This window comes from Mustelus asterias, chromosome 18 (assembly GCF_964213995.1).
Source record: "Mustelus asterias chromosome 18, sMusAst1.hap1.1, whole genome shotgun sequence".
NCBI lineage: Eukaryota > Metazoa > Chordata > Chondrichthyes > Carcharhiniformes > Triakidae > Mustelus > Mustelus asterias.
Genome location: NC_135818.1, coordinates 87101811 through 87369776, shown reverse-complemented (window position 1 = coordinate 87369776; position 267966 = coordinate 87101811). Strand labels below are relative to the sequence as shown.

Here is a 267966-nt window from a genome sequence, read left to right as displayed (position 1 = left end):
GAAGGGGCAGCCAGGAATGGGCAATAAATGCTGCCCTTGCCAGAGACGCCCACATCCCAAAGAACAAACAACAAAAAAATGTAGGCGCACAAAGACAGACAGTTACGAGAACGGTTGCTTTTGTTGGAGTAAGTTCATCATCTGAAGGTTGCTGCCCAGACAAGACACCGGGGAGGGGGAGTAGGGGAACAGGAGGGAATCTCCTGAACTGTTGCAGCAAGTTTACCAGATTCCTTCAGCTACAAAAAAATAACTTGGAATGCAGAAAAAGCAACATCCTCTGAATCATCTGAAGCTTGTGTGGAGGTTGGAGACGATGCAAACATTCCACCAGCTTTGTGTATCACCATGCCACCAGCATCGCCTTTGCTGATTGGTGCCTTTCAATGGGTTTCATTACCAGGCAGCAGTTTTGCTGTCATCTCCATTTGGACACACAGGGGGTCAGATGGAGCCCGGAGGAAGGCACTGATCTCCACATCAACACTGCCCTATAGTGCCAGCTATACTGGGGCTGTACACCTGCCTAGATAGACTGGAGGGAGAGGATTGGACTGGGGGAGAATGGAGATAGCAAACTGAGGCGCCAGTACTGAGGGAGTGCCGCACTGTCAGAGGGTCAGTACTGAGGGAGTGCCGCACTGTCAGAGGGTCAGTACTGAGGGAGTGCCGCACTGTCAGAGGGTCAGTACTGAGGGAATGCAGCACTGTCAGAGGGCCAGTACTGAGGGAGTGCCGCACTGTCAGAGGGTCAGTACTGAGGGAGTGCTGCACTGTCAGAGGATCTGCACTGAGGGACTGCTGCACTGTCAGAGGGTCAGTACTGAGGGAGTGCCGCACTGTCAGAGGATCTGCACTGAGGGACTGCTGCACTGTCAGAGGGCCAGTACTGAGGGAGTGCCGCACTGTCAGAGGATCTGCACTGAGGGACTGCTGCACTGTCAGAGGGTCAGTACTGAGGGAGTGCAGCACTGTCAGAGGGCCAGTACTGAGGGAGTGCCGCACTGTCAGAGGACCTGTACTGAGGGAGTGCCGCACTGTCAGAGGGTCAGTACTGAGGGAGTGCCGCACTGTCAGAGGGTCAGTACTGAGGGAGTGCCGCACTGTCAGAGGGTCAGTACTGAGGGAGTGCCGCACTGTCAGAGGGTCAGTACTGAGGGAGTGCTGCACTGTCAGACGGTCAGTACTGAGGGAGTGCTGCACTGTCAGAGGGTCAGTGCTGAGGGAGTGCCGCACTGTCAGAGGGTCAGTACTGAGGGAGTGCCGCACTGTCAGAGGGTCAGTGCTCAGGGAGTGCTGCACTTTCAGAGGATCTGTACTGAGGGACTGCTGCACTGTCAGAGGGTCAGTACTGAGGGAGTGCCGCACTGCCAGAGGGTCAGTGCTGTGGGAGTGCCGCACTGTCAGAGGGCCAGTACTGAGGGAGTGCCGCACTGTCAGAGGGACAGTACTGAGGGAGTGCCGCACTGTCAGAGGGTCAGTACTGAGGGAGTGCCGCACTGTCAGAGGGTCAGTACTGAGGGACTGCTGCACTGTCAGAGGGTCAGTACTGAGGGAGTGCCGCACTGTCAGAGGGTCAGTACTGAGGGAGTGCCGCACTGTCAGAGGGCCAGTACTGAGGGAGTGCCGCACTGTCAGAGGATCTGCACTGAGGGACTGGTGCACTGTCAGAGGGTCAGTACTGAGGGAGTGCCGCACTGTCAGAGGATCTGCACTGAGGGACTGCTGCACTGTCAGAGGGCCAGTACTGAGGGAGTGCCGCACTGTCAGAGGATCTGCACTGAGGGACTGCTGCACTGTCAGAGGGTCAGTACTGAGGGAGTGCCGCACTGTCAGAGGGTCAGTACTGAGGGAGTGCAGCACTGTAAGAGGGCCAGTACTGAGGGAGTGCCGCACTGTCAGAGGATCTGTACTGAGGGAGTGCCGCACTGTCAGAGGGTCAGTACTGAGGGAGTGCCACACTGTCAGAGGGTCAGTACTGAGGGAGTGCCGCACTGTCAGAGGTTCAGTACTGAGGGACTGCTGCACTGTCAGAGGATCTGTACTGAGGGAGTGCCGCACTGTCAGAGGGTCAGTACTGAGGGAGTGCCACACTGTCAGAGGGTCAGTACTGAGGGAGTGCCGCACTGTCAGAGGGCCAGTACTGAGGGAGTGCCTCACTTTCAGAGGATCTGTACTGAGGGAGTGCCGCACTGTCCGAGGATCAGTACTGAGGAAGTGCCGCACTGTCAGAGTGTCAGTACTGAGGGAGTGCTGCACTGTCAGAGGGTCAGTACTGAGGGAGTGCCGCACTGTCAGAGGGTCAGTACTGAGGGAGTGCCGCACTGTCAGAGGGTCAGTACTGAGGGAGTGCTGCACTGTCAGACGGTCAGTACTGAGGGAGTGCTGCACTGTCAGAGGGTCAGTGCTGAGGGAGTGCCGCACTGTCAGAGGGTCAGTACTGAGGGAGTGCCGCACTGTCAGAGGGTCAGTGCTCAGGGAGTGCTGCACTTTCAGAGGATCTGTACTGAGGGACTGCTGCACTGTCAGAGGGTCAGTACTGAGGGAGTGCCGCACTGCCAGAGGGTCAGTGCTGTGGGAGTGCCGCACTGTCAGAGGGCCAGTACTGAGGGAGTGCCGCACTGTCAGAGGGACAGTACTGAGGGAGTGCCGCACTGTCAGAGGGTCAGTACTGAGGGAGTGCCGCACTGTCAGAGGGTCAGTACTGAGGGACTGCTGCACTGTCAGAGGGTCAGTACTGAGGGAGTGCCGCACTGTCAGAGGGTCAGTACTGAGGGAGTGCAGCACTGTCAGAGGGCCAGTACTGAGGGAGTGCCGCACTGTCAGAGGATCTGTACTGAGGGAGTGCCGCACTGTCAGAGGATCTGCACTGAGGGAGTGCCGCACTGTCAGAGGGTCAGTACTGAGGGAGTGCCACACTGTCAGAGGGTCAGTACTGAGGGAGTGCCGCACTGTCAGAGGGCCAGTACTGAGGGAGTGCCTCACTTTCAGAGGATCTGTACTGAGGGAGTGCCACACTGTCCGAGGATCAGTACTGAGGAAGTGCCGCACTGTCAGAGGGTCAGTACTGAGGGAGTGCCGCACTGTCAGAGGGTCAGTACTGAGGGAGTGCCGCACTGTCAGAGGGTCAGTACTGAGGGAGTGCTGCACTGTCAGACGGTCAGTACTGAGGGAGTGCTGCACTGTCAGAGGGTCAGTGCTGAGGGAGTGCCGCACTGTCAGAGGGTCAGTACTGAGGGAGTGCCGCACTGTCAGAGGGTCAGTGCTCAGGGAGTGCTGCACTTTCAGAGGATCTGTACTGAGGGACTGCTGCACTGTCAGAGGGTCAGTACTGAGGGAGTGCCGCACTGCCAGAGGGTCAGTGCTGTGGGAGTGCCGCACTGTCAGAGGGCCAGTACTGAGGGAGTGCCGCACTGTCAGAGGGACAGTACTGAGGGAGTGCCGCACTGTCAGAGGGTCAGTACTGAGGGAGTGCCGCACTGTCAGAGGGTCAGTACTGAGGGACTGCTGCACTGTCAGAGGGTCAGTACTGAGGGAGTGCCGCACTGTCAGAGGGTCAGTACTGAGGGAGTGCCGCACTGTCAGAGGGCCAGTACTGAGGGAGTGCCGCACTGTCAGAGGATCTGCACTGAGGGACTGGTGCACTGTCAGAGGGTCAGTACTGAGGGAGTGCCGCACTGTCAGAGGATCTGCACTGAGGGACTGCTGCACTGTCAGAGGGCCAGTACTGAGGGAGTGCCGCACTGTCAGAGGATCTGCACTGAGGGACTGCTGCACTGTCAGAGGGTCAGTACTGAGGGAGTGCCGCACTGTCAGAGGGTCAGTACTGAGGGAGTGCAGCACTGTAAGAGGGCCAGTACTGAGGGAGTGCCGCACTGTCAGAGGATCTGTACTGAGGGAGTGCCGCACTGTCAGAGGGTCAGTACTGAGGGAGTGCCACACTGTCAGAGGGTCAGTACTGAGGGAGTGCCGCACTGTCAGAGGTTCAGTACTGAGGGACTGCTGCACTGTCAGAGGATCTGTACTGAGGGAGTGCCGCACTGTCAGAGGGTCAGTACTGAGGGAGTGCCACACTGTCAGAGGGTCAGTACTGAGGGAGTGCCGCACTGTCAGAGGGCCAGTACTGAGGGAGTGCCTCACTTTCAGAGGATCTGTACTGAGGGAGTGCCGCACTGTCCGAGGATCAGTACTGAGGAAGTGCCGCACTGTCAGAGTGTCAGTACTGAGGGAGTGCCGCACTGTCAGAGTGTCAGTACTGAGGGAGTGCTGCACTGTCAGAGGGTCAGTACTGAGGGAGTGCCGCACTGTCAGAGGGTCAGTACTGAGGGGGGGCCGCACTGTCAGAGGGTCAGTACTGAGGGAGTGCTGCACTGTCAGAGGGTCAGTGCTGAGGGAGTGCCGCACTGTCAGAGGGTCAGTACTGAGGGAGTGCCGCACTGTCAGAGGGTCAGTGCTCAGGGAGTGCTGCACTTTCAGAGGATTTGTACTGAGGGACTGCTGCACTGTCAGAGGGTCAGTACTGAGGGAGTGCCGCACTGTCAGAGGGTCAGTCCTGAGGGAGTGCCGCACTGTCAGAGGGCCAGTACTGAGGGAGTGCTGCACTTTCAGAGGATCTGTACTGAGGGCCTGCTGCACTGTCAGAGGGTCAGTACTGAGGGAGGGCCGCACTGTCAGAGGGTCAGTCCTGAGGGAGTGCCGCACTGTCCGAGGGCCAGTACTGAGGGAGTGCCGCACTGTCAGAGGGCCAGTACTGAGGGAGTGCCGCACTTTCAGAGGATCTGTACTGAGGGAGTGCCGCACTGTCCGAGGATCAGTACTGAGGAAGTGCCGCACTGTCAGAGGGTCAGTACTGCGGAAGTGCTGCACTGTCAGAGGGTCAGTACTGAGGGAGTGCCGCACTGTCAGAGGGTCAGTACTGAGGGAGTGCCACACTGTCAGAGGGTCAGTACTGAGGGAGTGCTGCACTGTCAAAGGGTCAGTACTGAGGGAGTGCTGCATTGTCAGAGTGTCAGTACTGAGGGAGTGCCGCACTGTCCGAGGATCAGTACTGAGGAAGTGCCGCACTGTCAGAGGGTCAGTACTGCGGAAGTGCTGCACTGTCAGAGGGTCAGTACTGAGGGAGTGCCGCACTGTCAGAGGGTCAGTACTGAGGGAGTGCCACACTGTCAGAGGGTCAGTACTGAGGGAGTGCTGCACTGTCAAAGGGTCAGTACTGAGGGAGTGCTGCATTGTCAGAGTGTCAGTACTGAGGGAGTGCCGCACTGTCAGAGGGTCAGTACTGAGGGAGTGCCGCACTGTCAGAGGGTCAGTTCATAAGATACAGGAGCAGAATTAGGCCATTCGGCCCATCGAGTCCGCTCCGCCATTCGATCATGGCTGATATGCTCCTCATCCCCATTTTCCTGCCTTCTCCCCATAACCCTTCAACCCATTACCAATTAAAAATCTGTCTCACTCCTCCTTAAATTTACTCACTGTCCCAGCACCCACCGCACTTTGGGTAGTGAATTCCACAGATTCACAACCCTTTGGGAGAAGTAGGTTCTCCTCAACTCTTTTTTAAATTGTCTACCCCTTATCCTAAGACCTCTCGTCCTAGAATGCCCCACAAGAGGAAGCATCCACTCCACGTCAACTTTATCCATACCTTTTATCATCTTGAATACCTCAATTTGATCTCCCCTCATTCTTCTAAATTCCAGAGAGTATCGGCCTAAACTGTTCAATCTCTCTTCATACGACAAACCCCTCATCTCTGGAATCAATCTAGTCAACCTCCTCTGAACTGCCTCCAATGTCACTACATCTTTCCTCAAATACGGGGACCAAAACTGTGCACAATACTCCAGGGCGGGCTCACCAATGCCTTGAATAGTTGCAGCAATACTTCCTTACCTTTATATTCTATTCCTTTCGCTATAAATGCCAGCATTCCATTTGCTTTCTTTATTATCTGTTGTACCTGCATGCTAGTTTTCTGTGACTCATGAACAAAGACACCCAGATCCCTCTGCATCGGGGCACCCTGAAGTCTCTCCCCATTTAGATAATAAGTCGCCTTTCCATTTTTCCGACCAAGATGCATGGCGTCACACTTATCCACGTTAAACTCCATCTTCTCCACATCCTCACGTCTTCTCCTGTTGTCCTGACCAATATTTATCCCAAAATCAACCTCACTAAAAGGCGGATCTTGTCAGTATATCTTTGCTGTTAGTGGGACCAGGCCGTGTGAAAATTGCCTGCCATATTTCCCACATTCCAGTATTGACAACACTTCAAAAGTAGTTCAATAAAAGCAAAATCCTGCAGATGCTGGGGGGCGCCAGATAAATGCACATTCTTCCTTAATTGTTTGAGCTGACGTGAGATCAGCATTGTTTTAATGTTTTTCGATAAGGCATCATTCGAATCGGTCTCCCTGTTGAACATGGGGTGGGGGGATACAGGAAATTGCAGCTCTCGAGGGTTTAATAAAGAGGTGCTGTAATTATTGCTGAGAAATGGAATACCTGACAAAGGTGTGAGCTCCGCAAGTAAAGCAGGAACCACATCAATCAACAGCGACCATTGTTTCCCTTATACACTCGCTAAGTAATTCTGTAAATAATCCGAAACAGCTAAAGCATTTCCGATCCCCGCCCATCGCTATTGAAGCTTCAATAAACAGACTTTCAAAACAGATCTGTTTACATTTTACAACAAATATTTCCTCACTTCAAAGTCATAAATAGGGCCGCATCTTGTTTGAGATCACCTTTTCCCATATTCTATATACCCATTAGATTCCGGTCTGCAACTCGCTCCCGGGTATGTTATTCAGCATAGGAACCATAGGGAACCCCTCAATCAGATTCCAGTCTGTAACTCACGCCTGGGTATCTGTTATTCTATATATAAACCACCTCAAGCCCCTCGATTAGATTCCAGTCTGTAACTCACTCCCGGGGATCTGTTATTCCATATATAAACCACTCCGAGCCCCTCGATTAGATTCCAGTCTGTAACTCACTCCCGGGTATCTGTTATTCGATATATAAACCACCCCGAACCCCTCGATTAGATTCCAGTCTGTAACTCACTCCCGGGTATCTGTTACTCTATATATAAACCACCCCGAACCCCTCGATTAGATTCCAGTCTGTAACTCACTCCCGGGTAACTGTTATTCTATATATAAACCACCTCAAGCCCCTCGATTAGATTCCAGTCTGTAACTCACTCCCGGGTATCTGTTATTCTATATATAAACCATCCCGAACCCCTCGATTAGATTCCAGTCTGTAACTCACTCCCGGGTATCTGTTATTCTATATATAAACCACCCCGAACCCCTCGATCAGATTCCAGTCTGTAACTCACTACCGGGTATCTGTTATTCTATATATAAACCACTCTGAGCCCCTCGATTAGATTCCAGTCTGTAACTCATTCCCGTGTGTCTGTTATTCTATATATAAACCACCCCAAGCCCCTCGATTAGATTCCAGTCTGTAACTCACTCCCGGGCATCTGTTATTCTATATATAAACCACCCCGAGCCCCTTGATTAGATTCCGGTCTGTAACTCACTCCCGGGTATCTGTTATTCTATATATAAACCATCCTGAATCCCTCGATTAGATTCCAGTCTGTAACTCACTCCCGGGTATCTGTTATTCTGTGTATAAACCACCCTGAACCCTTCAATTAGATTCCGGTGTGTAACTCACTCCTGGATAACTGTTATTCTATATATAAATCACCCCGAACCCCTTGATTAGATTCCAATCTGTAACTTACTCCCAGGTATCTGTTATTCTATATATAAGCTACCTGGAACCCCTTGATTAGATTCCAGTCTGTAACTCATACCCGGGTAACTGTTATTCTATTTATAAACCACCCTGAACCCCTCGATTATATTCCAGTTTGTAACTCACTTCCGGGTATCTGTTATTCTATATATAAACAACCCCAAACCTCTTGATTAGATTCCAGTCTGTAACTCACTCCTGGGTATCTGTTATTCTACATATAAACCACCTCAAGCCCCTCGATTAGATTCCAGTCTGTAACTCACTCCTGGGTATCTGTTATTCTATATATAAACTACCCTGAATCCCTCGATTAGATTCCAGTCTGTAACTCACTCCCGGGTATCTGTTATTCTATATATAAACCACCCCGAACCACTCGATTAGATTCCAGTCTGTAACTCACTCCCGGGTATCTGTTATTCTATATATAAACCATCCTGAATCCCTCGATTAGATTCCAGTCTGTAACTCACTCCCGGGTATCTGTTATTCTATATATAAACCACCCCGAACCCCTCGATTAGATTCCAGTCTGTAACTCACTCCCGGGTATCTGTTATTCTATATTTTGATTGATTGATTTGATTTATTATTGTCACATATATTAACATACAGTGAAAAGTATTGTTTCTTGTGCGCTATAAAGACAAAGCATACCGTTCATAGAGAAGGAAAAGAGAGAGCACAGAATGTAGTGTTACAGTCATAGCTAGGGTGTAGAGAAAGATCAACTTAATGCAAGGTAAGTCCATTCAAAAGTCTGACAGCAGCAGGGAAGAAGGTGTTCCTGAATCGGTCGGTACGTGACCTCAGACTTTTGTATCTTTTTCCTATTGGAAAAGAGGATGTCCGGGATGCGTGGGGTCCTTGATTATGCTGACTGCTTTTCTGAGGCAGCGGAAAGTGTAGACAGAGTCAATGGATGGGAGGCTTGTTTGATTGATGGACTGGGCTTCGATCATGACCCTTTGTAGTTTCTTGCGGTCTTGGGCAGAGCAGGAGCCATACCAAGCTGTGATACAACCAGAAAGAATGCTTTCTATGGTGCATCTTTAAAGTTGGTGAGAGTCATAATGGACATACCAAATTTTCTTAGTCTTCTGAGAAAGTAGAGGCGTTGGTGAGTTTTCTTAACTATAGTGTCGGCATGGAGGAACCAGGACAGGTTGTTGGTGATCTGGACACCTGGAAACCTGAAGCTCTCGACCATTTCAACTTCATCCACATTGATGTAGACAGGGGCATGTTCTCCACGACACTTCCTGAAGTTGATGACTATCTCCTTTGTTTTGTTGACATTGAGGGAGAGATTATTGCCATCGCACCAGTTCACCAGATTCTCTCTCTCATTCCTGTACTCCGACTCGTCATTGTTTGAGATCCGATCCACTACGGTGGTATCATCAGCAAACTTGAAAATCGAATTGGAGGGGAATTTGGTGTATAAGGAGTATAGTAGAGGCTGAGAACACAGCCTTGTGGGGCACCGGTGTTGAGGATGATCATTGGGGAGGTGTTGTTGCCTATCCTTACTGATTGTGGACTGTGAGTTAGGAAGTTCAGGATCCAGTCACAGAGGGAGGAGCCGAGGTCCAGGCCACGGAGTTTGGAGATGGGTTTTGTGGGAATAATGGTGTTGAAGGCTGAGCTGTAGTCAATAAATAGGAGTCTGACACAGGTGTCCTTGTTTTATATAAGCCATCCTGAACCCCTCGATTAGATTCCAGTCTGTAACTCACTCCCGGGTATCTGTTATTCTATATATAAACCACCCCGAACCCCTCGATTAGATTCCCAGTCTGTAACTCACTCCCGGGTATCTGTTATTCTGTATATTAACCATCCCGAACCCCTCGATTAGATTCCAGTCTGTAACTCACTCCCGGGTATCTGTTATTCTATATATAAACCATCCCGAACCCCTCGATTAGATTCCAGTCTGTAACTCACTCCCGGGTATCTGTTATTCTATATATAAACCACCCCGAACCCCTCGATTAGATTCCAGTCTGTAACTCACTCCCGGGTATCTGTTATTCTGTATATAAACCATCCCAAACCCCTCGATTAGATTCCAGTCTGTAACTCACTCCCGGGTATCTGGTATTCTATATATAAACCGCCCCGAACCCCTCGATTAGATTCCAGTCTGTAACTCACTCCCGGGTATCTGTTATTCTATATATAAACCGCCCCGAACCCCTCGATTAGATTCCAGTCTGTAACTCACTCCCGGGTATCTGTTATTCTGTAAATAAACCATCCCAAACCCCTCGATTAGATTCCAGTCTGTCACTCACTCCCGGGTATCTATTATTCGATATATAAACCACCCCGAACCCCTCAATTAGATTCCAGTCTATAGCTCACTCCCAGGTATTGGCTATTCTCTGTATAAACCCCAACCCTGCCAAAGCTGATCTGGAGTGCGTTTTACAATACATGGTTTTCTGATTGGTAGAAATCTGTTGCAGCCACTGTGAGTGTGGCAGTTGCCTGCACTATAATGCTGTGAATGTTTCCCATTGTGAATTCAGTTACTAGCTGGTCCCTGAAGCCACTAATGCAGCCTCAGGATGATAGTGAGACAGTGGGGTCAGCAACCACTCTAAGGGGCAACGTAACATCTTCCTCACGACTGAATCAATTGGTGTTAATACTGCCATTATAAAACTCATTCTGAGGTCGGGTACAACAAGGATGTGCATTTATATAGCACCTTCTTTGTAGGAAAACTTCCCAAGGTGTTTCACAGAGGTGTAATCAGACAACAGTCGACACCAAGATAAACTGAGACGCTTGGAAGTGTGATTGTCAAAGAGTTGGGTTTTGAGGAGAGTTTGGATGGAGAAGGGAGAGAGGGAAGGTTTTTTGAGAGGGAATTACAGAGCGTGGAGTAACTCATGCTAATTGTGATGCCAAGAGAGGGATGTAATGCCACAGGGAGAGAAGGGAATTTGAGAGGTGAGGGTAGGAGTTCAGGGATAGAGGAGGTTCCAGAGGGGTGAGGCTATTTAAACATCACAATGTCAGCTTTTAAATGGAAGGACTTTGCAGGACAGGGAAGCAGTAATCAGTGAGGACAGGGCTGGTGGGTGAGTCCGGCTTGAGGGAGATTGTACGATAGTGTAGAACGGGTGATGGAGAATCGGCAACCCTTATCACCCAGGCAACAGCCCCTCAGGTTTGCTACAAATCCCCTGGAGTTTCCTTGACAACCACTGATGTACAAAGCAGGGGAGTGGAAGGTGGAAAGAAAAGCAGTCGCAGTGCCGAATGGGAGTTCCCCCCTGAGAAGGTGCTGAAACCTCAGGAGATGTGACTTGGATCCCCATTGTCAGCTGGTGGGAGTCTCTGCTTTCATCCTCTTGCTTAGTTAGAGCTGGCTGTTATCTATGAATGAATAAACATGAGACACATGCTGCACGATCCCAACTTCCCTCTGCTCTCACTTTTATCCATCCCTTCTTCACAGAATCAGAGAAACCCACAGTAAAGAAGAAGGCCATTCAGCCCATCGTATCGATGCCAGGCGTATCTACTGAAAGCATGCACACTGGTTGGTGTTATATGATCTCATTGGACCATGTATGTTCCTGCTTTCCGGGAGGCAGCCAGAACCTTGTCTTACTGAGTGTGAGTGAGGCTCTATCAGAGGACAAGGCAGCTTCGTAACGAATCAGTGAGTGACTCACAACCCAGCAGAAAGCAGAATCCTCTGTATTTTCTTCTGTATTTTTCATTTTCAGGATGTGGGCATCGCTGGCATCAATGGTAGTTATTACCCGTAAGAAGTCTCACAACACCAGGTTAAAGTCCAGCAGGTTTATGTGGAATCACGAGCTTTCGGCGCACTGCTCCTTCATCAGGTGAGTGGGTATCTAGTGTATAGCAGCAGTGCTCCGAAAGCTTGTGATTCCAACTAAACCTGTCGGACTTTAACCTGGTGTTGTGAGACTTCTTACTGTGCCCACCCCAGTCCAACACCGGTATCTCCACATCATAGTTATTATCCAGGCAGATACCCAGACAATCTGGCGGTGGGCACTTTATTTGAGGCAGTGCCATGAATTTCTATTGGCTTTGGTGCAAGGTCAGAAGTGGTGTGGAACTGGAGTCACACAAAGGCTGGACAAGAATGGCAGGATTTTCCTCCCTGAACAATATTGTTCCTTATTTGTAAAGGTTTCAACCCAGATCCTTGTTGGTTTGAGCTCATATCACATCACTCTCCCAGTTTAACACTAAATTAGCAATTGTCATTAAATGGCACAGGATAACGAGTGCCGCATTGACAAGTGCATACATTAATTAACCGCATTTATAAAGTAATGTAATAAGGAGTAGTGTAATCACTGCTGTAATGTCGGAGACACAGTAGATCATTTCCAGAGTTATCTCCACAAACCCGGTTCTTCTGTTCTCTGGAGGGTCACATTCCAGAGGTAAGCCTCATAAATCCTCAATAAGGACTGCATGGGAATTACCGAGAAATTCTCCCCGGCAAATACCCCGATCTTGGAACTCTCCAGAACTGATCTAAATTGGAGACTTTGAATGTTTCTGACTCTCTCGGCAGAATAGTTACGCAGGAAAAGTTAACGGGATAAAAAGCACTTCAAACTCCTGGGTCACTATAGTACCCCCCACCCCCCCGCCACGTTCCCCCCCTCCCCCCCCACCCCCCGCCACCTTCCCCCCCTCCCCCCCCCTCCACCACCTCCCCAGCAGCCTGACTACTCTGTGACCTCCCCACAAACTCGCCCAACTACACCCCTGACCGCCCCCCCCCACTACAGCCTATCCGCCAACTACTCCCCCCCCCAACTACATTCCATATTCCACTAGCTCCACATGCAATTTCTCCCACTTCCTGTCTACCTCCCCATACCCTGACATGTTCTCACCCTCTGAGCCCCTCGACCACGTCCACCCCCCAATAACAACCGGAGACCATCCCCCACTCCCCTGTCTATCCCCTACATCCCGTCTACCCCACCAACCCCAACCAGCGTGACTACCTCCCCACCTCCCAAATACTCCCCTACACCTCCCCTCCAGCTTGCTCCTCAATCCCGCACCCCCCCCCCCCCGCTTGCTGACTAGACCCCGACTATCTCTCCTGCTAAACTGGCGCTTCTCGGCCTTTTGGCTAAGATCGAGTGTAGTATGGTCGGCAGCCCATGGTCGGTCGCACTTGGTTGAGGTCATTGGGTTACGCTGGAGCTTCATATGTTTCATATGAAGCAATTTTTTAAAGCGGCGTCTCGGCCTTTTGGCTAAGATGCAAATGAGCTCAAGTCTTGGAGGAGGAACCTCCCCCTTCTCCAATCAGCTTGGCTCATGTAGATCAGGCCCAGGACAGAGTGGTTTGGTCGCTCGCCCTGTCTTGTCAGCCTGGATCGGAAATGTCTCAACTTGTTGAGACTCTGAATTGGATTTGATTTGATTGAACTGGAAAAGTATTAAAAAAAACCTGGCTGAGACCGTTAAACTTACTGTTTTTCCACAGCTAGAACCACAAGAGAGGGGTGTGGCTTTCTTTCCCCTCACCATCTTCAGTCTGGGAAAGGACCCCAATCCCACTCCACATTCCCCACCAAGCCCAGATTGGAATCTGGGGGAAACGTGTGCAGCTCCAGCCTAACATCCGTAAGAAGGAGTAGAGTGGTGAGGGGCGATTCTCCCAAAAACATTCTGTGGAGAATTCACGTAAAAACTGGAGTAAATCCCGCTGTTGTTTTCAGCGGGAGTTTCTGGAAGAATCTCCCACTCTGAGCACTGCAGAGTGCCTGAATCGCAATGAAAAGCTGGCAGCAGGTCCTATTCCCGCTGGAGAGGTGGCAGGATAGGGCCGAGGGGGCCACGGCGCATGTGTCGATCTGTCAGCGCCGAGATCGGCGCAAGCGCAATGGTCTCTGCCTGGCAGTCTCCCGATTGCGACCTCCGCATTGCCAGCTGTGTGACTCCCACACAGCCTGATCACTGGCCCCCTGAACATGCCCAGGCCAGCCTCGACCCGTCTCCCCCCTGCTGCAGCCCCGATCTCCCCACCCCCCCCCCCCCAACCCCCACCCCACCCACTCCGACCAGCAGCCCAGACCCCCTCCCCCGCAGTCCTGACCCCCCCCAGCAGGCTGCCCCCTCCAAACCCCGATGGCCAGCCCTGATCACTGACTTCTGTCAATCAGCCCAATGCAGAGTGGCAGCGGGACCCCTCGACCCCAACAGATTCCACAGAGGCCCCGCCCCCATTTGGCCCCGCCCCCAATCGGCTCTGCCCTCTTGGCCCTGCCCAATGACCAATGGGCAGTGCCATGATGCCCTTGGATATTGACACATTGCCCCTTGGCCACTGCCAGGGGGACCAGGCTGGCACTGCCATGGTGGCAATATCCAGGGGGAGCCCCTGGTGCCCGACTCTCGAGGGCGCTTCAATTGCCCCCCCTTCACTCCAGCGGGGTCGGGCCGACAACTCCCCGCAAGTGGAGAGCTATTGTAAACCCCACTGTAGTGAAACACTCCTGGCGGGTTGGGAGAGAGACTAGCGGGCCCAGAGATTTCAGTCCCACGCCCGCTAATGGGATTTAAATTATGTTTAAATTAGGTTTGGAATTTATTAGGCAGAAATCGACGCAGAGCTGACGGTATAGGAAATCCAGCACTGGGAGATGGTTGGAGGTTGTGGCGCGCAGTGGGGAGCCTCCACAATGGCCTCCGCTGGAGTCTCCCGGCCCGCTGTGCTATAAAAGCAACACAGCGGGATGTGAGAATCATAGAAACCCTACAGTGCAGAAAGAGGCCATTTGGCCCATCGAGTCTGCACCGACCACAATCCCACCCAGGCCCTACCCCCATATCCCTACATATTTACCCGCTAATCCCTCTAACCTACACATCTCAGGACACTAAGGGGCAATTTTAGCATGGCCAATCAACCTAACCCGCACATCTTTGGACTATGGGAGGAAACCGGAGCACCTGGAGGAAACCCACGCAGACACGAGGAGAATGTGTAAACTCCACACAGCCAGTGACCCAAGCCGGGAATCAAACCCAAGTCCCTGGAGCTGTGAAGCAGCGGTGCTAACCACTGTGCTACCGTGCCGCCCACGTATCTCCCCTGTAATCTAACCGTGATTGATGTTGTAAGCTATTGGGTGTAGTTTGAATGGTCTCATTAAGATTTTGGTAGCCTTAGATAGTTCAACGGGAAATATTCATTAACTACTAGAAACTATATACACAGGTAAAGTTTAAAGTTTACTTAGTAGTGTCACAAGTAGGCTAACATTAACACTGCAATGAAGTTACTGTGAAGGTACAATAAAGGTCCAAGCTGGGAACTGTCTTCATGCTTGCTTCTACACACAGCTCTGTCCAACACGACACTGACCCCTTGGTATTGGTCATGCGTTCTCTCATATCACCGTGTGGGTGTTACTGTACTCAGCACTGTATTAACCCTTTATGTGCTGGACCCTTATTCTACACCTCCCCCCAAGTCCTCATTCAATGTATTTACAGGTTCTCCCAGTTCACCCCATGTAATTACATCATTACTACCTCTCTTTCTCCCCCTCTCAAGTTCATAGCTTCAGGTGGTCCGGAGGCCTTATAACCCCTCGAGACAAGTTGTGAAGAGAGGGTCATAAAATGAGTATACTTTGCATCTACACTCTAAACCCTGGCCTCAAAAAGTGAAGGTAATTAATTTTGACTTCTGAAGCAGTTAGCTCAGGTAAGGAAAGATCATAAGGGGAAACTGCATATCAGGAGAAATTAAGCCACAGCAGGGATAGTAAGCCATATCTGTGAAGAAAGCCTGTCTTGAAAAACAAGCTGTTTTGGTCTACCTCAGAATCAACACCAAAGATATATAACTGCCTGGTGTGGTAATTGTTGCTGGATTTTTTAAAGGGAAAATTCACTCTGAAGGTAGTGAAGTGAAGTTTGTTTGGAACTGGGTAAAGTCAGTGATACTGTGCATAACCATTGTTTAGTTCAATGTATTTCTTGTTGACTTTATTGTTGCTTATTTTATTGCCTAATAAACATTTATTTTATTTAAAATAACCACAAAGCATCTGGGACATCATTCTCTTGATTTCCAACTTTACCCCACATTATTCCAAATGGCAAAGTACGGTTGAGGGCTGTTGTTTCAAATTTCCCTTCAGGGATTTGGAATAACTCAGTGTTTACTGTCAGCCGTGTCCTTAACAAAACTGACGGCTGATCTGGGATACTTCAACATGAGGAGTTACTGCATGCTGATTAATAATCATTCACTGGGATAAATTGAAACATGGAGAGTGGGTTACTGCGGCGGCACGGTGGCAGGGACCAGGGTTCGATTCCCGGCTTGGGTCACTATCTGTGCGGAGTCTGCACGTTCTCCCCGTGTCGGAGTGGGTTTCCTCCGGGTGCTCCGGTTTCCTCCCATATTCTGAAAGACGTGCGGGTTCGGTGCATTGAACCGAACAGGCGCCGGAGTGTGGTGACTAGGGGAATTTCACAGTAACTTCATTGTAGTGTTAATGTAAGCCTTACTTGTGACTAATAAATAAACTTTAACTTTAACTTTTGGATGCCGTATAGTAAAACTTGTTCTGTGGCTATAAATCCTTGAACACTGGTGGGATCTGTGAACCTTTTTTTTAAAAAAATGAGTGTGTGGAGGTCCTGAGGTTCTGGACATTGGATTGGATTTGGTGTCAAGGTGAGATATTATACAGGTGGGAATCGAACGTGGCATTGGAACTTGCTAAGACTTTCCTGAAGGTGGAAGATGTAACCCTGACTAGCTTACACAAAGTAATCAAGGCTTAGCTAATTTAGATATAGCACTTCGGCGAATCGGATCAAAGGTTATGGGGAGAAAGCAGGATTAGGCTATTGAGTTGGACGATCAGCCATGATCGTGATGAATGGCGGAGCAGGCTCGAAGGGCCGAATGGCCTCTTCCTGCTCCTATCTTCTCTGTCTATGTTTAACTGCATTAGTAGATAGGTTGCAGTTAAAACTACCCACAGGGGCACAAAAAGCAGACATCGCCGAGAAAATAGCACAGCATTTGGGATTGGAAAGAATACTTAGCCAGACCAAGTTCTCTGAGGAGTTGGTCATTGGAATGGGATCGAATTCAATTTAAAATGAAAAACAACTTGAATTGGAGACAAAAATAAATAAAATGAAAGAGAAAAGAGTGTTTCGGAGAGAATGAGGAGAAAGGTCAGAGAGAGAGCAAAGACAGGAATGGGAATTGGAAATGGCAAAGTTGGAAAGAGGGAAAGAGTAAGAGAGAGAGACTGGAAATTTCAGCTCAGAAAACTAACAATGAAAGTCAGTGGAGAAGAAGGAGTTATTTCACAGTGAGGGCAAACTTATAATGAATGTGAAAGAGTTAAACAAAGTCGCTTTAAGGTGGATAAGAGCATTATAAATAGATGGAACCTATGAAATCCTTAGAGAAGTGAATTTTCTGGAAGAATTTAAGGATTCGCTACCTTCAGTGGCCAGAACTCAAGTGGAGGAACAACAAGCGAAAACTGTTAGGCAGGCAGCAGGACTGACAAATTATTAAGAGCTGGTCCATCAAACCAAACCTTTGCTCTGCCATCCCTATCAACCAGAGAAAGATAGAAAATGGGAAGCTGAAAGGAAGGCAAGTGGTCAGGCAAGGGAAAAGACAGTTGGGAATGGTCAGGAAATTTCTCCTCAGATCAGCTGAGGGCGGAAGTGACATTCAAAGGCCTCAGTGTTTCCATGGTAACAAGGTGTGACATATTCAGACAGATTACAGGAAACTAAATGGGAGACTAATTGCAGTAGTAAGAAAAGTAGCACCAGAGAAGGAAACGATTGTTAAAACTGTAGCAATGGGACACATAAAACGTACTCCTTCCAAATCCATTAGAAAGGGGTTTAAAGTTTAAAGTTTATTTATTAGTATTACAAGTAGGCTTACACTGCAATGAAGTTATTTTGAAAATCCCCTCAAGATAGTTCAGAGAATGATTTGATTACTGGCGAAGGAAGTCTGGCTATTTGAGATTCTGGATGTGTTGTTTCAAAGGGAGGACATTCCCTTCCTCGTCTATCAAAATAAGGAAAACAAGTCAAAATTTTGAGATATGGGGAGATCAATCATTGATGGCGGCTGATGATATAATTTGTGCTCCAGATATTTTAACAAAGGAGAAAGTATTGATAAGGGATATGAATGGAAAGGATGAACCTGTTTATTTGTGTAATATTAGAAGTGACTTTGTAAATGGAATTGTTACTTTGGGAATTATTCCAAAGTCACTGATTGGAGGGATAGATATTATTCTGGATAATGATTTGGCTTGTGGGAGACAGTAATGTGACGGCCATCGTATTACAGCAGCCAGTTGATCATGTTTATTTCAACCAACTCTTGAAAAGAAATGGAGGTAAATGAGGCATTTCTTGCAGACACTGGGCGGCATGGTGGCACAGACACTGGGCGGCATGGTGGCACAGACACTGGGCAGCATGGTGGCACAGACACTGGGCGGCATGGTGGCACAGACACTGGGCGGCATGGTGGCACAGTGATTAGCACGGCTGCTTCACGGTGCCAAGCTCCTGGGTTTGATTCCCGGCTCGGGTCACTGTCTGTGTGGAGTTTGCACGTTCTCTCCGTGTCTGCGTGGGTTTCCTCCGGGTGCTCCGGTTTCCTCCCACAGTCTGAAAGACGTGCTGGTTAGGGTGCATTGACATGAACAGGCGCCGGAGTGTGGCGACTGGGGGAATTTCATAATGACTTCATTACAATGTTAATGTAAGCCTTACTTGTGACTAATAAATAAACTTTAACTTTAACTTTTAACAGACATTAAGCAATTAAAGGAAAACCTTGTTAATGTGGAAACCCAAATTTCAGGTAGGAAAGAGGATTTTGCGAATGAAAAAAGAGAATTGGTGAGAACAACTGAGAATCCATCATGGAACGTGCAACATTTGACTGGGGACTTAAAATGTCTAAATGCTAAACCTGTCAAAGGAAACTCAGCAAAGGTCGATCTTTCTTTGATTTGATTTGATTTATTATTGTCACATGTATTGGGATACAGTGAAAAGTATTGTTTCTTGCGCGCTATATAGACAAAGCATACTGTTCATAGAGAAGAAAAGAAGAGAGTGCAGAATATAGTGTTACAGTCATAGCTAGGGTGTAGAGAAAGATCAACTTAGTGCCAGGTAGGTCCATTCAAAAGTCTGACAGCAGCAGGGAAGAAGTTATTCTTGAGTCGGTTGGTACGTGACCTCAGACTTTTGTATCTTTTTCCTGATGGAAGAAGGTGGAAGTGAGAATGTCCGGGCTGCGTGGGGTCCTTAATTATGCTGGCTGCTTTTCTGAGGCAGCAGGAAGTGTAGACAGAGTCAATGGATGGGAGGCTGGTTTGCGTGATGGATTGGGCTTCATTCGCGATCTTTTGTAGTTCCTTGCAGCCTTTCGTTAAAACCTGATGAACTTTAAGCATCAGAAGTCTTTATGAAGTATCATGGGAAATGTCTTGAACAGGAAAGGGATCTGCTGGCAAATTAGAATAATTGATTGAAGGCAAAATTAAAAACCAAAACTCAAGAACTGTTAGAACTTTGTCATTAAATGGACGATGAGATTCTTGAACCTCAATGCAAACTGGAAAAAGTGAAGGCGGGGACAGATGGCATGGAGTGTCACAATGTTGATGTTATTGCTGTGGGTGAGAACTCATTGCTAAATTAATCCAGGTAACCTTACTGAGGTTAATACATCAGAAATGGACAATAGGAAAGTAATTGGAATATCTGCAAAATTGGAAACTACGGATTGTCAACAAAAAGGGGCTGAAATTACAAAACAATCTTTCCTGGGCAGCGAGCTCAGACACTGATTTAAAAATACTTGTCAGTGATATTATGTAAGATGTAGCAATTGGAATACAGACAAATGGACAGTTTGAAAAAGACTAACAAAATCTGTTGGGTACTGGATTGAGATAGTTCATAAATTATGCAAATGAGTGGAAGGATTTAGAACAAACTGTAAAACTCCAGAAGGAAGTGATTGACATTGTGTAATAAGTCTTTGGAGGAAGACGTCCCTTTGCCAAAATCCCTTTATTTACAAACTCTGACAGCAGGACACAGAGTGCTAGCAGTAAGCAATCTACCTCCCGGGGCGTCAGAGGAACTGACACTTCCGATTAAGTCCCTGATTGGCCCATCAATTGGATCCTTAATCAGGGAGTTCATATTCCAATAGGCGACCTCAATGGCCTGATTGAAGTCATTACACATTTCTCAAGGAGAATTAAAAAAGCCTCATTTGAAATGGGATTGGGAGAAACAACAAGATCATAAAACATTCAAAGAACAAACTAAGCAAGAATATGAAACCCTTTTGAGAAAACATACGAAACATCTCAACAACATCCTTGAAGCGACTAAAGAGACTTTAATCAGAGGAGAAATGAGATATTAATGCGCAAAAATACCATTTTCACATCACTATATCAAACTGAGAATTTACCACATTCGAGTTCAGAAAAGGAGCATGAGAATGGAATTATCCCTACGGCTAATGAAAAGGACAATTGGACTGTAGATTGAAATGAAACATTCTTTGTTAAGTTAAAGACTGGGAGGAAGAAGAAAAAAGAAACACAGGGCTTGAGTTTTGTTAATGCAATGATGTACAGATTCTGGCAGTGCTGATACAATTCTTCCCTTTGTTTTGGTCAAAACATTGTAAGGATACAATATGACATGGGTAGTTGTGAAATAAGATGCAAGATTTACTTGTATGATGCAATAAGTTTTTTTGTTCGATATTTAGGATGTTAAGTGAAGTTAATGTAACACCATTGTTAAGAAAGCTTCATGGTAATGAGGCTTTCTTTCTTTCAAAGGTAGAGGTATCAGGAAACAGTGGTACTTTTAAATAATTTATATTTGCATTTGTGGGTGTCAGAAATAAGACATAGCTTTAGGTAAGTTTAGTTTTGTGTTTCTGTATTTGAAAGGATTCATGACTTCAGGTTGGTTCAGATGTCTGCATGGGATTGAGGCTTTACGACGTGAAAGCAAACAGCGTTTAAAGGCAATCTAGGCGGTTGCTTAGCAACCAGAGGCCACCCTGGGACAGAAACAACTTTTGAGTTGGAGCCAGGGAAAGCTGGACAGAAGAAGGCAGAGAGTAGATTTTGTTCCAAAAGAACACAAAAGCGCAAGTCCCAAAAACTAGGGAGGGGGGACAAAAGGTACATCTCTGGAAGACAATTAAGCTAAAGGAACAAATAACAGGAAGTTGAACAAGTTGCTGTTCAGAAAAATTCAAGTAAACAGCAGAGAAAGTGTTCTGAATTAAAGGGACAACTGCAAGAACCAGATTTAAACCCAAAGGGTTGTGAATCTGTGGAATTCCCTGCCCAGTGAAGCAGTTGAGGCTACCTCATTGAATGTTTTTAAGGCAAGGACAGATAAATTTTTGAACAGTAAAGGAATTAAGGGTTATGGTGAGTGGGTGGGTAAGTGGAGCTGAGTCCACAAAAAGATCAGCCATGATCTTATTGAATGGCGGAGCAGGCTCGAGGGGCCAGATGACCTACTCCTGCTCCTAGTTCTTATGTTCATGTGTTCTAAACTTGGCCAGACATCCAAGATAAATCCAAAGTTTGCTGACACCTTAATGCAGCCTGTGAAGCAATGGTGTTCTGTTGGCAGGGCTGGGTACCTGAGAGATTGTGTGGAAGTTTGAATGCGCGTGGTGATCCAAGGCAGAGGAATACTGAAAGGAGAGATTGAAATCCTGCAGGTAGATCCTTGGTGAAGGCATCAAGGGAAAGCGTTGTTTGGGGGAAGATTCCAAGTGATTTCTTCAAGAGTGGAGTTTGGAACCCCTTGTGTGGCAGTCAGAGACCAGTTGGCTCACAGTGTGACAGGCATCTGGGAGGATTTGATGAGAAATCCACAGGTGTTGTATTGGGTGGCACCTGTCACTTGGTTTCAGAATGTGGGGGGTCTGACCACATTTCACCTATCGGTTTACAGAAATTGTGTACTTACTGAGAACATTAGTGTGACCCTGGCCCAAATGTTAGCAGAGAATTGGCTAAGTAAAAGAGACACTAAAGGCTGATGGGAAATGTGACTACGTTACAGAGACATTTGGGAATCTGCCACAAACCAGCAAGAGGTCCCTGAACTTCCAAAGGTGATTGTTACCAGTCTGGAGTCCCAGAGGAGTGAAATGAACAAATGGTTGTAAATAATCACCCATCACATGGGAAGGAGGAGATGACGATTGTGGAGGATGGAAGGCCATTAACAGCTCTGGTAATCTGAAGGGAAAAAGAAATTCAAGCAGACGCACAATCCCAAGGAAGATAGATTTAGCCAAATCAGTGAAAACCTATAGGAAGAACCATTGTGGAATGGAGCCTCAAGTGTTCAGCTTGGAAATAGAGTTCGATCCCTGTTTTTTGTGAAGTGTAGTCTCTGATGTAACTAGGAAAGATGTTATATTATCATAGAATGATGGAATGGTTAGAGTCTGACCCATCACGCCCAGGTGGCTGTCCATAGAAACAACTCAGCTAGTCCCACCCCCTGCCTTTCCCCCTGTAGTTCTTCAGAAAATGATCCAATTCCCTTTGGAAAGCCATGGTTGAATCTGCCTCCCCCACACTCTCAGGCAATACATTCCAGATCCTAACCACCTGCTGTGTAGAAAGGTTTTCCCTCATGTCGTTGTTGCTTCTTTTGCAAATCATCTTAAATCAGTGTCTTCCGTTTCTCAAACCTTGACCGTGGGAACCCATTTCCATCTATTCTGCTCAGATCCTCATCATTTTGAACACCTCGATCACACTCCAATGGCTTGACATCTTTCCTAAATTGCGGTGCCCAGAATTAGACACAGTTCTCCAGTTAAGGATGAACCAGTGTTTTATACAGTTTTACCATAGCTTTCTTACTTTTGTACTGTATGTTTCTATGTATAAAGCCCAAGATCTGGGGCTGCTCTCTGGTTCCTGTCACTCGGCCAACTTTGCATTCATGTTGCCCCTGTCTCTTTCATTCAGTGGGCATCAACTTTGTTGACAAGTGTGTGACGTGACACTGTATCAAATGCCTTTTGGAAGTCCATGTACATCACATCAACAACATTACCCTCATCAACCTTCCCTGTTACTCCATCAAAAGACTCAATCAAATTAGCTAAACACAGTTTGCTTTTAACAAATCCATGATAGCTTCTGCTAATTAACTCACATTTCTCCAAAGAACATGATTCTGTCTCAGATTATTGTTTCTAACTATGTAAACTGATGGGCTTGTCGCTGATGGATTTATCATTACACTCTTTTACCAACAAAGGGAATTTGTAATTCGCCAGTCCTCTGGCACTACCCCAGTATCAAAGGACGATTGGAGGATTATGGTCAGTGACTGTGAAATTTCCACCCCAACCCCCCTCAGTTTATTCACACCTGATTCAGTCCTGGTGACTTATCAACTTTAAGCATAGCAGACATGATGGGCTGAAGGGCCTCTTTCTGTGTGGTAAATCTCTATGACTTTATTCCATTCCTCCTCTTTATCAATTTTTAACTCATCCAGTGTCTCAACTATCTCCACTTTCACTATGGCTCTGACAGCATCATCTTCCTTGGTAAAGACAGATACAAAAAACTCAGCCACATCCTCTGCCTCTATCTGTAAAAATCGCCTTTTTGGTTCTTCATCTTTATTTTTGTTTCTTTCATGGGGATGTAACACTGGCAAGGTCAGCGTTGCCTTGTACTGAGTGTAGAGGGTTGTAAAAAGTCATCCACACTGTTGTGGGTCTGGATTAACAAATAGGTGAGGCCCCAGGTAAGGAAGGAAGATCTCCTTCCCTGAGGGGATCAGAGAATCACTTGGTTTTTACACAATGATAGTTGTCATGGTCATCATTATTTATTCCATATTTATTAATTGATATTTAAATTCCATCAGCTGCTATTGCGGGGTTTGAACTCATGTTCCAGACCAATATCCTGGGTCTCTCGATTACTGGTCCACTGCACTAAAATCTCTGCTGACACTACTCCTCCTTTTGCCACCCTTTTATTATTTATATGCCCAGAGAAGACTTTAGATTCCATTTTATGTTAGTTTCCTGTCTCTTCTCATACTCTCTGTTTGCTGCTCTTATTCCTTTTATCATGTTCCCTCTGAACTTGGTTTTCACTTGTATTATCAACCCGACACTTCGCATACACATCATTTTCTGCTTCATTTTACTCTCAATCTCTTCCAGGGAGCTGTGGATTTGTTTACCTTCCCTGTGGGAATGTACCTTACCTGTACCTGAACCATCCCTGCTTTAAAAGCAGCCCATTGCATAGTTACAATTTTGGAGGCTCGCTAATCTTTGATTCTAGTTTAGTCGGGCCAGATCTCTTCTCACCGCATTGAAACTTTCCCTCCCCCAACTAATTATCTTTACTCAGGATTGCTTCTTGTTCTTTTCCCACAACCAACCTAAAGCTTATGACGCTGTGATCACTGCTCCTAAATGTTCCCCTACTGACACGTGATCCACCTCACTGCCCAGAATCTTCTTCCTCATTGGACTGGTAACAACTGCTGTCGAAACACGTTAGTAACTCTTTCTCCTCTCTGTTTTTTTACACCATTAGCAGTCTATATCAGGATATTTAAAGCCCCCAATTAAAGGATGTGTGATTGTTCATGTAACTTGCAATGTATTGACTATCAAAGAGCAACCATGTCATTTTCAGATGCAGAATCAGAGAATAACATAGTCACCAACCCAAAGAACAGTGAGTAAAAGCTTGATAAAAGTCATTGATTTTATGAACATTGAGAGAGCGTGAGGCCTAGAAGACATGGTCCGACAAACAGCTCTGGGACAAATGATCAGAGAGTCAGTTGTCCCAGTGGTGTTGGTTTTGGAAGGAACGTTGACTGGGACACCAGAGAGCGATCCCCTGCTCACCTTCCAGTTGTAGCCATGGGATCCTTCACATCCAGCTGAGGGGGCAGATGGGGCCTCAGTTTAGCACCTCACCTGAAAGATGGCACCTCCAACAGTGCAGCACTCTCCAAAAGCTGCATTGAGAGTGTCAGCCTTGACTTCCTGCCTCAACCCATGACCTCCTGACTCAGCAGGTCAGAGGGCTACCAGATGAACCATGTATGACAGCAACCAGTCTTGGGAAAGGCAATGTCACAACAACAGCCTGCCCAACACCGACAGGACACCTGGTGAGATGTGGGAGGGAGGTCTTATACTCCATCCCTCCAACAATATAGACACTTTGAGAAATTAAACTTTACTCTGCTAAAGCCTGTTCTTTCCGCTTGATAATCACTTAAAGAAGATGAGTCCTTTTGAAAGGTCAGTGAAGTTCAGTTTGGTAACAGCTGTGATCTATCAGGTTAATGAAGATGATGTCCTTTGCAATAGACACTCATGTAAAAGGATGAATAATTCAGGGTTGCTTTCTCCACGCTAACATTGGCAGTCTGCTGGATACAGTTTGCATCTGCCATCAGGACACGGACAAGATATGTGGAAAATCTTAGACATATAGATGGGATCATAGAATCTTACAGCATAGGATGATCTGTCATATCAATGTCAGCTGTTTGAAGAAGCTTTGGCAGATTTAGTCCTGCACCCCAACTTAAAGATCAGCCGTTTGCCCTCTGATTAGTGTCATTCCTGTGTTTGGAGCTTCCTTATACGCTGTTCAATCTCACAACTTAAAGAAAGTTTTATATTTTGCCAGAACTCTGGCAATCTCACACCGACCCAATGGATTTTTTGTAGCATATTATCTATGTACCGTCTTTATTGCCATTTACCATAAGGATTGCTTGGCTAGTCAACAAATGAACTATACTCAGTAAAATGTGAATAGAAATAACAACACAATAACTTGTATTTATATAACAACTTCAACATAACAAATGGTTCCAAGGTGCTTCACTGGAGAATTATCAAGCAAAGTTTGACACAGAGCCACATAAGAGATATTAGAACAGATCTCTGTATGTTTGGACAAAGAGGTACATTTTAAGGAGCGTCTTAAAGGAGGAGAGATAGTTCCAGGGAGGTTTAAGGGGGAAATTCAAACTTTGGGCCCAGACAGCTGAAGGCACGGCCTCGAATGGTGGAGAGATTAAAATCGGGGACACAGAAGAGGCCAGTCTGAAAGGAGCACAAAGGTCACAGAGGATTGTAGGGCTGGAGGAGATAGGGAGGGGCAAGGTCATGGTGGAATTTGAAAACACAGACATTGCTTAACCGAAAAGCAATGAGCAGAGATCCATGAGCAATGGGACTTGGCGTAAGGACATGAGGTATCGAGTTTCAGATGTCTTTGAGTCTAAGGAGGTAGGCATAGGAGGTCAGCCAGGAATTGTGTTAGAATACTCCAGTCGAGAGGTAACAAAGGCATGAATGAGGGTTTTAGAGGCAGATGAACTGAGACAGGGAAGTCAAGAAACCGGAGCAGGATTAGACCACACAATTTATTGAGCCATTTAGTACGATCATGGCTGTTCTTGGGCTTAAACTCCATTTGTCCACTCCACTCCGTATCCCTCGCTTTCCTGAGACATCGCAAATCTGTCTATCCAAACCTTAAATGTATTCAACGATGGGGCATCTACAGCGAATGGAGTTAATGACTTTGCTCCTGCCCAATATTTAATTGGAGGAATTTCCTCTCATTTTGTCCCGGATATCGGGCAAGCAGTCTTATAGTTTAGAGATGGGCAGCAGTTGAAGTGATGATGAGGTAGATCAGTGTTGTCAGCGTACGTCTGAAAACTTGACATAATCAAATTGAAATGATTCCTGAGTTGGTGAAACTTGCTGCATATGCTGCAATCTCCCACTCCACAAGGCTCAGATCTTGACTGAATCTTTAAAATGTGCATCTATAGGCATCTTGGCAACAATCAACACAGGACCAGGGAGAGCCCACTGGTGGCAAGACTGCACAGCAGCTTGCAGAGGGCCAGGTCACCCTTTAATTAAACATCGCCTGGAGTTATTTCGAGAAAAGCCATTGAGATATTAACTGAAAATTATATGTATACTTAATATATAAAATTAATCATAAAACCTGGCACCATTCCGTTTGTATCTGAGGGAGTTATAATTAACAATCTGTGAAGGATCGTTTAATTTCTTCTACAATGAGAAACGCACATGTTGTATAATAATAAGTTTAAGTTTCACAGAATTGGAGGAAATTTGCTATGTAGTGATCAATACCAGGAATATACCAATCAGAACCATTCAAAGTCATTCCAAAACTGATAGCCCCTAATGGATTGCAAAATTGCAGCCAGTCATTGTCCTTTTGGTGCAATAATCCTTCCCCCAGGCAGTATCCTCCAGAACCACTCCAACTCTTGCCCTCTTTTTAGGTCAAACCAAATAAACAAACTCAGATTAAGTCAGGACGAAGTAAAAGGGGCAGCTCCCCAAAAGGAGGGGGAACAGCCCGAACAGAAATCCAAGTACGCAAGTTTGGGTTGGCAAAGACTACAAGACCTCGCCTGGGCAACACCAGAGCGAATGCTCTGCCCAGCTTTAAAGTTCCAGTTAGGTGCGCGCGTGCGCAGAGACTCTACTGTGATTGGTCAGTGGGCGGATCCCTGATGGGGATTGGTTGACTGGATCGGAGCCGGATCTTTATGATTGGTTGTCTTACCGCAGCAGCGGCTGTCTGATTGGATAGCTGGGTTGGAGTGCGCGGCTTGTGATTGGTTAATTGGATGGAATGCTCTTTGCGATTGGTTGGCTGGATCAGAATAGGCCGTTCTGATTGGTTGACTGGATTGGAGTGCTCTCTTTGTGATTGGCTGGCGGTGATGGGGCGGGCTCACGTGGCGTCACAATGCCGCCCCGGACAGGAGGGCGGGGTTTGTCCGAGCGGGAGAAGCGAGAGGAACGAGGCCGCGGGGCAGCACCTCCAGCCCGCGATCAAACCCTGAGACAACCCGGGATAAACCCTAACCCGCCCCCAGAGCGGCTTAAACCCAAACCAAACCCGGGATAAACCCTGAGCCAGAACCCAGCGGGTTAAACCCAAACGCGGGATACATTCTGACCCAGCCCTCCGAGCGGGTTAAACCCTGATCCAAACCCTCACACTGGGCTGACCCAATCTAAACCCCCCAAAACCCAGTCTCAGAGCCGGGCTAAACCCAACCCCCACCAACTCCAAACCCGTGCTAAACCTAATACAAGCCCTCTTGACGCTTGTTAAGTTTAGCGCGATTTTCCCCTCAAACCTCGTGCTCGATCTAGTCCATTTTTTGCATGAACCCGGTGCTAAATCTAGTCCAACTCTGCCCTCAAATCTGTACTGAATCCGGTCTAATTTTTTCCCTCAAACTATTTTAAACCAAGCCCAAAACCCCATCAAATTTTTGCTAAATGTGATTTAAACTCTCACTTTAAATCTGTTAAATCCAGTCCAAATCCTGCCCCCAAACATTTGTTAAACCTACCCCAAATCTTGCTCCCCAAACTCGTGCTAAATCTAATCCAAATCCTGCCTCCAAATCTCTGCTAAACCTAGTCCAAATCCTACCCTCAACCCGTGCTAAATTTAATCCAAATCTTGCCCACCAAATCCCTGCTAAACCTAATCTAAACCCTGCCCCCAAATCCCTGCTAAACTCAGTCCAAATCCTGCCCACAAACCCGTGTTAAATTTAATCCAAATCTTGCCCACCAAATCCCTGCTAAACCTAATCTAAACCCTACCCCCAAATCCCTGCTAAACTCAGTCCAAATCCTGCCCATAAACCCGTGCTAAATCTAATCCAAATCCTGCCCATAAATCTTTGATAAACCTATTCTGCCACTCTCCCACCCACCCCGTGCTAAAAACCGAGTCCCTCCAGCTTTCCTGCCTGAACCAGCGCAGACACGGGTCAGTCCAGCCCCCCCCTCTATTTAGAAGCACAGAGCTGAGCCAGTCCCAATTTATCCCTATTCGTGCCTGGGCTGAGCCAGGCTGGCATTTCGCACCCACCCAGCCTCCCTCCCTCCCAAGCCCAGATCCCACCCCTTTCTGATCCAGAGCCAGCACTTGCACCAAGCCAGCCCAGACACTTTGCCTGTTTTTTTTAAATAGGTAGGGAGGTAGTGGGGAGGGGGGGGTGGGGGGGAAAGGCGAGAGAGAGAAAATAATCCCAGTCATTGGGATTCGGTGCATTGCAAAGAGAAATCCAGTGTGGATCCTGCTGCCGGGACCGTCAGCAGTGCTGGCTCTTCGGGAAGATTTATTATAAAAGCTAAGAAGCAGAAGAGCGAAGGCATGCTGGATTTTAAAGGGATCTATCACTTTATCGTTGTAGGCGCGGTGCTGTCAACTTTCTGGATTCAGGTATGCAATGAAATAATCCACATTAGGCTGCAGTGCATTGAGATGTATTTATTTTCAGCCCCTCTCTGCCACTTCTTGCTGCATCAGTCCCACCGTGCTTTCAATGCTGCCTCTCTTTTTCCAATTCCTCAGGCGTCGTTTGCAAAGGGCTATTTCCAGATCAAGTTTAACTCGGTGCAAAACGTTAACGGCGAGTTGGAGAACGGGGACTGCTGCGATGGCTCCAGGAACCCCCTGGATCGGAGGTGCACCAAGGACGAGTGCGATACCTATTTTAAAATCTGTTTGAAAGAGTATCAGGCACGCATTACCAGCTCCGGGAGCTGCACCTTTGGGACCGTGTCCACCCCGGTGCTGGGCAAAAACACCTTCTCCGTCCCGGATAAAAGCACCGCGGGGAAAGTTGTTATCCCCTTTATGTTTGTGTGGCCGGTAAGTGACTTTGAGGGGTGGGCAATTGTTGCATGGGGCGCGATTAGGACCGGTTTTTAATCAACTGCTGCCTGCTTTTCGGTGTAACGGAATAAAAATAATACACACACAAACACACGCTTTCTCCTGTTAATGTTCTCTCTTTTAAAAAAAAAGCAACCCACCCCCTCAGCAGGCAAAAACAAAAAGAATAACATCATAAAAACCACCCCCTCCAGACACAATTGCAGCACCCTCAAGCCCCAGCTGTCATTTTCTCTGGATTGCATGACTTTATTGATCCAAAATCCTTCCAGTGTAACCTTACATGTGGAGGTTGCAGAATTTCACTGCTTTTTAAAATAACCACACAACACCCCATTAAACAGAATCACCTTTCTAAATGATTTCAAACTAAGGGCGGTTGTCTGCGTGTTACAAATTTGTTTCTAAATATCTTTTTCAGTTTTGGGCTGGGGAGAAAAAAAATTACCCCTCTGGCGCTTTTGCTACTTTTTCTAAACATCAGGCTGAGAGAGATGTGGAAACTTTTTTCTCTATTTTGCTGAGGGTGTTTTGAGTTGCACTCTCAACCGGGGGAAGCGAAATGCAGAGAGAGAGACGCCAAGTGAAGTTGCCTGGCGTCTTTATCAGGTGTTCCTAACAAAACCCGCCCCAAACTGTCCTACATTGAATCGGAAAGCCTTTAAACCCGGAGTTAGTGATCTGGCTGCTCGGCCATGTGTGTGTGTGCATGGCAGCCCGAGTGCCTGACACCTGTTCTTGACCGGGAGTGGGACCCATTCCCTTTGCTCCTGGATTGGAAGGGGAGTGGGATCTTTATTTGCTTTCGGATTGGGAAGGGCAGTGGGATCTATCCTATTGTTCCAGGGTTGGGAAGGGGAGTGGGATCCCGGATTGGAAGGGGAATGGTATTGGGGAAAGGAGTCGGATCTCTCTCTGCTCCAGGATTGGGAGGGAGTGGGATCTCCTTGCTCTCAGATCGCAAGGGGAGTGGGAATTTCTCTCTGCTATTAGATTAGGAAGGGGAGTGGGATCTCTCTTTGCTCTAGAATTGCAAAGGGAGTGGGATCTCTGCTCCAGGATTGGAAGGGGAGTGGGATCTCTGCTCCAGGATTGGAAGGGGAGTGGGATCTCTCTCTGCTCCAGGATTGGAAGGGGAGTGGGATCTCTCTCTGCACCAGGATTGGAAGGGGAGTGGGATCTCTCTCTGCACCAGGATCGGGAGGGGAGTGGGATCCCGGATTAGGAAGGAGACTGGGATGTGTGCATGTGCTTTTCCAAGGGGCTGTCTGGCAGTTTGGGAGTCGGGGGTGGCGGCAGGTTGGGGTCAGCAGCTGCTGACTGGCCAGGCCGCAGCTCCCAGCCCAGCCCGGCTGCCTGGCGCTTTATTCCCAGTGTTTGCAAAGAGACATTGCTGCATCTGAGCGGCTGCATCAGCTCGGCAGCGTTAACAGCTCCACATTGCTGCAATTCCCCCAGCCCGGGGAGCGGGGCCGGGGCCGGGCAGGCTCGCGCCGAATCCGTTAGAATCGCGCGGCGGAGCGGCCCGGGGGAGGGGGCGGCACCAGCGCCGAGTGTAACCAGTCTGTAACACTGAGATAGTTGATGGTGGGGGAGATGGGTGGGCTGTTTACTGTGGTGGATCCCAGGTGGGGGAGGTGGGCTTCACCTTGTTCCTATCCTGTCCTTGGTTACTGTGATGGGGGAGTTGGGTCAGTGAGGGTGGATGGGGGAGTTGGGTCAGTGAGGGTGGATGGGGGAGTTGGGTCAGTGAGGGTGGATGGGGGAGTTGGGTCAGTGAGGGTGGATGGGGGAGTTGGGTCAGTGAGGGTGGATGGGGGAGTTGGGTCAGTGAGGGTGGATGGGGGAGTTGGGTCAGTGAGGGTGGATGGGGGAGTTGGGTCAGTGAGGGTGGATGGGGGAGTTGGGTCAGTGAGGGTGGATGGGGGAGTTGGGTCAGTGAGGGTGGATGGGGGAGTTGGGTCAGTGAGGGTGGGTGGGGGAGTTGGGTCAGTGAGGGTGGGTGGGTGAGTAGGTGAGGATGGTGGATTTGGGAGGTAAAGACAGTGACCCTGGAAAGAAGAAAATGTAACGGAGGCCTTGGAAAATACAAGGGTGAGATGAAGTGGTTATGGCTCCTTGAATGCTGTTATCTCTTCAAATCAGTTCGTTTTCAAACTAACACATCCTTCTTTCTGTCATTTGTAGTCCTTGTACTGCAGAAGAGAGTTCTGATCAGGGAATTACGAACAATTCCAAGCAGGCATTAGGGTAGCATCACATTGGATTTGGGACAAAATCTCATTTAGGGTGATCTTATGACTAGAAAGTCCATTTTAAATTTGATGTGTTAACATAAGAATTAGGAGCAGAGGTATATTCGTAGGCATTCTGAACTGAACCAGGTGGGAAATAAGATGCACTTGGCACTCTCCGGTTACCTGCCTGGTCTCCCTTGTCTGTCTGGCAGTCACTGTTACATTGAACTCAGGAGAACGTGCGAACATAGAAATAGAAGCAGGAATAAGCCCCTCGAGCCTCCTCTACCATTCAGTAAGATCATGGTTGATCTGATAGTAACCTCAACACCACGTTCCTGCCTGCCCCTGATAATCTTTCACTCCCCCTGCCCCCCTTGTTAATAAAGAATCTACCTAGCACTCTGCCTTAAAAATATTCAAAGATTCTGCTTCCATTTGCCTTCTGAGGAAGAGTTCCAGAGATATTCAACCCTCTGAGAAGAAAAAGTTCTCCTCACCTCTGTCTTAGGTGAGTGCCCCCTTATTTTTAAACAGTGAGTCCTGATACTGGAATCTCTGGCAAGAGGAAACATCCACTTCACATCCACCATGTCGACACCCTCAGGATCTTAAAGGCGAGAGGATGAATTTTTGTACCCTACAGAAAATGAAAGGCACAAGGATGATAAATAGGGAGAAATAAATCTTGTGAACTTTGTCTTGGTCTATGTCCCAGTGACCTCATTGCTACTGTTTCTGGCATGAAAGTATTTGAAGGAGTGATGATAAGAGTACTTTGCTAGGCGTGTTATTTGAGAGTTTATTGTTCTGTTACCAGTAACTGAACACCTTTTTTTGAGTTCCTGGGCTCATTTAAAGCCTCGCAAGCTTGATGGTGTTGGAAGTGAGAAGGTGGGGGTGGTGATGTGATTTTTACTGTGGGTAGACAAAAACAAATCATGGTCCATGATATGGAATATCTCCTCGAACCAGCAGTGCACTGACACGCTTGTCTTGTCCATTCTGGAAGGAAGAAGAAAATTGTTCAGAAAACACACAAAGGCTAGCGCAGTACCATATCTCAAAATAACACTGGCAAGAGGAGAGGAACAGCACTTTTTTAAATGATCATGATCCGGAATGCACTTCTTGAGAGAGGGTGGTGCAAGCAGATTCAGTCGTAATTTAAAGTGGGACATTGGATAAAGACTTGAAGAGGAAGTTTTGCACTGCTCTGGGCAGGAACAGAGGAAGTGGGACTAATTGGATAATTACCACAATGGGTTGCATGGCCTCCATGATATAGCACTCCCACAGAATTCTGTTGTGTAAGTATTGGAATGTATATAAAGTGCAGGATGCTGTTTGCCGCTTAACTCGCGTGCCACAGTGAGGCTAACCACTAAATGGAAGCGAAGTATTAGCTCCACCCAACGTGCAAGGCCATTCTTTTCTTCTGACTCACGGGTGTTTCCTCATAAGTGGCAGTGATTGGAGAGGGTGGGTGGGATCACTGCGTCAACATTAACCGCAAGGGCTGGTGATAGCTGCTGAGAGGAGCTGTCATCAAAACTCTTTTGAAATGTCGATGGCATGTCCATTTTTTTCATTAAAAAGGGAAAGGATACCCTGGAGTGGTCTGATTTGTCCCTTCAGGTTCAAGTAACATTTTAAACAGTGCTCAAGCTTTTCAGCTTCAACTGAACCCTTGGCCAGATTGCATTCTGCACACTTTCCCTTGAATATGTTTCCTGAAAGTTGCACATGGTATCTCTAATTTTGATATGTTGTAATAAAGTTGGAAGGGAGAATATTCTAACTTACCGGCCCTGTTTCATTCTGTTTTTCCTCATTGACATATTTATTGCCTGTTAAATTTGCATCATCCCCTGGCTTTCAGTCTCTTCCGACTAAGGTCCAGTAGTTGAGACCATGTCCAATTGCTGTGCCAAAATGCTGATTATCTGATCTGGTGCCTGCTTCACTGCTGCTGCTTACCAGCCTGGTGCAAAGCAGATGTGGGCCTGCGTCTGGTTGCATTTCATGTCGTGTTATGATTCAGGGATGGGGGGGGTTTGCTGCTGTTTTTGCTAGTGTACATGTTGAATGTAGTAACCTGGTACTCTGCTACCTTGGCGCAGCTGAGATTCAGCTAGTGTATGCTATCCAAACCATCAGTGCTCTAATGAAACTATTTCACAGGATTGCTATGTTATGCTTGTGCAGTGGAGACTTGGGCCATCTGATGTCGACATTGGGCCATCTGATGTCGACATTGGCAGACACAAGCATGTTTCAGGGCCATATCATTGTGTCCTGTGGTTGAAATGATTACCAGGTCAGAAAAGGGTAGAATGAGGGGAAATCTGGGGACACTCAGGCAAATTAGTAATTCTCACAGGCTGAGTAAATTTTAAATGGGAGCTAAGTGACTGTCACTGAAATGACACAAAGTTCTGCCTCATTACTGTGTGGATAAAAGCGGTGTGCTGCTGAGCAAAGTAGAGAATTCTCCAAGTTTAATCACCAATCTGTGTTGATTGGGTTGTTCTTAGCCAGAGTTTTGGTACACCTGAAATCATTGAAGAAATGCAAGTTCTTATTGACATTAGACTATGCTTGACCTTGGTAAACTTAGACTGGAAAAGCAAAAGTTATAAAGGGACCTGCTACCCAATATCAAGCTTAGAAAATATGACTGTCCAGTATGGGTGGGATTAGTGTCATTGGTGATACCCCAGTTAATTAAATAACCAATTCTTCACTTGGAGCCTGAATTCTCACTTGGTCACTGCATTGAGTTCCCAGAGGCCAACTGTTTTCCCTCAAAAACCATCCCCCATCATGATTTCCCGTAGAGAGGAAGGAGAGAATTGCAGTTGGGAGGGACTGAGGCAGCTGGGGTGTTCACATTGGGTACTGCAATTGTGTAGTGTGGAGTTTCTAAGCATTTAGTGAAAGCATTGGGCTGGAGTCACATGTTGTGGTGCTGCAAGTATGCAGTGCCTGGGAGACGATAAAACAATAACTTAATAGGATAAAAGTAATTGAGCAAGTCTCCAGCAACCTGTTGAGACCATTTTTTTCCCTGATTTCAGCAGCCAAATGTTTAACTTAAGCACTGAAGAGTTGGAATGTTTACGTTCAGAAAAACTCCAGATCATTAATTTCCTAAGCTCAAGTCCCATTTGAGGTGACATCCAGACCTTAAAAGGGAAATTTAGGGGAGCCTTGCTTTGCATCTGCCATTGCATCTGGTGTCACCCAGTCTCTGTTCCTTTGCCCTACTCCGTACCATGTAATGTGCTTCAATTCTTATTCGGGGACACTCGGGTTACTTTTCCATTACGGTAGTTTGTTGCTGGCTACACAAAATTCTCAGACTTGCATTTGTACCCTACTTGGTGATGTCTCCCTGAAATAATTTATACTTTCACAGAGACAGCTGAGAACATGTGGTGCGGGAATGTGCAGTGATGTCAGTCCCTAATCTGCACCTTGTGGTTAATTTTAAAACAAATATTTCTGTCAACCTCTCAGCAGTTTTACGCTAAGAACGTGTAGCTTGAATGGAATACTTGAGACAATCTTCATCCTGTTGTGGTGCTGACATCATGTTTTGGAAGTCTGAGGTCTGCTCACTTAAAATGGGATGTGAACTGTTTCCATGGAAGTCTGTGTATCCGCTGCACAGACCAAGTCGGGAAGGGAAGCCTGTAATTTCAAAGCAAGCAGCAAGTTACTTCTTTGCTTGTTTAAAAGGGAGTGTGTGACCTTTGACCCCTTCAGTTGCACGGTATTGAATAGAGGGGAAGTTTACATTTCCTAAAAGAGTTGGCAACTAAAAGGTTTTTGGTGCAGTGTTATCGAATCATAGGGTGGTTACAGCACAGAAGGGGACCATTGTTGGACCCCTATAAGAGTAACACGGTTGGTCCCACTCCCCGGCCATTTCTCCATAGCCCTGCTAACATTTTCTCTTGGGCCGGAACCGTTCTCTTGATTCATTTCTATATTCTCCCCAATGCCTTCATATCCTTCCTCCAGTGTAATGCTCAGAATTGGATACAATACTCCAGCTGAGGCCAAAACGGTGTTACAAAGGTTCACAGTCACTTCCTAAAGACCGGGATAATGTATGCCTTATTAACTGATTTCTTAACCTACCCTGCCAGCTTTAACAATTTGTGCATATGTACTCTGAGGCTTTTCTGCACCTGAAGCCCCTTTAGAATTGTATTATTTCATATTGATTTTCCTTCCAGAATGTACGATGTTATACTTCAGTCATTCAATCATTTAGTTATAAAATGTTCAGAATGAATTTCCAAAAGATTCTGTAGGGATTCATAGAATGACAGGTGTCCTGACCAATACTATTCCTCAACCAATGCCACTAGAACAGAATATCTGGTCATGATCAAATTACTGTTCGTGGGGAATTAGCTGCCATATTTCCAATATTATTTCAATGACAGCACTTGATGGCCTGTAAAGCGCTTTGGGATGTCCTGTGCTCATGACGGGCGCTAGAGAAATCCAAGACTTCATCTCTTTTCATTCGGGTGATGTTTGCTTCTAAGATTTACCAAGGCAAAAATAATGACGGCATTCCCAGTCATCCTTTGATTTATGATTGCATCTCCTCTGCCAATGTTTATTTCTTATCAGCTCTTTAAACCTGTGTCCCATCTACTCCAAGGATCTGAAAACTTTAATTTTAAAACAACGACTGAAATGGACAGAGCAAATGTTAATAACTTTTCATAATTTTGGTGTTGCTGTATTTCCTTGGTTGTCAGGTTCCTAGGTTAGGTTGGCTCTACTGCACTACAGAAAAGAGCCTGGACTTGTCACGCTTTTCATGAGTTTAGGACATCCAAGTATGGTTTCCAGCCAGTTACGCAATTTTTGAAGTTTGTCATTTGCAATATAGGAAAGGCAGCAGCCAATACATGCAAAGCAAGCTCCCATAAACAGCAAAACAATAATGACTAGGTTCACTGTTTTAGTTCACCTGTTGAGCGATCAATATCAATACGTTAAGTGCCTAGTCCCCTCTGGATAATATCATGGATCTTTTGCATTCATCCAGAGGACAGTTGAGACTGCTATTATCTCATCTGGAAGACGGTAAACTTGGCATTGCAGTGCTTCCTCAGCACGCCCTGAAATGACAGCCTAGACTGTGGGCTACTGTTTTTGGACTAAACACTTTTCACATTGTGGTTTCCTCCCAAAGGCATTCGTGCTAGAGCACTGAAAGTGACTTGAGGGACCAGTGATATATAAGCATCCTATCCCGGTAATGTTGTGTTAACTGACCCAATAGGATAGAGAGCTGTGTTTTCCACTGACCTAGAGGAACTACAATTCTGGCAAAATTAAAGCAGAGGAGGGATGGAATGATTACTACTTAATGCAGCAAGTTGTGATCTGGAAAGCACTGCCTGGAAGTGTAGTGGAAACAGATTCAATAAAATTTTTGAAAGAAAATTGGATAAATACTTGGGGGGGAAAAGGCACAGGACTATAGGGAAAAAGCAGGAGCGCATGACAGATTGAGATCACTTTTTAAAAGAGCTAAGCACTGGTGCAATAGTCAATTGGCCGCCTGTGCTGCGAGATGTAGAGTGATCCACCACTGATCATCTGCTGCCTATCCACTGATGGCACATTGTTAGTGCCACTCGCTTACATGCTAAGCTGAAGTATGAGTACTTCTGTTGTTTTTAACATAAAACTGAAGTTGGTTTGAGTGCACCTCAATATGTTTTGCAGTCTGGCATACGTGTTGGCTGCTGCTGATCTACAGAGTGCTACTTCACTCAGCAATCTAATTGGATTTCCCTGAAGCTCGTGCAGCAGTCTCCACATACTCCAGTATTTTCATGCGTGTTACTAAAAGTTTGTTCATTAGTGTCACAAATAGACTTGCATTAACATTGCAATGAAGTTGCTGTGAAATTCCCCTAGTCGCCACACTGGTGCCTGTGCGGGTACAGTGAGGGCGAGTTTAGTATGGCCAATGCACATAACCAGCCCATCTTTGGAGTGTGGGAGGAAACTGGAGCACCCGGAGGAAACCCATGCAGACTCTGCACAGACAGTGACCCAAGCCGGGAATTGAACCCGGGTCCCTGGCGCTGAGGCAGCAGTGCTAATCACTGTGCCACCGTACTGCCTTTATTTGTTCAGCGAAGTGAGTGCTGAGCTCACTGACACTAAAAATTAAATATTGAAAAGAGTTGAATGTCGTCAACTTAATGTTTTAACTGCCTTGTCATGCTTCAGCCTATTGATGAGAATTAAAGAAAGTCCAGGATGGGGAGGTGGGTTGGGAAGAACATTTGGCTCATTAAACTTGCTCCTTCCTGTGAAATGTCTCCTTGACCTCCTGAGGTAATCTTGTGAAATTCCGGCATATCAATCTAGTGTTACAGCCTTGCATTATTTAAGCCTAACTAGTTGTACACTCCAGATATTTCCATTATATTAACAGGACAGGCACTGTACACATGGATCCACAGGGTGGTAAACATGGTGTCAATTCAGGTAGACTGTTGTATGCAAACTACTTGTGTTGCCCCTTCAGTTTGACATCTCTTAGCAAGTTTCCAGCCATAGTTGCAATCTCCATTTTAAAACTGGTCTCAAGACTTCTTTCCGATATTTGTGCTTCCCCGTGTGATAAAAATTTAAACTAAATTTGTGTGCTTAATATATTGAGAAACGCTTAACATTTCATTGTAGTTCTAGTTCCGTGCAGGCTGTTTTGTTTTTAATTTTTAATCTAAGTATTATTCTTTTATATATTGGCCCTCCTGGAGAGTATTTCCGATTCTCTAGAATCTGTTGCTGACTAGTTTATTAAATAAAACAGCAAATTCTGGCTATTATATTCTAATGGCGATTACAGCTACTAGCTGATGTTTCTTGCATGTAGTTTTTGTTTAATGTTTGTGGACTTGCCCAAGTATTCTCTTTGGGTGAAATTGTAGGTTTATAGAACAAAGGAGAAAATTCTTCAAACGTGGGTTATGTTTTTTAAAAATGCATAGTTTGTACAAACCGGTTTATCTGCACCCCAGCCTGGTTGTGTCAAAGGTAATCGAATAGTCCTTTCTTTGATATCACACTTGAATGTAGCTAGTCAGGACAATAAACTTCTGAAGCGTGCTGACTGTAATTGACTCTGGAGTTTATTGTAAAAGGATCCCTTACATGGCAGAGAGATTAGGGGCCTGCCACCTGTTGCCTTTTCAACATTTTCTTAACCTTTCTATCTGCTGCTGCCCCTAGAACTCCTTCCATTGCTTGCTTCAAAGAATTGGATTTGATATTTGAAACTTTAATATATGTTTCCTTTAACTTTGGACTCTGGGAATTTTATTTTCCCTGGATTATGGTTCAATGCACTTACTGTCTGAAACAGAAGTGAAGGATTTGGCTGGTCGTGCTTTATTAGGTGTGGAGATGACAGCTGTCTTTTAATGTCCTTAAAAATGATTCCATTCTGGCACAATGTAAACTTCAGTGTCTTCAAAATATGAAGTTAAGATACCTTGGATCATTAGTTATAAATTACTTTGTTTTTATTTTTCCTTCACCCACCCCCTACGTCATACTGTTGTGAATCTTCTAGTTCCGAAAATTGCCGTAAAAACCAAACTGATTTAGTTTGAAACAAACTGACTTCCGTTTTGAAAGGGGGTATGGGTGTGTTGGGCCAAATTGATCTTGTCATTTCCTGGCATTTTCTTGACGAGTATATATTTTTGGGGTGGAGGAAGAGAGAGTCAGAGATTGCGCACTTCCTCACATGCTGAGGTCCGGAAATTGGTATGATCCATCCAAGTTTCCTGTCTCGCAGATCACTTAGTGGCTGGTCAGGGGTGTTTCCAGAGGTCTGTGGTAGATAGTTGCCTTATGAGCTGAATTGAGGATGTTAGATTATTTTGGGAGTGGGGTGAGTATTGGGAGGGGGAAGAGGTGATTGTGGTGCCAACAAGCATAAGAAATGTAGAATCCGATGAGCAGTGCCAGAGACCTGGGATTAGGAACTGATTCTTTCACCGGGAAATGGTCTACATTGCGAAACGAAGAAAAGGCAAACTTGCATCGATACAGAACCTTTCACAGTGTCAGGAAATCCCAAACAGCTCATGGTGTATTTTCGAAATGAAACCATGTTTATAATGCAGGAAAAGCAGAAACCAATTTGCACACAGCAAACTCCCATAATATGACCAGGTCATTTGTTTGTGGTACATACTACAGAAACTGGGAATCAGAAATAAAAAGAAAATACTGGAAAAACTCAGCAGGTTTGGCAGCATCTGTGGAGAGAGAAACTGGCGTTAAGAAACTGGAGTTTGGAATCTGAATGACTATGGCTCTGAAGAAGTCATACAAACTCAGTTAACTGCATTTGTTTGTGGTATTGTTTAAGGGATAAATATTGACCACATCATTAGGAGTTGTGGGAGATTCCGTCCTCGAATCTCCTTTAATATTAACATGCGATGTTTCACTTCCACTTGATAAGACGGATGGGGCCTCTATTTAATATCTTATTTGAAAGGTGGCACCTCCAACAGTGCAGCAATCTCAGTGCAGCGGTGGAGCTGGCCTTTGGAATAAGGCTTGAACCCATGACCAATCATCTTATTGAATGGCAGAACAGGGTCAAGGGGCTAAATGGCCCAATCTAGTTGCAGTATTCTGACTGAGGGGAAAGTGCTACCCACTGTTTCTGCTTTGTGACGGCTAAATACATGTGAATTGATGTATCGTGTGTTAACCTATTAAAGAAAATCCAACACTGGGACTGTTTTATGATTAATGTCCAAGTGTTGTCAATGATTTTAGTGTAGTGTAATGTGTGTGAAATTTCTGTATTGCATCCACTGTAATTCTACAAAACGCTCTTGATTTCAAACATGGGCTGTGTCAGAAGTGAACGTTTTGAACTAATATTTACAAGTGTCACCAATAATTTGGGCAATTTCAGGTGATGATTTGAGCATATTTTGCAACATTAAGTGTGCTCCCTCGTCAGATAGTGATACAACAGCAATATGATGAATAAGCTGGGTGACAGTGGACAGACATTGTTAATGATCTTGGCCTGGAATAGACACAGGTTGGACTTGGGGCTCAGCCCAAGCATGGGGGAACAAGCTTGGAGCTTTGAATTGAGATGTTTTAGGTATTTTTACATTGGTAGTGTCCTGGTCAATGTTTATCTTTCAACCAACACCATTAAACAAGATGAGCTGGTCATTGTACTATAATAACACAAAGTTCTGGATAAACCCGGGTCAGGCAGCATCTGTGGAGAGAGAAACAGAGTTGACGTTTTGAGTTCATATGACCCTTCTATAGAACCCATTATTATAGGAGCTTGCAATGTGTAAATTGGTTTGCCTATTTCCTACATTACAACAGTCCCTACAAAGATCCTTGATTAGCTGTTGTGAAAGTGCAATGCAAGTGTAGGCCTCTCTAATGGAGTAGTCCTACGTTACAGAGACTAAATACTGTTTATAATTCATTCTGTGCATCCAAATGTGATTGACTGTGATGTTGAGATGCTTGGTGAGCCAGAAGAAGAAAGAACTGCATTTATGTAACTAACACCTTTCACAACCTCAGGCTGTCCCAAATTGTGTTGTGATCAACAAAGTAGTTTTGAAGTGTGGTCATTGTTGTAGTACAGAAAACATGGCAATCGGGTTTGCAACAGCAAGCTTTCTCAAATACCAATGAGATAATAACCTGATCATCTGCTTTAGTGATGTTGGTTAAGGGATAAGTATTGACTGGGGAAAATTCTGTTCTTATTTATAATTGTGCTGTGTGATGGTTTACGTGTGAGGAGGGATGGAGCCCTCAATTTATCAGAAAGATGGCAAACTTTGTAGCACTCCCCTCAGCACGAGTGTCAAACCTGAACTTGCACTCTATCTCCTGACTGAGACCCAAGTGCAAACTGCTGAGCCAAAGGCTGGCACTACGTAAATACAAATATTTATCTTTTAGCATACTTTGTAGTAGCTGATATAGGGTCAGGTAGTGATAGACTTGAAGCATTAAAAAAATGCACTCATTTTGTGTGTGGGGGTAATGTTCCAGAATTAGAGCCAAGTCTCAATTTAAACAGTGTAATCAGTGCAGACTATCCATGGTGAAAATGACTGTGTTTACTGAAGGTAATGGCAGTTTGAACCTTCCATTAGAGCGAGACTGTAAGAGTACAGTACTCCAAGGCTAAATGACAGCTTCTCTGAGGCACAATTGTGAGCTTGGCCTGCGTTGCTAGGATGCAGCTTTAATAGTCTCTTTGAGTAAGTGATTATGCCCCCTGGACAGATACTCCAGGAGCTTGTGCACCTGTGTAGTCTTCATTTGGGGATAAAGCTCTTGACTAATCTCCGGGAAAAACTGTTTTATGTTGAAGTTTTATTTGGTTTGAAATTGAGGGAAAATCTGAAACAGAAAATATTGAGGTATATATTTTTTGTCTCGTTGCCGCATTTAGAATGTGACTTGAGGTCCTATATAATTGCCTGTGCTGGGTGAATGCATTCCAGGTATGCGTGTGGTATGAGGCTGTTTACATACATAGATGCTTTGAGCCACTGCCAATTGGGACTAATGGCAGATTTACCCACTGTCCACTTGTGCTGTGTTGCAATTGTGATTTTGTTTTGAGAGTATGTATCTCTTATCTGCAATACTTGAAAAATAATTAGTTACACTGTTTGTAGGAGTACTCTCCCTCTAATCATTGAGTGCAAAATTCAGACAAAAGTGATTCAGCTCATTCGGTGACTTGATTCACATAGTACCCTTAAAATAGTAACTCTCCAATCAAACATCTCGGCACCTTTAATCTGCCCAGTCACAAATGGAGATATATGACCGGTGACTAAAAGCTTGATCAAAGAGGTTGATTTTCAGGAGTGTCTTAAATGAGCAGAGGGTGGGAATTCCCGAGCTTGTGGCCTAGGCAGCTGATCAGGCCTCTCTGATTTTTATGCCTCTGGCCTTGCAAAGTCTCCCATTCCTAACAATTCTGCAGCCTTGCCAACCCTCCTTCAGCGGTTCCCTTGAGCTGCATACTGTATGGATGTTGTTGCAGTTTCTAGTGCCAGTGGGGTTTTGTGTGATCTTTGCATTTATTTGCTGTGTGCCACTGACTTTCCCAACAATGTCCAGGTTTGGTTTGAGTCCAACTGACTTTATGAAGAGGGGTATGGGCAGATTCTGACTAGGCTGGCAGGCTGATGGCTTTGTACTGGCTACGCATGCTGCACATTCCAGTTGATGTTTTATAGTCTAAAAGGTGTATCAGTTGCTGTCCGAGGTATTTAAATATTTAATTCATTCTCAGGACGTGGTTGCCCCAGCAAGGCTGGCATTTATCACTCACCCCTAGTTTCCCTGAGAAGATGGTAAGTGGATCGGCTCCTTGAATGTTGTTGCTGAAATACTTGCTGACCACTTCAGAGCCCAGTTACGAGTGACCTGGGCTATGTGGGATTGGTATTGCATGTCGCCTGTGAGGGAGAAGGCAGCTTGTGTCCTCCCTGTAAGGACATCAGTTAACCAGCTGAGTTTTTGCAGTAAATTCTCAAACTGAACTTTCTCTAAATCATTACTCCAGGTCTCTAAATCACTAGTCCAGTACAAGCATTACAGTAACATACCTGAGAGACGGATGTATATATTATGCCTTCCTGCTTCCAGTATGATTATCAGATCAGATACCAACAGCTATGTATATAGCACAAGACCCTTCTCCAGCAATTGTCCATTTTCAAAACCTATCTATTGTCTGTACAAGTCTTTCGGGCAGCAGGCTCAGCGAGCTGAGTGAGGAGGCTGTTGGCCAATCTAAATGGACCATGAAATATATGTTTCTGTATTCTTAATCCTCCCTTTTGACAACTGGCTGCTCACTGTTCGAAGCTTCGTGTGAGCGTGGGTGTTCTGGTGTTTGAAATGGGGATTCCAGTTGTCCTGAGATTTTGAGAAGACTGAATTTTAAGAATATAGCCTCGAATGCCTGGGTTATTTTTCATGAGCACTAAATGGGGTAAACCCTCCTGCCCAATCAATGAGCATGTGTTTTGATGGTTACTGGAAGAGATTTATATTGCATTGAAACCATGAATGATTGATACTCTGCAGCTGTCTTCCTGTCAATGAATATAATTATGTCCTACCTTCTCGCACTTTTCACTCTGGTCTCAATTCTCATCAATGCTGCAATGATTCTGCCTGACCTTTCACAACTGGTTGTATTTGAGAAACACATGGAGAGATTTTTGGCCAGCAAGTAAATAGAGTGATACAGAGATGTTTTAGGAAATGGGAGTCAATGTAGAAGATCAGCTTGTTGAATGGTGGAGCAGGCTCGAGAGGTTAAATGGGCTACTCCTGTTCCCATATCTTGCGTGCCCCACACACACGCACACCTCAGTTCTTCAGCTCACCAATTTTTTGTTCTCTTTAGTGAGCTGAGATGGTGTGGAAAATTAGATTGTTTGTATGGAGACATCAGAACTCAACCCAGTTTAGTTCACACACTTTAAGAAAAAGTTTGAAGTCCTGGCCCCCCTCCTTCTCCCGCTTCCTCCAATGTTCTTTCTAGCACTTTAGACAGGGTAAACCTTCTCAGCTGTGGGAGCTGAGTAGTTAATTAACTGACTGGTTTAACCTGGTTACTGTACTCCTTCAGTTAATAAATTCAGTTCAGACCATGCAGTAAAGCAAATGGAGTGCAGTAAAAAAGCTGAGTGCTAGCTTTGAGTTTGATAAGTTGGGGAGTTCAGTTAAGGGGGAGAAGCAGATGTTTGTTTCCCTTCACTTTTTCCAACTTACCCTTTAGGACTGATTTGTACTCTATAGGAAAAAGATCGATCTGGTAAGCGGGTAAGTTCTGCTCTCTCTCTTTAACCTTTTAAACAGTTAAACTTGTTGCTGAAATTGAAATATGTAAAAAGCACCATAGATAATTTAATTAAGTAATTGTTTAAAACATTAGGCTGGCAGGGTAGGTGATGTGTCAAGACTGCAGCATATGGGAGCTCCTGGATAACACTGATCCAGGGAAAGACGTCTGCAGTGTTTGTGGCTTGAGGAACTTGGCTCAGAGTCATCAAGCGAGAGGCTGAGCTGCAGACACTGCGGTATATCAGGGAAGGGGAAAGTTATCTAGAATCTTTGTACAGGGAGGCACTCATGCCTCTTAAGATAGGATCTTTTGATTTGGTCAGTGGTCAGGGACAATAGTGTGACTGTGAGTGAGGTAGCTGAGGAAACCCAGAGGGCAGGAGTGTCAACCTCTGCAATTGTCCAACAGGTTTGAGGTTCTCTCTGCTTGTTTGGATGAGAGTTGCGGCTGAAGGGAGAGTGGACTGACGGACACTGTGGCACAGGAAGCCATTCAAGTGGGGGGAGCACATAGGAATGTAGTGGTAGTACATACAAAATCACAAACCAGAAATAGAAGCAAGCGTAGGCCATGAGGCTCTTCAAGCCTGCCCTGCCATTCAATACAATGCTGGCATCAGCTACTTTATTGTGCCATTTCCCCATTGCTCTGTATTCCTCGATCTATCCAATATTTATCCAGTTTAAATACTTTAAATACTTCTAATGATCCAGCCTCCACCACCTTTTGGGGCAGAGAATAGGGGACAACTAGTGAGAAGGATTGACACTGTTTTCTAGCAGGGTAGGTATGTGAGGCCACGGGAGTAGGAGCTGGGTGAGATTGTGGTCAGTGCAGACATGATGGGTCCCCTCCTTTTGCACTGTAAGGTTTCTATGATTCTAGGTGAAGTGAGTGGGGAAAATCTGGCAAATGGAGTACTTAGTTTCATGCTCCCAAATTTTCTGGTCCCCTGTGGATGGATAGGTAGAAAATGTAATCCTGTTTTTTAGGAAAGGAGGGAGAGAGAAAGCTGGGAACTATAGGCCAGTCTTTCTGACTTCATTCGGGAAAAATGTTGGCATCTGTTATTAGGGATGTGGTAGCAGAGCAAAATTATGATGAGGCAGAGTTGAAGTGGTTTTATGAGAGGGAAATTGTAAATTGTTTGACAAATCTATTGAGGTTTTTGAAGATGTAACTACCCAGAATAGATTAGAAGGTGGGGGAATCAATGGGTGAAGTACATTAGGATTTTCATTGGCACCTGATAAGAGGGCATGACAAGGTGTTGTTGCGTAACATGAGGTGATATAGTATTGTGGCTTGAAGGTTGGTTAACAGACAGTGGTAGCACTGAAGTCATTTTTCGAATGCAGGATGTTGACTAATGGCCGCAATTTTACTGGCACGCCTGCCCCAACTCTGGGGGTGGGCGAGGCTTGGAGAACGGCATTCTCTGTTGGCCTCGGGTGAGATCGTACGAACCTCGGGTGGACATGCCGGTAAAAGTCTGCCCATGAAGTACCACGAGGCTCTGTACTCAGCTGTTTACAATCTGCATCGATGACTTGAATGATTGGACCAAATGCAATGGGTTGAAATTTGCTGGTGATACAAAGCTGGATAGGAAGGTAAGCTGTGAGGAGGACATGGGCTGCAAAGGTATAAACCGGTTAAGTGATTGGGCGAGAAGATGGCTGAAGGAGCAGATGTAAAACGATCCATTTTGGTAGAAAGAATAGAGTTATTCATTTCTATGGTGGGAGGGCTGTCCTATGAGGTGAGATTGAGTGGAATAGGCCTATATTCTTTAGAAATTAGAAGATTTGAGAGGTGATCTCATGGAAACATACACAATTCTTAAGGGACTTGACCGGATATATGCTGGGTGGCTGAATCACCTGGCTAGGACTGGACGTAGTCTCTGGATAAGGGTTCAGCCCTTTCGGATTGAGATAAAATGTATTTGCTCAATAGATGCAAATCTTTGGATTCTTTGTCGGAAGGTTTGAGAATGCTGCCAGACTTGCTGAGTATTTTCAGTATTTTTCTGCTTTTATTTCAGCATCCCCAGTATTTTGTTTCTGTGTGGGGCGGCACAGTGGTTAGCACTGCTGCCTCACAGTGCCAGGGACCTGGGTTTGATTCCCGATTTGGGTCACTGTCTGTGTGGAGTTTGCACGTTCTCTCCGTGTCTGTGTGGGTTTCCTCCGGGTGCTCTGGTTTCCTCCCACACTCCAAAGATGTGCGGGTTAGGTGTACTGGCCATGCTAAATTGCCTCTTAGTGTTAGGGGGACTAGCTAGGATGAATGCATGGGGTTGTGGGGATAGGGTCTGGGTGGGATTGTGGTCGGTGCAGGCTCGATGGGCCAAATGGCCACTTCCTGCATTGTAGGATTCTATGATTCTATGGAAAATGGGCTGATTCATTATAGAGAGCCAGTTGTAAAATGAGTTTGCCATGCGCTCAATCCAGTTTTTATTGGGCATGTGCATAGTATCAAACTGCCTTTCAATCACTGCAGTGCATGTAGTAGAATGCTTTGGAGCATCCAGTAATAAAAGCCACCAAAGACCATGCCACAGTCAATGCACATCGGAGAAATGCTGTACTAGTATAGGAAAAGATACCGCTCCAAGGTTGGGGTTGATGCATATGTCAAGAGGGATTGTTACTCTGCATCAACCTGTGCCAAACTTAACCTGGCTATCCTTTATGGGAGCGCACGGAGGACGTTACTCTATCTGACTTGGGTGTGTTTTGAGGGCAGCGCGGGGAAGCTCTATTTTTATATTCAAGCTGGGAATACTAGTTATCTGAAATAATGTGTATTCCATTTCCTAGAACTGATATTCTACACCTGAGCATTTATTAAATAAATAAATCACCAAAAGATGTAATCTGGCTGTGAAATGTCGGATCAATGATTAAGTTTTTAGAATTTCTGATGAGCATTGGTGGATTTTTGCTTTTGAGGTTTAACATCCAGTATTCTCCATCTGCGCCTTGTCAAATGGAGAAGGAAGATAGGTTGAGTATTGTGAGCTATGTTGTGAGATATTTAGTTTCACTGCCCATTGCAGAGGTTATGGTATATTTCAGTGTGCAATGAAAATGAATCTCACTGTAGTGCAAATTGCATGCTACAAAAGCACTTCAAGTCATGTAATTCGATCACTGATTTTGCAAATGGAACTGAACTACCCCACAGACTCTTGGCTTGTACACATCATAGAGCAAAACTGGCTGGAGTGTCTCTCAAGGGCGCAATGCACTGCAATGCTTCAGCTGAATCTGTCGGGCTGTCATTCTTTTGGGTTGCGTAATTTGAGTTCCTGTGTCACACAGCATGAAGTCCTGCACTTAATACAGTACTTCTGTGCCTCCCCTCACTGCAACGATGCAGTAGAGACTTTGTGTGTGTTGTATGAAGTTTGACTAACTTGGAGACTGGGTGATAGAACATAGAACATAGAACATAGAACATTACAGCGCAGAACAGGCCCTTCGGCCCACGATGTTGCACCGACCAGTTAAAAAAAAAAACTGTGACCCTCCAACCTAAACCAATTTCTTTTCGTCCATGAACCTATCTACGGATCTCTTAAACGCCCCCAAACTAGGCGCATTTACTACTGATGCTGGCAGGGCATTCCAATCCCTCACCACCCTCTGGGTAAAGAACCTACCCCTGACATCGGTTCTATAACTACCCCCCCTCAATTTAAAGCCATGCCCCCTCGTGCTGGATTTCTCCATCAGAGGAAAAAGGCTATCACTATCCACCCTATCTAAACCTCTAATCATCTTATATGTTTCAATAAGATCCCCTCTTAGCCGCCGCCTTTCCAGCGAAAACAATCCCAAATCCCTCAGCCTCTCCTCATAGGATCTCCCCTCCATACCAGGCAACATCCTGGTAAACCTCCTCTGCACCCTCTCCAAAGCCTCCACATCCTTCCTGTAATGTGGGGACCAGAACTGCACACAGTACTCCAAGTGCGGCCGCACCAGAGTTGTGTACAGTTGCAACATAACGCTACGACTCCTAAATTCAATCCCCCTACCAATAAACGCCAAGACACCATATGCCTTCTTAACAACCTTATCTACTTGATTCCCAACTTTCAGGGATCTATGCACACATACACCTAGATCCCTCTGCTCCTCCACACTATTCAAAGTCCTCCCGTTAGCCCTATACTCAACACATCTGTTATTCCTACCAAAGTGAATTACCTCACACTTCTCCGCATTAAACTCCATCCGCCACCTCTCGGCCCAACTTTGCAACCTGTCTAAGTCTTCCTGCAAACTACGACACCCTTCCTCACTGTCTACCACACCACCGACTTTGGTGTCATCAGCAAATTTGCTAATCCACCCAACTATACCCTCATCCAGATCATTAATAAATATTACAAACAGCAGTGGCCCCAAAACAGATCCCTGAGGTACACCACTTGTAACCGCACTCCATGATGAATATTTACTATCAACCACCACCCTCTGTTTCCTATCCGCTAGCCAATTCCTGATCCAATTTCCTAGATCACCCCCAATCCCATACATCTGCATTTTCTGCAGAAGCCTACCATGGTGAACCTTATCAAACGCCTTACTAAAATCCATATATACCACGTCCACTGCCTTGCCCCCATCCACCTCCTTGGTCACTTTCTCAAAAAACTCAATAAGGTTAGTAAGGCACGACCTACCTGCCACAAAACCATGCTGACTATCACCTATCAATTCATTACTCTCCAAATAACTATAAATCCTATCCCTTATAATTTTTTCCAACATCTTGCCGACAACAGAAGTGAGACTCACCGGTCTATAATTCCCGGGGAAGTCTCTGTTCCCCTTCTTAAACAATGGGACAACATTCGCTAACCTCCAATCTTCTGGTACTATACCAGAGGCCAACGACGACCTGAAGATCAGAGCCAGAGGCTCTGCAATCACTTCTCTTGCCTCCCAGAGAATCCTTGGATAAATCCCATCCGGACCAGGGGATTTATCTATTTTCAGACCCTCCAGAATATCCTGCACATCCTCCTTATCAACTGTAATACTGTCTATTCTACTCCCTTGCAACCCAGTGTCCTCCTCAGCTATATTCATGTCCCCTTGCGTGAACACCGAAGAGAAATATTGGTTCAATGCTTCACCAATCTCCTCCGGTTCCACACATAACTTCCCTCTGCCATCTATAACTGGCCCTAAACTTGCCCTAACCAACCTTCTGTTCTTGACATACCTATAGAACGCCTTAGGATTCTCTTTAACCCTATCCGCCAAAGTCTTCTCATGTCCCCTTTTAGCCCTTCTAAGCTCGCTCTTCAACTCCCTCTTAGCCAATCTAAAGCTTTCTAGTGCACTACCCGAGAGAGATGAGATGCCATGTTGCATGATCATTTCTCTTAAGTGCATTAAAATGAAACTATTTCCAAATGTTCCCCCGCTGAAGATTTGGACTCTGGATCGCCTTATTGAAGTGGATGTGTTTGAACCCAGGCAGATGTAACTGGCATTACTGCCTCAAATTCTTATCCACCATTTAAATATACCCATTCTTTGATGGTTTGAGTGGGTTAAGTATGAGGGCAGGTTGCATAAACGAGGCTTGTATTCGCTTGAGTACAGAGAGATGATCTGATTGAGGTGTTTAAAATTTTAAAAGAATTTGATATGAAAGTTATTTCCTTTAGTGGATAAATCAAGTACAAGTGGTGACATAATCTTAATTAGTACCAGACTATTCAAGAGTAAAACCAGGAAGCGCATTCTCACAGACAGGATAGTGGGAACCTTGATCCTCTAAAAAGCTTGTGGATAGGTTCAGGCTTTCAACACTGAGTTCTATAGACTTGTTTGTGGAAGGATATCCAGGGACATGAAGCTAAGGGGATTAAATTAGGTGCAGATCAGCCATGACCTAACTAAATGATGGCACGCAGGCTCAAGGGGCTGACTGGCTGCCTCCTCTTCCTATGTTTCCGACTCACCCAGTCGCTGCATCCCTATGAAATAGTAAGAAGTCTCACAACACCAGGTTAAAGTCCAACAGGTTTATTTGGTAGCAAAAGCCACTAGCTTTCGGAGCGCTGCTCCTTCATCAGGTAAGTGGGACACTTCACGACACAACATGGAGTCGCTGAGCAGAGACTGATAGCCAAGATCTGCACACATGAGGACGGCCTCAACCGGGATCTTGGGTTCATGTCACACTATCTGTAACCCCCACAGCTTGTCTGGGCTTGCAAAATCTCACTAACTGTCCTGGCTGGAGACAATACACATCTCTTTAACCTGTGCTTAACCCTCTCTCCACTCACATTGTCTGTACCTTTAAGCCTTGATTACCTGTGAAGACTCGCATTCCAACCATTATTTTGTAAATTGAGTGTGTGTCTTTATATGCCCTGTTTGTGAACAGAACTCCCACTCACCTGACGAAGGAGCAGCGCTCCGAAAGCTTGTGGCTTGTGCTACCAAATAAACCTGTTAGACTTTAACCTGGTGTTGTGAGACTTCTTACTGTGTTTGCCCCAGTCCAACGCCGGCATCTCCACATCATCCCTATGAAATGCCAAGGCCGGGATCAATTTGAGCACTGGCATGGCCTGTTCTGGCCTATGTTGCTTTCTGCTGAGCTGGACAGCGCCTTTAGTTTGCGTGCTCTTTAATTACTGTCTTTCAAAAAAAAAATGATTGACAGTTAATGAAAATTTCACATTTTTAGATAAATCAGGACTTCTCAAATAAGGTTGAAGGCTGTGTGATTTAACCTAGTCATGTTACAGTGACATTAACTGGAGGTACAATAAGCAGCAGCGTAGATTTGACCTACACTCCACTCTGTCCCTGTGAAAGACTTGCAGGTGCTGCGCTCCTCAGCGCATTAATTAAAGTGTATTATTATTGCCAGGGCTAATTTAATTCCCTCCTGACTCTTGAACCTGTTTGAAATGCTAATGGTTGGGGCATACAATGGTTTGAGGAGGTGGCCACATCAATACCACATGGTGAGGGATGGGGGTAGGGCAGGGCAAAGTGTGTCAGCACTTTTCCCTGGTGTATGGCAAAGAAATCAGGCTGAGGAATATCTTGCTTGATTTGTAAGATGAGCCAGCAGTTTTAATTGAAGGGTGTTGTATTCTTTTGGGGGTGGAGGGAGCTGGGAAGCAGGTGGAAATTGGGCTGAGGTTGAGCTTTGCATTTACCTAGGCTAAAAAGACTCTGTATTTCTACAGTACCTTTTATGATCTCTCAATATTCCAACTCTTTATAGCCAAGAAAGTAGCTTTTGAAATTTAATCACAATATAAGAAACGCAGCAAGGTCCAACTAACAGCAATGATATAAGTGTTGATTCAGGAATAGATGTTGACCAAGGCATAGATGATAACTTCCCTACTTTGAATTAGTGCTTTGGGATCTCTGAGGAAAGACGTGGCCTTATCTTCAGGTGAGACACTGAACTGGTAGCTATGATAGTATAGCATTCCTTTCGTGTTGTACTGGGGTATCAGTCTGGATTATGTATTTGAGCCTGAGAGGTTTGAACCCACAGCTTTCTCACGGTGAGAATGCTACTTTCTAAATCATGGGTGACACATTGGTCTTATGTGTTAGTGGTGTGGAATGGAATACTTTCCAGCTTCAGGCAACAGGATCAGCAGCAGGATCCAGTGTCCTTTGATTTTTGATCATGAACTGGATACTGTTTGTTTTGAGCCTGGATTGAGACTATCCAAGGTTCCTGCAATCAGCAGTTGCAGGAGAATTTCATCCTTACTGACAAGGACTTGATTGGTGTAGGTCCTCAAAGGTGGGTTCGGGTTTAACCCATACACAACAATCTTTCCTTGCCCAGCTGAGAGAATTATTTCAAATTAAAAACAAATAAAAACAGTGCATTCAAAATGAGGTTTAGTTTTAAAAATCCTTTTGAAATGGAGTGTGTTCAGATTTAGCTACATTGTGCTGATATATTCCCTGTCCCTGGCAATCTTCCAATTCCTGCTTGGGTATGATTCTCAGGACACTGCTCTGTGACCCTCACCCCAGTACCTGTGCTAACCTAGAAATTGAGTGCCCTAGATGGGATTGGATGAATGGGTGATGGCACAGTGGAATGAAGTTCACTTCCAACAGAAGTCATAGGGACGCAAGAAAAAGATTCAGCAAATCAGCCACCTTGGATCTGCTGTGCTTTCATTGATCATTTCTTCATACCCTTTGAGCTAGCATTGGTTCACTTGTATTCTTTTGGGAAGGAAATCTGAAATCCTTATCTGATCTGGCCTACATATGAGTCCAGACTCTGAGCAATGTGATTAACTCTTAACTACCCTCTGAAATTACCTTGCCAGTTTCTGTTGTGTCAAACCACTACAGAGAAGTCTATTAAGAATACATCTGGATGGACCATCTGGCATTGACTTAGACACTGGAAATGAGAGAATTGGGGAGAGGGTATACAGACTAATTGAACAGCAACTGACATAATTCTCACTAAATGCTGCCTGAAGCCAATGCCCCTAACTCCTCCATCACCATAGTTATGCCCTGTTCCACCAGCAGGGCATATCCACATGAGATAGGGGCACTGTTGTATACAGTCAGGAAGGAGTAACCAGATAGTCACTGCTGGTTAAATGCACTGTTACTTATACCGCATGGCAGTGTGTTCATGGCTCCATGCACAATACTTTTGCCTTGAGTCTGAAAGTTGTGGTTCAAGCCCCACTGGAGGATTGAATGCACAATCCACATTGACACCTCAATGTAATACTGAGTGAGTGCTGTACTGTTGGAGGTGCTGTCTGTTTGTTGGGATGGTAATTCATGGTGCATTCACCCCAGAGGTGGACATATAACATTCCATTGGGCTATTCCAGGTGAGCAGGGAAATTTTCCCCAGTATCCAGGCCAGTGTTTATTGCTCAATGAAGAAGCAGTGATCTGGTAATATGTCACTGTTTTTTGGAGTTTGTGTGCAAATTGCCTACGATGTTCCTTCCATTATATACAGCACCTACAGTTGAAAATATGTTCAGCACTTTGGAATGTCCTGAGCTTAAGAAAGGCATGAGAGAAATGCAAGCTCTTTTGTTTCCTTTGCATTTTAAAATGAATGAAATGATAATTAATTAGAAAGTTGGATGGAGGAATGTGCTCCTTGCACCTGATGGTTATGTGGAGACTCTTTCCCTCCCTCTCTTACGGCGGTTTTGGCAGTGTGTTTGGGATGAGGTGGCAGTCAGATGGGAGAGGGTAAGATGGGCTGAGCTGTACAAAGCCAATAGTAGTGCTTTAGATTTCCTGTCTCTGGTTGTCTAGACTTCTCAACCACACACTGTTGTTTCTGGAGGCAGTCGCCATGTTTTTGTTTTTAGAATGGAGAGTATGTAACTTCTCACTTGTCTCCTGCCCCCAACCCACTGCCTCTCTTTTGTTTGTTTTTGAGTATCTGTCCTGTTCTGAAATTGGCACTGGCAGAAGGAGCAATTCTTCATGTGCGCGCACATCGAGAATGTCTACTAGTTATTTTGACTGAGGCTGTGGGAGAGCTTCACAGTTCAGTTGCATCTTGGGCCAGTGATTGGATGCCGGAGCCCCATCTTTGTGGGTGTTGATCATCTTGCCCTCCCTTTCGCTGCCTCAATCTAAATGCTGAGTCTGTGTCACATCGGGTTCCCCTTTTTAAAGAATATCCATTTGATAGCCTGAGGTTGGCTACTCCCTCTTTCTGATTTAGTGTGCCCTGCATTTGTGCTGAGGTTGTCAGCTGTTTATTTCTCTTCCTTTTACCAGGGAGTGTTACCTAATGAGGTGTTCAAGATGGTTGAAGGATTTGATGGGATTAAAACAAAAGTGCTGGAAAAAATCTGTCTGGCAGCATTGTGGATAGAAAAACAGTTAATGTTTTGAGTCCCATATGACTCCCGTTTGGAAGGATTTGATGGGGTGGTTAGACGAACTATTCCTCTGGTGGAGGAATCCAGAGAGAAGGGATCTAATCTCGAAAATTAGAGCCAGGCCATTTAGGAGTGATGTTAGGAAGTACCTTTCCACAAAAGATAGTGGAAATCTGGTGTGCACTCCCTTAAATAAAAATCTATTGAAGCTGGAAATCAATTGAAAATTTCAAATTGAGATTGGGATGTATAGGTTTTTATTGGGGAGGGCGATTAAGTGTTACTGAACCAAAGAGAGTAAAAGGAGTTGAGGTATAAATCAGCCATGATCCAGTTGAAAGCTTAGCTTAGATGGGTGGAATGGCCTCATCTTGTTGTTGCCTGTAACACATTGTGGGACCATTAGTTATTTATTTGTACATATACAATATTTGCATGTAGATTAAATGGTTCCGAAATAAAGTATTTTTCAAAGTGTTTGGCTTATGGGCATCCCAATAAATTGGCATTTATTGCCCATCCCTAGTTACCCTTGTGAATGTGGTTATACAACTGTCTTGCTTAGCCACTTCAGAGGGCAGTTAAAAGCCAATGAAAAGTCAACCATGTTGGAGTTTAACTGGAGTTTCTCGTGAGTCCAGACTATAAGGATGGTGGAATTTCCCGCAAAAAAGTTCATATAAAAGTTGTTTTTTTGGGATCAGTCATTTCCATGTCCTTTGTTTAACGTTTTGGCCACCTGTCCTGTTATCTATTTGTGCCTTGGTGTCAGTTTGTTTAACGTTTCTTGAAACATTTTGGAATGTTTTTACTACATCAGAAGCACCATAAAAATGCAAGTTGGTAGTTTCTTGTTTGCAAGTCCGTAAAATGCTGGATTCAGATCCTCAGACATTGACCATGATTACCTAGTGTTTATTGAGGTGTTGTGGATTATATTGAAGTGTCTATAATATATAGGTGAGCAGAATTGTGTGAGGAGGAGCTGTGATGTTCAGTTAATGTAAAATTTACACTGTGAACGCCCTGTATCTTAATGGTTGGGTATGTAATGACTGAACTGTGGGTTCGGTTTTTAATCTGCTTTTGTGTGGTTTGTGCCCTGGGTGGTAAATGTTCAATTTGTGTGATTTAGACGTTAGGATATGATTCAACATAACTTGTGAACGGCTTGATCTGATATTAAGATGTTATGTGCTCCTCCATATAAACATTCTGTATGAGGAGACCTTGGCACACAAGTTCTCTGCACTGGACAGGGACCCCAGTGAGTTTGATAGTCTTTTGAGTGGGTTTATAATGACTTAGGAGCTCCCAGTCTGTATTTATCATAGGTGATGATTTCAATAAGCTTTGTTTAGAATCTTCCTTGGGATATTCAAAGTGTGAGGATCTGTGAAACTGGTTCTGCACATTCACCAGTACAGTCCACCCAGTCCTGTGGAAGAAGGAAGACAGACTTGCACTCCAGATCTTTTTTGAGTCTGTCAAGACTTCAAGCAATGTGGTACTTTTGGGAATGTAGTCACTGGCCATGGGAAAGTGCTATTCAACAATGATTGCATCCATTAAGCTTATGTTACATCATAACATAATGTCCTGATGAGCATGAGCAGATAGGGCTGGAACAAAAACTCGGGATTGCTGGCAAGCATGCACCATAGGAACATAGCTCCGATTGATCAATTCCCATTACCTCTCAAAATTTGGCAGGAAATCATGGCTGGGCCATCACTCATTTTATTGATCTCAATTTAATTCTTCCTCAGCTGAAGCTTATTTACTCAAGGTAAATTTCCCTTCTTGCAGCATGTAGGTCAGATGGGAGAGCTATTAGCCATTTATCTGAACGGATCTTTTCTGTCTCGGGTTTTTTTGCATGAACTTAAGGTGTCAGTAATAGGTATCATTAAATGGCAAATTTTCAGACAAGATTTTACTTGCTATTTATATGGAAAGAATATTGTATTTTTATTTTAAGTTTAAGAACAAAGCTTCTGTTGTGGCCGATTATCCTCTCTTGATGGCCAAATAAAATGCTAAAAACCAAATGAGAGTATTAGCATACAAGGGGCAAAAGCACAAGCTGTACTGTTACACTTGGCTCAGCCAGTGTACCCCACTGTACAATGTGCTCTCCTGTACTGACACGTTCAGTACATAGCCTGTATCAAAGACAAACTTCTTTCATAATTGGGTGAAATTTTTGTTGTCTTGCCCTTGCTTGAAGGTCCGCTTGGCTCTGTTTAGTAGTGCTTGAGTCAGAAATCTGTAGGTTCGAGTCCCACTCCAGAACTGAGCTTGTCTTGTGCTTCAGTTTGATGTTCAATATCCTCTTGCAGTATTTGTGGAGAAGGGGGAGTTCTCTCTGGTATCTTGGGCCAGTATTCTTCCCTTCACCAACATCAGCAAAAACAGATTAGCATATTGTTGCCATTTTTGGGATCTTGCTGGATGTAGGTCACCACTCAAAGTAATAAATAGTATATGAAGCACTTGGGGCATATTTAGCAATGTACTGAGGGACTGCATATTGAACTGTCTGTGGTGCTGGTGGGTGTAAGGAGATTTCTTCAGAAGGTTGTGGGGTCAATTTTCATTCCAGAGACTTGAGCAGTGCAGTACTTGGGGAGTTCTGTGCTGTCAACTGCTGTTTCTCAGATGAGAGAAAATGAGGCCCTAATGGTCCCTCTGATGAATGTAGAACAGAGGTGTCGTGGCACCAGTTTGAAAAGCAAGAGGACTATCTGATGTCCTAGTCAATATTTATGCCTCAACCAACCGATTATCTGATCATCTTCACTTTGTGGATCTTGTTGTGTGCACGTAGACTGCCACATTTCCTACATTTTTTACATTGCTTGTAAAACTTCGGGGATGTCCTGTGACCGTGAAAGGTGCTATAGAAATGCAATACTTTTTAACACTTTTTACAGGTGACATTGAAGGAGGAAGGGAAGCAAAATGGATTGGGACCATATATTAATTTATTGAAGTTCTTCAGTGAGTTGAGGTTCTGTGTTGGTCAGGATTAAGGTGTAGATGGACAGGACTATACCATTACAACTGTCCACAATGGCAATCCAGGGTCTTAATGGGTGCAAAATGTGCAGTGATGTCCATCAGAGCTGTTTAACAAAACAAAGGCGCCTCAGGACTTTTTGTTTTGATCTCTTTTTCAAAGCTTTGGCCTTTGCTCTGGTGGGTCACCTTTCCTATTGGTAAGTGCCCTGACACCAAGTCTAGACTTGTTCTTTCAAAACTTTGTTGTGCTGGTTGAGTGGTCAGCTGCTATTAGTAATTATTCTGCGCTTGGGCGGGGGAATTGGAGCAAAAGAGAGAGGTGAAATGGAAAGTGAGGCTTGTGTAAAACGATGATGTTCCTGAGAGGCAAGCAACAGATTGAACCCGTCTGCATTTTAAATCTGTCTATTGGTTGAAGAAAGGAGCTGCTTTTATCAAAATCTTGCAGGGCAGCATAATGGCAAGTGTTCAGGTCCAGCCTGTGCTTTGATCATAGAACCTTAAAGCAGTGAAGGAGGCCATTCGGCCCATTGTTTCAGTACCAGCTCTTTGAAAGAGCTGTCCAATTAATCCCACGCCCTGGCTTTTGCCCCATAGCCCTGAAAATCTTTCCTTTTTCAAGTATTTACTCAATTCCATTTTGAAAGTTACTATTGAATCTGTTTCTACCCTTTTAAGGCAGTGCATTCCAGACTAGAACTCGCTGCATAAAAAGAACACTCTCCTTTATCGCCCCTTCTGTTTGTAATTATGTCCCCTGACCCCCTCCTGATTGAAACAAAAGAAATGGGCAGAAGCTATCAAAAACTCCTCGTCACATTTTAACACGGACTTTTTAAAACCAGGTGTTAATTTGAAGGCAATTGGTGGGCTCTGCTTATGGCTGTGGCCTCTCAAATTCTGTCTGTTATTTGGCATTTTAACCAGTGGTTTTGTAAAACATTTATTCTATCTCCGTATTTGTGGTAAATGCTTGAACTGAATTGTGTTGCTTGTGTGGAATTGTAAAGATAGATGTTACAAAACTGCTGCAATTCTAATACTAGTCTAGTAATTCCTTGTTCTAAACCTGTTGATTGGGAGGCACGGTGGCACAGTGGTTAGCACAGTTACCTCATAGTACCAGGGACCTGGGTTTGATTCCCGGCTTGGGTCACTGTCTGTGTAGAATTTGTGCGTTCTCCCCGTGTCTGCGTGGGTTTCCTCCAGGTGCTCCGGTTTCCTCCCACTGTCGAAAGATGTGCGGGTTAGGTGGATTGGCCATGCTAAATTGCCCCTTAATGTCAGGGGGACTAGCTAGGATAAATGCATGGGGTTATGGGGATGGGGCCTGGGTGGGATTGTGGTCGGTGCAGACTCAATGGACTGAATGGCCTCCTTCTGCACTGTAGGATTCTATGTCTATGTATGAGTGTTGCTGAATCAGTTTTGTTATTTGGTCTTGTTTGATAATTGTGAACTGGTGAGGCTATTGGTAGAAGAGGATCAGTCCATATATCAGTTTCTGGTTAGAGGAGTCCCGTGAAATCTCTCAAAGGTTTTCGTAGCCAAATTGGGCATTGTAGTAAGGATCTCCATATTCTGAATGGTGGACAATGTGACCTTTTCAGTCCATCATCCTCTGACAATCCTGCTAGAATAGTTGCCATGGTTCTATATAATGCTGTCACTTCTGAATAAGAATATTGTTCCCAGATTCAAGCACATAATCCTTACTGACGCATTCAGTGCACTACTGAGGGAGTGCAGCACCATTCGAGGTGCTGTCTTTCAGATGAGATGCTAAACCAAGTCTGCTCCCTCATATGGAAATAGATCACGGCACTATTTTGAAGCAGAATGGAGATGGGTTGTTCCTCCAGATTTCTGGCCATTATTTATCCCTCACCCAACATTGTTGAAATAGATTCTCTAATCGTTATCACATGTTACTGTTTGTGGGAGCTTGCTAGGCATGCATTCACTGTTTTTTTCATTCACGGGATTTGGGTGTGGCTGACTAAGCCAATATTTATTGCCCATCCCTATTTGCCCTCGAGATGGTTATGATGAGCTGCCATCCAGATAGTTCCCCTTTATTATATCAGTGACAATACTCCAGAAGTCCTCCATTGGCTGGGGAACGTGCTTTGGGGCGTCTTGTGGTGATGAAAAGCATATTAGAAATGAAAGTTCTTGTTTCTTGGAACCCAAGCAACTCTGTGCTCCTTCCCTGCTGGCCTGTCCTCTATATACACTTTCTGGGCTTGGAGATTTGAAAAGGGCTTTTCTTTTTGATATTACTGCCAATGGTGGATACACCCTTGATTCTAAATGCCGAGACCTGTTGGTATCAGCAATATGAGACGTGCAGATTTAGGGAGCATGGAGTGAAACTTATATGCGTCTCATGAAGCTCAGGCTGCCCATTAAAACCAGAAGTCTGGCTCCCCCCTGCGCTATAAGGTTACATTTGGCACTTGCTGATTTCTGAAGCAGAATCCCATCGTATTTAAAGATATCAAACACTTAGTCTAAAGTGGAGTAAGTGCAAGTAAGAAAGGGCTCGAGAGCTTGGATTTTTATTGAACGTTTATAGAACTGCATAGATTAAATTAACTTTTTAAAAAAGGCAAACCAAGCTTTTTCTAGAGGGAAGTCATTGAAGATTCAGGGCGTTATGCTCAATCTGTATTGAACCGTGGATAGGTTAGACTTGAGTACACCATGCAATTCTGTTCACCATATTATTTTTAAAATTTCATTCTTGATGTCGGCGAGGACGGTGTTTATTACCTATCTCTAGTTGCCCTTAAGAAGGTGGTGATGACCTGCTGCCTTGAGCTTCAGCAGTCCATTCTGCTACCTTGATGTCAAGGGCAGTGACTCTCACCACATCTCTGAAGCTCAACTCTTTTAGTGCATGTTTGAACCAAGGCTGTATTGAAATCAGGAGCTGAGTGAGCCTGGTGGAACCCAAAAGGAGTGTCAGTGAGTAGGTTACTGCTAAGTAAGTGCAGCTTGATAGCACTGATGATAACCCCCTTCTATCACTTTATTAATGATCAAGAGTAGACTGATGGGGCAGTAACTGGCTGGGTTGGATTTGTCCTGATTTTTGTGTACATGACATACCTGGGCAATTTCCCACATTGCTGGGTAGGTGCCAGTGATGTAGCTGTACTGGAACTGCTTTGCTATAAAACTTCAGCATCTACCTGAGAGTAACAGAACCTCAGTTTAACAGATTATTGGGGTGGCACGGTAGCACAGTGGTTAGCACTGCTGCTTCACAGCTCCAGGGACCGGAGTTCGATTCCCGGCTTGGGTCACTGTCTGTGTGGAGTTTCCTCCGGGTGCTCCTGTTTCCTCCCACAGTCCAAAGATGTGCGGGTTAGATTGATTGGCCATGCTAAAATTGCCCCTTAGTGTCCTGAGATGTGTAGGTTAGAGGGATTAGTGGGTAAAATATGTAGGGATGTGGGGGTAGGGCCTGGGTGGGATTGTGGTCGGTGTAGACTCGATGGGCCGAATGGCCTCTTTCTGTACTGTAGGGTTTCTATGATTTCTATGATTATCTAAAACATAGCACCTTCAATGTTACGGCACTCTTTACATACATCTGAGTGTGTCATTCTCATAGAAACGTAGAAAATAAGTGCAGGAGAAGGCCGTTCGGCCCTTCGAGCCTGCTCCACCATTCAATATGATGGTGGCTGATCATGCACTTTCAGTATCCCACTCCCACTTTCTCTCCATACCTCTTGATCTCTTTAGCCACAACGGCCACGTCCAGCTCCCTCTTCAACATATTTAATGAACTGGCCCCAACAGCTTTCGGTAGAGAATTCCACAGGTTCATAACTCTGGGTGAAGAAGTTCTTCCTCATCTCAGTCCTGAATGGCTTACCCCTTATTCTTAGACTGTGACCCCTAGTTCTGGACTTCCCCAACATTGGGAATATTCTTCCTGCACCCAGCCTGTCCAGTCCCATCAGGATATGAGATCCCCTCTCATTCTTATAAATTCCAGTGAGTACAAGCCCAGTCGATCCAGTCTCTCTTCATATGTCAGTCCTGCCATTCCAGGAATCAGTCTGGTGAACCTTTGCTGTACTCCCTCAATAGCAAGAATGTCCTTCAGATTAGGAGACCAAAACTGTGCACACTGCTCAAGGTGTGGTCTCACCAAGACCCTGTTTAATTGCAGAAAGGCATCTTTACTCCTATATTCAAATCCTCTTGGTATGAAGGCCAGCATGCCATTATTTCCTCGCCGCCTGCTATACCTGCATGCCACCCTTCAACGACTGTTCCACCATGGCATCCAGGTCATGTTGCACTTCCCCTTTTCCTAAACTTTCTTGCATCCTGTTTTTACCACCAAATTGGATAATCTCACATTTATCCACATTATATTGCATTTGCCCATTCAACCAGCCTGTCCAAGTCACCCTGCAGCCTCTTGGCATCCTCCTCCCAGCACACACTGCCACCCAGCTTAGTGTCAAATGCAAATTTGGAGACATTGCATTTGATTCCTTCGTCCAAATCATGAATGTATATTGTGAACAGCTGGGGTCCCAGCATTGAACCCTGCGTTCCCCACTGCTGTTTTGATGCAGCTAAGTTTGCTAACCACTGAGCCAAGGCTGTCACCTGTGTGGTACCTGGGTCTCTTGATGTACAGAAGACTATTTTCTTCTGGATTTCTGCTATCTGTGAGATTTCTAAATTCAAATCTGCAGCCAAGAAGTTTGGGGAATGACTGCTGGGATGCAAATCCCACAAATTTCCGGAAAGTGCAATCAAAAGAGGAAAGATTTCAATACACAACGTGCAGTGTAATTTGGAAGTGCTTTAACTTTTTAAAAACTCCACCCCTCCTTTTCCCATCATTGCTTTCTTGGATCGTGCAGCTGTCGAGTTTCCATCTGGGAGGGATCAGACTGCCAATTTCAGCTCTCTGCTAATCTAATTTTGAACCTAGAGTTCAGAATAAACTGTTGAAAGGTACAGAAGTAGAATGCCTTGTGGAGCTGCCTTTTGAGTTTACTACTGAGAGGACATAGTGGCCACCAGGCTGGTCGTCTCCCCTTACACTTTTACAATTTTGTGTTTTTGCCAGAGTAATGCAGTTGTGAATCTTTCATAGAACTGGAATACATGCAGCATGGCGTTACGAAGTATTTCAAGCACAGCAGCAGATCATTCGGCCTTCAGCACGAGCCTCATCCCACACCCTACTACGTCTCACCCGATTTAGCAAAGCCTTCTAGTCCTTGTTCCCCTGTGGATTGATCCAGTCTCCTTTTAAATGTGTCCCACCAATTTGCACAGTAATGAGATCCACATTCGTCAAGTCACCATGGTGCATTTCTGCCTAATGAGTCCATGCTGGTCCTCTGTAGAGCAGTTCAGTCAGCCCCATTTTCCTACCCTAAACCTTTGGGCACTGCAAGTTTAATTCTCAAGTGCCCATCCAGTTTCCTTTGTAAATCATTTTATGTCTCTGCTTCCACTATCCTTATAGGTGTCTATAGATGTTGCTTTCCATGAGGCATCAGAAGTTTTAGCTGAGGCTCATAGTTTTTTCAAGATCCCTGCTTTGTTCTCTTGCAGTGCTATATTTACTGCCCATCTCTAGTTTAAAGAAGATGGTGGAGCTTCACCTTGAGCCACTGCAATCCTGTGGTGATGATATGTCTGTCAGTTAAGATAGGAAATTCCTGGATTTTGAACAATGAAATAGTACCTTATGCCCAAGTAAGGATTGTGTGTTCCCATGATATTGTTGCTCTTGCCCTTAGAATAATGATCTAGCACAGGAGGCCATTTGTTTTGTTGCGTCTGTGCTGGCTGTTTGAAAGAGCTATTACTGCCGTAGCAAATTATGGCAGTTGTAGGACTTTGTCCCAAAACACAATCTCTGCTGTTAGATGTGATTCTGTGATTGGGTGGCACTTGCTGAACAATCCTGAATGCACTAATAGCTATACTAGCAACCAGTTCTAATATGGTCAATTGAGCTCATAGCATGACTCAGTTACGCTCGCTAGAAGCGACATACACGGGGACCTTTCTCTGCAAACAAAAGAAATATAGTCAACCCAGCACCTTTTTAAAATGACCAGGAAGCTTGGCGCCTATAGTGCCTTGCTCTTTTCTCCCCTGGTCAACCAGGGTCAACTTGACAACCAATCTTTGCATCGGTATTCACAAAGGAGAGGGACATGTTGACTGGTAGTGCCTCAGAGAGATGTGTTGACCCGTTAGAAAAAATCTCAATTACAAGGGAGGAAGAGTTAGGTTTTTTAGGAAACATTAAGACAGACAAATCCCCAGGGCCAGATGGCATCTATCCTAGACCCCTCAGGGAGGCAAGAGATGAAATTGCTGGGCCTCTAACAGAAAGCTTTGTCTCTTCACTGGACACAGGTGAGGTCCCAGAGGATTGGAGGATAGCAAATGTGGTCCTGTTATTTAAGAAGGGTAGCAAGGATAACCCGGGTAATTATAGGTCGATGAGCTTGACGTCCGTGGTAGGGAAATTGTTGGAGAAGATTCTTAGAGATAGGATATATGCGCATTTAGAACTGAATAATCTCATTAGCGATAGACAGCATGGTTTTGTATGAGGGAGGTCATGCCTCACAAATTTGGTTGAGTCTTTTGAGGAGGTGACAAAAACGATTGATGAGGGAAGGGCCGTGGATGTCGTCTATATGGATTTTAGTAAAGCGTTTGACAAGGTCCCTCATGGCAGGCTGGTGCAAAAGGTTAAATCTCATGGGATAAAAGGTGAGCTAGCTAGATGGGTGGAGAACTGGCTTAGCCATAAAAAGAGTAAGAAGTCTCACAACACCAGGTTAAAGTCCAACAGGTTTATTTGGTAGCAAATACCATAAGCTTTCGGAGCACTGCTCCTTCGTCAGATGGAGTGGAAATGTGCTCTCAAACAGTGCAAACAGACACAAAATCAAGTTACAGAATACTGATTAGAATGCGAATCCTACAGCCAGCCAGGTCTTAAAGGTACAGACAATGTGGGAGGAGGGAACATTAAACACATGTTAAAGAGATGTGTATTGTCTCCAGACAGAACAGCTAGTGAGATTCTGCATTCAGCCTTGGATCTTCAGGTAAGCGTTCTCCAAGGCGGCCTTCACGACACACGACAGTGCAGAGTTGCTGAGCAGAAACTGATAGCCAAGTGAGGCCTAAACCGGGATGTTGGATTTATGTCACATTATCAGTAACCCCCACAGCTTGCCTCCTGGGCTTGCAGAATCTCACTAGCTGTTCTGTCTGGAGACAATACACATCTCTTTAACCTGTGTTTAATGTTCCCTCCTCCCACATTGTCTGTACCTTTAAGACCTGGCTGGCTGTAGGATTCGCATTCTAATCAGTATTCTGCAACTTGATTTTGTGTCTGTTTGCACTGTTTGAGAGCACATTTCCACTCTATCTGACGAAGGAGCAGTGCTCCGAAAGCTTATGGTATTTGCTACCAAATAAACCTGTTGGACTTTAACCTGGTGTTGTGAGACTTCTTACTGTGTTCACCCCAGTCCAACGCCGGCATCTCCACATCATTAGCCATAAAAGACAGAGGGTAACAGTGGAGGGGTCTTTTTCTGGTTGGAGGTCTGTGACTAGTGGTGTTCATGATGTGGAGATGCCGGCGTTGGACTGGGGTAAACACAGTAAGAAGTTTAACAACACCAGGTTAAAGTCCAACAGGTTTATTTGGTAGCAAAAGCCACACAAGCTTTCGAGGCTCTGAGCGCACCTGAAGAAGGGGCTCAGAGCCTCGAAAGCTTGTGTGGCTTTTGCTACCAAATAAACCTGTTGGACTTTAACCTGGTGTTGTTAAACTAGTGGTGTTCCGCAGAGCTCTGTATTGGGACCTCTGCTGTTTGTGATATATATAAATGATTTGGAGGAAGATGTAGCTGGTGTGATCAGTAAGTTTGCGGATGACACAAAGATTGCTGGAGTTGCGGATAGTGATGAACATTGTCAGAGAATACAGCAGGATATAGGCTGGAACATTGGGCGGAAAAATGGCAGATGGAATTTAATCCAGATAAATGTGAAGTGATGGATTTCGGTAGGTCTAATGTAAGGGGGAGCTATACAATAAATGGCAGAACCATCAGGAGTAGAGACACACACAGGGACCTGGGTGTACAAGTCCACAGATCCTTAAAGGTGGCAGCACAGGTGGAGAGGGTGGTGAAGAAGGCATATGGCATGCTTGCCTTCATTGGGCGGGGCATAGAATATAAAAGTTGGCATATGATGTTGCAGCTGTATAGAATGTTGGTTAGGCCACATTTGGAACACTGCATCCTGTTCTGGTTGCCACACTACCAGAAGGACGTGGAGGCTTTGGAGAGAGTACAGAGAAGGTTTACCAGGATGTTGCCTGGTATGGAGGGTCTTGGCTATGAGGAGAGATTGGGTAAACTGGGGTTGTTCTCCCTGGAAAGACGGAGGATGAGGGGCGACCTAATAGAGGTGTATAAAATTATGAAGGGCATAGATAAGGTGAACAGTGGGAAGCTTTTTCCCAGGTCGGAGGTGACGAACACAAGGGGTCACGGGTTCAAGGTGAGGGGGGGGCAAGGTTCAACACAGATGTCAGGGGGACGTATTTTACACAGAGGGTGGTGGGGGCCTGGAATGCACTGCCAAGCAAGGTGATTGAGGCGGACACGCTGGGATCGTTTAAGACTTATCTAGATAGCCACATGAACAGACTGGGAATAGAGGGATACAACCGAATGGTCTAGTTGGGCACATGAGCGGCGCAGGCTTGGAGGGCCGAAGGGCCTGTTCCTGTGCTGATTTGTTCTTTGTTCTTTGTTCATTCAGCCCCTTTTCGCCTGCAATATAAATTGTGGTCATTTGAAATTTGACATTCTTGCATTTGTCCTGATGAATGCAAGATGAAAAGCTTCAATGTCTCCAAGATTTAGATGATTTGCCTGTACAAACCAAGTGTTCCTCAAGCAATGATACATGTTTATTTACACAGTTAATAGCTAGAAAGTAGAACAGCCATTTGACCATTACTTTTCTATGAGCTTTCGAGCCTTTGATATGAGCATCACCAATTTGCTTACAGAACAAATGGGCGCATAACTGGGGGGAAACTGACCAGAACTACTTCATTTTAGATCTCATCCTACAAGAACAGGTCATATTGGACATAGTGGGACCTGAAAGCAGAGTGGACTCGACTGTCTCCCCAAAATACAACTGCTAGCACCCTTCTTTTGTTCTTCATTTAGTCTTCAGTAGCAGACGTTTCCAGGAAGGTGGTGTTGTTGAGGTAACTTTGAGCTTCTGCAGCGCATTCTTGTAGATATGTACCATAGCTGTAGCATGCTGTTTATAAAGGAGTAGCTGTTGAGTCCCGGATATTGAGCCCAATTGTAATGCTCTTGCTGCCATCTGAACGATTAGCCAATGTGGCACAACAGTGATTTGAACCTGGGTGCCTGCAAAGTTCAGTTGCTCACTGATTTAACTAGGCAAGATCCAGAGTGGTGCCACTGGCTGAGTTAAAGTGAATGTCTGTTGCTTGAATTGCCGTAAAAAGTTTAAAATTTATATTGCATGGGGCCAAGTAAGCTCAGACCTGTCTGTAATGGCCAAAGTTTAGTCCAGGGGCTCTGTCTTTCAATGCAGCATTTGTGACGCAGGTTACCCGTTTGAGTTTTAACCACATTCTGAGACCTTTGCACTTGCACTGAATTTGTGTGCTGCTAAAATTTGTTCAAGTTGGAAGGATTGTTTTCATCTTGACCAGCTTTCGAGTGAAGCATTCCAATTTGGAGAATAATTTCCAAAGATTTGTTAAGTTACGGTGAAGTTAAAGCTGGATTGTTGAAAGCAGGCTTCACTGAGCTATCATGAGAGCTGTAGTTAGTATTTGGAGAGAATATCTTACTGGCAATTAAGGCTGGAAATACTCAGCAAGCCAGGCAACATCTGTGGAGAGAAACGATTAACATTTCAGGTCTGTGACCTTTCATCAGAACTGAAATTTTTCAGTTCTGTTTTTTCCCTCCACAAAAGCTGTCGGACTTACCGAGTGTTTCCAGTGTTTTCTGATTTCATTTTGGCATCTGCTGTGTTTTGCTTTTGTGTTCTTATTAAGCATTTCTTGCGGGTTAGGAGAAATGCTAATTCTGGTAAAGGTCTAGAAATTGAAATTCCTAAGTTTTCTGTCCAGTCTCTTGGATAATAGTTGCATCCGTGGCATCAAAGGGAAGATCTTGAGAGGGGTTGAGAAAGTGAGACCGTGGAGTGCATGTCCAGAGGTACTTGAAGCTGGCAGGACAGATGGACAAGGCATATTGTGATGATACTGTGCTGTTATATTTAAGGGAGGGGGGGGGGGGGGGACTGCTTTAAGAGGCAGTTTTGTTGCAGGTAGTAGTTTGTTTGTCTGGCAGGAATTTAGCAGATACTGAGAGAGCAAAATAATTATCCATTTTAGCCATGTAAGTGGTTATTTAGAAGAAGGCTTAATGAGGCTTTTTTTATTAAAGTAATAAGGTGAATTAGATATACAGGGACCGAGTCATGTGATATTGGGTTGATGGGAGGAGTTAGGCATGTCGCAAAAACCAGTTTCATTTTCATTTTTAAACAAAGGGCAGTTGCTGAGTGGAGCTGATTCAGGGCAGAGGCCTGGAGGCACTCTCTGTTAATAGTCTTGGAGAGATCTTTTCAAAGGTTAAAGCAAATATATCTGTATTTTGCTAACTTGTGTTTCAAATGTGTGTTAAGTCTATAAGAGAAATATTGCTTAATTGGAACTGACATAGTGATAGAAGTTAGAATTGCTTCCTTTCATTTTGTCTTGTTTGACTGTTGATGCTAAGCTAGTTCATTTGTTGTTAAATAAAGTGTTTTGATTGTCAGTAGAATCATGTCTCGAGTTCAATTCATTTAAAAGGTATCGGGATCTGCATCTGAGGTGCTGCAACCTGCAAGGCTACGGACCAGATGCTGGAAAATAGGATTAAAATGAGCAGCTAGTTTCTTTTTCTCTTATGGCCAGCACAGATATGATGGGCTGAATGGCCTCCTTCTGCATTGTAACATTTCTATGGTTCTGATATTCTATCTTTAAATGTAGTAAAGCATCCCAAGCATCTTCACAGGATAAATTCGACATAAGTTGACATAGCCACATGTATTGAGATTGATGACCTAATGCTTAGACAAAGAAATAGATTTTAATGAGTGTCATGAAGGAGACGATGTTCAGGGAGGGAATTCTTAAACTTGGAGCTTATGCAGCTGAAGGCAAGTTCACCAGTTGTGGGTATGATGATCAGGAGTGTGGAGGGGCCTGATGGTTGGAACCTGCTGCACAATTTCATTCAACTAGTCATTGTGTCACGTCGGAGCTTTAGTGAATGTTGTCAGGCTGTTTAACTAAGTTGGGCATCGTGGCAGAGCCCAGTCGAGATCTCTCCCAAGATCTACACCTTCCAGTGGATGCTGACTGTGATCCCTGGTGTCTTTTTTTCTTCTTTCCTCTTCCTGCCCTCCCCTTTTCCAGGCTAAGGAAGGGGCGTTGAGGCTAATTTTGCCATCCTTACTGCCTGGTGTGTTTGTTTCTGGGAATCCATGGCCAATATCAAGTAAGGTTAGGTAAATTTCATTTACATAATCTTTTTTCGACTTTGTGATTAGGACAATAATCGGAAGGAAGTTATTTCTATGGGATAAACGCAAAATACTGCAGATGCTGGAATCTGAAACAAAAACAGAAAAAAGCTGGAAAATCTCAGCAGGTCTGACAGCATCTGTGGGGAGAGAATAGAGCCAACGTTTCGAGTCTGGATGACCCTTCATCAGAGCTCCACAGATGCTGTCAGACCTGCTGAGATTTTCCAGCATTTTTCTGTTTTTATTTCAATGGGACTTTGGGAGTTGGTGATTGTTACTGAATTAATGATTTTTTTCAGCTCCGGACTTCAGCCCTGTTAGCTGCAACCTTGTAGAAGTGCTTCTTGACATCACCCCTGAATGGCCCTGCTCTAAGGTTTTGCCCCCGCATTCTTAATGAGTCTCCTTTCCCCTCTATGACTCAATGATGGTTAGGAGTTTGTTTCCAATCAATAGGGAAATAGTGTAATGCAGCACAGAATAAGGACATTCAGCCCTTCATTCGTGTGCTGACATTTTGTTGGCACTATCCAAGTAGTCTCGCTCCTCTGCTCTTTCCCCATAACCCTGTATTTTTATTCCCTCATTCAGTTCCCTTTTGAAAGCTACTATCCAGTTATTTAATTGAAGAGGTGAGGGGGTGTGTGCGTGTGCTTCCTTGTGACTGACTAATGGCTCGTTATGACCACCAGAGCCACCCCTTTTCCTTGAAATGTAGGCATTGAATGTTACTATACAAAGACATTCTCTTGATGGCAACTCATTGGAAGTCAGGGATGTTATTTGATCTTAGTTGAGACCTGTTTTGTCTGGATGAGGGAGGGAAATTAAATTGTAGAATTTGATAAGAGTAGCAGTGGCGGAGAACTGGAAATGAGTCAGCTCAAATATTGCTGCTCAAAGTCTTGCTCTGGTGTTAGCTGAGACCAGGTTCTTGAAGTATTCTTTAGGGATTGTCCAGTCCATAGATGTGTAGGTTCGATGGTTTGGCCGTGCTAAATTCCCCTTTAGTGTCCAAAGATGTGTAGGTTGGGGGATTAGCAGGATAAAATGAGTGAGATTTCAGGTACAGGGCAGGGAATGGGCCTGGGTAAAGGTGCCCTGTCAGAGTCGGTGCAGACTGGATGGGCTGAATGGCTTCCTTCTGCACTGAGGGTTCGATGATTTTATGATTTTGTACCCAGTTACATGTGTAAGATGGGTATAGAGGGATATGGCCCAAACATGGGCAATTGGAACTAGCTTAGTGGTTTTAAAGGAAAAAAAGGAGGCGTGGACAAGTTGGGCTGAGGGGCCTGTTTCCATGCTGTAAATCTCTATGGCTCTATTTTAGAGGTCACCTGTAGGGCGTTCACTTTTCATTGAAGACCAGCTTGTAATGAGTAACCAGCTCGGTGTCATTCCATAGCACCAGCTGGATTAATCTATCCCATTCTGTATTTTATTTTTTTAAAAGCTGCCTTGTGATGTAGAGTAACGGAACCTGTAAACCTTGACCATGGCACATTGTCAAGTATTGTTGACAATATTTGGAGGCCAAATTGTTCCATTCATTGTCGACGCCCTCATTTACAACAATAAGTCTGTGGAGGCTACAGAATTGTTCAGGGTCTGAGTGACCTGTTTTTATAGCTTGGATAAGGAAGTTGGTGAAACACATTCGTAATGCTGGAAGTAGCTCGAATCCACCCCCTTTAATCACTCCGTATCCCTTTAATATTTTTACTTCATTCGTAAACTTAGTCAATAGTCCGATTCAATTCAAGGTCCCCATAAGAGAGACAAACATGATCAAGCCCAAGATAGGCCTTGCACCCTATCTTGGGCTTGATCTTAGCCAAAAGGCTGAGAAGTGATCTCCTGCAACATGTCCCTGTTGTCTCAATGAGGTAACAAGGTGTGTTGTTGCTTCTCATCTTTTCCCCTTGTGTCTGCTGAATCATATCAGCTCCAAATCTCCAGTCGGTGCGTAAATGATCTGATGGCCTCTCCAAGCTCGTGATTTGATGTTGTCCCCGGAGGCTTCAGATTGAGATTGTAGTATTAGCTCATGTGCCTGGCAGGCTCCAGTCTAATGGCATCAAACTGAATCTTGCAGTAATTAATGGAGTTTTGTAGGCAGAGGAGCCCTGCCTTTTACTGCACAAAGCTGCTTAACAAATTAATAGCCGAGCTAAGCATTACCAGTCTTGAGTAGTTTGTGAGGAGGCAGTGAAATATGGAAAAATGTGTCCAGTGTTAATTGTTTCTGGAGGGAAAAATAACTTTCAATTTTTTTTACTTGATTCCCTGAAGGTAGGACACAGGTAACATTCCAGGAAGTACATCATTCCTTTTATGCGGAAGGCCAGACACGGGTTTAATAGATTGTGGAAGGCCGGTTACACCATGATCCCAATCCTCTTATCTAATGTGCAGATGTGCATTTTCCAACAGAAGTCATTGGTTAGCGATCATGAGCCACAACAGGAGCAGATAGATCCTCACCAACCCCATCTTGCTGGGCATCTCCAGACACACAGGGAATCTAATACTGAGCTCTGTGGCCAAGCTTCACTAAACTTTCAAATGGTATCTCTTCTCTCTTCACTTGTGCTTTGATTCTTCATTAATGTTTGGCAAGTTGTTTGTGCAGAGTTTGAAAATGGTGTTGCAGTATCTTTGATCAAGATTGCTAATACGTGTTTAGCAGATTTTTCAGCAACTTGATGGACCAAAGCATGCCTAATTTCTGTCAGTCTGGTTTGACTCTGGCTCGTGTTCCTCCATCTTGTGTGGAGATTCTGGTTGTTCATGTGAATTGTGCCAAGGGCATCATATATGTTTATAGTCAGTCAGCAACAATTAAAATCTTTGAATATTTATACTGCTCAAAGTGAAGGGTGGCAATGTGACAAATGGAGTTTAGTGACAATATCAAACACTCCCAGGGCAGGTAGAGAGGCTAAGTACAGAGTAAAACTCTCCTTGCGCTGTCTGATCAGACACACTCGGAAGGGAGACTGGCATCTACCTACACCAAAATCTTGCTGCCGTTCACGCTGGCGGGATCTTATGGTCCTGTTTGCTGACTCTGCACCCCCGACACAGGTTTCCCGGTGGCGAGGGGTGCGTTTAATAGGAAACCCCATTGACAATGGCAGGACCATAAGATTCCGCTGCCAGTGAGTGGAATCTGGAAAAGACACTGATAACCAAAGTTAAGAGTGAAGAACCAAGGTTCCAAGTTGACATGACAGGCTGCAAGTGCAGACCTGGAACAACGTGGATTTGGGAGAAGCAAAGATCCAAGGAGACCAAAGGTTGGTGACTCTTTACGCAGGGCCGGTGAAGCAGTGATGTTGAGAGCGGAGAACGGAAACCCTCACATGCAAGACAATTCCACCAGGAGCAGTTGGCTCACAGTGTAACAAACGTCTGGGGGGAAATAAGGAGAGATCCTTGGAAGTTTTATTGAGTGGAGTGGCATCTGCCCCTTGATTTGAAAGTGTGGGGCGTCTGACCATATTTCGTCTACTGATTTACATGGACTGTGTACTTACTAAGGACATTGATAAAAGATAAATTTTGTAACTTGTTATGCTTACAAATCTGTATATATCTGTAATAGTGTAGTTGGGGTGAAGGAGTCGTGTAATATAGTATTTGTTTAATAAATGTTTTATTCTTTTTGTTAAAAGTAAATTGGCCTCGGTCTCTAACTGTTCAATGTCCATCTTCCACTTTTCTAAGTTGCAATGGAGAAGGATAGGGCCGTACGGCAGGGCAAGGTTTACAATTGGGGGAGAGGTAATTATGATGCGATTAGGCAAGAATTAGGGGGCATAAGTTGGGAACAGAAACTGTCAGGGAAAGGCACTAATGAAAAGTGGAACTTTTTCAAGGAACAAATACTGGGTGTCCTTGATAGGTATGTCCCTGTCAGGCAGGGAGGAAATGGCCGAGTGAGGGAACCATGGTTCACGAAAGAGGTGGAATGTCTTGTGAAAAGGAAGAGGGAAGCTTATGTAGGGATGAGGAAACAAGGTTCAGATGGCTCGATTGAGGGTTACAAGTTAGCAAGGAACGAGCTGAAAAAGGGGCTTAGGAGAACTAGGAGGGGACATGAGAAGTCCTTGGCAGGTCGGATCAAGGAAAACCCCAAGGCTTTTTACTCTTATGTGAGGAATAAAAGAATGACCAGGGTGAGGTTAGGGCCGGTCAAGGACAGTAGTGGGAACTTGTGTATGGAGTCAGTAGAGATAGGCGAGGTGATGAATGAATACTTTTCTTCAGTGTTCACCAAGGAGAGGGGCCATGTTTTTGAGGAAGAGAAGGTGTTACAGGCTAATAGGCTGGAGGAAATAGATGTTTGGAGGGAGGATGTACTGGCAGTTTTGAATAAACTGAAGGTCGATAAGTCCCCTGGGCCTGATGAAATATATCCTAGGATTCTTTGGGAGGCAAGGGATGAGATTGCAGAGCCTTTGGCTTTGATCTTTGGGTCCTCCCTGTCCACGGGGATGGTGCCAGAGGACTGGAGAGTGGCGAATGTTGTTCCTCTGTTTAAGAAAGGGAATAGAAATGACCCTGGTAATTATAGACCGGTTAGTCTTACTTCGGTGGTTGGTAAATTGATGGAAGAGGTCCTTAGGGATGGGATTTACGACCATTTAGAAAGATGTGGATTAATCCGGGATAGTCAGCACAGATTCGTGAAGGGCAAGTCGTGCCTCACAAATTTGATTGAATTTTTTGAGGAGGTAACTAAGTGTGTTGATGAAGTTGATGTCATATACATGGATTTTAGTAAGGCGTTTGATAAGGTCCCCCATGGTCGGCTTATGATGAAAGTGAGGAGGTGTGGGATAGAGGGAAAGTTGGCCGATTGGATAGGTAACTGGCTATCTGATCGAAGACAGAGGGTGGTGGTGGATGGAAAATTTTCGGATTGGAGGCAGGTTGCTAGCGGAGTGCCGCAGGGATCAGTGCTTGGTCCTCTGCTCTTTGTGATTTTTATTAATGACTTAGAGGAGGGGGCTGAAGGGTGGATCAGTAAATTTGCTGATGACACCAAGATTGGTGGAGTAGTGGATGAGGTGGAGGGCTGTTGTAGGCTGCAAAGAGACATAGATAGGATGCAAAGCTGGGCTGAAAAATGGCAAATGGAGTTTAGCCCTGATAAATGTGAGGTGATTCATTTTGGTAGGACTAATTTAAATGTGGATTACAGAGTCAAAGGTAGGGTTCTGAAGACTGTGGAGGAACAGAGAGATCTTGGGGTCTATATCCACAGATCTCTAAAGGTTGCCACTCAAGTGGATAGAGCTGTGAAGAAGGCCTATAGTGTGTTAGCTTTTATTAACAGGGGGTTGGAATTTAAGAGCCGTGGGCTTATGCTGCAACTGTACAGGACCTTGGTGAGACCACATTTGGAATATTGTGTGCAGTTCTGGTCACCTCACTATAAGAAGGATGTGGAAGCGCTGGAAAGAGTGCAGAGGAGATTTACCAGGATGCTGCCTGGTTTGGAGGGTAGGTCTTAGGAAGGGTTGAGGGAGCTAGGGCTGTTCTCTCTGGAGTGGAGGAGGCTGAGGGGAGACTTAATAGAGGTTTATAAAATGATGAAGGGGACAGATAGAGTGAACGTTCAAAAACTATTTCCTCGGGTGGATGGAGCTATTACAAGGGGGCATAACTATAGGGTTTGTGGTGGGGGATATAGGAAGGATATCAGAGGTAGGTTCTTTACGCAGAGAGTGGTTGGGGTGTGGAATGGACTGCCTGCAGTGATAGTGGAGTCAGACACTTTAGGAACATTTAAGCGGTTATTGGATAGGCACGTGGAGCACGCCAGGATGATAGGGAGTGGGATAGCTTGATCTTGGTTTCAGATAAAGCTCGGCACAACATTGTGGGCCGAAGGGCCTGTTCTGTGCTGTACTGTTCTATGATCTAAACAAAAAACAAAAGTTTGGATCTATCAAGCTGGGTTTCTACCCTGGGACCTGACTTACCCAGTAGTAACATCAGCTGGGATCATAATTGGAAATAGTTGAGGCCTCAGCACTGATCCTTGTAGCACTCCATAAGTTACAGCCTGCCACTCTGAAAAGAACCCATTTGTCCTTACTCTCTGCTTCCTGTTAGCTACAGGTTAAAGTCCAACAGGTTTATTTGGTAGCAAAAGCCACTAGCTTTTGGAGCGCTGCTCCTTCATCAGGTAAGTGGGAGTTCTGTTCACAAACAGGCCATATAAAGACACACAGTCAATTTTAACAAGTAGGGTAGCCCAATGCCAGCATCTCCACATCCCGTTATCTAGCCAGTCCTTTACCTGTGCTAATATGTTAACCCCGTCGTAACCTTTGATGTGGCACCATATCAAAGAGTACCATGTCTACAGGTTTCCCTTTATCCAGGTTGCTTGTTACTTTCTCAAAAAAGTCTAACAAATGAGTTGAACATAATTTCCCTTTCTCAAAACCATGTTTACTCTGATCTCGTTGTGATTCTGAGTTTCCTGCTATAACCTCCTTAATAATGGATTTTAGCAATTTCCCTATGCAGAAGTTAGGCTAACTGGCCTTTAGTTTCCTGCTCTCTCTCCCTCATTTCTTGAATCGAGGTATTACATTTGCTATTTTCTGCTGGAACCCTTCCAGAATCTAAAGAATTTTGGAAAATTGTAACCATTGCCTCTTCTTTCTCTGCAGCCTCTCAAGATCATAGGATGCAGGCTAGCAGGCCCTGGGGACTTGTCAGCCTTTGTGTCTAATAGTTTTCCCAGCACTGTTTACCTGGTGATTGTTTTACATTCCTCCATAGACCCATAGAGAAGTTACAGCACTGAAGGGGGCCATTTGGCCTATCTTTCCATGCCACCCCAACCTTGATGTTCAAACATATTTGGGAAGTTTACTAAGTCCTCACCACTTGTTTTCCCACTTGTCTGTGTATTGTTAGAAAAATTAGTTACATCACTCTCTCCCTTTATAGTTGAGGCCCCAGTACTGATTCCTGTGTAACTTCTGCTAACCTGAAAATGACCCATTTATCCTGACATTTTCCTGTTAGTTAGCCAATCCGCTATCCGTGCCAATTTATTACCTCAACACAATGATCTTTTGTTTTATGTGGCACCTAAGAGAATGACCTTTGTAAATCCAAATACATCACATCTACTTGTTCCCTTTTAGCTACCCAACTTGTTACATCTTCAAAAAGAACACTCAATTTGTCAAAACACTTTCTAATGCAGTCAAGCAAAGTTAATGCGGTTTTATTATGAAGAACAAGTCTTGTAAATGATACAGAAAGTGACTACAAACCGATCCGTAACATTAAAGGGCTGAAAATCAAGACTGTTCGTTTTTACAATGAGGAGAGTCGGAGGAGCCCTTCAGTCAGAGAGGATGTCCAGTGGAGTGCAAATGGCTAATGTGGAGTATGATTCCAAGTAAAACCGCAGCTTGTAGGAAGGAGTGGCATAGCTACAAGCCAGTGTTGTGTTTAGACTTGCATTAGTATAACTGATGTTGTGACTTTTCAGCAATCCTTTAGAGTTGTAATATTCTCAGGAACTTTCAATTTAGTGAGACGATTCGATTCTTTGCACTCAAGTGATGTTCTGATTTTCCAGGTTTAGTTAATCACACTGCAAATTTTACGTTTTTAGAAAATTCTTTCACACGTGGACATGGTTGGCTAGGGCACCATTTGTTGCCCATCCCTAATTGTCCTTGAACTGAGTAGGCTATTTCCGTTAAGAGTCAACCACATTACTGTGGGTTTGGAGTCACATGTAGCCCTGACTGGGTGTGGGATATTGTGAATCCAGTGGGTTTTTATAACGATAGTTTTGCGATCCAGATTTATTAATTGAACTCACCTTCCATCAGCTGTCATGGGGGATTGTCTTGTGAGCCCAGTGTTGATGTATAAAAAGCCAGGACTGGGATAAGTAAGTGAAGAATGTTAGAAAGTGACAGAGTATGAGGAGAGAAAATTGGTAGCGAAAAAGGCTAAAACTAATTACTATGCTGAGGGAGAGGAATTTAACACTTTAAAACAAAAAAGATTCTTGATGTGGGTGTTGCTGGCATTTATTACCCACCCCTCCCTGCCTTAAATATGCTGGTGGGCCTTCTGTTTGACGCAACTGTGTCTCCAGACAGCAGTTATGAATCAACTTGATGTGATACTGGAGGTAGTTATATAGGTAAGGCCAGAGTGTTTTCTTCCCAGTTGAACCACTTCAGTCATTGTGATAATTCGACTGCTTCATGGCCACTTCTGCAATCCTATTGCCCAAATTTCCAGTTTCTTTTTAAAGTTCCTAATTTTGTACCCTTCTGTTTTTGAGTCCTGATTCTTGGATCTAAATTCTCCAGACATCAAACCTGGAAAGCTTTGGTCATCTCCACTCAACCACCTTTTTGCAGGAGTTTTTGCTGGGGGGCGGCATGGTGGCACAGTGTTAGCAGTGCTGCCTCACAGCACCAGGGACCTGGGTTTGAATCTCCGCTTGGGTCACTGTGCAGAGTCTGCACGTTTTCCCCACGTCTGCGTGGGTTTCCTCCCACATTCTGAAAGACATGCTGGTTAGGGTGCATTGACCCGAACAGGCGCCGGAGTGTGGCGACTCGGGGAATTTCACAGTAACTTCATTGCGGTGTTAATGTAAGCCTTACTTGTGACTAATAAATAAACTTTACTGAAGTCTTGAGCACAATCTTTCCATGTAACTTGCTCCTCTAAGTTTAGGAATTAGACTTGTGCTTCTTGTAAATCTTCTCCAATGCTTCTGTATTTTTTTTACTAATAATGAAGAGAAATATTAAAGATAGCACTCCCTTTGAAACATTCCCAAAGCCAGATACAACTTTTAAAATGAGTATCTATGCTTAATATTGGGAAGGCAGCAAAGTGGCTGAACTTGATGCTCTTTCAAGTGTTTTCTGGGATCTTTACTTACTATGAATATAAGATGGTCAGATAAGGAGAGCTTCAGTTTGATGCCTCATCTGTAGGACAACACCTCTGACCATGCAGCTTCCTTTCGGTGTTGCGCTGGAATGCTAGCCTCGATTACACATTCACATTCTGGAATGAAAATATTGAATAAAGCATCCAAAATGAGGGGATGAAGAGATTGGATTAGGAGAAGCTTTTCTTATTCATGAGGCGAGCATTATTAATAAGACAGCAATTTTTGTCCTTAGTAATGATGTTGAGTCGCCGCCTTGAATACAACGGAGTGTCTCACTCGGTCAGTTTAGAGGTAGTTAAGAGTTAATCACGTTTCTGTGGGTCTGGGTTCACTTGTAGGCCAGGCCAGATAAGGATGGCAGATTTCCTTTAAGGACATTGTTAGTTGTTTTTTACGACAATCTGGTAATTTCACAATCGCCATGACTGATGCTGGCTTTTTATTCCGATTTATTTAAGCAACTGAATTTAAAGCTCCAGCTGTCAGAACTCCTGTCACCCAGACCTCTGGATTACTAATCCAGTGGCAACCATAATGACACTGAACCCTGCATTGTTATTCTGTAAATTGAGCATGATCTCACTGGGATAGACTCAGAAGGTTGAGAGGTGATGTCTTTGCTGCTGTTTTTAGAATTCTAAAATGACCATGAGCAGTTGTTTCACCTTTTCCAGGAACAGAGGACACAGCCCCTGCTGTGTGTGTGTTCAAAAATGTGATCTCAATGTTTCAGTCAGTGTGTCAGGTCTAATGGTGCAGGCTCCCGAGAGAGATGATAAAAGCAGATACTATTGACTCATTTACATGTTAATTAGTTCTGATTTTTCTGTAGAAAATAATATTTTGGGGTCTAGTGCGTGAGTATTTTGAGACGTGTGGCAAGTGGAGTGGACTTGGGAAGGATTGACAACAGGTGACTTTGGACCTATGGAGGTGAGAGGCAAGTTTTTTTTTAAGAGGATAGTGCATAGAATGCGCTGCCAGAGAAGGTGGCAGAAGCAGATACAATAGCAACATTTAAGAGGCATCTTCTTGACAGATACGAAGAGGTAGGGAATAGAGGGATACGGACCACGTAGAGGCGAAAGGCATTGTGTGTTGGCACAGACTTGGTGGGCCGAAGGGCCTGTTCCTATGCTGTACTTTATAGTTTCCAAAACTCTGCTCCACTGTGGGTTTTCCTCCTCTATCTGGCTCTGTTATAGGCTCTGACTGGATTGGGTGCAAGAAAAAAGGAAGGCTTACATTTATATAGTGCCTGTTTTTTGAAGTGGGGTTAAAGTTGAAATGTAGTAATTGCCACAACCCATTTGTACACAGTAAACCCCCACAAGCAGTAGTGTGATGACCAGATCGGCTGTTTGTTTTACAAATAATGCTGATTTGGGGATAAGTATTGAACAGGCCATTGGAAGTACTTCAAATACTGCCATAAAATGTTGGGAGTCCTTGTTTTGAATTGAATTGTTGCCATGGTTTCAGCCTGCAGCTAATTTCTAATGGATAATCCCTTTCTTCCCTTCCTTCCCAGAGGTCGTACACATTAATAGTGGAAGCATGGGATCAGGACAACGCAACAGCCAGTGAGTACCCTAACCTCTTGCTTCTGAGGTATTTCGCTAACTTGTCTGGACACACTCACAATTTAAAAAGTCCATAAATATTTAGTGCTGTATTGGCAGTTTTTGCAAAAGTGTCTTGTTGCTATGCATTTGCCACGGGTAAGTGGGAACTGGGGAGGGCGGGGAGAGAGTCTGAGGAGCCCAGACATGCTATAAATGGGGAAATTCCAATACGTCAAATTCTTAGTGGTGACTAATTATGTATGGATTCTATGTGCACACATGACTGTTCAGATTTCAAGTTTTTTTAATAAACTGAATAAGTGATTCAGCTCACCCACATGCTTTTTTCCTCATTTGAAACATCTGCCAGGGATTCCATTCATAGGTGATATCTTGCTCAAGTCATAATTCTCTCTAACCTGGGAGTGTTTGATGGGGACAGGGCTGTCCTGGGAGTGTTTAAATTCCTTTCCACCCTCTGTCATCTTTAGACAATTCTTCAAGGTGGATATTGGAACACACTCCCCATCTTTCACAACCAATAACTTTGAATAATTACTTTCAATAACAGAGGTATGGCAACGAATGGAGGGAGGGGGGGGGATGGAATTATTCGGTTCGCTGTTTGAAATTGCCAGAGAGGACCTGACGGACTGAATGACCACCACCTGCACTCTGCTTGGATTCTGAGCCGCAGACGTTTTGAAAGGCTTCATAATCAAGCTTTGAATTCAAGGTTTTTCATTCAGTTCAGCACTCAGTTCTGCAGGGAAGCGATTCAAATGGAATATCCTGGAATATGTTTTAGCAAAACAAAACCTTTTGTGCTCCTTTTCAACCATTGCAGTATATGAGGACGGGCAGAAAAGAGGAGTTAAGGCCCAGTCAAGATGCCATGGTCTTATTGAATGGCAGAGCAGGCTTGATGGGTGGAAAGGCCTACTATTTCTTATGGTCTTGTGATCTTCGAGCTCTGTTGTTAGGTAGATGTATCGATGGCTGTTCACTTTTTTGGGGTGTAGTGTGCTCATTTAGCTTTCAGTCCAAGTTTGTACTGGTCTATACCATGGGTATAGACCAGTGCCTGCATTTCCAATCCCTAAATACCTGGCCCCAATTGTTTCTGTGGAGGGGAGAATTGATGGATGACTGGTTATTGTTTCCTCTGTATTGCTTCCCCGAAATGTTGGATAGGCTAGCCAGATTGGCTGGCATGCTCTGGGTAAATGATTATCCATATGCTCTGGCCTATGGCCTCCGGTTGAGAGGTGAACATATGAATTAGGAGCAGGAGTACTGACCTGATCGTGGCCTCAACTCCACTTTCCTTCCTAACCCCTATACCCTTAGAGTCTTGATTGACAAGGGAGTCAATTTAACTCAGCCTCAGAAATATTTACTGCTCCACTACTCTGGGGAAATGTGTTGCGTGCACACAACCCTCAGAAAAAGTTTCTCCTCTCTGCCTTAAATGGGAGACCCCTTATTTTTAAACTGTGTCCCCTTGTTCTAGTCTTTCCTACTAGGGCAAACATTCACTCTCGGATCTTGTATGTTTCAATAAAATCATCTCTCACTCTCCTAAACTCCAATGTATGCAGGACCAAACTTTCCTCTGAGGATGGATAATCCTCCTTACCCCAGGAATCATTCCAATGAACTTTCTAACCTTTGAGCGAGTAACTAAACAGAGTAGTGAGCTAATATTAAACAGCTAAGCTTCTATGCAAATTGAGTTATTTATACTAAACTGCATGTAATCCTATCAAAGGACATATTGGTAATTGCTGTTCTGAATGTAAGGGAGATACTGTCATTGAGGTTAAAAGATCATAGAATGTGATATCTGCCTAAGGTTAGTATGCTTGGAATAATAGAGGCATGTGAGCACATTGCAAAGCAGTAATTCTTCAGATGCTTAAGATGACCCCTGACTCACTGGTGAACCCTGTACTCACTGATGGTGAACTCAATCTTTCTTTTAGTCCCAGGTAGTCACTGCTGCATATCGAACATATTTCAAGTAGTTTTCTAATCGGGTTCAGAGTGGGTGGTTGTAAGATTAAGTCAGGGTGATCTCTTGCACAGTTAATCATTTGGATATAGGATTTGTAGCTGTCGGCTTATTCTATTCATTTTCCATGCGTCTGGTCAACATGAATCCCAGTTCGCAATACCATTTTAAAGTTGTCATCCTGTTTTGAATCCCTTTGTGGTCCCATCCCCACCCTCTCACTCAAATCTCTGCATGCCAACATTGCCTTCTTGAGCATCCCTAATAATTGATGCATCATCTCGTTCAGCTCCCTGGGCCCTACAATGTAGAATTCCTTCCCTAAACCCCTCTATCTCCCTCTCCTTTAAGAAGCAAAACCGGATTCTGAACAAGCTTCTGGTCATCTCTCATTTGTCATGACTTTTATTAACGACCTTGTGAAGCATCTTGGGAAGTGCAGGTTAAGGTTAAAACTTTGCCAGAGGAATTGGGTTCCAAGCGAATTGGACAGCACAGTAAATTTTGTTGAAATCCTCCCTGCAGCACTAAGTGTAATGGTGGGTGTGTTTTTAAAAATGGTATATGTTCCAAGTTGAAATAAAGTGTGAATAACACCCTAGTCCAATTGTAGATGTTTGTCCTTTCAAACTTGGCTTGTGCCTCAAGTATTTTGAACTATGTAACACTGGTGTGAAGTATTGATGTAGTATTGTGGTGGGAGTAGTTTGAGGGATGCTTTAAGATCCCATAGGAAACACATCTCTCAATATTAAAGAGGCTTTGATGTGACGCGCACCCCCCCCCCCCAAAGAACAAAAGAAAAATCTGTGAGGTGGCAGGACACTGAGGGTGTTTATATATTTAGAGGAAAAAAACATCCTGGTTTCAAAAATAGAGACAAAATACTTCTAAATATGTATAAATCATTGACCAGGCCTCAACAGAAGTATTGTGTCTAGTTCTGGGCGCCACACTAGAGGAAGGATATCAAAGCCTTGGAGAAGGTGTAAAGGAGATATACCAGGGGTGAGAGTACTCAGTTCTACAGGAACTACAGAAGCTGAGATTATGCTCTTCTGGGAGACTCAAGTGTTTAAATTTGTGAAAGGGTTTTGATAGCGTAGAAATTATTCTCACTGGTGGGATTGTTTGATAACGTGGAGATAAGATTTAAAATACTTGGCCAAGAGGAGAGCTGGGAAATGAGCCGTCTAGAATACGCTGCCTGAAAGGGAGGTAAAAGCAGGTTTAGTAGTAACTTTCAAAAAGAGAGTTGGATTAATATTTGAAGAATATTTGCAGGGTTATGGAGAAAAGATATTATTCAAGGCGGAGTTCGAAAGATTTTTGACTGACATCGGAGTTGAGAGTTATGGGAGCAGGCAGAAAAATAAAGATAAGGAGACAACCTGATCAGCCAAGATCTGATTAAATGGGGGATTGAGCTGAAAGGGCCAAATGGCTGCTTTCTATTCCTGTGTTCTGAAGAGAGTAGAATTAATTGGGTAGCTCTTTTCAGTGCAAGCACAATGGGCTGAATGGCAGCTGTGACCCACTATTAAGTGTATCCCTGCTGTTGCGTTAGGCCTAGTGACAACATATGGTTCTTCCACCTCTGCCAAACCCTCCCAGGATGATGGGTTTAATGTTTCCTCTGTCCAACACTCCCTTGCGATCATCATGGAGCTGCTCTGCTAGTTAGGCATTCATAAAACATGCATAGGACCTTGAGAAATGTGAATGCCATAAGAAATGCCAGTGCATAGGAAAGACAATTATGTCGCAGTGTCCCTGACATGGTCACGCTGAGAATAAGTGGAGGAAGAGGAGGGAACATTTCCGTTTCTAACATTAAGTAGCAGTCGTACCACATCTATAAATAATAACCTTAATTCTCTCTCCTATCCTCGCAACTTTATCCATTATAAATTCCTATGTCCACATTTATATTGAAAGTTTCTCAATGTGTCATGGTTTAATTGTATTCTGACAATTAAATGTGCCTTAACAGATTTATAAAAATTAATTCATGGAATGTGTGTGTCACTGGCTAGGCCAACATTTATTGCCCATCCTAATTGTCCTTGAGAAGGTGGTGGTGAGCTGCTCCCTTGAACCACTGCAGTCCACGTGGTGTAGGTACACTCATTGTGCTGTTGGGTGGAAGTTTCCAGATTTCTGACCCAGTGACAGTGAAGGAACAATGATATATTTCCAAGGTGATGGCCTAGTGGTATTAGTGCTAGACTATTAATCTAGAAACTCAGCTAATGTTCTGGGGACCTTGCATGAATACTTGAATAGAAAAAACGTGCAAGCATATGGGGAAAAAGGCAGTAGAATGGCAATAAATCATCATGTTCAATTGGGGAGCTGGTGCAGACATGATGGGCTGAATGGTGTCCTTCTGCATCATCATTGAGATTCTGGATATTGTCCAGGTTTTGCCCTACATTGTCAAGGACTGCTTCAGTATCTGAGGAGTCGCGCATTGTGCAATCATCAGTGAGATAAATGTGATAAAATAGTGACTGGATTATACTATAATGCTTTGTCTCATTTTCTCTAACACTACTTCACCTGATTTGACACTTGGTCTTGCCTCCCCCTTGGGGGGGTAACTTTAGCATTAGGGGATGGTACAGTCTGCACAATTTTTCCTTCCATTTACTTTAATGGGAAGGAAAGCCACATGTGCATGATGGATGGCCAATTAAACCTCTTTGGGCTGAAGGGTTCAAAGGATATGGGGGGAAGTGGGAACAGGTTACTGAATTGGATGAACAGCCATGATCATATTGAAAGGTTTTTGATTTGATTTATTATTATTACAGACAAAGCATACTGTTCATAGAAAAGGAAAGGAGAGAGTGCAGAATGTAGTGTTACAGTCATAGCTAGAGTGTAGAAAAAGATCAACTTCGAGCAGGCTTGAAGGGCCAAATGGCCGCCTCCTATTTTTATGTTTCTATACATCATCCATTTACTCAAAATCAGCTCCTTGGGTGCAACGGTATGAGAATATGATTAATTCACATACAAATTGTGATCAATGCTTTTGAAGTTTCGCCATTTAGCTTTTCATCATTTCCTAATGTGTGCACTAATTCCTCACTAATGGAAGAAGGGGGAAGATATTGTTCCTGGGAATTTGACTAGAAGTATATCTGATTGAGCTGTATTAGAAACAGCCTATCCACCATTTCGAAGCACAGTTGTCAACCTGCTCGTCCCACCCTACATCTCCTGGTTCTGACCACTCTTAAGAAGGGGGTGTACAGGAAATCACTGCTTTGTTTGCTGCACACTAAAGACTGCATGTTTGTGCACATGGGAAGTGAATTGCATTACTCTGCTTGAGGTGATGCTGGCACTGACGTATTGATTCAAACCTTTTATTCCAGGAAATAAGATGTTATGACTGAAAGAAGCCTTGCACACTGAGATATGTTTGAAGGTCTAGACAGTATCCTATTGATCTGTTTCTATATGGACTTGTAGGCAACGAGCAGCAGTCGGATTGGTACAGTCTGCTTTTGTATAAACCTCCCCTTGCTGTATTTTAGTGCGATGGTTGATGGTGAGATGGTCAGGACTGTAACCAGTATTGGTGAAATACAAGACAACTGTATGCTGAGAAAATGAGGAATTTCTAGTGTGCGGGGGCCTGTTGGATAACTAGGCTTGCGTGCAACCCTGGATGATATAAGAGTCAAATTTTAAATACCTAAATGGCAGGTGGGCGAACTGTTCAACAAATTAAGTAATCCTCATATCTGATGACCAATCGTTGAGCAGCACTGACTCATCTGATTGAATATCTGACTTCTAATCGGTGACGAAGCGGAAGGCGCCATACTTGTTGTTCCTCCCTTTGGTTTGTTTAGCACAGGACTCATTGAACTGATTCAGCACCATGTCTTGCTGAAGGCTATTAGTCTTTCATTTTGTGTGTAGTATAGGGATGCTTATTGGTCTCCCTCCCCACAGCTCCTTCTACGTTTCCTCTTATTGAAATGGTGCATCCATTGTAATAGAAGCAAACAGTGAAATCCAAGGTGTTTTATCCACACAACAATGCAGCCCGTGGCAAGTGTTCTGTTCTTCCTCTATCTCAGCTGTACTGGTTGATAGCGATTGCAACACATTGTTTACAAGTAGATAATAAAGGTACAGCAGTGTAGTGAGGAGTGTCAGTGCGATAACAGCCTTGCGTGACGCCAGTCTGAACATGAATTGGATCTGTGGTGGATCAGTTGGTCAGGTTCACGGCTTGCATGTCATAATGGAGCAGGCGGAGGAGGATGGTCACAAACATTTGGGGCAGTTGGAACAGAGGAGGACGCTCTATAATCCCTCATGGTTGACCATGTTGAAGGCCTATGAGGATAAAGAAGGCCATGTACAAGGGTTAGTGCTGTTCCTGCATTTCTCTACTGGTTACTGTGTGGTGAAGAACTTGTCCGTTGTGCTCCTTAATGGGCGGAATCGGCATTGCATCTTTGGGAGGAACTCTTCAGTCATAGGAAGACGGTGATTAGAGGTCTCTTGCGATGATCTTCCCTGTGGCAAAAGGCAGGGAAAATCCTCTGCAGTTGCTGCAGTCGGACATGTTGCCTTTCTTTGGTCATGATTATGATGTCCTGAGATCTCCTGACATGTTCTCTTTCCAGATAACGGAAATTGTACTTGTGACAATGCTTCACGCCATGTCTTAGTGCATCAGTGGGGATTCCATGTGCTCCTGATGCCTTGTTGTTCTTTAGCTGTTGGATGGCGTTTTCTACCTCGTGCCGTGTTGGGGTTGTGCTGAATTGGTGGCAGATAGCATAATGTGGACTGGAGTTGAGGATATTGCATTGAAGACAGTCTCTGTTAAAGCAGCCTTCAAAGTGTTACTTCCAGCGGGTGCTGACTGTCTCTCTATTCTTAATGAACACCTCTCTGATCTTGGCTAGGAGTTGTGTGGGACCTTGGGTGCTGGGCCACTCTGGACTTGGTTAATGAGGCCTTGTTCTTCATGGTTGTCAGCTAACTGCTGTATGTTCTGTGCTTTCTTCACCCACCCATCGAAAGCAGCTGGAGTACCCTGGACTGATTACATTCAATACCCTGACTAAATCCACTACAGATTTAGGCATAATTTGGCCATCTCACTACCAGATTGTGGTCATAGAGTCAGAGGTTTACAGCATGGAAACAGGCCCTTCGGCCCAACTTGTCCATGCCGTCCTTTTTTTTAAACCCCTAATAGAGTCCCATGTGGCCCATATCCCTCTATACCCATCTTTCCCATGTAACTGTCTAAATGCTTTTTAAAAGACAAAATTGTACCCGCCTCTACTACTGCCTTTGGCAGCTTGTTCCAGGCACTCACCACCCTCTGAAAAAACTGCCCCTCTGGACCCTTTTATATCTCTCCCCTCTCACCTTAAACCTATGCCCTCTAGTTTTAGACTCCCTTATCTTTGGGAAAAGATATTGACTATCTAGCTGATCTATGCCCCTCATTAATTTATAGTCCTCTATAAGATCACCCCTCAGCCTTCTATGCTCCAGAGAAAAAAGTCCCAATCTGTCCAGCCTCTCCTTATAACTCAAACCATCACGTCCTGGTAGCATCCTAGTAAATCTTTTCTGCGCTCTTTCTAGTTTAATAATATCCTATCTCTTTCTCTTTGATATCTGATTTTGTCTCACACAGGTGGAGGAATAAGCAGATGGTGGTTTGGAAGAAGCTTGTGGTTTGGCTGAATTCCTTCCAGACCCTGCTGGCTATGTATCTTGAGGCAATGACCAGCTTTAGTCCCATGAGTCAGCCACTTGTGTTGTAACCCTGTCTGCAGATGTCACATTTAAGAGTCTGCCATTTCACCTGGTTAACCTTTCACCATTGTGTCTTACATAGTCTGACACCAGTTATGTTTTTAAACATTGATAAGTTTGAGTGAGTAAGATGGTAACATGACACGAGGCCTTATTGCTCATGTGTGGAGAGTCTTTTACGGTTGACTGGTAGGGTTTTTAAATAAACTTTAAACTCTTGATCTGATTCTGACCCAAGACAGATTATGCCACTTTGATGAGTAAGTGATGGTAAATCCCAGAGCCAGATAAAAGGGAGGATTCTGATATTTGGGACATTGTTCCAACAAGAAGAATTTGCCTTTTTGTAGCACCTTTCATGATGTCTCACAACATTTTTCAGTCTCTGAAGCACAGTCACAGGTGTAATGTAGGAAACATGGTGGACAATTAGCGCACCATGAGCTCCCACAAACAACAGTGAGGTGATGTCAGATAATCTGATACAGGAATGACAGCTTGCACTTAGTTTCATAGATGTATTATTGTACAAAATTTGACAGAAATTTAGGTGCTCATAAGGGAAGAATATTAGCCAGGACACCAGGAAAGAAAGCTGCAACTCTTTGAATAGTGCCATGAGATCTTGGGCATCCACATGCAAGGACAGATCCTAGTCCTAAAGCCAGCAGATTTGACAGTGCAGCACTCCCTCAGTACTGCCTAGACTTGAACTTGACCCCACAACCTCCTGACTCAATGTGAGTGCTACTCTGAGCCATGGCTGACACCCTGGGGAAGCCAATTAAGCTAACACATTTTTGTTTTGTAAATTTGAGAAATGGGCTGGTGTGTTCAAAAAGTGACCTCTGTGAACAACATTTTACTTTTGAGCAGAGGACACCAATAACATCCCAGAAATAATAAATTGAGTGCAAGGGAGAGAGGCAGGAAAGGGTTTAAAGAAAATGATTAAACCTAAAGGCTGACAAGTCCCAGATCCTGATAGACTTCATTCCAGGGTCTTAAAAGAAATGGCCGTTGAGAAAGATGCATTGGTTGTAATTTTCCAAAATTCCCTGGATTCTGAGATTTTCCATCAGATTGGAATTTAGAAGAATGAGGGGAGATCTTATAGAAACATATAAGATTATGAAGGGAACAGATGAGATAGAAGAGGGAGGTTGTTTCCACTGGCAGGTGAAACTAGAACTAGGGGACATGGCCTCAAAATAAGGGAGAACAGATTTAGGACTGAGTTGAGGAGGAATTTCTTCACACAAAGGGTTGTGAATCTGTGGAACTCCCAGCCCAGTGAAGCAGTTGAGGCTACCTCGTTGAATGTTTTTAAGGCAAGAATAGATACATTTTTGAACAGTAAAGGAATTAAGGGTTATGGTGAGTGGACGGGTAAGTGGAGCTGAGTCCACGAAAAGATCAGCCATGATCTTATTGAATGGCGGGGCAGGCTCGAGGATCCAGATGGCCTACTCCTGCTTCTGGTTCTTATGTTCTTATTGGAAAATAGCCAATGTCCGTCCTGTATTCAAGAAAGGAGGGGGACAAAGCTGGGAACTACAGGCTAGTTAACCGAGCATTATTCACATGGAAATGCTAGAATCTGTCAAGGACGTTGTAGCAGAGCACCTAGATAATAATGCAGTCAGCAGAGTCAGCATGGCTTTGTGAAAGGGAAATTGTTTTTGACTATCTTTTAAGTAATGTGGATAAAGGGGAACCTGTGAATGTAGTGCACTGGAATTTTAAAAGGCATTTGTTAATGTCAAATTAAAGGTTGCTACATAAAGCAAGAGCTCATGGTGTAAGAGTAACATATTAGCACAAATAGAGGATTGGTTAACTAACTGAGTATGGGATTAATGAATCATTTTCAGGTTGGTAAGCTGTAACCAGTGGAGTGCTGTAGGGATCAATGCTGGGGCCTTGTATATTTTCAGTCTATACCAATGATTCGGATGAAAGGACCAAATATATGGTTGCTAAATTTGTTGTTGATACAAGGTAAGCAGGAGAGTAAATTGTGAAGAGAACACAAGGAGTCTGCAAAATGATGTGGATATGTTAAGTTATTGTGCAAAAATTTGGTGGATGGTGTATTAAGTGGAAAAATGTCAGGAAGAATAGAAGAACAGCACTTTTAAATGGAGAGACATTGCCGAACTGTGGTGCAGAAGGATCTGGGTGTCCGCATGCATGCATGTAAAGTGTTTTCCTTATGGGAGAGATGAGAGCCAGATCAGCCATCATTTTATCAAATGGCAGAGCAGGCTCAAGGGGCTGAATGGCCTACTCCAAATTTGTATGTTCATATGACTGCAGGTGGCACGTTTGACAGTACAGTACTCCCTCAGTACTGCACTGGGAGTGTCAAACTGAATTGGCTCTGGAAAGAGGCTTGAACCTAACTTGCATGAAGTACTGTGAAGGCAGGATGTCGGGAATGACGCAAATACTTCCTGTGCCTGTAATTTTCACAATTTTTCATTTATAAAAGATAGAACATAGAACATAGAACATAGAACATTACAGCGCAGAACAGGCCCTTCGGCCCACGATGTTGCACCGACCAGTTAAAAAAAAAAACTGTGACCCTCCAACCTAAACCAATTTCTTTTCGTCCATGAACCTATCTACGGATCTCTTAAACGCCCCCAAACTAGGCGCATTTACTACTGATGCTGGCAGGGCATTCCAATCCCTCACCACCCTCTGGGTAAAGAACCTACCCCTGACATCGGTTCTATAACTACCCCCCCTCAATTTAAAGCCATGCCCCCTCGTGCTGGATTTCTCCATCAGAGGAAAAAGGCTATCACTATCCACCCTATCTAAACCTCTAATCATCTTATATGTTTCAATAAGATCCCCTCTTAGCCGCCGCCTTTCCAGCGAAAACAATCCCAAATCCCTCAGCCTCTCCTCATAGGATCTCCCCTCCATACCAGGCAACATCCTGGTAAACCTCCTCTGCACCCTCTCCAAAGCCTCCACATCCTTCCTGTAATGTGGGGACCAGAACTGCACACAGTACTCCAAGTGCGGCCGCACCAGAGTTGTGTACAGTTGCAACATAACGCTACGACTCCTAAATTCAATCCCCCTACCAATAAACGCCAAGACACCATATGCCTTCTTAACAACCTTATCTACTTGATTCCCAACTTTCAGGGATCTATGCACACATACACCTAGATCCCTCTGCTCCTCCACACTATTCAAAGTCCTCCCGTTAGCCCTATACTCAACACATCTGTTATTCCTACCAAAGTGAATTACCTCACACTTCTCCGCATTAAACTCCATCCGCCACCTCTCGGCCCAACTTTGCAACCTGTCTAAGTCTTCCTGCAAACTACGACACCCTTCCTCACTGTCTACCACACCACCGACTTTGGTGTCATCAGCAAATTTGCTAATCCACCCAACTATACCCTCATCCAGATCATTAATAAATATTACAAACAGCAGTGGCCCCAAAACAGATCCCTGAGGTACACCACTTGTAACCGCACTCCATGATGAATATTTACTATCAACCACCACCCTCTGTTTCCTATCCGCTAGCCAATTCCTGATCCAATTTCCTAGATCACCCCCAATCCCATACATCTGCATTTTCTGCAGAAGCCTACCATGGTGAACCTTATCAAACGCCTTACTAAAATCCATATATACCACGTCCACTGCCTTGCCCCCATCCACCTCCTTGGTCACTTTCTCAAAAAACTCAATAAGGTTAGTAAGGCACGACCTACCTGCCACAAAACCATGCTGACTATCACCTATCAATTCATTACTCTCCAAATAACTATAAATCCTATCCCTTATAATTTTGGAGTAACTTCTGAATAAATCTGTCGTAACATTCGCAAAGTGTAATTGTGATTTTCTTCTTTAACCCCCTCTCTTTCAGTGTAGATTTTAACACTTCTCAGAACATAACGTGTTCTTTCTGAATGGAAAGACAAATCGCACCATTTATTGCAGTTTAAGTCATGGATCTCGTTTTGACTGATTGTGGAATGCAGAGTAACCCCAGGGTGGTGGTGCTAGGTTGCTGCATATCTGGCGGGCTCCTCTGTGCCTGTGTCTCGTGTACGTAGTGGAATTTTTATGCTACAAGCCAGACAGGTGGACAGGTACCTTGCATACCCCACATGTACTGACACTCGGTGTAGGGTGAAAGAGGTTTGTGATATCTTGCATGGCAGCTTCATTGCTTTCTTGGGTGATTTTAGTAACATCTGTAACATCTGTAACAGCAACTTGAATTTATAAGGTGAGAATTCATTAAAAATGTTGCTCCTGATTGCTACCCAGTGTGGTTACCTGGTGAGGTCACCTTGTGATGCCCACCATTGTTTAAAACCCTTTGATGCAAGTGTCAATCTTTGCTTTGTAGGAAGCAATCATGTGCCTGATTCAGAAGGCTGAGATTCAATCCCCACACCAGAGACTTGAACCCAACATCGAGACTGAGGCAGTTGTGCTGCCAAGTCCTGATCAGCCATCTCCCCTATCTTCACTGACCCACAGCAGCTTCCAGTTAAGCAATGCCTTGATTTTAAAGTTCACACCTTTTTCAAATCCCTCCATCGCTTTCCCCTTTCCTTTCTCTGTTCTTTTTCCAAGATTTCTGTGCTGCTCTAATTCTGTCCTCCTGTGTATGTTAATACTTTGCTATTGGTGGCCTTGCCTTCAGCCTAAGCCTTAAGAGCTTTCCTCTTTTAAGACGCTTCTTAAACCCAACTCTTGGTTAATTGCCCAGATATCTCTATATGGCTTCTTTTCAGTTTTTGTCTTCTAACTCCTGTGAAGCACCTCAATATGTTATATTTATATAATGCCTCCTTTTTTAATGGGATATTAAACCGAGGCTCTGCTGACTCTCAGATGGTTATACAAGTGCCCATTGCCTTTCGAAGAAGAGTGGAGAAATTCTCTCTGCTGTCCCAGATAGTATTTGTCCTTCAGCCATTTAAACATTATCTAATCCTTATCTCATTGATGTCTGGGGGACTTTGCTGTGTATGTAGAATTGGCTGCTTTGTTCCCTGCATTCCAGTAGTGACTACGGTTCAGAAGTACTCTATCATGGTTATAAAGTGCTTTCAAATGTCCTGAGATTATGAAAGGTGCTATAGAAATGTAAACTTGCTTGGTGAGACCTATTAAGTGTGGCAGTGAGCTTATACCCTGAGTTCATACCCAAGTGCCTTCAGGAGAGAGCAACTTTATTTAGAATTTTAAAAACCTCAACGGACATTTGTTTTAAATCGAGCAGTTGCTAGAGATGAGATTCAGACATATTCGCAAACCAGTGAAGGGTGGTTGGTTGGCTTCTGTCATGCTTTCACTGCTCTGAGGATGCAAATGACTTTTTCACCAAATAAAAAGCACTGGCTTTCATTCGTTTTCATAATGAGTCATTGTCTGTTCACAGTAATCCCTACAGAGAAAGGGAAGCCAGGTGCAAAAAGGATTCGGATAACCTCCGCAGTGAAGTGTGACATGAGCATTGTCCAGTAATTGCATAACATGCAAAGGCTGGCTTTGGGACCCATTAACTTCTTAAAACATTTATGCCGCAATGTTTTTTTGCCCTTTGTTTCCTGGGGGTTTTTGTGAGACTGCTGAAAATTGATAGTTTGCCCCTTCCCTCCCCCACCACCCATGTCCTATCCAAGCCAAGGACTAGAATTTCTATTAATTAATTTGGGCAAGTGAATGCAAGATTTCAGCTATTGTCCAATTTGCATCTTCGTTTAACATTGCTTAATTTGTCAAACTTTCCCTGTCCTTTCTGGTGTAGGATTGATGGTTTGAAAGTTTAATGTAGTGAAATGTTCCAAGCAGCTTTGTAAGCAGAGAGAACTAAGAGGGAAGAATGTCGCATAAGGCAGAGCTTCCCAAACTCGTTTCCAAGTGACCCTATTTTAACATTTGAAAATTAATGACCTCAAATGCCAGCAAATACAAAACAGCAATCAAGCAGCCGAGTAACATTCAGAAAGTCCACACGTTATAGAGAAACATATATAATACATTCTAAAAATATAGAAACCCGTTTTTAAAGAACTTAAAAATTCCTTCTGTCTGTTTTAGCCAAGGTCGTCATACCCCTGGTAACAGAAGGCTAAGAGAAGCTCCACACACTAATCATTCCCTTTCCCCATCACACAGAAACATGCACCCATCTTCTCAAACCACCCCCTACATAATTACTTAGCAGTCCCCTTTGTAACCTCCTCCTCACTCAGTCAGCCACCCCTCTTCCCAAATCAGTTGGAACAGAGTTGCTATCCTTGGGAAAGGAGCCTCTAAAACAAGCGCAAAGTTCAAAGCCACTATTGCCTTCCTGGCTCAGTCACATGACCGTCTGGTTTTTCCCCACACTCTGGACGCTTTGAATCTCTCTCTGCCTGCACGAAGTTGACCCACATACTGCCTCCATCCACTCCTTGCTGTTTGACAGCATAGATCCAGTGGGTCTGAGGCTGTCTCTTGCCTCTGGACTGGGTGTTCTCCTCTCCACACTTGCTTTTGCTGTCTTGGAAGAGAGGCAGCTCACAACCCCAAATATGACCTGTGACCCACAGTTAGCAAACTTCTGAGTTTAGCAAGAGAAACTCGAAAGTGACTAATGCCTTGGCTGTTGAAAGATGGTCAAGAAGAGTTTTGCAAGCTGCAAAACAGCAGGATTGTGGGGTTCAGTGACTGGGAGTCCTAATATATTGAAGCACTAGCTTGCACTGGGATGTGGAAGCAAATTTAGTGGTAACTTGCACAATTAATTGGATAAATATTTGGCAGGCTAGAAATTTGCAGAGCAAAGGTTGTGAAAGGCACTATATAAATGCAAGTCCTTTTCTTGAAAGCGTTTTATAACTTCCCAGTGACCCTGCTCTTCCGAGGATACTGATTAACTTCTGGTGGCTCATTAGGTACTATCCTCCTGCCTTCTATTCTGGCCGCATTGTCATATAGTGGGATTTTTAAAAAAAACTTTAATCATCCTCCGGTCCCTCCACCGCCTTGCTCATTTTACCCCTATCTCTGTAACCACCTCCAGCTCTCTGTATTGCAGCAGCTCTGATCTCTTGTGCATCATCCACACTCTTCGGCCCACCTTTGTCAGCTATTCTTTCAGATGTCCAGGTTCTCAGCTTTGCAGTTCCACACTCTAAATCTCAGACACCCTCCCTCTTTAAAATCAATCGACCTCAATGACCAAGAACTTTGTCATCAATTCCTATGTCTCCATCTTTGCCCCGGCTATCAATTTCTGGCTGATTACAACGCTGTGCAGTACCTTGGGAAAAAGTGAGTCTCTATCAGAACATGACAGGTGAGATTTCTGACCAGGAGGGAAATTGTAGATGAAAAATTGCTTTGTTTTCTCTAATAATGCAGTGCTCATTCTTGGACACTAAATTGGACTCTGACAAAGGCGTCAAAGGGTATGGTGGGTAGACAGGAAAGTAGAGTTGAGGCTGCAATTAGATCAGCCATGATCTTCACATATAGTGGAGCAGGCTTGCGGGCTCAAACGGCCTACTGATGCTCCTGAGTTATGTTTGTATATTCTTGCAGTATCATCTTGGCGTACGTGCTCAGGCCTAGTCATGGGGTTTGAACCCATGACTTTTTGTCCTCGAGATGAACGCGAGTCAAATTGAGCCACTGCGATCTTCCAGTTTCCAAAAGTGGAGATTTTTTGGCATCCTATTTGACAAAACTGGTAAATGTGGTGGGAAAGTTTCTCCATCTTTCTGACTCTTGCTGGAATTTTAACTCTAATTTAAAATTTTATAATTTAAATTATAATTTAATTTTAAATCCTGTCTTCCTAGCCCTCCAGCCCATCACCTGCCCTACAATCCTCTTGAAATCTCTGCATTCCTCCAATCTGGCTTCCCAATCTCCTTCACTTCAATATTGGCAGCTATACTTCACAGCAATGCTTTCCAGTGCTTAAGAGGTGCTTGTGTTGTAAACTCTGAATTTTGTACCACCTTTTAAGGGACTCCTGAATGTCTACCTCATAATGTTACCTTACCTAATATGTGGTTCTGTTGATTTTTGGCTAAAGTGCTTCTATGTTTTACTGTGCAGTGTAAGTTGTGATAATTAGTTCACAGCTAATCTTTGCTGCATCTGAATCAGATAGCTCAGTTTATCATTACTTCACTAGCGCACAGTGCTATTGGCTTCGCTTGTGCCACTTGTTCTCCCAGATACTTGTTTCAGCTTGAAGCTGTACTCATGCACACGCCAAGTCGCTGAAATGATTTGACTCTATGCTTCCCATTGCCTTGGAAGAGCAGCCAGCATAATTAAGGACCTCGCACACCCCGACGTACTCTATTCCACCTTCTTCCGTCGGGAAAAAGATACAATAGTCTGAGGTCACGTACCAACCGACTCGAGAACAGCTTCTTCCCTGCTGCTGTCAGACTTTTGAATGGACTTGCCTTGCATTAAGTTGGTCTTTCTCTACACCCTAGCTATGATTGTAACACTACATTCTGCACACTCTCCTTTCTTTCTCTATGAACGGTATGCTTCGTCTGTATAGCGTGCAAGAAACAATACTTTTCACTGTATCCCAATACATGTGACAATAATAAATCACATCAAAAAGGTAAAAGCGCGCTCATACTTGAAGAATGTTTACCTGGAATTGTGAATGTGGATGCAACATAGGAGCAAGTTACAGAGCAAGCAGAGCTGATTGAGACAAGTGCTTTAAACACTAGGGATTTGGTTGAAGGCTATAGTTTTAGTAACCTGCTGTTAACTGGGAAATAAACAAGCATTTTCCCCTTTTTAAAAATGAATTTTGGGTCCATGCCAGTAGTAGTGGCTCAAAGAATTGTATCCTCACTTTTGAGTCAGGAGTTTGAATTTAGTCCCCAATCCAGAGAGCTCCAGGCTTGGAGTGCTGCACTGTCTGAGTTACCATCTGAAACATTTCAATCAAGGCCCCATTTAGCCCCTTAAGTGGATGTAAAGATCCCATGGTGCTAGTTAGAAGAATAAGGAAGTTCTCCGGTATCCTGGCCAATATTTTCCTGATGTGGAGATGCCGGCATTGGATTTTTTTCCCTCAACCAATATCATTAAGAAAGATTAACCTGAACATTGTTGCATTACTGTTTTCACAATTACCAACCATATTTCTTACATTACTGCAATGACTACACCTCAAGTACGTAATTGGCAGTAGAGAGCTTGAGGATGTTATGAGGTTGTGTAAAGTGCTAGAGAAATACAAGTCTTACTTGGTTGAACTCTGCACTTCCTCTCTCTCTCTCTACTTACTGAGTCAGGAGGTCTAATTCCAGACAGTGGTCAATTCCTGAATTGTTTGTTCAGATTGGGGGATTGCCTTTTAATGCAAACTCTAGGTGTGGTACTTAGTCCTACAGAATAGGAAAAGCCGAAATGTGTTGTCTGACTCGTGCGTAGTTATCTGGTTTTGTTGCCAGGGACTGGGAGTGCTGCAATTAGCTTTAACGTCTCCAGGCTCGGGAGGGGCAATAATCAGCCATTGATCCTGATCCTGGTGACTGTCCAGGAACAGGTACTTGAAAGTGTGTGTTCATGCGCATGCCAAGTCAACAGCCAGATCAGAGTATTCTGTTGTGCCCTTAAGGCAAAGCAGCTCGCTCGCACTTGAAGAATGTTTACCTGGAGGTGTGCATGTGATCCAGCATGTATCAGGGGAGGGAGCTGGCTGTTAGTGGAGTGTGCTGAGCACACTTCCCAATCGGTGATGGCCTTTGGTGTTTGAGGATCACGATTTTGGTTACCTGCTGTTAATTGTGAAGAGAAACAGCCATTTCTTTTCCCTTTAAAAGGAAATTTGGGTCCCTGCCAGTAACAAAGGGGATATAGGAGTGAGTTCAAAGCCCAAGGAAATGACAGTATGTGTATCGTACAAAAAATTCACAGCTAGGGTGGAGCTGACAAGTCTATTAATTGCACTTGTCAGGGCAAGACCTTAATAGTTCTCTCCTGACTTGGCAAAACTGTTTTTCTTATCAAATAAACCTAGTGTTGGGTGGGGATTAAACTCCACATTTTCATGGAGGGAGGTATCTGTGAGTGGTTCAAATCAATAGAATGTCAAGGAGCCTAAATTAATAGGGGTGAGAACCCCATTTACACTGTGGAATTGCTTGAGAACCCCTCATGATATGAATGAGACATTGAGATATGGATTTCATAGGTTAATTCAAGGCTATTCGGCCCGTCTTGCCTGTGCCAACTCTTTGAGCTGTCCAATTGGTCCCAACTCCCCTGATCTCCACTCCAGTTCATAGCCCTGCAGTTTTTTTTCTTTTCCAGTAATTGCTCAGTGCTCCTTTTGAAAGTGTTTCCAACTGAGTTGCACCGCCCTTTCAGGCAGCATCTTCCAAGTTGTAATAACTTTACTTGCTTTGATCCACATGCTGAATAAAAAGGTTAAAACCATCTCACCATCTGATATAAAAAGCAAGACTTGACATGATTGGCAGTGCAAAAACTCATCATGGATAATGAGGTACTTTTAGTGTAGGCATTGTTGTCATGCAAGGAACATTGGCAGCTTCTGGTGTCAACTCTCTAATGCCTCATCCCATGATTCATATCTTCAGCAAAAAAGCCTTGCTGTTCTTCAAGGGCTCATATGACCATAGATGAGAGTGTAAATCATTGGAATAATTTGCAGTTCAGCTTGATGCTGTACTGACTATGGTGTTTAGAATTAGGCTCTCAGATCTTTTCCAGATGCTTTAGGTGGAAGGATTGTGGTATTTGCAGTACAGCAAGAGCTGTGGCTGCTGCTTGCTATTTTGGTCTAATCCCTTTAAATTGAATAAAATGATGTGCTTTACAAGTGTATGGAAAATTTGTTTCAAGAACAAAGCACATAAGAACTAGGAGCAAGAGTGGGCCATTTGACCCCTTGAGCCTGCTCTGCAATTCAAGAAGTTCATGGCTGATCTTTTTATGGACTCAGCTCCACTTATCCGCCTGCTCACCATAACTCTTGATTCCTTTACTGTTCAAAAATCTATCTATCTTTGCCTTAAAAGCATCTAACGAGATAGCCTCAACTGCTTCACTGGGCAGGGAATTCCACAGATTCACAACCCTTTGGGTGAACAAAGAAAATTACAGCATAGGAACAGGCCTTTCGGCCCTCCAAGCCTGCACTGACCATGCTGCCCAACTGAACAAAAACCCCTTACCCTTCCGGGGACCATATCCCTCCATTCCCACCCTATTCATGCATTTGTCAAGATGCCCCTTAAAAGCCACTATCGTTTCTGCTTCCATGTCAGCACTATAGTTAAGAAAGCCCACCAACGCCTCTCTCAGAAGACTAAGGAAATTTGGCATCTCACCAACTTTTACAGATGCATCATAGAAAGCATTCTTTTTGGGTTTATCACAGCTTGGTATGGCTCCTGTTCTGCCCAAGACTGCAAGGAACTACAAAAGGTTGTGAATGTAGCCCAATCCATCACGCAAGCCAGCCTCCCATCCTTGACTCTGTCTACATTCCCTGCTGCCTCGGCAAAGCAGCCAACATAATTAAGGACCCCAGGCACCCTGGACTTTCTTTTTCCTTCGGGAAAAAGACACAAAAGTCTGAGGTCACGTACCAACTGACTCAAGAACAGCTTCTTCCCTGCTGCTGTCAGATTTTTGAATGGACCTACCTCACACTAAGTTGATCTTTCTCTGCACCCTAGCTATGACTGTAACACTACGTTCTGCACTCTCTCGTTTCCTTCTCTATGAATGGTATGTTTTGTCTGTATAGCGCGCAAGAAACAATACTTTTCAGTATGTTCATACATGTGACAATAAAATAAATCAAATCAAAATCAAACTGCCTCCCCCAGCAGCGAGTTCCAGGCACCCACCACCCTCTGTAAAAAAAAAAAACTTGCCTCATACATCTCCTTTAAACCTTGCCCCTCGCACCTTAAACCTATGCCCCTTAGTAATTGACTCTTCCACTCTGTCCATGCCCCTCATAATCTTGTAGACTTCTATCAGGTCGCCCCTCAACCTCCGTTGTTCCAATGAGAACAAACCAAGTTTCTCCATAGCTAATGTCCTCCATACCAGGCAACATCCTGGTAAATCTTTTCTGCACCCTCTCCAAAGCTTCCACATCCTTCTGGTAGTGTGGCGACCAGAATTGAACACTATATTCCAAGTGCAGCCTAACTGAGGTTCTATAAAGCTGCAACATGACTTGCCAATTTTTAAACTCAATGCCCCGGCCGATGAAGGCAAGCATGCCGTATGCCTTCTTGACTACCTTCACCTGCGTTGCCGGTTTCAATGACCTGTATACCTGTACATCCAGATCCCTCTGCCTATCAATACTCTTAAGGGTTCTGCCATTTGCTGTATGTTTCCAATCTGTATTAGACCTTCCAAAATGCATTTGTCCGAATTAAACTCCAACTGCCATTTCTCCGCCCAAGTCTCCAACCAATCTATATCCTGCTGTATCTTCTGATGGTCCTCATCGCTATCCGCAAATCCACCAACCTTTGTACCATCCTCAAACTTACTAATCAAACCAGTTACATTTTCCTCCAAATAATTTGAGGAATGCCACTTGTCACAGCCCTCCATTCAGAAACACACCCTTCCATTGCTACCCTCTGTCTTCTATGACAGAACCGGTTCTGTATCCACCATGCCAGCTCACCTCTGATCCCATGCGACTTTATCTTCTGCACCAGTCTGACATGAGGGACCTTGTCAAAAGCCTTACTGAAGTCCATGTAGACAACATCCACTGCCTTACCCTCATCAATCATCTTTGTCACTTCCTCGAAAAACTCGTTCAAGTTAGTGAGGCACAACCTCTCCTTCACAAAACCATGTTGTCTCTCGCTAATACGTCCACTTATTTCCAAGTGGGAGTAAATCCTGTCTCGAAGAATCCTCTCCAATAATTTCCCTACCACTGACGTAAGGCTCACTGGATTACCTGGATTATTCTTGCTACCCTAAAACAAAAGTTCCTCCTCAACTCAGTCTTACATCCACCCCCATCCCCATTTGGAAATCTTCTAATGTATCTCGATTACAACTTGGGAGTGCCCCCACTGGTGGGAGAATATAATTATCACGTGACAAGTTTACACGGCCCTGTTCCATTGTGAAGATGGGAATTTATCAGTAAATTACAGGAAGTACATCAGCATGAAGGGTTTTCATCTTCATTTTGTATTTGTGGAATGGCAGTGTTTTGGAAATTAATTCTCAAATGAATTTGGAGCATGCTTTACAAGAAAACGAGACAAATACAGTCCAAGTTTACCTGAATATTAGATATATTAATACAGTGAAGTAAAGTGGGATGAGTGGCTGATTTGGAGCGCAGACACTGGCAATAGGCCGGTTGAGGGTGGCAGATTTTAGGTGATGTTTTATATTGGACTCTCATTTCCGTGCCACCAGCTATCTCATCTATTTAACCATTTAATTCTGGATCAGCTAGTGCTGTTAGAAAGGAATGAGATTACTTAACCTGTCAAAAAGGTGGAGTGATGGTCATAGTTATATTAATCTCCTTGATTCCTTTATTTATCTTACAGCACAGAAGGGAGCCATTCAGCCCCTCAAGCCTATGCTGGGTCTTTGGAAGTGTTGTCCAATTCATCCCTGCCCCCCCCTCCTCTCCTCATAACCCAAGTATTTACCCAATTCCCATTTCAAAGTTACTGTTGAATCTGTTAACACATTTGCGTTCCTCATCCATCCACTTTGTTTCTTTAGTGATTGCCTTTATTTAGGAACTGTGTAAAGATCTCTTGGAGTGAGGGGAAGCAGAGTCCTGATTGAGAGAAATGGCCTTGTCCCAAGCTTTGCTATGTGTATGATCTCCAAACAGGAATTTTACAGGTCATTTGGTTGTTGACATCAGTGTTGAGTCCAATCCAGTTGACATTCGATATTCACCCATGCTGACTTTCAACTGAATGACAATTGGGCGCAGGAACAATTTTGGCTTGGCTTCTTTGTGTTCCCCATAGGAGCATGGAGATGTATTCTAGTAAATGTACTGCCCTGTTTGATAGCTAACTGCACAGGCCAAACATTAAAACTGGACCTGCTGGGTCCGTATGAATGGAAGGAAACTCCCAATTTCTATATCACCTTTCACAAACTTATTGTCCCAAAGTACTTCTCAGCCAATCATACCAGTGCTGAAATTTTGGAAAGATGGGACAGCCAAATATGCACAGCAAGATCCCTCAAACATAGAATGTGGAGCGTGCTACACATGGAATGGTCAGGATGACTCGCATAGATGCATTAAGGGGCAGCTGAATAAGCAAATAGAAGAATATGCTGTTTGGGTGGGAGGGGACTTGTGTGGAGAATAAACACTGCGTTGACCAATTGGATTGAATGGCCTGTTTCCATCTGGTAAATTATTCAAATGACCAGATAATCTTTTTGTGTCTCGGCCACCAGGAAGAAAACTATAGGATATTTTACAACCACGTGAAAGGCAGAGGGAAGTTTGATTTAGCATCTCATCCAAAAACTGAGACCTCCAACAGTGCAGCATTCCGTAGGTATTGCACCTTGAGTGTCAGTATAGGTTATTTGCTCATGCCTTGGGTGAGACTTGAACCCATAACCTTCTGACCTAAAGCGAGTGCTACCTACTGAGCCATGACTGAGTGTTGGACACAAGATTGACCCAGTACTACATGGTAAACCCCTTTGTCAATATTTTAATGTAAGCAGCCTAACCAGCGTGGGAAGTCGGAGACTGGGGAAGGAATGCGGAAACTCTTTGTGTATTTCAATGTCTGCTCTGTTAAGGCACACAACAGCTGAAGTGTGTGGCTCTCTTAAATCTGTCTCTGTTGCTCCCTCGTGCTGGGTGGGTGTGGTGTGTCCAACTGTCTTGAGAAAATAGCGAGACCCGATATTTGTTTTGTTTCAGAATTCCTTAATATTTCCGTTCTGGCTGGAAAAAAACCCTTTCAGCAGAACTTCCTGGAAAGTTTGTAGGGAAACTCGGAAACTCAAAACAATGTGTGGTTATCAAACTTGTGCAGTCCCCAGCTACTCCCTTAATCTTTGAACAGTTAATACTCTCAATTCTGGATGTTTAAGACTGTGAGGTGATTAGAAGTGTTTGATTTTTGTTCTCCTGGTTCTTGTTCCTTTTTTAAAGCTTACTTTAAATCCTCTTCTGATTTTTGATGCCTTGTATTGTGTAGTCTTTCACTCAGGTCAACCTGAGCAAGTGTGTTGCTATTCAACCATGGAAGTTACGATTCCCTAACCTGATCCTCTCCCCGTTCGATGCATATGTGCATGCATGCTCACATGAGCAGTATTTACCTGACCGTGGTCAGCATTGATGGTCCTAGTTCTTGAGGATTTCCCCTTTTCCTTCTCTACCTGAGGCTCCTCCACATGGTCCGAGAATAACTAATTCAACATAGGATGGATATTGAAGGTGGCACTTACCTCCCTGCTCCAAGTTACTCACTAATAACTGCCATTGCCCACCAAACCACAAATGGAGCCTCTTCTGGCTTTTTGACTGTACAGGAAAATCTCTCAATATTTGGGCTTTCTGTATAGACAAATAAAGGTTGATTCATTTTATCTATAAGTATCTAAAAAGTGTGCTGCTACTAGAATCATAGAGTCCCTACAATGCAGAGGAAGGCTATTTAGCCCATCGAGTCTGCACCGACCGCAATATCATCCAGGCCCTTTCCCCGTAACCCCAAATGTTTACCCTGCTAATTGCCCTGACACTAAGGGGCAATTTACCATAGCCAATCAACCTAACCCGCACATCTTTGGAGTGTGTGAGGAAACTGGAGTGCACGGAGGAAACCCACGCAGACACGAGGAGAACATGCAGACTCCGTGCAGACTGTGACCTGAGGCTGGAATTGAACCCGGGTCCCTGGCACTGAGGCAGCAATGCTAACCACTGTGCCACCGTGCTGCCAATCTTACCTGAATTTGGGATGATGCTTAAGGAAAAGGATGGGGGTGAGCCTTGTATTCATATTAACATAGAACATAGAACAGTACAGCACAGAACAGGCCCTTCGGCCCACGATGTTGTGCCAAGCTTTATCTGAAACTAAGATCAAGCTATCCCACTCCCTATCATCCTGGTATGCTCCATGTGCCTATCCAATAACCGCTTAAATGTTCCTAAAGTGTCTGACTCCACTATCACTGCAGGCAGTCCATTCCACACCCCAACCACTCTCTGCGTAAAGAACCTACCTCTGATATCCTTCCTATATCTCCCACCATGAACCCTATAGTTATGCCCCCTTGTAATAGCTCCATCCACCCGAGGAAATAGTTTTTGAACGTTCACTCTATCTATCCCCTTCATCATTTTATAAACCTCTATTAAGTCTCCCCTCAGCCTCCTCCGCTCCAGAGAGAACAGCCCTAGCTCCCTCAACCTTTCCTCATGAGACCTACCCTCCAAACCAGGCAGCATCCTGGTAAATCTCCTCTGCACTCTTTCCAGCGCTTCCACATCCTTCTTATAGTGAGGTGACCAGAACTGCACACAATATTCCAAATGTGGTCTCACCAAGGTCCTGTACAGTTGCAGCATAACCCCACGGCTCTTAAACTCCAACCCCCTGTTAATAAAAGCTAACACATTATAGGCCTTCTTCACAGCTCTATCCACTTGAGTGGCAACCTTTAGAGATCTGTGGATATGGACCCCAAGATCTCTCTGTTCCTCCACAGTCTTCAGAACCCTACCTTTGACCCTGTAATCCGCATTTAAATTAGTCCTACCAAAATGAATCGCCTCACATTTATCAGGGTTAAACTCCATTTGCCATTTTTCAGCCCAGCTTTGCATCCTATCTATGTCTCTTTGCAGTCTACAACAGCCCTCCACCTCATCCACTACTCCACCAATCTTGGTGTCATCAGCAAATTTACTGATCCACCCTTCAGCCCCCTCCTCTAAGTCATTAATAAAAATCACAAAGAGCAGAGGACCAAGCACTGATCCCTGTGCCACTCCGCTAGCAACCTGCCTCCAATCCGGAAAATTTTCCATCCACCACCACCCTCTGTCTTCGATCAGATAGCCAGTTACCTATCCAATCGGCCAACTTTCCCTCTATCCCACACCTCCTTACTTTCATCATAAGCCGACCATGGGGGACCTTATCAAACGCCTTACTAAAATCCATGTATATGACATCAACTGCCCTACCTTCATCAACACACTTAGTTACCTCCTCAAAAAATTCAATCAAATTTGTGAGGCACGACTTGCCCTTCACCAATCCGTGCTGACTATCCCGGATTAATCCGCATCTTTCTAAATGGTCGTAAACCCCATCCCTAAGGACATTTTCCAACAATTTACCAACCACCGAAGTAAGACTAACCGGTCTATAATTACCAGGGTCATTTCTATTCCCTTTCTTAAACAGAGGAACAACATTCGCCACTCTCCAGTCCTCTGGCACCATCCCCGTGGACAGTGAGGACCCAAAGATCAAAGCCAAAGGCTCTGCAATCTCATCCCTTGCCTCCCAAAGAATCCTAGGATATATTTCATCAGGCCCAGGGGACTTATCGACCTTCAGTTTATTCAAAACTGCCAGGACATCCTCCCTCCGAACATCTATTTCCTCCAGCCTATTAGCCTGTAACACCTTCTCTTCCTCAATAACATGGCCCCTCTCCTTGGTGAACACTGAAGAAAAGTATTCATTCATCACCTCGCCTATCTCTACTGACTCCATACACAAGTTCCCACTACTGTCCTTGACCGGCCCTAACCTCACCCTGGTCATTCTTTTATTCCTCACATAAGAGTAAAAAGCCTTGGGGTTTTCCTTGATCAGACCCGCCAAGGACTTCTCATGTCCCCTCCTAGCTCTCCTAAGCCCCTTTTTCAGCCCGTTCCTTGCTAACTTGTAACCCTCAATCGAGCCATCTGAACCTTGTTTCCTCATCCCTACATAAGCTTCCCTCTTCCTTTTCACAAGACATTCCACCTCTTTCGTGAACCATGGTTCCCTCACTCGGCCATTTCCTCCCTGCCTGACAGGGACATACCTATCAAGGACACCCAGTATTTGTTCCTTGAAAAAGTTCCACTTTTCATTAGTGCCTTTCCCTGACAGTTTCTGTTCCCATCTTATGCCCCCTAATTCTTGCCTAATCGCATCATAATTACCTCTCCCCCAATTGTAAACCTTGCCCTGCCGTACGGCCCTATCCCTCTCCATTGCAATAACAACAGACACCGAATTGTGGTCACTATCTCCAAAGTGCTCTCCCACAACCAAATCTAACACTTGGCCCGGTTCATTTCCCAGTACCAAATCCAATGTGGCCTCACCTCTTGTCGGCCTATCCACATATTGTGTACGGAAACCCTCCTGCACACACTGCACAAAAACTGCCCCATCCGAACTATTTGACCTACAAAGGTTTCAATCAATATTTGGAAAGTTAAAGTCCCCTGTGACAACTACCCTGTGACCCCCACACATATCCATAATCTGCTTAGCAATTTCTTCCTCCACATCTCTATTACTATTTGGGGGCCTATAGTAAACTCCTAACAGCGTGACCGCTCCTTTCCTATTTCTAACTTCAGCCCATATTACCTCAGTGTGCAGATCCCCCTCGAAGTGCCTTTCCGCAGCCGTTAAACTATCCTTGATTAACAATGCTACTCCTCCATCTCTTTTACCAGCTTCCGTACACTTACTGAAACATCTATACCCCGGAACGTCCAACAACCATTCCTGTCCTTGTTCTACCCAGGTCAAATAGTTTGGATGGGGCAGTTTTTGTGCAGTGTGTGCGGGAGGGTTTCCTGACACAATATGTGGATGGGCCGACTAGAGGTGAGGCCACATTGGATTTGGTACTGGGAAATGAACCGGGCCAAGTGTTAGATTTGGTTGTGGGAGAGCAATTTGGAGATAGTGACCACAATTCAGTGTCTTTTGTTATTGCAATGGAGAGGGATAGGGCCGTACGGCAGGGCAAGGTTTACAATTGGGGGAGGGGTAATTATGATGCGATTAGGCAAGAATTAGGGGGCATAAGTTGGGAACAGAAACTGTCAGAGAAAGGAACTAATGAAAAGTGGAATTTTTTCAAGGAACAAATACTGGATGTCCTTGATAGGTATGTTCCTGTCAGGCAGGGAGGAAATGGCCGAGTGAGGGAACCATGGTTCACAAAAGAGGTGGAATGTCTTGTGAAAAGGAAGAGGGAAGCTTATGTAGGGATGAGGAAACAAGGTTCAGATGGCTCGATTGAGGGTTACAAGTTAGCAAGGAATGAGCTGAAAAAGGGGCTTAGGAGAGCTAGGAGGGGACATGAGAAGTCCTTGGCGGGTCGGATCAAGGAAAACCCCAAGGCTTTTTACTCTTATGTGAGGAATAAAAGAATGACCAGGGTGAGGTTAGGGCCGGTCAAGGACAGTAGTGGGAACTTGTGTATGGAGTCAGTAGAGATAGGCGAGGTGATGAATGAATACTTTTCTTCAGTGTTCACCAAGGAGAGGGGCCATGTTTTTGAGGAAGAGAAGGTGTTACAGGCTAATAGGCTGGAGGAAATAGATGTTCGGAGGGAGGATGTCTTGGCAGTTTTGAATAAACTGAAGGTCGATAAGTCCCCTGGGCCTGATGAAATGTATCCTAGGATTCTTTGGGAGGCAAGGGATGAGATTGCAGAGCCTTTGGTGTTGATCTTTGGGTCCTCGCTGTCCACGGGGATGGTGCCAGAGGACTGGAGAATGGCGAATGTTGTTCCTCTGTTTAAGAAAGGGAATAGAAATGACCCTGGTAATTATAGACCGGTTAGTCTTACTTCGGTGGTTGGTAAATTGATGGAAAGGGTCCTTAGGGATGGGATTTACGACCATTTAGAAAGATGCGGATTAATCCGAGATAGTCAGCACGGATTGGTGAAGGGCAAGTCGTGCCTCACAAATTTGATAGAATTTTTTGAGGAGGTAACTAAGTGTGTTGATGAAGGTAGGGCAGTTGATGTCATATACATGGATTTTAGTAAGGCGTTTGATAAGGTCCCCCATGGTCGGCTTATGATGAAAGTGAGGAGGTGTGGGATAGAGGGAAAGTTGGCCGATTGGATAGGCAACTGGCTGTCTGACCGAAGACAGAGGGTGGTGGTGGATGGAAAATTTTCGGATTGGAGGCAGGTTGCTAGCGGTGTGCCGCAGGGATCAGTGCTTGGTCCTCTGCTCTTTGTGATTTTTATTAATGACTTAGAGGAGGGGGCTGAAGGGTGGATCAGTAAATTTGCTGATGACACCAAGATTGGTGGAGTAGTGGATGAGGTGGAGGGGTGTTGTAGGCTGCAAAGAGACATAGATAGGATGCAAAGCTGGGCTGAAAAATGGCAAATGGAGTTTAACCCTGATAAATGTGAGGTGATTCATTTTGGTAGGACAAATTTAAATGTGGATTACAGGGTCAAAGGTAGGGTTCTGAAGACTGTGGAGGAACAGAGAGATCTTGGGGTCCATATCCACAGATCTCTAAAGGTTGCCACTCAAGTGGATAGAGCTGTGAAGAAGGCCTGTAGTGTGTTAGCTTTTATTAACAGGGGGTTGGAGTTTAAGAGCCGTGGGGTTATGCTGCAACTGTACAGGACCTTGGTGAGACCACATTTGGAATATTGTGTGCAGTTCTGGTCACCTCACTATAGGAAGGATGTGGAAGCGCTGGAAGGAGTGCAGAGGAGATTTACCAGGATGCTGCCTGGTTTGGAGGGTAGGTCATATGAGGAAAGGTTGAGGGAGCTAGGGCTGTTCTCTCTGGAGCGGAGGAGGCTGAGGGGAGACTTAATAGAGGTGTATAAAATGATGAAGGGGATAGATAGAGTGAACGTTCAAAGACTATTTCCTCGGGTGGATGGAGCTATTACAAGGGGGCATAACTATAGGGTTCGTGGTGGGAGATACAGGACGGATATCAGAGGTAGGTTCTTTACGCAGAGAGTGGTTGGGGTGTGGAATGGACTGCCTGCAGTGATAGTGGAGTCAGACACTTTAGAAACATTTAAGCGGTTATTGGACAGGCACATGGAGCACACCAGGATGATGGGGAGTGGGATAGCTTGATCTTGGTTTCAGATAAAGCTCGGCACAACATCGTGGGCCGAAGGGCCTGTTCTGTGCTGTACTGTTCTATGTTCTATGTCTCCGTAATGGCCACAACATCGTAGTACCAATCCACGCCCCAAGTTCATCTACCTTGTTCCGGATGCTCTTTGCATTGAAGTAGACACACTTCAACCCACCTTCCTGTCTACCGGTACCCACCCTTGACCCTGATACCTTCCCCAATATCTCACCACCCTCAACACTGACTTCTGGACTACAACTCCTTTTCCCACTCCCCTGACAAATTAGTTTAAACCCCCCTGAAGAGCCGTATCAAATTTCCCTCGCAGGATATTGGTGCCCCTCTGGTTCAGGTGCACCCCGTCCTGTTTGTACAGGTCCCACCTTCCCCAGAATGTGTTCCAATTATCCACGTATCTGAAACCCTCCATCCTACACCATCCCTGCAATCACATGTTTAACTGCACACTCTCCCTGTTCCTCAACTTGCTGTCACGTGGCACCGGCAAAGTACCAGAGATGACCACATGTTTTGTCTTGGCTCTCAGCTTCCAGCCCAGCTCCTGAAATTCCTGTTTTAAATCCCTGTCCCTTCTCTTACCTATGTCGTTGGTACCAATGTGTACCATGACTTGTGACTGTTTCCCCTCCCCCCTTAAGAATCCGGAAAACACGGTCCGAGACGTCACGGACCCTGGCATCCGGCAGGCAACATACCATCCTCGTGTCTCTTTTGCTGCCACAGAACCTCCTATCTATCCCTCTAACTAATGAGTCCCCAATATCTATTGCCCTCCCGCTCTCCCCCTTACCCTCCCGAGCCACAGAGACGGACACAGTGCTGGAGATCCTCTCACTGCGGCTCACCACTGGTATGTTGTCCCCCTCAACCGTATCCAAAGCGGAATACTTGTTGCTAAGGGGAACGACCTCAGGGGATCCCTGCACTGACTGCTTCCTCCCAGCCCCTCTCACCGTCACCCATCTATTTTCATTCCTCGGAGTAACTGTATCCCTAAAGCTTCTGTCTATGGCCACCTCTGCGTCCCTAATGATCCTAAGTTCATCCAACTCCAGCTCCCTAACACGGTTTTGGAGGAGCTGCAGATGGGTGCACTTCCCACAGATGTAATCAGCAGGGACACTGACGGAGTCCCTCACCTCAAACATAGTGCAAGAGGAACATAGCACTGCCTGCACACCCATCCCCTCTAGATACCTTGCCAGTACCAGGTAGAAACAGCAAAAATGAATTAAACTCACCCCTGCTTGCCCTGTCCCCCAAAGCCCTGTGAGCCAAAGCCCTTATAGCTCACACTCTGCTTCCCACACACTCCGCTGCCCGCTCCCGACGCTGCCCGCTGTGTACTGCAGCCTACCTTTTATACTTCGCACGCTTAAAAAACCCTTCCCAGACTCCTTAGCAGCCCACTTCTGGTTTTCACTTTAAACTTAAGGAAAATACTACTACAAAAGTAAAGGCCAAAGAAAAACTAATTATGCCTAATTAGATTACAAAAAGGTTTGTACTTGTGGGGTTGATCAGAATTAGGATCCGTAGGGGAGAGTGACTGATTAATTCCATTCAGGAGAAACCTCTTTACCCTGAGGATGTGGAACTCGTTGGAACAGGTGAATAATATGAATGCATTTCGGGGGAAGTTGAGACGCACATGCGGCAAAAGAATAGAATGATGCATTGATCATTAAATGAGGAAGAGTGCAGCATAAAAGCAAGCATGGATCTGATAGGCTGTCTGGTCTGTTTCCTGTGTTTGAGCTGCCTACACTTTAGGATATCCTGTGGTGGCAGGAAATTACAAAACACTTCACTGCTAATGAAGTACCTGACTCTAATCACTGTTGTAATGTAGGAAATGGCACAGAAAGCTCCCACATTCAGCAATGATCAGCCGAGCTGTTTTCTGGTGATCTGTGTTGAGGGTTATTTATTAACTGGAGATCTTTCCAGCTGTGCTTTGGGATCTTTTACTTCACTTGAAAGGGCAGATCGGGCCTCGATTTAATGTTTTGGGTGGAATCATCTGGTCGTTCAGGCCAGCAGGACTTTCTGGTCCTGCTGCAGTGAACAGAGACTTGGCCGAGCGCCAAATTAACCATCTTCACATGCAGCAGGGTATGAACGGACAGTAAGATGGCGCCCTTCATCTGAAAGGCAGAAGTTCAGATGTTGCTGTACTTGCACAGTATTACAATCTGGACAATGCTCTAGTGCATGTTCAAGTCTCGAGAGTAGCACTTTATAGATCTTCTGACTTGGGCAAGAGTGTCGATCACTGAAATTTGTGCCAGACCATTCGAGCAAAAATTAGAAACCACTTTTTCACTTGAAGATGGTAAAAATTGAGTCCATTCATTAAAAAGGCTGTGGGTGCAGGCAGTCAATTAGAAAGTCCATGGCTGGGATGGTTAACTTTGTCATGTAAAGGCATCAAAGGATATGGAGCAAAGGGAGATAAATGGTGTTGAGGAGAGGTTAGTCTGATCTAATTGAATGGATAACCTTGGCTTGAGGGCTGAATATCCTCCTCCTGTTCCTGCTCAGGTGGGGGCTGTCTTTACCGCTGTCGAGAGTCAGCACCCTCTGTAAAGTGGAACATTATAAAATGTTCTAATTTTCCTGTTCCTATCCTACACGTGATATGTAGGTCACAGATCATGCTGGGAGCAGTTTGAGGATATGAATGAAGAGATTCAGTGTTTCAGACAACATGAAATGGAATTGACTCAAATTCATCATTGCCCACCTGCCCCTTGAACATATTGGTCCTAATATGCTAAGTGGGGCCAGTGATAACTGTGTTGTCCAATCTAGAGTAAAAAACACTGATATACAGTCAATTGTTTCTTCCCCTTGTTTAGATGAAGGGCAGCTCATCGAGCGAGCTGCTCACACGGGAATGATCAACCCTGGAGCCCAATGGATGACCATGCAGCATAACGGAGCCGTGGCTCACTTTGACTACAGTATACGTGTGACGTGCAAGGAAAATTATTATGGCACTGGCTGCAAAAAGCTCTGCCGTCCACGCGATGACCACTTTGGCCACTTTGTTTGCGACCAGAATGGAAACAAACTCTGTATGGAGGGCTGGATGGGGGCTGACTGCACCAGAGGTAAGGAGTCCCTGCTTTGTGGGTGTGGTTCAAACCAAATTGGAGCAGCAAAACACAAGCTTGAGCCTTTCCTGCATTAATGGAATCCATCCACTTATAATGTAGGTCTTGGAGAGGTTACCAGGGAACGACGACTTTAGTTACAGGGGGAATCTAGAGAAGTTGGAATTTTCCTGAAAGCAGAGAGCGATAGTAACGAGGTGTTCGAACTAAAGATTTTTGGTCCAGAGTTGTGGAGATGCCAGTGTTGGACTGGGGTGTGCACAGTAAGAAGCCTCACAACACCAGATTTAAGTCCAACAATTTTATTTAGTATCATGAGCTTTTAGAGCGCTGCTCCTTCAGGTGATGAAGGAGCAGTGCTTCGAAAGCTCGTAATGCCAAATAAACCTGTTTGCCCCAGAGTATAAAAACGTTTTCCACCGGGAAGAGAGTCAACCACCAGTGGACATGGGTTTAAGATAATTGGCAAACAAGTGAGATGAGAATTTCGTTTGCTGCTACTTGTATTCATCTCGTACCTTTAAGGTAATAGAATGTTCCACAGTGCTTCACATGAGGGTTATCAAATAAAATATAACACTCAATCATGCAAAGAGCTATTAGGGCAGGTGACCAAACTTTGTCAAAGAGGCAGGTTTTAAGGAACATTGTCAAGGAGGAGAAAGGAAGTGAGGGGTTTAGGGAGAGAATTGGGTCTTGGAAGCTGAAGGCAGAGGATGGAACAGTTAGTGGCTGTGCAAAAGGCCAGAAGTGGAAGTAGCAACATAGGAGTCTGTGTCTGCTGCTAAGGAGCTGGGTTTTGGTTGTCACTTGAGCTGTTTTTCCTATAGAAGCAAAGGATTGGTGGATGAGCAAGCATCAAGCTACCTCTAGTTCATTGATCTACCTGGTAGTCTCATATTTGACGAATTATCACAAATAGCTGCTTAACAAAGTTGAGGCTCATGAAATAGGTGGGTAAGTGTCAACTTGGATAAAAATGTGGTTTAAGGATAGAAAGCAGCAAAATGTGGTAAATAGTTTTTTTCCCCCCCAGAGTGGAGGATGGTGAGACAATGATGTTCCCCAAGGGTCATTGGTAGCACTACTGTTTTTTTGGTATATATAAATGGATAGCTGTTTCGTAGTATAGAGCTTGAGTATTTGGAGGGGAAAAAACATTTTGTTGAAGCTTTTTGTCTTGCAATCGTCAGGATGATATCAAGAAAACAACTTTAGACTGGGAAAGAATGCTGATTGGTTGGCAAATGGACTCTGGTAGTGGTACTGCCATGGAGAATGCACCAGTTAATGGTGACTGATAGTTAACTGCCAAGCATTATTTTAAAATTTAAACCAGGCAGCTTGACTCTGGTTATGGCATTGCTGTGAAGAATGAACCAGCAAATGGTTATCATTTATTTTGTTCAGCTGAGATGGGCACAATGTCCACATGTTCTTTCTGTCTACAGGGAGATGGGGCCCTGTGTATTAATATATGTAAATTCCAGCACACACAAATGCCCACTGTGAGCCTAGCTGGCAATCTTAAATTGGTTCAGCGTAGATTTTAGCACACAAGATTATTTAGCAAATATTGTCCAATTGCAGAATCACATCTAATGCTAGACACTGTTCTGAGTTTTGCAAGCATGCGCTGGTTGGGTATGGTCTGTATCTTGCCCATTGCAAACAGCAGAAGGGATATGGGGTTGGATGCAATCTGCCAGTTTTTGGGATGTATGTCCTACATATCTAGCATCACAATGGCACTCTCATTCATATACCACATTACTCATTTGTGATCAGCAGCATCCTGTCTTTTTGGCTTGATGGCAACATCCTGTTAGTGACACTTCTATCAGTCAGAGTCCACTTGCCAACTAATTGGCACTCCTTGTATATGGGTGGCATGGTGGGTTGCACTGCTGCTTCAGTGCCAGGGACCCGGGTTTGATTCCCAGCTTTAGTCACTGTCTGTGCGGAGTCTGCATGTTGTCTCCGTGTCTGTGTGGGTTTCCTGCAGGTGTCCGGTTTCCTCCCATAGTCCAAAAATGTGCTAGTTAGGTGCATTGGCCATGCTAAATTCTCCCTCAATGTACCTGAACAGGCGCCGGAGTGTGGCGACTAGAGGATTTTCACAGTAACTTCATTGCAGTGTTAATGTAAGTCTACTTTTGACACTAATGACTTGGTTATTGGAGTACAGAGTAAACTTTTAAAATGCTTCAATAATTTCAAACTTGGAGGTGTGGCAGAGAGTGAGGACGATACCGTGCAATAGGCTAGCAGAATGTGCAGACACGTGGCAGTGGAATTTGATGCAGAGAAATGTGGGGTGATGTATTTTGGCAGAATGGGTAGAGAGAGACACTGGACAAAATGGCTAAAAAATGCGCAGGGACAGAGGAACCTGGATGTTCATATAGATTTCTGAAGGTAATAGGATGTATCGAGAGAGTAGCAAAGGAGCATGGACTTTAAATAGAGGGGTTGAGGACAAAAGTAAGGAAGTTTTGCCGAATCTTTATGAAGCTCTGGTTAGATCACTCTGGTATTACATCCAGTTTGGGTCACCAGGCTTCAGGAAGGAAGCGAGTGTCTTTGAGAGGGTGCACAGGCGATTGACCAGAATGGTTCCAGGGTTGGGAGGGACTTGGCTCTGATGTTGCGTAGGAGAAGCTGTGGTTGTTCTCCTTGGAGCAAAGGAGGTGAAAGGGAGATTTGCAAGTGGTGTATAAGATTATGACAGGCCTAATTAAGTAGACATAGAAAAGCTGCTCCCATTACATGTCCAAGACTAGGGGGGCACAGATTTAAGATTTTGGGCAAGAGGTACAGAGAGAATGTGATGAAGAAGGAAGTGGTAATCTGAAATGCGCTGCCTGCAAAGGTAATGGAAACAGAAATGGTCATTGATTTCAAAAGCAATTTGATGGAATGGTACTGTCTGGATTGCTGGACAGAGAACTGGAATGGATTTGATGGGCCAAACTGCTTCTGTTTTGTGCTGTTTTTGACTCTTAGCTCACTATTCTGAGAAATCATTCTCTGTGACCCTACAACAAATCCAGGCATGAGGTCGAAGTCACCTCGTCCTCCAAAGCACTCGCCACAAATCATGTCTCATATTATTCATCCCGTCTTTGAGGGTTGGACACATGATTGGTGAGGATAGAATGATGTGTTATCTGTTAGCCTGTGAGTTTATGTACAGAATGATCACATGAGTTGGCCAGGGTGTAGCCTGAGTGATACTCTAGGGAAGTAGATAGAGATTGATCTCTGCGATATGATGTGATCAAATCAGTTTGATATTTGAAAAAAATAATCACTTCAGATTTTTTCCTTTTTTCTTGCAGCTATTTGTAAGCAGGGTTGCCATTCGATTCATGGAATGTGTAAAGTCCCCGGGGAATGCATGTAAGTGAGCGTCACTCTGGGCTAACAGTTGTTTTAAATTATCTTTTAATTGATGATTGCTATTTGTTAATTTGGATGCTTCATGGTTGCAGTATTTTAGTAGCAGTTGCTCCAAAAGCGATCATTGAGAGAATTTGCAGGCATTAAAAATCAACTCCTAAATTGGTTCAGGTTTGATTTTTATTTGCTCTGGGAAATTGAGACGGTGTTGATGCTTTATTGACTATTACGTTGATCGTAGCAGATAGCCTAGGATTGCTGCTTATTGTGGTGCTTGAGGTTCGAGTCTAGTTTTACTTTCCGATGCTCAAAAACAGAGTGAGCACCTGTGACATTGCCCATGGTAAATTGTAGGATTTCCTGTCCATCTTCAATGGAGCAATATTGTGCAAAAAGTTCGACTAGGGTTTAAATATTTGTGGTGAATTGTAGAATGTGTACCAGCGTGCGAGCACTCACTGCATTATAGAATGTGTACAGGAATATGTGAGCACACAGCAAGGCTACACTGACCACCCGTTCCTCCTCTTTAACCTCTGCTATTTGGATACCAAGCTTTCATGACCATGGCTCTATCATTAATTAAAATGCAACTGATGTAATGCCATACTTCCTCCTTGCCAGCCTCAGTTCCTGCTCTCCTATTGCTCCTGTCCATGCAATATACATTGGCATTTAAGAGGAGTCATGATGTGGAGATGCCGGCGTTGGACTGGGGTGTAAACAGTTAGAAGTCTCACAACACCTTTAACCTGGTGTTGAGACTTCTTACTGTATTTAAGAGGAGGCAATTGCTTTAAACTTCCAGAAATCTAAGCTGCTGATGCGACTGCACAAACTGTAATGTTAGAGAAATCATTCCTTCCCTTTTTGATAAGGTGGCTGATTTTGGTATCTAAACTTCAAAATCGTGTCAGGCTTTGTAGGTTTGAAGCTCTGTTTCAGGCTGCTCAAGTGGAGAGAAGCTGAGGCAATATTGCTGACCTTGTATTCCAGGCTGGCTATACAGTTGTAAAATCTTACGCAGGCGCTCCAGGCCTTTTGGTGTTGATTGCCCGTCATTGATTGCCCAGGACTTGGAAACTCTTGCAAACATGTGTCCTCAGAATCTCTAAATGCCACGTGACCAGTGGGTCAAAAATTATCCTTGATGTATCACAAGAGTAACTGAGTCCTGACGCGCTAGGGCTAAAAATATTCTTCTTGCTTATTAAATATAGCCTTCAGTAGATGGATATAGTTGAGGCTGCAAATCTCACTGCCAGTAAACAATTTGAGAGCTAAGGAAAAGTCATTAGCAGACTTGAGTGGGCTGGAGGGGGGAGGGTTTGGAGCTATGCGGTGGTGTGACATGATTCCAATGTGCTTTGCTTGTGGCATTCCTTAACCTCTGCTGCTGGTCTTGTGTCATTCGTCCCTCACATTAAAAAATTACAGTTGTTTTCATTTGCTATGAAAAGCATCGTGCAGGAGGTGGGTGTATGAAGCCTAAAGGATTTTACACACAGACTCGTGCACCAAATCCTTGGCTGATGCTCCCAGTGCATTACTGAGGAAATACTGCACTGTCATCGGTGCCCAAGACCGACGTTAAACTGAGACCCTGTCTGCCCCCTCAGGTGAATGCAAAAGGCTACTGCTTTGAAGAGCCAGGGAGTCCCCGGTGTCCTTATCAATATTTATCCCTCAAACTAACATCACAAGCAGATCTGTTCATTGTCACATTGCTGTTGTGGGGATTTGCTGTGTGTAATGAACTCTTGCGTTTCACTTTTAAAAAGTACCATAGGTGTTTATATTTGTCAACTTTTGAGGTGCCAAAAAACCCTCCAAAATTGGGTTGATGTGAACGTCAAGTGTAAAAGTGAACTGCTGACATGGATGGACACCATCTTTTTCACTCACTACATGGGGCCTGGTCTGTGTGGTCATGTCTTAACCTGCCGTGCATCTTTGCAACACAGCTACAACGTACCAATAAGTAAAACATCCATTATGGGGTGGAATTGTGAGGCTGACAACTAATGTGAGTATAGCATTAGAGGGTCAACTTAATGCACTAAGTATATTCAAAAAGATGATTTTAGGGGCCAGAAAAAATGAGTTTTCTTGTACACTAATCTGCAGTACTTCATTGGCCGTAAAGCACTTTCAGTACAATCTGAGATGGTGAAAGGAACTACGGAAATACTTGTGCAATTGACTTTAGCAACCCTTGCATCGGTCGAGGAAGGGAAACCTGTCCAGCACTTCCAGCACGGTCTATTGATTCTTACTAGCAAGTGCAGGAGTGGGCTAGACACCAATATTCTTCCTTCACCGTCACATCTCGCCTTAGAGGTTTGTGAATAAAAACTAAGAATAGATACTAGGGAGAATCTCGGGGGCCCATGGAGCATTCGAGGAAGTAAGAAAGGGAAATAGTGGAAAGAAAGCTGGTAGTAGAGAAGAAACAACCCAACATGAGTCATTTTGATCATGATTTAGGAAGGAGAATGGCAAGGCATTGGAGAGGGTGGAAGGGTGATTTACATTAAATCACAGAACCAGGCTATTCAATCCAATCTGTTTGTGCTGGCATGTATGCTCCACTTGAGACTTCTCCCATCTTCCTCTGTTATCTCCATCAGTGCCAGTTTTTTTTTATGGCACTCGTTGTCATAGAGTAATAAATATCAACTGTGAATGGTGAATAGATGAGCTGGAGGCAGACACGTTGGCAGGGGGAGTCAATGAGTGTGATGTTGGGAAGTGGGGGAGTGGTTTAGCTTGGGATATTCCTGTCTAATGTTTCCTGGATAATTATTCCAATATTTCCCATGGAACTGTGCAAAGTCTTCAATTAGAGCTCGGAGTTGCAAGTTCAAACTTCCTGAGCAATTCCCATAGAGATGTTTGGTGGGTCCCGACTCGCATCTTGGGTCGTACATCTGGCCTCTGACAATCTGCAGACTGGGAAATCTGGGCCCTCAAATACATTCAAGGCTGAGATAAGAACAACAAAGAACAATACAGCACAGGAACAGGCCCTTCGGCCCTCCAAGCCCGCGCCGCTCCCCGGTCCAGGATTGAATCCTGAATCCAGGATCCCCGCCCAATTTTCCAGCCTATCTACATACCAATATCCTATCCACCGAGCTGTCCCTCACAGCTACGATGCTTTGTTCATCACAACCTATTAACTCACCCCCACCCCCCCATTCCAGACCATGTGATCTCCAGGGAGAGGCGAAAACCCAGAGTGAAAAACCCCAGGGCCAATATGGGGAAAAAAAAATCTGGGAAATTCCTCTCCGACCCCCTGAGGCGATCGAAACGAGTCCGGGAGATCACAATGGCCCCGATCGGAAAATGCTTCCCAACCCTAGTCATGGGCAGATTCTTGAAATACTGGGGAGTCGGCCACCAGGCAGAAAAGCGGAGTTGAGGCCAAGATCAGTATATCAGGAGATAAACTCCTCTTGAATGGCAGAGCCGCCTCTAGATGCTGTATGGCCTACTCTTAATCCTTGTGCTTGTTAAACTGGGATTAATTAAGGGTAAATCTTAATAAAGATGTTCAAATGTTATGAATGGATTTAAAAGGTTAAATAAGAAGAAACTGTTTCCACTGGCAGGTGGGTCGATAACCAGAGGACACTAAGATAATGGGAGCAAGAACCTGAGGTGAGATGAAGAGACCTTTTTTGATGGGGTGACATATGATCGAGAATGTGTTGCCCGAAAGGTTGTGGACGCCGTTTCAGTAGGAACTTGCAAAAGAAAATACTGAAAAAATAAATTGCAGGGTTACAGGGAAAGGGCATGAAGGTGGTACGAATGCATAGCACTTTAAACAAGCTGGCATAGACATGATGGGCCAAATGGTCACCTTCTGTGATGTAAGATTCTGTGACAATTCATGAAATCTATGGTTTCTTTCCCCTTGTACCAAGCCAAGGTCATGTCCGGTCATTGATGTTGGAGACTGAAAGCAACATGAGCTTTACATGGTACTGCACCTTTGTGTACCACTTTGAACAAGTGTGACTTTGCAACTGGGTTTCCATAGCAACACAATCCTTTTTTTTGTGCGCGCAAGCTTTAGAAACCTTGGCTTATCCTAAGGCTGCTGAGACCAGGGCCCTGACCATGCTTTTGTTTCCACTTCCATGTGGTGATAACTCAGGAGAATTTGCACTTTGAACTCTGGGTGGCTTTGGTCATGTTTCACTGGATCAATACAACATGCAGAGTTTTGTGAAGTGCTGTTTGCTTCTGTTGATGGATTTTAATTTTTTTACAGAAGAAGTTGGTTTGCCTTGCATCTTTGTTCGAGTTTTAAAGCATCTCAAGGTGCTTCACATGCAGTGGCTTTGATGTAGCAAGTGTGGCAATTATTATATGCACAGCAAGACCCTGCAGGCTCTCGATCTAATTTTGTTGGGGGTGGATGTATGTGCAGCTTGACCTGACCATCAGGGCTTTTCTATTGCCAAGAGAGCAAACTATTTGTCTTTTTGATGTCCTGTCCCAAAGTGTTTCATTGCCCAATAAATAATTTTTAAAATACAGGTAGCATGTCTCAAATGTGGCTATCTGAAAACTAGCTATCTTAAAAAAAAACTGAACATTTTCTAAACTGTCATGTGAGAATTTTCATTGTTTTTAGATGAATAAAATAACTTGGCTAGGTGTTGCAATGGAGCCAACTAGTTAGCGGCCTCACCCGTCTTTTCCTACACTGAGTGACCCTTGACCCAGCCCAGACTGCCAGATCCGAATTCCAACACAGATGTGGTTCTGAGGTTACTGGTTTTCAGAACCTATATTTGTATAAATAATGCTGTATAATTCTGTTTACTGAAAACCGTTGGCATCTATTCCCAGTCTCCGTGATTAATGCCTGATATCCAAGCAGCCATTTAGTACATGGTCAAATTGTCATTTTCTGTGAGAACCTGAATGTTAGGTTTGATGCTGCCCCTGACCAGTGTAGCTGATCCTCAGCCAGTCTGACACCTGCACCTGTGGCAGGTAGGGCTGAGCTCTGTGGCACTCGTGTAGATAATCCGGGCGGCTGTGAGAAGGTCCTCATCGAGAAACGCTTGCAGTATAATTCTGGTGTAGCCAAACTAGCCTCCAGGAATGGCATGCAGTTCAGACAGAACCTTCCTAACTTCACGCAATTAGACCTTGCAGTGCTCATTGTAGGAAGCACTTCAGAGTTTACGCAGTGTGAAAAGCTGTACTTCCCTTGATTGAGGCAACAGCTGCCAGACCTGGTGCTTGTAACTGTTAGTAGGGTCCAGGATGGAATGTCAGAAATAAACCACCGAACCCTTCAAGCAGGATGACCAGTGGAACATTAGCAGGCTTTGAAGTTGGCATCATAGGTAGTCCCTCGAGGGCCTCTCGGCAGCCAGTGTGGATTTTTGCCAAACGAGCTCCAGCCCACATACCCTTGAAGGTCTCCACCCCATACCATGGCAGCAGCTGACTTGTCCTTTTGAACTCTGGAGGTTAGTGCTAATCGGTACTCACCACCTCGCTCGCCCCCACAATCCATGGCGCCTGGACCACACTTCATTGGACCAGTAATGATTTGCACCCATGTGACTTACTACTAAAAGGGGTGTAAGCATTCCAGGAGGGGGGATGGTAGCGTGCCAAACTCTCTGATGAGATTGAAATCAAATCAATCTCGTGCTAATCAGCTTCAGTTCCTTTCTGGGTGAGATCTGGTCTGTGCCAACAGAAAGGGACCGGAAAGATTGGAAACCGTTTGGCGCCAGGTGCAAAACCCTTCTTTGGCCGTGATGTTGCACCATAGCTGTGGTCTATTCAGCACATGATGCCTGAATGATTTTATGCAATTAATTCCATTCCTACAACTATATTTATTCTGTAGCATCTGTTTTTACCAATGACCTTAAATCTGTTTACTCTGGTTGCTCCAGCTACTGGAAAAAGGTTCTCTTTATTTACATCAAACCCTTCACTTTTGAATACCTTTATTCAGTGACGTCTTAACCGTCTCTGCTTCTACAGAGCAACCCTACCTTCTCTAATCTCCCCATGTGAACTGAAGTCCTTCATCAAGGTGAATGTCCTCTGCACTCTGGGTTGGTTATAACTATTTCACACATGGATGGGATATATTTGAAACTGTGCCGGAAAGTGTGTGTCGAGGTAGATAGTGTTGCCCAAGTACATTAGAGGGGGGGTTGAGGATATATCAAGATGGGCAAGAATTTAGCTTTAGTGACTGTGCCTTGCCCCTGAAAGTACAATCAGAGGTTTACAGCATAGAATGAGGCTGTTTGGGCCATCCAGTCTATACTGGCTGTTTTAGGCCAATCTGATGCCAGTGTTCCCATGTTCTCCCCAGTACCGCTGTGTACCTTCCTCCGTTTGAAGTGTTTGTCTAATTTCCCCAGAAAATGAGCATTTGTCTTTGTCTCAACCACTTCATGTGGCAAAGACTCCACGCTCTAACAGCCCTCTCCATGTAAATAAATTTCTCCTTGCCCTGTTATAATTTTAACTGAACCCTCCCACGCCACCAGGAACACCACAGCGTAAAGATTCAATCTGTTATGAACATGTGAAAATGGTCAGGAAAAGACCAGTTGGTCCATTTGATTGGAACATTGTGACTAGCCAGTGCCTTACCAGTCTTGCTCTACACCCTCCCACAGCCATGTAATCTTTTAAAAAAAAAAGAAAGCAAGGTAGGGTCAGCAAGGAGGGATAGATCTCTGGAAAATGTCTCTCTGGTGCTGAGGTGATTTAAACCAGTCCAGGTGTTTTTCATATTCCTACAAACCTCTGACTCTCATCTTATCCTTCCTCTTAGTACTGGGTGTATTGGAAATGAATCTAATTGTGTAAATTGTCACCCCAGGCCATTTCACAGTGTGCCTGGTGCAATGAGATGTTCCCTGCAAGGTATAAAATGTCAAAGCTACATTTTGGAAATCTCAAATTTGCAGAAAATAGTTGAGCAACTTGAGCAAACTTTGAGGATGCTGAATTGTTTCTGAGTCAGTGAAACTTGCTGTGCAGTTCCCACCTGCTTTTAGTTGATTTAAATGGTATCCAGGCCATTACCAAAGTGCTCCTTTTTGGAGTCTGCAGCTCCTCGTGTTCAAGCCTGCTTGTGAACATGCACACTGTGGAAAGCATGTGAGTTGAAATAGCCCTTGCTGAAAATACCTTGTGGAATGCTTTCATGTCAACAGCGGATTAAGGTGAGAGTCGGCACTGGAGGAGGAAGTTGGAGTGAGCGATCAGCGTGTCCTGTACCAGCATGTTGTAGCTGCATTCCTGAAGAAAATCTTTATAAGAACGAAAAAGAAAGGGGTTGGAAGTCTGCGGAGGGAACGGTTGTCGGGTTGGTAGGCTCCCTCGTTAACTCTTAAATGACCAGCACGCGTTTTAACTGGTACAGTGCAAACCGTATTCTCCATTACATGTTAGTTCCTCTTATCCTATCCTTCCCCACAGTGATGGTCTTGTTGTCATATCTCAGCTTTCACTTGGTGCCACAGGGAAACCTCTTCACCCAGAATAGTTACAATGTGGAACCCATTACCACAGCGAATAATAGAGTTGAATAGCATACTTGTAGTTGCGGGAAATTTAAAGGATTTTGCTAGAGTTAGATGTAGAATGAGTGGGAGGAGGCACATGCGGTTGGACTGAATGGTCTGTTGCAAATTTTATCTAATTCTAAAGCAACTTTTAACTTCCATAAGGCTTTTTGTTGTTTGGTGCCCAAGACTGACCCTGCCTTAGTTATCTGGTGGCTTCTGTTGGGCAGGCACATACCTAGGCATCAGATGATGAGCAGGAACAGAGACAATAAATTGAAACTGTGTGGTTTAGTTTGATACCAGGCACTGTTTTTACCACTAGAGCACTGTAGTTAACCTCTTACATTAAGTTGCAATTCATCAAAAATTGAAAAGTAATTTGTTCTTGTAGTGCCTATCTTGTCTTCCAAGTGCTTTACAGCCAGTGAAATACTTGGAGCAGCATTGTGATAACTGCTTTAGCAATGTTGGTTTAAGGATAAATATTGGTCATCACACTAGAGTTAATTCCTTTGCTGCTTGTGTTGAGAGATCTGTCATGACCACCTTGCGGGACAGGTTGGGCCTCTATGGTCACTACTGACAGTGCAGCACTCTCTCAGTATTGCAGTGGAGTGTCCGACTGGATTGTGGACTCAGTTCTCTAGTGTGGGGCTTGAAACCACAATCTTCTGTCTCCAGAGGCAAGAATGTTACCCACTGAGCCACTTGCACACTTTTGAAAGAGTTGTCTTGAGCCCACGGTTCTGGATTTAATGGAGCCTGCCCTAATTGTCCTAAAGAAAGATAAACTGCAGAATTTCTCCCGAGTTACACTGCTCAATTTCAAACAGCTTTTAGTTTCATCTCCTCTGGTGATGCATTTCTTAATCCAATACTTTTGAGTGCTGTGTGAACTTCTGAGGGTAACCAGATTATTTTCAACAATCGTTCACAGGAACTATCTATCAATGAATTATAGCAATAAATTAAATCCTTTGTGCCTCCTGATTTTAAAAAGAATATGGGTCGATGCCCTTAGGTGCAACTAGCAATGGGGCAAGTATATGCTGTATGATGTTTATAGGTTGAGTTCATCAAAAGAGCCTTTCTTTTCTGTCTTATCTCGTTTGATTTCAGAAATAATCCTGACCACAGACAAATTGGCTGCTGGGTTTCCTATATTACAGAAGTGGCTATACTTCAAAAGAACAATTTAATTTGCTGTGCCAGCAGTTATACTTGAGATTTTAGGCAGAATTGGATCTATGAGCCACACTCTCTCCAGGTGTTCCTGCAATCCTACCTTCACCTGATTGGCAGTCCGGCATTTCTGTTTAGAATGATAGCTGTTTCCTGTTGCACCTTGCCTATGAAAGGAGCAGGAAGTAATGGAGACACAGTAGAGAAATAATGATTTTGTTTTAAGATGAACTGATAATTCTTCCATCATAGAGTTCCCTTCAGCCCTGCTCACTAGATAAGCTATCTGGGTCAAAAGTGTATGTAGTTGTAGCTCACTGCAGCACATTCGCTTTAGTCAGAAGCTTGTGGGTTCAAGTCTCACTCCAGAGACCTGAGCCCATATTACAGGCACTTGGATATTACATATTACTCTAGTGCGGTACTGAAGGAGTGCTGCACTGTCTGACAAGACACCTTTTAGAGGAGACATTAAACCCAGGCTCTCTTTGCATCTCAAATGGATGCCAAAGATCCCATGGCATTCTTTCAAAGAAGAACAAGTGAGTTCTCCCAAATGTCTTGGCCAATATTTATTCCTTTTGTAACATTTTAAAAATAAAGCATTATCTGGTCTTGATCTCCTGGCTCTTTGCGGAACCTTAATTCTGTGCAAATTGGCTGCTCTTTGCTGCATTGCGGCAGTGTCCACATTGCTAATTGTTCATTAGTGGCTGCAAAGTACTTTGGGGTTTTCTGGAATTGCAAAAGGTGTTATTTAAAGGCAAGCCTTTCTTTGTTACACTTAATTCTCTTCCACACCCTCATGATAAAGAGGAACTTGATAAGTACTCGGGCCTGCTGGAGTACCATCTGGCATGATGCACTGTGCCAAGTGTCCACTATACTCCAGGCTGGGATGTGATCCTTGTTTTCAGTGCACATCATGACTGCACTGAACCATTTGGAAGTCCTCCATCCCAAGAACAAGGCTAAATAAAGCACTGACTATATTTGTCTCTGTTAATACAACCTGTGTTTATACTCCCTATTTTCCACGTGTTTCCTTTTCTCCTGTCGATGACCCCTACTTTAATAAACTTGTGCCAAGTATTTTTTTTGTTGTTCTTAAGTATACTTAAACCTTTTCTGTGTTGAAAGAAGGCTGAGATGATGAATTGACTCGATGAACAGGGCTGCCTTCTACCACCCTGGTAGCATGATCCAATGATAATGAGGTTATTCACTAATCATCGCAATGAATCTCTTCATCACTGAAGCTACAACAGAGCCAGACCTGAGGCTAGGAATACCCTTGGGAACCATAGGTCCAAAATCACCTGTTTCTCTCAGACATGCTCCGCTTACCACACTTTGTGTCTCAAATTACTCAACTACCGTAACCCAATGTGTTACTTTCTGAAAGAAAGCAATCTGATTTGCATTTGAATAAATCAACACTATCACTATCTATTTTATAGAAAGCCCTTTGCAAGTTGAGGTTTACTATGTCATGAGACTTTCCGCAGTCCATATGGGCTGTCATTTCCGCGAAACAAGACTGTTTTGTGTCTGGCAGGATCTTCCCCTTCTGAGCAATATGAATTAATTATTGAATGTAATATATCCATGTTTGCTGATATAAAGTGGTTGGTGGGGTGGGTACATGGACTGGTTAATGTAGGAAGGATAGAAGAGCAGAATATCCTTTTTAAATGGTGAGCAACAATAAATTCTTGGTGCTGAGAGATTTGAGTCTTTGCACATGAAACACAGGATGTATTTCTTCATATAGATATGGAAAACAATTATTTGGTGAATGGAATTTTAACCTTTTAGCAAGGGAGTAAAATTCCCTCATCGCCACACTCTGGGGCCTGTTTGGGTCAATGCACCTAACCAGCACGTCTTTCGGACTGCGGGAGGAAACCAGAGCACCCGGAGGAAACCCACGCAGACACTGGGCAACCGTGCAAACTCCACATACAGTGACCCAAGCTGGGAATTGAACCTGGATCCCTAGCACTGTGAGGCAGCAGTGCTAACCACTGTGCCACCGTATAATTAACTTCAATGATGTGCAATGGAGATTCACTAGATTTATTCCTAAGATGAGAAGGGCTGTCCCGTGAGGAGAGGGGGAGCCGTATGGACCTCTGCTCTTTGGAGTTAAGAAGGTTGAGAGGCAAGGGAATCGAGGGTTATGGGGATAGGGTGGGCAAGTGGAGGTGAAGATTGTCACATCTGATCAGTCATGACTTCTTTGGTGGGCCGAATGTCCTACTTCTCCCATGTCTTATGGTGATTATAATGAAACAAAAGATGCTGAGAGGGCTTGATAGAGTAGAAGCTGGGAGGATGTTCCCCTGGCTGGAGAGTCTGGAACTGGAGATCATTGTCTCAGGTTGAGGGCTCAGCCATTTAGGGCTGAGATGAGAAAATGCCTTCATTTGGGGTTGTGAATCTTTGAAATTCTCCACCCCGGAGAGTTTTGGATGCTCAGTTGTTGAGTATATTCAACTCTGAGATGGACAGATCTTTGGATTCTGAAGCAATTTAGGGATATGGGGATCAGGCAGGAAGAGGAGTTGAGATCCGAGATGAACCATGTCCTTATTGTATGTTGGAGAAGGCTTGAGGGACTAACTTTTTGAGTTCTGAATCCATGCTGACTGCTGTTAGCTGGGTTATATAGATGATCCTTGTTTATTCCTGATCAATTCTGTCACTTCACATGGGATAGGGGTGAGGTACTGTCTCAGTACAGCACAGAGAATCTCATTTTGGATTATAGGACATGAACCTGGAATGGCACTTGAGCACGAACAGGTCCCTTAGTCCTAACCTGAAAAGAACACAGGACTACCCCAGTGCAAGGATTTCTATTTCCCCACCTGTGTCTTGAGACCTTGAATGGAGATGGTCGAATTTCTGGTACAAATGGGAGAGGAGAAAGTAGGGTCCCATACCAGTGTCCTCTGTTTGAACAGAGGGAAGTACGATAGGATGAGGGCTGAATTGGCTAAGGTGGACTGGGAGAGCAGACTGGCAGGTAGGACAGCTGAGGAACAATGGAGGATTTTTAAGGAGATCCTTTTCAGTACTCGGCAACAATATATTCCGGTGATAAAGAAGGACTGTAAGAAAAGGGATAACCAGCCGTGGATAACGAAGGAAATTGAGGAGCGTATTAAATTAAAAGACCGATGCGTACAGAGTGGCCAAAAATAGTGGAGAATCGGAAGATTGGGAAAACTTTAAGAAACAACAAAGAACGACTAAGAAAGCGATTAAGAAAGGAAAGATAGGTTATGAAGCTAGGCTAGCTCTAAATATAAAAAAGGACAGTAAAGGCTTTTACAAATATATAAAAAGGAATAGAGTGGCAAGAGTGAATGTTGGACCCTTGGAGGACGAGCAGGGGGATTTAATAGTGGGAAATGAGGAAATGGCCGAAACTTTAAATACATTTTTTGTGTCGGTCTTCACGGTGGAAGACACAAATAGTTTACCGAATATTAACGATAGAGGGTTGGTAGGAGGAGAGGTACTCAATACAATTAAGGTTACCAGGGAGGCAGTGCTTGGTAGACTAACGGGACTGAAGGTGGACAAGTCCCCGGGCCCCGGATGGAATACATCCCAGGGTACTGAAAGAAATGTCAGGGGTAATAGCGGATGCGTTAGTGGTTATTTATCAAAATTCGTTGGATTCTGGGGTAGTGCCGGCGGATTGGAAAACGGCTAATGTTACGCCACTGTTTAAAAAAGGAAATAGACAAAAGGTGGGTAACTACAGGCCGGTTAGCTTAACGTCTGTAGTTGGGAAAATGCTGGAATCCATCATTAAAGAAGAAATAGCAGGCCATCTGGATAAGAATGGTTCGATTGAGCAGATGCAGCATGGATTCATGAGGGGAAAGTCGTGCTTGACGAACTTGTTGGATTTTTATGAAGATGTGACTAGTGCGGTTGACGGAGGGGAACCGGTGGATGCGGTGTTTTTGGATTTCCAAAAGGCATTTGATAAGGTGCCTCTCAAAAGGTTGCTGAAGAAGATTGGGTCACACGGAGTTGGGGGTAGGGTGTTAGCGTGGATTGGGGATTGGCTATCCGACAGGAAGCAGAGAGTCTGAATAAATGGGTGCTTTTCTGGTTGGCGGATGGTAACTAGTGGCGTGCCGCAGGGATCGGTACTGGGGCCTCAACTATTTACCATTTATATAGACGATCTGGAGGAGGGGACTGAGTGTAGGGTAACAAAGTTTGCAGACGACAAAGATAAGTGGAAAAGTGAATCGCGTGGAGGGCGTAGAAGGTCTGCAGAGAGATTTGGACAGGCTGAGTGAGTGGGCGAGGATATGGCAAATGGAGTATAACGTTAACAAATGCGAGGTTATTCACTTTGGAGGAAATAATAGCAAATTGGATTATTATCTAAATGAAAAAAAATTACAACATGCTACTGTGCAAAGGACCTGGGGGTCCTTGTGCATGAGATGCAAAAACCCAGTCTGCAGGTGCAACAGGTGATCGAGAGGGCAAATGGGATGTTGGCCTATATCGCAAGGGGGATAGAATATAAAAGCAGAGATGTCTTGCTGCATCTGTACAGGGCATTGGTGAGGCCGCAACTGGAATACTGTGTGCAGTATTGGTCCCCTTATTTGCGGAAGGATATATTGGCCTTGGAGGGAGTGCAGAGAAGGTTCACCAGGTTGATACCAGAGATGAGGGGTGTTGATTATGAGGAGTGACTGAGCAGATTGGGTTTGTACTCGTTGGAATTTAGAAGGCTGAGGGGGGATCTTATAGAGACCTATAAGATAATGAAGGGGCTGGATAGGGTAGAGGTGGAGAGATTCTTTCCACTTAGAAAGGAAACTAGAACTAGAGGGCACAGCCTCAAAATAAAGGGGAGTCAGTTTAGGACAGAGTTGAGGAGGAACTTCTTCTCTGAGGGTGGTGAATCTCTGGAATTCTCTGCCCACTGAAGTGGTGGAGGCTACCTCGTTGAATATGTTTAAATCACGGATAGATGGATTCCTGATTGGTAAGGGATTTAGGGGTTTATAGGGATCAGGCTGGTAAGTGGAACTGATCCACTTCAGATCAGCCATGATACTGAATGGCGGGGCAGGCTCGAGGGGCTAGATGGCCTACTCCTGCTCCTATTTCTTATGTTCTTATGTCACTTTGTCACAACAAAGTTGTGCTGTGGTCTTTGTCCACTAGAAACTGTTGAATCTACCCAAAACAGCATCTTTAAGTAATAAAACATGGTGTTAACGGGACAGGAGCATAATATGACACAAAACTACACAAGGAGATGTTAGGTCAGTCACCAAAAACTTGGTCAAAGAGTTTTTTATTATTCGTTTGTGGGACATGGGCGTCGCTGGCTGGGCCAGTATTTATTGCCCATCTCTGGTTGCCCAGGGGCAGTTGGGAGTCAACCATATTGCTGTGGCTCTGGAGTCACATGTAGGACAGACCGGGTAAGGATGGCAGATTTCCTTCCCTAAAGGACATTAGTGAACCAGATGGGTTTTTCCGACAATTGACAATGGTTTCATGGTCATCAGTAGATTTTTAATTCCAGATATTCTTTATTGAATTCAAATTCCACCATTTGCCGTGGCAGGTTTTGAACCCGGGTCCTCAGAACATTAGCTGAGTTTCTGGATTCATAGTCTAGTGATAATACCACTAGGCCATCGCCTCCCCGATATGTTAGGTTTTAAGGATTCTCATGAGGAAGGTGAAGTGGAGAGGTTTAGGGAAACGATTCCAGAGTTTGAGGCACTGGTTACTGAAGCCACAGTGACCAGCAGTGGAGCAGCAAAAACTAGAGAAGTTCAAGAGGCCATAATCGGAGGAGTGCAGAAACCTTAGAGGGTTGTGGGGCTTGAAGAGATTACTGAGGAGGCGACAAGTGAGGCCATGGAGGAATTTGAAAATCTGTTTGAGAGTTTTAAAGTTGCTTGACTGGGAACCGGATGAGGTCAGTGTGATAGGTGAATGTGACTTGGTGCAAGTTTAGGGTGTGGCCAGCAGCGTTTTGGGTGATGAGTTTACAGAGCTTGTTGGATTTTGAGCTCTTGCTGATTGTGAAGACTTTCATGGAAATTTTCACGGAATTGTTTGGAATTTGGCTTTTCGTAATGTTGCTTTTGAGAAAAGTATATTTGTTGAATCTGCCATCATTTGAAGAACTGTTGCTGATGCATTTGAGTCTGTGTATCTGGAGGGAGCAGGGATATTTGTTTAAAACCTCAATCAAAAAATGAGTCTTTCTTTCCTCCAAGTGGTGTTTCCTGCATTTTCTGTTTTTAATTTCACAAAATGTCCAACTTTTTCAGTCTTGAATGCTGTGAATTAATTTGTATTCAAGTGTTTTCTTTAAGAATTCTTCTGGCTTTCCTGTTTTGTGTTGAATCTCTTTTCCTTCCTGGTGTGTAGGCACTTTTGATTTTTCTCTCTCCTTTTGCAACACAGTTATTTTTAGGCTATAATGGACCTGGAATTTTATTCTATTGTTCTCTCTTGTACAACCCCATCCTGTTCAACATTGTTATAAAAGACTAAAAGCTTTTCTTTTCTATGTAACTGCTGCTTATTTTTAAAAAAAACTTGTGATTTTGTTTGTGTCTCTTCTCACTCTGAGGCTAGCAGCTGGCAAAATGTTTTTTTTACATTCCTTTTTAAGACAGGAAGCAACTCAAACACGTATGCAGACTGGGGAAGGAACAAGATGTGATTTTGATCTAACTATTTGAACTTTCTTAGGAGATGGGATGGGGTGAGAGGGAAGGCTGATTGGAGTTAAGTGTTTGGGAAGCTTTATCTGTTGTCGTCTGTGGCTTACTGGATAGCACTCTTGCCTATGAGTCAGAGGGTTGAGAGTTCTAATCCAGCCTAGCATTCCCATTGCAGGTACCGGGGGAATGTTGCACTGTCAGAAGTGCTACTTTTTGGGTGAGAAACAGAACTGAGGCCCTATCTGCTCTTGGATGGGAAATCTTGCAAAGAAGAGTTAGGTCACTTCTCCTTGGTGTCCTGGTCAATATTTACCCCTAAGCTAACATCAGAAAAGTACATTATCTGCTCATTGTCCATTGTTGTCTGTGAGCAAATTGGCTGTTGTTCCCTACAAAATATTGATGCTATTTAACATTGGCTACACTTCAAATAAGTTTTTAAAAAAGTTTATTTATTAGTGTCACAAATAGGCTTGCGTTAACACTGCAATGAAGTTACTGTGAAAATCCCTAATCGCCACACTCCGGCACCTGTTCGGCGAATTTAGCATGGCCAATGCACCCTAACCAGCACGTCTTTCGGACTGTGGGAGGAAACCGGAGCACCCGGAGGAAACCCACGCAGACACGGGGAGAATGTGCAAACTCCACACAGACAGTGACCCAAGCCGGGAATCGAACCTGGGTCCTTGGCGCTGTGAGGCAGCAGTGCTAACCACTGTGCCACCCATGTGCTTCGCTGTGAAGGATATGCACTGGAATATTGAAAGCAATATCAATGCAAGACAGTCCTCCTCTCAGATGGTGATTAGCATTTGGAATTGGTGAATATATTCAAGGTTGAGACAGATTTTTGACTGACAAGGGCGTCAGAGGTTATGGGGGACAGGCAGGAAAGTGGAATTGAGGTCAGTATTAGATCAGTCATGATTAGTAGAGCAGGTTTGAGGGGCTGAACAGCCTATTCCTGTTTCATACGTTCGGAAGCAAATATCTTCAGTATTATTTCTCAATATCCAGACTTGCCTGTAAGCACGGTGTTGGCTGACTAGAGGTTGTATTTAAAAGTTCAGTATAGTTCACCTAAATAACCAACCCATTGTTGAACAATGATTGGAGGTTGCAGATTGTGAGCTCTCAATGGCAGGTAAAATTCTTTGACACAACCTATACCCAGGTACAAGGTGAAGTCATTGCACAGTTCAGTCTGTGCTGAGTTAGCTGCTCTCTCCTTGAACAACAGATGGGACTTGAAGAGGTGAACCTCTTGGCCCTGAGCAACCAGTCTGTCTGGTTCTGGTAGTCCGTGTTGATGTGGCCAGTTCAGCTCATCTTCTAGTCAGTTGTGACCCTCCCATGCTGGTGCTGATGGCACCATTAGAGCTCAGTAAGAAGTCTCACAACATCAGGTTAAAGTCCAACAGGTTTATTTGGAATCACGAGCTTTCAGATCACTGCTCCTTCAGGTGAGTGAAGAGTTCTTCACTGACCTGAAGAAGGAGCAACACTCCGAAAAGCTTGTGCTACCAAATAAACCTGTTGGACTTTAACCTGGTGTTGTGAGACTTCTTACTGAGCTTACCCCAGTCCAACGCCGGCATCTCCACATCATGGCTACCATTAAAGCTCACAGCGATGATTGGGATTTCTCTTATTTTGAGATTAAATATTGCCTGCTGCTTGCCAGTTGCGATGTTGTCCATTTGGCTTGAGCTGCTTCATTATTGGAGAAGTTAAATACAAGAATCACTATCTGAGGTCGCTCTTTCTGACCAAGTAATCAAGTGAAGGTCGTTAGCAGCTGAAGTTGGTTGGGTTGCGGGAGCTTTCTTATGGACTCCAGCAGTGATGTCCTGAGACTTTGGTCTTTTGACAGCTGTAACAATTTTCCTCTTTTATCTTCAACTACTGGAATATTTTCACTTTGACATTGCGACTGCAGCTTTGCTGGGCCTCCCTGGTGTTGGCTCAGTCGAATGCTGCCTTGACACTGAGAGCACCTTCCCCTCACTATTCCTTTGGCATTCAGCTCACATCTAAACTAGAATGGAGTCTGAAATTCTGGCAGACTCTGAACTGAGTGTCACTTGACCACTTCCTATTATTAGGAAACTAAAGGGATCAGGATATTGAATTCAATGATCAGCCATGATCAAAATGAATGGCGGAGCAGGCTTGAAGGGCCAAATGGTCTACTCCTGCTTCTGGTTTCTATTATGCTGAGTGAACCAAAATGGCTGGATGCTGATATCTGTGTTGGTGGAGGTATCTTGGGAGGAAGAATAGATTGGTATTGATAGAAGAGGGTCTTGACGGGGTGCATGCTAAAAGGATGCTTCCCATTGTGGGGAAACTAGGCCTAAGGGAGACAGCTTAAAAATAAGGGGCCTCCCATTTAAGATGGAGATGAGAATTTCTTTGAGTGTTGATGGGTCTGTGGAACAGTGGAGTCTGGGTTGAATATTTTTAAGGCTGAGTTAGATTTTTACTGACCAGGAAATCAAAGGGAACAGTGAGTAGACAGGAATGTGCGGGTCTCGGCCCCATCAGCCATGATCTCATCAAATGGCAGAATAGGCTTGAGGGGCCAAATGGCCTACTTCTGCTCCTGCTTCACATATTTGTATGTATGAAGGCAAAAATGGTGAAAGGATATAGGAACAGGGTGGGCAAATGTGATTAGAATTATTTGCTTGTGTGGAAGGTAAACATCCAGATGGACCGGTTCGCTGAATGACCTGTTTGAGTATTAAGATACTTCAGCCTTGTTTCTTGCACCTGTACTGGGCTGTAACATGGTTGAGGATGGCACTGAGGCCGAGTTGGGAACCCCAGCAAAACCGCAGTCACTGAATGTCAAAGTGAAACCCTACCCAGCAGTTGGTTGCAAGATTGTCTGATCTATTGTAGCTCTATTTATAGCCTCCTGCTTTTGTTGTTTAGCATATAGGTAGTTTCATGATGTTTTTGCCTCATTGCCACGTTCTGCTATTGCCATACCTTTCTAAACTACCCAGTGAACTAAATTTTGGTACTGAATGATGGATGTACAAAGCTAGGAGGTTGTAGATTGTGACTGTATACAATTCTATTTATGATCCACAGCTGCTGGGTTTTGGGCTGCTGTTCGTGTTTCACTACACAACTCCATATGGTGAAGTGCGGTATTATCTTGTGACAGCTGTGCATTGGTCACCTCTGCCAAAACTGGCATGGGTAGAGGCTGTGAATAGGTAGATAAATTGGAGAGGATGGAGGCAAGCAAGTTGCTTCCTTGTCTTGGTTCCCTCATGGTTTGGCACTGGGGTCAGCATGACAATTCTTCAGGAGTTGGTAGGCTTGGTCACTGGTGGAGGTATCAGAATTCTGATATTGGTTTGCATTGAAGTTCTCCACCCAGAGTTGGTTTTGTGTTTTTATCCACTGTTTCCTTTGAGTGACCAATATGGGAGTTCACTACTTCAGTAGAACATGTGGAGAACAACAGGAATCGTCATTGGACTTGATGGAGGTGCGGGAGTATTGTCAGCAGTTCATACCAAGGACTCCTAAAGCTACTCCCATTGTATCACTGCATCCACATCTCTGGTGGGTCTGCCATACTTGTGAGTAAGGGCGCACTTCCTAAGTGCAGATGGGATGTTGGCTTTTGCATAGTAATCATTCAGTATGACTCTTGCTTATTGGTTTGTAGGACAACTTGCCCAGTGCACAGCAGCTCCCAGATATTGAGTTAGGAGAATGTTGCAGGGTTGACTGGGCTGGAGTTGCCCAAATCCTATCTTGATATATTGTTTGGGATTGTTTACATCCAGCTAGACGGGTGCATGGGAGTCTTTGGACCTCTGTTTAATGAAGATTCTGATTGATAAAGTTTAATTTTTAAACATGCTATTTTTCTGTAATTAATGTTCCCTCAGCTGTCAGTGATTGACAGCCAGTGAATTGTGAGAGACAAACATAAATAACCAGTTACTAATTTTTGGTGCTACTTGAAAGATAAATGTTGGTGAAGGCACTAAATGCTTTCTTAAAATCGTACCACGCAATCTCCTACCCATGTGAGCAAGGGCTTCAGGGTGAAGACAATGTTGCATCCTATCAGTACTTCAAGGAGGCAAAAAAATTTTGGAAGCATCTTTTTTAAATGGAGTTTGACAGGACAGCCCAGTAGAATGTAATGGAACATGTTGACATAGCATTGGAGTTTACATTGCTACAGCTCACTTCCTGGTGGCCCTGTCTGGCCACTCTATATTTAAAAGCAACACGAGTTACCTGTGAATTAATTGGTTTACCCAACTGCTTTCTTGGCTGCTGATGTCTAATGTAGAGAGACTGGCCGAGGAAGAAGCCACTTCAGAAAGAGAAAGTCCTTTGTTATCTGGGTAGTGGTGGGGGAGGGTGGAACAGTCGATGTGAAAAGATTCTGGTAAGTGGTGGCTTTAATGCATAAAGACTTTGATCACCTGATACCACAGCTTCTTGAAATTGAACTGGTTCCAGCTTTATTCTTGTGGAGAGATGTGATGAGTGCAAACAGGAAGGCCTGTAACAATACACCGAATCATTAAATATTGAAGAATGCATGCGAAATGTCACAAGGCTCCACACATCAGCTCAATTAGCCAAATGTAGTGCAGCATGACGCTGCAGGAAAACGCGCCAGTGTTTTAGACGTCTACATCAGCTCAGCAGGATAAATTAACTCAGCCATTTTGTTTCATTTCCTTGTATGAATGACTTTGTAATCACTTTGTCCTCGCATCCTTCAACTGATGAAACCTTGCTTCTGCACATCCCCTTCCACCAGTTCCACATTTTTCAGGGATGGGATGGGCTCTGCTTTTTGATAGTGGCTTGGATTCTGCTAATACAGACAGTGAGCTGTTTCACCTTGAGTGGAATCAGAGGACACAACCTGTGATAGAATGGGGAAAAATTCACAATTAGTCGAACAATATTTCAGTGTGTAATCTCTGGAACACAGGAAGTTGATTGATACTGACGTATTCAAAAGCAATTTGGATTTCTTTCAGAAAACGTTTTCAGACATGCTATATAAGTAACTTGAGACATAGCATGTAGTGACTTGTAACAGACTCAGGAAGAACAGGTGACTTTGGACCTCTCGTTCCCAAACATCTCCAACACTGGAGTCTTTGTCAACTCGTGTCTATTGGATAGGTAACTGGCTGTCTGACCGAAGACAGAGGGTGGTGGTCGATGGAAAATTTTCGGATTGGAGGCAGGTTGCTAGCGGTGTGCCGCAGGGATCAGTGCTTGGTCCTCTGCTCTTTGTGATTTTTATTAATGACTTAGAGGAGGGGGCTGAAGGGTGGATCAGTAAATTTGCTGATGACACCAAGATTGGTGGAGTAGTGGATGAGGTGGAGGGCTGTTGTAGGCTGCAAAGAGACATAGATAGGATGCAAAGCTGGGCTGAAAAATGGCAAATGGAGTTTAACCCTGATAAATGTGAGGTGATTCATTTTGGTAGGACAAATTTAAATGTGGATTACAGGGTCAAAGGTAGGGTTCTGAAGACTATGGAGGAACAGAGAGATCTTGGGGTCCATATCCACAGATCTCTAAAGGTTGCCACTCAAGTGGATAGAGCTGTGAAGAAGGCCTATAGTGTGTTAGCTTTTATTAACAGGGGGTTGGAGTTTAAGAGCCGTGGGGTTATGCTGCAACTGTACAGGACCTTGGTGAGACCACATTTGGAATATTGTGTGCAGTTCTGGTCACCTCACTATAGGAAGGATGTGGAAGCGCTGGAAGGAGTGCAGAGGAGATTTACCAGGATGCTGCCTGGTTTGGAGGGTAGGTCATATGAGGAAAGGTTGAGGGAGCTAGGGCTGTTCTCTCTGGAGTGGAGGAGGCTGAGGGGAGACTTAATAGAGGTGTATAAAATGATGAAGGGGATAGATAGAGTGAACGTTCAAAGACTATTTCCTCGGGTGGATGGAGCTATTACAAGGGGGCATAACTATAGGGTTCGTGGTGGGAGATACAGGACGGATATCAGAGGTAGGTTCTTTACGCAGAGAGTGGTTGGGGTGTGGAATGGACTGCCTGCAGTGATAGTGGAGTCAGACACTTTAGAAACATTTAAGCGGTTATTGGATAGGCACGTGGAGCACGCCAGGATGATAGGGAGTGGGATAGCTTGATCTTGGTTTCAGATAAAGCTCGGCACAACATCGTGGGCCGAAGGGCCTGTTCTGTGCTGTACTGTTCTATGTTCTATGTTCTATGTGTCTAGGTCTATCATAAATTTGGTGATGGAGATTGATTGCTGTGGTTGGTCAGCAGCTCCATTGTTGTATTGTGATATCAGATGGTAGAAGTAAGCTTTGGTCTTTTGCTCCTCCGGTAGTTATTAGTTCCTTTATATGTAGCTGCCGCAATCCACATGGACAGGGAAAATAACTCAAGATCTCCTGGTCACCATTGGGTTTCTCAGCCCAATATTATGTCATTGAAGGAATAACTTGCATTTCTCTCCCTTCTTTCACAATCCTCAGGTGTCCCAAAGTATTTTGCAGCCAGTGTAATTGCTGTTGTAATGGAATAAATATTCCACTTCATTAGTCTATCCAAAGCAGATGTAGACTGTTATTACACTTTTTTGTAAAACAGGCAGTCTATTTTCAGCACAATTTTGAAACTGTCATGTTCAAAAGACAAAATCCAGCCGAAATCCACTTGGGGGTTTGAGATGAGCTTTACAGTTACTCTACTGCTGCTGAGTTTTAATTCATTTTTGGGATGTGGGTGTCTCTGGCTAGGCCAGCATTTATTGTCCATCCCTAATGCCCTTGAAGCAATTCTGACCTTATGGGTGTCTCTGGCACACCTCATTCAACAATGCCGCCCCCCCCTCCCCCTCCCCCTGTTTAGAGCCACAGTAGCTCCCTTGACCCATGTCTGATATTCAGCACAGACCTAGATCTTTCAATCTATTTGGCTTAGTGCCGCATGTACTTAATTGTTGCTTTTTGCACAAAGACTATTGGAAAAAAATCTGGAACTTGATTCTCCCAAAAGGCTGTGGACAGCTCAAACTTCTAAGCCTGAGACTGATAGGTTTTTGTTAGCTGGGTTATTAGAACAGGGATGGTAGCGTAGTGGTTTTGGTACCAGACTAGTCAGAGACATGGACTAAGGCTTTAGATACAAGGTCAAACCCCACAATGACAGCTGGGAAATTTAAATTCAATTAATTAAAGTCTTTGTAATAATCATGAAACTACTTGTTTGCCATATAAACCCATCTCTCCTTTTGAGGAAGGAAAGCTGTTGTCCTGAACTCCAAAACCACAGTAACATGGTTGACTTTTAACTGCACACTGAAAAATCCTGGCAAGCTACTCTATGCAACTACAAAGATCAAATGGGAATGTAATGGGACAATCACCCAGCATCTACCCAGGCATCTGGTACAACAAAGGCAAATCCAGCCCAGTTGTCCCTGCAAAGTCCTTCTCATCAACACCTAAAAGTAGAAAGACTAGAAGTGCATGGGAACACGATCTCACTGAGTCAAAATCCTCAAACTCCCTAACAGCACTGTGGGTGTACCTACACAGTAAGAGTTTTAACAACAGGTTAAAGTCCAACAGGTTTATTTGGTAACAAATGCCATTAGCTTTCGGAGCCCTGCTCCTTCGTCAGATGGAGTGGGCATCTGGTGTACCTACACCACATGGACTGCAGCCTTTCAAGAAGGCAGCTAACTATCATCATCTGAAGGGCATTTAGTGCACTTGCCAGCGATGCTCTCATCCAATGAATAAATTTTTAAAAAGCAAAATCGTGCAGATGATGCCAATCTGAAATATGAACAAAGCGCTGAATATACTCAACAGGCCAAACTGCATCTATGGGGAGTGAGAGAAACTATTAACCTTTCAGGTCATAGGCCATTAGTCAGACGTAGTTTAGGCAGGTAAATGGAGTTCAGAGACAGAGCAGCTGAGAAGGCAGAGCAAGATAGTGGGGCTCAGTGGCCTCTGGCTCTGTCCCTCCTCATTCTGTCTCTGAATTCTGCTCCAAGCTGACTCCACCTGACCTACCAGGACTCCTGACATTAACTTGGGATTCCTTCCTATTGTCTGTCCCCTTTTTTTCCCTGATTACCAGCTAGGTAACCAGGCCTATTTCCCTTTGTCAATCTAAATGCATCTTTTGGCTGCCAATCTGGACCTGAGCCCATCTTTTCTATTTCCACTTTCTCGTTTCTCCCCCAGAAGCTCTTTTTTTCTTTGCCTCTCCTACACCCTTCCCTCTGTCATCCATGCTTCCTTTCAATTTTTGTGATCTCTGGTATCCTATTTCCAACAAAACCCAACCCCTCAGTACTCCTTCCCTAAACCTCTCCGTCTCTCTTTCCCTTTCCTCCTTAAAACCAACCACTCTTACCAAGCTTTTGGTCACCTGCACTGATGTGACTTGGTGTCAGATTTTGTTTGTGTTCCTGTGAAGTACCTTGGGATGCTTTACTACATTAAAAGTGCTATAAATGCAAGTTATTGTTGCATTATGTTGATATGCTCCTTGAGACTGATTGCAAAATCACCATCTGTCTAATTGTAAATTGTTTAGTCATAGCACTATGTTTAAAAATAAAATGAACTAGTTATTAAATGTTTGTTGAAATCCCGTATGTGCTATCTTTGGGGATGAAATTCTTTACACGCTGCATTTTTGTGAATTTCTTGGTGCTTATTGAGGAAGGTGAGAGACACTGGGGAATGGAGACTTTTCTATTTTGAGCCCTCCAGAGCAGGAGCAAGTCGATCTGTACACAGCTGTGGAGTGAAGCTCCCTCCACGGCATTAGCCGGAGAATTCTCCCCCACGCACCAAATAATTGTTCCCTTCTGCATCCCTGTGCCACACTTTGCACTCGTTCCTTGCCCAGTGAGTTGAATTTGTACAGATAGCCACATCTATCAGTCTGGGTTTGATTCGAGCCTACTTGCTTGTAAAATTGATGCAAAGGGGTTTGTGGCTGTCACTGGCAAGGCTAGCATTGTCCATCTGAAGTTAGTCTTGAGGGGGGCGAGCCACCAAGTTGATTTGCTGCAGTCCATAGTACCATCCATAGTACTGTTAGGGAGGAAGTTCTGGATTTGGACCTAATGAAGATGAATGGCAGCAACATTTCCAAGTTGGGTGTGTCACAGGAAACTTGCGGTGATGGCGTTCAAGTGCACCTGCTGCCCTTCTAGGTAGCATCGGTCATTTGTTTGGGAGGTGCCACCAAAAATTCAAAAGTAAAAGACCCCACCCAGTCAGTGTTAGCTGTGTGAATGAAGTGCGTGTTGAAGCCTTCTCCCAAGATGAGAGCTTGACCTTTTTGCGCTGTGATGCTCTTGGGGAATACAGAAGTTCCGATTTAGATTCCAAGGCGGCTTCCTTTCTCTGCTGGTGCCCTGTTGTATATGACTGTCTGTGAGGTGAGTGCCAGAAGTATCAGTATGAATTGGATTTCCACATGGGAAGTTGACTCATTCTGTTGTGCACCTGTTGATGTCGGATGCAGCAAGACATCCTGCTCTGAGAAAGCTTTGGCTTAGTCTTCCCTTTAAGTGAAACATCCAGTTTTATTTCTGAGGAACATCTGTCCTGTAAAAATGATGTTCCATTTTGCCACTCTCTTTATTGAGGTGGAGAGGGAAGCTTTTGGGGGATATTTCGATCCTTTTAAATCATTGATGCTGTGGTATTCTTTCCCCCTTTCCTCCCTGTTTCTGTTTCTTGTTTTAAACAAAGGTAACAATATATGTTGACATATTGCCATTCATGTCCCCTGATCATCCCAGGATGGCTTACACGCACTAAAGTATTTGTTAGTGTGGAGGTGATAGTGTGTTCCTGCCCACTTGCTACCCTTGCCTTTCCAGTTGGTGGGAGCTGTGCTTGTGCTGGGCAGTGCTATTGAAGAGTTGCAGCAGTGGATAGTAAACACTGGAGCCACGTGATGCCATTAATGTGATGTCCTGAATAGCCTGATGACGCTCATTTGGTAGACTCAGACATAAAAAATAGCCACTGGACAAGGCCCTGGCAGTGACTTGTTAATTCTGGAACATGATCACATACAAAAGGGATGGGAAAACTGTGATTCCGTCATAAATCATCTATTTAAGGTGGTGTGTGCTCTAAGTGCACTCATCCCATTGCCAGATGGCTCCTGGAGATGGTGACATATTTAGAAACCCAATCCCCTTTAATGTCCAATGTTTTTGTGTAGTATTTTCTGTTCGTCTGGATTGAATTGCTGGATGGATGACTAAATGAACTGTGGAGCAAGGAATTGTGGAACAGTAAATTTTATCTGGACCTTGAGACTCCCAGTCCAAATCATTTGTGAATGTATTACTTGCCTGTTACCTGTTTGGATTGAACCGAGCCCTGAGGAGCTTAAAGGGTTAAATCATAAGGGCATAAAGCTTGCAGAATCCATGATGGGGGACAAGGGGATGTAATAAAATTTAAGCTAGGCCATTTAGGAGTGAAATCAGGAAGGACTGTTTCTGCATAAAGGGTGGGAAGAAACCTGGAGTTCTGTTCTTTTCGAAAAGGTTGTGAATATTGGGGTCATGTAGAGCTTTCAAGGTTCAGATCAAATAGATGCTTGTTGGCCAAGGGGTATCAAGAACATTTTTATTGAGGACTGTACCCAAGTCTTCTAGATCCACACACACATTACCTATATGGTCCACAATTGGCTCCACTCTTTGTCTAGTTATTATCTTACTCTTGATATATTTGAGGTTTGTTATTCTACCTGCCAAAGCTTTTTCATGCACCCTCTTAGCTTTCCTCATTTCCTTACTGGAGAATCCAGTACTTACTCTATGGAGTTGTTCAAAATTATGAAGAACTTTGAGTTGATAGAAGCAGTTAGTTGACAGGAGGATTGATAACCAAAGAACACAGAGTCAAGATAATTGGCATCCGAGGGAAGATGAGAATTTTTATTTTCTAAACATAGTGTGGTGTTATGATCAACAATGCATTGTCTGACAGGGTCGGAGACATTGAATAGCAACTTTAAAAAGTTAATTGGATAAATACTTTAAAAGGAAAGCAAAGAAAGGGATTCATTGGGACACTCATTCAAAGAGCCAGCACATGCATGATGGACGGAATAGCTGCCTCCTGTGCTGTATTATTCTGTGTGCTACTAGTAATGAAAAACATCCAAACGACAGATAGTTGCTCCAGTTTAAAGATTGGCTTGTCAGAGGCAGAAGCAGGGATATGTGGTGAAAGGTTAGTTCATCTATTGTTGCAGGCCAGCAGGCAGCTATTTTTATTGCTGGCAGTGATTAAAATCACAGCTGTCACACCGTTATTCTGGGGAAAGTTATTTTTGGATACCTTGCAGGGACCCAAGTCATTGTCTCCCTGGCAGAGTTATTGCAGATTCAGGTTCCAACTGAAGGATTCCTACTGGAAACCAGAGTCACCAGTCAATGAGGACTGTGGGAGTGGGGCGGGGAAATAATACTGGCGAGTCATACCAGATAGTGTGAATAAGTTAACGGGACAGCTAGATAAACACACAAGAAAAAGGAATAGAGAGAGAAGGTGATGCACTGAAACAAAGGTGGGAAAAGGTTTGTATGGAGCATGACCACTGGTGTAGACCAGCTGGGCCCAGTGACCTGGTTCCGTGCTGTAAATCCGAGGGAAGGGAAAGTAATTCATTGTTCACAAGACATCTAGTTTTGTCACCCCACTGGTAAAAGCTTTGAAGTATAATCAGTAAACATTCTGCAGAACACAACTATTTTATCAATTGGATTAAGAGTGGGATGGAATAGTGACTGCTAGAGAGGGAAAAGGACTAAATCTACAGTGGTGGTTAATTGTTGTTTTTAGTCCCTGTGACTGCTAGAGAGATTGAGATTGCCTTTACTCTTCAAGAAGCGGTTACTTTGCTTACTGAGCTTCAGGGCTGCTCTGCATTCAGGCAAGTAGATAACAGAAATTACTAGAACATAGTGTAATAGGAATGTGCACATTTGCTGTGAGTTACACACACTGTTTGCATCAAGCCTAGACAAGAAGGTTGCTATAAATGAAGGCAATCAACATTATGCAAATAGTAACAGAAAATGTGGAAATACTCAGCTGATCTAGTGGCATCAGTGGAGAGAGAAACAGAGTTAACGTTTTGAGTTAAACCTGACTCCTCTTTGCGTCTGTTCTGAACAAGGGTCTTGATCTAAAATATTACACCTGTTTCTCTCCACAGATGCTGTCAGATCTGCTGAGTATTTCCAGCATTTTCTCTTTATTTCATCCACAGTATTCTGTTTCTAGTAAATTGGTAAATTTTGAGAAGTATTTGCTAGTTTGTATTATCTTGATGCTAACTCTCTTTACTGGCTCTGTATTAAACTTGACTCTTTGTCTTTCTTTGCTGGCTCTTTTGGCACTTCCTTGCTGGCTCATTTATCAGAGGGAGTTGTTAAGCAGAGGGCCCTGTCTGTCCTCTGAAGGGGACTTGAATGATCCCAGGATATTTTCAAAGGAGCAATATTCACCCACCAAACATCTAAAACAGATTATCTGGCAATTATCACTTTGCTGTTTCTGGGAGCTTGCAATGCACAAATTGGCTGCTATGTTCTGGACACTACATTAGTGACTACACTTCAGAAGTATCTCATTAGCTGTAAAGCAATTTAGGTCAGGCAGAGGTCATTAAACATTCAAGATTTTAAAAAATTTTTTAGTTTCAACCCATACTCTTAAGACCCGAAATCTAGGCTGATGCTCCAGTGCAGCGCAGAGAGAACAGCAAAACCAGGCTTCCATGCTGTGTCCAACAATGGCATAAATGGACAAGGAGCAGCGATGCTATGTTGCTCCGCAAAGTTAAATAGCTTTTTAGTTAGTGTCTGGATTTGCAAATGAAGGAGGAGTATTTGGATGCAGTACCAGAGAGATCGCATCACACTGGGATGATACCCAAGCTGTAGCTGATAATTTTAAAAGTGGAAGAAACTGGGAAGATAGAAATTTTCCCATTCCTCGACAGTGATGGCATCCCTGTTATCACATTCCAAGCCAGTCTCAAACCCATAGCTCTCTTGAATTCAAAGAATGGCACCTTAACTGAGATAGTGGATAAATCAGTACAGGTAGAACATGACAAGTCCCATTTAGACCCAGACTAGATAGGAACCAGCAGGCTTTCTTCCCACAACACAAGAAGTAGAAGCAAGAGTTGGCCACCAGGTACTTCAAGCCTGCCTGCAGATCTACGCTGGCCTCAACACCTTTTCTGTGCCATTTCCCCGTAGTTTAAAAATGGGAAGGTTTGTCACAATTGTACAGGGAGTTGGTGAGGTCTCACTTGGAATAATGTGTACACAATTTTGATGCACTTGCCTAAAAACGGATATAGTAACATTGGAGGCAGTCCAAAGAAGATTCACCAGATTAATTCCTAGAATGAGAGGTCGTCCTTTCAAGAGAGACTAAATAGTCCGGGTTTGTATTCCTTGGAATTCAGAGGAGTGAAGGGTGACCTTATTCCTTGACCTCTCGTATTTATCCACCTCCACTTGAATACTTTTAATGATCCAGCTTCCACCAACCTTTGGAGCAGGGAATTCCAGAGATTCACCACCATCTGTGGGAGGAAGTTTCTGCGCACCTCAGTTTGAAATGACCAGCCCTTTATCTTGTAGCTATGTCCCCTTGTTTGAGACACTCCCAGTGAAAACATCTCATCTACCCTGTCAAGTTCCCTTAGGATCTTGTATGTTTGCATAAGGTCACCCCTCACTCTTCTAAACTCCCTAGCTTGCAGATCATTGGGTCCTGGCGACTTGTCCACCTTTAGCCCTATGAGTTTCTCTGATACTGTACCTCTTATGATTCGGATTTTTACAAGTTCTACCAAGCAATTTGAAATCGGCCCATCTGATATCTTGGGGATATTTGGGATATCTTCCATGGTGAAGACTGATGCAAAAGATTTGCTATCTGCCATTTCTTTGCTGTTATCAATTCATCAGCTTCGCTCAGTGGAGGCCCCACATTTGCCTATTTATATATCCATGGAGATTCTGTTTGCTTTTATGCTGCATGCAAATTTTCTCAATTCATTTTCTCCCTTCTTATGGACTTTTTAGTTTTTTTGCTGCTAGATCCTAAAGCCATCCCAGTCCTCTGGTCTACCACTATCCCATGCCACTTTGTATATCCTGCTTTTCAATTTAACATTGTCCTTGACCTCCTGTGGTAACCATGGATTTTGCCTCTGTCTCATGGAATCCCTCTTTTTGATTGGGATAAATTCCTGCTGAGCATTTTGGACCAGCTGTTTGAATATCTGCTGCTGTCATCTACTGACCTGTACCTTAGCTTGTTTACCCAGTTCACCTTAGACAACTCCTCCTTCATATCGTTATAACTGACCTTATTTAAGTTGAAGTCACTGGTCATGGACCTATGGCGTTCACCCTCAAACTGTATCTGGAATTCTGTTACATTGTGGTCACTACCCCCTCGGGAATTCTTAAGCACAAGATCCCTTATTCACCCTTCATTACGCAAAACCAAATCTAAAATAGCCCACTCCTGGGTAGGCTCTAAACGTACTGCTCTAAAGAGCAATCCCTGATGCATTCCGCAAATTATTCTTCTACGCTACCCTTGCCGGTTTGGTTTGTCTAATCAATATGCAGATTAAAATTTCCCATGATAATTGCAGTTCCCTTCAAACATGCCACTAATATTTCCCCAGTTACGCTCCGATTTCTTGAGGTCACATTTTGGGGGTCTATAGACCACTCCCACTCTTGTCTTCCTTCCCTTGCTATTCATAATTTCAGCCCAAACATTACTATCCACTGCCTTTATATGACGGCTTAGCACTGCTCCGAAACCTTCCTTGATTAACCGCGCTACCCACCTCCTTTCCCCTTCAGCCTGTTCTTTTGGAACATTGTATACCCTGGAATGTATACCCAGTCCTGGTTCCCAGCAACCATGTTTCTGTAATAGCTAATGTTGCAGATAGAGGGCTTTAGATTAATATCTCATCTGAAAGGAAGAACACTGCTAGTGCAGCATTCCCTTGGTACTGCGCTGGGAGAATCATAGTGCAGCATTCCCTCAGTATTGCGCTGGGAGAATCATAGTGCAGCATTCCCTCAGTATTGCGCTGGGAGAATCATAGTGCAGCATTCCCTTGGTACTGCGCTGGGAGAATCATAGTGCAGCATTCCCTCAGTATTGCGCTGGGAGAATCATAGTGCAGCATTCCCTCAGTATTGCGCTGGGAGAATCATAGTGCAGCATTCCCTCAGTATTGCGCTGGGAGAATCATAGTGCAGCATTCCCTTGGTACTGCGCTGGGAGAATCATAGTGCAGCATTCCCTCAGTATTGCGCTGGGAGAATCATAGTGCAGCGTTCCCTCGGTACTGCGCTGGGAGAATCATAGTGCAGCATTCCCTCAGTATTGCGCTGGGAGAATCATAGTGCAGCGTTCCCTTGGTACTGCGCTGGGAGAATCATAGTGCAGCATTCCCTTGGTACTGCGCTGGGAGAATCATAGTGCAGCGTTCCCTCGGTACTGCGCTGGGAGAATCATAGTGCAGCATTCCCTCGGTACTGCGCTGGGAGAATCATAGTGCAGCATTCCCTCGGTACTGCGCTGGGAGAATCATAGTGCAGCATTCCCTTGGTACTGCGCTGGGAGAATCATAGTGCAGCATTCCCTCGGTACTGCGCTGGGAGAATCATAGTGCAGCATTCCCTCGGTACTGCGCTGGGAGAATCATAGTGCAGCATTCCCTTGGTACTGCGCTGGGAGAATCATAGTGCAGCGTTCCCTTGGTACTGCGCTGGGAGAATCATAGTGCAGCGTTCCCTTGGTACTGCGCTGGGAGAATCATAGTGCAGCATTCCCTTGGTACTGCGCTGGGAGAATCATAGTGCAGCATTCCCTCGGTACTGCGCTGGGAGAATCATAGTGCAGCATTCCCTCAGTATTGCGCTGGGAGAATCATAGTGCAGCGTTCCCTTGGTACTGCGCTGGGAGAATCATAGTGCAGCATTCCCTCAGTACTGCGCTGGGAGAATCATAGTGCAGCGTTCCCTCGGTACTGCGCTGGGAGAATCATAGTGCAGCGTTCCCTTGGTACTGCGCTGGGAGAGAGTGTCAGCTTCGATTGGGACTTGAATTTGTGACCTTATCTCAGATCTGTGTGTCTGCACTAAGGCACAGTTGAAATCTAATGTTAATTCAATAGTGTGACTGTAGCATCTTCTACCTTGTCTTCATTTTTCTGCATATGCAAAGCAATTAATATTAATTCATCCCTTTCTTTTCAGCTGTCTATACGGATGGCAAGGCCAGTTCTGTGATGAGTGCATCCCATACCCTGGTTGCATCCATGGGACTTGCATGGAGCCATGGAAGTGCAACTGTGAAACCAACTGGGGTGGCCTGCTCTGCGACAAAGGTATGTGTGTCCCAAGCACCTTCGCTTGGGCAATTATGCAGATGTAGTCAGAGGTAATTTTAAATGCTGATTAAGCTGGTGTCTATGCTTATCAGAACATGTTGGAGCACCCTTCTTCCCCAGCTCCCCCAGTCGCCTCTATACACCGTGAAACAACAGTTGATGTCTGTGTTCAAACAGGCATGTACTGGAAATTCCAGTGTGTTTAAAAACATTCCAGGCTCCTATCTACAGCGGTGATGCCTTAAGCTAGGCTCATCAATGTCAGATAGTCACCAAAAATTTCAGTAGGGGATTCAGGAAGAGAAACTTCTTTACCCAGTGTTCAGAATGTGTAGCTTCCTACCAGAAGAAGACGTTGAGGCAAATAGCATGGATGCATTTACAGAGAAACTGAATAAATGCATGAGGGAGAAAGGAGTAGATGGTTACGCTGAAGTAGAGCGAGAGGAGGCTGTGGTGGAACGTAAACACTGGCATGGACCAGTTAAGCTGAATGGCCTGTTTCTGTGTACATGTTGTGTAATGTTTATTTAGTGATTTTTGTCACAGATCCACACCAGTATACTGTAGGGAACTTGAATTAATCACGGTGCAAGGCATTTTCAGTGCATTGCTTCGTGCTGTTCTTGCCTTCAGTGAACAGCCTTTGCTTGCCAGCATTTCTCTCAATGCAGGCATATTCCCAGATGCAAGTCCAGTTTGATTTCTGGAATCTGTATTTTTGTAGTTAGAAATAGTGAAAGTTCCACCCACCCACCACTATAATCTCTCTGAAGTTCCAGTGCTGATCTTTTTCCTGTCTTTGAAAAGATGCTGGGACGCTGAAGGTGTCCGATATGTCTTGACTGGCCAAGACCTAGAGAGTGCCATGGGGCCCTTTGCTTGTTTCATGTGTCCCGTCCCTCAAACCTTTTTTGTCAATAGTCTACCTGGCTTCTTGGATTTGGTAACATCAAACTACTTCCATTATCTCTGGGCACTCTGCCCTACACACTTCCCATCTCTACACGAAGATTAATTTCTTTTGTTCAAGTCCTTATTGACCAACTTCAGTTTGCGATCATGTTGAGCAGAGGTCATCTGTACCCGAAAGAAAACATTTGAATTTACACATTAAGCAACTTCTAGTGGGATGGTCTTCCAGTGTAATATGCTGTCTGCTGTAATAATGACTCCAAACTTTTAAGAATCGAGCTTAATTTGTCAAAGGACAGTTTAAAAGGAAAACTATTTAACATCCATGTGATGATTAAACTCTGTGACTGGCTGGTCAGTGATTGATGAGCTCCGGTTGGCCTGGATAAATTGCAAGTCGCCACTTGTTCACAGACTCAGTTGGATATCTGGTATCTCAATGTGTGCATGTGTCTTTTGTGCCTGACCCTTTAACTCAAAACAATTCTTTTTATTCCTGAAGACTTGAATTACTGTGGAACGCACCATCCTTGCATCAATGGGGGGACCTGTATGAACACAGAGCCTGATGAATACCAATGTGTCTGTCCTGAAGGATATTCCGGCAAGACCTGTGATGTTGGTAAGTGCGTCATAGCTAGGAACCACCTCTGCACCCATATACAGTGAAGCTCTTAGTTTTGGTAGTATGGTTTATACAAGGGTGCAGGTCTGTTAGCTCTGTCATGCTACAGTTGACCTGTGTATAAACAGGGTCGTATGATATTGGCGGGCTGACTAATAGCTTTTTTGGGGACGAGGGAGAGGGAAGTGTTGCAGGGGACGAGAGGGAGAAATACTTGTTAGGTAAGTCTGATTCTGTTGTCCCCACATTCACCAGCAAAGGTGAAAAGGATGTCTGACATTTTTTTTCTCTCGCTCCCCTGCCACCTCCAACTGGATCAGGGGTGCTTGGGGAAACTGAAACACGTCCAGTGCAAGCATAGTGAGAACAAAAACAAAAAGTACTTTTAATGTGTGTAAAATAATCCCCAAGGTGCTTTGCAGGAGTAGTGTGAAGCTAAATTTGGCACTGAACCTCACGAGGAGATATTAGACAGATGACCAGAAAGCTTGGCCAACGAGAGTGAGATTTTAAGGAGCAACACTTCAGAGAGGAACTTCCAAAGCTTTGGGGCTTGGGTGTCTGAAGGCCAATGGTGAAGCAATTTAAAATTGGGGATTCTCAAGGGGATGGAATTGGAGGAACGCAGAGATCTTGACTACCTGCGTAAATTGGAGATCTGCAGGAGATTACAGGGAAGCAGATGTCTATAGTCCAATGCGTCACTAGTAGACGATGCAGAATTGAGGATTATTGCTGGAAGAATCAAAAGGAAAGTTTGAAGAAATGTTCAATGAGTTAGTAGAACATGGAATACTTTAGCAGAAAGGACTGTTGCGTTGGCATTTGTGAATTTCAGTGGGTAAGTATTTGGAAAGAAAAATCTAGAACAATAAAGGCAAGGAAATGGGCCTCCACCTAACACTGGCATGATGAACCATCGGCCTCCATCGTTACTGTAGTTTTCATGTTTAAAAATTGAGGCAATTCAAGGTCTGAGCCTGCTCTGTAATTTAGTCTGAGTCAGATTTCCAATGTCGTGACGGTGGCTATTGTAATGTCACTTTTTGGTTTTAAAGCCTTCACTGTTGGTAGCATCTCAGAATTCAGGAAAATGGCCTCTATTGCTCCTGGCTTTGTCTAGACTTGGGTGGGAGCGGGGCTTCTTTATCCATGAGTTTCATTCTAACTCTCCGACCTTGTTTCCAGCTGAGCATGCTTGTGTATCCAACCCATGTGCAAACGGAGGAACCTGTAGTGAGGTCGAAAATGGATTTGAGTGTCACTGTCCTTCGGGCTGGAATGGAACAATTTGTGCAGATAGTAAGTCCCGACAAGAAACTTGTACTTAAATTGTGACTTTGTACTTCACAGGATTGTTAGAAACAGAATTTGACACTGAGCCACATTAAGTATCAGGGCAGCTGGCCAGAAAGCTTGGTCAGAGGTAGATTTTAAGGAACATCTTGAAGGAGAATAGAGAGGAGGTTTAGGAAGGAAATTCCAGACCTTGGGGCCTTGGCAGTTGAAGGCATGTGGTAGAAAGATTTAAATAAAGGATGTCCAAGGCCAGAATTTGTATCTGTAATAGCTGTATTAAATGAGTTTGTGTAGCCACCAGCATCAATCTGTATTTTCCTATAATTCCTCTCTAGATTTTTCCCCAGCAGATTTTTTTTAAATTTAAAAAACAGTAGATTTTCACAGTAACTTCATTGCAGTGTTAATGGAATACTACTTGTGACACTAATAAGTGTAAATAAAAATAAATCCCCTCCAGATTTTCCCCACATAGATATTTATGAAAATAATGGTTGTACATGTTCAGGCTACCTGAAACAATGTGTCATCCATTAATATTCATAGAAAGTAAAAACATTTATTCCATAATCATCCTCCTTTAGAGAGAACCTCCCCATCAGGATCCTTTTATAAAGCTTGCATTTGCAGAAGGACTTTGAAGAGCACAACACTGAGGGAGGGGGAATTATCTGCGATTTCTCACAATTGGAGAGTGTCATTGACCTTCCTGGGGGATTTACACTGTGCCTGCTGCTGCATGGGGCTTTCTCTGAACGGCACCAAAAGATCACCAACTCCACGGCACGCTCATTAGACAGCACCAACAGGTTAACAGAGTACACATAATGGGCATTAGTAAGGGTTGCCAGCTCCTGATAGTACTGATTGGAAGCAACAGTGTGTTACAACCACCTCTGGCCGCACTGGAAGTGGGGGGTGGGGGGTTGGAGCCTCCAAGTTCTAGCTGAGCTCAAACTTTCCATTTTGTGCATTCTGCTTCTGTGCTGGAGGTAAGGTTGCAACATAAATGTGGATAAGTGGGGGTAGGGGTCAGAGGGTTAAGGAAGAATTGATCCCCAAGATGCACCTCATTTGAAGAAGTTTTTTTAGCACAGCTTAGAGTGTTACCTTGCCCCTGTGGTAGTTACCATGTCTTGAAGGTGGTACCCTTGGCACTGAGGTTAATGATTCATCACAGATGATTCATCTCCCTTTTACACTCGTTCCCTTAATCAAGTTGCCAGTATTTGTTATCTGGCTCTTTATCCTACAGGACAGTGGTTATATTTTTGGGAAATGGTGAACATGCACATTCTGGTTAATGATGGATGGAGGTGAATTGGTGGGGAGGGGGGAAAATGCCAGAAAATTAGCTTGCACATATTGTTTTGTAATAAGCTTTATATTATGGCAAGATTGGGTGAATTCTTGCAGTTAGGAGTTGCACATGTTGGAAGGTTTGCACTGCCCAGATGTTTCCTGTTGAAGCATTGGCATTCATCATAGGAGCATCAAGTTTTGGGTGAAGTCCGTGACGGCTTTGGCCAATATGCTCAATGGGTAGGTTTCTATCTTCATTGAGGAGGAAGGTGTCAACCAATCTGGATGACCGAGTCTGCCCTCTGAATGACTTTTGGACACAGTTGCGCAAGGTTCAAGACCACACCAGATAGTGAGACAGGATGGTGAGGATTGCATTGGAAAGCAGGCAGGTTTCTAGTGTTTAACGACCTACACATCATAATTCCATCATTCAATAAAGAAATAAAAAGAAAATACACCATTGCTTGCAAATTCCCCATCAAGCCACACTGTTCCGACTTGGAATTGGAATATTGTTGCCTCTCTCGGTCGCTGGGTTAAAAAGTCAGAACTTTCCCTAGCAGCACTGTGGGTGTACCTACACCACAAGGATTGCTGTGTTTCAAGAAGGCAGTTCTCCACCTTTTCGAGGGTATTTAGGGATGGGCAACAAACGCTAGCCTAGCCAGAGAGGCTCACTTCCTGTGAATGGATGAAAAAAACCTTGTCCGATTCTTTATCGCATTGCTTAACTTTCCCAAAGTACTTTGCCTACTGTTCATCACCTTGTTAGTTAGGCGCATGTAGCAGCCCATATTGCACAGCAAGATCTCAGAAATCGCAATTCAATTTGTTCCCAGTGGTGATGGCCGAGGGAGAAATGTTGGCCCACACTATCTTTTCTTCAAATAACACCCTGGAGATGACGGATGGCAAGACCTCACTTTAGAGCAGCTCCTTGGGTATTAAACTATCAGACAGAATGTACTCAGTACCCTGGAGCTGGTTGGGAATGTACGATCTACTGATGGAGCTGAAGCTGCACTACTGACATTTGTGGGTGACTCAGTAATGGACTGAAGGTATCATGAAGCATATTCCCCAATCCTTGCATTAGGGTTGATGTGTGTTAATTTCCCTGAATGCTCATGTTAACTTACTCCAACTGATCTTTTCTGTTCATTTTGGTGTTGGGCTGTTTGTAGCGTAAAGGTTGAACAATATTCAAAGATTTGTGGAAATTTGTACCTCGCAGTATAATCTATGTTTTGTAATAATCTGTGTGCAGTACTTGATTTTCTACATTATTGATGTGGACTCTCTCTCTTTTGTCTCTGAATAGACATAAATGAATGTGTGTCCAGTCCTTGTGCACATGATGGGACTTGTATTGATCACGTTAATGGATTTAAGTGCATCTGCCCACAGCAGTGGATTGGGAAGACATGCCAGCTTGGTAAGGAGCTGCACGTGAGATTTTGCTCATAAATAAATGGTTTGTAGATAAATCTGCCAGCAGGGCTCCTGGCTACAGATAATATTCTTTAACAGGTAGATTAAATAGAGTTGAGGTAGAAGCCAGCCCTTATCTAATTGAATGGGAAGACATGTTTGAGGGCCTGCAGAGCGCAGGATCTTTCTGCATGATGATTCCAACTTTTGAAAGCAGTCTAGGGGTGTGTGTGGCGTTGGGTTCCTGGAGCTGTGGTGGCTTCGCCTCGGGCAGGGTTGGCATTGCTTCAGTCTGATGCCTTGTTTGGTGGCGGTGCTGAATTTCTTTCCTGAAATCTTAAATTCACTAACTTCTGTTTCCTGTTTTTCAAATTGTGGTGATTGCTGTATTGGGAAACAAAATATATGATCTGCTGCGGGGGCTGGGAAAACGTATTAATATCATGAGCAGACACCTGACCCTGTAATAAATTTGAAGTGTTTTCTTTGGGTGGGAATCTGGCAGATATCTTTGCAGGAGAAACCTTTGCTCCTACGTTAGCTCATCCAGGCTTAATTACATCTTTTGGTGATTTTTATTATGAAGATTATTCGGGCTTATTTTTGCAATTAGCAAACATTCAGATTCCACCATCTCTTCACAGCCCCCCCCTTTCCCCAGTATCTCCCAATGGATAATTGATGAAGGTTGCAGCCTCGATGTTCTTGGCTCGAACTGTTTTGTTCAGGAGTAATTTTTTTATTCACTCATGGGACATGGGCGTCGCTGGCTGGCCAGCATTTATTGCTCATCCTTAGTCATCCTTGGAGGGCAGTTGAGAGTAAACCACATTGCTGTGGTTCTGGAATCACTGTAGGCCAGACTGGGTAAGGATGGCAAATTTCCTTCCCTAAAGGACATTAGTGAACCAGATAGGTTTTTTTGACAATGGTTTCATGGTCACCAGTAGATTCTTAACTCCAGATATTTTTTTATTGAATTCAAATTCCGCCATCTGCCGTGGTGGGATTTGAACCCGGGTCCTCCGAACAATAGCTGAGTTTCTGGATTAATAGTCCAGCGATAATACCACCAGGCCATCCTAATGTCAGGATGCACAATCTGGAGTGCTCTTCCTTCAGAATACTGTTGAGGCTGGGAGTTGTTTTTTGTTGGTAAGGGTTGGAACCAAGGTAGGTAGATGGCGTTAAGCTACAGGTCTCTCCAATCTAATGGTGTGAGAGGCTGAATAGCCTCGTCCTGTTCCTTTTGTACTAGAGTTAGCAAGGTCCGAGCAAAGATCTGAGAGCGCTAACAATCCTGTGCTCGGCGCTATGATCACAGAGGTCTCCGAGCCCACACATGGTGATGTGGAGGGGCTGACCTCCTCTCAGCTCACACCGATGGGTAGAGCAATGCATGGGTGCTACTGATGAGGAGAAAATGTCACATGGTTAAGCAAACTTGAGTCAAAGTATGCTGAACCTGGCTTCCGGTCCCAGTGGTGATCTCTGTTGATATTCATTTTGAATAACGTGACTACAGGAAGTGGGTTCTTGGTGATTGATTGTTTGGGTCCTTCTCCAGCTAATCTGCTTGCATGGTTTTTAAGCTGCAGTTGCTGACTGTTCCTTTCTTTCTGTGTCTCTCTCTTGCTCTCTCTCTACCCTTTCTCTCTATGTCCTTTCACAGATGCTAATGAATGTGAGATGGAGCCTTGCGTTAATGCTTATTCTTGCAGAAACTTGATTGGTGGATATTACTGTGACTGCCTCCTGGGATGGTCTGGACAGAACTGTGACATACGTCAGTATTCACTTTATATATTCATGTACATGGAAATACACTTGTACAGTTTTAATGTGTTGTGTTAACAATTGACTGGCGTTTTTGCAAAGCATAGATGATATGGCGAGTCAGCGCAGGTTCACCTCTGCTCCCTCCACTGCTAGGTCACTCGTGGTACAGATCAATAAGGCCCTCGAGTCACGGTGCCAGTCACTGCCAAAGATACCATGTTGTACTTGTACCTAATTGCCTTTGGAACCTTTTTGAATTCTTGCAGTCTGTGGCAAACCTGCCATGCTTTTAAGTTGGGAGTTCCAGCATTCTGACTCAACATTACGTTCAGCTTAGATGATTTGCAGAGGCGATGCTATTCCCATACACCACCTATCCTTGTTCTATTAGCAGGTGGAGATAGCAGTTTTGAGGTTACAGCCGGTCTGTTGGGGAGGCTGCATTGGTTGGGGACTAGGAGAGAAAGCGGCTGGAAAGTTTGTTCCTGACCATTGTTCAGTGACTCTTTGCTGGGTGTCGAAGGACAGGATAGGGCTTGGATGTGACGGCCTCCAATGCCCAGTGACCTGATGACACACTTTGCCCACCCTCGCACATGTTAGTGTGCCTGTATAGACGTTGTGCACTTGGGAGGCTGCCAGGAGTTTCCTTATGTTCCTCAGCACTCAGACAAGGGGGATTTGTCTCGGGGGTTATAGCAGCAGGGGAAGCATGGCGAAAGCTCCTCTCGCAGTGCAGAAAGCCCCTCCTTTCATTGGAGGGGAATCAGTTACAGGTGCGTTGCAGGGGCCTGCATTGTTTGTTTCTCAGCAAAATATTGCTGTTCAATTTTTATATGTAGACAGATAGGGAAATGAAAAGGGCAAACAGTGAATCCGATTGAAAGCCCTTGTGTAAGTGTTCTTCATGCTATGTCTTGCGTAATTATGGACTTGTTTTCTCTTCAGATGTCAGTGGCTGCCATGGACAGTGCCAGAATGGAGCAATGTGCAAGGTATGGAAAGGATTATTTTAAATAGAATTACATAGAATGCGCAGTGCCGAAACAGTTCTATGTCAGTGTTTATGTTGAATACAAGCTTCCTCCACCCTTAATTCATCCCCGCCATCAGCATATCCTTCAAGGCAATTTTAATTAAATTCACTGCTAGCCTTCCAGTTACACCTCCCCCTTCAGTAATCCACATGTTAGTACAGTCACTGTCTTGTGAAGAGTAATCTGAAGATTAAACTATAGCGTCCTGCAAAGGGCCTGTGTCTGTACATGCAGCAAACTGTTCAGATGTGTCTTACATTATAGGTTTTGCTGGTAAATGCTGCAAGTTATCTGGCCTTTTTTTCAGGGGTAATTGTGTGTTCAATGTAGTACAGGGTTCTCCCAACTCCCTACAAAGATGATGCACTCTTTGGGATCCCCGTCACTGTGTCTGAGAAAAAGCCGGAGTTTCCCAAAGGAATGCTGTCTGTACGGAAAAACATGTGAGAACATCAACAAACAGAGAATTCTCCAGGTGTTTTTCTCTCTCTGCTGCCTGGCATGTCTGACACCAGAGGGAGGAAAAAATTCCTGGTCCAATGGGGTTCCTTTCTGTCCTGTTTTTGAATTGATATTTCATTCTGATTTTCTCTCCTTGTCTCTCAGCCATGCCCTGAGTGTGTCTCAGTTTTGCTCTGTTTGTGTCTAACATTTCCTCTTCTGTCTTTTCCTGGGGTGCTTCGACCAGCACCTCTTGGTGCCTCTCCAAACCTCCGCCCCCCACCACCCGCTTTTTTAAAAAAAAGTTTAAAGCTTATTTATTAGTCACAAGTAGGCTTATATTAACACTGCAATGAAGTTAGTGAAAATCCCCTAGTCGCCACACTCTGGCACCTGTTCGGGTACACTGAGGGAGAATTTAGCATGGCCAATGCACCCTAACCAGCACGTCTTTCGGCCTGTGGGAGGAAACCGGAGCACCCGGAGGGAACCCGTGCAGACTCCGCAGAGACAGCAACCCAAGCGGGGAATTGAACCCAGGTCCCTGGCGCTGTGAGGCAGCAGTGCTAACCACTCTGCTACCGTGCCGCCCCCATTACCTTTTGAAGGTGTTGAGTAACTCCGTATTTAGAAAAGTGATCCCTAATGTATGGTTGTCCCTACAGCATTCTGCTTCCTCAGGAATGACTTGTATTTGTATAGCGCCTTCAACAGAAACATCAGATTTTTAAAAATGACACTGAACCACATAAGATAGCATAGTTGGTGCAATTCAGAGGTAGATTTTAAGGAGCAGCTTAAAGGAGGCGCGCAAGATGGAGAGAGAATCACAGGAATTGGAAAGGAAATGCTGGAATCACAGCAGCCAAGGTCTTGGTGTCAAATGTGGGCCTATCGTGAGTAGAGATACTGAAGAGTTTTCTTGCTGCCTCTAAATCTTTTTTACGTTTTAACATTTCAGCCTGATGGTGTACAAGGATACCAGTGCATCTGCCCACGTGGAGTTGTTGGCAGAAATTGTGAATTCAAAATGAATGAATGTGCAAGCAAACCTTGCCTGAACAGGGGGCAGTGTCAGGACCTGCTTGGTGGGTTCCACTGTCACTGCATACAGGGTTATTCAGGAACCTTCTGCGAGGTGAGCTCCACAACCGGTATATAGTATTTGTGCTTGTTCCTGTTTTCTGATGAGTTAACTTAAAATTACCGTCCGCGTTTTGAACCCATGAACCATATTTTGCCATCGTAACCTGCTCTTGTGCCCTGCTTCCTGTTTTATTGTATCGAGTTCTGTTAGCTGGTCTCACCGGGGTGGGGTGAAATGGAAGGGACATTGGGTTCGGTATGATCCATGCCTGCATGAGGATAAATAAATTGACCGGGATTCCTGTACTTGGAGCTGTCCAATAATAGCTCATCCTGCCAGATCCAACCTCTGATTGGAAGGTGCAGCTGTGTGGCCATTGACTGAGGATGTGTGTAGCTAGAATGTGGTCCACAGTGGAAAGTATCTGTATTGAGTGTCACCTTCAGGACTAGAGGGAAGAAAGTTGACAATTTAAAGAATGTCAATTGATTCCCACAAATAACTCCAGGACCTGCCAGAAGCATGGTCCTGGAGTCATTTGTAATCAAAACATTTGATTCCTGACGCCAAAGAATCTTGAAATGAAGTGAGGCTGTATTCAGTGCAGGGTTTGAGCAGTGACCGTATTGAGTGCAGCAGAGATTCTATAGGCTATGACTTGATTATTCAAATAGTGTGGTTCAAATGTGTGAATATTTGTCTCTTCACAGCTATTGGCATTTGTTTTCTTTATAAGGCCCCTTCATCCAAACACCCCCACTCTGATAGTGAGTCTCTCTTCCAATTTATGAACATTTTGAAAATTCATTTTATGGGATGTGGGTGTCGCTGGCTAGGCTGGCATTTATTACCCACTCCTAGTTGCCCTTGAGCAGGTGGTGGTGAGCTGCCTACTTGAACCGTTGCAATCTGAGGTGTAGGCACACCCACAGTGCTGTTCGGGAGGGAGTTCCAGGATTTTGACCCCAGCGACAGTGAAGGAACAGCCAATATATTTCCAATTCGGGGTGGTGTGTGGCTTGGAGGGGAACCTCCAGGTGGCGATCATGTTTATCTGCTGCTCTTGTCCTTTTGGTTGTGAGTTTGGAAAGTGCTGCCTAAGGAGCCTTGGTGAGTTGCTGCAGTGCATCTGTGCACACTATTGCCACATTGGTGGTGGAGGGAATGAATGTTTGTAGAAGGGGTAACTATCAAGTAGGCTGCTTTGCCCTGGGCGGTGTTGAGCTGCTTGTGTTGTTGAAGCTACACCCATCCAGCCAACTGGAGGGTATTCCATCACGCTCCTGATATGCTGAGTAGGTGGTGGATAGGCTTTGGGGAGTCAGGAGGCAAGTTACTCACTGCAGGATTCCTAGCATTTGACCTGCTCTGATAGCCACAGTATTTATATGGTTGGTCCAGTTCAGTCTCTCGTCAATGGTAACCCCAGAGGGTGTTGACAGGAGCACTTCTCTCTGTTATGATGTGTGCTTGCCACAGTGAGCTGACCAGGCTAATGGTGATTGCCATTTGTGCAGCTGTGTGCTGGTGTAGGCGGGAAGGCAAAGTTGTGCTGGAAGCTGTTATGAATATTGAGATGTATCAGATCAGTGACGGGAGTTGACGTTGTCTCCTATCTGGTGATTACAAGAAATTCATACCACCCTTCCCAAACCCTTGAAGGTGCCAGCCTTTTATTAGCCATTCCAGAGGGGAAGGAAACAAATGTGGCTCTCTGATGTGAGATCTGAGAATCCACCCTTAATTATTCTCAATTGTTTTAATGACCAAGTTTTTTTGTTGCTCGCGCATTGCAGTTCTGTAAACAAATTGTCACTCTGGTGTATTGGAGCCCATCTTCCCTTCAGTTTCAGCAAACTTAATAATTTTACAATTCTTACTGAAATGGCATGCGTTTTTGACAATAATTAAATATGTATCCACCTGCTGCAATGATCAAATGTAACCTGTTCAGTCCCACCGTTCAGGACGATACTGATTTCAAGGCCAAGAAAAGGGTGCAAGAGTTCCTGTTATGAGAGAAACGGGGTGGGGGCAGTTTTCATTTGACTAAAGGCAAGGGAGAAATGGAGCTCAGTGATTCAGACATTTGAGGGAAATCTGGAAGGAAAAGCTATTTCACTGCTAGGTGAGTCTAACTAGAGAGGATATATTTAAGATAATTGGTGAGAGAAATGAGGGAGCAGCTGTTGGAGTAAATTTATCCTGCACTTGATTGTTAGATGTAGTGTCTGACCAGCAATGTGGGATGTAACAGGATTGAAATGACTTGTCCAAGGGAAGCAGATATATATCTGAAAAAGAAAACAGCACAGGGAAAGGGGGTGGAAGTAAGTGGAAAAACTCAGATAGCACAAGTACGAGTGGCAAATGATAGACTTTGTATTTAAAATTTGGTGATCCTATCACCAACACAGCACATTACATCGACCCATGTATTAATGTTCCGAAGTGTCCCCCCATCTTGCGTCATCCAACCCTATCAGTGTATCTTTCCATTCCTTTCTCCATTATGTACTATTCAATTTCCCCTTAAATGCATCCGTGCTATTTGTTCAACCATTCCCTGTGGTAGGTTTTATTCATTTGTGGAACATGGGAGTCACTGGCTGGGCCAACATTTATTGCCCATCCCTAGTTGTCATTGGAGGACAGTTGAGAGTCAACCACATTACTGTGGCTCTGGAGTCACATGTAGGCCAGACCAGGTAAGGGCAGCAGATTTCCTTCCCTAAAGGACATTAGTGATCCAGGTGGGTTTTTCCGACAATCGGCATGGTTTCATGGTCATCAGTAGTTTTTTAATTCCAGTTTTTTATTGAATTCAAATTCCACCATTTGCCGTGGTGGAATTCGAACCCGGGTCCCCAGAATGTTAGCAGAGTTTCTGGATTAATAGTCTTTAAACAGAGAGTAGCGATAATACCACTAGGCCATCACCAATGGCCTAGTGGTATTATTGCTACTCTCTGGTTAAGGAAGTATTTCTGAATTGTATTTATTTGTGACTATTTTATGTTTGTGACCCCTGGTTTTAGCTTCCCCCTCCAAGTGGAGACATGTCTTATGTATCAAAGGTCCACTGTTTTGGAGGTTGTGGTTCTGTCAGCAGAGCTGCAGTCTTTGCCATTGACTGAAAAGCTCCAAGTGACCTCAGTATAATATCTTTCTCCCGTGGTGGTTATGGTATGAGTGAGGTGACTCAGTGAGGACAGTGGGTGTCTGATTCGGGAGGTTGGTCCATTTGTAGAAAGGTGGTTTAAATGTGATGTAGTGCTGTTGCATGTAGGTCGGTCTGAAGCATCTCTGTGGACACGAGCATAACTTAAAAGCTCATTTGGCATGATTCCATCAACATTGTGCGTAGATGGTCTCTCTGAAGATGCTTAAAGGCGGATCAATGTCAGTTTGTTCTTTGTATTTCTGTGAGACAGGCCCTGGCCGCTTCCTTGTGCATAATGGGAATTAGTAGTTGGAGCAGGGCAGTGATGATTAATCTCCACCTTCCACTCTGCTGCTGCAATACATCCTTTAAATTGATTACAACGAAACAGTCTATTCAAGACTTCTCCCCTCCCGAAGGTCTCTGCTGCCCATGTTTTGGGATTGGGCAAGGAGTCTGATGGCATTGCCACTTCTGCTGTTTTTACCAGCAGGAGATTTGGTAACCAGAAGATTTTAAGACAATTGTCTAAAGAACCAAGGTGGAGATAGAGAGGAATATTTCCACATAGCAAGTTGATGCAAACTGGCACTGCCTGACAACATAGTTGGAACAGATTCAATTTTGCCTTTCAAAAGAAAAAGTGGGTAAATAATTGGCTGTGACAGGAAAGTAGAGGTTAGTGGGTGGAGGAAGTTTTGTCGTGAAATTCCCCAGGGATCCGTGTTGGAAACCTTCCTTTTCCATATATATATATTAATGACCTTGGTGTTCGGGGCATGGTTTCAAAGTCTGCAGATGATGTGATACTTGCAAGCATTGTGAACTATGAAGAGAATTGTGTCGAGCATCAAAAGGACTTGGGCAAGTTGGTGGAATGGGCAGACAGGTGGCAAATAAAGTTTAATGCAGAGAAATGTGAAATGATTCATTTTGATAAGAAAATGGAGAAATAATATCAAATAAAGAATGTAATTCCAAAGGGGTTTCAGGAGCAGAGGGAGCTGGGTGTATGCATAAATCACTGAAATAGCAAGACAGGTTGAGCACACTGTTAATAAAGCATAATGTCTTGGGCTTTATTAATAGAGGCACAGAGTACACGAACAAGGAGGCTATGTTAATCTTGGGTAAGACACTAGTATTGTGCCCAGTTCTAGGCGCTGTGCATTAGGAAGGAGGTGAAGGCATTAGAGTGCAGAAAAGATTCATGAGAATGGTTCCAGAGATGTGAGACTTGATTTATTACTGTCACATGTATTAGTATACAGTGTATAGTGTTTCTTGCACGCTGTACAAACAAAGCATACCGTTCATAGAGCAGGAAAGGAGAGAATGCAGAATGTAGTATTACAGTCATAGCTAGGGTGTAGAGAAAGATCAACTTAGTGCAAGTTATGATTGGAGTTAGGACTGCCTTTCTTGAGACGAGGAGATTTGATAGAGGTATTCAAATTATAAGGGATCTTGGCAGAGTTGATGGGGAGAAACTGTTCCCACTTGTGAAAGGATTGAGAAGTAGAGGGGACATACTTAAAGCAATTGGTAAAAAAGCAAAAGAGATATGAGGGAAATCTTTTTCCCCACAGTGAGTGGTTAGGGTTTGGATTGCACTGCCTGTGTTTGTGATGGAGGCAGATTCAATTGAATAATTCAAAAGGGAATTAGATTATTACCTGATGAGGAAGGAAATGTGCAGAATTTAGAGTTATGGGGAGAAGGTAAAAGAATGACACTAAGGGAATTGTACATTGAGAGCTGGTGCTGACATGATGGGCTGAATAGCCTCCTTTTGTGCACAATTGTGTAACAATCGTGGTTCTGTGAAATACTGAAATGCGGAGGGAGGGGGAATAATTGTAGGGCTACGGTACAGAAACTTAACCAATCAAATCGTTTTTTCAAAGAGCCAGGGCAGGAGTGATGGGCTGAATGGTCTCCTGTGCTGTATCATTCTATGCCTGCTCTGCTGCTAACAGGATGATGCCACCCCAGATATTTTTCCTATCTACTTTGTTTTGTGACTTCAAGATGGACCAATTTGTTTAATCAAAAACAGTTTATTGATATGGCCAGCTTTGAGTATCTTTAAGTATACCAATTAGTCTTGCTGTGGCAAATCATCTTACATGTGATTATCCCACTTATCAGTAAGGCTTTCAAGGGTTTTTTTTCTTTTCTATAAACTCCTCTCGAACAGCTGCTGGGAATTAAGCTACTCAATCAGGACTCTGGTAGCATTAGAAGAATACAAATTTCTTGCATCCTCACCTCACCCACTCTGCCTCCAAACAATTTAATTATTTGTGATTTTAAGAGTTCTTGCTTTTTTTTAAGGGGTGAGGTCTGATTAAATGCTGTAACGATGCTGCTTCTGTTCTTTGTATGCTCTATCTAATGTCTCATTCTTGCGTTGAGAAAGTTAGAGTGGGGGCTTAGGTTTTTTGTACTAGACTGAAAGAAAGATGGGGGAAGCTGGGGAATAATATTTATGGTAAGCTTGGGCTTTTACAGCTTGTAAATTATAGGAGAGACAGAGGGGAAGGAAGTCCATGGTTTAGAAATGTTGGGATAAGCTAGAGAATGGTGCAACAAGTCTTGATTTCAGGGCTGTGAGGAGTTGCAATGTGGTCTGTTTTGATTTTAATGCAAGAGGATTTCAGAAGGGCGCCAACTATATTCTCAACAAATTTGAAGGTTTGAAATCTGGTTTGGATCAATTCAAGGGATAAGGGGATGTGAGAGTGATGTGTGTTCTTCTGCACGCTGCCATAGCTCTACTGAATCTGAATGATGCACATTTGATTTCTCCATCACAGAAAAAAGTCAATTACTGCGATCCCAACCCTTGTCAGAATGAAGCCAAATGCTACGTCCTTGGTGAAGATTACTACTGTGCATGCCCCGAGGACTACGAAGGGAAGAACTGCTCACTTCTGAAGGACCATTGTAAATCCACTCCTTGCCGAGGTAGCTATTACCCGCTGTGTTAATTGTGTCGATAGATCTAAATCAGCTGTGGCTCATTTGGTAACATTTATGCCTCCGTCAAGTCTTCGGTTTGAGCCCCACTCCAGAGACCTGAGCATGTGATCAGCTGACATTCCAGTGCAGAATTTAGGAAGTGCCACACTCATAGTTACGGCCTTTCAAATGAGGCTCCATCTGCCCTCCCAGGTGGATGTAAAAGATACCACAGCAGGATTTTGAAGAAGGGTGAGGGAGTTCTCCATTCTATCCTAGACAAGTAATTATCTCTTAGTCAGCCTTACAAGAACAGGTTATTGGATCATTTTCATAATGTTGTTATGGGAGCTTGCTATGCACAAATTGGCTGCTGAATTTCTGACATTGCAACAGTGACTCCAGCTTCAAAAGTATTTCACTAGTTGTGAAAACACTTTGGCATGTCCAGAGATGGTGAAAAGTGCTACAGAAATGCCTGTCTCCTTCTTAACATGAAATGACATGGAATGCAGGGGCTCTGGAAAAGTGGAGTCCCGTAAATTCCAGGTGGTGCTCACTTTCTATTCACCCCTGACCATCGGAAAGCAGAGACCTCCAGTGCCTCGATGCCTCTGACTTTGCTCTTGATCCTCCAAAGAAGCTGTGGTTGAGTCCCAAATGCTGCCAGAGGTGCTGACTGTTGTCTCCTTTTATTAAATAGCATGTAGTTGGCAGTGGGATGACACACTCGTGCTCCACAGTGACCTCCAGTCACTAACGCATGCACTCTTGACAGATCCAGATGTTTCAAAATGCTTTCTGTGCCAAAGTGACTTTGTAAATGTAAGAGAAGGAAAGCTATTAAACAACCTGTCTGCCATTCCAAAATGACATTTTGTCTATCATGAGGTGTGAATGAGGGCTGCTGCAGTTGCTGGCAGGTTTGGAAGTGAGCTAATCCTTGCCTTGGTGTGAACTTTCAATCCCACACAAGGCTCCATGCTAGCCAGGTTCTGAGGAGGTGTCTGCTGAGTGATCATCTGCCTCCATCGACTGAGCTCTTGGTGTCAAGGAGACCCCCATCCTCATGCTTCATGTAAGACGGTAGATCAAAGTATCTGGTAGTAGCTGCCCACAGCATGGAGGACTGACTCTACACTTGCCCTCGATGGTGAACAGGTCCCCATGTTGCCTGGCAGCTAGGACCTGGCAAGTTACTGCAAAAGAGCAACACTGTAAATAATGGAGAACTCGCTATTGAGGCAGCAGGATGTACAGGCCGATGACTAATTGTGCCAACTGGAGAAGAGCTTTGCCAGAGCATGTTGAGGACTCAGCAGTCTGATGGAGGGGAATTTGTCTCCAGTATCCAGGAGCACAATCTTTGGCCGTGAAAGGTGTTATTACAACAACAGCTTGGATGTTTATATAGCACCTTTAGTGTAGCCCCAACACCTGAGTGTAATCAGACAAAAAAATCTAGGGACGTTGGTCAGTGGTAGGCTTTAAGAGGGACTAAGAGGAGAGAGGGGGTGGAGAAGCAGAGAGGTTTAGAGCGGGAATTTGGGGTGCAGGCAGTTGAATGCACACCAACCAATGGTGTAATGAGTCAAGTCTGCGATTCGCAAGAGCGCTGATATCTGAGAATTGTCGAAGTTTGCAGAGGAAGGAAGGGGGGAGGCCGAGGAGGGGTTTACAAAAACGATGGTTTTAAAATCAATGTGTTGTTTACCTGTAGCTAATGTAGGTCATTTAGTACAAGAGCGATGGATGAAAGGAGCGTGAGTTCGGATAAGAGAAGAAATAGTGATGTCTCCGGGAAGCTAATTATTTATTCATACGTGGGATGTGGCTGTTGCTGGCTAGGCCAGCATTTATTGCCCATTCTTAATTGCCCTTGAAGATGATGATGAGCATCCTTGCTAACTGCTGCAGTCCATGTGGTGTAGGTACACCAACAGTGCTGTTGAAGGAAGGAGTACCAGGATTTTAACCCAGCGACAGTGATATATTTCCAAGTCAGGATGGTGTGTTGCTTGTGGTGTTTCCATGCATTCCACCTTCCACCCCCGGCCCCTTCTAGGAGTTGAGGTCATGGGTTTGGAAAGTATTGTCGAAGGATCTTTGAGTTGCTGCAGTGTCTCTTGGAGAAGGTGCACATTGCTGACACTGTGTGGTGGTGGAGGGAATGAGTGGTGAGTTACCCAGTGCAGAATTTCCATCCTCTGACCTGCACTTAGCCACCAGCCACCACATGCCATGAACAAAATGTGCAAGTGCAGACCCAAATGCTCATGGTGTCCCAGTGTTTAGGCTGCTGGGTCAGTGTGCACACTGTCCTGTGGTAATCTGGAGTTGGTGTGACTGCTTGATGATTGTCCCTCCATTATTCACCTGCCGTCTCTTTGAACTGTCATTGATTCATCTTGCATGTGTCAGGACTGTGTGTAAATCAGGCAGTTGTACCCTGGAAGTCTGCTAGTTTATCACCTGTTCACTAACACTATCTAAAGATGCACAGCTCTAGTCAATTAATCAAAACAAGGATGTTATTGTCCCAGGAGGGTAGAGGGGAAACCAGCGGGCAGGAGCCTGAGTATTAGCACTCTAAATTGAGGAAATTGGCTTGTTTGTGTTTGGAAAAGGGATTTCCATTTGACCTAGTTGAAAATGCAGAGAAAATTGACTAAATTCAAGGAAATTGTAGCTGCAGTTAATGCTTCAAATCACAGAAGTAAGAAGGGAAGTTGGAAAGAACTTGTACACCTAAAGGGAAATAGATTTAGGGAGTAAGTTACCTGGGAAGGATATTGAAATAGACAGGGTAAGTGAGACAAAGGGCAATTGCATGCAACTGAGGGATCGAGGGGAAGATGGGTGGAAAGGCATATTTGGGCAACCTCTGACCTATACCAGAAAACCAGAGATGATCCACAGAGATCCATCAAAGATGCCAAAAGACAGGACCAGACCAAGCTAGAGTCTCAGGCTAGTCTCACGGACCCCTGCCGACTATGGCAAGGTCTAACAGGCTACAAGATGCAGGCACATAAAATCGCCGGCTCCAACACACCCCTCCCTGATGAGCTCAATGCATTCTATGCCCACTTTGAGTAAGAGGTCAGCGAGAGCATGCCCTCCACCCTGGAAGCCTTGGATAAATCTGTATCTGCGGTCACCACTGCAGATGTCAGAGCAGCTTTCTCGAAGGTCAACCCGTAGAAAGTGACTAGCCCAGACGAGCGCTCAAATCCTGCACGGACCAGCTGGCGGGGGTAGTCACGTATCTTCAGCTGCCCTCAACCAAGCTGAGGTCCCTATCTGCTTCAAGAAGACCTTCATTATCCCAGTACCAAAGAAAAGCCAAGCAGCATGCCTTAGTGACTATCGTCCGGTGGCTCTGACATCCATCATTATGAAGTGCTTTGAATGGTTAGTCTTGGCACAAATCAATTCTGGCCTCACAGATTGCCTGGATCCAGCACAATTCACCTATTGCTGCAACAGGTCCATAGCAGACGCTATCTTCCTGGCCCTGCTCTCAACCCTGGAACACCTAGATAACAAGGACACCTATATCAGACTCCTATTTATTGACTACAGCTCAGCCTTCAACACCATTATTCCCACGAAACTCATCTCCAATCTCCGTGGCCTGGGCCTCAGCACCTCCCTCTGCGACTGGATCCTGAACTTCCTAACTCTCAGACCACAGTCAGTATGGATAGGCAACAACACCTCAACACTCCTCCACGATCATCCTCAACACTGGTACCCCACAAGGCTCCACAATACTCCTTATACACCTATGACTGTGTGGCTAAATTCCCCTCCAACTCGATTTTCAAGTTTGCCGACGACGTCAGCGTAGTGGGTCGGATTTCAAACAATGACGAGACAGAGTACAGGAATGAGATAGAGAATCTGGTGAACTGGTGCGGCAACAATAATCTCTCCCTCAATGTCAACAAGACGAAGGAGATTGTCATCGACTTCAGGAAGAGTAGTGGAGGACATGCCCCTGTCTATATCAATGGGGATGAAGTAGAAATGGTTGAGAGCTTCAAGTTTTTAGGTGTCCAGATCATCATCAACCTATCCTAGACCCTCCATGCTGACACTATATAATTAAGAAAACCTACCAACACCTCTACTTTCTCATATCCGCTATGGTTCCCTCCAACCTTTACAAATGTGCCATAGAAAGCATTCTTTTTGGTTGTATCACAGCTTGGTATGGCTCCTGCTCTGTCCAAGACCGCAAGAAACTACAAAAGGTCATGAATGTAGCCCAATCCATCACGCAAACCAGCGTCCCATCCATTGACTTTGTCTACACTTTCCGTTGCCTCGGAAAAGCAGCCAGCATAATTAAGGACCTCACCCACCCCGGACGTTCTCTCTTCCTCCACCTTCCGTTGGGGAAAAAAATACAAAAGTCTGAGGTCACGTACCAACCGACTCAAGAACAGCTTCTTCTCTGCTGCGATCAGACTTTTGAATGGACCTCCATCATATTAAGTTGATTTTTCTCTACACCCTAGCTATGACCGTAACAGTATATTCTGCACTCTCTCCTTTCCTTCTCTGAACGGTATGCTTTGTATAGCACGCAAGAAACTATACTTTTCACTGTATACTAATATGTGACAATAATAAATCAAATCAGATGTGGCAAAAAATGGGGAGAGCTTGAGGATTGGAGATAGAGGCTGATTAAAATGAATGAGATGACCCCAGTGAGATTTGTTTGTTGGTAAAATTTCTTGTGCCCTCTTTGCAGTTATTGACAGCTGTACTGTGGCAATCTCCAGCAACACCAGTCAGGGTGGCGTCCGCTTAATATCATCCAATGTCTGTGGCCCTCGTGGCAAGTGCATCAGCCAGCCTGCTGGGAATTTCACCTGTGCCTGTGATCGAGGGTTCACTGGCATGTACTGCCATGAAAGTAAGTGCAGACCCTGCTAGATTTGCTGGATAATATTTGGTGTATATCTGTTCTGTTGTGGTGGGATTGGGAATAATCAACATTGCAAAGTACATAGCATTGTTAAGCCGGATCTCCAGGCTCTTCACCAGCTGAAAAGGTTCCCTTGTTTACCTTGTGAATATTCTGATGTAGATCAACAGGAAGGCTATGGTTAGTTTGTTCTTACCTCCTGAGTCAGAAGGTCATGGGTTCAAGCCCCACTCTGTCCCGAGATTTGAGCTGTAATCTAGGCTGATACTCCCAGTAATGCAGAGAGACTGCAGCATCACTGAAGGTTTTGTTTTTTCAGCTGAGATGTTGAACCAAATACCTTGTTTTTCCTCAAGTGAATGTAAGAGTTTCCACAGCCACTATTTTGAAGAGGAGTGGGAGAGTTCTGCTTGTCAGTGTTAGGGGTTAGTTGATGTTTCCCAGTTGGTTTCTGCATTAACTTCAGTTTATTTTTCTCCAGATATTAATGACTGCACATTGAATCAATGTAAAAATGGAGGCACATGTATCGATGGGATAGATTCCTTCCGTTGTATTTGCCCTGATGGGTGGGAAGGGGTACTGTGTGAAATTGGTGAGTAATGAACAATCATGATGCTGATGTGTGTGTGATTCCTTTGCGATGTGTACAGTTAATTGTTAACTTTGTGTGTATCTTCCCAATATTATGTGTCTATTAAATAAAGAAACTGTAGTTCTAATACTGCCTCATCCTCTGTTCATGCCAGGTATGCACCAATGCATCAGTGACCTTGGCTACTCCTGGTTATCTGGGATCTGAGTCGGGGTGTCTAAATCCTGGACTGATTTACAGAGCGGGAGTCTTGAGTTAAAAACTCATGAAGGTCTTCCTCCCATCTACTGGGAACGTGGTTACTTGGTTAGCAGAAAAGTCCAAAGCTTAAATCGTTGGAGGAACTAGAGGGGGAGGTGGGATATGGATTCTCCTCCAATTCCCTTTCTAATGGGGGTCCAAGGCAACATTGAGTGTAACATAAATTCACAGTGAAAAGAAAAGTGGAAATAGAATGTGCAGATGTTGGAACGTCTTGTACAAGTCTTAGTCCCTGAAAGAGAGAGAGCAATTGGTATTTCAGCTAGTCATCTGTCCTTGTATCATTTTATTTTTCACCCTAACCAATAAGTGAGTTGAAACCGTTTGGAGGCAGAATGGTTTGTACAATCCGTCATGTGTCTTTGTAACTGAAGCACGCTCACTGACGTTCTGCATTTACATTGCATGGGAATTAGTGCTCTCCTGACTGGACTCTAGAGAAATACTAGAAGATCATTTACGGACTAGATGCACAGCATTCCAGTTCTTCGATTGAGACATTAAACCGATGCCATCTGCCATCTCTCCACTATTCAAAGATGGGCTGGGATGTTCTCCTGGGCATCCGGGTCAATGTTTATTCCTCAACTCAATATCACAGAAACAGATTATCTGGCCATTTCTTTGTGAGCTCTCGCAGCCAGTTTATGTACAGTTGTGTTTCCTACATCGCAACAGTGGCCCCATCTCAGAAGAACCCATGAGCTGAAGGAAAGGAGATTTTTTTAAATCTGTCTACCTATAGTTTTAAGATGTTATTTGTACTACATGCCATTGCTTGAATGTTGTTGTTTCAGTCCCACTTCTAACCAATAAACTCCCAATGTAAAATGTTTTTTAGTGCCCTCAGGCTGTGAAGGTGCTGTAGAAATGATTTCATTCGGGTTGAACTGTATTTGCTATCCATCCATCTAACCTCTCTTTTAGTATGTCAGTATTTCCACATTCTGCAACCAGTGGAAGGATGGAGCGAATTTGAATTTTTCACTTTATTCTTCGCATATTTAGTCTGCCTGTTTGAAAACAACTCTCTTTATTAAATAGAACTCATTGTCTGTCTTGAACTCTGTGGTTTTCTGTTTTGTAGACTTCAATGACTGCAGCCCCAACCCCTGTCTCAATGGAGGCCGATGTGTGGATGGACTGAATGATTTCCACTGTGAATGCAGGAATAACTGGAAAGGAAAAACCTGTCATTCCAGTAAGTGGTCAGCGACTCCTCCACATGCTGCGTCTAGACAAATCCGTTTACCCATTTCCTTTGCGATTCCTTGTCAAAGTAACCCGTCAACTGGCTCCATTTTGTGTACTGCTCCACAAACGCATTTAAATTTCTCATCCTTATTTTCAAATCTCTCCATGGCTTTGATTCTCCCTATTTTTAACTTTTTCTAGCCTTCCAGCTTTCAGATCTCTGAGCTCTGAAAATTCTGGCTCTTGTAATCATCCCCAATCTTAATCCCCATTGGTGGCGGGTACCATTAGCTGTCTGGGTCATTAGCTCAGGAACTCTTCCCCACTCCCCTCTCCCCCTTAAAATGCTCCTTTAAACCTACTTCTTTGATCAAGCTTTTGGTCATCTGTCCTTGTAGCACCTTATTTTTGTGAAACGTCTTGAGACCTTTTAATACATTGAAGGTACTATACAGCTGCAAGTTGTCCGACCATCATTAGCAACAGCGCGAGCAGGCCATTTGGCCTTTCAAGACTTCATTGCCATTTAAAACGATCACGACTGGTCCTCGGCATTCAACTCCACTTTTGTCCCTAAAGACCACCTTCCCTGATGGGTTTAACCAATCAATGTTTCTTCCGTAGGAGAGAATCAGTGTGATGAAAACACCTGTAGTAATGGTGGCACATGTCACGATGTGGGAGATGCCTTTCGATGTGCATGTGCTCCAGAATGGGGAGGGAGCACCTGTAACCTGGGTGAGTTTGTTGTCCTTCTGTCTCTCCCCCCCCCCCCCCAAACCCTCCCTTTTTATAGAGAAGCTTTTGAAAGTAGCCTCTTTGACTCCCTGCCCCTCTTCCAAATTATGGCATTGAATCTTCTAATATCCTTCAGTCAAGGTGAAGACCTTGATTTTCACTGGAGGGAAGGCTCCTTCAGCATTGCAACAATCCCTCTTATTGTCAGTGTAGAAAGCATGATTGAGGTCTTGAATGGGACTTGAAGCTGCAACCCTTTCAAGCCATAAGGTGTGACTGACCGAGCCAAACTGAGGTGGAGATCAGTGTCGGCAAGGAGAGAAAAGAGCTGATGTTTTGAGCTTTGACAAAGGGTCATCTGGACTCAAAACGTCAGCTCTTTTCTCTCCTTACAGATGCTGCCAGACCTGCTGAGATTTTCCAGCATTTTCTCTTTTGGATGGAGATCAGTGTATTTGGTGGGGGGACCTGAATCTCTCCACTCCCAAATCAGTAAAAATTCCCAACTGCTATCCAATGAGGAAAATCAATCTGTGACCACAAGTTGAGATACAATGTAAATTTTGGTGGGGGGAAGTGGGGGGGACATGGGTAGCCTTTATTATTATTTGTAGAAAAGTAACTCCTCATTAGGATTGTGTAAATTTCCACTTGAGCCTTGAGTTGCTCAGAAAAATCCTGATTTTTGGGGAAATTCCTCTGGCCAAGCCGTTTGGATGTTAGTTAAAGTATCTAGTACATGGAGTGGGAGGGGCAGGGGTAGCAGAAATCTAAGTACTGGCAAGATTAGAAATATATTCCTTTTGAATGCTGTTGTGATTTTGCAGGAATTCTCATCACGACATCTTGCTGTAGCAGTCATGTGGTTACTGATACAGTCACTAATCTTGCCAGGTGTGAGTTGGGAGTTCTCCTCCCCTGTCCTCACATCTTAAACAGTTGAATTGTCTCCTGGTTAAAAAATTATTTTAACGTGTAAAATGTCTTGTATTTCAGCTAAGAACAGCAGTTGCATTCCCAGCCCTTGCCAGAATGGAGGGACGTGCGTGGGTAGTGGCGACACCTTCACTTGCGTGTGCAAGGAGGGGTGGGAAGGTCCAAGTTGCACACAGAGTAAGTTCCTGTCATCCTCGTCTCTGCTAGGTGTTCCGCTCTTGCCCGTGCCTCACATAAGCCAGTTTATGCAGAGCAGATTGTTGTAAACACAAAAATCTAGTGACTTTGGAGGTGCTGATTTGAGGAATGGATGTTTCTCCGGTCATGAGGGAGAACTTCCCAGCTCTGTTTTGCAATGATGTCTAATCCAAGAGGAGTATCAGTTTAACAGCTTGTCCAAAGGGTCTGACAGTGTAGGACTTCCTCAATACTACATTTACGGCCCATAGGCCAAGCCGATTCTCCCAAGTGCCCGACAAGGCACGGATATTGTGCGACCAAGCAAGTTCCTTGACCGTACCTTCAAGGGAGCACTGAGGATTGATGAATAGTTCGGACATTGTGGGGTCTTTTACATCCCCCTGAAGACAAGGAAATGTATACAATTTAAGATGTTGGAAAAATAAATCAAAAGTCACCATTTGTCTTGTTTTAATGGTAGCAAGGACGGTGGGGGGCGGTGGGGGGGGGGGGGGGGGGGGGGCGGCGGTAGTGTAAGGGATGTCCCTCACCCCCTGAGCTTCTGGTCATCACAGCCCACTTGGGTAAAGCAGCTTTTTTTTTTAAGTAGTTCAATATTCCTTTTGTTTTCTTCCACAGACAAGAACGACTGCAATCCTCACCCATGGTAAGTGACACTTGTTCCCAGTATTACTGTTATTGCCAAGGTGCTGCAGCCAATTTTAAATAAGCTCCCTGCACGATCCGCTTCTGGGAGACCTCGTCTTAGCATGCCAGCATCGAGTAATCTGTCAGTATAGAAGGCGGTCGTTTGGCCCGTTGTGCCGATACTGACCCTTTGGAAAGATTCAGTTAGCCGCACTTACCCATTTCCTTTTGCAAGTCGCTATGGAATCTGCTTCCACCACCCTTTTTTTAGGCAGTGAATTCCAGATCACAACCTCTCACTCGGGTTCTCGCTAACTTGAAAGGGGACAAAAGAGAGGTTATTGTTTGGAACCTGACCCTTTATCAAAATATCTCCTCTCCTCTCTCTCCCCCCCCCCCAAATCTAACACACATACACTGCGTGCTTTTTAGACCAGTCTGCCCATCAGTGACGAGAAAGAATGGGAGCGCGGCCAGTGTAACCCAGCTGCTCCGATGGATAACAGGAGGGGAGATTGTTGTAATCTAATTACATTAAAAATAAATGTGCAGTGTTTAATCGGCTTTGTAACAGATTTGTCACAAATCTCAATCTCACTCTTGTACTGAGCCAAGTGGCAAACCCACTCCCAACTGAGTCCCATGAAGCAAGCGTGGAAAAGCAGGGCTCCCGATGAGGAGGGGGCTGCACTATCTACGGCACAAGTCATAAGGTGTCGGGTGGGATGGGTGGGGGGTGGGCGTGCGGAGAGTTGGAAGGGTTGTAGTATTGGAAATTCTTTGTAGATGGTAGGCTGAAAATGTAATAGCAGGGGTGCTGGAACCTTCCATTCTCCCATTGTCAGCCCAGTGCTGGAAATGCCTTCTGTTAATGACAATTGAAATTTGCATTTGAATAGCTGGTGATGTTGAGGCAGAAGTTGAGTTTTTCTCTCGTGTGTCCTCGCTTCTCAGCTGTGCTTGTGTTGACAGTAACTTGAGATCACTTTCTAACAAGCAAGTGGTTGGGGGTGGGTGGGTGTGCTTTATGTCTTTGCAGCTACAATGGAGGCATCTGCGTCGACGGTGTGAATTGGTTTCGATGTGAATGCGCTCCAGGTTTTGCCGGACCAGACTGTCGAATCAGTAAGTACCTAACACGCAGAGTAGAGAGTTCAGGGGTTGTGCCATTATGACCCAACACCCCTTTTGTTCCAGTCTGCCTCTGACCTCTCGGTACATTCAGCTGCGAGGAGGCCAGTTGTACCTCTTATAATGCAACACCAGCTGATTGAATTATTCATTCAAAGTGAAAAGCCCCTTGCTACCTCTGGAAGAATTGGAGCCTTTGTCCCCTTCACTGATAACTCTTTCCTCAATCACAGGATCCACTTATTGTCTCAAAGTAACTCTAAGAATCTTTTTCATCAAAATAGAATTTTCCTTTCAGTTCACTTCAGTATTGACTAAAATATCTTTAACACCTCAACTATCTCCTCATGACTTGGTGTCAAATTTTATTTGGTTGTGTCTTTATGAAATGCCTTGGGATGTTTTATTACATTAAAGTTGCTATGCAAATATTGTCCAACTGATGCAGCAAAAACCTGATTGGTTTGAATGATTATTTTGGCTGCTGAGAGCTGGTAAGGCCACCTTTATCTTAGTTCCCTTTCGGTAGCTGACTCCAGATCACGTTACCCTTTCAATAAAAATAAATAATCTGCATTTCTCTTGCACCTTTCATGACCTTGGGATGTCCCAAAGCATCCAAACCAGCAAAGTAATTGAGGTGCAGTCACTGTTGTAATATAGAAGCATGTCTGTCGATTTGCACACAGCAATGTGATGATGACCAGTGAGTCTGTTTTAGTGGCTGAGGTGTGTATGTTGGCCAAGACACTTCATTCCTTGTCTTCAAATAATAGTGCAGGATCTTTGACATCTATCTGGGGGGGGCAGACAGGATCTCAGTTAACATCTCATCCGAAAGACGGCGCCCCTGGCAATTCAGTATTCCCTCAGTACTGAACTTGGAGTGTCAGCCTGGATTCTGTGCTCATGTTTCTGGAGTGGGTTTGAACCCACAACCTTTGGACTCAGAAGCAAGAATGTTACTCGCTGAACCGAGCGAGGCTGGTGGATATAGGGATATTCTGGAATCTTGCCAAATTGGCTATTCTTTACATTGAGAGTATGTTGGCAGGCAGCACTACACATCAGTCAGACTCGAGTGTACTGAAGCCAATTGGTCACCCCTGCTCCAACCCCCACCCGCCACGCTATTCCAGTCCCAGTTGAGATCAGCTAACACTGCCCAGGCCAAGAATTGTTAAGGTCTGAGCTTGCAGGAAGCAAATATTGTAGTGAGGAATGTGAGCAGTAGATCTGCCATGCAGGCAACACACACACTTCTGAATGCATCTACACTGGATGTACCATTGAGAAAATTCACAGTGCCAAGTGAAGGAGGCAAGCTGAGGAAAATGAGATCAGATATTTAACAACAATGACAACTTGCATTTATGTAGCACCCCCAGTGTAGTAAAGTATCCCTGAGTGCTTCACAGGAACAGTACTAAGCAAACTGTGCCACCTAAAGAAACATTAGGACAGATGTCTGAAAACTTGGTCAAAGAGCTAGGAAATGAGGAGAGAGGTTTAGGTTTCTACCCTTAACATTTAATGGAAATATCATTGCGGAATCCCCCACCATCAACATCCTGGGGGTTACCATTGACCAGAGACTGAACTGGGACCAGCTTTATGATTACTATGGTTGCAAGAGCAGGTCAGAGGCTGGGAATCCTATGGAGAGTAACTCGCCTCCTGACTCCCAAAACCCGTCTACCATCTACTAGAGACAAGTAAGGAGTGTCTGAGAATATCTTTTACTTTCCTGGATGAATGCAACTCCAACAACACACAAATTTGACACCATCCAGATCCAGGATAAAGCACACTGCTTGATTGGCACCCCATCCGTCACCTTCAACATTCGCATCCTTCACAGTGGCAGCTGTACAGCATCTACGAGATGAAATACAGGAACTCACCAAGGCGTCTAGGCATTTTCCAAACCGGCGACTGCTACTACCTAGAAGGACAAGGGCAGCAGATGCATGGGAACACCACTAGCTCCCAGTTCCCCTCCAAGCCACAACCCTCCTAACTTGGAAATCTGTCATTTATCACTGTGGCTGGGTCAAAATCCTGGAACTTGCTCCCTAACAGCACTGTGGGTTCCTACAACACATGGACAAAACGGCAACCCGCCATGACCTTCTTGAAGGAACTTGGGAATGGGCGATAAATGCTGGCCTGGACAGCGATGCCAATGTTCCAGGAATCAACAAAAAAAGTAGTCATTTCGAGAGGTACCAAAGGGACACAGAGAGAAGTACATATTACAGACAGCTAAAGGTACAGCAACCTGTGGTGGAGCTTTGGATAATGTGGATGTGCAAGAGGTCAGAATTAGTGGCGATCAGAGACAGGGAAGGAAAAGACGAAGGAGTATGTTGGAAAAGCAGATGAATGAAATGTTACTACACTCGGAATCAGTGGGTCAGCGACAGGGCCAACTGGATGGCTGTTTGAAAGAACTGGCATCGATATGATGCACTGATGGGTGAAGAGGGCATTATTTATGTGTCCATGTGATGTGGGTGTTTCTGGCTCAACCAGCATTTGTTACCCATCGCTAATTACCCTCGAAGGTTGTGGTGAGCTGCTGCCTTGAACCATTACTGTCCATGTGGTTGAGATAAACTCTCAGTGCTGTTAGGGAGAGAGTTGCAGGATTTTGACCCAGCAGGAGTGAAGGAACGGCAATATGTTTCCAAGTCAGGATGGTGAGTGACTCGGAGAAATACAGTTGATGTTTCCTTGTACTTGTAGGTGGTAGAGGTCGTGGGTTTGGAAGGTGTTGTCGAAGGAGCCTTGGCGAGTTTCTGCAGTGTCGTGTAGATAGTGTACACGGCTGCCACTGAGCGCTGGTGGCGGGAGTGAATGTTGAAGGTGGTGGATGGGATGCCAATCAAAGAGACTGCTTTGCCCTGGATTGTGAAGTTTTTTGTGTTGGAACTGCATTCATCCAGGTGAGAAGAGAGTATTCCATCACACTCCTGACTTGTGCCTTGTAGGTGGTAGGAATGCACTGGGGAGTCGGGAGGCGAGTTGCTCGCTGCAGAATTCCCTGCCTCTGACCTGTACTTGTAACCACAGTGTGTTCAATCCAGTCAGTAGATGTTTGGAAATGGGCACCACGTGCAGTAACTCCAATGATAATCAAATCTGGTGACAACAGAAATGGCTGAAGGTTTCAGCAGCAGATTGGGTTAGACAGGGACAGAGCTGGGGGTGATATGGAGGTAGAGAGAGGCAGTTTTTGTACTCATTTTGAGAGGTATCAAAGACATGCAAAGGAGATAGAGTGAAGTACGTTACGTGAGATCCATTCAAAATACCACTGGAAGGCCGTCAGGAACCACTGGACTAAACTGAAATGAGGAAAAAGTACAATTAAACTCTAAATTTAATAACCATTGAGATATATACCAGGTAGAGATGGCTATTAGGGGAGCTTTAGAAGGAATTAGGTACTGTGTTTGTGTAATGTTAAATATTTGGGAAGATTCTTTTGCATTTGTTTTCATCTACACTCTTGTGTTTTAGAAACTATTTTCCCCTTAAATCACAACTCTTTCCTCACACTCTCTCAATCTTTTCTTTTCTCTCTGTCTGGCTTGGCGGCAGTGAATCTGTTACCTAAAGGGACTGTGTGTGTATCCGAGATGGGATGAGGGGAGGGAATGGGAACTTGCATCCTGTGTGTTTGTTAGCTACTGACAGTGGATGGAAGCACAGCTGCGAGCGCCGTGAACACAGGGCTCTGAATGAAGCATTGGAAATAAAAAGCCTCTTACAGAGCTGCCTCTCAATGGCTGCTTTAACTCGATTGTTTACTGTGGAACTAATGATGAGACTGAAGAGGCCAGGGCTGGCTTTTTGCAATTAGGCAGAGCAGGAAACACGTGGTCTCATCAGCATTTTTAGTGTCCCTCATTTCTTTGTTAATGTGTACTTTTATTCTCTTTCTCTCTCAAAGACATCGATGAATGCCAGTCATCCCCTTGTGCTTATGGAGCCACTTGTGTGGATGAGATTAATGGATACAGGTGCATCTGCCCCCCTGGAAGAGCAGGCTACAGATGCCAAGAAGGTTTGTGCTTTCAGAAAATGATAATTCCCTGTCTGACTTGAGAGTACTCGTGGCCTGCAGGAAGTGTAATGGGTTTCCATTTTATGACCCTTTTTTTTCTAGTAAGTGGTTGCTTGCTTGAAGGAAGCAGGGGGGCTGCTCCTTGCACTGTAGGGCTGTATCCCAGCAACAGTCAGTCAAGGGAAGAATACAGGGGCTTGGAAGATGTGGGGGTTGGTGAGGAGATGGTGGACTGAAGACACGATGGTCAGGCTCTCTTGGCTTAGTTGCATTGATTTGTCCATGAGCTGTTCAAATTGTCCTTTTGGCATCTTGATGTCTGGGAATAAAACACTTCTCCCATCTTGTACTCAATCATGGAATTGTGGCATTAAGCAGCACAGGAGAGGTGTTTCAGTCCATTGTTACTGTGCTGCCTCCTTGAAGGAACTGTCCAATTAATCCCACTCTGCCTGCTCTTACTGAAAGCTCAGTAATCTTTAGCAATTACTTATTCAATTCCTTATTGAAGCTTATTGTTGGATATTATTCCACCACCTTTTAAACAGAACATTCCAGATCATAACTCTGCGCAGATCTTTTTTTCCCCTCCTCATGTTTCCTCTGGCCACTGCTCCCTGCTGCAGTCCAAGTGGGTGTCACCATCCCCTGCCGTGCTCCCCCAATGATTGCCATTGTCCAGCTTTTCTCAAATTGTCGAATATTATTAAAGCTGGGATCATCATCATGGAATCCCTACAGTGCAGGAGGAGGCCATTTGGCCCATCGAGTCTGCACTGACTCTCCAACAAAGCATTCTATTCAGGACCTATCTCCATAGCCCCATGCATTTACCCTGCTAATCTACCCAACCTACACATCTTTGGACTGTGGGAGGAAACTGGAGCACCTGAAGGAATCCCACGCAGGCATGGGGGGAATGTGCAAACTCCACACAGTCACTCAAGGCTGGAATTGTACCTGGGTCCCTGGCGCTGAGAGGTGCAATGGTAACCACTCTCACCGTGCCGCCCTAAATGGGTAAATATTTGGTCTCTGGAATCGAGGTACAAAGGGATCTGGCAGGGAAATTGAGCTGGGGTAAATTCAGCCATAAAGTTGAATTGTGGAATAAAATTACCCCTGCTAATTGCTGTGTTCTTGTGTCACATTGGCTGTCCAGCTTGCTGATTCTTTGCCTCACTACAAGGAAAACTGAATAATCCAGCTTGATTCATGAGTTCACAATCTGTCGCTGTTTTTCTCAAACAAAATTGGTTTCTCTGAGGCTTGACTCTGGCAAGAATGTGTAGAAAAATACATCCTACACAAGTACCTTCATTCCATATATAGAGGGAACAGGAGGAAAACTATTTGCGTGACTCAGATTTGATCTGAATTGACATGGAAGACTAGGTAATGGTGTCAGTTCAACTTATTGTCTGTACCTGCCCTGGGAGTGTTTGATGGGGGACAGTGTAGAGGGAGCTTTACTCTGTATCTCACCCCGTGCTGTACCTGTCCTGGGAGTGTTTGATGGGGACAGTGTAGAGGGAGCTTTACTCTGTATCTAACCCTGTGCTGTACCTGCCCTGGGAGTGTTTGATGGGGACAGTGTAGAGGGAGCTTTACTCTGTATCTAACCCTGTGCTGTACCTGTCCTGGGAGTGTTTGATGGGGACAAACCCATCAAACACTGATGGGTTTTACTCTGAATCTAACCCTGTGCTGTACCTGTCCTGGGAGTGTTCCCCAATTTTAGTTGAATTGTAGGTATGACCTTTACATTTATGTTCTGAGATTTCTGCCAACATCACAGATGAAACCTTCCCATGTGGTCTGAGGAAAGAAAATGTTCTTGTGGCCTCCCTTACCTCAATGACAAATACCTAATTCTTTGACTTGTTCCTTGCAGTGATTGGCTTCGGGAAGTCGTGCTTTATGTCTGGACAATACCATCCACATGGTATTCGGTGGGAGCAGGAGTGCAACACCTGTCAGTGCCTGAATGGCAATATAAACTGCACCAAGGTATGGCAGACCGCAGTCCCTTGAGTGAGAGGCATTTCTTCTTCAATTCATTTTGTGGTTCATCAGAAATCAAAATTTTAATGTCAAACATATAACTGCGAGCTGGTTTTCTCTCATTGGCCCCACCCTGTCTCAGGTATCACCATCTTGTATGACCCTTAGCTGACCTTTTGACTCCCATACTCTGTCATAAAGACCATCTCCCTCCAGACCTGTGACATTGTCTGTCTTCACTCTGACTACAGCTGGCAGCCATCTTTCGTTGATCTTGTCACCTGCAGACTTCAATATTGCAATGCTTTCCTAATCAACCTTCAAACCTCATAAACCTCACTTTATCCAAACTCTACAGAAAATATCACAGCCAATATCCAGTCATACGCACTATCACCATGATCCACATTGATTACGTACTCAACATCTGCAATTGAAATTCTCATTTTCTCCTGGGCATCTAACCTTTTCTAACCCTATAACTCCCCCCCACTCCACCACCCGGCCTACTGTTCCTCTGACTGCTGCCTCTTGTAAGAAGTCTCACAACACCAGGTTAAAGTACAACAGGTTTATTTGGCAGCACAAGCTTTCGGAGCGCTGCTCCTTCATCAGGTGAGTGAGGATTTGTGTGCACAAACGGCATATATAGACACAAGCTCAATTTACAAGATAATGATTGGAATGCGGGTCTTTACAGGTAATCAAGTCTTAAAGGTACAGACAATGTGCATTGATTACCTGTAAAGACTTGCATTCCAATCATTGTCTTGTAAATTGAGTTTGTGTCTATATATGCCCTGTTTGTGAACACAAGTCCTCACCTGATGGAGCAGCGCTCCGAAAGCTTGTGCTGCCAAATAAACCTGTTGTACTTTAACCTGGTGTTGTGGGACTTCTTACTGTGCTTACCCCAGTCCAACGCTGGCATCTCCACACCATGCTGCCTCTTACACATCCCCCTCCTGCCTCTGGCTCTCTGCTGGATTGGCCCCATTCTCTGGAGTTCCAATCCTAAAGCACTTCATCTTCCTCTCTCCTTAAGCTGGCTAAGATATTCGTCCCACTCGCTAATTTTGGTCAGCATCTATTTTTCTTGCACCTCTCGAGCATCTTGTGACTTTTTTTTCTGTTAACGATGCAATGTCTCGCCAGCAAGTGGTCATCAGCTGAAATAGCTGAAGTGTTGGGAATCGCAGATTGGGTGTTGCTGATGTCTTTGTAAAAGGCTATTGTTGTCATTTTCTCGTGAAATTCTGTCCCCCGTTGCCAATATATTTTTAAGTGCTGATGTTGTAAAGGTTGCATGCTCTCTTTTAATTCACCGCATTCATCACCCATTGTGTCTGGGAGTGGAGTAAAGACTGTCCTCTTTTACCCAGTGTAGATAAAGTTTTCCCTGAGCCCATTGGTCAGTGCTGAGCTGAGATTCTTTACTCCCCCTATATTGCTCCTTTATCTAATTTGGTTTGACTGTACCTTGAGATGTTGCACTATGTTAAAGGTGCAATTATATAAATTCAAGTTCTATGCCTTCTGAGAACTACTGGGGCTCTGCATTCAGTACACCTGGTGTTTCCAAATGACCTGGCTATTGGAAGAGATTACTGTCGAACCAGCCTCCATTCAGGCTTTGTCCTATTGCTTTTTTGTTTTCTTCTTTGTCACTGCTGCTAGCTAGTAAACAAGCCTTTGAAAGTAAAGGCTTGTTTCTACAAGACCAGATTTGTCTACTTTGGAGGAAGCTGATTAAAAACACTACAATTTTACATTTTTTTAGATAATGACTCCTGCCATTGATCACACCATATCTGTCTCTGAAAAAACATTTCGTATCTCAATAATATTATCCGTCTTTCCTGCATAATATCTTCTGTTAGTCATTCACCAAGTGTGGAGAAAAACTTAAGTGCAACAAATCAAGTTACATAGTTAACCCTATAAGAGGTTTTCCAGATTCACTGGCTAGCTTTAAGTCTGAAAGTCATGGGTTCAAGTCCCATTCCAGTGGCTTGAGTACAAAATGTCAGTCGTATGCAGAGAGAATACTGCCAGAAGATAAATTAAACTATGGCGCTTGGATCAGTGTTATCGATCCTGAGAGATTCTTTGAAGAGCGGGTGAGTTCTTCCTGGTTTCTAACTGTCTCCCAACATTACCACAATGTTTGCTGTTTGTGGGAACTTGCTGCTGCATTTTTCTACATGACAGAGAAAGTCCTTCATTGGCTGTGCCATCCTGTGGTCAACAACTTGATGGTGTTGATATGCTCACATATGAAGATAGGGAGTTTAACAATGACTAATCATTGGCTACTTTTAGCCTTTTATGAAGTTGGTGTGCTGATACAAGGTGTTTGTTTGTTTCAATAGGTATGGTGTGGCCAGAAGTCTTGTTTGTTGCACGAAAAGCCTGGCCATGAAAACTTTGTGTGTCCAGAGGCCCAGCAGTGCCAGGTCAGCCCATGGCTCAAGTGTTTCTCCCCTCCCTGTACTGACTGGGGGGAGTGTAACGCCTTAGAGGTTCTGCCTGTTAACTCCAAATGTCAGCCTATCACGGGTCAACTAGACAACAACTGTGCAAAGATCACACTCATCTTCAACAAAGAAAAGATTCCAAAGGTAAGGCAGACTGTGCAAGTGCGTGGAATTCCTGAGTTGAGTTGGATGTATTTCTTGGGAGTTGATTTTTGGGATCTGTATTCACCCACTGAATGTTTCAGTAGGGGAGCAGTTCGGGAACAGTGACCACAATTCAGTAAGCTCTAAGGTACTGATGGATAAAGATAAGTGTAGTCCTCAAGTTAAGGTGCTAAATTGGGGGAAGGCTAATTACAACAATATTAGGCAGGAACTGAAGAATGTAGATTGGGGACAGATGTTTGAGGGCAAATCAACATCTGGCATGTGGGAGGCTTTCAATTGTAAGTTAATAGGGATTCAGGACCGGCACATTCCTGTAAGGATGAAGGATAAGTATGGCAAGTTTTGGGAACCTTGGCTAACGAGAGATATTGTGAGCCTAGTCAAAGAGAAAAAGGAAGCATTTGTCAAAGCTAGGAGGCTGGGAACACACGAAGCAAGTGTGGAATACAAGGAAAATAGAAAGAAACTTAAGCAAGGACTAAGAATGGCTAAAAGGGGTCATGAAAAAGCATTGGCCAACAGGATTAAGGAAAATCCCAAGGCTTTTTATGCATATATAAAGAGCGAGAGGGTAGCCAGGGAGCGGGTTGGCCCACTCAAGGACAAGGGAGAGAATCTGTGCGTGGAGCCAGAGGAAATGGACAAAGTATCCTCCAAAGAGAAGGACTTGGTGGATGATGAATCTGGGAAAGGGTGTGTAGATAGTTTGAGTCATGTTGAGATCAAAAAGGAGGAGATATTAGGGTTCTTGAGAAACATTAAGGTAGACAAGTCCCCAGGGCCTGATGGGATATACCCCAGAATACTGAGAGAGGCAAGGGAGGAGATTGCTGGGGCCGTGAGAGAAATCTTTGTATCCTCACTGGCTACAGGGGAGGTCCCAGAGGACTGGAGAATAGCCAATGTTGTTCCTTTGCTTAAGAAGGGTAGCAAGAATAACCCAGGTAATTACAGGCCGGTGAGCCTTACATCAGTGGTAAGGAAATTATTGGAGAGGATTCTTTGAGACAGGCTTTATTCCCACTTGGAAATAATTGGACGTATTAGTGAGAGGCAACATGGTTTTGTGAAGGGGAGGTCGTGTCTTACGAACTTGATCGAGTTTTTCGAGGCAGTGACGAAGATGATTGAGGGTAGGGCAGTGGATGTTGTCTACATGGACTTCAATAAGGCCTTTGACAAGATCCCTCATGGCAGACTGGTGCAGAAGGTGAAGTCACATGGGATCAGAGGTGAACTGGCAAGGTGGATACAAAACTGGCTTGGTCAAAGAAGACAGAGGGTAGCAGTGGAAGAGTGTGTTTCTAAATGGAGGGCTGTGGCAAGTGGTGTTCCTCAGGGATCAGTGCTGGGACCTTTGCTGTTTGTAATATATATAAATGATTTGGAGGAAAATGTAACTGATTGATTAGTAAGTTTGCGGATACAGTAGTGACTTTTAAGGGGCGTCTTGACAAGTACATGAATGAGATGGGAATAGAGGGATATGGTCCTCTGAAGGGCAGGGGGTTTTAGTTAAGTCGGGCAGCATGGTCAGTGCAGGCTTGGAGGGCCGAAGGGCCTGTTCCTGTGCTGTAATTTTCTTTGTTCTTTGTTCACTCCAAGATGTAATGGAAATTTCCTTTGCCAACCATCCCAATCTTGCATAAAATGAGGCTGCGCAATGCCAACCAAGTTGGTTCTTGGAACAGCCAACTTAACTGGCACTTCCACTTCAGGCCCCAGAATGGAAATAAAGGTTGTGGCACTTACTCGCTACTAGAAATCTGGGAGCTTTTGAACTGAGATTGTTGGGGTGTCAAGAGAGGAAATGGGGTTGAAGTGCCAGTCAGACATTAATGGAATGATGTATCAAGACTGTAAAGGGCTGAATGGTGGATGGCTGTTCCTATGTTGTAGCATAAGGGGTTTTACTCCTTCCCAATTCAATTTGAGCTTTGGAACTGTTTGTGGTGAATATATATATCGCAATCCGTTATTGTATAGTGCAGTGTGGCAAAGCACTAGTGTCGTCAGCCACCTGGTCTTCCGGAGTAAATGTGTAAAAGAATCTCCATAATTGTGGATTAGACACAATTTGTTCTGAATGTGAGTTTGCAGAGTTTCACATCTCTTCCGATTCTTCTCCCCAGGGCATTACTGTGGAATACATTTGCTCAGAACTGAGGTATCTCCCAGTGCTGCGGAGTCTCTCTAAGGAGCGGACTCTGTTTGTGTTGTGCGACCTGGCTAACAGCACTGACAGTGCAGTGGAAGTAGCCATCGTAAGTAACAGCTTTGCTTTGGGTTTTGTCATCCTTATCGCTTTGTCATGACCAGCCTTGCATTTGACCAAATGGGATTGTAAGCTTTGCTTGAACAATAGATACAGCGCAGAAGGGGGCCATTCAGCCCCTCTTGTCCATGCTGACTCAAAGGCTCCCAGGTGCCCTTCCTAATCCCATTTTGCTGCACACAGCCCATAGCAGCTTACAGAACTTCAGTTGTACATCCAGGTACTTTTTAAGAGTTTAGGGTCTCTGCCTTCACCACCAGCTCGGGCAGCAGATTCCAGACAACCACCACCCTCTGTTTTCCCTCATGTCCCCTCTAATCCTTCTCTGCCACTTAACTTGAATCTATGACCTCTGGTTTTTGATTTCTCTGTCAAGGGAAACGGATTCCTCCTGTCTACTTTATCTCTACCCCATATATTTTGGTAAACCTCAATCATGTCACCCCTCAGTCTTCTCTGTTCCAAGGAAAACAACCCCAATCCAATCTCTCCTCATAGCTACAATTCTCCAACCCTGTCAACATTCTAGTAAATCTTCTCTACACTCTTTCTAGAGCGATTACATCCTTCCTGTAATGTGGTGACCAGAACTGCACACAATACTCCAGTGGTGGCCTCACCACTGTCTTGTATAGTTTCATCATTATATCCATACTTTTGTATTCTATATCTATGTCGCTGAAGGAGAGCATTCCATTTGCCTTCTTTACAACCTTAACTACCTGTACTGCTACTTTCAGGGACCTGTGCACTTGCACGCCAACAACTCTCACTTCATCTGCCCCTCTCAGTATATTCCTGTTTATTGTGTATTCCCACTGTTTGACCTCCCTAAATGCATTACCTCACATTTATCAAGAGTTGAACTCCATTTGCCACTTTCCTGCCCACTCCACCAACCCATCCATATCATCCTGGAGCTTACAGCTATCCTCTACACTATTCCCTACACGATCAATTTTTGTGTCATCTGCAAATTTCCCAATTGTGCTCCCACGTTCAAGTCCAAATCATTAATATATGAAACAAACAGCAGAGATCCCAACAACACTTGAAACAGCTTTCCATTCATAAGGGCAGCCATTGACCATTCCCCTTTGTTTCCTGTTGTTAAGCCAATGTTGAATCTAATTTGCCACATTACCCTGTAGCCCATGTGCTTTACTTTTTTGACCAGTCTGCCACGTGGGACCTTGTCAAACGCCTTACTGAAATCCAGGTACACAACATCCACTGCACTACCCTCATCGATCCTCTTTGTCACTTCCTCAGAATTGGATTGTAGTGAGCTTATGCCTAACTAGGGCTTGTTTAGTTTAGATTCTGATGGGATGTGCTAGTTTTGTTAGTAGGATGCAAGAAACATATAGCACTTGGTTTTTCCAGCCTTATTTATATTCGCTGAAATCTTGCTGCCTTTCATGCCGGCAGAATATTGTGGTCCTGCCAATGGCCCACCTCTGCCACGGGTTTCCCGGCTGCAAGGGGTGCATTCACCGGGAAACCTCATTGACAACGGTGGGATCTTATGGTGCTGCCGCCAGTGAACGGATTGCCGCCTCCCACTGTCGCAAAATATGCAACAAGGAGAAAACTCCTACCCGTCGTGTGCAAATCCATTACTGATCATCCATATTTCAATTAAATGATAGAACAGGCTGGAGGGGCCGAATGACCTGTGCTCCAAACTCCTTTAGATATGGATATCTGCTGGGGAGCTGAGGAGGGGGTAGAGATTGATCATCCAATTGACAGTTCCCAGTCTACCCAGTTGACTGATCTCAGCAGGGAGCCTTTGACTTAGACCAGGAGTTACCTATTTCTGCTCCCGGTAACTGTCTGGAGATTGTTTTTGGAAAATGGGGGTTAGGAGATCGGATTTGACTGTATGGCCTGTGTGAAGTGATATCCCTGATCATGAATAAGGTCTGTTGTTTGTGGGCTGGTTGGCCTTTGCTGTCTATGAAATCTCCTGAGTAAGACTTGCACTAGTTTTGAAGAAATCATGCTGCACTTTGAGATTTTAACTCTCAGCAGATCTGTGCAGTTTTTCCAGCACTTTGTTTTTATCTGAGTTTCACCTCTTCTCTGTTCTGCTTCCCCTTCCCCAGTCATTTACCCAGCCTGGCGAGGACCGTGATGGGATCCTTATAAGGGAGGCTGTTACAAAGATCGTTGACAATGTGACCAAACGACAAAACAGCACCATGATGCTCGCTGTGATTGAGGTGAAAATAGAGACAGCATATGTTCCTCCTTCCCAACCAGGTAATACTGACCTTTCCTTTTACTGATGAGATCTGCCCTTTGTATAACATTTTGTCTGGCTGCATGTTGGTTGACTGAAGCCAGGTCCACACATTACTCATGGCTCAAATTCTTTTGAGTCATAAGGTTCTGGGGTTCCTAGAGCACCTAATCTAACTGATGCAGCCAGTGGAGTTCTGAAGGGAGTGGAGGCAGCACTATTGGAGGTGCCGGTTCTTGAATTCATTAAACTGGAACCCTGTCTGCCCTCTTGAGTAGATGTAAAGATTGGTGTCCTGGCCAATAGTTATCCCTCTGTCAATGTCACTTGAGTAAATTGACTGTTGTGTGGTCAAATTATGGCAACCAATCTACAGAAGCAAGCAAAGTCATTTTGTGAAGAAGGAAACAATGAAAGTAGTGATCTTTTTTTTGGGGGTGCCGGGGAGTCGGAGTTTAGTGCTGGATAAAGAGGAATGTGACCCAGGGCACTGAAAGAACTCCCAAATAAAAACAGAAAATGCTAAAAATACTTGCCTAGCAGGTGGCATTCAGGTCAGCGATCTTTTGTCAAAATTCAAAGAAGTTCGAGAGCTCCTTGTTCTCCAGAAGTACCATAGCAATTTTAACATTCACCAGAATTGGCAGATTGACATCCTATCTGAAGGCTAGCCCCTTGGATAATGGGTAGGAGCTTAGGAGGCGGCTTGCCTATTCAGCCTCTACCATGTGCTGCACTTTGATCTAGGATTGATAAATGCAATTACAAGTGCTTCCTGTTTATTGAATACGCTATTGAACACACAATCCAGGCTGGCACTTCTGGTGCAGCACTGAGGAGGGTGGTGCTGCATTGTCAGAGGTGCCGCCTTTACAATGAGACGTTAAACTTGAGGTCCTGTTTATCCTGATTCTAGAAGTTCTCCCAAATGTCCTGGCCAATCTTTATCTTTCAGCTAACATCACAGAATAAAGAAGATTTGGTCATTTATCATCTTACTGTTTGTGGGAGCAAAAAAAATGGCTACTGCGTTTTCTCCGTTAGAACATTTGAAAAGTACCATCAGGCTGTAAAACATTGCGGGACTGCCTGAGATTGTGATTGCCAGAAAAATAGAAGCAATTTCTTTTTATGAAAAGATTTAATGTCAGTTTTTTTTTTGCATCACTATTCCATCTTCACCCTTTATGCTGGTTTACGCAGCGTACCTGGTTCCAGTGCTAAGTGTGGCGTTTGGTGTGGTCTGGCTGGTCTGCATCATCATCTGTGTGTGGTGGACACGGAAGCGGAGAAAAGAGCGGGAGAGAAGCCGGCCGCCCATGGATGACACGGTGAATAATCAGTGGGAGCCTCTGAAACCCATCAGGAACCCCATTGATAAACCCTGCAGCAACAAAGACATTCAGTACGAATGCAAAAATTTAATGACCCCTTGCAGCCGGACTCTAATGGCGGGCGAGGAGGTGGAAGAGGAGTTGGGTGTGGACAAGTGCCCCTCCCAAAGATGTACAATTACATTCTTGCCAGCGAAAGGCGACATGAAATCGTCGCAATTAACTCCAGTCAAACAGCCGCATCGGACAGGCAAAAGGGACAACTGTTGCCTGAAAAATGTGAATGCGTCAAACCATGAAGGAGGTAAGGATCTTTCTGTATGAACATACGGAGTTTGTTTTGTGCCTACAGTTTTTTTAAGAAAGAGAGAGAGAAAGGGAGAGGGGAAATGAAGATAAATTCCTCGTTGCCTCCTTGTCCCATTGAGACTGAAACCATCTGTTGAAGTCTTCATGGTGAATAAGTGTCTCTTTCTTTTGGTGTGTGTATAAAGCCTTATTTACCAATTGTCTCTTTAAATCTTGTATAAATTATTTGTGACTTGTTCAGTGTCAAGATCTCTTTGCCAGTTGCTATATTATGTTTCTTCTCCTCTTAAATGTTAATTGGAGGGGGCAGCACCTTTTGCGTCCCTTAGCAACAGAGAAGGAGGAACTAAGATTACTTGAGCGGCGTCCTCCCGTTTAGCACAAAACAAATTGTTTACATAGGTTTTGTCATGGCTTTTTTTTGTAGTAGTTTAGCGTCATTTTCTTTGCCTCGGTAGGAGGTTCCAACATACAATTGAACCTTGACCTGTTGTTTTCAGTCATCCTTCATTTGACCCCTACCCCCAGAAACAGTTTGCTGTCTGTGTGTGTGTGTCGCACAGATTCCTGCTGTTGGGCTAGTTTTAGTTTTGTGGGGAGGTGGGGTGAAGGTATAGAATATATCAGTGTGCCCATGGCTTATCCCTTTGCCTTCTCCCTCTCTTTCTCTCTCTCTCTCTCTCTCTCTCGATTAAGCCTGTGGACCATGATGAATGTGCTGTTCTTCAGGCCTTCACCTGCAGTTTGGGAAATTGCTGGCTTGCCAAATTTTGGGAAGTGGAAATAGCAAAGTGTTTTATATATTGATGGGGTAACAAAGAGAAGGTGCTTTACAATAGGTCTGAGAGCTCATCGCCACTTGGCAGTTGCCATCCTGCAGGGGTGGTTGACAAAGGAAAACGATTCCCAGGACTCTTATCGTTGTAGACAGAGGTTGAGTTGGGGACGTTGATAAATAGCCTCGATCAAGTTGCATTCAGCAAAAATGACAATAGGGAGGAGGCTGGGGGGGTGGGGTGGAATCAACCATTTCTCCTCCAAAAATATGCCACGGAACTGAAGTGCCTTGCTGCCGTCTGACCTTTGAAAGGGCGTGCATTTATATAGCGCTTTAACACATCTCGAACACCTCGAAGAATGCTTCATGTGGCGAGTTACCTTAAAGTACGGTGAATGTTAGATGGGTACAGTGGCGCCCATCACAGTGAAGATCCTGCAAAGGGCAGCCAACTTCATCACCCAAAGTAACCTTGCTCTTAATTCACTGGAACCTGGGTGTGATTACAGTATTGGAATGGCAAGTGCCTGGAGCATGAATTGCTATAGCAACTGTCAAAGACTGTCCTGCTGATTTTGATTTTTTTATATATATATATATAACAAGATGAACTATGTACCTTCCTTACTGTCCTATAATAAAATAAACAAATGTAAGTGTATGATCAAAGCTTTTGTATATATGTATATACTTGCGGAATCGATGTGTATATTTGATTGAATAACTTAAGACAGATATTAATTCAAATTTTTTTGTTTGGATGCCATTCCTTAATTTATATTAAAAAGGAATTTTGGCATTTCTGTCACATGCGGGCACAGAGACACATCTCTTACTATTCCATTTGAAATCTTTAACTTCACATCTGGCTAAAGATCAGAAAATGTTGACCTCTTTTTACATGTTAAGCTGATGAGGGGGAAAAACCCAAACTGAAACAAAACCCCAGACTGTAAATAGGTTTGGCATGCTTTCGATTTATGCTTCTACAACCAGTCCATTGCCTGTACGCTGCCATCTCCACCTGCTGGCGTTGTGCCCCCCAGGCTGGTTTCTACAGACGGAATGGGGTGGGGAGGGAAGGGGCAGCAGCATGCAGAGGGGGAGGAACGAGTGACAGCTTGAATTTAGATCTTTGGAAACCAAAAATTACTTTGTGGCTGTTCAGATGTTGTGAAATGTGGTGTGAGAGACAAGAGAATTTGACCTATGTCCGCTACTAAATAATTGAAGAAAATGTCCAATTCTCTCCTCCAACTGTCGTTTTAATTCTTAAAAAGGCAGGTGCAGACATTGAACAGACATTTTCTATATTTGCGCTTCAACAAACCTTTCTTAAAAATGTCCAGGTCTGTCTTGGAGCAAAAATAGGTGGACCTAAACGTCAGTGTTTCCCCAGCCACTTCTATTATCTCCATTCCCACCTCCCATTGCTACTGTGTAAACCTGGCCTTCCAATGTTATGGAGCCAACTGTACGTGAACATAGAGGAAAAAGTAGCCTCTTCTCATTCTCTTTTTCTCTTCCCTCCCGGCTCCTGCTTTTACTCTGGATATTTTAATCAGCTCTCTCCTGGAAAAGCCTATTATGCATCAAGGGAATATATTTCTGCTTTGGGCAGAGGAAAGAATGAAGGGAACAATTTGTTTTATATATTTTTCTTTAAAAAAAACAAGTTTGCTTTTGTTCCAGCACAGAAAATGGGTGATATGTTCTACCCAGCGACAAATGACCTGACAGGAAAAATGGTTTCAATTCAAAATGAGGAAATAAAAAACCTGACTTGTTTTCTTTTGGTTTTTGCTAAACTTCATTGTAAATTCATTTGGGTTAAATCCAGACCATTGTTCACCCAACAAAAAAGTGCCCACAATCTTCTTCAGATTAAGCTGCTGAAGGGTGTGTGTGTATATATATATATATATATATATATTGATATACATATATATGTGCGTGTGTGTGTATATTTTATATATGTATATAAATATATATAAAACTTCTATTTGGCTGTCGATTCATTTTGATATTAAATACTTAATGGGCAAACTGTGACATTTTCTTTCTGAATTATGGATGAGAGCTTTTGTTTTCTGAATCAGGTTGTACTTTTATTGATGTCGATGGCACAGCGAGAGGCTGGAAAAATAATCCTGTTTGAAGAAACAGGTTTAAAAAATTTAAAAAAATACAGGCTGGCTGATTTAAAAAGAAAATGAACAATTTCTGTACGGACTCGAAATAAAGTTGTAATTTTTTTTGTATAAGGACCCTCGCGTTGCCTTGCAAAAGTCCTCTGTTCATTTAGTGCATTTTGTTTGACATGTTCTTAGAGATAACTTCAAAAAAAAACTATTTATTAAAGCGTTTTATATTAACGTCTCCCAGTGTGTCTTGTGGCTTTTATTCTTGGGAGAAGTACAGTTTAAAACTGGGGCAAGGGGATAAAAGCAAATTACTGCAGATGTTGGAATCTGAAACCAAAAGAGAAAATGCTGGAAAATCTCGGCAGATTTGGCAGCATCTGTAAGGAGAGAAAAGAGCTGACGTTTCGAGTCCAGATGACCCAAATGCCCTTTATTTTTATTTCCCCCCCACTCTTTCCCCCTATTTTATCCCCCCTTTTACCTTTTCTCCCCCTTTGCTTCCCTTTTTCTCAATTTTACCTCTCTCCCACCCATCTCCCCCCCTCCCTCCGCATCATCATCTTCTGTCTCAGCTTGCCCTCTGATTTCAGCTTCTCTGCCATTTGGCCATCCACACCTATTCTCTCTCTATGGACTGCCATTAGCAGCCTTTCCCCTTGTTTTTGTGGCTATGACTCGCCTTTCATTCCTTCACCATACGGTATAAATATCTCCCACTTTCTCTGCCTTTTAGCTTTGACAAAGGGTCATCTGGACTCAAAACGTCAGCTCTTTTCTCTCCTTACAGATGCTGCCGGATTTTCCAGCATTTTCTCTTTTGGGGTGAGGGTATTTTTTGCTTCTTTATTAGTCACAAATAAGGCTTACATTAACACCGCAATGAAGTTACCGTGAAATTCCCCGAGTCGCCACAGTCCGGCGCCTGTCCAGGTCAATGCACCTAACCATGTCTTTCAGAATGTGGGAGGAAACCGGAGCACCCGGAGGAAACCCACAGACACGGGGAGAACGTGCAAACTCCACACACAGTGACCCCAAGCCGGGAATTGAACCTGGCGCTGTGAGGCAGCAGTGCTAGCCACTGCATTGCCCCGTGTTTATTTCCCAGTTCAGACCAATAGGTTCAGTGTAGGGACTGTTAGCTAGGGCACCTAGGGTGCTGATAGTCTGCGTAATCCTCTGCTCTGAAAGCTTTGTTTGCAGCATTAGATTCTCATCTATCACCTATAAAGGCAAGCAAAGCAGATGCATGGGGTTACGGGAGCACCACTGCTTGCAAGTTTCCCTCCCAAGTCTCTCTCTATCCTGACCTGGAAATATGTCACCGTTCCTTGGTTGTCACTGGGGAAAAATCATGGAACTCCCTTCCAAAAGCATCGTGTACCGACACCTCATGGACCACAGTGGTTCAAAGCAGTTGGTCACCACCAACACCTTGAGGGCAGTTAGGGATGGGAAATAAAAACCCAAGACTAAATTTTGGAATATTTGGACTGTGGTTGGTTGCTGTAACTCCCTTGTTTTGGGTTAATTCCTGCTGTGCATCAGAGGAAAAACCAATGATGCTTTTTGAAAGAAAAGATGATTTCTTGTGATTTTTGCCTGGAAGGAAATGCATAACACAAGCAAGCTCTCTGAATCCTTTGTCTTTCAGTGTCTTAATATGAAAATCTCCTGGATCAGTGCAAGTTACCCAGCACCCCAATATATATCACACTGGTAAAAGTTCCTTGTGTTTATATAGCGCGCCTCAGACTATCCCAAAGCATTTTAGATGGGTAATTTTTGAAATGTAGTAACTGTTATAGGAAACACTCCTAGAATCCCTACAGTGCAGAAGGCCGCCATTTGGTCCATTGATGTGCACCGACTCTCCGATAGAGCATTTTACCCAGCCGCACCACCCCCCCCCCCCCCCGCCCCCCGCCCCCCCATCCTGTCCCCATAACCCCATGCATTTACCCCATCAATCCCCCTAACCTACACATCTTGGGACACTAAGGGGCAATTTAGCATGGCCAATTCACCTAATCTGCACATCTTTGGACTGTGGGAACTGGAGCATCAAGAGGAAACCTATGCAGACAGGGGGAGAACATGCAATTGCAACTAGTTTCTGCACATCAAGCTCCCACAACAGCATGGTGATGATTAGGTCATCTGTTTGAGTGATACTGGTTACGAGATAAAAATTGACCAAGGCCATAGATGAGAAATCTGTTGCTCCTCTTTGGGTAGTACGGTGAATCATTTACGGTTACCTGAGCGGGACTCTCAATGTTCCATCTACCAAGCCGGCACCTCTGATGGGGCAGTAATCCCACTGAATTAGGAGTGGCAGCCTGGACTTTGCCTCCAATGAGGTGAGATTTGAATCTCCAACCTTTAGAAAAAATGAGAGCGAGAGTAGACCACCTGGCCCTCGCCTGCTGCTATTCTGTATGATCATGGCTAATTTTCTGTCTCAACAACACTTTCCCACTCTCTCCCTGTATCCTTCGATTCTTTAAGTGACCAAAAATCTGTATTTCAGCCTTAAGTGTACTCAATCATGGAGCACCCACAACACTAGAGAATTCCAAAACCACTCAACCCTTTGTTCATCTCAGTCCATAACTGTGTTACAGTTTTCTAGATTCTTCAGCCAAGGGAAACAACTGCTTTGTATCCATCAGTCCAACCCTTTCAGAATCTTCTTTGTTTCAATGAGATCACCTCGCATTCTTCCAACTTGAGGCCCGGTTTACTCAGCCATTCATCACAGTAACCAATTTAGTGGACCTTCACTGTAATTAATGCAAGGATATCCTTCCATAGTTATGGCGATCAAAACTGTGCACAGCAATCCAGGTATGGTGACACCAAAGCTGACCCTTGTTACCCGCTGACTTGACCCATCTATATGTCTCTGCAGCCTATAATCCTCCTCCTCGCATCTTTCATACCCACCTAGCTTTGTATCATCAGCAGACTTGGATACATGGCCCTTGGTCTCCATCTAATCCGTCAATATCGATTGTAAATAGATGAGGCCCCAGCAATGATTTTTACAGCACTCCACTAGTTACAGTCTGCCATCTTGAGAAAGCTCTTTTTAATCCCAACTCTTGGCTTTCTATCTTCCATCCATCCCAACTCCATGAGCCCTCGAGAATTAATCTTTTTTGTGGTACCTTGTCGAATGTCAAGTATGCGCCATCTACTGGCTTCCCTTTCTCTACATCCTCCAAACTCTTAATAAATTTGTCAAATACAATTCCATAAAAAACCATGTTGAATCTATCTGATGCAATAATTTTTGACGTGTGTTGATTGGACTTAATAGATATCAGGCTAGCTGACCTGTCAAATCCTGTTTCCTCTCCCCTCATTCTTGAATAGCAGAGTTAAGTTTCCTAACTTTTGACCTGTGGGACTATTCCAGAATCTAGGGAGTTTCAGAAAATCTTAACCAGTGCATCCGCGCTCTCTACAGCTACCCCTTTTTGATGTAGGGCATCAGGTCCTGTGCATTTGTTAGCTTTTCGTCCCTTAAGATTCCCCAATGCTCTCAGTGCTAATAATTACTTTCAAGTTCCTATCCCCTTCCTGACTCTATCTGTGGTATGTAATTTGTGCTATCCACTGTGAATGTCTCTGCCATTTCCCACACCAATTTCTCCTGCCTCTGCCTCAGGGGCCAGTGTTTACTGAAGCTACTCTCTCTTTTAGATATAGTTGTAAAAGCTCTTTTTGTATTTCTGGAGCATTTACTTTATTTCCTTTGTATCAACTTTTGGGTTGGGTGACCTTTTGCTGCTTTCTAAAACTCTCTCAGTCCTCCGGCTGACTGGGTGCACTAACAGCACATGGATTGTAACGGTTCAAAAAGGTGGCTCACCACCTTGTCAAGGGCAGTTGGGGATTGGCAATAATTGCTGGCCTAAGTATTCTCTTGAAGGAATAAAACAATTATTAATAGCATGCTATGCCTCTACGTAATGCTGTCCTTGCCCTCCCTCGTAAAATATGGATGGTTTTTGATTTGATTTATTATTGTCCCATGCATTAGTATACAGTGAAAAGTATTGTTTCTTGCGCGCTATACAGACAAAGCATACCGTTCATAGAGAAGGAAAGGAGAGAGTGTAGAATGTAGTGTTGCAGATGGATCTTAATGAGGTTTAGTTTCTTGACATTTTTGTTAAATTTGGGGTAATTTCTTTAAATGTTACCCAGTTTGTTTTTGTGCTTTTAATCTAATTACTTATCAGTCTTAACTAGCTCTTCCCTCATACCTATGCTTACATTTCAGATTCTTGGAGTTTTCTCTTTTGGATTTTTGATCTCAAGCTTAATATGAGGTTCAGTTGTATTATGATCACTTCTTTTGCTGATCTTTTGACCTCATTACATGATATAAAATAGCTTTATGCCTAGTTAGCACTAGAATGTTTTCTTCCAGGGAATTGTCGCAAGAGCAATCTGGAAATTCACCTTGCAGACTACCTGTGACAAATTGATAAGATCATAAGACATAGGAGCAAAATTAGGCCACTCGGCTCATTGAGTCTGCTCTGGCATTCAATCGTGGCGGATATTTTTTCTCATCACCATTCTCCTGCCTTTTCCCCATAACCCCTGATCCCCTCATCAATCAAGAACCTATCTATCTCTGTCTTAAAGATACTCAATGACCTGGCCTCCACAGCCTTCTGCGGCAAAGAGTTCCACAGATCAGGAAGATCCCACTCCCTCCGTAGAACCTCATTGTCTACACCGATTGAGTAATTTTCTGATGTCCAATTACCACTTACCAATGTCCAGAAACTAATCGGGTTTAGTGTTGTTTTGGCAATTGGCACCATTGCACTGAGCTGCTCTGACAGTGGAGCACGAGAAAGCGCTGATCCTGGTGCAATCAGTCTGAGCCCCTGTGCAGTTGCATTCCTGCCACGCAGAGATATGCTCTGGTTCTCTGATATCGCTATCTGTTGATGAATGTGTTTTGCTTTATTTCACAGTTGGATAACACTGGGCTCTGTAAACAATCTTCACCGTGTCAATCAAGCCTGCGCCGTTCGCTCCACCTCATCCCAGGGACTATGTCACCTCTCCTTGCCCCTCCGCATCTCTGCCGAAAGACTCACCAGAAACTCTGAGCTGGAGGAAGAGTACAGAGGAGCTTGACTAGTTCCAAGGGAAAGCTTTCATTCCCTCCCCCAAGTTAATGACATCAGGAATGAGTTGTGAAGATCTGATGTTAATGCTGGGCCATTGCCCTAGGTTTGAGATTTAAACTATTCCCTTTCTGCATCGTCTCCATGCCTGATGAGAGTCCAACCAGGTGCAAGCTGACTTCTAGATTGGGGTCTGAGCAAGAGGACAACAACTTGCATTCATATAGTGCTTTTTTAAGGCAGTAAAACTTCTGAAACCAAGTGCGTCACAGTCAAATTTTAACACAAAGCCACATCATGATCATTAAAACTCTCATCTTCCTCTGCTGTCTTTGCCAAGTGTCTCCTAGTTACCTTCCTATCGCTAGAAACACTTCTCAATTACTCTACCAAAACAGTTTAGTGATTCTGAACACTTTTACTTAATCTTCCCTCCTGGGAGAATAAGGATTTAATACAACTTGCATCTTTAGTGTGGCAAAGCACGCCAAGATGTTTCGCAGAAGTGTTATCAAGCAAAATTTGACACTTTTTCTCTTTCAAGTGTTTCTCTAAATATCACTGACTAAAGCAGCTTTATCTGAGTCTATCAGGATAGGGTAGTCGAAATCTTTAGCCACAGATTTTGTTTACTCTGGGCTCAATCTCTCCCATCTCCTTTTTGGCATTCTGCTCCATTGTAAACTCCAGTTTGTTTGAAGCACTGCACCCTATATACAGCCCTCACTGTCCCGTAGCCCCATCGCTCAGTCACATCAGCTAAATTCTCCCATCAATTAACAATGTTCTTGTTATCCCCTCGCTTCAAGCTCTGACTCCAACTCACCAGTCGTGTGTCACCTTTGATTCCCCAACTCTGGTGTTCTGTGCAATCCTTCACCTCACTTTGCCCAATGTTATTTTCAGGTTGTAATCATAGGAAATAGGAAGAGGAGGCCATTCAGCCCATCGAACCTGTTCTGTCATCCAGACGGATGATGAGCCTCTATCTCTAAGCTATATTTCCCCACTGTACTTTTATGCCTTGATATCATTCGTATCTAGAAATCTTCACGATATCTGTCTTGAACATGCTCAGTGACTGAGCCTCCACAGCACTCTGGGGTAGAGATTTCCAAAGATTCACCACCGTCTGAGTGAAGAAATTCCTCCTCATCTCAATCTTAAATAGCCTGTCCTTTATTCTGAGACTGTTGCTGGTTCCAGACTCACCAGCCAAGGAAAACATCCTTCCTGCATCTACCCTGTCGCACCCTGGAAAATCTTCGTAAGTTTTAATGAGATCACCCCTCATTCTTTGAAACTGTAGAGAATCCAGACTGAGTTTCCTCAATCTCTCCACGTAAGGCAATACCACATTTCCAGATGAACCTCCATACTGATGTTCCTTCCCCCCCGTTGCTACCTAGAACTTTCTCTTGGTGTCCTTCAACCTTGATTTCCACCTGGGTTTCCTCCAAGTGATGATCAGCGAGGGGGTAAGTTTGTCAATTGAAGGAGACAGGAAAGTTGGAGCTTTGCTTGACTTTGAGCTGAAGCCACAGGAGTTCATGAGGTTCAGAACCATTAAGTCGTCCCTAGGCCACTGGCAGCAACTGTGCCCTCCACCTCGAATGGGCCTACTTTGCCGATGGGACAAGACATTCCCCGAAATGATGAAGGAGTAGTTTGACGATGGTTGTTGATGTATCGGAATCTGGGGCCATTTTTTTTCTGGTGTGTGGGACTGCTTGCACAACTTGGGGACAGTGACCTATAGGCTAGGATGGAAGAGGGCAGTGTGGATGGGGGTTTCAGTGTGGATGGGGGTTTCAGAGTGGACTGGCCTTGCATTCCTGAGTCTTCCTTCCCACTGCCAGCGTGATGATATGGAAGCAGGTTATCGCTGACTGCTGCAATGGAGTTTCTTTGCTCCTTCATGCTGTCTTACCTTTGCTCTCCTGAGCAGGAAAAATGCTTTCAAAGTTTAGCTAATTTATTATATCTTGTCAGCTCGTACCCAACAGGTGGTGAACGTGTCAAGTCTTTGTTCATGAGGAGCTCAACCAGAACCTGAGTTGCTTCTGTTGCTGAGAAAAGTGCTTTTGGATAGTCTAAGGGTGGCACGTGTCTTACGGAGGTGAAAGAACATCTCACAAAACTCACGCCACCTTCTTCCTCTCCTGTTCCAACTTGTTTCACCCTTAAGGTACAAATGGCATTCCCATCAAAATAAAACCCTTTCATCTGGATACCAAGCGTAACGTCAGCTGATTGGTTTGGACCAGTTCCATTTCCTGTCTCGCTAATAACTTCAATTAGATATTTATTGGCACTGGATGAATAATTCTTTCAAATCTCAGCTGTACACCTGCACACAACAGGTAAGATTGAACTCTCCATTCCATTCCCGTCCAATCATTTATTCCCCAAACTGCCACACGCTCTAGCTGATGTTCAGTTTTTTGGGGTTCAGTATGAGAGTAATTAGAGACACGAGGTCTGGTGAATGGAGTGTGCTCTGGAGAAACGGAACTTTGGATCTAGGTTCCCAAAACTCTTCACCACCGTGGTGTCCTCATTAATGATCAATTCATTAACCGAGATTGATTGCTGTGATAACTCCCAGTGTTGTATCATGTGATTACCAGGACGGTGTTCTGAGAACTAAATGCACCTTGCACTTTTCCAACGACCAGTTCCTATGTCCCTGTACTGGATTTGATATACCCTCTGCCCTCTAACCACTGAATTGTAAAAATTCAACAGGACATTGAGTATTCCATGGCCCTGGATATCTGGTTATGTAAACTGTTCGGATCCTGGACCCGAATCCCAAATTACATCAGGAAGCCAGACTAGATCCCAACAATTATTCAATTTTGGCATAAAACGTGAGCAAAGGATGTTTTACTCCGGGGGGGGGGGGGGGGTAACATGTTTATGAATGTTGCACCTTATGTAACAGGGATGCTGGGCCTTGGATTAAATTTTGGAGGCAGTGTAGGTGATTATAGAATCCCCAAACAGGTCTTCTGAGGGGAACTGTCTCAGAACAAACAACATCAAGGTGGTCAGTACACATGATAAAAGGACATCCTTAAAGCCATATAAGTTTCTGCAGTGTTGTAGTAGGCTGTGGTACATAAAGGGTTAATGAGGTACCGCGTACAGAAGGACCCACACAGAAGGTACATGACCCAAAGTCAGTCTAGAGATGGACGGAATGTGTGCAAGGATCTATGATGGAGTTGGCTCCACCTCTGTACCCTCTACTGTCGATCTAGAGTTAGGAGTTATTAACAAAGGCTTGCTGTTAATATACTCATTCTGTGGTGTCTGAAACAGGATTCTTCACTTATCTCTTGGGAAACACTGCAGTCCTTGTGGAGACGAGCACTGAAATTTGGTTCATAGAATCCCTACAGTGCAGAGGAGGCCATTTGGCCCATTGAGTCTGCACCAACTCTCCAACAAAGCATCAGACCCAAACCTTATTCCCATAACCCCACATATTTACCCACTAATCAACCTAACCTACACATCTTGGGACACTAAGGGGCAATTTTAGCATAGCTAATCAACCTAACCACATCTTTGGAGTGTGGGAGGAAACTGGGGCACCCGGAGGAAACCCACGCAGACACAGGGAGAACTTGCAGACTTCACACAGACAGTGACCCAAGCCGGGAATTGAACCCAGGTCCCTGGAGCTGTGAGGCAGCAGTGCTAAGCACACTTAGACTATCTGTGCCAAACTTGGCAACATTCGATGCCAAGATGGTCAAAGGTGGTGCACCTGTAGAAGTTCCCAAAAGTGCCAACAACATAAGCTGCCAGTTCTGTGGATGCCAATCTCGTGACTAACTTCAGCCATGAAACAGAATCTACCAAAGACGACAAAATCATCCATAGCTCTTTCATATTTGAATAAGGAGCCTATCATGATGCGATGTGGGCTAGGGGCATGGGAGAGGGTCACAATCCCATACAAACCACTCCAGAGCACTCGGGAAGAATTGAGGAACTGCTTTCAGATGGTCTGGTGAGTGGGTTATCGTTAACGGGACCACGGCAATTTGGAGTCAAATCCACAACACATCTTTTCCAGTCATTTCCTGCACTAATGCACTGTTCTGTATTAATAGTTATTTGTTTCAGACACTGAGCGTTTGTGTTGTCAGTGCAGTGCTAATTTGTCTATTTCTCTTGGTACACAGCCACTGATCTCCATGTGGCACTTTGACACTATACCTGTAGGTGCCCATTGACTGCCAGACTAACCCAGCAGATAAGCGACAGGAACCCTTCATATCTCTGGGACACTAACTCCTGAAATTCTGACTCCGTGATGAGTGATTCCCTCTGAATCGCCCAATCAAAAAGGAGCTTTCTGGCAGGTGTAAAACTCAACACAAAACGACACGATTGGGGCGTTGCCATTTCGGACAGTTTTACCCAGGGGGCATCAGCAACATTCCCAGCCGAACCTCGAGGTCGCCACTCAGAGGTCAACTTTCCAGGATTCAACAACATGGCCAGTGCATCACCTTCCCAAAGATACGGCCTCGCCCCAGTCCTGTCACCCCCACACAGACCGTCACCCCACCCCCACAATCATCCCCCCCACCCCGGCCGTCACTCCCCCGACCATCACCCGCTCCCCCAACTGTCACCCACCCCACCCCGACCATCACCCCCCCGAACATCACCCCCCCCCGACCGCCACCCCCATCCCGAACATCCCCCATCCCCGACCGTCACCCCCTCCCCGACCGTCACCCCCTCCCCGACCGTCACCCCCTCCCTGACCGTCACCCCCTCCCCGACCATCACTCCCTCCCCGACCATCACTCCCCCGACCATCACCCACCACCCCCCATCACCCCCACACTGACCATCACCTCCTTCCCAACCGTCACTCCCCCAACCATCACCCCCCCAACCATCACCCCCCCAACCATCACCCCCTCACCTCAACCTTCACCCCCTCCCCAACCTTCATCCCCTCCCCCAACCGTCACCCCCACTCACACCGTCACCCCCACCCAGACCATCACCTGGGGTAAGACACAGATTTGGGCCGTGTTTTCCCCGCACTGTTTTCCTGGTTTTCGTTGCCTGAGTCCAGCTCAGGTCCTGGTGACCGTCCTCCCCGGGTGATTCCTGCAGAGCTATTGCGCGTGGACACAGTTAGAGTCCAACCCGTTCCTGCTCTCAGCCCAGCTGCACACACTTTCTCTGGGCAGTGAATGTGTGGATGGCCGACAAGCTGGGCTCCCAACTGTTGGAAGGGTCTCTTGCGTCCCGTGACCAGCAGCAGCCCGGCCCTGACCAGCGGCAGCCTGGCCGTGACCAGCAGCAGCCCGGCCCTGACCAGCAGCAGCCCGGCCCTGACCAGCAGCAGCCCGGCAGTGACCAGCAGCAGCCCGGCAGTGATCAGCAGCCCGGCTGTGACCAGTTGGCTCCACAAGGAGCCTGGATCAGATTCTGCCTAGTACATGTTCCATTCCAGACCGACGAACTGGACAACTTTATCTTGCCCATGTTGCTTGTGTGATCTGACTGCAACATTAAACCGAGGAAAGTTTACCCAAGGCTTGTGTGAGACGCGTGTGATGAGCTGAGTTATATCCCTGAATTATTCGATCAAATATCTGGAGGCCATTTGAGACCAAGGAACCAAGACAGATAGTTAAACGGGATTTCGGTGAATGCTGGAACTCACCGTCTACTGTTTCACTCACACCCGAGGCAGACATTTGTCGGTTCATGTCCCACTCCAGAGACTTGAGTAGATAATCCAGGCTGACACTCCCAATGCAATACTGAGGGAGTGCCGCACTGTCAGAGGGTCAGTACTGAGGGAGTGCCGCACTGTCAGAGGGTCAGTACTGAGGGAGTGTCGCACTGTCAGAGGGTCAGTACTGAGGGAGTGCCGCACTGTCAGAGGGTCAGTGCTGAGGGAGTGCTGCACTGTCAGAGGGTCAGTGCTGAGGGAGTGCTGCACTGTCAGAGGGTCAGTACTGAGGGAGTGCCGCGGGGGTCGGTATTGAGGGAGTGCCACACTGTCAGAGGGTCAGTACTGAGGGAGTGCTGCACTGTCAGAGGGTCATACGAGGGAGTGCTGCACTGTCAGAGAGTCAGTACTGAGGGAGTGCCGCACTGTCAGAGGGTCAGTACTGAGGGAGTGCAGCACTGTCAGAGAGTCAGTACTGAGGGAGTGCCGCACTGTCAGAGGGACGGTACTGAGGGAGTGCCGCACTGTCAGAGGCTGTCTTTCATTTTGAGGATGCCAGTGTCTCAGGGTCTTCAGTTTCTGCTCTGGTCCTCAGTCTGTCCACATACATGATTCTCAATCCGACATTCTTTCGCCCCTTAGGGCAGGACAGACCAGGTTAATTCTGATAATTCTGTGTTGAGGCAAGAAGGAGGCAGGAGCCACTCTGTGAATGAAGACAGGTTCATTTCCAAGGCTGCAGATTAAAGACACAGACTCCAAGTTAGGGAGATGGTGGCATAATGTGAACATCACCGGACTAGTATTCCAGAGGCCCGGATTAATTGCCTGGGGACACAGGTTCAAATCCCATCGTGGTAATTAATCACTGGATAAAATATGGAATATAAAGCTAGTCTCAGTAATAGTGATCATGAAACTATCATTTAGCAGGCAGCACGGTGGCACAGTGCCGGGGACCCGGGTTCAATTCCAGCCTTGGGTCACTATCTGTGTGGGGTTTGCACGTTCTCCCCGTGTCTGCGTGGGTTTCTGGTTTCCTCCCACAGTCCAAAGACGTGCGGGTTGGGTGGATTGGCCCTGCTAAATTGGCCCTTAGTGTCAGGGGGACCAGCAGAGTAAATAAATATGTGGGGTTATGGGGATAGGGCCTGGGTGGGATTATGGTCGGTGCAGACTCGATGGGCCGAATGGCCTCCTTCTGCACTGTAGGGATTCTGTGATTTTCCTCCAATTCCCCCCAAGTGTGAAGACCTTTTTATACCCCTGTAATGAATCCGGAACACATCCCCGCTTGGGGATAGCTGTTATTGACCAAGCTAAAACACGTACCCCATTGTAACCCATTTCTAACATTAACGTCCCAGGAGATAGTGGGATCTGGAGAGCAGGATTTGCTGCTTTTGCTTTCCGCCTCTGCTCTTGTTCTCTCTCATCCTGGAGGTGTTTGGTCTCTAGATGATGGAGAAGTTATCACCATTGTGAATAATAGGTAGCAAGTTCCTCCAGTCATGAATATCAATGCTGCTGCACTCTGGGGAGAGTCCTGTAGCATTCTCTCTCTGACCTTTACTCTGAGGAACCAGGACAGGGAGGGGAGACAGTGTCCAGCCCATCACCGGTGACTTTTCAGGGGTTTTGTCTGAACACTTGTGGAGTTGGCTTCAAGAAGCACGCGAGTGTCTGTCTGCCAGTGTCTTCTGAGTGTGGCATTAAACCCAGGCACCCGCTACCCCTCAGTTGAATGGGAACGATAGAGGGGCAGACAATTCTCCCTCAGACCCTGACTAATGTTTCTCACTGACAGTGGAGAGCATAAAATCCAAGATGTACAGAAGGTAGGAGCGAGAGGAGATATTTGGAGGACTGGAGGAGCTTACTGAGACAGAGACCGAGAAAATCTTTGTTCTGATTCTAAAGGAAAATTCACAATTTGATTGGGAGAACAGTTTTTCTGAATCGGGAATCTGCATCGAATAATGAGAGGGGGAGATTAGTGTGGGTGTGATGTGTGTCTCTGTCAGTACGTGCCTGGCATTGGGAATCTTAGTGGAAGGCTAATCTTAGTGCTGCCTCTTTCCTTGGAGAGTTGATAATTACTGATTAGGAACATGTGCAAGTTCTCCTGTTCCAGTGCTCTGAGGAGTTCTCCAGAATTAAACACCTCTGAACACCAGAAAGGACAAGGTTAGCATAGAAAACATCGCCACCTCAATCTGTTCTACATCTTATCATCTTTTACAGATGCAGTAACCCCCACTGTGTGAAGGAGACACAGCGCATTGCATCCCTCAACTCACATTGCCTTGGTGTAGCAGCCCATCAAACACTCCCCGGACAGGTACAGCACGGGGTTAGATACAGAGTAAAGCTCCCTCTACACTGTCCCCATCAAACACTCCCAGGACAGGTACAGCACGGGGTTAGATACAGAGTAAAGCTCCCTCGACACTGTCCCCATCAAACACTCCCAGGACAGGTACAGCACGGGGTTAGATACAGAGTAAAACTCCCTCTACACTGTCCCCATCAAACACTCCCAGGACTGGTACAGCATGGGGTTAGATACAGAGTAAAACTCCCTCTACACTGTCCCCATCAAACACTCCCAGGACAGGTACAGCACGGGGTTAGATACAGAGTAAAGCTCCCTCGACACTGTCCCCATCAAACACTCCCAGGACAGGTACAGCATGGGGTTAGACACAGAGTAAAGCTCCCTCCACACTGTCCCCAATCAAACACTCCCAGGACAGGAACAGCATGGGGTTAGATACAGAGTAAAGCTCCCTCTACACTGTCCCCATCAAACACTCCCAGGACAGGAACAGCACGGGGTTAGATACAGAGTAAAGCTCCCTCTACACTGCCCCCATCAAACACTCCCAGGACAGGTACAGCATGGGGTTAGATACAGAGTTAAACTCCCTCCACACTGTCCCCAATCAAACACTCCCAGGACAGGTACAGCATGGGGTTAGATACAGAGTAAAACTCCCTCTACACTGTCCCCATCAAACACTCCCAGGACAGGTACAGCATGGGGTTAGATACAGAGTAAAACTCCCTCCACACTGTCCCCAATCAAACACTCCCAGGACAGGTACAGCATGGGGTTAGATACAGAGTAAAGCTCCCTCTACACTGTCCCCATCAAACACTCCCAGGACAGGTACAGCATGGGGTTAGATACAGAGTAAAACTCCCTCCACACTGTCCCCAATCAAACACTCCCAGGACAGGTACAGCATGGGGTTAGATACAGAGTAAAGCTCCCTCTGCACTGCCCCATCAAACACTCCCAGGACAGGTACAGCACGGGGTTAAATACAGAGTAAAGCTCCCTCTGCACTGTCCCCATCAAACATTCCCAGGACAGGTACAGCACGGGGTTAAATACAGAGTAAAGCTCCCTCTGCACTGTCCCCATCAAACATTCCCAGGATAGGTACAGCACGGGGTTAGATACAGAGTAAAGCTCCCTCTACACTGTCCCCATCAAACATTCCCAGGACAGGTACAGCACGGGATTAGATACAGAGTAACGTAAAAGCAAAATATTGTCAATGCTGAAAATCTGAGATAAAAACAAGATGCTGGACAATCTCAGCAGGTCTGGCAGCATCTGTGGAGAGAGGAATAGAGTTAATGTTTTGAGTTGAATATCACTCTTGTTGAAGATCCCTTTATACTGTCACCATGTTGTGGCAGGGTGTTTGGTTGGCATTGGGACATAGGAACAGGAGTAGGCCATTCAGCCCATCAAGCCTGCTCCACCATTCAATAAGATCATGGCCAATCAGACACTTCAATACCTTTTACCCACATTATCCTCAGGTTTGGTACTCTTGTCTCAAGTCAGCTGACGGACGCAATCCTCCTCCCCACCAATACGGTTAGTGTCGTTAGAGTCTGAGTGTGAGGCTCAGAGGCAGCCATGGGGGGAATGGGAAAGGTTTGTGTAGCTGATTGCAGCTTCTCACACTGCTCAGTACTCTTCCCACAGTGAAATGTTTGACTATTTCCAGCACATTTAAACCGCTGAAGGTGATCAGTGCTGTGTGTGGAGCTTCGTATCAGAGTTAGTGTCACATCCACGAATACGGTCTGTCATAATACCCGGACAAAGCACCCCACCCACCACCTCCAACATTCACTCCCTCCACCACCGACACACAATGGCAGCCGTGTGCACCACCTACAAGATGCACTGCAGCAACTCACCAAGGCTCCTTCGACAGCACTTTCCAGCCCATGACTGTTCCCACCTAGAAGGACAAGAGCAGCAGATACCTGGGAACACCATCACCTGGGGATTCACCTCCGGGTCACTCACCACCCTGACTTGGAAATATATCGCTGTTCCTTCATTGCCACCGTATTAAAATACTGGAACTCCCTCCCTAACCGCACTGTGCGTGTACCTACACCACATGGACTGCAGTTCAGGAAGGCAGCTGACCACCACCTTGTCAAGGGCAATTAGGGATGGGCAATAAATGCTGGCCTTCCCAGTAATACTCACATCTCAGGAACAAATAAAATATCTTCTATGCCCCGTCGGATGAAGTTTTGATGCAGTCAATCCTGCCTGGACCCCTCTTCACATCCCTCCCTACTCCCTTCCCTTCCTTGCCCTCCTCCCACTCTTGCCCCTCCCCCCATCCCCTCATTATCCCTCTAACCTCCTCCTTTACCTTCCTCCACCCTTTCCCCACCCCACTCCGCATTCGCCACTATCATGTCATCTGATATGGGTAAATCTCTGCCTTCAGCTTCCAGGCTCTTTTCTCTCGAGTTTTTGCTGGCATGTTTTCTCACTAGTTTTATCTGGGAGCTCTCTTCAGGTCAGAGTTCGCATTGAAGGTTTTCCTGGTCTTTTAGCGTTCCTGTGAGATTGAGGGTTTCTGATCCTGAGCTGCTACCACGTTGGTGACGGGAGATGTCTGTTAAAGAAGGCTTTATAATTTTCTGTATGATAAGAAGAGGTCTTGATAAACTAATTTTAACTGTATACAAATACACAGTGAAAGGTACAGGGATGGAGTTACCTCCATGTCTATGTTTCATGTTTCTGATTGTTTCATGTGGATATTTAGGACTTTATCCTCCAGTCAGACTTGCCTGGTATTTAAAACATTTGAGGATGTTTTATTTATTGTTTAGGTCTTTGTTGAACACCACACTGACCTCAGTACAGGTCATGTGCCTTTTATGAATGTATTCTTTCATGGGATGTGGGCACAGCTTTCAGACCAGTATTTATTGCCCATCTCTAATTCCCCTGGAACCGAGTATCTTGCTCGGCCATTTCAGAGAGCAGTTAATCACATTACTGTGGCTCTGGAATCATGTGTAGGCCAGACCAGGTAAGGATGGCAGATTTCCTTCCCTAAAGGACATTAGTGAACCCTTCCGACAATTTCTGATAGTTTCATGATCACCAATGCTGAGACTCATTTTATATTCCAAATTTTTAGTGAATTAAATTTAAATTCCACCAGCTGCCATGGAGTCTCTGGATTATTAGTTTACCACATCACTGCTGCCTCACAGCGCCAGGGACCCGGGTTTGATTCCCGGCTTTGGTGACTGCCTGTGTGGAGTTTGCCCAATCTCCCCGTGTCTGCGTGGGTTTCCTCCGGGTGCTCCGGTTTCCTCCCATAGTCTAAAAATGTGCGGGTTAGGTTGATTGGCCGTGCTAAATTACTCCTTGGTGTCAGGGGGATTAGCTTGGTAAATACGTGGGGTTACGGGGGTAGGGCCTGGGTGGGAATGTAGTCGGTGCAGATTCAATGGGCCGAATGGCCTCCTTCTGCACTGTAGGGATTCTATGATTTTATGACCACCATTTCCCTGGGTCCCACGAACGTACATCACAGTATGGGTGGTACTGTACCCTGCCCCACAGGAACCCTATATATGCCAGACTCTGACACTGTCCCCTCCCAGGACACCTCTCTCCTCCCCCTTCCTATCTCCCTTCCCTGTCTCCCTCTCTTCAGCTCTCACCTCTCCTTCCCCTCGCTGTCTCTCCCTCCCCCTGCCTCTGCTCTCCACCTCCCACCTGAGCTCCCCATGCGCTTCCCTCACCTTCCCCTCCCCTCTCCCTCCCCCTGCCTCGCCTCTTTGCAATAATCTGCTGCATTTCTTTAAACGCGGGCTGGGCAGTGGGGGGTCTCGGGGCAGTGGGGGGTCTCAGGGCAGTGGGGGGTCTCGGGGCAGTGGGGGGTCTCGGGGCAGTGGGGGGGTCTCGGGGCAATGGGGGGGTCTCGGGGCAGTGGGGGGGTCTTGGGGCAGTGGGGGGGTCTCGGGGCAGTGGGGGGTCTCGGGGCAGTGAGGGGTCTCGGGGCAGTGGGGGGTCTCGGGGCAGTGGGGGGGTCTCAGGGCAGTGGGGGGTCTCGGGGCAGTGGGGGGTCTCGGGGCAGTGGGGGGGTTTTGGGGCAGTGGGGGGGTCTCAGGGCAGTGGGAGGTCTCAGGGCGGTGGGGGGGTGGTCTCGGGGCAGTGGGGGGGTCTCGGGGCAGTGGGGGGGTCTCAGGGAAGTGGGGGGTCTTGGGGCAGTGGGGTGTCTCGGGGCAGTGGGGGGTCTCGGGGCAGTGAGGCGTCTCAGGGCAAAGGGGAGTCTCTGGGCTGGGCAGTGGGTGGGGGTCTCGGGGCAGTCGGGGGTCTCAGGGCAGTGAAGCGTCTCAGGGCAGAGGGGAGTCTCTGGGCTGGGCAGTGGGTGGGGGTCTTGGGGCAGTGGGGGGTCTTGGGGCAGTGAGGGGTCTCGGGGCAGTGAGGGGTCTCGGGGCAGTGAGGGGTCTTGGGGCAGTGGGGGGTCTCGTGGCAGTGGGGGGTCTTGTGGCAGTGGGGGGGTCTCTGGGCTGGGCAGTGGAGGGTCTTGGGGCAGTGGGGGGTCTCAGGCTAGGCAGTGGGCGGTCTTGGGGCAGTAGGGGGATCTCGGGGCAGTGGGGGGGTCTCGGGGCAGTAGGGGGGTCTCAGGGCAGTGGGTGGGGGTCTCGGTAGAGGGGGGTCTCGGGCTGGGCTGGGCAGTGGGTGGGGGTTTCGGGGCAGTGGGTGGGGGTCTCTGGAATGGGCAGGGAGGTGAGTCTGTTTGTGTTTAAATGCCAGAAGCTGTCGCGTCTCACTGAAACTACAAACCAATAAAAATAGCGCGTGTGGAGCTCTGGATCCTGGGCCATTCAGGATGATCTGCTGCTTTCTGCTGGGTTACAGCCCGGTGTGAGTCAGAGGCATTTGCTGCGAGTATTTTTGGATTTTCCTGCAAACACTGAACTATCAGTCAGAGTGAGGGGATTGCAACGCTGTCACCCTGACAGTTCATGTATGTGTGGAATGAGGCTGGGAGAGGGTGGGGGGTGTTCAGCGAGACAGCAGGGCACAGGAGAGGAGGGTCTGGTAGGTGAGTGCTTCTCATTGCAAAGTTAAAATTAGCCACTCAGCTCACTGGGATAGTATGACAAGAAGCTTAACTTGGTTGTGTGGTTCAAAGGTCACCGCACTCCCTGTTGTAAGCCTCCTAACCTCTGGCTTGTTTCTCTATCCCAGGTGAATGTATTTTTAACCAGACTGGATGGAAAGATGTTTCTATAAACACTTCCCTGCTCGAGGGAAGATAATTTTACTGCAGTTTCAACTTGTGAAAGTGTTCACGGAGGAACATGGAAACAGAAAAAATGTTATAAAGTTTCTTTATTAGTCGCAAGTAGGCAGAATCCAGACTGTCCCCTTTACCAGAATCAGCCCGTCCCCTTTACCAGAATCAGCCCGTCCCCTTTACCAGAATCAGACCGTCCTCTTTACCAGAATCAGCCCGTCCCCTTTACCAGAATCAGACCGTCCTCTTTACCAGAATCAAACCATCCCCTTTACCAGAATCCAGACCGTCCCCTTTATCATAATCCAGACTGTCCCCTTTACCAGAATCAGCCCGTCCCCTTTACCAGAATCAGCCCGTCCCCTTTACCAGAATCAGACCGTCCTCTTTACCAGAATCAGACCGTCCCCTTTACCAGAATCCAGACCGTCCCCTTTATCATAATCCAGACTGTCCCCTTTACCAGAATCAGCCCGTCCCCTTTACCAGAATCAGCCCGTCCCCTTTACCAGAATCAGCCCGTCCCCTTTACCAGAATCAGCCCGTCCCCTTTACTGGAATCAACCTAAAGTTTTTATATTTTATTTATTAGTCACAAGTAGGCTTACATTAACACTGCAATGAAGTTACTGTGAAAATCCCCTAGATGCCACAATCTGGCACTTGTTCGGGTACACTGAGGGAGAATTTAGCATGGGAGGAAACCAGAGCACCCGGAGGAAACCCACGCAGACATGGGGAGAACGTGCAGACTCCACACAGACAGTGACCCAAGCCAAGAATCGACCCCCCACCTCCCCCCCCACCCCCACCTCCACCTCCCTGTAACACTACATTCTGCACTCTTGCATCCTTCTCTATGAAAGGTATGCTTTGTCTGTATAGTGCGCAAGAAATAATACTTTTCACTGTATGTTAATACATGTAATAATAATAAATCAAATCAAAGATCAGGCAGGAGGTGAGAGGAGAGTTAAGGGCAGTGACCAAAGAGGCAGATATGAGAAGACATTTGGTGGGGAGAGAGGTTAGAGAGAGAGGCAAAGAATGAATGAGGGGGAAAAGAAGCTGCATTTATATAGCACCATACACATCCTCATGACAGCCAAAGCACTTCCCAGCCAATCAAATACCTTTGAAGTGTAATCACTTGTCAGGTGCACTCTCCCCTGATGTAGAAAAACCTGCAGCTAATTTGTGCACAGCAAGATCCAACATGCCACAAGGTGATAATCACCTCATCATGTTTTGGGATAAATATTGGACAGGACGCCAGGGGCTAGCGGCCATGGGATCTTTTCTGTTGACCTGTAAGGCTAGACCCAGCCTCCGTTTAACATCTCATTTGAAAACATGGCACCCGGGGCAGGGCAGCTCTCCCTCAGTACCACACTGGGAGTTTTGCCCAGATTATGGGCTCAAGGTTCTGAACTTGGTCTTGAACCCACAATCCTGTGAGCAAGAGGGCAGATGGGTGATGGGCAAATGGGGGTGTCAAAGTGGAGCATCAGGGGTACTGACACCAGATCATAGAATCCCTACAGTGCAGAAGGAGGCCATTTGGCCCATCGAGTCTCCACTGACCACAATCCCACCCAGGCCCTATTCCCATAACCCCATTTATTTACCCTGTTAATCCCCCTGACACTAAGAGTCAATTTAGCATGGCCAATCAACCTAACCCGCACATCTTTGGACTGTGGGAGGAAACCGGAGCACCCGGAGGAAACCCACGCAGACACGGGGAGAACATGCAGACTCCACACAGTGACCCAAGCTGGGAATCGAACCCGGGTCCCTGGCGCTGTGAGGCAGCGGCGCTCACCACTGTGCCACCGTGCCACCCTTCATTCTTCAGTGCAGCTGCACCGTGTACTCTCGGATGTCAGTTCATTCCCAATTTACAAACCACTTCTGCAATCTCACATCGGTTTTTCAATTCCTTCTTCAATCCTCTGTTGGAGTCTCACCTTCACAAACCATCTTCTCACATTTCCCTCTCTGTTAAATGTTGTCTCTCATGTTGTTATTAATCAGACGGTGTTCCTTTGTCCTGCTGGTTGGCATCTCTCTGCACTCTCCACAAGTCATTATTTGCCTTTGTGGAAGGTTTCTCAGCTTCATAGGGACGGCGCTGCGTATTTTATCAATCATCACCCTGGATTCCACTGTCTCACAAATGATGCACCATTCAGTAATTCTGCTGGAATCTTCCAAAGAAAGTCAAAAGTCCGGGTCAAAGACGATTCCCATCTCAAAGTATTTGCTTATTTCCCCCTGAACAGTCCAATTGTCTCAGATGATGGCCAGATTCAGACGTTTCAATAGTAAATTTACTGAGGATTATTCATGACATAGTTACCCCAAACTAAAGCATCAAACAATGAGAAATGATGGACAGGAAAATACCGACTGGATCCAGTGGATCCTAGAATCACAATGTCTTCTTTCAAAGAATCTATGTTCACTAAGGAACGTCCACCCTCTCCCAGAATTCACTATCCTCAGAGAAAAAAACACCACTTGCATCGATGTTTTTGACCACTGCCCATCCCTAACCTATCCTCAAACTCCATTCTCTTGGTAACTGCACCACCTTCATCCAATGGTGGAGGGGAGGGGATGGGAGGAGAGGGGAGGAGAGAGGAGGAGGGAAGAGGAGGAGAGGCGAGAGGGATGGGGAGTGAAGAGGAGAGGAGGGGCGGAGAGGGAAGGGGAGGGGAGGGAGAAGAGGGAAGGGAGATGTCAGCAGAGGAGTTTATAGGTCTGTGATTGGCAGAGTTTTTAAGGGCAGAGGGGAACGTGGGGGTTGCGGCAGTGGGGGGGAGAAGAGGCGAGAGAACAATTTAAATCTGAGGATAAGAATATTAAACCGGAGTATCTGGCAGAGATTGATGGACGGAACATATTTGAGGCTGGAATAGCCTCCTCCTGTTCCCGTGCGATGGGGAGGAATTGGTTCAGGTGGAAATAGTGAATCAGGAGCTTGTTTGATATTTTTACCTCACACTCAGAATCTGAAGATGTTCTGGGATTAGATTCTCTGGGAGATTCAGCTTGATGTGGAGATGCCGGCGTTGGACTGGGGTGAACACAGTAAGGAGTCTCATAACACCAGGTTAACGTCCAACAGGTTTATTTGGTAGCAAACGCCACGAGCTTTCGGAGCGCTGCTCCTTCGTCAGGTGAGTGGGAGATTTGGTTTGCTACCAAATAAACCTGTTGGACTTTAACCTGGTGTTGTTAGACTCCTTACTAGATTCAGCAAGATACAGAATCCAGAATGAAAGCCACATCACAATCCAGTGTTTACAATGAGCCAATCCAATCTGATCTTCATATTCTCCCGTCCTCTGAGTTGTTGATTCCTGTTAATAAGAATGCAACATTAACCAGTAAGGTCAACAAAGGGTTTGTTTATAATCCAGCACAAATCCTTTTCCTGCTCTCATCTTGCTAATTAATTCATGCTGCATCAGGTTTCCTATTCCAAGTTGTATCAGGTTGTATTTAACCTAAATACAGTCTAGAAATGTTCAAACCCATCCACTCCATTTAACACTTTCTATGTAGTTCCTGTCCCTCCATCAAAACCCAGCTTGATGGCAACTAAAGAGACAGAAACTGATTTTTCAGCAAGTGTTTGAGGGCACCCCCATCTTCCACCGTCTCAATCATCACCCCACCTCCCTGTCATCCCCCTCCCTCCTGATCATCACCCACCCATCTCCCCCTCCCTGATTAACCCCCTACCCCTTCCTATCACCTCCGCCCCCTCTCTCTCTGTGACCCTCCCTCCAATCATATCCTCCCCCCCTCTGTCACCCCTCCCTCCAATCACCTCCTTCCCCTCTCTCTGTCACCCCTCCCTCCAATCACCTCCTTCCCCCTCTCTCTGTCACCCCTCCCTCCAATCACCTCCTCCCCCTCTCTCTGTCACCCCTCCCTCCAATCACCTCCTCCCCCTCTCTCTGTCACCCCTCCCTCCAATCACCTCCTTCCCCCTCTCTCTGTCACCCCTCCCTCCAATCACCTCCTCCCCCTCTCTCTGTCACCCCTCCCTCCAATCACCTCCTTCCCCCTCTCTCTGTCACCCCTCCCTCCAATCACCTCCTCCCCCTCTCTCTGTCACCCCTCCCTCTTGCTCCCCGGAATCACTCCTGCTTCCAATTACCTGTCCCTACATGATTTCCCACCGGGAACACCTAGGAAAAAGAGGGATTAAGAATAAATTGTATGTTTTTTCTTGTTTGATTTAAACACTTTGTTTGTTATTACAGAGTACAGCACAGAATCAGACCGTTTGGTCTTTTTGTCTCATGCTGGTGTTTATGTTCCACATGAGTTTCCTCCCACCCTACTTCACCTGAGAGTAGCAGCAAAACCGCTCTGTTCCTTTCTCCCTGTGGTGAACCATTGTTGGTTACCACCAGGAGTGCTGAGCCATGGTCTGGCCAGTACTATGAGTCTGTAGATATGTTACTGTTGGGGTTAGGGTTGGGCTGTTCTACCTGTTAATATAGTCCTTATGGTACACCCCAGTCGGCTCCGCCTCCTGGGAGAGGTATAAAGGTCACTGCTCTGCCTGGTGACCCTTTAGTCTGGGATCGTATACTGTATATGGTAGCTCTGTTGTTGTTGGCAATAAAAGCCTTTATTTCCCGAATACATCCAGCCTCTCGTGTGTTATATCGCGCATCAATTTTATTGCCAACAAGTAAATTCTTTTTTTTGAGAAAAAAAAACGACAAAGAAAACATGGAGCAAATGCTTAAACCCGAACGGCTTACGTTGGACCCACGTGCGGCGGGCGCATCGAACACTTTCGACCACTGGTTGAAGTGTTTCCAAGATTACCTCGACGCCTCCACAGCGGTCACCGACGACGCCGACAGACTCCGGGTCCTCCACGTGAGGGTAAGCGACGCTGTATACTTAGCGATCCGTGAGGCCCCCGACTACAAAGGGGCCCTCGAGCTTCTCAAGAAGCGATACAACAAACCGCCGAATGAGATGCATGCTCGATATCTTCCAGCCACTCGACGCCGGCAGCCCGGCGAAACGACGGAACAGTACGCGTGCGAGCTTCAGCAGCTAGCCAGAGCCTGCAACTGCAAGGCAGTGTCGGCAGCCCAGTACATGAACGACCTAGCTCGAGATGCGTTCGTGGCGGGAATCGGCTCGTCGTACATCCGCCTTCGGCTGTTGGAGCAAGGTAACCTCGATCTCACTAAATCCATAGAGTTAGCTGACGCTCTAGAAACGGCCTCCAAAAGTCTGGCGATGTACCCCGACGACCACGTGGAGACAGCGTGGCAGGGGCAGTCACAGACCCCACTTCATTCAGCGGGACCGAAAAACTGCGCGATTGCGTTCCCAGCCTCGGACCTGACGACGGCAGCAGCTCCAGGTGGCCCGTGGTGTTACTTCTGTGGGGGGGTGAAACACCCTCGGCAGCGATGTCCAGCTAAAGCGGTGTTGTGCTCCGCCTGCGGCAAGAAGGGGCACTATTCCAATGTATGCCGGTCCAAACTTCCATCCAAGAACAGCAGTGCGGCGTGTGACTCCCCGGAGCCGGCCTCCTTGTCTTCTGCATCTTCAAGGTCTTCTGCCACGTGCGATTCCAGGACGTCACCGTTCCGAACGACGGAGTCGCAAGACACGTGCGACCTGCAGGGGCCGCAGGTTTTGGCGCCATCGTCCACGTGCGACCTATGGGGGCAGCCATTTTGGTCGGCACCGACCGCGAATGACCAGCAGGAGTCGTCATCAACCATCTCAGCTGCCTGCAGTTGCGCCCACGAACCAACGGTGGCGTCGATCATCCTGGACCAGGCCAAGCCTCACAGACTCGACAAGTCCATGATGGACATACAGGTAAACAAATGCCCGATTTATTGTTTGTTTGACAGTGGGAGCACGGACAGCTTCATTCACCCAGACACCGTGAAGCGGTGTGGTCTCCAGATTCGGACTGTCAAGCAGACAATTTCGATGGCGTTAAGGTCCCGGTCTGTCACCGTGCTAGGGAGTTGCGTGGTCAATCTGACGGTGCAGGGCACGGTTTACGAGAACTTCAGGCTCCTTGTGTTACCGCACCTTTGCGCGCCAATACTCCTAGGACTAGATTTTATGGTCCACTTGAAGAGTGTAACCCTGCAGTACGATGGGCCACTCCCTCCGCTTTCAGTGGGAGACCCGCAGCCTCTAAATTGCCCACCGCGCTCCACATGTAGTCTCTCAATGCTTAGGATTACCACACCCTCCCTATTCCAGAATCTCATGCCAGGCTGCAAGCCCATCGCAACAAAGAGCAGGCATTACAGTGCTGAGGATCGGATCTTCATTCGATCTGAAGTTCAGCGGCTCCTCAAGGAAGGGACCATCCAACCTAGCGCTAGTCCTTGGAGAGCGCAAGTCGTGGTGGTTAAGAATGGGAACAAACCCCGGATGGTCATAGACTATAGTCAGACCATTAATAGATACACGCAGCTGGATGCGTATCCCCTCCCGCTCATATCTGACATGGTCAATCAGATTGCGCAGTACCGGGTGTTCTCCACCATCGACTTAAAATCTGCTTACCACCAGCTCCCCATTCGCCCAGAGGACCGACAATACACGGCCTTTGAGGCGGATGGTCGCCTGTACCATTTTTTAAGGGTTCCTTTTGGTGTCACGAATGGGGTCTCGGTCTTCCAGCGTGCTATGGACCGAATGGTGGACCAGAACAGACTGCGGGCTACCTTCCCGTAACTGGATAACGTCACCATCTGTGGCCATGACCAGCAGGACCATGATGCCAACCTTCTTAGATTCTTACGCACTGCATCTCGCCTGAATCTGACCTACAACAGGGAGAAGTGTGTATTTCGTACGCGCCGCCTAACTATCCTCGGATACGTGGTGGAAAACGGGGTCCTTGGCCCTGATCCAGACCGTATGCGTCCTCTCCTCGAACTTCCCCTGCCCACTAGCGTCAAAGCACTGAGAAGATGTTTAGGCTTCTTCTCATACTACGCACAGTGGGTTCCCAATTACGCGGACAAAGCCCGTCCGCTCATCAAGTCTACCTCTTTTCCCCTAGCAACAGAGGCTCGCTTAGCCTTTGCAAGAATAAAAGCCGACATCGCGAAAGCCACGATGCACGCTGTTGATGAGTCCATCCCCTTCCAGGTGGAGAGTGATGCATCTGATTTCGCCCTGGCCGCCACACTTAACCAGGCGGGCAGGCCCGTCGCCTTTTTCTCTCGCACCCTCCAAGGCCCTGAAATTCGACATTCGGCGGTGGAAAAGGAGGCCCAGGCCATTGTGGAGGCCGTTCGGCATTGGCGCCATTACTTGGCGGGAAAACGGTTCACTCTGCTCACGGACCAGCGCTCCGTGGCGTTCATGTTCAACAACACATTACGGGGTAAGATCAAGAATGATAAGATCTTGAGGTGGAGAATCGAACTCTCCACCTACAATTATGATATCATGTATCGTCCGGGGAAGCTCAACGAGCCCTCGGATGCCCTGTCGCGTGGAACATGCGCTAGTATGCAGGAGAATCGATTGCAGGCTCTCCACAATGAGCTCTGCCATCCGGGGGTCACTCGGCTCTTCCACTTCATAAAAGCCCGGAATCTACCCTACTCGGTGGAGGATGTCAGGTCCATAACCAGAAGCTGCCGGGTATGCGTGGAATGCAAACCGCACTTCTACCGACCTGACAGGGCACAACTCGTTAAGGCCACTCGTTCCTTCGAAAGACTGAGTGTGGACTTTAAGGGCCCCCTTCCCTCGACAGATCGGAACGTGTACTTCCTCAATGTGGTTGATGAGTACTCACGATTCCCTTTTGTCATTCCCTGTTCTGATATGACCGCTGCCACGGTTATCAAGGCATTTCGTGATCTTTTCACCCTGTACGGTTACCCCTGTTACATCCACAGCGATAGGGGCTCGTCGTTCATGAGCGATGACTTGAGGCAATACCTGCTCTCATATGGGATTGCCTCTAGTAGAACCACGAGCTACAACCCAAGGGGTAACGGACAGGTCGAACGAGAGAATGCTACAGTCTGGAAGGCTGTCTTACTGGCGTTGAGGTCTAAAGGTCTTCCAGTCTCCTGTTGGCAAGAGGTACTCCCTGATGCGCTCCACTCCATACGCTCACTCCTGTGTACGGCAACCAACGCTACTCCTCATGAGAGAATGTTTTCATTCCCTAGGAAGTCTTCCTCTGGGACCTCATTACCGTCTTGGTTGACGTACTCAGGACCTGTCCTCCTGCGGCGACATGTTAGGAGTCCGACCCTTTGGTTGAACAGGTCCATCTCCTCCACGCCAACCCTCAGTATGCCTACGTGGCATACCCTGACGGGCGAGAGGACACGGTCTCGATTCGAGATCTGGCGCCAGCAGGGGGCTTGGAAACCCCTGTCGCTCCCACACCTCCTGTTAGGGACCCCCCAACCATTATTTCCCCTCCTGACACGGCGCGGGCAGTATCGGGACCACCACTTAACCCTCTTACTCCCGTGTACAGCTTGCCTGAGTCCAGGAGATGGTTGCCACTTCAAGACGTGCCCGAGTTCAGCGGATTGTCACCACCTCGGGGTCTACCGGCCCGTGAGGTACTGGAGGAGTCGCTGGACACCGCCTTGGAGAGAACGTCACCGCGATTGCCTGAACCGGTGTCATCGCCGGTGTTGAGGAGGTCACAACGACGGTGCGGTCCCCCAGACCGCTTGAACTTATAGACAGATGAACAATTGTTCTGTGTTTTGTACCCCGCCGGCCTTTGTTTTCAAAGGAGGGGTGAATGTGGTGAACCATTGTTGGTTCCCACCAGGAGTGCTGAGCCATGGTCTGGCCAGTACTATGAGTCTGTATATATGTTACTGTTGGGGTTAGGGGTGGGCTGTTCTACCTGTTAATATAGTCCTTATGGTACACCCCAGTCGGCTCCGCCTCCTGGGAGAGGTATAAAGGTCACTGCTCTGCCTGGTGACCCTTTAGTCTGGGATCGTGTACTGTATATGGTAGCTCTGTTATTGTTAGCAATAAAAGCCTTTATTTCCCGAGTACATCACGCCTCTCGTGTGTTATATCGCGCATCACTCCCTTCTCTACAATTCCCTGGAATGGATCTGTACTGTTCACCTCACTCCGTGTGAACCGAGTTCTGTTTTTCCAAGCTTGCAGGTGACACAAAACCAAACGGAAATGTGTGTTGTGGGGAGGATGCAAAGATGCTTCAGAGGAATTTGGAATGGCTCTGTGAGTTTGCAAATATTTCCCAGATGAAACGCAATGTGGAGAAATGTGAGGTTATCCACTTTTGTAGGAAGAACAGAAACAGAGTATTTCTTAAATGTCTTTTTGTCTGTTGAAATATAGTTCAAGTTTCTTGTTTTGATGAATATTTACTATTTGTATTAAAAGATTTATCAGCAGACTCCTGTGAATGTGCTTAGTAAATTCCCTCCACAGTTTCTAAAACAAGTTAGGGTTTACTTAGGCCAGGTTTTACAGTGGGATTTGACGTATCCAATAGGAACATTAGCTGGGATCCAATTCCTGAGTCCAAATTGTTTAAATTCTGAATAACAGCGATCCTTGTGGAACTCCACTTCCTAGCATTTGACAGGCTGACTATAGCCCCCTACTCTCTGTTTTGTAAGCATATAGCTGTCCATTCTGTTACTGGTCTCCTACTCCAGATGTTCAGAGATTGTCTAATGAGTCTACCATGCGATACCTTATTTAAAGCTTTTTGGAAATCCAAATATATTACTTTGACCACATTATCCTTATCGACCCTATCTGTTATTTTTTCAAAGTAAGGTTGGAAACCCTCTACCCTCCCTTTTAGAATCAGGAATATTATTCTTTAATGTAAATATTGGAGATGGAGAAAGGCAGTTAGACCAACAGTCAAGAATCACCCAATCAGTAAATAGAGAATCTTTTGGCTATTTGGAGGCGGAGCTTGTCCCTGATGATCAATGGTGGGAAATGGGGGTGGGGTCCTCAGAGGCAGTTTATGACTAAACCTCCATTTATTCATTCAAATAGAGTTTGCGAATGTTGTTGAGGGGTAAGGTTTGACTCAGACACAAGGAGGAGCTCTGCTTCCAAATATTGCTATAAGATCTCCCACATTCACTGAAGAGGGAAAACAGTGGCCTCGAGTTAACATGTCCTCCGAAAGACAGTACCTCTGACAATGCAGCATTTCTTCAGTACTGCTCTGCGGGTAATTGTCTGGATTATAGGCTGTAGTCTTCGGAACATGGTTTACACTTTCAGACTCAGAGATGAGAATTATTCTTTATTCTTTCTTGTGTTGTGGGCATCACGGGCAAGGCCAGTATTTGTTGCCCATTCCTAGTTGCCCTTGAACTGAGTGTCTCACTGGGCCATTTCAGAGGGCAGGTAAGAGTCAACCAGATTGCTGTGGCTCTGGAGTCACACGTAGACCAGACCGGGTAAGGACGGCAGATTTCCTTCCCTAAAGGACGTCAAAGCAGATGGGTTTTTATAACAATCACTGATAGTTTCATGGTGGTCATTACTGTGATTCCAGATCTTTTTTATTATTTGAATTTAAATTCCAGCAGCTGCCATTCGGTGGGGTTTAAACCCGTGCCCTACAGAAGAGTCTGGACCTCTGGGTTACTAATACAGTGACATTACCACTAGCCTACCCTCTCTGCAGAGTGCTACAGACACAGCGACCTTGTTTTGTATTCCAAATCTGGAACTAAAAAGCTGCTCTGAGTAAAAGTGAATATGAAATGTGTGGGTTGTTGTAAAAATCCATTTGGCTCACTCCAGTACCATCAGAAAGGAAATCTGCTGTCGAGCCTGGTCTGAACCTGAGTCCAGACTTCACATGGTTATCTCTTAACTACCCTCTAAACTAGGGGATAGGCAATGAACGCTGATCTGACCAGAGCTGCTCACATCCCGAGAATCATTTTCTTAAGAGAAGTGGAGAGATAGGATTTCCTGTTCTCACTATCAAGAGTAAATATTCAAATAAGAACATAAGAACTAGGAGCAGGAGTAGGCCATCTGGCCCCTCGAGCCTGCTCCGCCATTCAATAAGATCATGGCTGATCTTTTCGTGGACTCAGCTCCACTTACCTGCCCGCTCACCATAACCCTTAATTCCTTTACTGTTCAAAGATCTATCTATCTTTGCCTTAAAAACATTTAACGAGGTAGCCTCAACTGCTTCACTGAGCAAGGAGTTCCACAGATTCACAACCCTTTGTGTGAAGAAGTTTCTCCTCAACTCAGTCCTAAATCTGCTCCCCCTTATTTTGAGGCTATGCCCCCTAACTCTGGTTTCACTGCCAGTGGAACAACCTCCCTCTTCTATCTTATCTATTCCCTTCATAATCTTATATGTTTCCCCCTCTCATTCTTCTGAATTCCAATGAGTATAGTCCCAGTCTACTCAGTCTCTCCTCATAAGCCAACCCTCTCAACTCTGGAATCAACCTAGTGAATCTCCTCTGCAACCCCTCCAGTTCCAGTACATCCTTTCTCAAGTAAGGAGACCAAAACTATGAGGAAAGGTTGAGGGAGCTAGGGCGGAGGAGGCTGAGGGGAGACTTAGAACATAGAACATAGAAAGCCACAGCACAAACAGGCCCTTCGGCCCACAAGTTGCGCTGATCATATCCCTACCTCTAGGCCTATCTATAGCCCTCAATCCCATTAAATCCCATGTACTCATCCAGAAGTCTCTTAAAAGACCCCAACGAGTTTGCCTCCACCACCACCGACGTCAGCCGATTCCACTCACCCACCACCCTCTGAGTGAAAAACTTACCCCTGACATCTCCTCTGTACCTACCCCCCAGCACCTTAAACCTGTGTCCTCTCGTAGCAACCATTTCAGCCCTTGGAAATAGCCTCTGAGAGTCTACCCTATCCAGACCTCTCAACATCTTGTAAACCTCTATCAGGTCACCTCTCATCCTTCGTCTCTCCAGGGAGAAGAGACCAAGCTCCCTCAACCTATCCTCATAAGGCATGCCGCCCAATCCAGGCAACATCCTTGTAAATCTCCTCTGCACCCTTTCAATGGCTTCAACATCTTTCCTGTAATGAGGTGACTAGAACTGCGCGCAGTACTCCAAGTGGGGTCTAACCAGGGTCCTATAAAGCTGCAGCATTATCTCCCGACTCCTAAACTCAATCCCTCGATTAATGAAGGCTAGTACGCCGTACGCCTTCTTGACCGCATCCTCCACCTGCGAGGCCGATTTAAGAGTCCTATGGACCCGGACCCCAAGGTCCTTCTGATCCTCTACACTGCTAAGAATGGTACCCTTCATATTATACTGCTGCTTCATCCCATTGGATCTGCCAAAATGGATCACTACACACTTATCCGGGTTGAAGTCCATCTGCCACTTCTCCGCCCAGTCTTGCATTCTATCTATGTCTCGCTGCAACTTCTGACATCCCTCCAAACTATCCACAACACCACCTACCTTGGTGTCGTCAGCAAACTTACCAACCCATCCCTCCACTTCCTCATCCAGGTCATTTATGAAAATGACAAACAGCAAGGGTTCAGAACAGATCCCTGGGGCACTCCACTGGTCACTGACCTCCATATGAAGTGGGTTATATGGAGGTCACTGACCTCCATATAACCTACTTAATAGAGGTTTATAAAATGATGAAGTGGATAGATAGAGTGAACGTTCGAAGACTATTTCCTTGGGTGGATGGAGCTATTACAAGGGGGCATAACTATAGGGTTCGTGGTGGGAGATATAGGAAGGATATCAGAGGTAGGTTCTTTACGCAGAGAGTGGTTGGGGTGTGGAATGGACTGCCTGCAGTGATAGTGGAGTCAGACACTTTAGGAACATTTAAGCGGTTATTGGATAGGCACATGGAGCACACCAGGATGATAGGGAGTGGGATAGCTTGATCTTGGTTTCAGATAAAGCTTGGCACAACATCGTGGGCTGAAGGGCCTGTTCTGTGCTGTACTGTTCTATGTTCTAACTGTACAGGGTACTCAAGGTGTGGCTCACCAGCACCTTATACAGCTGCAACATAACCTCGCTGTTTTTAAACTCCATTCCTCTCGCAATGAAGGACAAAATTCCATTTGCCCTCTTAATTACCTGCTGTACCTGCAAACCAACATTTTGTGATTCATGCGCAAGGACACCCAGGTCCCTCTGCACAGCAGCATGCTGCAATTTTTTACCATTTAAATAAAAGTCCATTTTGCTGTTATTCCTACAAAAATGGATGACTTCATATTTATCAACATTGTGCTCTGTAATCTGCCAGACCCTCACCCACTCACTTAGACTATCTATATCCCTTTGCAGACTTTCAGTGTCCTCTGCACACTTTGCTCTGCCACTCATCTTTGTGTCATCTGCGAACATCAACATACTACACTTGGTCCCCAACTACAAATCATCGATGTAAATTGTAAGAACAAGCCGAGACTGTTAGCTGACAAAGAGTGGGCGGTAACATTGTCTTGCTGACAGAGTTGAGTTTCGATTTGGCTTTGAGTGTGGCTCAGGTTTTGAGTCTCACCCCTGCAGAACATTTCAATCAGGGCTTGTTCTCTCCCTGCAGCCGGCAGTAACTGAGTTCCACAGCACTCACACCGCTGTCTGTTACGGCATGTGGACCATTCAGATTTCATGCATGTGTGGGGTTGAATAGCAGGTCATGAGAGGGAGGTGTAACCACCCAGGCACCGGGACCATTATCTTACAAATGTAATGTGGGCGCCATGGCGAAGATCGAAACAGCTGATGGGTTTAAACTTGAAATCGATAGGAAACCACACAGCGCTGAGCCAGAGCGAGGATCCAGTGTCTCTACTTAAAAGGTGTTACTAAGAGATAGGAGGACATGACCCCCATAGCGTGACCCACATAATGTGACCCCCCATAGGGCGACCCCCATAGTGTGACCCCCCCATAGTGTGACCCCCATAGTGTGACCCCCCCATAGTGTGACCCCCCCATAGTGTGACGCCCCCATAGTGTGACCCCCATAGTGTGACTCCCCCATAGTGTGACCCCCATAGTGTGACTCCCCCATAGTGTGACCCCCCCATAGTATGACCCCCCCATAGTAAGACACCCCATAGTGTGACTCCCCCATAGTGTGACCCCCATAGTGTGACGCCCCCATAGTGTGACCCCCATAGTGTGACTCCCCCATAGTGTGACCCCCATAGTGTGACGCCCCCATAGTGTGACCCCCATAGTGTGACCCCCCATAGTGTGACGCCCCCATAGTATGACCCCCCCATAGTAAGACACCCCATAGTGTGACTCCCCCATAGTGTGACCCCCATAGGGTGACCCCCCATAGTGTGACTCCATAGTGTGAGGAGATTACGTGTGTTTTGAGGATAGTGTGTGTGTGGAGGAAAGGTCAGGGAATCAAAGCCATTGGCTCCTTGGATAATGAGTGACAGAGAGAGAATGATGTCAGGTGAATTCTCCACGAAAGAACCTGGTCAAATACAATAGCTGAAAACATTACTGAAAGACTGGCAAAGAGACAATGAGAATAGAATGGCAACCAACGTAAAAGTAAACCTCAAAATCTTCTACAAGCATGTAGATAGTAAGGGAGCAGGAAGAGGTGGCATGGGACATATGAGGGACAGAGAAGGTGATATATGCTTCAAAGCACAGGGTAAGACTAGAATATTATTTGTATCGATGTTTACTAAGGAAGAGAATGCTGACAAAAGCGTGTTAGCTTTTATTAACAGGGGGTTGGAGTTCAAGAGCCGTGGGGTTATGCTGCAACTGTACAGGACCTTGGTGAGACCACATTTGGAATATTGTGTGCAGTTCTGGTCACCTCACTATAAGAAGGATGTGGAAGCGCTGGAAAGAGTGCAGAGGAGATTTACCAGGATGCTGCCTGGTTTGGAGGGTAGGTCTTATGAGGAAAGGTTGAGGGAGCTAGGGCTGTTCTCTCTGGAGCAGAGGAGGCTGAGGGGAGACTTAATAGAGGTGTATAAAATGATGAAGGGGATAGATAGAGTGAACGTTCAAAGACTATTTCCTCAGGTGGATGGAGCTATTACAAGGGGGCATAACTATAGGGTTCATGGTGGGAGATATAGGAAGGATATCAGAGGTAGGTTCTTTACGCAGAGAGTGGTTGCGGTGTGGAATGGACTGCCTGCAGTGATAGTGGAGTCAGACACTTTACGAACATTTAAGCGGTTATTGGATAGGCACATGGAGCACACCAGGATGATAGGGAGTGGGATAGCTTGATCTTGGTTTCAGATAAAGCTCGGCACAACATCGTGGGCCGAAGGGCCTGTTCTGTGCTGTACTGTTCTATGTTCTATGTAAAATGTAAGTAGAAATAGAGATAGTAGAGGGAATTGATGAGGTGGAAATTGAGAGGCAGGAAATACTGGAAAGTTGGTTATGCTTCGAGTGATAAGTCACCTGGTTTGTTTGGCTTGCAGCCCAGGTTGCATCCCAGGTTGTGAAGGAAATAGGAGTGGAGATAGCGAAAAGACATTGACATATAGGGGAGGTGTCAGAGGATTGGAGAAAGGCAAATGTGACACCCTATTTCAAGGCAGTGTGTAAACCCATTCCTAGTAACTAGAGACGAGTCAGTTTAACATCAGTGATGGGTAAGATAATCTATGGCCCAAGCGTCCACCCCACTGAGAGCCCAGCAAGGGGGGGGGGAGGCCATCATGGACAAGATCAGAGGTCACATGACACCAGGTTATAGTCCAACAGGACTTCACCTGACGATGGAGCAGCACTCCGAAAGCTTGTGATTTCAAATAAACCCATTGGACTGTAACCTGGTATCGTGTGACCTCTCATCTTGTCCACCCCAGTCCAACACTGGCGTCTCCACATCATGGCCAGCAAGGACAATGAGGTGATCAATACTCTCACTTTTAAAAAATGTAACCGTCACAAACCAGCCGGAATCAACTGCATCCAAACATGAATGAAAAGATGAAGAGTATTTCAAACAATGGGATGAATTTCACTTTAGTCAATAGATCAAAGATATGCCTCACATAGTCACAAGCATTTGCTTTACTTCCCGTGTAAATGTGGAACCACATGCGATCCCATGACATGGTCTTTCCACTTGGCCTTCGCTTTGTAGGATCTCTCGCATCCTAGCCAATCATTTTGGCCGTGAGTCACATTCTCCAGCAGCTGTGTTGCATCTGAAGATACATTACAATCGACAAGATACATGTCTATGACCCTTCTCTCACTTGGGTCACGGCATTCCCAGAATACCCAGAGACTCCCTCCTCCAACATCTTTAAATGGTTTGTTGGGCTCTAGCAATGCTGAAACATCAGCATTGGGTCTTGTCTGATCCACAACCTCTTGTCTTTCTTATCTTTGGCTCTCTTCTCTTTTGAACAGTATGACACATGTGGTAACACAGTCTCTGCTTCATTCTCAGCGACCTGCTTCAACACCAAAGACTACTAAACAGAAAACTTTTCCATTCTGAGAGAACCTTTGCTTACTTTTCCTTTACCCAAATTCTCAGTCTGTTCTGAACTATCAAACGGAAAATATGAGCTGACAACAATCCCACCACAATTTGTATTTACCTTTTGCTTCTGAGCTGGTCATCCTCATGGCAACCTCAGGAAAATGGGCATTTCTTGGGACCTATTGACGTAATAATCGGGAAACTAATCAACCCGCTTTCGGAATATTCCCCAGCTCACTTTGGGCTGAAAGAGACATGCACAATGCAGACTTGTCCTAGTACGTGTCATCACAGTGCATCTGTGTGTGTGTGTGTGTGTGTGTGTGTCTCGGTGTGGATAGTCTCTGTGTGAGGGTCATTTGTGTTATGATGGTGTCCCCACTGGAATTATATTTGAATATTTTTGCCTTCAGTCCAAATGGTGAAGAACAAGGCGTTTACACCAATGACGGGAAACATTAAAAGCTGCACTCAGTTGCGATTGACGTTGGTGGCATTATTCATTGCTGACAGCGATACAACTGTGTTTGGATATTTCCAGCTCGTTTAACCCTCATCGACCTTTCCCTCCTGTCTGAGAACTCAATCATTATTCAGCCTGTCTCGGAATTTATTTCAGCTTCTTGTTTCTTGTGTTTCTGTGATGTCCGTTGCCAAAGTTGTGATGAATAGTTAAACAGGAGGAAGCAGGTCCTACATAATGCATAGCACTGTCACATAAACATCCTAACATCTGTCTTCTGACATAATGTATTCCTGCTGCCCTACATTACACTGCATGATCTCTGATCCCATTGGATACACTCTCCCAATCCGTGAGGCCCTTCGGACAACCCTATAGACTGTGCTTCACAAAACTGCCAGTCACCAAAATATCCATTAAAGCCTGGGACCAACAGATAGTCTGTCTCCTTCAACTTAGGGCAGTTTTCCCAGTGTCCTGGCTATTACTTACTCCTCATCCAGCACCATAAAAATAGGTAATCTGTCATTAATTGCCTTTCTGTTTGTGGGATCTTGCTGTGCACCAGTTGGCTGCCTCATTTCATACACGATCACAGTCATGACACTTCCAAATGTATTTCTTTGACTATACATCACTATGCGACATCCTGAGGATGTGAACGGTGCGATAGAAGTGCAAATGGTTCTTCTTCTGAAATAAAATGATTTGCATGAACTAATGGTGAGGATGGAGTCAGCGTACAGGAGCTGACATCATCACAATCCACGAGCTCAGTACCTGGTTGAGAAGCTCACTGAACCCTTTCAGTCTATGTGGCAACAAGCAACAATCCTGTAAGAATAAGAAGATGCCTCCATTACCCACTTGTCCAAGGAGAAAACAATTCGCTAATCTTGTGAGAATCAGAGAGGAATTTCACTCCTCTTCACCACTGGCAAAACCTTCAGCAGAATCCTTCAGAGCCACTTTAGTGCAACATCTCACACAGAACCTGCTGTGGGAGGATCAATGATTCCAGGAAAGGTTGCTGGATCACTATTGTGGAGATCGCGGTTAGATAGCTCCAGGACAAATGCCAAGGATAGAACCATGGCTGGTGAACTGACTCGGGCCTTTGACACAGCCATCCATGAGAGCCTTCGGAAGGTCATCGAGAAGTTTAGCTGCCCTGAGAAATTAATTACAATAATTCCACAGCGGCATGTTCCCATGTGTCCTGGGCGGTGCTGAGTCTTCTGACTGGTTCCCAGTCACTGGTGGAAGTAAATAGTGCTGCGTGCCAGTGCCAAGCCTCTTCAGCGTGTTTTTCTCCGGCTCCTTCCATGATGGTGATCCCGGCAGTGAGACTGGGAATGACAGAGGCAGGAAGCTGCTCAATCTGAGACTTCTCTGGGTAAAGACCAAGGACACTCTTCATTGTGTTGATTACTGATGACTGTGTGCTCACTGCCGGGTCAGAGCTGGACATACCGCTTGATGTGGACTTGTCCTCCAATGTACGCACCGACTTCAGCAGAAACACCGACCAGCCTGCCCCAGGCAGTGCTACCTCAAGCCCAAGCTTTCAGTCCATGACCAGAGCCTGTCAGCAGCAGATCGGTTCAATTATTTCGGAAGCCAACTCTCTCAAACACGTCTAAAAATCGCCGAAGCAACAGTTCGGCAGACTTCAGCCATTAGTGTGGGAATGACCAAACTGAAAGTCTATCGAGCAATAGTCTGTCCAGTCTGCTTGACGTATTTGAGCTTTGGCCTGTGTCCCAGCACCGTGCCAAGATGAACAACCACTGTCACTCGAGCAGCCTTTAGATGGCAGAAAAAATCCCAGACACCAACATGTTCAGCTGCTCTGACAGTAATATACAGTGTGTATTGTCAATGTACAGTATGTACATCAACATTACAATAGTTACAGCAAAATACAGTGTACACAGGCAATATAATATGTACAAAATAAAGTGTACAGTCAAAATACAGAATGTACAGTCTATACATATGTACAGTCAATATACAGTATGAACTATCTGCATACAGTATGTACAATCAATATAAAGCATGTACAGTCGATATACAGCATTTACAATCACAATGCAGCTTGTACAGTCAAGTTACTATATGTGCAGTCAATATGCAGTGTGTAGAGTCTGTATACAATATGTACAGTCGATGTACGGTTGTATTTTGATTGTACAACATGTACAACAAATATCCTGTATGTACAGTCTGTGTCCAGTATGTGCAGTCATTATACAGTATGTACACTCTGTATACAACATGTACAGTTGATAACAGAATGCACAGTCAATGTACAGTCTGTATATGGTATGTACACTATATATAACTATATATATAATTATATATAGTATACATACTATATAATATAAATCCACACAATATATATAACTGATATACAGTGTGTACAGTAAAATACAGTATGTACAGTCAATATGCAGTATGTACAGTCTGTATACGGTATGTACAGTCTGTATACGGTATGTACAGTCTGTATACGGTATGTATAGTCAATATGCAGTATGTACAGTCTGTATACGGTATGTACAGTCTGTATACGGTATGTATAGTCAATATGCAGTATGTACAGTCTGTATACGGTATGTACAGTCTGTATACGGTATGTATAGTCAATATGCAGTATGTACAGTCTGTATACGGTATGTACAGTCTGTATACGGTATGTATAGTCAATATGCAGTATGTACAGTCTGTATATGGTATGTACAGTCTGTATACGGTATGTATAGTCAATATGCAGTATGTACAGTCTGTATATGGTATGTACAGTCTGTATACGGTATGTATAGTCAATATGCAGTATGTACAGTCTGTATATGGTATGTACAGTCTGTATACGGTATGTACAGTCTGTATACGGTATGTATAGTCAATATGCAGTATGTACAGTCCGTATACGGTATGTACAGTCTGTATACGGTATGTATAGTCTGTATACGGTATGTACAGTCCGTATACGGTATGTACAGTCTGTATACGGTATGTATAGTCTGTATACGGTATGTACAGTCTATACTGCCTACCAGATTGCCTGGATCCACTACAGTTCACCTACTGCCTCAACAGGTCCATAGCAGACACCATCTCCCTGGTCCTGTTCTCAACCTTGGAACACCTGGATAACAAAGACACCTATGTCAGACTCCTATTTATTGACCACAGCTCAGCCTTCAACACCATTATTCCCACGAAACTCATCTCCAAACTCCGTGGCCTGGGCCTCGGCTCCTCCCTCTGTGATTGGATCCTAGACTTCCTAACCCACAGACCGCAGTCAGTAAGGAGAGGCAACAACACCTCCTCCACGATCATCCTCAACACCGGTGCCCCACAAGGCTGTGTTCTCAGCCCCCTACTATACTCCTTATACACCTATGACTGTGCGGCCAAATTCCCCTCCAATTCGATTTTCAAGTCTGCTGATGACACCACCGTAGTGGGTTGGATCTCAAACAATGACAAGACAGAGTACAGGAATGAGACAGAGAATCTGGTGAACTGGTGCGGCAACAATAATCTCTCCCTCAATGTCAACAAAGCGAAGGAGATTGTCATCAACTTCAGGAAGCGTAGTGGAGAACATGCCCCTGTCTACATCAACGGGGACAAAGTAGAAAGGGTTGAGAGCTTCAAGTTCTTTAGGTGTCCAGATCACCAACACCTGTCCTGGTCCCTCCATGTGGATGCTATGGTTAAGAAAGCCACCAACACCTCTACTTTCTCAGGAGGCTAAGGAAATTTGGCATGTCAGCTACGACTCTCACCAACTTCTACAGATGCACCATAGAAAGCATTCTTTCTGGTTGTATCACAGCTTGGTATGGCTCCTGCTCTGCCCAAGATCGCAAGAAACTATAAAGGGTCGTGAATGAAGCCCAGTTCATTACTCAAACCTCCCATCCATTGACACCGTCTACACTTCCCGCTGCCTTGGAAAAGCGGCCAGCATAATCAAGGACCCCACGCACCCTGGACATTCTCTCTTCCACCTTCTTCCAGCAGGAGATATAAAAATCTGAGGTCACGTACCAACCGACTCAAGAACCACTTCTTCCCTGCTGCCGTCAGACTTTTGTTTGGACCTACCTTGCATTAAGTTGATCTTTCTCGAGCTATGACTGTAACACTACATTCTGCACCCTCTCCTTTCATTCTCTATGAACGGTATGCTTTGTCTGTATAGAGCGCAAGAAACAATACTTTTCACTGTATACTGATACATATGACAATAATAAATCAAATCAACAATATGTATAATTGATATACAATATGTACCGTCAATATGCAGCATGTAAGTAAGTTCCCGCACCACAAGCAGTAATTGGATAATGACCAAATAATCTGTCCTTTGGTGTTGTTGACTGAGGAATAAATATATAAACCTTGAAGAACTCTCCCGAGTGGCCATGGAATAATCTGTGCTGACCTGAGAGGGCAAGAGGGCCTCGGTGCCGTGTTCCCTTGGTACTGCACCAGCCTATATTCTGTGCCCAATCCTCTGGAGAGGGAGTTGAACCCACAAACTTCTGAGTCCGAGGCAGGAGCGCTGCCACTGAGAGCCAGCTGTGCCAACATGGAGAGAGATGGAGAACGAGCGGCAGTGAGAGGGGTGGGGTCGGCAGACACAAAGGTACGAGAGTACCCTGAAAAAGCACTCCACCTGAAATCTGAAACTTTGACCGGATGAGTGAAGCCGGACATGACGGATTACACCTCCTCCTATTTGCCGGAAAGCCCATCCCGCTCTCGTTATTTCAGACTCTCTCCACAAAGTACCCGTGGCGGATGAGAGAGACATTGAGTACAATGACAGGGGAGTTACACTGAATCTTTCTAAATCTCTGGTTGGGCCATAACGAGAGTATTGTGTCCAGTTCTGGTCACCACACTTGAGGAAGGATGTGTGTAAAGGTCCTTGAGAGGGTGTGGAGAAGATTGACCAGAATTGTTCCAGGGATGAGGAGATGTTAGTGACAGGGTTTGGTTGGAGAAGTTGGGGCTGTTCCCCTTGGAGATTGAAGGGAGATTTGACAGAGCTGTACGAGATTAGGACCAGCTTTGATAAGAGAGACGAGGAAAGACTGGTCCCTTCAGCCCATGGTACAGAGACTAGTGGACACAGAATTAAGATTCTGGGCAAGAGATGCAGAGGAAAAAAGGGCAAAAGCATTTTTAGTGAGAGGTGTGATGTCCTGGAACTCGCTGCCTTCCAGGATGGTGTAGGTGAAGACTGAGGAATGATTTAAAAAGGGAATTGGATGGACAATTCAGGGAGATAAACCTGCAGGGATACGAGGATAGGACGGAGGGAATGGAACTGACTGGATTGCTCTACAGGAGGGCCAACATTCAGTCAATGGGCCAAATGGCCACCTTCTGTGTTGTAATTGATACTATGGCTATGACTCTTGCCAGACTGGTCCAGTAACAAAGCCAGTCCACTACTGTACCCAAATTTAAATTAAATGTGATTAAAGTTGAGGAGAGCAGGGAAAGAGCGAGAAGGCAAAGTGTCAGATTGAGTAGGAATGTAAATAATACCCATTCAGTAATGAATTCAGTTTTCCTGACATTCCACTTCACTCCTACACTCTTTTTCTCACGAGCTGCTTCAGATATGGTGAGTGAAGAATAGAATGAGGAATTGTGAGTGGAATGTGATGTGAACAGTGCGGATGCTGCTATCATTCAGCGTGGAATGAGGGGGACATTGTGTTCCTGAAATGTCATTTCAAAATATTCCAAGGAGGTGTATCGTGCTTCTATTTCCCGCTGTGTGGGAGCAGGGAGCAGTCACTTCTGTTCAGCCAGTCTTCAGATGGGAATTGTGGCCTCCTTCTCCCAGCGCTCATAATGCACAATTGTGAGATTGATGGAGGGGATGATACCCCCCTTGCAACCGCCCCCCCCACAACCATCACACCCCCCTCCCCCCTCGCCCCCCCCACCATCACCAGCCCTCCCCGCCATCACCCTCCCCCCTCGCCCACCCCACCATCGCCAGCCCTCCCCGCCATCACCCTCCCCCCTCCCCTTCCCCCCTCACCCTGCACCATCAACCTCCCCCTTCCCCTTCCCCCTCCCCCCTCACCCCCCCACCATCACCCTCCCCCCCTCCCCCTCTTCCCTACCCTCTCCCACTCCCATCCCCATACTCCCCCACTCCCACCCCCCCTTCCCCACACTCCCAACCTCCCCCTCCCCCCATTCCCCTCCTCCACTCCTCTCCCCCACCCTCCCCATCCCCCACTCCCCTCTGCCACCTTCCCACTCCCTCACTCCCCCCGCGCCACCCTCTCCCTCCCCCACTCTTCCCCCCCCCAGAAAGAAGGAGTTGCATTTTTTTACCACCTTTGAGTCATTTGGACATCCCAAAATCTTTTAAAACCACCCTGTCCGGTACAGAGCCACTCACAGCTTTGTCTCACTGCTCTGTGGGTAACCTTCTCATTTCTGACTCAGAGGTTTGTGGGTTCCAGCTTTACTCTATGGGGACGAGCACAGAGGGTGGAATTTTCCCGTCATGCCCACCACGGGAATCGTAGCGAGCGGGACGCGGACAAAGCAAAGGCCCGTTGACCTGGGAAGGGGGGGCGGGGCGTGGATTTTCCATTCTTGGGGTGAATGTGGCTGGAAAGTCCCACCCATAATCGAGGCTGACACTCCAGTGCCGCACTGATGGAGTGCCGCACTGATGGAGTGCCGCACTGATGGAGTGCCGCACTGATGGAGTGCCGCACTGATGGAGTGCCGCACTGATGGAGTGCCGCACTGATGGAGTGCCGCACTGATGGAGTGCCGCACTTTTGGAGGCACTGTTCTCCAAATGAGACATTCATAGATTCCCGACAGTGCAGAAGGAGGCCCTTTGGCCCATCGAGTCTGCACCGACAACAATCCCACCAGGGCCCTATCCCCGTCACCCCACATATTTATCCTCCTAGTTCCCCTGACACATAGGGGCAATTTATCACGGCCAATCAACCTAACCCGCACATCTAGGGGAGTGTGGGAGGAAACCCATGCAAACACGGGGAGAACGTGAAACTCCACACAGACAGTGACCCGAGGCCGGAATTGAACCCGGGTCCCTGGTGCTGTGAGGCAGCAGTGTTAACCACTGTGCCTCCGTGTTGGCCTCTGAACTGAACTGAGGGCCTGTCAATGGCCTCAGATGAACATTAAAGATCCCCTAGCTGCTGTTTCAAGGATAGAATAGAGAATCTATCCCTGTTGTATATTTATCCCTTGGCCAGCTGGACAGAAGCTGATTATCTGACCACGTTCATGTTGCTCTCTGTGGGATCTTGCTGTATAAAAGTTGGATGCCACATTTCCTGTGTTATTACTATGAGTATATTTCAAAAGTCGCCTTCAGTAACCCCTAAACCAATCTCCTCCAATCCCTTCAGCCTTTGTGAAGATGTTCTCTATCTCAACATGAAAGGTGCTGTCTCGATGTGAAATGTCTCTCTTAAAGCAATAAATTTTTATGGGGATCACATCCCGGTCCGAATACAATGGTGCTTGTCATGTCGGGAAGCAGGGATCAGCTGTGGAATGTAACTGCTTGGAGTCGGGAAATGTAATTAGCCGCAGCTTTCTGGCTCCTGGTCAGTGGGTCAGCGCAGCATCACTGGGAATCCTGACTGGGCCAGCGAGGAGATGGCGGCAATAACACACGGGGGCATCACAGACACACACACTGAGGACTGGGGGATGGCATTCGAGCATCAACAGCTTCAGGTGTCGCTAACTCTCTTGGCTAAAGCAATGTGCAGAAAATTAAATCGATCTTTGCATTTCATTGTTCAAGGTAACTTGGTTCATTGTAGGCGCATGTTTAAGCTTTATGAGTGGCCGATTGTTCCTTCTATACAAGGCAGCCAGTTCAGACTGAGGGAACCGCTGTCAGTTTGCAGACAGGACCTGGCTGATATCACTAAACCCTCACTGCCACAACTGGACTTCCTGAGTCCAAGCCTCTCCCCTCACTCCTCCCTTCCCGCCTCCCCTACTCCCCTCCCCTCACCCCTCCCCTACTCCCCTCCCCTCACCCCTTCCCTACTCCCCTGCCCTACTCCCCACACCTCCAACTCTTATTCGCCACAAAGCCCCTGGTGAATTTCAACCTTAACCATTCCCACTCGTCCTCACACTCCCTCAGACTCCTCTACACTCCCTCAGACTCCTCTACACTCCCTCAGACTCCTCTACACTCCCTCAGACTCCTCTACACTCCCTCAGACTCCTCCACACTCCCTCAGACTTCTCCACACCCACTCAATCTCTCTCAGACCCCTCCTCACCCTCGTTCACCCTTCCTGGCCTGGCAAAGGCTGATTGATTTGAGCAGAGACTTTGAGAAGTGGGCTACAGTTTGGCTTTGGTTAAGTTCAGTGATGGAGCCATTGCTGTGCTACATTGACACTGAGACCAAAACCGGCTTTCTCAAATTCACCAGTAGCTTCTACAAACACATAAAGGGCAAAAGAGTAACAAGGGAGAGAGTAGGGCCTCTTAAGGATCAACAAGGTCATCTATGTGCAGATCCACAAGAGATGGGTGAGATCCTAAATGAATATTTCTCATCAGTATTTACTATTGAGAAAAGCATGGATGTTAGGGAACTTGGGGAAATAAATAGTGATGTCTTGAGGAGTGTACATATTACAGAGAAGGAGGTGCTGGAAGTCTTAAAGCGCATCAAGGTAGATAAATCCACGGGACCTGATGAAGTGTATCCCAGGACATTGTGGGAGGCTAGGGACGAAATTACGGGAACCCTAACAGAGATATTTGAATCATCGATAGTCACGGGTGAGGTGCCTGAAGATTGGAGAGTGGCAAATGTTGTACCTTTCTTTAAAAAGGGCTGCAGGGAAAGCCTGGGAACTACAGGCCAGTGAGCCTCAGATCTGTGGTGGGTAAGTTGTTGGAAGGTATTTTGAGAGATAGGATCTACAGACATTTAGAGATGCAAGGACTGATTAGGGACAGTCAGCATGGCTTTGTGAGTGGAAAATCATGTCTCACAAATTTGATTGAGTTTTTTGAAGGGGTAACCAAGAAGGTAGATGAGGGCAGTGCAGTTGATGTTGTCTACATGGACTTTAACAAGACTTTGACAAGGTACCACATGGTAGGTTGTTGCAGAAGGTTAAATCTCACGGGATCCAGGGTGAGGTATCTAAATGGATACAAAATTGGCTTCTTGACAGAAGCCAGAGGGTGGTTGTAGACGGTTGTTTTTCAAACTGGAGGCCTGTGACCAGCGGTGTGCCTCAGGGATCAGTGTTGGGTCCACTGTTACTTGTCATTTATATTAATGATTTGGATAAGAATATAGGGGGCATGGTTAGTAAGTTGCAGATGACACCAAGATTGGTGGCATAGTGGACAGTGAAGAAAGTTATCTCCAATTGCAACGGGATCTTGATCAATTGGGCCAGTGGGCTGACGAATGGCAGATGGGAGTTTAATTTAGATAAATGCAAGGTGATGCATTTTGGTAGATTGAACCAGGGCAGGACTTACTCAGTTAATGGTAGGGCGTTGGGGTGAGTTACAGAACAAAGAGATCTTGGGGTACATGTTCATAGCTTCTTTAAAGTGGAGTCACAGGTGGACAGGGCATTCAGCATGCTTGGTTTCATCATTCAGAACATTGAATACAGGAGTTGGGATGTCTTGTTGAAGTTGTACAAGACATTGATAAGGCCACACTTGGAATACTGTGTGCAGTTCGGGTCAGCCTATTATAGAAAGGATATTATTAAACTAGAAAGAGTGCAGAAAAGATTTACTAGGATGCTACCGGGACTTGATGGTTTGAGTTATAATGAGAGGCTGGATAGACTGGGGGGACTTTTTTCTCTGGAGCGTAGGAGGCTGAGGGGTGATCTTATAGAGGTCTATAAAATAATGAGGGGCATAGATCAGCTAGATAGTCAATATCTTTTCCCAAAGGTAGGGGAGTCTAAAACTAGAGGGCATAGGTTTAAGGTGAGCAGAGAGAGATACAGAAGTGTCCAAAGGAGTAATTCTTTCACACAGCAGGTGGTGAGTGTCTGGAACAAGCTGCCAGAGGCAGTAGTAGAGGGGGGTATAATTTTGTCCATTTGCCACATTTCTGCCCATTGACCAATCCACTGTTCTTCTCCTTCAGTCTGCAGCTATCCTTGCTCTCGACAATGTGGCAAATGTAGGGGATGATCGTCTGATCATCCCCTACATTTACATCTAAACCATCAATATATATCACAATAAACAGGGGACTGAGTACTGAGCCCCGTGGAACTTCACTGGAAACAGCTTTCCCGTTACAAAAACACCCGCCAACAATGACCCTTTCTGTTCTATCACTGAGCCAATTTTCTATCCAGCTTGCTACATTCCCCTGGATCCCATAAGCTTTTATTTTTTAACCAGTCTGCCATGTGGAGCCTTGTCAAAGCCTTGCTAAAATCCTTATAGACCACATCAACTACACTACCCTCATCAATCCTCCTTGTTACCTCCTCAAACTATTCAATCGAATTAGACAGACATGACCCTCCCATAACAAATCCATGCTGACTGTCCTTGATTAATCTGTATCTTTCTGAATGATAGTTTACCCTGTCTCTCAGAATTGATTCCAATTATTTGCTGTGGGTGTGGAGTCACATGTAAGCCAGGCCAGGTAAGGACAGCAGATTTCCTTCCCGAAAGGACATTAATGAACCAGATAGGTTTTTCCGACAATCGACAATGGTTTTCATGTTCATCGTTAGACTTTTAATTCCAGATTTTTATTGAATTCAAATTCACCACCTGTCGTGGCGGGATTCGAACCGGGGTCCCCAGAACATTCGTGCAGCTGGGCCACCTGTGGTGCCCCAAACTTGGCTTTTGCTGCACTCCCCCCGAGGAACCAAAATGGAAAACCAGTTCATGAGCGAGATAGATTCAGAGGATCCCTGCAGTAACTGCCTGGTCCTTCTAGACATTCTGGTGGTCACCCATTCCCTCTCTGCCTGCATGTTCCTCACCTGTGGTGTGACCACCTCCCTAAATGTGCTATCCACATAGTCCTCAGCATCACTGATGTGCCACAGTGACTCCAGCCATCGCTTGAGTGTCTGCAGCTGGTGACATTTCCTGCACATGTGCTCATCTAAGCCACATGAAGTAGCCATGACTTCCCACCTGTCACAGGAGGTGCATTCCACACAGCCGGGCTGCCATTCCGTAAGCTTACTTTTTGGACCATTTACTCTAAATTGGAGACTAGAAAGTAAAGTAGAATTACTCACTAACTCGCTCCATCACTAGTTATTTCAGGTATGATGTAAAGCCTTTGCATTTTAGTATGTTTCTATTTTAATGGAACCTTATGCTTTCCTAGCTTCGAGACAATGGGGGGAGTTTTCCTGTCCCACCTGCCGTGGGAATCATAGCGGGCGGAGGACGGACCATGCAAAGGTCCATTGACCTTGGGCGGGATTTTTTGGTTTTGGGGCGAGCACGGCCGGAGAATATCTCCCGAGGAAACAAAAGCTCACCAACTCCGAGAGATTGAGAGAAAGGTATCAGGTGGGGCACTTCCTTCACCTTGAGCACTGAATTCCCACATGAACCTCTATAGGACGGGGCATAGAGTATAAAAGTTGGGGTCTGATGTTGCAGTTGTATAGAACGTTGGTTCGGCCGCATTTGGAATACTGCGCCCAGTTCTGGTCGCCACACTACCAGAAGGACGTGGAGGCTTTGGAGAGAGTACAGAGGAGGTTTACCAGGATGTTGCCTGGTATGGAGGGGCTTGGTTATGAGGAGAGATTGGGGAAACTGGGGTTGTTCTCCTTGGAAAGACGGAGGATGAGGGGAGACTTAATAGAGGTGTATAAAATTATGAAAGGCATAGATAGGGTGAACGGTGGGAAGCTTTTCCCCGGGTCGGTGGTGACGTTCACGAGGGGTCATAGGTTCAAGGTGAAGGGGGGGAGGTTTAACACGGATATCAGAAGGACATATTTTACACAGAGGGTCGTGGGGGCCTGGAATGTGTTGCCGGGCAAGGTGGTGGAGGCGGACACACTGGGAACGTTTAAGACTTATCTAGACAGCTATATGAACGGAGTGGGAATGGAGGGATACAAAAGAGTGGTCTAGTTTGGACCAGGGAGCGGCGCGGGCTAATTGTTCTTTGTTTCTCGTTTCAAGGCTTCATTCTATGATCATCTTGCTGGTGCCAGTACAGAGCGAGACTGCGGATAGTTGGGAACCTGTCTCGGGGGCAGGGAATTCAGATGGTGTTCGTAAAGCAGAAGTGGAAATGAATAGGGTTGGGAAGCATTTTCTGATCAGGGCCAGTGTGATCTCCTGGACTCGTTTTGATCGCCACAGGGGGTCGGAGAGGAATTTCCCAGATTTTTTTCCCCCCATATTGGCCCTGGGGTTTTCACTCTGGGTTTTCGCCTCTCCCTGGAGATCACATGGTCTGGAATGGGGGGGTGGGGGTGAGTTAATAGGTTGTGATGAACAAAGCATCGTAGCTGTGGGGGACAGCTCGGTGGATAGGATATTGGTATGTAGATAGGCTGGAAAATTGGGCGGGGATCCTGGATTCAGGATTCAATCCTGGACCGGGGAGCGGCACGGGCTTGGAGGGCCGAAGGGCCTGTTCCTGTGCTGTATTGTTCTTTGTTCTTTGTTTGAACCAAATTCTCAACTCCACACTCTGTGTCTCACTATCAGGCAGCCCCTGTTTAACAAGACTACGTAACTCGCTGGAAAGTAGTTAGTTCTGTATCAGAGTCTGACACTTCATCTATATTTAAAACTTCAGAAAAGCTTCACAAAACTCACCAAATGGACCAAGTTCTCAACTCCACACTCTGCCTGTATCTCCCTCAGGTACCATCTCCTGTCTCCTCAATGCTCTCACTGTCCTCCAAACATTTCCAGAATTTAGGGCCCAGCTATTGAAGGTGCAATCACCTGTGGTGCAGAGATTAAAATCAGGGATGTGAAAAGAGGCCAGAATTGGAGGAGTGCAGCTATCCTGGGATTTACAGCCCCAATGGGGGAAAGGGGTTCGCAGGAATAGAGAGTGACAAGGACACAGATTATTATAAATAGCTCCAATGTTTAAATTGCTGGACTGGAATCAGTGAGGGTCAATAAGCACAGGGATATGGGTGAAGGGGACCTGGTGTGAGGCAGAGTATGGGCAGCAGTGTCTTGGATTGCGGAGGATAGTGGCTGGGAGACTGTCCAGCAGAATGTTGAATAGTCAGGCCCGGTGGTAACAAAAGTTTGGACGATGGTTTCAAAAGCAGCTGAGCAAATTCAGGGGTAAAGTCGGGGAATATTATGGGATGTGGAGGTAGGCAATCGTGGGGATGAGCTCAGGGTCACATAGGACGCTGAGGTTGCGAACAGGCTGGTTAGGTAGAATATAAATACGTGTACAAGTGCTTTCATCCTTCCTACTTCAGTAACTTGATGGAATTATCATTGATTTTCAAATTGATTTTTCCAATGTTCCCTGTCGAAACCTTCCGCAAGAATTTTACCCATTCCCGTCTGATCTTGAAGTTTTGTTTTTAATATGTTGTCGGGATTCTAACATCAAAAATAAATCACAAGGTGCTTCACTGGAACATTATCAGATAAAACTCGACACCCAGGGGGGGATTCTCTGGCCATTCGCGCCAGCGGGATTTTCCAGTCCCGCTGCAGTGAACGGAGAAATATCTGAGAGCCAAATCCTCCATCCCCACTGGCAGTGGCAGCGGGATGTGAAAGGCCGGAGAATTCTGGAGAATTCCGGCCTCAGTCAGATAACCAAAAGCTTGATCAGATGTAGGTTTTAAGGAGTGTCTGAAAGAATGAGAATGAGATCGCACTTTGGAGAGGTTTAGGGTGAGTAATTCCACAACGTAGGGCCAAAGGCCTGGCCACCAACAGAGGAGCGATTAAATTCGGGACGCTCAGGAGGCCGGAATTAGAGGGGTGTAAATGTATTGGAGGGAGGCCCTGTGGCATAGTGAGCAGCACCCTGCCTCTGAACCAGAAGCTCTGGGTTCGAGTCCCACCCCAGGACCCGGTGGCCAAGGAAGGTGCGTTCGTAACGGGGCCAAACAGGTTGAGTGCAAATCCTTCCAAACACGCTGGTGGTGAGAGCGGGAGAGACTCCCGGACAGCCATGCTAGTCTGCCGCCTCTATTCCGGGAATTACTAGCTCGAGGGGGTGGGGTGGGGGAGGGGGTGGGGTGGGGGAGGGGTTGTGCGGGCCTGTAACTGCTTGAGTAAAATAGAATCATTGAAAGGAAACTGACTGCGGACAAACATCTGGCCAGGGGTGCAGGGGCAGCAAGATGACATAGGGACTGACATGGACATTGGCCTAAAAGCAAGGTATGCTGGGATTAGCTCAGTCCCAAACAGTCTGCCTGGTGACAGGCCCTTTGCAAGATTGGAGTTCAGACAATTGGAAACCAGAGATGCAGCAGGACACATTATCACCTGTGAAAGGACAGTTATCTATTCCCTGAGAAATAAATCACCACCATATACATGGAACGGACACGCATCAGTGAGTCAGCAGCGACAAGAAGAGCTTGCCTCCAGAGGAGAGAGAGAGAGAGTGAAACCTTTCTCCTGCTTTAATACGCTGCTTAAACAGATCTCTGTGGCCGAGCTGCTCTGTATTTGCTCATGTGGCTCAGGGATGAAGCTGTTGTGAATAATGGGGCCTTTTGCTGTGCTAACAGGGTTTATAAAGTTACTGTGAATCAAGCCTTGCTGGGATTAGCTGTGTGCTGATGGAGAGGGAAGTTTGAGGAAAATGGATAGGTCGACACGGGAAGTGGTTAAGATGGGATGAGAGGAGTGAAGCACTTGGGACCCAGGAGAGAAGGTAATCAATAAAGAGTTAAATAATAGATAGAGTATAAACTGACGTAAAGGATCTTCCTCCAATCCCTCTCCACTCAATCTATCAATATCTTCACTTGATTAATTCTGACATTTCCTGCATTTTGATTTCCTTTCACTGAGAGATTTCTTTTGTGAATCCAGCGTTTAACTCTTGTGATGTGAACTGACTGTTTGATAGTCTGTGGCGTTGCAAAGAGAGAATTTGAATTCTAGACTGACTGACTGCTCCGGCTGCAGTTGGCGAACCGGCTGAATAAGAGCAAAGTAACAGCTCGAACTATATCTCGTGTGCAGTTTGCTGCTCCCTTGCTTGCAGCAACTCAGTCTCCCGAGGATCGGTACTGGAAATGATATCCTTTCTCCCTCATCATCTTTCCCACAGCTCAATCGAGTCAGATTCCAAATACCTCAGTACGTTTCCATCCTGCTCTTTTCCTGTTATATCTCCTTCAGACCCACATTTTGTTTCTTTGTTTGGCCCACTCTGCCTTGTACCACCATCCCTTTTGCCAGTTCATTTCCCCAGGTTAACCCTCTCCTCCTTCTCCTGCCGAGCTTAAAAACTCGGCATTCCGATAAAGGTCTTTGTTCTGGAACTCGAACTCTTGTTTCTCTCTCCACCAATGTTGTCTGACCTGCTGAGGATTTACAGTTTCCTTCCCAATGGTCTATCTCTGAAACACTTGTGTAACTACCTTTATAACTTCCTCCAGCCCCACAAATCTTCCAAGATAACAACACTCCTTGAAATCTGCACTCCTCGAAACCTGTCCGAGTTTAATCATTCCACAGTTGGTGGCCAGCTGCCTGGTTCCTAAGCTCCGGAATTCCCATCTTAAACCTGTCCGCCACTCCCTACTCTCTCCGTACTCTCTCCTTCTCTCTCTCTTCTCCTTTAACACATTCTTTACACCTGTTTCTTTAACCAAAATTTGATAATTGGTCCTAAAGCTTCCTGTGGCTCAGTGTTGAATTCTGTTTGATAGTTTGCTGATGACACCACTGTAGTGGGTCGGATCTCAAACAATGATGAGACAGAGTACAGAAATGAGATAGAGAATCTGGTGAATTGGCGCAGCAACAATAATCTCTCCCTCAATGTCAACAAAATGATGGAGATAGTCATCGACTTCAGGAAGTGTAGTAGAGAACATGCCCCTGTCTACATCAATGGGGACGAAGTAGAAATGATCGAGAGCTTCAAGTTTTTAGATCACCAACAACCTGTCCTGGTCCCCAAGCCGACACTATGGTTAAGAAAGCCCACCAATGCTTTTAATTTCTCAGAAGATAGTAAGAAGTCTCACAACACCAGGTTAAAGTCCAACAGCTTATTTGGTAGCTGGTGTTGTGAGACTTCTTACTGTGCTCACCCCAGTCCAACGCTGGCATCTCCACATCATTTCTCAGAAGACTAAGGAAATTTGGTATGTCCGCTACAACTTTCACCAACTTCTACAGGTGTACCATAGAAAGCATTCTTTCTGGTTGTATCTCGGCTTGGTATGGCTCCTGCTCTGCCCAAGACCGCAAGGAACTACAAAAGGTTGTGAATGTAGCCCAATCCATCACGCAAACCAGCTTCCCATCCATTGACACTGTCTACGCTTCCCGCTGCCTCGGCAAAGCAGCCAGCATAATTAAGGACCCCACGCATCCCGGACATTCTCGCTTCCACCTTCTTCCTTCGGGAAAAAGATACAAAATTCTAAATTCTAAATTCTAATTCTAAAAGTCTGAGGTCAGGTACCAACCAACTCAAGAACAGCTTCTTCCCTGCTGCCGTCAGACTTTTGAATGGACCTACCTCGCACTAAGTTGATCTTTCTCTACACCCTAGCTATGACTGTAACACTATATTCTGCACTCTCTCCTTTCTTTCTCTATGAACTGTATGCTTTGTCTATTTAGTGCGCAAGAAACAATACTTTTCACTGTATACTAATACATGTGACAATAATAAATCAAATCAAATCAAATCAAAAGTATCATTACTGTGAAGGCCCTTGGGAAGTCTCACTACCCTAGCAGTGCTATATAAATGCACATTGTTGCTGTTGTCCCTCACACCACTGGGACATTCTTTAATTTGTCATTTCAATGCTTCATTAATGTTCTAATTCAGCTGGGTATCCAGCGAGATGAAACGAGGTTTAATTTATGCAACGTTAACAACATTTGATGGGAGTCTATTCTTCATTATCCATCCTGAGGGAAATAAATATTCTGTGAAACATCAGGCCTTGGTTTCAGCTTTATAGTTTTATACTCGGTTCCATGAATTGTCAATCAGCTCTCTCCAGCTGCGGTGTACAGGCAGGGCAGCAGCTTTGTCTGGGAGATAGTCCCACTGAGTCTGGAACCTTTCACACACATCACATTCAATGAGATTCAGCGACTGGGTGAAAGAGTGGGACAGGAATGGGGTAGGAGGGAGGGATTGAGAGGCAGGGATTGAGGGATAACAAAGAACAAACTAGAGTACAGCACAGGAACAGGCCCTTCAGCCCACCAAGTCAAGATGCCTCTCTAATCTAATATTTTCTTGCCTCTATGTGGTTCATATCCCTCTATTCGCTGTCTATTCATGTGTCTATCCAGATGCCTCTTGAACGTTGTTATAGAATCTGCTTCCACCACCTCCTCTGGCAGCGCGTTCCAGGCATTCACCACCCTCTGTGTGAAAAACTTGCCCCTTACATCTCTTTTAAACATTCCCCCCTCTCACTCTCAACCTCTGCCCCCAGGTAATTGACCCTTTGACCCTGGGAAAAGGACTCTGACTACCCACTCTATCCAAGCCTGTCATAATCTTGTAAACCTCTATCAGGTCTCCCCTCATCCTCCGACACTCCAATGAAAACAATCCAAGTTTGTTCAACCTTCCTTCATAGTCCATATCCTCCAAACTAGGCAACATCCTGGTAATTCTCTTCTGCACCCTTTCCAATGCATCAACATCCTTCCGGTTGTGTGGCGACAGAATTGTACACAATACTCCAAATGCGGCCTAACCAAAGTCTTATACAGCTGCAACATGATTTTCCAATTCCTATACTCATCGCTCCAACCGATTAAGCCATACACCTTCTTGACCACCTTGTCCACCTGAATTGCCATCTTCAGGGAACTGTGGATCTGCATGCCTAGATCCCTCTGTATGCTAATATTTCTAATGGCTTTACCATTTACTGTATACTTCCTTCTGCAGTAGACCTTACAAATCGCATTTGTCCGGGTTAATTTCCATCTGCCATCTTTTGGCCCAGGTCTTCAGCTGATTTATATCCTGCTGTTTCCTCTGACAATCCTCCTCACTATCTGCTACTCTCCCAATTTTTGTATCTTTTGCAAATTTATGAATCAGACCACCTACATTTTCCTCCAAATCATTTATATATATTATACAAACAACAGAGGCCCCAGCGCTGATCCTTGTGGAACACCGCTTGTCACAGACCTCCAGTTAGAAAAGTACCCTTCCCCTGCTACTCTCTGCTTTCTGTCCCCAAGCCAGTTTTGTATCCATCTTACCAGCTTCACTTGGATCCCATATGACTTCACCTTCTGTATCAGCCTGCCATGAGGAACCTTATTGAAGGCTTTTCTAAAGTCCGTGTATACAACATCCACCGCCCTGCCCTGGTCAATTTTTTTTATCACTTCCTCAAAGAACTCAATCAAGTTTGTGAGACATGACCTCCCCTTCACAAAACCATGCTGCCTATCGCTAATAAGGCTATTTTCTTCCAGATGTGAGTACATCCTGTCCCTAAGAATCTTCTCCAATAATTTCCCCACCACTGATGTGAGGCTCACAGGCTGTAATTTCCCGGATTGTCTCTTCTGCCCTTCTTAAACAGAGGAACAATGTTAGCAACTCTCCAATCCTCTGGTACCTCGCCCGTGGCTAAAGGGGTTACAAAGATTTTGGCCAAGACCTCAGCAATTTCTTCCCTCACCTCTCTTTCCACAGTAACTTTGCAGTGTTAATGTAAACCTACTTGTGACTAAATAAATAAACTAAACATAAATTCAGTATTCTGGGATAGACCCTATCTGGCCCTGGGAACTTGTGCACTTCAATGTTTTTCAAAACCTCCAATACCTCCTCCCTTTTTATCTCAACATGTCCGAGAATGTCGACATCCTCCTTTCTGCACTCATCATCCACTACATCCTTCTCCTTTGTGAATACTGATGCAAAGTACTCGTTAAGGACCTCACCCATCTCATCTGGCTCCACACACAAATTCCCTCCTCTACCCTTGAGGGGACCCACCCTTTCCTTAGCTACCCTCTTCCTCCTTATATACACATAAGCAGCTTTGGGATTCTCCTTAATCCTGCCTGCCAAGGACATTTCATGGCCTCTTTTAGCCCTCCTAAGATCCTCTTTAAGCTCTTTCCTGCTCGCTTTGTATTTCTCAAGAGCCTTATCCGTTTTCAGTTTCCTGAAATTTATGTCTGCCTCCTTCTTCTTTTTCACTAAGCTCGCAATTTCTCTCGTCATCCAGGGTTCCTGAACCTTGCCATCTTTATCCTTCATTTTTACACGGACATACTTGCCCTGAATTGTTAACAACTGACTTTTAAAAGACTCCCACATATCGGATGTGGATTTACCCTCAATCAGCCGCCCCCAGTCTACATTCCCTCGCTCCTGCCTAATATGTCGTAGTTAGTCTTCCCCCAGTTTAGTACTTTCACTCTGGGACTTCTATCCTTTTCTACAAGTATCCTGAAACTTATAGAATTGTGATCACTGTTCCCAAAATGGTCGCCCACTGAGACACCAATCACCTGTCCGGCTCGTTTCCCAGAACCAGCTCAAAAGAACAAAAAACAAAGAAAATTACAGCACAGGAACAGGCCCTTCAGCCCTCCAAGCCTGCATCGACCATGCTGCCCGTCTGAACTAAAACTCCTTACCCTTCCGTATCCCTCTATTACCATTCTATTCATGTATTTGTCAAGATGGCCCTTAAAACTCACTATTGTATCTGCTTCCACTACCTCCCCTGGCAACGAGTTCCAGGCACCCACTGCCCTCTGTGTAAAAAATCTGCCTCGTACATCTCCTTTAAACCTTGCCCCTCACACCTTAAACCTGTGCCCCCTAGTAATTGACTATTCCACCTTGGGAAAAAGCTTCTGACTATCCACTCTGTCCATGCCTCTCATAATCTTGTAGACTTCTATCAGATCACCCCTCAACCTCCGTCGCTCCAGTGAGAACAAACCAAGTTTCTCCAAGCTCTCCTCATAGCTAATGTCCTCCATACCAGGCAACATCCTGGTAAATCTTTTCTGTACACTTTCCAAAGCCTCCACATCCTTCTGGTAGTGTGGCGACCAGAATTGAACACTATATTCCAAGTGCGGCCTAACTAAGGTTCTATAAAGCTGCAACATGACTTGCCAATTTTTAAACTCAATGCCCCAGCCAATGAAGGCAAGCATGCCGTATGCTTTCTTGACTACCTTCTCCACCCGCATGGCCACTTTCAGTGATCTGTGTACCTGTACACCCAGATCCCTCTGCCTATCAATACTCATAAAGGTTCTGTCATTTACTGTATATTTCCTATCTGTATTAGACCTTCCAAAATGCATTACCTCACATTTGTCCGGATTAAACTCCATCTGCCATCTCTCCGCCCAAGTTTCCAAATGATCTATATCCTGTTGTATCCTCTGATGGTCCTCATCGCTATCCCCAAATCCACTAACCTTTGTGTCGTCTGCAAACTTACTAATCAAACCAGTTACATTTTCCTCCAAATCATTTATATATATAACAAACAGCAAAGGTCCCAGCACTGATCCCTGAGGAACACCATTTGTCACAGCCCTCCATTCAGAAACACACCCTTCCACTGCTACCCTCTGTCTTCTATGAACGAGCCAGTTTTGTATCCACCTTGCCAGTTCACCTCTGATCCCATGTGACTTCACCTTCTGCACCAGTCTGCCAAGAGGGACCTTGTCAAAGGCCTTACTGAAGTCCATGTAGACAACATCCACTGCCCTACCCTCATCAATCACCTTCGTCATTTCCTTGAAAAACTCAATCAACTTAGTGAGACATGACCTCCCCTTCACAAAACCATGTTGCCTCTCGTTAATACGTCCACTTATTTCCAAGTGGGAGTAAATCCTGTCTCGAAGCATTCTCTCCAATAATTTTCCTGCCACTGACGTATGGCTTACCTGGATTATTCTTGCTACCCTTCTTAAACGAAGGAACAACACTGGCTATTCTCCAATCCTCTGGGACCTCCCCTGTACAGTAAGAAGTCTCACAACACCAGGTTAAAGTCCAACAGGTTTATTTGGTAGCAAATACCATAAGCTTTCGGAGCACTGCTCCTTCGTCAGATGGAGTGGTTGAGATGGAGACCACTCCATCTGACGAAGGGGCAGCGCTCCGAAAGCTAATGGTATTTGCTACCAAATAAACCTGTTGGACTTTAACCTGGTGTTGTGAGACTTCTTACTGTGAATACCCCAGTCCAATGCCGGCATCTCCACATCATGACCTCCCCTGTAGCCAGTGAGGATACAAAGATTTCTCTCAAGGCCCCAGCAATTTCCTCCCTTGCCTCTCTCAGTTATTCTGGGGTATATCCCATCAGGCCCTGGGGACTTGTCTACCTTAATGTTTTTCAAAAACCCTAATACCTCCTCCTTCTTGATCTCAACATGACTCAAACTATCTACACACCCTTTCCCAGACTCATCATCCACCAAGTTCTTCGCTTTGGTGAATACTGACGCAAAGTACTCATTTAATACCTCACCCATTTCCTCTGGCTCCATGCATAGATTCCCTCCCCTGTCCTTGAGTGGGCCAACCCTCTCCCTGGCTACCCTCTTGCTCTTTATATATTATGAAAAGCCTTGGGATTTCCCTTAATCCTGCTGGCCAATGGTTTTTCGTGTCTCCTTTTAGCCCTTCTTACTCCTTACATATGTTTCTTTCTACTTTCCCTGTTTTGTGTGTTCCCAGCCTCCTCGCCTTGACAAATGCTTCCTTTTTCTCTTTGACTAGTCTCACAATATCTCTCATTATCCAAGATTCCCAAAACTTGCCATACTTATCCTTCATCCTTACAGGAATGTGCCGGTCCTGAATCCCTATCAACATACACTTGAAAGCCTCCCACACGCCAGATGTTGATTTGCCCTCAAACATCTGCCCCCAATCTACATTCTTCAGTTCTTGTTGTAATTAGCGTTCCCCCAATTTAGCACCTTAACTTGAGGAATACACTTATCTTTATCCATCAGTACCTTAGAGCTTACTGAATTGTGGTCACTGTTCCCAAACTGCTCCCCGACTGAAACATCGACCACCTGGCTGGGCTCATTCCCCAATACCAGATAGCTCCTTCCCGAGTTGGCCTATCTACATATTGCCTCAAGACGCACTCTTGGACACACTGAACAAATTCTGCCCCGTCCAAGCCCCTGGCACTAAAGGAATCCCAGTCTACATCGGGAAAGTTAAAATCGCCCATCACAACAACTCTTGCTGAGGGGGAGGGATTGAGGGAAGGGAGGGATTGAGAGCTGAGAGGGTGGAATTGAGAGAAAAATATATAAATTAGGAGCAGGAGTAGGTCACTCGGCCTGTTGAGCCTGCATCATTCTTTATGATCATGGCTGACCTGATTTTAACCTCAACTTCATATTTCTGCCTACCCGTAATTACCTTTCACTCACTTGCTTCTCAAGAATGTATCTGCCTCTGCAATAATGATATTGAAAGACTGCCGCAACCACCTTTTGTCAGAGACATCTTTGCCTGAAATGTGTGATCCTTTTTTTAAAGTAATGACCCATAGTTCTAGATTCTCTCAGAAAGGGAAACATCCTCTTCACATCCACCCTGTCAAGACCCCTCAGGATCTTATATCTTTCAATCAAGTTGCCTCTTACTCTTCTAAACTTCAGTGGATACAAGCCTGGCCTCTCCAGCCTTTCCTCACTGTGGTACACCATTCATTACATTTTGCATGTGAGAAAATGACCCGTTTATGCCAATTCTCTGTTTCCTATTAGTCAGCCGATCTTCTATCCGTGCCAATATATTACCCCTGCACAATGAGCTTTTATTTTCTGCAATAACCTTTGATGTGGCACCTGATCAAATGCCTTCTGGAAATCTATGTACAGTACATCCACAGGTTCCCCTTTATCCACAGCACAGGTTACTTCAATAACTTGGTTAAAAATGATTTCCCTTTCATAAAACCATGTTGACTCTGCCTGATTATCTTGAATTTTTCCAAGTGCCCTCCTATAACTTTTTAATAATGGCTTCCAACTGGTCTGTAGTTCCCTGCTTTCTGTCTCCCTCCTTTTTTGAATAAAGAAGTTACATTCACTATCTTCCAATCTAATGGAACATTCCCCGAATCGTGGGAATTTTGGAAAATTAAAACCAATTAATCAACTATTTCACTCGACTCTTCTTTACGGTGAAGTCCATCAGGATCCAGGGATCTGTCAGCTTGCAGCTCTAACTATTTGCTCACTGCCACTTCCCTGGTGATTGTAATTTTCTTGCGTTTTTCCTCCCTTCTATTTCCTGATTTACAGCAATTTCGGGATGTTACAGGTGGTCTCTGCAGCCAAGACCGATGTAAAATACCTGTTTAATTAAACTGTCATCTCCTTAATTTCCATCATTAATTCCCCAGACTCACCTTTGATTTGATTTATTAATGTCACATGTATTAGCATACAGTGAAAAGCATTGTTTCTCACGCGCTGTACAGACAAAGCATACCGTTCATAGAGAAGGAAAGGGGAGGGTGCAGAATGTAGTCTTCTATAACTATCACTCATAATTTTAACTCTTTTCTTAAAATATCTACAGAAATTCTTACTTTGTGTCTTTATATTTCTAGCTAGTTTCCTATTGTACTCTAATGTTTCAGTCCTATTGATTGTTATTTATATTCTGTCCAATCTTCTGATCTGTCACCCATCTTAACATAATTATATGCTGGTTCTCCCCTTGGAATTTCTTTTCTTATTAGAAAGTGGCTATTCTGTGTATTCTGAAATACCCCCATAAATATCTGCCACTGCATTTCTATTGACCTATCCCTTAACCTCATTTCTCAGTCACTCTAACTAGCTCCACTATCATGCCCTCATAAATGCCCTTACTACAACACTAGTTTTGGATCCACTCTTCTCTCCCTCAAATTGAATGTGAAGTTCAGTCATGTTATGATCACTGCAACCTAGGTGGAACCTTCACTATTCGGTCATTCATTAATCCTAACTCATTGCATGATACCAGGTCAAGTTTAGCCTGCTCTCTGATTGGCTCCAGAATGTGTTGTTCTAGGAAACTATCCCAAAAACATTCTATGAATTTGTCATTCATGCTGCTTTTGCCCATCTGATTATTCTAGTCTATATGTGATAATCGCTATACGGGCTCCCATTATCCCCTCTTGGATACTCTGTCCTACTGTGTGATTACTATTATAGGCCGGTACACCACTCCCACAAGTGACTTCTTGCCTTTATCATTCCTCAACTCCACCCAAACATCTACATCCTGGTTTCCTGAACTTAAGCCATCCCTCTCCACTGTGCTACTGTTTTCTTTAATTAACAGAGCCATCCTTCCACCTTTTCCTCACTTCCTGTCCATCCTGGAAGTCACAAACCCTTCAATATTCCGCTCCCAATCTATGTCATCCTGCAGCTATGTCTCTGTAATGCTATCAGATCCTACTTATTTATTTCCATTTGCACTCTCAGTCTACATGTTTTGAATGCTATGTGCATTCAGATGCAGAGCCTTTAGCTTTGTCCCTTTATTTTTTTTTGTAACCTCTAGCCTTATCTGTTGACTTAATCTGAATACTGGTCCCTGCATGCTGTAGGTGTAGACCGTCCCAACAGCACAGATCCCACTTTCCCCAGAATCAGTCCCCCACTTCTCTCACCAGTCTTTGAACCACGCGTTCATCTCAAATTTTACGTACCCTATGCTAATTTGCACATGGCTCAGGGTAATCCAGAAATTACCATCTTTTGGAGGTTCTGCTTCTTAATTTGGTGCCTAGTTCTCATACTGACTACACAGAGCCTCCTTCCCTGTCCTGCCTATGTTGTTGGTATCTACATGGACCACAATCACTGGATCTTCTCCCTCCCACTGCAAATTCCTCTCCAGTCTGGAGCAGATGTCCCAAAACCTGGCACTGGGCAGGCAACCCAGCCGCTTGGACTCTGGCCCCTTGCTACAGGAAAATATCAATTCTCCCTCACTATATTGTCCCCTACTACCACTACATTCCTATGTGCTCCCCCCACTTGAATGGCTTCCTGTGCCACAGTGTCCGTCAGTCCACTCTCCCTTCAGCCGCAACTCTCATCCAAACAAACCTGTTGGACAATTGCAGAGGTTGACGCTCCCGCCCTCTGGGTTTCCTCAGCTACCTCACTCACAGTCACACTATTGTCCCTGACCACTGACCAAATCAAAAGATCCTATCTTAAGAGGCATGAGTGCCTCCCTGTACAAAGATTCCAGATAACTTTCCCCTTCCCTGATATACCGCAGTGTCTGCAGCTCAGCCTCTCGCTTGATGACTCTGAGCCAAGTTCCTCAATCCACAAACACTGCAGACGTCTTTCCCTGGATCAGTGTTATCCAGGAGCTCCCATATGCTGCAGTCTTGACACATCACCTACCCTGCCAGCTTAATGAGGGGGTGGGATTGGGGGTGAGGGGGGATTGGGTGTCAGGGGAGATTGGGGGTGAGGGGGGATTGGGGGTGAGAGGGGAATTGGGGGTGAGGGGGGGATTGGGGATGAGGGGGGATTGGGGGTGGGGGGGATTGGGGTGAAGGGGGATTAGGGGTGAGGGGGGATTGGAGAGGATTGGGGGTGAGGGGGGATTAGGGGTGAGGGGGGATTGGGGGTGAGGGGGGATTGGAGGTGGGGAGGATTGGGGGTGAGGGGGGGGATTGGAGGTGGGGAGGATTGGGGTGAGGGGGACTGAGGGGGGATTGGGGGTGAGAGGGAATTGGGTGTGGGTGGGATTGGGAGTGAAGCAGGATTGGGAGTGAGGGGGGATTGGGGGTGAGGGGGGATTGGGGGTGACGGGGATTGGGGGTGAGGGGGGATTGGGGGTGAGGGGGGATTGGGGGTGAGGGGGAATTGAGGTGAGGGGGGATTGCGGGTGAGGGAGAATTGAGGTGAGGGGGGATTGGGGGTGAGGGGGAATTGAGGTGAGGGGGTATTGCAGGTGAGGGGGAATTGGGTGTGAGTGGGATTGGGAGTGAGGGGGGATTGGGGGTGAGGGAGGATGGGGGTGAGGGAGGATTGGGGGTGAGGGGGGATTGGGGGTGAGGGAGGATGGGGGTGAAGGGGGATTAGGGGTGAGGGGGGATTGGAGAGGATTGGGGGTGAGGGGGGATTGGGGGTGAGGGGGGATTGGAGGTGGGGAGGATTGGGGGTGAGGGGGGATTGGGGGTGAGGGAGGATTGGAGAGGATTGGGGGTGAGGGGGTATTAGGGGTGAGGGAGGATTGGGGTTGAGGGGGGATTGGGGGTGAGGGAGGATGGGGGTGAGGGAGGATTGGGGGTGAGGGGGATTAGGGATGGTTTGCGGGAGAGAGTTTGGGAAAGTTGGAAACGGGTTGGTCTGTGACAGTGACCCTCGGGCTGTTGGGAAAGACTCTCCCATTGCCAGTGTTTCCCGCCGGTGGAGTTCAGTTGTTTTCAGATGGTTTCCTTCTGTTTTACAGTCACGTTGCAGTGACTGATTGCAGACACATGTTGCAATGGGCTGACACTATCTCACCCTCAGTCTCAGCATTGAGTGTAAGTGGAGATGCCGATGTGAGTGGGAACACTATCATTTGGACAGCTGTTCCTGCTTCAAGCCAAATATATACTGGTCCCGTCATCATCAGCACAGCTCTGCTCACAAATCATTTTGTCTGCTGCGGAGGGTGTCCACATCTCCTCAGTTACTCAGTGCACCGACCCAACGAATCCTTCACCATTCTGTACAAGCTCTGGCCTCTCGAGTATTTTAACTGCACAGCTACTGGAGGCCGTACCCTCATCAACCGGGGCCACTAAACTCTGGAATTCCCTCCCTAACCCTCACCCATTTAATCTCCTTCGACAGTGATTTACACATCACCCTATCATAGTAACTAGCCAGCCAATTAGACCCCTCCCACAGCTATGTACACTGAGCAAACATTCAGCGATTCTCCAGAAAGACTTTTGTTAAAGTGACGAACAAGGCAAAGGAATTGGTTGGTGTTGGATAATGAAGACTTTTGGCCATTTTAATTCACTCTCTCCTCCTTAGGCAGTCACTCGGAGTTGGCGAGGATTCACTCCCACGCTGAGAATGAGTTCCCAGGTGACTGAGGAATCCAATGTGTGACCGACAGTCTCTGTTAGAGGTGGGCAGACGGTGGTTGGAGCAGTGGGTGTGTGGGGTGCCTGGGTTGCCACCCGCTCCTTTCCTTGGCTTCAGTTTGCCCTCGGTGATGAACCTCGAGTCATTCAGCTCCTTCCCGGGTGCTTTTCCTTCCAGCGAGGGTGGCACTGAGGGAAGGTGGCACTTAGTGAGATATAGGCAGAATGTTCTGGCCCCATGGCCATGTGGGTGGGGTCGCAAAACACAGTGAGCTGCTCAAACATCCATTGTGGGATCTTGCTGTGCACAATTTCGGCTGCTATGTTTCTTCTGCTACAACAGGGACTACACTTCAAACGCCCTTCAGTGGCCGTAAAGCCCTTTGAGATGAAGGGAGAGACAGAATTGTAAACTTTTCTTTTACTTCCAAACCCGGTTTTAGAAAGTCTCTGCAATCGCAGCGTGGGCTTTGTGAGAGACATTGAAAAATCCGAACAGGGCCTCTCGGATTGGCTGGACCTATAGGAGACAGGAAGGTGCACAGCAAGAGGCCACGCTTCTATCTGGAATAAAGAGCCATTCTAATTGGCTTGGTGCGTGTTTGTCAGTTGTTTTTGGCAGCAGGTTGAGGGTTTACATTGGACTGATTGTCCCGAGTTTGACATGGGCAGAGATTTAAGGTGAGAGTTAAAAGACTAAGAGGGTGTTTGTGGAGAACATTTTTCACCCAAAGGGTGCTGGGAGACTGGAACTCACTGCCTGAAAGGGTGGCAGAGTCGGAAAGTCTCGTAACATTGAAGAAATATTTAAATATTCACTTCTGCTACCGTAAGCTCTAGGGCTATGGGCCAAGCACTGGATAATGGGATTAGTGTAGTCAGAGCTTTATTGACCAGCATGGACACAATGGGCTGAATGGCCTCCTTCTCTGCTGTAAATATCTCTGAATCTCACTCCGTTTTCTGTATGTTTGTCCTTATGTGGAGAGATATCCGTTCGGGAAGGAAACCTGCCAACTTTACCCCATCTGGGACTATATGTGACTCCAGTCCCAAAGCAGCGGGAATCCTAATGGGGAGCAAGATTTGGTGGGAGATCAAAAATCAGTTTCCCAACATTGTGAATTGAGCTTGGAATCTTGTCCTCATGTTGGGTTAAAGGCAGGTCGCGTGTCCAACTGATCAACATTGGGAACCCCATTCGCTATATCAGGAATGCTCAAGTCCAACACACTGGAATCTTGTCAACCCCCCGCAGCCCCATGCTCCCCCCCCCACTCTCCCTCACCCCCCCCCACCCCCCCCACCCCCACCTCCAAATTAACTGCACCTCCCCCGGCACAGCAGGAAGTAAGAATGTTCTATTTCATGAGCTGTACGTAAGTGATGTGCACCTGGCGAAGGTAGACTTCTCCCTGGATGTTGAAGTCAGTTGTCACTGCTTTCACCTTCCTTTACCTCCCCCCTGGGCGCCACAGCCTCCATGTGTCTCCGGCAGACAGTGTTCTGGCACCGTCAGCTCCGCACTGGAAATCGGCGCGGAGTTGCATGATGTATGATGTATGATGTATGATGCATGATGTATGATGTATGATGATTCATTTCAATATGTTTTAAATGCCATTTGTAGGCTTGGAATGGAAATCTCTGGGCCTGCTAGCCACCACCCCCCCCCCCCCCCCCCCCCCCGCACCCCCCACCCCCCCTTCCCCCGCCAGGAGTGTTTCACTCCTGATGTGTTTACGGCCTCTACTAGAGTCCTCGGTCCGCTGTGGTACAAAAGCAGTGCAGCAAGGTGGGAGAATCGCCTCCATTCTGTTATTCTGTAAAGCAGGGTGTGTATAAACGATTTAATTAAGCTAGAGAAAGATTAATAGAGACAAGCTGTCTGGGAGAGTTGAGCAATGAAAGGGGTAAATGCATGCATTTGTAATAAGAGCGTAGGGTGGCAAGGTGGCACAGTGGTTAGCATCACTGCCTCACAGTGCCAGGGACCCAGGTTTGATTCCCGGCTTGGGTCACTGTCTATGTGGAGTTTGCACGTTCTCCCCGTGTCTGCGTAGGTTTCCTCCGGGTGTTCCATTTTCCTCCCACAGTCTGAAAGACGCCTGGTTAGGTAGCTCCCCACTCACGGGGAGCTGGCTGCCTGACCCTGCTGGAGTGAAAGGGGGCCATTGAGTCCTCCCAGAAGATCGGGGGGTGCCTCCCTCGGCATTGCCACCTTGGTAGTGCCAGCCTGGGCACCCTTGCACTACCCAAAGGGCAAAGTGCCAATGCCCAGGGGGCACCTTGGCACTGCCCACCAGGCATAGGGCAGTGCCAAGGCAGTGGGGCCTGATGGGGGTGGGGCCTTGGAGGGGGTGATAGGTGGGGGTGGAGTGCCACACTGCCACTCTGCACTTTGGGCTGAGTGACAGAGGGTGGGAGGCAGCGATCGGGGTTGGCCATCGGGGTGGTGGGGAGGCAGCCTGCCCAGGGGGGTTGGGGCGGAGGGGCGGAGGGCCGTTGGCACTGCGTGTGGGGGTCAGGGCTGCAGGGGGGCATTGGCACTGAGCGGGAGGGTTTCGGGGCTGCTGGTGGGTGGGGGAATTGGGGGGAATTATTGGGAAATTGGGGCTGCAAAGGGGTGGGGGGGTCAAGACAGGCCCGAGCATGTTCGGGGGGCAGCGATCATGTTGTGGGGTGCAGGATGGCCTGTGATGCAGGGATTGCGGGGCTGGCCAGCGATCGGGAAGCCAGCAGACAGGGGCTACTGACAGATCGGCAGTGAGCCACTTGGTGCCATGCTGCTGTCTCTCCAGCGGGAAAAGGCCCTGCCCCCAGATGTTTGGACTGATTTATGCTCGTGCACTCAGCAGTGCTCAGAGTGTGGGAAATTCATTTGAAACTCCCACTGAAAACAAAGCGGGATTTACTCCAGTTTTTATGTGAATTCGACACTGAGAATCTTTTGGGAGAATCACCCCCAATATTCCCCAAAAACATTTAAAATGCAGCATCCATCTTCACAGTGGGAGGGGTGAGACCGGGGTGGGATTCAGCGCGGTGGAGCCAAGCAGAGCGTAAGAGTGAATGGCTGCCTGGATGCTCATCAAATATGGCGCCTGGAGCTTGGAGTCTGTGAGGTAACGGAGGGGCGACTCACTTCTTTCTCACCCCAACACGAGATTCAATGTGTTCCCAGTAGATGCATAATTAATGAGATGAACAGCACAAGATCTCGTGTGTTCAGACGTTCCATTCTCCAGCTGAAGATATTCTGATTTCTTTGTCTCTTTGTTGGAATGGGAAATTGCCCCCCAAGCGCACACTGCGTCTGTGTTTTAGCCTCTTTAATGCCTTCAGACACTCAGTTGTATCAAACCCCCTACCCAGTTCCAGAAGGAGACTCAGCACCAAGGGCAAGTACAGGATAGGTGATGGGTAAATGGCAGCCATGCCAGAGAGGGTGATGGGTAAATGGCAGCCATGCCAGAGAGGGTGATGGGTAAATGACAGCCATGCCAGAGAGGGTGATGGGTAAATGACAGCCATGCCAGAGAGGGCGATGGGTAAATGACAGCCATGCCAGAGAGGGTGATGGGTAAATGACAGCCTTGCCAGAGAGGATGATGGGTAAATGGCAGCCATGCCAGAGAGGGTGATGGGTAAATGGCAGCCATGCCAGAGAGGGTGATGGGTAAATGGCAGCCATGCCAGAGAGGGCGATGGGTAAATGACAGCCATGCCAGAGAGGGTGATGGGTAAATGACAGCCATGCCAGAGAGGGCAATGGGTAAATGACAGCCATGCCAGAGAGGGTGATGGGTAAATGACAGCCTTGCCAGAGAGGATGATGGGTAAATGGCAGCCATGCCAGAGAGGGTGATGGGTAAATGACAGCCATGCCAGAGAAGCAGTGCTGAGTTTAGTTTAAAAAAGAACTGCAGTTTGCCATTCAGGTGAGTGCTGCCTCGCTGAGTGTTCGCTCTGGAGAGAGTCAAGGAGCAGGTGAGTATGAATCAGTCCAGATCACAAGAGAGTTTGATTGTTACACTTCCCGCTCCTGTTAGTGAACAGGTAGCTTCGAGAGCGTTGGACAGTATTGTCTGTGAACAGTAGATGCTCACACTGTCCAGGGAAGCATGGGCCAGGAAGAACCCTATATATTAATGAGTCTTTAGGGGTGATATCCTCCCCACTGGGATCATTGTGTCCCAGAAACAATACCCACCTCTGCACCCTTTTTATGCTCAACGACTTTGTACACTGGGCGGGGGAGGAGGATTAGCGAATGGATAAGGAGATGGAGCAGGAGAGAGGGGTAAAGTAAAGTTTACTTATTAGTCACAAGTAAGGCTTACATTAACACTGCAATGAAGTTACTGTGAAATTCCCCTAGTCGCCACAATCCGGTCCCTGTTCGGGTCAATGCACCCTAACCAGCACGTCTTTCAGAATGTGGGAGGAAACCGGAGCACCCGGAGGAAACCCACGCAGACATGGGGAGAACGTGCAGACTCCGCACAGACAGTGACCCGAGCCGGGAATCGAACCCAGGTCCCTGGCACTGTGAAGCAGCAGTGCTAACCACTGTGCTACCGTGCCACCCCTGTGCTACCGGGACCCAGCTGGGGTTCAACTCCCTGAGTTACGACACAGTCCATCACTAATTGTATCAGTTGAGTGTTTGGCTGAGATTCCAGCTCCCCGTAATGTAAATATTCTGAGGGTGTGGCTTTGGGAAAATAACGGTTCAAAGAGAAACCTCCAGCGGGAGTATATTCTGAGAAGACCATGCCTCTGGCTTGTTGCTCCGGGAAGTGATATCATTTTTGGGTGTTTTTTCTAGAATGTTGATGGGGAAAGTGGATTGGCACACTGAGCTCCTGTCAAAAAGCAGCTCCCTCAACCCACACAAACCTCTCTGTGCCCAACGCACCTGCTTGGCATGACAACATGGCAACACATCAGGGGCTACATGGGCAAACCCAATCAAATCTTCCTCGTGTCAACAGGACCAGGGCCGTGGACCTTACTCCTAAAAACACAATGAATGAGAAGCCAGGTTGAAAAGGTGAGGGACTGAATAAAGAACTTAGATTCCTACAGCGTCTTCCATGGCTTCAGCACATCACAAAGGACTTTACAGCCAATTAAATAGTTCTGAGTTATCGGCATTGCCGAAATGTTGGAACCAAACCAGCTTTAATGCGCACTGCAGCAACCCAAAAACCAGCAATGTTTTTAGGAGCGGATCATTAGGGGCGATTTTGTGCCAGTTTTGGCATCAGCACCAAGGGAGATATGCGTGCAAAAACTCACGAGAATCGGGAAGTGAGATTCTCACTGGCGAGATCTCGTTTTCTGATTTTCCACGCCCCTTATTGGTGACGTAACAAGGATGGTCCCACAAAGAGCAAGGACCACATTGCAATACATCTTAATAAATTCTAATATCATTAGCCAGTTCCCTGCCCCATCGATGTCATGTTGGCAAGGTTTATAACAGGTTTATAAAGGCATCAATCAGGGAAAGGTTCCCTCTCAGGGGCATAGAGAGATCAGTAAAGCCCCGAGGGTCAGAGCCAGGCTCAGAGAGGGCCAACCGGGCAGTGCCAATGTGTGGGCACCGCCCACACCGAGACAGAGCCGCAATTTAATGGCTCATCCAACAGAAAGCACCTCCAGGAGTACAGCACTCCCTCAGCACTGACCCTCTGACAGTGCGGCACTCCCTCAGTACTGACCCTCTGACAGTGCGACACTCCCTCAGCACTGACCCTCTGACAGTGCGGCACTCCCTCAGTACTGGCCCTCTGACAGTGCGGCACTCCCTCAGTACTGACCCTCTGACAGTGCGGCACTCCCTCGGTACTGACCCTCTGACAGTGCGGCACTCCCTCAGTACGGACCCTCTGACAGTGCGGCACTCCCTCAGTACTGACCCTCTGACAGTGCGGCACTCCCTCAGTACTGACCCTCTGACAGTGCGGCACTCCCTCAGTACTGACCCTCTGACAGTGCGGCACTCCCTCAGTACTGACCCTCTGACAGTGCGGCACTCCCTCAGCACTGACCCTCTGACAGTGCGGCACTCCCTCAGTACGGACCCTCTGACAGTGCGGCACTCCCTCAGTACTGACCCTCTGACAGTGCGGCACTCCCTCAGTACTGACCCTCTGACAGTGCGGCACTCCCTCAGTACTGACCCTCTGACAGTGCGGCACTCCCTCAGTACTGACCCTCTGACAGTGCAGCACTCCCTCAGTACTGACCCTCTGACAATGCAGCACTCCCTCAGTACTGACCCTCTGACAATGCAGCACTCCCTCAGTACTGACCCTCTGACAGTGTGGCACTCCCTCAGCACTGACCCTCTGACAGTGCGGCACTCCCTCGGTACTGACCCTCTGACAGTGCAGCACTCCCTCAGTACGGACCCTCTGACAGTGCAGCACTCCCTCAGTACTGACCCTCTGACAGTGCAGCACTCCCTCAGTACTGACCCTCTGACAGTGCGGCACTCCCTCAGTACGGACCCTCTGACAATGCAGCACTCCTCAGTACTGACCCTCTGACAATGCGGCACTCCCTCAGCACTGACCCTCTGACAGTGCGGCACTCCCTCAGTACTGACCCTCTGACAGTGCAGCACTCCCTCAGTACGGACCCTCTGACAGTGCGGCACTCTCTCAGCACTGACCCTCTGACAGTGCGGCACTCCCTCAGTACAGACCCTCTGACAGTGCGGCACTCCCTCAGTACTGACCCTCTGACAATGCAGCACTCCCTCAGTACTGACTCTCTGACAATGCGGCACTCCCTCAGTACGGACCCTCTGACAGTGCAGCACTCCCTCAGCACTGACCCTCTGACAGTGCGGCACTCCCTCAGTACTGACCCTCTGACAGTGCAGCACTCCCTCAGTACGGACCCTCTGACAGTGCGGCACTCTCTCAGCACTGACCCTCTGACAGTGCGGCACTCCCTCAGTACGGACCCTCTGACAGTGCGGCACTCCCTCAGTACTGACCCTCGGACAGTGCAGCACTCCCTCAGTACTGACCCTCTGACAGTGCGGCACTCCCTCAGCACTGATCCTCTGACAGTGCAGCACTCCCTCAGTACTGACCCTCTGACAGTGCGGCACTCCCTCAGTACTGACCCTCTGACAGTGCAGCACTCCCTCAGTACTGACCCTCTGACAGTGCAGCACTCCCTCAGTACGGACCCTCTGACAGTGCAGCACTCCCTCAGTACTGACCCTCGGACAGTGCAGCACTCCCTCAGTACTGACCCTCTGACAATGCGGCACTCCCTCAGTACTGACCCTCCGACAGTGTGGCACTCCCTCAATACTGACCTTCTGACAGTGTGGCACTCCCTCAGCACTGACCCTCTGACAGTGTGGCACTCCCTTCGTACTGACCCTCTGACAATGCGGCACTCCCTCAGTACTGACCCTCTGACAATGCGGCACTCCCTCAGTACTGACCCTCCGACAGTACACCACTCCCTCAGTACTGACCCTCTGACAATGCGGCACTCCCTCAGTACTGACCCTCTGACAATGCGGCACTCCCTCAGTACTGACCCTCTGACAGTGTGGCACTTCCTCAGTACTGACCATCTGACAGTGCGGCACTCCCTCAATACTGACCCTCTGACAGTGTGGCACTTCCTCAGTACTGACCCTCTGACAGTGCGGCACTCACTCAGTACTGACCCTCTGACAGTGCGGCACTCCCTCAGTACTGACCCACTGACAGTGCGGCACTCCCTCAGCACTGACCCTCTGACAGTGCGGCACTCTTTCAGTACTGACCCTCTGACAGTGCGGCACTCTCTCAGTACTGACCCTCTGACAGTGCAGCACTCCCTCAGTACTGACCCTCTGACAGTGCGGCACTCCCTCAGTACTGACCCTCTGACAGTGCGGCACTCCCTCAGTACTGACCCTCTGACAGTGCGGCACTCCCTCAATACTGACCCTCGGACAGTGCAGCACTCCCTCAGCACTGACCCTCTGACAATGCGGCACTCCCTCAGTACTGACCCTCTGTCAGTGCGGCACTCCCTCAGTCCTGACCTCCTGACAGTGCGGCACTCCCTCAGCACTGACCCTCTGACAGTGCAGCACTCCCTCAGTACTGACCTCCTGACAGTGCGGCACTCCCTCAATACTGACCCTCTGACAGTTCGGCACTCCCCCAGCACTGACCCTCTGACAATACGGCACTCCCTCAGCACTGACCCTCTGACAGTGCAGCAATCCCTCAGCACTGACCCTCTGACAGTGCAGCACTCCCTCAGTACTGACCCTCTGACAGTGTGGCACTCCCTCACTACTGACCCTCTGACAGTGCAGCACTCCCTCAGTACTGACCCTCTGACAGTGCGGCACTCCCTCAGTACTGACCCTCTGACAAGGCGGCACTCCCTCAGTACTGACCCTCTGACAGTGCGGCACTCCCTCAGTACTGACCCTCTGACAGGGCGGCACTCCCTCAGTACTGACCCTCTGACAGTGCGGCGCTCCCTCAGTACTGACCTCCTGACAGTGCAGCACTCCCTCAGTACTGACCCTCTGACAGTGCGGCACTCCCTCAGTACTGACCCTCTGACAGTGCAGCACTCCCTCAGTACTGACCCTCTGACAGTGCAGCACTCCCTCAGTACTGACCCTCTGACAGTGCAGCACTCCCTCAGCACTGACCCTCTGACAGTGCGGCACTCCCTCAGTACTGACCCTGTGACAGTGCAGCACTCCCTCAGTACTGACCCGCTGACAGTGCGGCACTCCCTCAGTGCTGACCCTCTGACAGTGCGGCACTCCCTCAGTACTGACCCTCTGACAGTGCAGCACTCCCTCAGTACTGACCCTCTGACAGTGCAGCACTCCCTCAGTACTGACCCTCTGACAGTGCAGCACTCCCTCAGTACTGACCCTCTGACAGTGCAGCACTCCCTCAGTACTGACCCTCTGACAGTGCGGCATTCCCTCAGTACTGACCCTCTGACAGTGCAGCACTCCCTCAGTACTGACCCTCTGACAGTGCAGCACTCCCTCAGTACTGACCCTCTGACAGTGCAGCACTCCCTCAGTACTGACCCTCTGACAGTGCAGCACTCCCTCAGTACTGACCCTCTGACAGTGCGGCACTCCCGCAGTACTGACCCTCTGACAGTGCGGCACTCCCTCAGTACTGACCCTCTGACAGGAAGCACTCCCTCAGCACTGACCCTCTGACAGTGTGGCACTCCCTCAGTACTGACCCTCTGACAGGAAGCACTCCCTGATTAACACTCTGCCTGTGTCAGTGTTGGTTACTTGTTGTTGCCTCTTTGGGGTTGTGGGTGTCGGCTCGCTGCCTGCTGAGGGGGAGAGTCAGCGATACAAATTGCTAAGCAAGCAATCCCGGGTGCTAAATTGTCCTTCCCAAAGCAGGAAGAATCGCAGTCAGACAAATGATCAGATTCCAGATCTGTAATTATTGCAAATAACAAGTTACATTCCAGTGCGTTCCTGCAGTCACAGCACTCCCCCTTTTAACATTTATTCTTGGCTTGTGAGTGATATTGACAAACTCGTATGAGTGACACATCTCGAGTTGTGCTGAGAATTATCCACACAGTTATCCGTGTGAGTTATCTATCCAGTGTGGATTCCCATGTGGGCTCAGACTGGGTAAGAATGGCTGTTTCCTCCCAGTGAACTCACTGGGTGCCTGGAACATTCAGACAGCTTTCGGGATCGTTTATCTGATGCCAGCCCAGACGTTACCTGATAATTTACTGAATTTATTGATGCTTCTGACATGTCTTCTCTCTTCAATTACTCCAAATATCTCATCCCCTTCCTACACAATCTTCCCATTCAATCGCAGGAGGTGGAACACCTGCCCCTTTACCTCCTCCCTCCTCATTGACCTGAGCCCCGGATCCTTGTTCCAGGTGAAGCAGTGTTTCACTTACATCTCTTGGTCTGCTGTATTCACTGCTCCCCATGTGATCTCCTCTACACTGCGGAGACTAAAAGCCGACTGGGTGATCGTTTTAGAATCATAGAATCATAAAAACCCTACAGTGCAGAAGGAGGCCATTCGGCTCATTGAGTCTGCATTGATAACAACCCCCGTACAGGCCCTACCCTTGTAATCCCGCATAGTTACCCCGCTAATCCCTCTTACATACGCATCCCGGGACACTAAGGGGCAATTTAGCATGGCCAATGCGCCTAACCTGCACATCTTTGGATTGCGGGAGGAAGCTGGAGCACCTGGAGGAAACCCACGCAGACACGGGGAGAACGTGCAATCTCCACACAGAAAGTGGCCCCAGGACGGGAAATGAACCCGGGTCCCTGGAGCTGAGAGGCAGCAGTACTAACCATTGGGCCACCGTGCTGTTCTGTTGAACACTTTCACTCAATCCGCAAGTTTGACCTCAACTGTCCTGTCATTTCAGTTCACCAGCTTGCCCTCATGTCCACATGTCCATCCTTGGTCTGCTGCAATGTTCCAGTGAAGCCCAATGCAAACTGGAGGGAGAACACCGATTAGGCATGTTGCAATCTTTTGGAATCAACACACCACCAACTCTGGCCTTCATTTTGATATTTTTCCCCCCACATGCCAGTCTCTATCTTGTTCTCATGTTTTTGCTTTCAGACAGCCCTGACCCTATTTACCTGTTCACACATTCTGCAATTTTGCTTTCAGACAGTGCTGACCTTTATTCTGCTATTAACACCTACTCTGGACCAGATTTTAATATCGTCATTGCCACTCCCTTTGTCTTGTGTTCAGTGGCATCTTTGTCAGTTAGTCCCTACTGCCCTCCAACCTACCCCTGACCCTTTCTTTTGCCCTAGCCACCACCTTTTTAACAGCGAGTTAACCTCTCAGCCAATCTCTGACAGTGCAGCATTCCCTCAGTCAGGAAAGAGATGTATCAGCATTGATTTTGCACATTACACTTTGGAGCGGGGCTTTGAACCTGTTCCCCTCCCTGACTCCCACTTCCAGATGAGAGTGCTCCTCACACAGCTCCAGCTATCTCACGGGAATGGGTGACGGGTGTAACCGTTTGACAAAGCAACAATCTGGTTCAGAATTGCAGTTATGAAAAGACTGTCTCCTTAACGTGACATTTAATCAGGAGGCAATCCCTGAGAGGCAGAACGATTAAATCTGACGGTTCTTTTCAACACTGACTGACTGTCTGGGGAAAGTTGCAGGTTTGCTCGGTTTAATTACACATGAACTAAGGAGGGATATTAAAACATCAAAGGCCTGCGAGTTTTAAATACCTATTTTGAAGTTGTTCCTTCCTTCTCATGCTCTGATACTTTGAACAGTCGCACAGTGATTTTTGAAAACAGTTGTTTGACGTGATTCATCCCGCCTTGGGAACCTGGGAGGACCTGCTGCCACTTTAACCGACTCCAGACTCTTCACACAGAAACTGAAATCTTCCAGTTACCACGCATGCTTGATTACTCACTGTCAGACTGGTTGGCATTGGGTGAATACAGTGCCCGGGTGACCTTTGTATGCACCCAGTGTGCCAGTCACTGATCAGTTCAAATATCAGTGATTGTCTGGGGTAAAGAGAGAGCTCCCATTGCCCAATCTACTCTGCTCACACCTCCTCTCGCTCTCCCTAACTGACCGACTTGATGTGATCAATCCACATGTACACATCCGCTCCCCCCAACTTTCTCAATATTCCAATCAAGTCTTCCCCAAGTTGATGCTCTTCCACAACGAGGATGAGATCCGCCCCCTTACCCCACCTCTCCCCCCCCTCCCCCGCCCACCGGCCCACCCCGTCTATCACTATAGTTACAGGTGCTTAAACTCAATACCAGCTTAGTGCCTCCTTTTCTAAACCTGTTCCCAGATCTCTCTATCTCCCACCGTGTGAGGAGGCCAGAGCGGGGCACTGTGGGAGATATTTTAACCCACAAGGAATCCTTTCACTTAGCTAGATGGGGTCCAATCAAGGTCTTGTATAAGGACATTAGTTTTATATTGGATTATCCTAGCAGGATCCCACTTCTCCACGATAGCTTCTTGGCATTGTTGGAGGTTTTGGGACTCCTACACTGTACAACAGCCAGGTCTCTCTCTCTCTTTCTCCCTCTCAACAGCCTTTAGTTCCGAGCACACTGCATTGCTTGCTTGGTGTCAGTCCTGCCCACATAAAGCATGCTATGTTTATCAACACTGAATGTTACCCGCCAGATGTGAGCCCATCGCATCTTGATCAGATTGGAATCTTTCCTCCTCCTCATGTTCTGGCCTCAGTGTTAATCCCGTGATTATTACACATTGCACCATTACCCAGAACTTCACAAACTCTTTTATCCAGGAACACAGCTCATGGACCACCCCATTCTACTCCCATCAACTCTCACTTTCACTGCAAAAGATACAAAAGTCTGAGGTCACGTACCAACCGACTCAAGAACAGCTTCTTCCCTGCTGCCGTCAATCAGACTTTTGAATGGACCTACTTCACATTAAGTTGATCTTTCTCTACACCCTAGCTATGACTGTAACACTACATTCTGCACCTTCTCCTTTCCTTCTCTATGAACGGTATGCTTTGTCTGTATAGCGCAAGAAACAATACTTTTCATTGTGTCCCAATACATGTGACAATAATAAATCAAATCAAATCAAAAATACTCAGCTCAATTAATGGGAATTTGTAGAAATTATAAATTCTTCGCTGCTTTTTCATCACAAAATTAACCTGCATTTATTTTGTAATGAAGTAATTTGATACCATCAAGAAAAGGACAGATGTTCAAATGTTATAAACATTATACTCCAAGACAAACATGTTTCTCTGACATATTCAATATATGTCACAAAATCACCAAATCTTCTTTGGAAAAAGTAAGACTGACATGTTAAGGGGAGACCTGGGCTGGTGGTAATGTTACTGGACTAGTAATCCAGAGGGCCAGGATAATGCTCTGGGTTCAAATCCCACAGTAAGAGTTTTAACAACACCAGGTTAAAGTCCAACAGGTTCATTTGGTAGCAAATGCCATTAGCTTTCGGAGCGCTGCTCCTTCGTCAG

The 267966-nt window shown here is 45.6% G+C and overlaps 1 protein-coding gene across 2 annotated transcripts; it reads left to right on the top strand.

Moving 5' to 3' along the window:
- Window positions 1–29044: 29044 nt before the first annotated feature.
- Window positions 29045–192293, top strand: jag2b (jagged canonical Notch ligand 2b). Of its 2 annotated transcripts, XM_078234506.1 has the most exons (26): window positions 29045–29242; window positions 29375–29674; window positions 80000–80051; window positions 111911–112165; window positions 115510–115570; window positions 147445–147575; window positions 148996–149115; window positions 150307–150420; window positions 153044–153157; window positions 154826–154939; window positions 155881–155927; window positions 157372–157548; window positions 163480–163630; window positions 168390–168554; window positions 169048–169161; window positions 170510–170623; window positions 171241–171354; window positions 172351–172467; window positions 173110–173137; window positions 174158–174243; window positions 178208–178321; window positions 180216–180331; window positions 182698–182946; window positions 185103–185234; window positions 187357–187513; window positions 188697–192293. In XM_078234506.1, the coding sequence occupies exons 1-26, from the start codon at window positions 29174–29176 to the stop codon at window positions 189149–189151; spliced, it is 3666 nt and encodes a 1221-aa protein (XP_078090632.1). In that variant the 5' UTR covers window positions 29045–29173; the 3' UTR covers window positions 189152–192293. The 2 variants fall into 2 exon arrangements, with proteins under 2 accessions (XP_078090632.1, XP_078090633.1); XM_078234507.1 differs by lacking the exon at window positions 154826–154939.
- The last annotated feature ends 75673 nt before the right edge of the window (window positions 192294–267966 follow it).

What these genes read in the sequence shown, in the direction of transcription:
- jag2b (XM_078234506.1), top strand. Translation starts at nt 29,174, where the DNA reads ATGCTGGATTTTAAAGGGATCTATCACTTTATCGTTGTAGGCGCGGTG. An exon ending in GGGGGCTGACTGCACCAGAG is followed by an intron (nt 112,166 to 115,509) that starts GTAAGGAGTCCC and finishes TTTTTCTTGCAG; the next exon opens with CTATTTGTAAGCAGGGTTGC. An exon ending in ACAAAGAAAAGATTCCAAAG is followed by an intron (nt 182,947 to 185,102) that starts GTAAGGCAGACT and finishes TCTTCTCCCCAG; the next exon opens with GGCATTACTGTGGAATACAT.